This window comes from Diabrotica virgifera, chromosome 5 (assembly GCF_917563875.1).
Source record: "Diabrotica virgifera virgifera chromosome 5, PGI_DIABVI_V3a".
In the NCBI taxonomy this organism is placed as follows: Eukaryota; Metazoa; Arthropoda; class Insecta; order Coleoptera; family Chrysomelidae; genus Diabrotica; species Diabrotica virgifera.
In genome coordinates, this window is record NC_065447.1 from 39,200,911 (window position 1) to 39,489,268 (window position 288,358).

Below are 288,358 nucleotides of genomic sequence, written 5' to 3' on the forward strand. Positions count from 1 at the left end.
TCCAAATTCTTTACGAGGAAACATATTCTTTGATCAGACAAAATATTTTTATAACTTGAAAAACTCCTTTCAACATCGATAATTGGTGCGTATTTAAAATAACTTGTTAATTTCCGTTAGAAAATCGTAAAACTTTGGCTAAAGGTGTAAATTCTCTTAACAATAGAGGATTTAAAAAATCACCAGAATTATAGGTAGGTACCTACCCTAATAGCACAAGGACGTCCAATGGACGTCCTTCACGGACTTTAGGGACGTCCATTGGACGTCCGTTTTCGTCCGAGGAACGTCCTTTATACGTCCTATTTTGGTCCAAATGTCGCGCTACCGAACGTCCATTGGACGTCCATCTAATGTCCGAGGGGACATATATTGGATCTTAATCGGACGTAAATTGGACCTTAATCGGACGTCCTAGGGGACGTAAATTGGACCCTAATCGGACGTAAATTGGACCTTAATCGGACGTAAATTGAACCTTAATCGGACGTAAATTGGACCTTAATCGGACGTAAATTGAACCTTAATCGGACGTAAATTGGACTTTAATCGGACGTAAATTGGACCTTAATCGGACGTAAATGGGACCTTAATTGGACGTAAATTGGACCTTAATCGGAGTAAATTGGATCTTAATCGGACGTCTTAGGGGACGTGAATTGGACCTTAACAGGACGTCCAATTTTGGTCCAAATTCCACGTTGCCAAACGCCCAATGGAGGTCCACCTAACGTCCGAAGGGACGTTCGGTGGACGTCAATTGGGCCTTCATAGGACGTCCCAGTTTGGTCCAATGTATTGCTGCCGATCATCCATCTAACGTCCTGGGAGGACGTTCGGTGGACGTCTAGAGACGATATTTATACCTGTGGAGAATGTATTGTGGGAAATAAAAAATATATTTTTTAAGGAACTTATATTACATCTTATATTAATTTACAATTATTGGATATTAGATTATTTACATTAAATTATAATTACATTTCTCCAAGAAATTAACGCACCACCTTAAAAATGGGCCATTTTTGATGTCTCGAATTTCCTAAAGCCATTGTCCCATCTAAGTGATTTTTTTAATAATATTATAGCCTAGGCTATATGGGCTACCTCCATAAGCTTGTCATGCACGGGGAGCTATACTGTAATAATATTATATCACATCGCTGAGGGAACTCTACATTACATATACTTTTCGAATCAAAACTTTTATTCTCTTAATATTATTACTTAAAAAATATATACTACATTCGTCTCGCTAAACTCGAAAAATAACTTATAAACCATAAAAATCTCCAAAAATATAAATGACATAAATGAGAATTGGCACAATTATTATTATGGTTTTAAGTTGATTTTTCGGATTTAACTACAATATTATGCAAAAAATTATGTTATATCGCAGATTTAAAATGGGTTTATCTCGAAAACAGTTATATTAAGTTTAGCGAGATGATTGTAGTACACTTTTTTTAAGTAAAAATATTAAGAGAATAAAAGTAGACTGTTACGCAGTCTGATTTTTGCATAAGAGTTTAATGAAATGGTAACAAATCAATTGGAAGTTCTGTCCGACAAAATACATGGAACGTTTTCGGTAGTCTGATGTTCCAAGTTTTTAACCTGTTCCACAATTAAAACTTCCCCGGTTCCAGTATTCCCGTACATCAAAGTTTGTCCGACTAGACACCGTGAAGCTATTAACAAATTTTCAGCTTGCTGTTAATCAACTTTTTTTATTACGCGGGATCCAGGTCTATAAATGAATACAATAAATAAGTAGGTAGGTACATATTATACACTTATTTATACGAGTACAATTAATAGTAGAGCTGGTTTTTGGGATGTTACAAGCAGCATTTGCATTTCCACAGAGATACTTATGACAGAAATAATAAAATACCGAGACGGACTATTATTATAATAATTTACAATAGGACCCGACGGCCGACGCTATAGGGACAGGTAAAATTTATGACTGAACAATGCACCGAGCATCGATACAAGCAATATGTACCGGTCGAAGGTTATTTTTTATTGTGCCAAATGGACGTATATAGTACCTACCTTTAAAAATCGAATACACAAATTAAAAGATATTTAACAACCATAAAGATTTGTCAAACTCTATCACCGACTTCATGAAAACAAGTATTACTACATTCTTTGATGGTTTTTGCTGTAAATTTTAAAGGATTGACATGAAATTTGGCATACGCATAGCTAACATGCCAAAGAAAAAAAGTGATATTGTGCCAATGTGTGCTATTGCCCTGGGGTGAGTTTCACTCTTTCTCTGGGGTGAAAAACGTTCAAAATAAGTCCGGACTTCGATAAACTGATTAATATTAAGCAACCTTTATTCCATACTTACAAAGTATGTGTACTTACAAATTAGTATGTGAATTTGGGGGGTGAGTTTCACCCCGAGGAGGGGTGATATACAAAATATAGATAGACACACAAAAGATATACAAAAATGTTTCAAAACATCGAAAAAATGTGGTAAAATGCAAATATACATATCATATTATGATAAAATTGCGATTTTGGCGATTTGCCTTTTTGGATAGAATGATGATGATGTTGATTAGGATAAAACTGCGAAGAATTTTTTATCGAAATATAGTAAAAAATATGAAAAATATACCAAAAAGCTTGAAAAAATATGTAAGTATGTAAGGAAAAACATAAATAATTAAATAAACTTTTGACAACACAACACAAAAGTTTGAAACACTCACTATTTGGATTGGTTGTCCTGGCTTGTGATTTTCTTCTTTGCAGATGACGCTCACGGATCGATGTCAATGTCCAACGGACGTCCGAGCACGGACGTCCAATGGACGTCCAAAGGACGTTCATATTTATTCAACACGTAAGTACGTCCAACGTCGGACGTCCGAAGGACGTTCATTTATAGTCCATCCGCATTAGGACTAAAACTGGACCTATTTTGGGCACACGTACGCTCAACTTCAAAAAGATGCTCTCAATATTCATCTGTAGTAAGGATACATTGATAAAAATTATATTTTTGCTTATTAGAATTAACCACCAAACTTCTATCATCTTGGTAACGGGAATAATAAAACATTATAAAGTCCACTTTACATCAACAATAATTGAACAAGAAATTGACGACAAGTTATTCAAGGTCAAATTTGGCCTATACAAAACACAATTCTACTTCCAATTTTGCCGTGAATAAACAGAAAATAAAGAAATTTGACAAAATAAAACATATCCAATTGTTCTATTTCATCAAATTCCTTCATTTTCTTTTACAAATCATACATTTTGTACTCGTCAAATTTGGCCTTGAATAACTTAGTCAATTTCTTGTTCAATTTATTGTTGATGTAGAGTGGACATAACGAATAATTTACCGATCAGATTTTCACACTTTACATAAAAACAAAAACATGTATTAGATATTAAACTACATATACAGTTTTGAATTAAATATGATTTATAATCTTTTCCATTTAAACTATTTTATTAACATAATTAAGTTAATATTTTATTAAATAATTTTGCTGTTTAATCCCCTTATTGGTAGAATATGTCCAATATGGACGATTGGAAAAGGTCCGTATTTCGTCCGAGTACGGACGTCCAAAGGACGTTCATATTTATTCCACCCCAAGGACGTCCAACACCGGACGTCCGAAGGACATACATATTTAGTCCACCCGAAGGACGTCCAACGCCGGACGTCCAAAGGACGTACATATTTAGTCCACCTGAAGGACGTCCAACGCCGGACGTCCAAAGGACGTACATATTTAGTACACCCGAAGTACGTCCAGCGTCGGACGTCCAAAGGACGTCCGTTTATGGTCCATGGACGTTAGAACCAAAAATTGACCTATTTTGGACGTCCAAAGGACGTCGTGTGCTATTAGGGTATTAAATATAACAAAAGTATATAAAATTCGGATTTCCGGGTAAAACATCCTTCGTCATTTTAACATCCTACAATCATTTCATAACGGCGGCGTATTATCCTATAAGTACTTTGTGTAGAGATCGTTTATTTTCTATGAAAAAATGAAAGGCGGTTAATGAGCTGTCTCTCTTGGTTCTCGAATTAATACAGACCACAGCCTGTGCGTGGAAATATTTTGTCGAATTAAAAAATTTAAATTTTGTTTTGGACTAATGAAATAAAACATTTTAGTAGTTCCAAAATGACACAAAATCTAGGCATCGGATAAAAAAGTTTATTTGAAGAAAGTGTATTTTTTTGTTCTTCTTAATGGCGGTACAGGCTCGTTTTTTTAATATTGTATTTAATTACAGAATAATTTTCAAATATTACCTAATATATTTTTCAAATTGGGCTCTGTACCGCCATTCTTTATTATATTACGGATACGTGTGCCAAATATCTTGAAAAAATATTCAAAATTACAGCTGCAATCTTGGAACGCGTTTTGGCTACCTGTTGATCGCTACTGTATCACCTTAAACAATTTTTTAAACAAATTCACAAAAATAATTTTTTCATTACGAACGATTTTTTAGATAAGTTGGGTTATTCTGAGCAAAAAAGGTATCTTGAGATTTTTCTCTAAAATTGATTTTTGTCGAGTTATATGGCCATTTTCGCATTTTTCAGGTTTTAAATCGCGTATAACTCGACAACAATCAATTTTAGAGAAAATTGACAAGAGACCTTTTTTGTTCAGAATGTCCAAAATTATCTAAAAAAAAATTGTTCAAAGTGAAAAAATTATTTTTGTGGATTTGTTTAAAAAATTGTTTAAACAATTTTTCGACCACGGCACCTTGTGAATATGTTATAAGGACCTCTTTTTGAGTAAGTTTGTGCAAAAAAATCGAATCGGAATAATTTCACTAACAGGGGCGACGATAAATCCGGGACTATAGCGCTAATTATTAATAATTAAAAATAACAGCTTTGTAATAAAATAATGACAAAAATCTCTTAAGGACCTTGAAGCAAGGGTTTGAAACTTGATCTGCTCACCTTTTAATTTCATAATAATAACTTTTAATCGAATTATTAAGACTTAAAAATGGCCATTTTCGCATTTTTCAAATTTTTAATCGCATATAACTCGACAACAATCAATTTTAAACAAAAATGGCAAGACACCTTTTTTGCCCAGAATGACACAAGTTATCTAAAAAAAATTGTTCGAAATGAAAAAATTGTTTTTGTGAATTTGTTTCAAAAAAATTTTTTAAACAATTTTTCGACCAATGCACCGCCCGGCACCCTTTGGATATGTTATAAGGACCTCTTTTTGAGTAAGTTTGTGCAAAAAAATCGAATCGGAATAATTTCGCTAGCGGGGGCGACGATACTGCCCGGTCTACTTTTGATGCTGATGGTGATAGAATAGATACTTTTTATATAACAAAAATAAAACTTTTTTTAAACTCTTTAAAAAATTTGTGGCGGGTTTTCCCCGAAAAGTGCGTTATTTTTTGGACATTTTACGTTGAACTAGTCGATTTGGAATTTGACGAATAAGAACCAACTTTTGATTAGCTCCAACTCTGTTTTTATTGTGTGTCCAGACTTCATACATACATCATTTTTTTTACTGTTTTATAAGCTTTATATTTGCTAGGAATAGTTTTTCGATCAAATACTTACTTTTTGATTTATTTGCGAAAAACCATCTAAAAACAAAAGTTACAAGGAATTTAATTAGTTTATCCACTTACGGACTTATTTGGACCTATATTTTTTCACACTCGAGAAGGGGGTGGTACTCATCCCCAGAAAAAAAGCACACACTGGCACTCTGATGTTCACTTCGCGAAATATCGCAGGGTTCGTATTTAAAATTTTTAATTTACTCCTCACCCCTTTCCGTGGGGGTTCGTTTTTGGTATCATTCGATAGACTTTTGAAAAATATTGAACACGCATTTTTTAGTTTTTCGATCTGACGTTCATTTCGCGAAATATTCGCTTTTTTGTGAAACTTTGTGACTCGCCCATCATTTCTTCAGATTTGGGAACACTTAATAATCGGAGGGGGCCAAGTCAGGAGAGTAAGCCGCATGAGAAAGTAATTAGAACCCCAACTCGAATTTTTGCTACTGTCACAACGCTCTTGTGAGTCGATGTATTGTCTTAGGTCTTGAGAACACTTTTTTCTTCTTCTTATGGAGTCGTTTTTCATTCATCACATACCGGAACTCACCACATAAATTTTGAAGACCCTGACATCAAAACTGTATTAAATTATATGTGATCTAAGTAAGTTAATGAAAAGTCAGAATAGATAGAGTAGAACACTTATAAAAAAAATTGTAACAAGCAATTGGACATCGTAAGTTCTAATTTTTCACAAAAAGTGACCGGAAGTTGAACCGGCAGTCGATATTTGAACCCTTCGTGTAACTTTTTGTCAGCTGATATGACGGATGAATTTTGTTCACCTACAGATATGGACGAACAGACAGGCATGAAACCGGAAGTATGTATTTGTTCTGGTCTTTCTTAGTCGTGTTGACCAATAGTTTGTACTATTTCGACGAATTTAAAACAGTACTTTCGGTTGCAACTCTGGAACAGGCAGTCCGAGGTCAAACTTCTCACATGTAATATCATATTTTGGTTATAGGCTTTCATTTGACACCTTATTTGTCATTCTTTCTGTCCTACTAATAGACGAGTTGTGTTTATTGACGGACAGACATGGATAATTCTAGGTTTTCACATTTAATGATAAAAACAATAATTATACAATTCAGTTAACCTGACTATATCATTGTGATAATGACTTCTTATCTAAAAGTGACAACGGCAATAATTGCCGTTGTAATAATTATTATTCCATTCACTCACGATAAAATATCGCAAAACCTCCAGATTTTAAAGAACCGCTTGGATTGACATAAAATTTGGCACACACGTAGCTAAAATGCCAAAGAAAAAAGTGAGATTATGCCGATATGTTCTCTTGTCCTGGATGTGACTTTCACCCCTTCTTGGAGGTGAAAAAACATACGTGCAAAATAAGTCCGGAAGTGGATAAACTGACTAATTCTAATTCTAAGCAAATTTTGTTCTATAAAAGTTTTAGGTCAATACTTTTCGAGGTATGTGCGAGTGAATATGTTTATTTTTCATAGAAAAACACGTTTTGGACGGATTTTCGCAAATAACTCAAAAAGTAAGTATGTACATATTTTATCGAAGAAAATATTCCTAGCAATAATATAGCTTATGAAAAAGAGGTGTCAGTATAAGGTCTGTAGACCCAGTAGAAGCAGGGTTGCAGCTAATGAAAAATAGGTTCTTATTCGTCAAATACCAAATCGAATATTTCAACGTAAAATAACCAAAAAAATAAAGCACTTTTCGGGAAACACTCATCATAACTCTTTTAAAGTGTTTAAAAAAAATTTTTTTTGGTGTTTTTAAAACAGTTTCTAGCGTGAAAAGTAAGCAAGTTACGCTGAAAATAAAATCGTTCCCTTTTTTTTGGCAAAAGAAAGTCATGAAAATTAATTGTTACCGCTTCACACGTTACTTTAGATAAATGTATTGTTTATACAGGGTGTCTCCGAAAATAGTGCGTTCCTTTAAGGTGTGGATATAATACACAATTTAGAACAAAAAGGTGTTGTAACATTTTTTCCTAAAGTTAACCGTTTCAACAAAAATTACGTTGTTCTCCATAAGAGTAAATTTTTATTTTCATAAATTTATATGACCTGGCAACATGGCGTAGAAGAACCTGTGACTGTGAAATTTAATCTAATGGGACCCCTTGTTTATTTACTAATTGAGTATCAATTTGCATATCAAAATGTATTTTCGTTTTTTGGTCAAACGGCTGAATTTAGAATAAAATGTTATAAGACTTTTTTGCTCTACATTGTGCTTTCTATCTATACCTTTAAGGAACGCACTATTTTCGGGGAAACCCTGTATATGATCTGTAAGTTGCATTGGTTCAAAATGCTTATTTTTGAAAGGGGTTTTGTTGAAAGGCCTCGAACGAATCACTAGTCACGAGTATGTATATGCAAATTTTGAACAGCCATATCTTAACCAATTTTTGTCTTCCAGAAAATCAAAAAATTCCAAATATTTAAAAAAGCAACACCTACATTTTTTACTCTTTAAGATATTTGGTATCACTAATAATTTTTAAGTTATTTTGACAAAAGTCTTTTTTTCAAAATTAAAGATTTAAAAAAATTTACTTTAAAACCAAATTTTTCCACAAATAAGCACTTTGCACTGATGAAACTTACAAACACAAACAATACATAAAGTTACTTGTGAAGTGGTAACGATTAATTCCATTTGGGCTGTTAATTAGAGGGAGTTTTTAGAATATTTTTAACCAAAAAAAAAAGGAACAACTGTATTTTGAGCGTAACCTGCTTACTCTTGCTGCTGGAAACTTAAAAAAAAAAATAAAAATAAACGTTTTCTTAAACACTTTAAGAAAGTTGTAATAAGTTTTCCCAGAAAAGTGTTTCATTTTTTTTATTTCACGTTAAAATATTCGATTTGGAATTTGAGATATAAGAGCTTATTTTTCACTATAGTGTGTTTTTAAACAAGAGGAGTCATTCAAATTTCCCGCGCCGTACACCTTGTTTGTAATTGGTACAACCTCAGGCAATTTTACTCATATCAAATTTTGACACTATTGGCATTTCATAGGTTAGTTTATTTATTTTATCAGCAATTTTTGTATTTTCTGCGTTCTTCCTTTTATTTTTAGATTTTTAGTCAAGATTACCGTCAAAGGCCGATATGATCAACCAAAAAAGAAGATTTATCTGATGATATTTCTAGTGACTTTCTTGGGTGTGAATCTGCCATTTAGTTTACCTACTCCTCTTGGTTTTAAAACAAAGCTTAGCAATAACTCTGCTTCTACTGGGTCTACAGACCTGACACATATACCATTTTTTCACTTTTTTATAAGCTATATTTACTATTTGCTAATTTTTTTTCAATAAAGTATCTACTTTTTGAGTTATTTGCGAAAAACCGTATAAAAACGTTTTTTTTTTTGTTGAAAAATGAACATATTCACTCGCAAATATCTCTAAAAGTATTGACTTAGTGAAAAACGCTATAAAATAGAAGTTGCTTAGAATTAGTCAGTTTATCCAATTCCGGACTTATTTGAACGTATTTGTTTTCATACCCTATAACCGACGAAACTCACCTCCAGATCAAAAGCACATATCGGCACAATATCACTTTTTTTCTTTAACATATTAGCTATAGGTACGTGTCCCAAATTTTATGTCAAACCAAGCGTTTCTTCAAAATTCTGACCAAAAACCCTAAGTAAATTAAACGAAAATATAAAATGAATTTTTCAAACAAATATTTTAAGTCGGTATGAGAAATTTTAATTTAACAGATGAAATCAAATAAACACAATTCAACTCGTAAAATATTTAGACCCTTGCTTGGTAATCCAGCTGAACAGGTAAAGAACCTACCTTTTATGTAGTTTATAATCTGAGAGGATGGAATATTTTACCAAAATATTCCATCCTCTAAGTTTACAATAGACCTTTTCTACCTGTCCTCAAAAGATCGGTATTTTTAACTCGTGGCAACGTCGAAAAGCGGCAAAATGATGGGAAATACACATTTTTATGTGGTGGAAGTCAAAATGGTTATGAAGTGTAAAAATTTTTGTATATAATTTAAATTTTTAAAATTAAAATTTTAGAAAACTGAGAACGATACAGGGCGTTAAAAAATGCGCTCAACAAACATACACGAATTAAAATTCGAAAATGATAGTATTTCTTGGTGATGCCAAATGACTGCAACATGAAAAGATGACATAATGATAGCGGGATGTATATATATATATATAAATCGATTTTAAAACGTCTTGCGACGTTGTCCGATGCCTAATTTCCATGACACTCTATCATCCCATTGGCCCTCTCTAAGATCTCTTGCGCTCATCGCCTTCGTTACTCCCTCTCTCCAAGATTTCTTGGGTCTTCCTCTCTTTCTGCGGTTTGGTGGTACCCATTGCATAATTATTTTAGGGAGTCTTGAGTTATCCATCCTCTGGACGTGTCCGTACCATATCAGCTGTTTTCTTTCTATGTCTGTTGTTAGAGAGCCGTCAACCCCCATTCGCTGTCTTATCTCATCATTACGTATTCTCTCTCTGCGTGACACTCCTACTGATCTTCTAAAAGCGTCCATTTCTACTGCCTCCAGTTTTCTTCTGTTGTTTTCGGTTATCCGCCAAGTTTCTGCTCCGTACAATAGACTGCTTTTAATAAGAGATTCGTAGACATTGTGTTTTCTTCTTTTTCCTATTTCATGATTCCACAGTACGCTGTTTAGACAACCTATTGTTTTTCTGGATTGTGTTATTCTTCTCTTTATTTCTTCATCATCTTTCCCCGTTACGTCAAAAACGATTCCTAGATATGTGTAATGGTCGCAGGGCATGATGATTTCATTATTTTCTAATGTGATGTTCGATAGTTCGGTACCTATTGGCAGGTATTTTGTTTTTTCTGTATTAATTTCTAGTCCCCACTTTCTATATTCTTCTTGTAATTTCATTGCCATGTACTCTAAATCATCTTTATCGTTTGCTATAACAACCTGGTCATCAGCAAACTGCAATGTATATAAGCAAATCTCTCCAAGGTCTACGCCCATGCCTCTGCATTTTCGTTTCCACTCTTTTAATGCTTTTGCAACATATATTTTAAATAAGGTCGGTGATACACAGCACCCCTGACGTAGACCTTTATTAACCAGGAAGCTTTGCGATAATCTGTTTCCAGTTTTTATTTGTGATGTTGACCCTTCATACAAATTTCTTAAGGCTTTTATTAAGGTGACACTAATATTCGTCTGTCGTAACACGTTCCAGAGTTTGTTTACAGGAACTGTATCGTACGCCTTCTGCAAGTCAATAAACATGAGGTGGGTTTCTTGATTTGTGCTTAATTTTTTTTCTATTAGTTGTTTGAGGCAGAAGATATTATCAGTACAGCTTCTTCCTGTTCGAAAACCGGATTGTTCTTCTTCCTCTTGGTCTTTGTACTCCTTCTCAATGCGGTCTCTAATTATTCGTCCATACAAACGGCTGAATGTACTAGTCACTGATAGAGAGGTTTATAATTATGGAATAAATTGATTTTTTCGAGAATAAGCCACTTTGGAGAAAAAGCCTGAGACAAGTCGACTTGTCTCATTGTCTCATTAACATCATTGTTTATACAGGGTGACCATAAAATTTTTTTGAATTAAATTAATTGATGCAAAAAGAAGAATGTACCTAATTTATTTAACTCAAAATACATTTTACTGCTGTCACAAAATATAATATTATGTTTATTATTATGTATATTATGTTAAATAAAATATAATGTTTATTTCATAAATGGACATCGCTTTTTGCTTAAATTAAAAGCCAAACAGTCACCCACCTGCCTTTTGGCAGTTTAAACATTTAATTTAAGCGAAAAACAATGTTTATTTGACAAATAAACATTTTTTTTTCTTTTCTGACAGCAGTAAAATGTATGTTGAGTTAAAAAAATTACATAAATTATTTTTTTTGCGTTAATTAATTTAATTTAAAATTATTTTTTTTTGGCCAGCCACCCTGTATAAATAATGATGTTAATGTTTATATTACTGAATAGAAAGTTGAATAGCCTTTCAAATGAGCGACTACACGATCCCTATTCCCATTTTAAAAAAGTATTGGTTACATCATCACGCCCAAATGGATGACGTCACTATTATATCATATGTTATGTCAGAAATCATAATTTAAAAATAAAAATCGACCTGTTTCGGGATTTTTCTCCACAGTGGCAGATTCCCGAAAAAATGAGTTTATTCCATAATTTTGAACCTTTCTGTATTTTTATTTCCAATAATTATGTTTGTAAACTCTGTCGCTCATATTCAAAGTAATTTTGGATATTTTGCACTAATTTAGATTTAATTTCCGACGAACGGGAACACTGACGTGAAAATCAGACTAACTTATATCTGTTTATAGTGCCAGTTCGGAATTGTCGCCAGTGCTTAATTTCCGCGAATATTGTTGTTTTGTTGGGGTTGATGATGTTCAACGATCGAATTGCTTTTATTGTCGCAGGATTGATCTCAGCCAGAATATGAAAACAGTAAACGTCGCATATTCTCTGAATGAAAACTTTTATAGCCAGAGTAAACATGAATATAGTCTAAATTTTCATACTTATTAAAGTGGTAATTAGCAATAGCAATTTGTAGGAAGGTTCGAATAAAATTTAAGTGTTTTATTATTCCCTGTATAAAATCCTAAGAAGCAAAATCATCGACAGTGGCGACCTTATCATCATATCCATGTTATACTGGAGCAAAACAGCAAAACTCAAGGTTGATAAATAGTTAACCGAAGAAATTGAGATTCGTCGAGGTGTGCGTCAAAGTTGTGTGCTTTCTCCACTACTATTCAATATATATATAGCGAAACAATATGTCAGGAAGCGCTCCTAGAACAAAACATTGGTATGAACATTAACGGAGAATTAATTAACAATATATGATACGCTGATGACACGCTAATAGTAACAGATAACCTAGAAAATTTACAGTATTTGCAGAAAAACATAAACACTCATACCAACAAGTATGGTCTAAAACTGAACATGAAATGGACTAAACTTATGATTGTAACAAATTAGCTATACACTAATGTGAATTTAATCATAAATAATAAGCAAATAGAAAGTTACGTCCTACAAATATTTAGGGGTTTGATTAATTGATAATTATGACCAGACAATAAAAATTAAGAGGCGAACATATAAATATGAAATTGAGAAAGAGAGGTTAAGGTGCTATGTTCTCTCCGTTCTGATATACGGCATGGAAACATGGACTCTTGGACTTGGAAGAAAATAAAAATCAAACACCTTTAGGCATTCGAGTTTGGTGATACAGGAGAATGTGGAAAATACCATGGACAGAGAGAGTAATAACTAAAGATGTTTTTCTAAAGATGGGGAAGGAATGCGAAGTCATAAAAACCACACAACCGAGAAAACTGGAATATCTAGGCCACATAATGAGAGGGGAAACGTACTCCCTGCTAATAATTCAGTCAATTTGTACTCCACGACCCCCTAGTGGGAAAGTTTTGGGGTAGTTCTGATTTCTTTCATTTATATATGTATTTTGGGCTGATGAATACGAATATGAGGTTTGCGGACAAAATTTCCTGACAGAACATTGAGTAAATCGTCAGAAAAGTGAAAAATTTCTGATTTTTCCCGCTTTTTGCTTAAATCTGGAAAACTTTTAATTTTTAGTAAATGGTCCGTTAACAGAAATTAAAGTAGGTACTTAAAATTCTCTACAAATATCAATATTTACATTTTTTCAGACGCACCTTTCGGTCTAAATTGCAAGTTGAAAATTGCCAATTTTTAACGGTCTCTGCAAAACTCACTATTTACATTTCAAAACTTTATTTTTTATTAAAATGCTGCCATTTGATAAATTTCTTCTAGTTTTCTGCACAAATAATTAAAAAAAAAGTCGAAATTGTACAAATTCGGTATTACAAAAAGTAGGACTTTAACAAAATAAAACTTAAAATATCGTGATTATTAATATTACAATTTAAAAAATTAAAATACGAAATGTTCTATAATATTAAATTTATATGAACCGTTGTCTTTCAAAAGGTCCTGGCTGTGGTTCTCCGGTGGAGATCGGTCCCGATATATTCTGCTTGTTCTGGAAAATAAAAGAGATGGTGTCAGTTCTAAAGGAGAGATGACGATTGCAAAATAGATTGTTAGATTAAACATACCTTTCGCATTGTGGTAAGGTTCTTCGATGGCATCATGTCCTGGCTCAGGGTCTGACTGCTCCATCGTCAGCGTCAGAGGTCATTCTCCTGAAAAATAAAAGAGGTAGTGAGATACTGACTTGTGATCCTATATCAAGAAGAGATGAATGGTTACGAAATAACTTGTGGAGGTTCTACATACCTCTGCCTCTTACTTCAGTCTCTTTTACGTCTACATCGAGGCTATCTTACGGGGGCTCAACGTTGTCACAGAGGCCTTCGCATGATGTGCAAATTGGGGAACAATGTAGACCCACCTTCCTGCATCCACAATTGCGTTGGCCGCTTTTTTACATTTACAAGAAATATACCGTAGTAGTGAGTTTGGTGCAGGGTCCAAAGTGGTTGGCACTGACACGAGACTACTAGTAGTTTTTTTTCAACCCCACTCACTTGAACCTTTTAGGTGCTCGTCAAGTGTGGCTTGATATAAAGATAACCATTGCTGCACCTGATAGTAAACTCTAAGTGAATGTTCTCGTGCAGCAGATTCGGTAAGGGGTGATGAGGCAATGTTGGTCTTATTTTTGTATGATGAAGATACGTATTGTCTGTATCTGAACTCGTTCAGACTGGTCTCTTTTTTTCTTCCATATAGAGCGATAAGAAACATGTTTCCTGCTGTGGCAACCTCATCCTGATGTGCATTGGGGTTTTTAAAATCATGGTTGGTTGCAAGTCTGTGTTCTTCTGCAGGACTTTAGGAAATTTCAGTTTCCCCTGATTAAGCAATGCAGAAGTAGCATCAATGCAGAAGTAGTAAGTAGGAATAAGATATGGTCCATTATGATTTTTTCAACAGCCAAATAAGGGTTGTAGAAGCTTTACGAAACCTTTCCTTTTCCTGGTTTTAGAGAAAATAATTTTGTTGCATTAGGACTACACCACTGTCACATGTTAATTAGACGGTGCCATCTCAAGAGCTGTTGTGATAATTATAATATCAGCATCCTCCACAGGATGGAAGATGTAAATTTATCAAATGACAGCACTCTAATAAAAAATAAAGTTTTGAAATGTAAAAAGTAGGTTTTGCAGAGACCGTTAAAAATTGGCAATTTTCAACTTGCACTTTAAACCGAGAGGTTCGCCTGAAAAATTAAAGAATGTGTGTGTACTTTGTACGCACGTAAGAAGTTATGCTTCTATTATATGATTTCTTAAAAATAAATATACTTTAAACAGTTTGTTTTAATTTTTTTTAAACACCAAATTAATTTTGTGCTTGCCGCTTTCAAAAAAAAAAAAAATAAAAAAAGTATAGGATTGCACTGGATTCGAACTCAAGACCTCTCGATCTCTGGCCGAATGCTATACCAAATGCGCTACGAGGACTGTGTCTATATCGGTTCGGACGTACCTAATGACAATTCACGGTAACAAACAAACAAGGTGAATAAATATGCAATAAAATGTTTTAATAATACTCATCTTACTCCTGAGGAAGACAAATCCAAAGACACAAAAATTATAATAAATATATTTACTAAAAACACTAATATATTCTTTTCACACCTTTTCTTGCACTGATATATTTATACATAACTAGAAAGATTTAGCAACCAAACGCCATACTTTGTGTGTGCGGATGCGCGCAGTATTATGAAATTTTACTCTCAATCGCGTCTAAAGAAGTATAACTTCAAAAATTGTGACATTTGTAGAGAATTTTAAGTACTTTAATTTGTGTTAACAGCCCATGTACTAAAAGTTAATAGTTTCCGAGATTTAAGCAAAAAAGCGGGAAAAAGCAGAACTTTTTCGCTTTTTTTCTCGATTTCCTCAATGTTCCGTAACGAAATTTTGTCCGCAAACCTCATATTCGGATTCAGCAGCCCAAAATATGTATTATATAATGAAAGAAATCAGAACTACACCAAAACTTTCCTAGTCAAAACACAATTTGATTGAATTATAAGGCTCATAATTTAAGGAAAAATCTCGAGACAGAGAAATGTGTGACGTAGGAAAATTTCCTGGTTGCGAAATTTAGAGGAGTGGTACGGGTGCAGTTCAATACAATTGTTCAGAGCTGCAGCCAACAAAGTTAAGATTGCTGTGATGGTAGCCCACCTCCGATAGGAGACGGTACTGCAAGAAGAAGATTATTTCCTTATTAAAAACAAAGGAAATTAAAACAAACAATCCATTTATAAATGAAAGTTAGATAATTATAACAATTTGTTATTTCTATATGTAGATTGTAAATAGAGTTGGCTAATTTTGCAACGATAATAATTATTTTGTCAATTTGTGATCAATAATTCTATCTTGAAGGGAATTTAATTGCGAAACTTCTTTGTTTCCACATAATTTTTCTACAATCATAGCTGCCGGGATATAGGATATAGCAACGAAAAAGGGAAAAAAATGAGCTTTTCTAATTTTTTCACAAATTTAATAAAAAAATTAGCCCATCTTTTGAAGTATCTGCAAAGTAAAATTATAATTCCTAATAATAAGAAGTTATTCTACAAAGATATAGAGTCATATACGCTTTACCCAACTGAAATTTTTTTAGAACAAACACCTCCTTTTCTATTACGAAGCTCATAAGTTTTAACAGAAATATCGTCCTATAATAACAAACATTTGTTCTCTACAAGTCTTTTCTTTCAATATATTTGTCCCGTAAAACCAACAAATGTATTGTGTAAATCATCCATCATTCGAAATCCAAGCCAGCAATCGAAATATCTAGAAAGAAATACTATAAGAACGTGCTTGTGTTCTTTTTGGGCTTAGAGGACACTAAAAAACATAAGAGCCATTATCACAGTTGAGAAATAACAAGCTAAAGGATTTCAAGGGTTTCGAGTGGTTTTCACAGTCAATGTATCGTGCAACTGGCAACTGATGTTACCTACTAAGAGTTCAATTAAGGGCGACGGCTGCGGCAAAGCCTTACACCGGGGTATATCAAAGAGATATTTTATCCTGAATGAGACCTTACAGATAAAGCCGATTTGAATTTATTTTTTGGTTTTGTTTTTATTTAATAAGGATCGAAATACGCTATGAAGACTTTAAAATTTTATACGATTTAAAGAGCCATGAATGATTTCATGAAAATTGTCTAACCTTAAAATAGACCAGGTAAGTTACGATTTTTCTAAGACACTCTTTGGTACAGGTATCTAACAACTTCTTTAGATATATTTGATAATATTATATTCTTCGCTCCGGTTCGAAGTAAGTCGCCTTGGCAATTATTTGTGAATTAAAACAAAATTGTATTTATTGATATTAAAATTCGGTGACGTTAGTATATATCTACAAGAAGTTGGAAGCAATCGTTCAATACAAGATTACATTCGTCGCAAGCGATTCATTAATTCTGAATCATGTTCGTATATCTACATACACATATCAACAAATCCCCAAAAGGAAGTTGGAAGCAATCGTTCAATAAACGATTACAAACGTCGCGAGCGATTCATCAATTCGGAATAGCTCCGAGGCTGGCTTCGACTCGGACCAATTGGTTTCCACTAGCTCAATACCCTAGCTTAACTCATTCAATGCCAATGACGTTAATTAACATCATAATTTGCCATTGTCTAGCGCCGGTGACGTTTTCGTACGTCATAAGTAAACTTACGCTCGGCACCTCAGTAAACGATTGGCGCGGGAAAACTCCAGGTTCCGGCGTGGCATCCAATGTTTTAAACCAGCGACTCGTAAGACTCGGTTTTTTCTCTAACTCAAGTTATTGGAATCCGGTTGGCCAACGGCTGGTGACCAATGAGTTTCTGCCATATCGATTATTAAGCTAGAGCTAACTTTTTGTGTTGGTCCGGAAAGCCGCCCTAGAAACAATACACACCAAGTACCCAGCGCATGAGTGGCTCCACATCTACTGCGATGGCTCCTCGATGCCGGACTCGGGAAGAATAGGAGCAGGATATGTCTCAACGTTCTCCAAAGGCTCCATAGCTCTGGGTGCCCCTCTCACCAACTACGACAGCAAAATTGCCGCTATACACGAAGCTGCTAAAAATCTTGAGAATTTCCAACACCCCAAAAAGTTTCCTTCTTCATCGACTGCCAAGCCGCAATCCTCGCCCTGTCGACAAATCGATATAATGACTGTGCCAAAACAATATCTTGCCGCGTCCAGCTATCGAACTTGCTGGAAAAAAAGTGGCTGATTACTTTACAATGGATCCCTAGTCATGTCGGTGTTGAAGGAATGAAGCGGCGGATGAACTTGCAAAAGAAGGCACTACTCTTCCACAGCCCCCTAGTTTCCAGTCGTACACATCAGCAAAGTCCACCATTAGAAGAGGAATCAAAGAGAAGATAAAAGAGCAGCAAATACAAGCCGGTGCTGCCGAGACCCATTAGTGTAGCCGTGTTCAGAACAACTATCGTATCAGCGTCCGCGAAATGACAACTGTCCAACTATGTAATCAGTCACAGATGGATGCTGCTCACCTCCCAGTGTGCCCAGCCCTGATAACAGACCCACCCGAGAAGGATGAAGATCGCCTACGAGAAACGGCTCGTCTATTCTGGTCAGCGCGCCACCAAATGGCTAACATGCCAAGGGTGGACGTTGGCTAGTAAGTAAGTGTGTTGATCCGCTTTCTATTAAATATAATTTTGACGGACCATCTCCTAGCATATATCGGTAGTGATGGAAACTCCGGTGGGACGGAGTGTGTATCGATGCGCGTTCGGTGTCCGCTGGTAATCCGAATCAGTAGCTAGAGGCTCAATAATTTTCAACAAGAATACCTCTTTTTCAGCATTATGAAATCATGCCCGAAAGATACATAGAAAGTCAGTCCCCAATGCCACACTTATTAATGATACATTACTCGAAGCAATTTTTGAGTAAAAAAAAATAGTAAAAGTACTTAAAGGTTTCAACTGTGCTTCAAATGAGCAAAACCATTTTCTGCTAAAATATGAGTTTTAACTTCACATACACTTCTTTAATATTAAAACGATAATTCGGATATTTTAGGCGTACCTATACGTTTTTAACAATATCATTTATTTTTAATGCAAACTTTCATTAAAAAAAACACAAACTGAATAGAATTTTATTTTGCTTTTTCTTATTTCATCGTGAAATGATACCGAATCAAAATATCAAATCAATTATTTATAACAGTTTTTTTCTTTTTCAGGTTGTGATGTTTTACTCTTCGTAATATAGAGTAATGCCCCACTTGGGCAAATCGGTACCTGAAAAATTTGGGATGGCCCTAGATGAACAACAAAAGCTGCTAAATGCTGGTAAGATATTTTTGTTAAAATATTAATAGTTGCTTAAATGATTCTTTTTAATATTTCTTTTCCGTCACGGTTTTTCTATACTGTTGTATAATTTCTTTTGGGAAAAATTTAGTAAATAAATTTATATCAGAGACCACGAAATTATAGATTTTCATCACCCTGTATATGACCAAAAATTGTAATAGGATAATTTAGTTGGTAATCAGTGTTTTCGCGGAAAAGTGAAATCGTTAAGAAGGTGGTTTTCTTAATGGGATTTTGAACGGACTAAAACAATGGTGCTGTCAGATTAGACAATACAGATTTATTTCGCTTTGCAATGGACAATAAGACATTTTATAAAAAAATTCGAAGATGGTTAAGCGGTAAACATATTTATTGAGTTTAGAATGTAAGGCTTTTTGTTTAGCAACGAAAGTAATTTGATGTCTTCCAGAATTTAACAAATTGGAAAGTTGTATACAAATTAAATCGATTCTTAAGAAATGATAATATGGGTGTATTGGGTAGAAAGGATGTTTTGTGATTGGTGAAAAATAATGGATGGAAGGGATGAGAATGTTGAGTCTGATTTTACGAGAGAAAAAATAGGCACTGGGTAATGAATATCTGGCGACAGCAGTCCAGGCTTTGAAAAGTGAGAAGTCAGTGTAAAGTGGTGAAATTGGCCTTTGCGAGCAGAATCAAGTTGAAACGAAATCGTTGACCGGTTTGAGAAGTTAATTTTCCCGTGTCCGAGGAAGATTCCTGTTTTTGTCTGGAACGAGTAGCCGATTGGTATCTATTTGCACAAGATATCGAGCAGAGAGGAAACTGAGTCGAGAATTCGAGCGAGTCCTGTTTGTTTGTGTGTGAAGCAGTTTGGATGAGAGGAACCTTTCGCAGCATCCAAGAGTACGTGTGGGAGAATCGAGGACGACGCAATCCGAGAAAAGAAGTAGAGAAGAAACAAAAAGGTTAGTCAAATCATTTGTGAAACGGAGAGAGTTTGTTTATATCCACACCTTCTTCTTATGGTGCCTATCCGTTACGGATGTTGGACGCTAACATGGCTATTCTGACTTTGTTGACTGCTGCCCTGAAAAGTCCGGTAGTGGTTAAGTTAAACCATTTTCGCAGGTTATGCAGCCAGGATATTCTTCTTCGTCCTGGACCTCTTTCCCCATGCATTTTACCTTGAAGTATGGTCCGAAGTAGGTCATATCGTTGTATTCCAGTTTGCGACGTTGTATGGTTACGACTAGTTCGCGCTCTTTACCCATTCTATATAAAACTTCTTCGTTGGTAACTCTGTCTATCCAGGAAATCTTCAAAATGCGTCTATAGCACCACATCTCAAATGCTTCGAGTCTCTTCAGTGATGCTTCAGTTAAGGTCCATGACTCCACGCCATATAAAAGAACGGAGAATACGTAGCACTTTAGTAAACGAATTTTTATTTCCAATTTTATATCGTGGCTGTTAAAGATTTTTTTCATTTTGACGAAGGCTGATCTTGCCTTCTCGATCCTTATCTTCATTTCCGTCGATTGGTCCCACTGTTCATTTAAGTTTGCACCCAAATAACAAAAGTTGGTGATTTGTGTTATAGGTTGTTGGTTAACTAGTAATTGACCAGGTGGTATCCTATTTTTGCTTATAACCATGTATTTGGTTTTTTTGATGTTAAAATCAAGCCCAAACCTGCTACTTACTTCTGCCACCCTAGAGACAAGTATCTGCAGACCTTCAAGACTGTCTGCAAAAATGACAGTATCATACCATATTTGCGTAATTTTTGTATTGAACAGTTCTATAACATAATTAGTCATTCCAAATTTTAAATAAGAAATAAGTAATCAATTCAAAAAAAAGAGAAAGGTAAATTTTATTAAATTTTGTAAGAATAAATAACTAATAATTTAAATAATTTTTTTTTGTTAAAACAGAGGAGATATCAGAATTAAAGCTTAATTTAGTAGATGAGAAATAGTTGCAACAAATTTAGATTTTAGAATATTGGATAAATAAATAATATTTTTAACATTTTTATGACATTGAGTGCGTTTAATTTCCCTGTTTTATTCCTGGATGGAGTAAGCATCTAGAGATACCAGAAGCCAAAAGAGAGAAATACAGAGCATAACAATACATATGTCATAAATCATACGAAACTGTCCTTCGTTTATAGTTATTTCATCGAATAAGTGGCCTATCAGGAACCAACTGAAGCCAACAGGCTAGAGTTGTTGAATGAATGAATCATTTTTGAATAACCAGTCGCTTTATATCCGAAACTTCTATAGGTTAATAGCTGTGGTAATATGGATGATAGACAACATAAGTGAGTGAATTCCAGATAAAGAACGAATTAATACAAAATTCAGAAGAAGCGGGAGTTGGCCTGGAAATAGATATAGTTATATTATTCCAATAGCGTAACAGGCATTGTTTTTTTAGTATGTTACTTTTAATTTGATTAGTACTAGATCGTCCGCTATAACTTTTCCCATGTGTCACGATTCATTTTCAAACAAATTAAGTCAAAACATAAAGTGAAATGCACGCCGATGTATGTAGTGTACAGTGATGAGCGCGCTAATAACCGGCGCCAAAGATGGAAAACATATTAAATTGTGAGATAAAAAGAAATAAAAATAGTAGAGTTGTTAAATTTAGCGATAGTACCATATAAATTGACATTATATTGATTGTTTCGCACCTTTAGACGTATCGGATGAGTATGTAAACTAAAACTGTCACTGTGACAGTGGCATTTCTCAAACTCGTCCGAAACGTCTAAAGGTGGGAAGCCATCAATATAATGTCCGTCTATAAGTTACTATCACTAAATTTAACATCTCCACTAGACTCTTCCCTTTTTATCACACAACTTAATATGTTTTCCATTTTTTGCGTTATTTTGCCGATTATTAGTGCTCTCATCAATGTACAAGTATACAGTATACAAAATGTATATTGTTGTGATCTGATTTCTATTACTTTTATTTTAATTGAGTATTTATTGAATTAATTATTGAATTGACGCAAATCATATACAAACAATTAATAAAAAAATCTCTGGGTGCCTTTTGTCATAAAAATTAACTAAAATTATCTTAGGTTATACTTATCCTTTCTCGTGGCTTCAGTATCTCTTAGTTGATCCTTATCGGGATAAAATAGGAAAAGGAAATAAATAGAAAAATCATAAATAAGCACATACAAATACCTTTTCGTACTTCCGGGCCTAAAGTGACAACTTCACTCCCTTGTGACAGGTACTAAAGTGTCACATTTAATCCCTCCGGGATTAAATATTGACGAAACTCCCGGAACGATTAAATCACAAACAAACGAATTTAAGGGATATTTTATTGAAAAATATAATTAATTAGAATGGTAATTAACGTTAATATTCAAATTAATATTGTGACAGTTCGTCATATTGACCAGTCTTTCCTGGGTTAATGCAGCAGGTAACTGACGAGTAACAGATAGGTCCTTTTCATATTGAACTGGTGTTTGTTTCGAAGATCCTGCGGAAACAGGAAGCGAGAATGAGGACTGTGGCATAACTATAGTGGACGAATCGGCGACTTGACCAAATATTTTATCTGAAATTTTTTGTTTATTTTTAATAGACGATTCAATATATCCCTCGGCCACGTTGGAGGATTTCCATCCTCCATGTCTCTTCAGCACGTCTATTGTTGCTCCCGAATCAGCTAACAAAGACGAAGATGTGCGTCTAAAACAATGTCCCGTATAAGACGTCGCATTTTCTAATTTCAAGAAAGCTGCTATTTGCCGTGGAATTGTACCAAACATGTTTTTTCCTACTACTCGCGTAGTACATTCTTTGTTGATGTATTGAACAAAAAATTTTGAATGAGTTGTCCCTGTCTTTCGCAATGCCACATATTTCCGAAATATCGCCACAAAACTGATGGCACTGTTTTCTGAATTTTTGATCACAAAATTTCGGTCAATTTTATTTTTGGTGTTTCTAATCGCAATTAGGAAGGAATCGCCCAAATCTCTCACATCGTCGATTTCTAAATCAACCAACTCTTTTCCACGACAAGCTCCCGCAACGCCCAAAATAAGTGCAACCTACAAAAAAATTGATTTCTTAAAATTTCTGAATATAAACAAATTTCCAAATTTACCTTAAGCATTAAATATTTATCATCCGGAGCCTCCCGTAAGAACTGATCTACCTGCTCAGACGTGAGAATTCTTGACTTCTTTGGCTTAAATCCCTCATTTCTTCTCTTCAAAAAAGCTAATAATTTTGGAAATTTACTTATATCAATATCTTCTCTAATGTTAATAACCGATTTCAGCATTGAGTAATGTGCCCAGAGAGTTGAGGCACAAACCGCTTTTGATTTATCATCGAAGTAGACTAACAGCGCATTTTCAGTAGGTTGTCTCACATTTTTTAAGCGGCACCACTTTTTAAAAGCATCGTACTGCTGCTCGTATAGTTTTCTAGATTTCGGTGGTAACAATTCTTCACCTACTTCGGCTGCTCTTTTATCAATATCAGATACACCTTCTTCACTCATGATACCAATAATTATCAATAACAATGTTTCTTTACAATGACACTAGTAATGACAATGTTTCTAAATTATAACTGTCACAACGCAATGTTACTATGGTAACTTATTTTAAAGACAGTTTATTAAATGAGTTGAAGAGAGAAAAAACTGATTGAAATTATTGAAATAATTAATAAAATCATACCGGAAGTACGAAAAGTATCGTATATACCTTGCGACTGAAGTACATTTAATCCTTCAGGTAAATTATGGCCCTCCCTGCGGTCGGGCCATAAACTTTACCTTCAGGATTAAATGTACTACTTCAGTCCCGCGGTATATAATGTACTATTATTATCAAAAGCAATGCTCTGAAAATCTATCAATTAAATCCTGTGGGCATAATAGTCCAAATGAAACTTTTACCATATAATTAATCTAATTTAAACAAATATTTATCGCTTTGTTCCTGATACCACTTATAAAATAAGCTAAACAAACAAATTTAGGTATTTGCAAAACTACTTATATTTCCTATTAAATTATTGAAATGTTGGAACCTTAATTCATATGCTTTTACGCAAATATCTTAACTTATGATTATAAAGAACATCTATCACATAAGTTATTGACTGACCTTTTTGATTCACACACAATGATGTCTCCTCTTGACCCAAACAGCTCTTCCTTGTTGATTATGTTAGGCTACCAATCAAAGCCCTCTCCGTTCTCAGCATCAATCCAGCAGCATACCAGCGCTATTTCTCCAAAACACAAGCCAGGCCTTTTGACCAGTACTCGTTTAATAACCTCCAAAACTCTCTCCTCTCTTTCTCTCAATAATAATCTCCTGATACCCAAGTATTTTTTTACTTGGTATCACAAATAATTTTAATAACTATAGTTCTTGTAACTTACTCTCTTGGACTTTACAGAATCAAAGAGGTTTTTCTTCTCAATTTGATTTGTCTCTCGTTCCACTTTTCAGCTACTCTCACTATCAAACAACCACTAGTACTTGCTTCTGAACTATACGCGAAAACTTTCGACTGCCTTTCTCGGATGCCAACCACACAATAATTTTTCTTTTCCAAACTGTCTCAACATTCAAACTTCCCTTTCCCCATTCTAAATTGCCAAGCCAATCAGAAACATTTCTCTTTCCACCTTCCTCTTTTTCATTCGAAAAACCAGGCATTCTTTCAAACAATACTTCTAATCATCCTAATCACTTTCCGGAAATTATACAAATACTCTTGTGCTTAAAACAAACAGACTTAAAATTCCAAATCTCTCTACCTTTATTTGTCTAAAAACTAATAATTACAACTACCTGTAGATTTTACCTTCCCGTAACAAACAATCTTTTTAAATTATAATCCGAAATAAATTGTCATTTCACTTCACTGAATTTACAAATGTCTTTAAGTCTTCAGGGAAAAACTCATTAAGGAGAAACCCACTTGTCCTAGATTTTAACAATATTTCTGATAATTTCAAATATCTTAAAATTATTCCACTGTAATATATTTAAATATATTAGTAAACAATCAAGCATGCCGAATGTTTAAGTAGTCTTGTAAACAAAACTTACACATGTAGGTATTAGTGCAAGATTGCATTTCTGTATATTATTATTGAAATAATAATCTTGTCATACATATACGAAAGTATTACAAACATAGGTAATCAATAAGTATTCATACACAGAAATATTTAGGGCAGTCTAACAGTCTAATATTGGGGTTACTGTAGAGAGTGCCACCTCGACTAAGGACGTTCATTCCATCGTCAACTGGGTACTATTAACGAGTATTAAATGTACCTATAATAATAAAGTATTAATGGGAAATATAGTGTCTTCCAGTTAATCACCCCATCGTTAGGGTAGCAAAAACGCGTTACCACCATATGGCGACCTGAGAGACGAACTGGACTTCTGAACCAGCAACAGCAACAAGAAAGATGGCAACAAAAAACTGGAAGAAAAGACAGAAAATTTGGGGTAAAGTACAAATCCTCTTATAAAATAGCATTATTAGCTGCAATATGGAGCTGGAGAGGCCAACCATACGAGAAATGGTAGACGTCGGCAGGAACAGCTTTGGAGGCATGGGACCACGCCCAGCGTCAAGGAAAATGGACCATAGTGGACAATAATTGTGTGTGAATTCGTGAGTAACTTTTAATAAGCTATTTTTTTATATTGCATACAGTCTCACAGATTAATCTCACAGATAAAAATATTTTTTTTGATTAAGTAAATAAAACGTAAAAATATAGGTAATCTTTTTGAGAAGTATTAACTTTTTAATTGAATACAATAATTATCAAACTAGGTGAAGTTTTCATAATTTTTATTAATTTTTAAGTATATAATATAAAGAATCTAATATATTCAATAAGTTAGTTGATATCTATTTTTGACTATAGTATCGATATTAAGTTTTATTTTTAAGGAAAGATACGAATTTTTGCAATTCTTAATAGATTATATTTTTAACTATGATTATCAATTTTTTGCTATTTAAACACTTTTATTTTGCGTAAGGTAAGGTATATTTACCTATTCTCAAATGTTGATATTGACCGTGAACAGAAACAAAAGAATGTGCTGAGACGTCATAATATACGATTTAAATGGACTATTTATAGTACTATATGTACACTAAGAAATTATGTAATAGGAAGATTTTATGGAATTACGATGAATTAGAATATTTTTGAGAATATAATGGAAGAAATATTATTATTATTTGAATTATATAATATAAGAAAAGAAATACTTTGAGACGTTGGAACAAAATACAGGACTTACGAGACGGAAATGTCTAAATAATTAATATGGAAATTTTTGTTGAAAATAATGCACTCAACATTTTTAAAGAACTTTTATGATAAATATGATAATTACAAAGAAATTAATCCTAAAAAGGGAAAATAAAAAATGAATATGGAAGAGAAGTTTGATTTTTTTTATATACAAGGACTATCCCATATATAGGGACTAACGATGAAGAATTTTTTTATACGAAAAGAGGATACAGGCTAAGGAAATATGTCCTGGAAACTAATCTGATACAAGAATAAAGACAAAACATGTCATAATGAAAATGAAGTGACAATGAAGAATAAGTTATCTGAAAAATAGAATATTTAAAGAGAATATTTTATATTGCTACAAACAGTATATATTGAGTATAATATAAATATACTTTTAAATTTCTATAATATAATATAATATAACTTTAAATTTTTATAATATAAATATATTTTGATTGAAAACATAAGACAAGTCATGTAAGACTGTATCTCAATTAGAGAAATAGAGACTATTTTTTATGACGTAAAAGTGACTATTCGTGCGAAGAAACTGAACTTATATTTAATTAGTGTCAAAAAAAAAGATAAACTATTTTTAGCTATTGTAAGTTTTTCTCGTTCGTAATTTTTATGTAAATATTTTGTGGGTACCCGGGCCCAGAAACAGATTTAGAATTAGGATTTAAATTTTTCGTTATGGTCAGGAGATTTTAATCGATTTTTTTTAACAGAATATAGTCTATTTTTATTAACACTTTTTTCGGATTTTTTTCTCATAAGTGAATGCTTGAAGTTTTTTGATACCGATAAAGATCGTTTGATACGATTAAGATCGTTGATTTTAACTTTTTTTTAATATCGGTCGAATTCTAATATAAATATGATTTTTAAATGTTTTATGATGATTAATTAATGAGATAACTGATTTTTTTAATATATTAAAAGCATAATTAATATGAGACAATCTTGACAAAACAAAAAAAAACACACTCTTGTCAAGAAAACTGGTACAAAATGAAGATCAGAAGAATTTAGCATACCCAATTTTTGTTTTGAAGTAATCCTATTCTCAACTAAGGGTGAGCAGTAGGTTCAAATAGGAATTTAGGGATGCGAGACGTAGAAGAAGATTTTTAAGCGCACCACTATCCATTTTGTCTTTTTGGAACAAACCTTCTCACGACTAAGGACGTGCAAAAGAACCGGAAGCAAATTCAAGGGTTTAAAGCTGCGGAAAAACTACCCACCGAGTAGGTAAGGGTAAGAGAAGAAGAATTTATAAAGTAAATGATATATAAATGAAGAATTATGAAAAATGATGAATATATATGAAAAAAGATATATATGAAATATAAAGTAAATGAAAAATGAAATAATGAAGAAATATGAAGAAGAAGAAGATTTATGTTTAATAGTACACTACGAAGAAAGTACTAAGTATAAAGAAAATGAAGAAATATGTAATTATTGTGAAGTACCAGACAAGAAGAATAAAAAAAGAGAGAATTTCTAATAGAAGCAAAATATTTGTCTTGTAAATGTCTAGTAACAGAGTAATTTAAATTTTAAGAGTTTAAGTTGTAAATTTCTTTTTAAACCTTTGAGTTAAAGTAAAATATAAAATATAATTTCTCAGTGTACTTTCGCGAGATATAAGGAAGTAATAAATAAGAATAGACGATGTTTGATGACTATTTTTTTAATTGTGTAATAAGTTGTATATTTGTATATTTTGTATAAATTTTTATTTTTCTGTAAATTCAGTTGATGAAGATGACACGAAAAAAATTCCTCTCTTTCAAAAGGGAGAGAGAAAAGGCACAGTAAATTGCAGAGTAATTTTTTCTTTAGGAACGGTGGTGTCCTAGATTTTAACAATATTTCAGATAATTTCAAATATCTTAAAATTATTCCACTGTAATATATTTAAATATATTAGTAAACAATCAAGCATGCCGAATGTTTAAGTAGTCTTGTAAACAAAACTTACACATGTAGGTATTAGTGCAAGATTGCATTTCTGTATATTATTATTGAAATAATAATCTTGACATACATATACGAAAGTATTACAAACATAGGTAATCAATAAGTATTAATACACAGAAATATTTAGGGCAGTCTAACAGTCTAATATTGGGGTTACTGTAGAGAGTGCCACCTCGACTAAGGACGTTCATTCCATCGTCAACTGGGTACTATTAACGAGTATTAAATGTACCTATAATAATAAAGTATTAATGGGAAATATAGTGTCTTCCAGTTAATCACCCCATCGTTAGGGTAGCAAAAACGCGTTACCACCATACACTGCGTAAAAGCTACCTTCTACTAAATAGTTACAAATCAATATACAGTCAATCAATATACATATATTACAAAAAAATTAAAAATTTTACTCTATCTTTGATTGATAAAGTGATACATAATAATAATATACACATCGACGTTCGTTTCACTTTGTGTTTTGACTGCATTTGTTTGAAAATGAATCGTGACGCATGGGAAAAGTTATAGCGGACGAACAATTTTAAATTTCTATTTTTATAATAAATAATAATAAATAATCATTTCGTTGTGAGCCAAAACAAGAGCCGTATTATTTTAGTTAGCCAAAAGCACTCTAACTAGTTTCAACCCTTCTTAGGGTTTCTTCAGATTGTGCATATTCTTTCGTTTGTCCTATTTTTATTTTATTCTAATTTGCTCAGTAGAGCACTTATTTTTGTTTAATTTTTTTGTTATCAGTAGTAATTGCACAAGAGCTCTGAAATTATTGAATTTTTCCCGAGTGACACTTTGACAGCTTTAATTTCACGAGCCGAAGGCGAGTGAAATTATGTCAAACTGTAACGAGAGCAAAAATTCTATATTAATTTCAGAGTTCGAGCGCAATTTGTTGCGATTATTTCATGAATAAAACTGTTCAAAACCAAAATTTTATTGCAATTTATGTATGTAAGTACAAATTAGTACCATTAATCACACAGTTTTTATAAATATTTGACGATTGAAAGTCATCACTTTTATAATATTTAAAACATTAATTGTCATTAATGTCACTGAATGTATTTTTTCGTAGCAACGAAGGGCATCTGACGTAATATACTTAACGACGGGAGATTATCAAAAATTATCGATTTAATTCAGATTTATGTAGCTTTCTATTGGTCAGAATCTCCTATGAATGAAATAATCTACTAAATTTTTCTATTAATATTTTTAATGTTAATTAAGACTTAGACTAAAATGGCCAATTTCAATTTAATTTATTATATTAGTTCAAAGTGTACATTTTAAACCAAAAATCAGTTTTCGCGGTTGATTGAGAGTGTTTCGAAAATCTTAGGAAACCCTAAATATTTAGAGAGTTAGAAAACCATTAATCTTATTTAATGGTTACGTAATAAGCAGTGAAAACATGCGAGTTAAGGAAATTATGGTTAAATGATAATTTTTTTGCTTTTGGTTTCTTCTCCCACCGGATAGGGAGTTTTTATGCCACTTAGGGTATTGTTTGTTTGTTTGCAAGACGGTCGTTTTTATAAGCTTATATTAAATGTTGAGGATAAGACTAAAAGTGCACGTATATTTTTTTGGATACCAAATAATATTTTATGAACTAAAAATTTAATTACTAAGTTTCTATAGATTATGTAAAGGAATTTTTGAATTGTTCTGTCGTAGCGACGGATTTTATAATTAAAAATATTTTCTCATGTAACATAATTGTCTCACTGTCTTATCACCACATTCTGTTTGACTGAGTGCGTTGTATGACAAAGAGAGGGAATGTTCGATTTGTAAAATATCACCACGGACTTGGTGTTCATTTTTTTTGAATCCTGAAAAAACTAATAAATATTTTTGAAAAATTTAAACGCATAATGAAAGATTACGTTATTGCCGAGGGCAAAACGTCCCTTATAGGCCTAGATCCCGCGTACCAAAAAATAGTTGATTAATAGCAAGCTGAAAATTTGTTAATAGCTTAACGGTGTTAGTCGGATAAACTTTGATGTACGCGACCACTGGAATAGGGGAAGTTTTAATTGTGTAACAGTTTAAAAATTTGGAACGTCAAATTACGAAGACGTCCCATGTATTTTGTCGGACAGAACATCCAATTGATTTGGTACCCTTTCATTAAACTCTCATGCAAAAATCAGACTACTATTACTAACCGACATGATTCCTGTCATTTGATATGTTCTTCGTGTTAAGAATTTAAGACAAGTAGAAGAATTTAAAATGATATTGCCAATATTTATGGGTTGCGTTCCTGGGACGACTTTACTAAAAGATAGTTCATTCTATCGTTTATTACCTTTTATGAATGAACTATCTTTTAGTAAAGTCGTCCCAGGAACGCAACTCATAAATATTATAATATACGTCTGAATTGCCAATATAAATGAGTCAGATTAAATAAATTATTAGAAGAATTTTTTTACTTAGCAACAGCATTTTTGTTTATTTTAGTAGCATTTTGTATTTTGACAGCGCTAACCCGATTTGGGCTTCGAAACGTTAATAAAATCATTTTTTGGTAAAATTGTGGCTTATTTCACATTAAAAATAGTATATTATAAAAATGCCACAAGGAAATTGCTTCAGAACAACATTAAAACTTCCCCTGTCTTCTTCTTGCAGTACCGTCTCCTCTCGGAGGTTGGCTACCATCACAGCAATCTTAACTTTGTTTGCTGCAGCTCTGAACAACTGTATTGAACTGCACCCATACCACTCCCTTAAATTTCGCAACCAGGAAATATTCCTACGTCCCACATTTCTCTTCCCCGAGATTTTTCCTTGGATTATGAGTCTAAGCAGAGAGTACTTTTCTCCTCTCATTATGTGGCCTAGATTTCCCCTGTGCCAGTACTCAAATACATTAAAATTTGTCCTGCTATACACTGTTAAGCTATTAACAAATTTTCAACTTGTATTAATCAACTTTTTTTTGGTTCGCGGGATCCAGATCTATTATTAGAACAAATAAAAAGTTTCTTTTGAATGAAATATTTGCAATTAAACATCACACTCAATTTTCTCTTTTCTTTTATCCCTGTAAGTTATTAAAATAAACATTATAGAAGCGTTCAGGGACTTTACGCCCTCGGTAACAACGTAGTTTTCTGCGTATAAATTTTTCAAAAATACTTTTATTTTGCGCCTATCCACGTAACTCTTATTTTCATGCATCTTTTTATTATTTAAGAAATTTACTTTTAAAGTATATTTCATCATCAGGTTTCGTTTAAATTTTATTCAAACGTTAAAAGCCCATAAAATCTCGAATCTCGATACATAACAACTCACGCAGAAAATACAGTCTCATTGTATAATTAATTTTTAACGAGTAACGGTCGTGTTTACAATGCAATTAATTCATATTTTCGGGATTTTTGGGGTTACTGCTTGTTTAAAACCAGTTTAGTCTAAGCTGTACGCTCGCCCCCGTTAGGTAAATCATTCCAATTCGATTTTTTGCACAAACTTACTCAAAAAGAGGTCTTTATAACAAATCCACAGGGTGCCAGGCGATACCGTGGTCACAAACAATATTTTTTTGCACGATTGATCATTTTTGACTGTTTACCGTGACAGATTTTACGTCAGTAGGTGACCTTTACTAGCAACTCGACGGTAAGTAATCCAACTCGACGGTAAGTACCCCAACTCGACGGTAAGTAATTCACTTACCGTCGAGTTAAAAAATCTCTTAATTTTAATTTATTTTTTGAAAGAATAAAAAAAACTAACGAATTATTTATTAATATTGAAACTTCTTAGGCCTATAGCCTAGCCAAACATTTTTTCTCTTCAAATACGCGTACAAAGTTGAAAACTTGGAAATATCAATGCCATTATAAAGAAAAACGGTGGATTTAATCATTGAATATTCTGCCCAGAGGCTTCCAGGAGCTTTCAACTGCATATATCTTTGAACGAAATATGCCAATAGAGTCTTTTCTTCGATTCTTAAATTCTTGCCTTCGCACCATTTTTTAAAACTTTGGTAGGTATTTTGAAAACGGATTTTGGATTTTTCGGGAATAATTGCGGAACACCCTTCTTCCCAAGCCCGTTCAATTTCTTCAAATTCACTTTCGCTCATATTTTAATTTATAATAATCAAAATTGTTCTTAAAATTATTGACAACTAAATAAAAACTCAATTCTCCATTGTTGTTATGCATCCTAGTTACTACCTAACAACCAAAGTATCTATCTTGATAAAATGAATGAAACTAGTCAATATGACGAAAATGTTTAATTTTATAATTTATAATGTTATCAATCGAGCAAAAAACGTTATAACCATGTCGAACGTTAAGGGTAACCGATCTCAGACAATAATTGGAGTCGTCGCTCCGCTCCTACTCCAAACAATTGTCTTCGATCGGTATAAAACCCTAGTAACCCTTACCGTTCTCCATACTTAATATACTATAACAAATTCAAAGAATAAATTTTTTTAATTCACACAATTTTTTTTAGATTTTTTTGGGTCATTTTGTGCAAAAAATATCTTTTGTAATTTTTCTCTAAAATTGATTAATGTCGAGTTATACGCGATTTAAATTAAAAAAAAAAAAACGCAAAAATGGCCATTCATTATTATGAAAATCAGAAAGAGACCACAGCTTAAAGTTTAAAGCCCCTGACCATTGACGGCAGCCTTAATACGCGTTTATCGCTTATTGTAAATAATTAAAAATAACAGCTTAGTAATACAATAATGACAAAAATTTCTTCCGGATCTTAAAGGGGGGCTTTAAACCTTGATTTATTATGATCGAAAAATGGGCATTTTCACGTTTTTCAAATTTTAAATCGCGTATAACTCGACAACAATCCATTTTAGAGAAAAATTACTTTCTTTCTCTTTCTTATTTCTCCTTTCTTATACCTTTTCAGGTGCCGGATTTGGGTTTAGTGTTTGATTTTTCATTATTGTTATTACTACTACTATTTATACGACCTATACTACCAATATTTCCACCACCCATCCTATTTCTGTTATTATGTTTAACATTTTAATTTCTAAACCTAATCTTATCACTAATCAAGTCTGTACTTTTATTTTCATTGTCCAGTGTATTCGTAATTTTCTTGTTTTATGATCCTTGTCTGGCCTCTACTTCGCCTCTTCTCTGTCGCTCTGCTAGTTTTTTGGACTCGCTACCTCCACTACTTTTTCCTCATTGTAGTTCCATCTCCATTCCTTACCATCCACTGTAATTTTGTTGTACCCAATTTTTGGGTCTAGGACGTTTCATCGCCGCCAGTTCATCGCCGCCGTTTCGATGCCGCCAGTTCATCGCCGGCCGATTCATCGCCGGCCGGTTCATCGCCAGTCAGTTAATCGCTAACTGATATATTTCCGAATTTTCCACCAATTTTCGACAGTTACATTTATTATTTATTTTTAGTATTAATTAGGAATTCTAGGAAATGCGAGATATGACCATTCCCGTTGCCATACTTAATCTTTTAATAGACTTTTAAACTTTTATAATATAAAATATAATTTACCATTACAAATTTAATACTGTTTAGTATCAAATTTAGGGGAAGTAGAAATAGAACAGTAAATTAATATAATAATATTTTTTATCTATTTATTTGTCATAAGTTTTGAACTGAATTTAACGTCGTGTCGTGCCACCTCCCACAATACAAGATCAACTGACTAACTGGCGATGAAACGGCCGGCGATGAAATGGACTGGCGATGAACCGGCGGCATCGAAACGGCGGCGATGAACCGGCGGCGATGAAACGTCCCATTCCGCCAATTTTTAGTGTTTTTCCTTTATCTCTCATCTCCCTTGCTTTGTCTCTTAGCGATTTCATTTTTTCTCTCTCTTTTTTTGTAAGGTCCTCTGTTATCCATATTTTCTTGTGTTCAACATTTTTTAGTTTTTTCCTATTTCGTAGAATGGCTGTTTTTTCTTCTCTGTTTCCTAGTTCTATTAAGCATGTTCTAATTCCAATTTACATACTCTTTTAATATTAATATTTACTCCTAAATGCTTTCCAATCATATTTGTTGCTCTTTCTTTTGGTTCTGCTGAATCATCTGTATATATTTCTAACCCACTAATAATTAAATTATTTTTGCTTTTATCTTTATCCATTATTTCAATTGTTCGTTGGACTTCTTTTATATCTTCTGTTATCTTTTTATTTTCTTTTTTAATCAATTCATTTTCTTCTATCAAATCTTGTCTCTCCTTAGTCCATTCATTTTTCATTTTTTGGATTTACAGTTTTATATTATTTATTTCTTCATTATTTTGTTTTATCTCTTCTTTTAGTTGTTTTATATCACTTCTGTTCTCCTTATTTTCTTCCTTCATTTCTGTTTTTAAGTTATTAGTTTTAATATCCTGCTTCAGTTCTGCTAATATTTTCTTTATTTCATTCATTTCTTGTTTTTCTTTGTCGTCTTTTTTGAGTGGTATTCTTATTGTTGACTTACTTTTCTTAAATGTCAAAATTTCTTACTCTTTGTCAAACGAATTATAATGCTGCGGTTTGCCCTTTTATTGTTTATTCGAGTGGGATTATATAGTATTTTTACTACAAAAACGTTATTACGTAGGTCAAAATTTTTGACGTAAGAGAACTGTCAAAACATTAGAATGTGACTTTTCATTATTGCCGTGTTTATAATAAACACAGCAATAATGAAAAGTCACATTCTAATGTTTTGACAGTTCTCTTACGTCAAAAATTTTGACCTACGTAATAACGTTTTTGTAGTAAAAATACTATACCCGTAACCTTATTTTATTTAAAGTTGGCGCCAGGCAGTGCCTTCCACCTCGACGGTTCAGAGAAAACACTACCTACCAACTTTAATTTAATTTATCTTACACCTGATTAAATTTTTAAAAGTCGTCTCTGACTTTTATGTTTAATTTTGCTGAATAGCTGGTCTTAATCTATTCTCGACAAGTTTTTTGTTGGTGGTTTATTTTAATTAGTTTTTGATTATATGCTGAAATATTAGTCCAAGTAATGAAGCTTAAAATAGGACAAAACCTCGCAATTTTTACAGAATGGATCGATTTGCTTGAAAATTTGAGAATAAGTAGTGGATAGTCCAAGGATAAAAATCTATATGAGGCCGAAAGGCGCTTTTACCACGGGGGTGGTGGCCACCCCATCTCGGGGGTGGAAATTTTTTATTTTATTTTGACAGCAAAAGTTGGTAAACACATCCAATGTAAGCAAAAAACGTTCTATACTTTTTTTGATAAAAGTAATAGTTTTCGATTTATTCGCTATCGAATGTGTTGGTTTAAATCGAAAAAATCATTGTTTTTAATCAGTTTTCTGCTAATAACTCAAAAAGTTTTCGTTCTATCAAAACAAGTTTGCTTAACAAAAATGTACCTTCTGAAATAATAAACAAAACCGTTTTTATAATTTGCTTTAAGACCAATAGTAATCGAGCTATACTTTATTATATGTTAGCTCTTCTTCGTAAAATGCTAAATATTGTAGTTTCAAAGTCAAAAGACGGGAAAACTATGCATTTTTCGAGGATAACTTGTTAAAGCTAATTTAAAGTATTTAAAAATATATATCTCCAGAAATGAAAAAAATAGTCCCTAGCTCAAAAATTAAGTGACTTATAGTAAAAAGAATGTCAGTCCCTATTTTTTTCAGCGAAAAAGTGATCGTAAACTTCCCCCTACTCTCCACCCTAATTAGAACTGGTCATTAATCTTATTTGGTCTTCTTAATTATGTATTGTTAATAGGTTCTAGATGTTTGACCGGCTTAGAATGATTAGTTTAAAAAAAAATGAGTTAAAAGCGAATAACGAATTTTTGTAGTTTGGTAAAAAATGCCCATTTCTTCAGAATAGAAAGATTAGCATCAGAGATACGAAAAAATATTTAACCCTTAAGTACTAACACACCGTCTCTCAGACGGCATCGTTTGTTGAAAGTGGGATATTTCCCTTCCTAGAAAAATTTGAAGGTCATCCGTTTATGACTTTTCAAGTTGGGTTGTTATTTACTAGTATTGAATTCGGCAATTTGATGCAGGTTGTTATTCGAAAAATATTTAGACTCAAAGTGTGATTTCCGTCTAATAGACGGGGTGTTAGTGTTTGTGCCCAGTTCGTCATTAAACATAATGTGCCCCAGTTCGTCAAAAAGTTCAAATAAGGGGATAAAGACTATGAGGAAACTCTTTTGAAATGACTTGATGAGGTAGAAGACGACGTAAGCGAAGTGGGATCAATTTGTGATGAAAATGTTGCCACTGACTACCATTGCTGCACTGTACAAATTTTAGTGCCTGTCAGTTTTTTTTTGTTTTAATATTTTTTTAAAAAAATTTTATTTTCATGTTTATTACTCTTTGTTTAACTCGATTATAAATTTTTATCAAGATTCTTTAATTTGTTTCATTTTTATCACACTTTTTTTCAGGAATAAAAAGTTACACAAACAATCCTGCCATTCTTGTTATAATGTTTTGTATTTTAATAAATACAGAAAAACTAGATCAATTACTGTGTTTTTTAGATAAGTAATACTTTCAGTAAGTCATCGAAATATTTTTTTGGATTATAATATTTAACAAAAGAAAAATAACCAGTAAAATGTGAAACCCGTCTGTCAGGCGGTTAGTTAGTGTTTGCGCCATTGATTTAAGATGTTAGTACTTAAGGGTTAAATATAAACTTGTAGCTTATTTAATTTCCAAGAACTTGGTTTGCAAAAATTTTTTCTACGGCAAAAATTGAGTGAGCTATTGGAAATTAAAACTTGTAATAACATGCAAAAACCACCTTTACCAACCCTTTCAAAGTCACCTCTTTTTGCGAATGAGGATTTTAAAATGATATAATATTAATAGCCCTGGAGGTCCTGTAAAAACCTACAAAACACTTTTTTAACAAACTTTTTAGGATAAAAAATAAAAAAGTTACGGTTAAAAAATCAATATATTTTTTTGAAAAAAAAAAAGGAGATATCCAATTGAAAGCATAATAATGCAAGTTAGCGGTGTTCTTAGTCATCAGACTTATTCATTCCTCTTTATTTATGTATTATTAATAGATTCCAAAAGTTTGACTGGCTTAGAATGATTAGTTTTGAAAAAAATGTAGCTAAAAGCGAATAACGAATTTTTGTAGTTTGGTAAAAAATGCCGTTTGCTTCAGAATAGAAAGAGTAGCGTCAAAGATACGAAAAAATATTTAAATATAAAATTGTAGCTTATTAAATTCCCAAGAAATTGGATTGCAAAACTTTTTTCTACGGCAAAAATTGAGTGAATAGTAAATGAGTATAATACCGAAAAACATTGATTTTTTCGATATAAAACTAACACTTTCGATAGCGAATAAATCGAACACTATTAATTTTATCAAAAAATGTATATAGCATTTTTTGCTTAAAATGAATGTTTTTATCAACTTTTTCAGTAAAAATTATAATAAAAAATTTCCATCCCCGAGATGGGGAGGCAACCACCCCCATGGTAAAAGCGCCTTTCGGCATTATATAGATTTTGATCCTTGGACTATCCACTACTTATTCTCAAATTTTCAAGCAAATCGATCCATTCTGTAAAAATTGCGAGGTGAAAAGCTCCGGTTCCTGGACTATATTAGGTACTGGATTTTTTATTTTATAAATATTAATCTAGGCATGCATTAACTTACAATTTTTTTGAAGGCTTTTGCGTTGTATCTTACACTGCACTTTTCTTTAACTAGCTATCTTATTTTTAATATTTTATTATTCGTGTATACCACTTAATTTTTTATTTTTATGAGAGCTAAATTGTTCACGTTGTTCACTTTCGATTTCCAGGACCGGACCCGAGAAAAATTACAAGAGACCTTGTTGATTCAGAAGGACCCAGATATTCTTAAAATAATTTGTACAAAGTGTACAAATGTGTTAAAATAATTTGTACAAAGTGAGAAATTTGATTTTTTGAATCTGTTTAAAAAAAATTGTTAAAACAATTTTTCGACAGCGGTACCTCCTGGCACCCTGTGGATTTATTATAAGGACCTCTTTTTAAGTAAGTTTGTGGAAAAAACGAATCGGAAAATTTACTTAATGTAGGCGAGCATACAGTCTGGCTATAACTAACAACAGCAAAACTTTTTTCTAGATCCTTTGGGTCATTCTGAGCAAAAAAGGTCTCTTGTAATTTTTCTCTAAAGTTGACTGTTGTCGAATTATACGCGATTTAAAATGTGAAAACGCAAAAATGGCCATTTTCAAGGCTTAATATCTCTTCTTCTTCTTTAACCTTCCGTGACTAACATTGGGTCTGTGAGACCCACACTTACAGTTTTTACGATTATATCCAAATCGTTCGTTATGAATCTTCGCCGCCATCAGTAGCTGCCTGATTTAGGTGCCTGTTTTTAGTGTTGAAATTTGAGTCTTTAGTCTCAACTAATTATGCCATTATCGGCAAATCTTGTCTCAGAGACCCATGTTGGACTCATGATCTACTCGATGAAGAAAATACTTAGATTAACGAAAGACCGTGCAAACAAGTGCTGATAATTTAGTAACCTAATTGCCAGGAGTATAAAGTGAACCTAGGTACAAGAAAAAAGCAATGGAAATAATAGGCTATTGATTATGAACTATAGAAAGGAACTACAACGTTAAAGGGGTTTTATTATTTAATATGGTCAATGAATCTCTATATATGAACAAACCGCGGAGTGCTACCATTTAAAGGGGTGCGCTTTTGAGAAATGGGTGAATTAGTCCCTGGGCACAGTTTACATTAGGGTGAGTTCTATGTACATTTGGTACAAACACGTCTACATAAAAATTGTTCCTGGTTAAATTTCCTATCTAAATATAACTTTTTAAAGTCAAAGATACTTTTTTTTACAAAAATATATTCAAAAGAAAAAGCACAAAGAAACCCAAAAGAAAGAAATTTTGTTTTTTGTCCCATAACTTTTATCCACGGGGATATAGGTATAGACATTGCTTCACAGAAAAAAAACTTACATATTTTGTCTTTAAAATGATGTTTGGTAAAGGTCATTAGGATTTAAATTTTTCGAAATATGATTTTTCAAATTTCGCCACTCACAGCAATTTTGGGCAATTTTCCTTGTTATTTCGCAAATATTGATCTGTAACTTTTTTCTACGCAACTTCAGGCATATTCAATGGTACATGTAAGAGGAATAGAAATCAATTACCTTTTAAATGTTCTACTGTATAATGTTGTACGACTTCTTTTAAAGAGGTTATCTTTTTCAAGACTTTATACTTTTAACGAGTTTTTATCTTTTTTACGATTATTTTTTAAATTTCCCATTATAACTTTTTTTCTTCTATATTTAGGTATATATTATACAATAAAAAAGAAAGCTTATTCTGTTTACTTTAAAATTGTGTATTATAAAAAATTCTGGGATTATTTTTAAATAAGGTATGCTTTTTCAAAATGTAATAACTACTTGTAACGATTTTTGATTTTAGGATTATTTTTTAAATTCCTTATTATAACTTTTTTATGTGATTGTGTGTTATGATTGAATCTTATTTTTTATAGGTAATACTTTGGATCCACTTGACTCGACCGGAAAATTTCAAAATATGAATTAATTCCAATATTTACTGTCAAAGCTCCTGCACCAAAAGATTTGCTTGAAAAAATATCATGTAAATGTACCAAGGGATGTACAAAAAAATGCAGTTGTAGGAAGATAGGAATTAGTTGTTCAATATTCTGCAAAGGGTGAATGTGCATGGGTACTAATTTTGTGGGAACTCTAAGATAACTGAGGTGTCAGAGGAAGATATTGAAGCTAATGCAAACGAAGAGATGGACTTTGATTTTGAAAATTTTTTAAATGTCAGCGTTTAAATAATTTTAACTAAAGTGATGTTTTCTAAGACTAATGTTTATGTAATTTTTGTAAAAGAAATTATTTTAAATAATGCAGGTAAAAAAAATATCAAACAATTACTCGGTTTCCATTACATATTTAAATGTAGATGACACACCATTTTAAAGAACAGAAAGTAAGCCCTCTTTATTCAGCAATATATAATAGATTCATGTACTTACAAGAAAAAAAAGTTATAATGAGAAATTTGAAAAATAATCGTAAAAAATGTAAAAAATTATGTTTTTTATGTTAGGTATTATATAACATAATATATAATATAATATTATATTATATATACTATATATAATATAATATTATATAATAATATTATTTTATTTTTATATTATATTATAAAAAATCGTTAAAATTATAAAACCTTGAAAAAACATAATCTCTTTAAAAAAAGTCGTACAACGTTTTACAGTATACCATTTTAAAGGTAATTGATATCTATTCCTATTACGTGTACCATTGCATATATGTACCTAAAGTTACGTAGAAAAAAGTTACAGAACAATATTTACGAAATAACAAGGAAAATTGCCCAAAATTGCTGCGAGTGGCGAACTTTCAAAAATCATATTTCGAAAACTGTACACCCTAATTACTTCCACTAAACAACATTTTAAAGAAGAAATATGTAGTTTTTTTTTCTGTGAAGCAATGTCTATACCTATATCCTCGTGGACAAAAGTTATGGGACAACAAACAAAATTTCTTTCTTTTGGGTTTCTTTGTGCTTTTTCTTTTGAATATATTTTTGTAAAAAAGTATCATTGACTTTAAAAAGTGATATTTAGATAGGAAATTTAACCAGAAACAATTTTTATGTAGACGTGTTTGTACCAAAAGTGCATAGAACTCACCCTAATGTAACATGTGCCCAGGGACTAATTCATCCATTTCTCAAAAACACACCCCTTTAAATGGTAGCACTCCGCGGTTTTTTCATATATAGAGATTCATTGACCATATGAAATAATAAAACCCCATTAACGTTGTAGTTCCTTTTAGCTGTCTTATTTTGAATATAATCAATAGCCTATAAGGTTGTTTTTGACAAATCAGATGTTATGTGATTGTTTTATTTTTTTTGGTACTTTGCTAATGTTAAAGAGGTTTCATAATTTAAAACAAGGTATCATTTGTGTTTAATTTTACTCCTTCAAGGAGTAAACACAATCCTACGCTTAAAAGTGTGTCAATGGAAACATTTTTTATGTCGGTCTCTGAGACCCGATGTTAGCTTTAATGTTCAGAAAACCTATGTTAGTTGCGGAAGGTTAAGTGCGTCTGATAATCGGAGGTTGGATATCATCATCACTAGCTTTACTCTATCTTCTATAAAACTGCATTTAAACCATTCCCTTAAATTTTTCAACCATGACACTCTTCTTCTTCCTATACTCCTTCCGCCTCTTATCTTTCCCTGTATTACCAGTCGTAGGATTTCATTTCGCTCTCCCCTCATTACGTGTACCAGATATTGTAACTTTCTTATTTTTATTGTGTTTATTATTCCACATTATTTAGCTTTTCGCATTGGGTTAAAAATTATTATCAATAAAGTCAGAAAGTGACCAAATCAAAGTTTAAAGCCCCCTCTCCTCAAGATCCTGAAGAAATTTTTGTCATTATTTTAGTACAAAGCTGTTACCTTTAATAGGGCTTTTCATTCACAGTCATTTGTTTCGAGCTTCTGTCATGTGTCGCATAATATTAATAACTCTACGTCATACATTATTGGTATACATACATGATAACATGATACAAATCAAAGAGGTATGACGTAGATATATTAATATTATGTGACACATGACAGAAGCTCGAAACAAATGACAATCGATGAAAAGCCCTATTATTAACAATGATCACTAAGCGCGTGTTGAGACGACCGTTCAATAGAGTGCGAGAGAGGTGCATGGCCGCGGCCGCCCAATGGTGTATCTCTCTCGCACTCTATTGAAAGGCCACCGTAAAACAAGCTCAGCGCTAATTTTTAATAATTAAAAATATTAGCTTTGTATTAAAACAATGACAAAAATTTCTTCAGGACCGTATAGGGGAGTCTTTAAACTTTAAGTTAGTGATTTTTTGACTTTCATAATAATAATTTTTAACCCAGTTATTAAACCTTGAAAATTGACATTTTTACGTTCTTCAAATTTTAAATCGCGTATAACTCGATAACAATTAAGTTTAGAGAAAAATCACAAGACCCTTTTTTTACCCAGAATGACCCAAAGAATTAAAAAAAAGTTTGTCCGAAGTAAAAAAAATTATTCTTTGAACTTGTTAAAAAATAATGTTTATGACCGCCGTATCGCCTGGCACCATGTTGATTTGTTATAAGGACCTCTTTTTGATTAACTTTGTGCAAAAAAAACCAATCGGAATCATTTACCTATCGGAAGCGGGCACACAGCCTGGTCTACTTAGAATTGCTTTGAATTAAAATCGTTTCTTAGGAAAGGGGCAGAAAACAATAAATGGGAAATTGTTTCCCGGAAATAAATTGAAATTCGATTAAATATAATGAAATTTGGTAATCGAAATATCTCTGAGTTTGGTAAAGTAAATTAAAGAAAAGTTTTTAAAAAATACATAAAGCTACCGAAAAATTTTTTAACAAGAATTAACTGTCTCAAATTAAAAATAAATAACACAATTATTGATTGATAATTTGCTGCTATCTGGAAAACATAATCTTCGATGAAAATATGATAGTATAACTCGTTGAAGTCGTTTTGATTATTAACATAATATACAATAAAGATATTTGTCAGTAATGTAATAAAACTCGTCAACAGGGTCATTCAAAAATTAACATCATTTTTCTGTTTGTGGTATAAAATTTTTAAAAGTGCTGAATTATCATAGTCCAGGACGGTCTGTTGTGAGATGGACGTTGAGTGGTGACTCTAATTTTTTTACAGAAATTGCTTGGAATTAACCCTTATAATAATAGTTAAGTTATCCTCCCACTCAAAAGGGTCCGGAACATTGTTTAAATAATCAAAATGTCAAGAAATGAAGAAAAAATTCAATATTTTTTCTTGGTTTTTTGATTATAACTTTAAAAGTATTCACTTCCGAGAAAAGTTGCACTAAAGTAAAAGTTGCGTAATTAAATTATCTGCAATACAAGATTAGTTAAAATTTTTTTAAATTGTTACCTTTGTTGCAAAATAGCAATAATTGCAAAAAAGACAAAAAAAAAACAAGTATTCGTATTTTACCTTTTTCAACCATTTCTGCTAAACTTAGGACTTTCATATTTCACCCAGAAATACTTTATGATATGATAAAACAATATTGTAAATTTAGTTAAGCTCGGTTTAATAAATTTTGCAAAATAAGTTTTGCAATCCAGCTTTCGCAAAAAAAATTCAATTTTTCAAAATGTTGCAGGACTGAAAATAAAGCAGATAGCAAGTTAATTCTTTTACAAATATAAGAATACTGTACCTTTTATTTGCAATTTGCAAAATTAAAATCGGTTCACGGCGTCAGGATTTTTTTTAAATAACCATTAATTTTTGGTGCTATGCGCAGGACAGCGGTGGTCGATTCACACAAGTTGATTCCCACCAAAATTTCTTCCAATCTTTATCTAATATATTATTTTCTTACTCTATATTTTGTTGTATTTTAATATTTTAATTCCACAAAAATCAAAATAATTTTATTATTGTTTGTGAAATATTGTTTAAACAATTGCGTATATGTTTAAAAATAATAAACTTTTATTCTCTAAGTTAAAATATATGAACAAAGAAAGTTTTTGCTAAAAAAAAGTGTTATTTCAAAGGATAGAGTATGTGTTTTTATTTTGCAGTAAACAAATTTATTTATTTATATCGAAATGTAATAAAAATTAAAATTTATCAATCATTATCAAAGGTCATTGGAATGCCAATCAGAGCAAACTATCCGCTGTCCTGCGCGTAGCACCAATAATTATTATTTATTTTAAAAAATTCCTGACGGTTGATTTCCACCAAAATTTCTTCCAATCTTTATCTAATATATTATTTTCTTACTCTATATTTTGTTGTAATATATTGTATGTTCATATTTTAATCCACAAAAATCAAACTAATTTGATTATTATTTGTGAAAAATTGTTTAAAAAATTGTATATGTTTAAAAAAATACACTTTTATTTTCTAAGTTTAAATATATGGACAAAGAAAGTTTTTGCTAAAAAAAGTGTTATACCCTATTCCACGAACATACGCCTGTTTTGGATTACTTCGACAACAAATATTTTACTGTGCAAAATAAGAAGAACGAAAGTAAATTGCAAATTACATTGTTGTTTATTAGAATAATTCTTAGCGCCATTTACTTTCGTACTTCTTATGTTGCACAGTAAAATATTCGTTGTCGAAATAATCCAAAACAGGCGTATGTTCGTGGAATGGCCCATATTTCAAAGGACAGAGTATGTGTTTTTAATTTACAATAAACAAATTTATTTATTTATTTCGAAATATACTAAAAATTAAAATTTATTAATCATTATCAAAGTTGATTGGAATGCCCAATCAGAGCGAACTTATCCGCTGTCTTGCGCGTAGGACCAAAAATTAATGTTTATTTAAAAAATTCCTGACGCCGTGGTAGTTACCTGATTTTAATTTTGCAAATTGAAAATGAAAGGTACAGTATTCTTTTATATGTAAAAAAAATTCAACTTGCTGTCTGCTTTATTTTCAGTGCTAGTCCTGTCGCCAGGGGGGGTACAACGGCCTCGTTAATTCAGATGGACTTACTCAAGTTTTTTTTATGTATTTTGACCCGTAGAACACGAATTTTTTGGGTAACAGTTGATCCGGATGTCGATAAGATTGTTATAGACCAAGAACTTGAGGAATCAAATAACAGCGATTTTTGGCAAAACAAAACAATATTTTGTATTTTTTGGGCCATTTTAAGTAAAAAATATTTCTACAAGTTTTTTCGTAGGATGCACAGTTTTTGAGATAAACGCGGTTGAACTTTAAAAAAATCGAAAAATTGCAATTTTTGAACCCGAATAACTTTTGATTAAAAAATAAAATAGCAAGTCTGCTTACCGCATTTGAAAGTTTAAGTCAAATTATATCGGTTTTGATTATTTGCATTGGTAAAAATTTGTTTTTTTATTGTTTAACAAAGCTATAAACACGTAGGGTTTCCCGTGCTTTTACATGCGTTTTAACGCATGTAACGTAGAAATAGACTTGATTGCACTAGTACCTATTCTACCTACTCGTTCGATTTTAAATGAGAAATCATAGAAACATCACTCACGCACTAGTTGTTTGTAGCTTTGTTTAACAATAACACAATAAATTTTTAGCAATGCAAATAATCAAAACCGACATAATTTGACTTGAACTTTCAAAGGCGCTAAGCAGAATTGCTATTTTATTTTTTAATCAAAAGTTATTCGGGTTTAAAAATTGCAGTTTTTCGATTTTTTGAAAGTTCAACCGCGTTTATCTCGAAAACTGTGCATCCTACTAAAAAACTTGTAGAAATATTTTTTGCTTAAAATGACCCAAAAAATACAAAATATTGTTTTGTTTTGCCAAAAATCGCTGTTATTTGATTCCTCAAGTTCTTGGTCTATAACAATCTTATCGACATCCGGATCAACTGTTACCCAAAAAATTCGTGTTCTACGGGTCAAAATACATAAAAAAAACTTGGGTAAGTCCATCTGAATTAACGAGGCCGTTGTACCCCCCCTGGCGACAGGACTATGCTGCAACATTTTGAAAAAATGAATTTTTTTGCAAAAGCTGGATTGCAAAATTTATTTTACAAAATCTATTCAACCGATCCTAATTAAATTTACAGTATTGTTTTACCATATCATAATGTTTTTTTGGGTTAAATATGAAGGTCCTAAGTCTAGCATAAAGGGTTGAAAAACGTATAATGTGAATACTTATTTTTTTATGTGTTTTTGGAAATTATTGCTATTTTGCAACAAGGGTGAATATTTTTAAAATTTTCAGTTAATCCTATGTTGTAGGAAATTTAATTAAGCAACTTTTATGTTGGTGCAACTTTTCTTGAAAATAAATACTTTTAAAGTTGTAATCAAAAAACCAAGAAAAAAATCGAATTTTTCCTTCATTTTTTGACATTATAATTATTTAAACAATGTTCTGGACCTTTTTGAGTGGGAGGATAACTCAAATATTATTATATGAGTTATTTTCAAGCAATTTCTGCTTTCTCTGTCCAAGCTTAAAATCAACAATTGTTTCTGCATGCCGGGACAACCTGTCACACTGCCAGGGAGTCTCTTCGAATAGGTACTGAGCGATCATTTTGGGATTTGCCACTCAACCAGATGCGTACATATAGGGAATGCTGAAGGAGTCAGACAGATTCACCGTCTGCCAGTTCGGAATTGCGGACCAGAATTAAAGATTTGTTCGTACCAGGGGCAGTGGCGGATCTATAAATTTGCCTTGGGAGGGGAAATTTGCCTTAGGGGGAAACTTCCATTGAAAAACCAAACAAAAGACATACAAAAGATAAATTAGTTTACATAAAAGACATAAATAAATATTTATAGGCATTAAGGTCCCTTAATTTTTCCAACTAACGTGTTTATGGGGCTGGATTTGTCTTTATGTGGTTTCGGTTTCATGTCAGCTAGTATATTTTTATGTTTGCATAATCTTTTTTCTTTAATTTTGGACCTTGTTAATGGGGAGGAATTTCCTGATTTTTCCTCCCCATAGATCCGCCACTGGCCAAAGGGTATCTTTAACACCTGTTTTATCGGGAACGTGCGTCGTCGTGAATAATGTTTGCAAGGCTATATCATGTATATTAGATGTATAAATAATCCTAAACATTAAAATATTCATTTCAGTACTGTTTATTTTGCCGCATATTGTATAATGTATTTGATTTTTAAAAACATAATTAAATTAAACTTACTTGACAACCTTTCTTTATTCTCTGTCGGTTTAGACGGTCCAGTTGGCTGAGGCGTAGTCAGTTAATCGAAAAGTTTAGTGGATTTGCGATCGACGACGCGACGGTTCGAGCCTCAGCCAGGTCATGAAATTAATAAAAGGCCAACGTCGGTAGTATAAAATACAATAGAATCTACGGCTTGGTCTGGAATAAGCTGGTGTCTGATCGGCCTATGGAGGAGCGGTACGGCAAGGGATAAGGGCTAGCGGCTTGGTAATACTCCTCCATAGATCCCTACCGAAGGGCGTTGACGCCTAATAACGGTGTATACATACACACAACTTTTCTTTAATTAAGATGCTATACAATGTTCGAAAATATGTTGATAACAGAGTTTATTACTGTGTCGGAGATATAGCCAATAAAGAAATGAAACATATTACTTTAAGAGTTAGTGAATCCTCCGACTAACGGTTTTCCTGTAAGGCTAGAAATTTGTAGAGTGATAATTCATAGCACACCAAGGCTAAAAACCATGACCTGGCAGGCATTAGCCCTGCACTAGTATCTACCAGGTGAATCGAAAAGTGCATAGTTTAGGGGATAAAATAAACTTTCTCCTGTAAAGTTTAAATTTAAATATGTGTTTGAGTAAGTCATTTAGAAGAAATTTGCCCATTCTCTTCAAATTTGCCCATTCTCGAAATAATGAATTTATGTAAACGCAAACGTCCTCACTCTTATTACAGTGTCGCGCTCGCTTGATTAGCAATTAAAAAACAAAGGGGTTTTCGATATTTCGTATACAAATCGATTTCATCAATCGATGTTTAAAGAATATCTACCAACATTGGCAGCATTGAAATTTTCAATTAAATGTCCGATGCAGGGTTAAAAATTGCTGATTTCGAATTTTTAAATTTTTAATCGCTTATATGTCAAAAAGTATTAACCTAAGAGAAAAGTCACTAAAGACCTTTTCTGTTTGGAATGATTCAAAAAACCATAAAAACTTTGTTGGATGCAAAAAAATAATTTTAGGAAAAAACCATAATTTTTCCCCTTACCTGGCAAGGTCATATGCTGTTCAGAATCGCCTGTCATTGTACACATTTCTTCTAGATGACTTACTCAAACACATACTTAAATTTAAACTTTACAGGAGAAAGTTTATTTTACCCCCTAAATTTGCACTTTTTGATTCACCTGGTAGATACACGTGCACCGCTGAGGCCTGCCAGGTCATGGTTTTTAGCCTTGGTGTGCTATGAATTAGCACTATACAAATTTCTAGCCTTACAGGAAGACCGTTACTCGGAGGGCTCACTAGCTCTTAGACTATATTGTATTTTACTTGCAAGTAGCATAATTTTAGATTTAGATTTTAACAAATAATATAAATAATAGTTTTGCTGACGTAATGATGTCGATGTAAAGATTAACCAAGCCTTGCAAGGGCACATTCAATAAATTGATTACTGAGATAATCAATCCTTCGGTGAATCGGTCAAGGAAGTGAATATTTTATCAAAGATGTTTTTTAAAATACCCTTGGAGCGGGAAATAATGAACGGTCTTTCAAACGTAGTAGTCTTTTGTTACTTTTTATTGAAGTCGAGTCTGAAAGGTGGTGCTGAGTAGCAGTTCGTGTTTCTATTGTTGATACCATCTAAACCGGCGCGATGGGGATGGCGACAGGGATGGTAAAATCGATATTGACTGATTTTCTGAGTAAGCTCATGCAATTTTAATGAAAAGTTTGACTAATTTGGCTCTTCTTGGCAATTTAATATAATAAACTGACTTACGTGGGTTTATTCATCACTACATATTTTCTTCTTATATTATACAGGAGATAATGTACTTAGCCTTTCGCGTAGGCCATAATTACAATAACTTCGTGTACAATTTTGAAAGGACAAAGATCATGCCCGGATAACTACAGAGGAATAACTCTCTTAAGGTGAAACAGTAGCGATCAACAGGTAGCGAAAACGCGTTCCAAGATTACGGCTGTAATTTTGAATATTTTTTCGAGATATTTGGCACACGTATTCGTAATATAATAAAGAATGGCGGTACAAAGCCCAATTTGAAAAATATATTAATATGTGGAAATTACTCTGTAATTAAATATAATATTAAAAAAACGAGCCTGTACCGCCATTAAGAAGAACAAAAAAAAATACACTTTCTTCAAATAAACTTTTTTATCCGATGCCTAGATTTTGTGTCATTTTGGAACTACTAAAATTTTTTATTTCATTAGTAGTTCCAAAATGACACAAAATCTAGGCATCGGATAAAAAAGTTTATTTGAAGAAAGTGTATTTTTTTGTTCTTCTTAATGGCGGTACAGGCTCGTTTTTTAATATTGTATTTAATTACAGAGTAATTTCCACATATTAATATATTTTTCAAATTGGGCTCTGTACCGCCATTCTTTATTATATTACGAATACGTGTGCCAAATATCTCGAACAGCCGCAATCTTGGAACGCGTTTTTGCTACCTGTTGATCGCTACTGTTTCCTCTTAAATACGACAATGAAGTTATTTACAGGCATACTCAAGGATAAATTGGAATCACAGACAGTGGCGGCTCGTCAGGGTCGGCAGGGTCGGCAGTGCCGACCCACACATTTATTGACACATTATAGATTTTTTAAATATTTAATTTAATCGGAGTTGATGACATTTATTTCTGTGAAATAAAAAATATATCTGTGAGATAATACAGACTAAATTTTATTCATTGTTTTTAAAAGAATTCGATCCCGATACGTTAGTTAAGTGATCCCTGTGCGCTGTGCGTAAGAGACTTTTCAAATTAATGATCCTATAGCCATGCACCCGCACCCGATTGGATTGCGATTGTGTGAATTCTTATTATAAAGCCCGGCTCGGCATGCCGTCCCCAGATCGAAGATTTGTTTATAATAAGAAGCTATGGAATATTAGCCGATAAGCAACCAATTATACATTCCCCGTATTTATTTGAATGGCAAGTACAGCAGCGGGTACTTCTGCCGAGCGGTGATCTGCAAACGGCAGAAAGGGAGAAAGGCACTACGTAGCCACGTATTGCCTTGCTAGCGCGCCCGGGATAAAATAATGAAATAGGTAAGTAGTTTTACGTCGTTTAATTATTATTGATATTGTAATTCTTTTAAGTTGTTAGGAATTACCATTTAGGGGACAGGATGTATCGAAGCATTCGTTAAATCAAGGTAATTATAGAGAACAAATAAAATTGTGTAACAAATACGATCTGGAATTTTCTAATTTATTTTCTTACTCGAAGAATATAGCGGCGTACCTAAAACAGCACAGAATGAAACAATTAATTAGTAGTTACATTTTGATCCTTTTCGGTAGAAGTAGACGAAACTACTGATCACTTGAGAAAGGCACTCTGCCGAAACAGCTGTAGTCACTTAGTTATAATAAATTCTGTGGAAGTATAGAAAACAAACGTTTTCAGTGTTTTATTATTAGATAAAAAGTAAAAGTGAACGATGAATTAACTGACCCAATTGAAGCCGGCAATGGAATAAGACAGGGGGATTCCTTGAGTCTTTTATTGTTCAACCTAATCATGGACGAAATAATAAAAAAATTTATAACTAAAAAAGGATACCAAAAGGGAGAAAAAAACTTAAAATAATCTGCTATGCGGACGATGCAACACTAATCTCTCGAAGTGAAAATGATTTACAGCGTATGCTGCACCAATTCAACATAATCGCCAGAAAATTTAACATGTTAATTTCCTCACAAAAGGCAAAATGCATGGTTATAACAGCAGATCCAATAAGATGGAAATTGGAGCTGGAAGGTCAGATAATAGAACAAGTGATGGAGTTTAAATACCTAGGCATCACACTATCTAGCTACGTAAGGCTTGAAACAGAAGTGGAAGATCAAGTGAATAGAGCAAATAGAGCCGCAGGTTGTCTGAATGACACAATATGGAGAAATAAAAATATCGGAAAAGAAATGAAAGGCAGAATTTACAAAACACTCATCAGACCAATAATGACATACGCGGCAGAAGCACGACCCGACACAGAGGGGACAAAAAGATTGCTCGAAACAGCGGCAATGAAAATACTTCGAAAAATCGATGGTAAGACTCTATGGAACAGAGCTAGAAGTACAAATATACGACGGAGATGCAAGGTGTATAACATTAATAACTGGGTAAGAAACAGAAGAATAGAATGGAATGACCACATAAGATTTATAATAGGTTTCAAACAAAAACTCACAAGATGGAAAGAATACGTAAAAGAACTTTTTGACGACGAAAGAGAATTAATAACAGTGAAACGAGAAGAAATGAAGGGTTTACGGATATAAACAAGAACTGGAATATGCTTTAAAAAACACCATGGTAAGACACCAGGGCCTGATGAAATACCGGTTGAAGTATTAAAACTTATTGATGAAGAAATGATGAACATGATACTCGAGTTATTTAACATATGTTACTGGAATAACACCACAAGACTGATTAAGGTCCACATTCATTTTAATACCTAAAAAATCAAATATAAAAGAGTGCTCGGATTACAGAACTATTGCCTTGATGAGTCATATGGTTAAAGTTTTTCTAAAAATCATTCATAATAGAATTTTCCGCAAATTTGAAGAAGTATAAGTGAAACACAAATGGGCTTCAGGAACGACCTTGGTACGAGGGAAGTGCTCTTTGGTGTGGGCGTACTATTTCAGCGGTGTTTGGATATCAATCAGGATGTATACGCCTGCTTTATAGACTTTGAGAAGGCCTTCGATAGAGTCCGACACGACCGACTGAGACAACTTCTAATCGAAAAGAACATGATGACAAAGATATTAGAAAAATAACTAATTTGTATTGAAATCAAACAGCACAAGTCAAGATCGATGATGAAATGACTGAGGAGATCAAAATATGTAAAGGAGTAAGACAGGGGTGTATTCTGTCTCCTCTTTTGTTTAATTTTTATACCGAAGTTATATTTAAAGAAGCTCTGTCGGAGGTTAGTTGTGGTGTAATGATCAACGGAAATACAATCAATAATGTGAGATACGCTGAGGACGCAGTGACATTAGCAGACAATCTTGCAGATCTGCAACGACTGATGGAACGCATTAACCACTACTGCAACAGCTACGGACTTACATTAAACCCCAGGAAAACTAAATGGATGGTAATAACAAAAGATCCACACGCCAGGAATGATTTGGTTGTCAATAACACCGTTATAGAAAGGGTATCCTCCTATAAATACCTTGGAGCTTGCCTGTATCATAGAGGCGATCAAACAAAAGAAATAAAAGCAAGAATAGAAATAGCTAGATCAGCATTTAACAAGATGAAAATATTTCTCTGTAGTCGTGACATAAATCTTGATCTGAGAGTGCGTATGCTGCGATGTTATATCTTCTCCACTTTATTATATGGAGTTGAGTCATGGACCATGAAGATGGGCAGCATTAAAAATATTGAAGCTTTTGAGATGTGGTGTTACCGTAGAATGCTACGTGTATCTTGGGTGGACCACGTGACGAATGCCGAAATTTTACGTCGGATCGGAAAAGGATGTGAAGTTGTACTTACTGTTAAAAGAAGAAAGCTTGATTACTTTGGCCATGTTATGAGAGGTGACAAATACTCGCTGCTGAGACTGATCATCCAGGGTAAAATCAGGGGTAAGAGAAGTATCGGTAGGCGCTGAATATCTTGGTTAAGAAATCTGAGGGAATGGTTCGGCTGCAGTTCAATCGACCTGTTTAGGGCGGCCGCCAGTAAAATAAGAATAGCTGTGATGATTTCCAACCTCCGATAGGAGACGGACTTTAAGAAGAAGAAGACCACATAAGCCGAATGACAACAAATAGGATTCCCTATTTGTCAGGACAGCGAGAGACGGTTCCCCAATAGGAAGACGATCAGTGGGAAGACCACGAAAACGATGGAACGACAACTTACTAGAGGCACATTAAAAAACATACAGGGTCATGTCTATACAAAAAGAAGAAGAAGAATGTTTTTTGTTGTGATCCATGTTTCAGAAGCATACGTCACCATTGGACTTACGTCATTATTGGATTACGGTCTTGCAGGTCCTTAGTTTTGCTCTTTGAGATGTATTTTTACTTCTTAACAACTCATTGAGAGCTTATTTATATAGCGCGATTGTCCATAATTTTTTTTCTATCTTTCTTGTTCAAAATTAGGTTCTCTTATTTCATATCAGTTATACGAAAAATATAATTTATATTTTCTATATAGTCCTTCTATCAAAACTCTCACACTCAAAAGCCAAACCCAATTTCAGGATAAACTACTCGTAATTTGGCCTTAGCCAAACTGGTTTGTTCTGAACGCGATAGGATAAAACTAGTTTGAAAATCCAAGGAATCCAAGATCCGGCAGGGGAGGACAATCAGATTTAGACGACAGGGCCTCTCAGGTCGTCATCAAGGTAAATCCCTGTCAAACAAAGAAGAATAACTCTATAGCATTGAAAATTGGAACATGGAACGTAAGAAGTTTATACCAATCAGGCAAACTCGATAACGCTGTGTCGGAAATGTGCAGAATGAAGATTAACATACTGGGCCTTAGCGATATACAATGGCCTGGATCAGGAAAATGTAACACCAGAAATGGAACACTGTATTATTCCGGAAACAACGACCCCAATCACAAACAGGGAGTTGGAATTATAGTTGATAACAATTCTCGGAAAGCCGTTTGTAACTTTGTTCCTTACTCTGATCGAGTATTAATGCTGTCTCTCAACTCTCATTTAAATCGTAAAATAAATATAATCCAAGTATATGCACCCACTGCAGACAAGGATGAAGACACCATAGAGGCCTTCTACGAACAAATTGGCAATGTATTAAAGCTAACTAAAAGACATGACATAAATATTATAATGGGCGATTTGAACGCTAAAGTCGGTCAAGGAGAAGTGGAGAATTGTGTGGGGCGATATGGACTCGGGGAAAGAAATGAACGTGGCGATAGGCTTGTTGATTTCTGTATCAATGAGGAACTCATAATTTCAAATACATTGTTCAAACTTCCTAAACGTAGACTATATATATGGAAGTCACCAGCTGACGATAACAACAAAATAGTCAGAAATCCAATAGATTATATTATCGTCAACAGAAGATATAGAAATTCTATAATATCACCTAAAACTTATCCAGGAGCGGACATATCCTCCGATCACAACCCGGTTGTTTTGTCTATGAGAGTGAAACTAAAGAAGGTAAAGAGCCCTAGCTCCAATAAAATCATGGATACAAGGCGGCTCAAACAAGACAAGACCTATGCGGAAACGAAATTTAAAATAAACGAGAACTTAAGGAAAGTCAAAGAAGATAGTGCGGAAACTCTGACTGTTGACCAAAAATGGGGAAAAATTCAACATGCCTTAGTATCAGTTGGAAAAGAAACACTCAAACCACTTGGAGAAAAAACAAAATCTTGGATGACAGTAGAAATTCTTGAACTTATGGAAGAACGAAGAAAACATAAAACAAAAGACCCGAATAAATACAAAGAAATTCAGAGAAACATCAGAAATAAAATTCGAGAGGCAAAAGAGAAGTGGCTCTCCGACAGATGCAAAGAAATAGAAGACCTGGATAAAAAGTATGACAGCTTTAATTTACACAAAAAAATCAAAGAAATGACAGGTTCTAGAAAAAGCACAAGAACGAATACCCTTAAAAATGATAAAGGGGATATTATTACTGACGTGAAGGAGAGATTGTGTCAATGGACCAATTACATCCAACAACTCTTTAATGATGAAAGAGGAGAACTGTCATTAGAAATCACAGAGGATACCGGACCACCAATATTAAGAGACGAAGTCATCTATGCCATTAAAAACACGAAAGAGGGTAAAGCTACTGGACCAGATGATGTGCCCATCGAATTATTAAGACTTATTGATGACGATTGTATTGATGTAATGGTTGAACTCTTTAATCTAATATATCAGACTGCCACAATCCCCAAACAATGGCTGCAATCGACCTTTGTAGCAATTCCCAAAAAGTCAAGTGCAATAACCTGCTCAGATCACAGAACAATGTCTTTAATGAGTCACACACTTAAAACATTTTTGAAAATAATACACAGTAGAATTGTTAAAACTCTCGAATACGAAATCAGTGACACACAATTTGGCTTTAGAAATGGTATGAGCACACGAGATGCTTTGTTCGACTTGAATGTGCTGGCCCAGAGATGCATGGACATGAATCAGGATATGCACTTATGTTTTGTAGACTTTCAAAAGGCATTTGATAAAGTTCAACATAAAAAGCTTGTAGATATATTAAAAAGCAAAAATATTGACAGTCGTGACATGAAAATTATATCTAATATATATTGGAATTAAACTGCCAAGATAAGAGTTGACAACCAGGACACCCAAGATATCAAAATATAGAGAGGAGTCCGTCAGGGTTGCGTGCTGTCTCCACTACTTTTCAATGTCTACAGTGAAGCGGTATTTCAAGAAGCGCTCTCAAATTCAATAGAAGGTATATCTATCAATGGAGAAGTTTTGAACAACTTACGTTTTGCAGACGATGCAGTAATAATAACAGATAATAACAATGATTTACAGAACGTAATGCAACGCCTTAATGAACGCTGTCATGAGTACGGACTGAAGATGAATTTAAAGAAAACTAAATGCATGATCATAACTAAATCAGCACACGTAAACATCCAATTAACTATTGAAGATACTGTGATTGAGAGTGTGGATAACTACAAATACTTAGGAACATGGATAACATCAAATGTAGACCAAACCAAAGAAATTAAGACACGTATTGAAATAGCACGTGCATCATTCATTAAACTTAAAACGTTTCTTTGTTGTCGGGATATAAGGTTAGAACTACGCCTAAGGATGCTTCGATGTTACGTGTTCTCTACTCTTCTTTATGGCTTGGAAGCGTGGACGTTGAAACAAGTCCATTTGAATAAGTTGGCCGCCTTTGAATTTTGGTGTTACAGAAGAATCCTACGAATATCATGGATTCAAAGAATGTCGAACGTGGAAGTAACTAGAAGGATAGGAAATCAACCGGAAATAATACTAACTATCAAAAGACGAAAACTTGAGTACTTGGGACATGTGATAAGAGGGCAAAAATACTCATTATTACAACTTATTATGCAAGGCAAAATCCGAGGAAAGCGAAATGTGGGAAGACGAAGAACATCCTGGCTTAAGAACTTACGGGAATGGTTCGAATGCAGTAGTGCAGAGATATTTAGAGCGGCAGTCAACAGGGTCCGCATTGCCATGATGATTTCCAACCTTCGATAGAAGATGGAACTTAAAGAAGAAGAAGAAGTTTGAAAATAATGAAATATTAGTTCCCAATAAAATTGTAGCCCCCAAAAAAATATTTCAGTGATTTTTTGTAACACTGTATTACAGTTAATTGTTTGGGCCCTAATAATTTATACTTTTAGCTAGAGACCAACATGCAACAATCACGTTCATTAAACACCTAAAAGTAAAATCAACTTCAATAAAATATTTATTAGACCAAGAAATTACCGCCAAATTGTGTACTTACAGTTTATTGTTTTATAGTGCTTTTACCACTCTGCGTGACTATGGCATGGCCCAATTTATTTGGAGGTGTAATTTGAATATAACGTTATTAATAGCAGTAGCTGACAGGATGAAAAAGGATTCCGGCAAACCCATCATTTTGGAAATAGTTACGTATTCATAGAATATGGATAATCAGCAGGTTCAGCACAAAGAACTTTTACTGTTTGAATAGGGTATTATGCTAACATCAAAAAGATAACGGATTTATTCGTTAACAAAAGAATTATACGGTGTTTCAGTAAACATGCCATATGCACCTAATTTTACAACATACATTTCAGATTCATTTCATTAAATTAATGTAGGTACACTGAAACTTGTGCAATAGTACAATTGATTAAAGGATTTTGAGTAATTTATAAAATGTACATCATCATCATCATGCAACCTCTTCTGTACAGTGCTGAACATAGGTCTCTCCCATTTTTCGCCACTCTCCACAGTTCTGTGCGGCTTGATGCCATTTCTTGGATATCCGTTTAATGTCGTCCATCCAGCGTGTTAGTGGTCGTCCTCTGCTCGTTTGTCTCCTTTTGGGCGCCAGTCAATTAGTTTTATGATCCATATTGACTCTTTCAATCTCGCTATGTGACCTGCCCAATTCCATTTCAGCCTGGCTATACGTTCGACGACATCAGTGACACCTGTTCTTTTCCTCACGTCTTGGTTCCTTATTTTGTCCTTTTTGTGACGCTGATGATCGATCTTTCCATGCGCCTTTATGCCACTCGCACTTTTAGTGCTGTTGTTTTTGTGAGCGTGAGAGAAAATGTACACACACACTGCATAAAACTAGATATCTGTAGAATCGATTATTAGCAATTCAATTTAAGGGGGTGCTCGGTAATAACGGAATTATTTCTTTTTTGGTGTATATTCTATTGATTTTATTACTTGTAATAAGTATGATTGCGTCAGTGCCGGATTAACCATTAGGCAAAGTAGGCAGTTACCTAATGGCCTCGACCCCGAAGGGGGCCTCGCGAGGCACAAAACGAAAAAATAATAATTAGAATTAAAAAAAAAACTGTAAATCATATTATATTGAAAAATTCAAATATGGGGCAATACCATAGAAGTGATGGTGGACATTATACATTACAATGTATACTGTGCAGAAGCAATAGAAATAATGGGAAAATACGTTTTGAACACAATTGTTAAAGAAATACTACTCCTTAAGTGTCGATTCAACACCAGATCTGTCTCCTATTGACAAGTTGACTATTATATTAAGAAATGTTAGTTCATCTGATGATAAAGTGTATGAGCGTTTGATCACATTCATACCCATAAGTAGCCATAGTATGGCTGCCATACTGGAGAAAATCTTTCTTCTGCTATTTTAACCTTTTTGAAACGACTGTAGCATTGATGTAAACGACATGAGAGGACAATCATACGACAATGCAGCAAACCTGTCAGGCAAATAAATGGTCTCCCGGCTCATTTGTCTAAGATTAGTAAACTTACAATTTTCATTCCTTGTGCCTCACACTCGCTTAATTTAGTTGGAGCAAGTGCTCCCGACAGTTGCGTTGGATCAATATCGTATTTTGGGTTTTTTCAGTTAACAAATGTCAAAAAAGAAACATTCATAATGCATGAGTTTTGAACAATTTTACAATGCATCAAGCGCTGTCAGTAAATCATTACAGAGAGAAGAGATTGAAATTCAATCTTCAGTTCGGCTTCTAAATTTAGTTTTGGAGTTCTTAAAATCCCAAAGAGACAATTTTGTTTATTACGAGAAGAAGGCCTGCGATCTACAATACTTTGAATATTCCGAATAAAGTAAACGAAAACGAGCAAGAAAACTACATTTTGATGATGCTAATGCCAATGAAGTTTTTCTAGACGGTGGTAATAAGTTAAAGGTTGAAACATCTACCAATTTTGGATAAGCTAATTGCTGAGCTGAGTCGTCAGCGTCGGTTGACAGAGTATGAGCCAGTGAACACAGAATTTGGTGTTTTGTGTGTTTCTCCAAAACTGAGTAATACTCAAATTAAGGAGTGTGCTTCAAAACTTCAACTACACAACTACAAACTGAAAACTATCCTGATGATATTGAACCTCATGATGATCCTGATGATATCCTGATGATATTGAAATTGAAGATGAACTAGTGCAGTTCAAATAACGGTCAATTTTATAAATGAAATTTATTAAAAACTGTCACCGTCCGACAATAGCATAAAATAGACTGGAATTTATCTCAATTTTGGCCATTGAAAATGATGGACTCGAAAATTTGGAATTTGAAGATATTTTAAGTATGTAGTTTTGTTTCTATGAAACTCATAAAAGTTGCTTTATAATTTTGTAAGGCTTCGAAAACTCAAACAAAAATTTAGACTTTACATAATTATGTAATATGAAAAATATATTAAATATTTTATTTAGCCATAGCCTAAACCCTAACATTTGATGACATTATTATCTTTTATATTTTCTAATTACAATGAAATGTATTATTATGTACTCAAATTTAAACAAAGCTCTCTTAACTTTTTTAGATTGTATTTTATTTATTAAAATCTAAATTCAGTTGTAGTTGATTTAAAATATCTTAGAAATATATGAAACAAAAATTTAAGTTGAGGTCTACAAAATGTCAACTACTAATCTTTCTAATCGTTCGAAGATAGAGGGGTTATCCGAGGGATTGGAGAGAGAAAGAGGAGGTTTCTTAAGGGCCCTTATATCTTAAGTTGCCTATGGGTCTCAAGTCTCAAGATTCTTAATCCGGGACTGGATAACGTAGTATAAACCTTGGATAGGTACAAATGAGGCCAAGAAGGTGAGTAAAAGGTGACGTAAAAGTTAACCCAACGGGATATTATGTCTTTTATTCAATCAAAAACTCAGTATGGTAATAAAAGAGACACATTTTGAATCAGACAGTACTAAAGCAAAAATACTCATATCAAAATATTATATTTTTAAACCATCATAATATTACGCTACAGCCCAAGTCGGGCCCTGGCTTCCCCCAGCATCTGCCTCGAAAGATCTCTGGCCCTGGTTGCTTTGCTCCAGTTATCCACCATCAATATCTAGAGCATTGGTTCCTCTTGTCTCTCCACCTCTTCCTTGGCCTTCCTACAGGCCGACGTCCCACCATGATTACGCTAAGCGTTCTACTAGGTGTTCTGTCATTATGCATTCTTATAAGATGACCTGGCCAGCGCAAACTTTGTATTTTTGCATAATTGTATAATATAGGGTTCTTTGTAATATTGGTATAACTCGTGATTCAATCTTATAATCTTCGTATTAATAATGTTTATTGTCTTTTCTGCCACGATCCATGTTTCTACGTGATATGTTGCTATTGGTCGTATGATGGTTTTGTATATTTTAAACTTTACTTTCCTAAGGATATCATAAGGACAGAGAAAAGTATGCTTTTGAGTTTGTACCCTAAAAGTAAGAACATTTTTGACTTTGTACCCTAATCCGAATCTTTGGCTCATATAGTAGGTCAATTTTGAAGTTACATCGAGTATATTTATTTTGAAGTACCAATAAATCTCTTACTTCACGACTTTGAATTCCGGGTTCGAAGTCCAGGTACTACCTAGTCGGTTGCAATCCGCATGCTTACTGTTACCGATTGAAAATCGTTCCTTGCCACTTTTATACAACTAGTCCATGTGGTGAGACCGCTCCCGTCTGAAAAAATTTCTGATTCGGTTTCTTTGTGGATTCCTATTCAAAAATGCCCCCTTTAAACAAATCTGAAGGGTGCCGGGCGGAATTTTTGGGCAGAAATTGTTTAAACAATTTTTTTATACAAATACAAAACATTACGTTTTTTTGCTCTGGAACATATATTTTTAGTTTTTTGGGTCATTTTAAACAAGAAAAGTATCTTGTAATTTTTCTTACAAATTGATAGTTTTCGAGTTATAGGCGATTTAAAATCTGAAAAATGCGAAAGTACGCATTTTCGAGGCCTAAAAACTCATATTTAAATTAGTATTTTTGAGATTGTTAGATACTTAAATTGAAGATTAAACATTCAGCTTCAAGATTCTGAAGAGTGGCTGGGCCTAACCTTAATTTATACCGTTTTCTTTTAATTGTTATATATGCGTGTTTATCCAATTTTTTTGCCGGTGCGGCGAGCTCTATTTAAAAAATCTCCTATTTTCCTCCGAAATATGTTTTTTCTAGATTCTTTGGTATATTCTAAATAAAATAAGTTTCTTGACAATTTTCTCAAAAGTTTACAGTTTTAAAGTTATAAGCGATTTAAAATCCAAGAATGAGTCTTTTTGGCATTTTTCAGATTTTAGATTTTAAATCGCTTATAATAACTTTAACGCTTATAACTTTAACCTTTGAGAAAAATGTCAAGAAACTTATTTTATTTAGAATATTCCAAAGAAGCTAGAAAAAATATTTTTCGGAGGAAAATAGGAGATTTTTGAAATAGAGCTCGCCGAACAAGCAAAAAAATTGGATAAACAGGCATATTAACAATTAAAAAACAACGGTATAAATTAAGGTTAGACGCAATCACTCTTCAAAACCTTGAAGCTGAATGTCTAAACTTCAATTTAAGAATCTGGTAACCTCAAAAATACTAATTTAAATATGAGTTTTTAGGCCTCGAAAATGCGTATTTTTGCATTTTTCTGATTTTGAATCGCCTATAACTCGAAAACTATCAATTTTTGAGAAAATTTAAAAGATACCTTTCTTGTTTAGAATTACCCACAAAACTTAGCAATATATGTTTCGGAGCAAAAGAAAGTGATCTTTTGTATTTGTTTAAAAAAATTTTTTAAACAATTTCTGCCCAAAAATTCCGCCCGGCACCCTTCAGATTTGTTTAAAGGGGACATTTTTGAATAGGAATCCACAAAGAAATCGAATCAGAAATTTTTCCAGACGGGAGCGGTCTCACCACATGGACTAATCTGAGAGTTTAAAAGATGTACCGGTTGCCAATACTACCATTCAGTTCCAGTCACGACCAAGGTCTTGGAGGAACCATCTCTTAAGGAGGGGACAATGTTACGTTAGCTACCTCTCAATGACCCAATAGAGAATTATATTACTGGGACCCCAAATTAACATTTGCTATAAATAAATTAAAATAAGTGTAAAAAAAACTACATAAAATAAATGTTAAAATGCATTAATAAATTAAAAGGCTATTCAAATCACTACAGTATATTTAACAAAATAAATGCCTATTGCCGTTGTGAGCAGATTTCTCTTCTTAGTGGGGTTAAATAAAAAAAATGTACGTATCGTATATGCCCAGATTAAAATTTGGACATATATTGTTCGTCCGCTATAACTTTTCCCATGCGTCACGATTTATTTTCAAACAAATTAAGTCAAAACATAAAATGAAACGGACTTTGATGTGTATATACATTTTATATACTGTATACTATATACTACACACATCGGCGTACGTTTCACTTTATGTTTTGACTTAATTTGTTTGAAAATGAATCGTGACTCATCGGAAAAGTTATAGCGGACGAACAATATACAGTACGTAAATCGTACAGATGGACATAGGAAATATACATTGAGAGAATTGTGGCAACTGCGCTAACCTGTGTTAGTGTTTTTTTTTTGAATGAATAGAATAAGTGAGTGTTGAAGCAAGGCTGTCCATTAATAGATCAAAAACAAAGTTTATGATTATTGAGTTAATAATTTTACTTTACTTTTTAAAATAGCCATTAATTAAATGGCTCTTTAAAGGCATTAATAATTGGCACTATTATTTAAAAACCAATTTCGAAACTAAAATATTTTCCATTACCTTGGGCTCAAAATATTTAGCTACTACAATGGCATATTTTGACGTTTATTTATGTCAGCTAATGCATGCCCCTTAATGCTAACAACCAAATTGTCAATGAGAGAGCTTAGTTGCCACAATGGTCTCAAGATAAAACAATGTATGTATTTATGTATCTAAATATATACAATGTATGTTCCCTATGTCCAGCTGAACGATTTACATACTGTATGTTATCTCCTATATTTTTTCCACAAACATTCTACGCGTTCGTTGAAGAAAAAAAGGCGATTTAAACCATATATTTAGACTGTGGTAAAAACATAAGAGGATGTGATGAATTGAATAAGAACATGTATGTAATTTATAAAAAAAAACCCAGTTATAATTTATTGTGATCTATTGAGCTACGAAAGCATTTAAGGAAGGCTTATGTTCAGAACTGGGCAAATGTATAAATTGACTGACTAACGGCCGGTTTCACAAAGTAAAGTTAACTTGTGGTTAAGAGATAACCAGAGGTTCTAATCTAACCTAATATAAGTAGATGTAGCTTAGTTTTCCAAATGCCGCCCACGCCAGTCTATCTCGTCTTTTGATCTCTGCTGTTTGGTTTTCCTTGCTAAGTTTTATAATTTGACCCAGATACATATAATCGTGAACTTGTTCTATTTCATCTTGTCCGATCCTTATTGCGATGTCCTTATCTGTATTTGTTATGATTTTGGTCTTGCTGTAATTCATATTAAGGCCTATCTTTCCGGCTTCTACGTCCAGTTCTTTCATCATTTCAGACAATTCTTCTTTTTTATCGGTTATCAATACGATGTCATCGGCGTACCTTAGGTGGTTCAAGCGTTGTCCACACATTTTTATACCTTTTTCTTCCCATTCTAATCTTTTAAAGATATCTTTCAGAGCCTTATTGAAAAATTTCAGTGATATTGTGTCACCCTGTCTTACGCCTCTATTTCTTTGAATTTATTGTGTTCCTTCTTAGGCTTTAATTGTTGTTGTGACTTCTTTATATATATATATATTGGCTATTAGGTCTTATATCTGTGGTCAATTCTGCTGTTAATCAAAGAACTTTTCACTGCCCTTTGTTCGACAGTGTCAAAAGCCTTTTCGAAATCTATGAACGCTATATATAAAGGGATGTGGTATTCATTTGCTCGTTCTATAAGGATTTTCATACTTAATAAATGGTCACTTGTGCTAAATCCCTTTCTAAAACCAGCTTGTTCTTTCGACTGGTATCGATCGAATTTTGTCGTCAATCCATTGGTAAAAATTTTTGTTAGGAGTTTATACATCACATTGAGGAGTGTTATAGGACGGTAGTTTTTTATATCTGCTTTGTTCCCTTTCTTGTGTAGGATAATGGTTACGGATTCCTTCCAGTTGTTTGGGATTCTTTTTTTTAATATGTTGTTAAAAACGGAATGGAGAGTATTAATTACCACTTTTCCACCACATTTCAGCATCTCTGCAGCTTTTCCGTCTTTTAGAGGCGATTTGTTGTTTTTCATTTCTTTCAATGCCTTCTTTATTTCTGATTGCACTACTAGGCTATTGATTATATTCAAAATAAGATAGCTAAAAGGAACTACAACGTTAACGGGGTTTTATTATTTCATATGGTCAATGGACATCTATATATGAAAAAACCGCGGAGTGCTACCATTTAAAGGGGTGCGCTTTTGAGAAATGGGTGAATTAGTCCCTGGGCACAGGTTACATTAGGGTGAGTTCTATGTACTTTTGGTACAAACATATCTACATAAAAGCTATTCCTGGTTATATTTCCTATCTAAATATCACTTTTTAAAGTCAATGATACCTTTTTTTACAAAAATATATTCAAAAGAAAAAGCACAAAGAAACCTAAAAGAAAGAAATTTTGTTTTTTGTCCCATAACTTTTGTTCACGAGGATATAGGTATAGACATTGCTTTACGGAAAAAAACCTACATATTTTTCTTTAAAATGTTGTTTAGTAGAGGTAATTAGGATTTACAGTTTTCGAAATATGATTTTTCAAAATTCGCCACTCACAGCAATTTTGGGCAATTTTCCTTGTTATTTCGCAAATATTGTTCTGTAACTTTTTTCTACGTAACTTTAGGTATATGCAATGGTACACGTAATAGGAATAGAAATCAATTACCTTTAAAATGGTCTACTGTATAACGTTGTACGACTTTTTTAAAGAGATTATGGTTTTTCAAGATTTTATACTTTTAACGATTTTTTATAATATAATTTAAAAATAAAATAATATTATTATATAATATATTATATAATATTATATTATATATGGTACATATAATATAATATTATAATATATATTAAATATTATATAATACCTAATATAAAAAAATATTATTTTATACATTTTTTACGATTATTTTTGAAATTTCCCATTATAACTTTTTTTCTTGTACATGAATATACTATATATTGCTCAATAATGAGGGCTTACTTTCTGTTCTTTAAAATGGTGTATCATCTCTATTTAAATATGTAATGGACACCGAGTGATTCTTTGATATTTTTTTACCTGTATTATTTAAAATTATTTCTTTTAAAAAATTACATAAACATTAGTCTTAGAAAACATCACTTTAGTTAAAATTATTTAAACGTTGACATTTAAAAAATTTTTAAGGTCAAAGTCCATCTCTTCGTTAGCATTAGCTTCAATATCGTCCTCTGGCATCCCAGTTATCTTAGAGTTCCCACTAATTAGTACCCATGCACATGCACATGCACCCTTTGCAGAATATTGAACAACCAATTCCTATCTTCCTACAACCGCAGTTTTTTGTAAAGCCTTTGGTACATTTACATGCTATTTTTTCAAGCAAAGCTTGTGGTGCAGGAGCTTTGACAGTAAATATTGGAATTAATCCATATTTAGAAGTTTGCCCGGCAGAGTCAAGTGGATCCAAAGTATTACCTATAAAAAATAAGATTCAATCATAACACACAATCACATATAAAAGTTATAATGAGGAATTTAAAAAATAATCCTGAAATCAAAAATCGTTGCAAGTACTTATTACATTTTGAAAAAGCATATCTTATTCAAAAATACTCCTAGAATTTTTTATAATACACCATTTTAAAGTAAACAGAGTAAGCTTTCTTCTTTATTATATAATATATACCTAAATGTAGAACAAAAATTTTTAATGGGAAATTTAAAAAATAATCGTAAAAAATATAATAACTCGTTAAAAGTATAAATCTTGAAAGAGATAACCTCTTTAAAATAAGTCGTACAACATTATACATCAGCAAATTTTAAAGGTAATTGATTTCTATTCCTCTTACATGTACCATTTACTATGCCTAAAGTTACGCAGAAAAAAGTTACAGGACAATATTTGCGAAATAACAAGGAAAATTGCCCAAAATTTCTGTGAGTGGCAAACTTTGAAAAATCATATTTCGAAAACTGTAAAACCTAATGACATCTGCCGAACATCATTTTAAAGACAAAACATTTAATTTTTTTTTTCTGTAAAGCAATGTCTATACCTATATCCCCATGGACAAAAGTTATGGGACAAAAACAAAATTTATTTCTTTTGTGTCTTTTTGTGCTTTTTCTTTTGAACATATTTTTGTAAAAAAAGCATCTTTGACTTTAAAAAGTTATATTTAGATAGGAAATTTAACCAGGAACAATTTTTATGTAGACGTGTTTGTACCAAAAGTGCATAGAACTCACCCTAATGTAACCTGTGCCCAGGGACTAATTCACCCATTTCTCAAAAACGCACCAATGTAAATGGTAGCACTCCGCGGTTTTTTCATATGTAGAGATTCATTGACCATATGAAATAATAAAACCCTGTTAACGTTGTAGTTCCTTTCTATAGTATATAATCAATAGCCTATACACTGATTGTACTGCACTAAGGAAGTGATAAATAGATCAACTAACTCTTTAGCTATCAATGTGCAACTATGTGTGCACCTAGTAAACATATCAGTCCACGGTTATATAGAGTGTAAAAAGTGGCGGATACAGAATTTGGATTTTATCGCTGTTTTAGTAGAAATGGTGTATTTTATACACCAGCGCCGGTAGTTAAAGGTTAAGACTCAATAAATTTTATATATTCTAAAAAGTAGACGCTGTAATTGACACTTATTTGAAGAAACAAATATTGACATAAGAAAAACTACTTATTGGATCCGTATCTACTAGTAAACTCAACCCGATCAATAAGCAGAAATTTACGCTCACCACAGGTTTTATCAGAATTGACTTACAAGAAAACGTATGTGCGGTACTAATCAAATTTGTGGTGCTTATGAAACTTTTCAAACGTCAATACGAACTAAGAGTAATGAAGTTTTCTTATGGCAGACATTTGGCTGAATACGTAGAAAAGTTGCTTTGTTAAAGACTTTAGTCATCACGGCTTTAGTCAATTAGTTTCTAATTTGATATTGAATTCTTAGTAATACGAGAATTTTTGATAAAGCCGCGGGCTTACTTTCTAATCGAAAAGTATTTTTAACCAAAAATCTCTTACTTTTAAATATGAACACACCGGCAAAGTTATAGTCCATTAACTCACTGTGAAATATTGCATAACCTCCAGATTTTAAAGAACCGCTTGGATTCACATGAAATATGACACACTTACACGTAGCTAACATGTCAAAGGAAAAAAAGTGATATTGTGCCGATGTGTACTTTTGGCATAGGGTCAAGTTTCACCTCTTCTCGAGGGTGAAAAAATATACCTATAAGTTTCAAAATGAATAAATTGTCTGATTTTAAGCAACTTTTGTTCTATAGTGTTTTTTTCGCTAAGTTAATACTATTCTGAGATATTTGCGATGTTCATTTATCAACAAAAAGAAACCACGTCTTTGGACGGTTTTTCGCCAGTAAGCATTTATCAGAAATATAATTTATGAAAACCTGAAAAAAATGGTGTATGTATGAGGTCTCTAGAGCCAGTAGAAGCAGAGTTGTAGCTAATGAAAAATAGAATATTGCAATGTGAAATAACCAAAAAATAAAGCAGTTTTTGGCGAAAAAAAAATTTTTATTTTTGTTTTTCAAAATAGGTTTTAGCATCAAAAGTTACGCTCACAATAAAGTTGGTCATTTTTTTTGGTAAAAAATTCTTGAAAATCACCCCCTCATTAGTATCCCAAATGAAATTAATCGTTACCACTTACACACGTTGCTTTACTCACCTATGTATTGTTTATATGATCTGTAAGTTTCATCGGTTCAAGGTGCTTATTTTTGAAAGGGCTGGAAGGAGTCAGCAACCACGAGTGTATTCAATTTTTGAACAGCAATATCTTAACCAATTTTCATCTTACAGAAAAACAAGAAATACAAAATATTCATAAAAGCAAAACTTACATTTTTTACTCTTTCAGGTATTTAGAATCACTGATATATTTAAGTTATTGTGAAAAAAGTATATTTTCACAATTAAAAATTAAAAAAAAATACTTTCGAACCAAATTTTTTCAAAAATAATATTATATTGTGCCGATGTGTGCTTTTGCCCTGGGGATGAGTTTCACCTCTTCTCGGGGGTGAAAAAATATACTTCCAAAATAAGTCAGGAAATGGAGAAACTGACTAATTTTAAGCAACTTTTGTTGTATAAAGTTTTTTCACCAAGTCAATACTTTTCGATTTATATGCGAGTGAATATGTTCATTTTTCAACAAAATAACCACGTTTTTAGACGGTTTTTCGCAAATAACTCAAAAATTAAGTATTCTATCGAAAAAAACATTATTAGAAAAAATATAACCTGTAAAAATGTGAAATTGTCAATTTCAAAATTAAATATTTTAACGTGAAATAACCAAAAAATGAAGCACTTTTTGGAGACAACTCATTACATCTCTTTTAAAGTGTTTAAAAAATCTTTATTTCAGTTGTTATTAAAAAAAAGTTTCTAGCATCAAATGTAAGCATACTACGCCCAAAATAAAGTTGGTCCCTTTTTTTTGGTAAAAATATCGGGAAAATCACCCCCAAATTAGCATCTCGAATGTACTTAATCGTTACCATTTCACAAGTTGCTTTACTCGTGTATGTATTGTTTATATGATCTGTAAGTTTCATCGGTTGAAAATCCTTATTTTTGGAAGGGCTGTAGTTGAAAGGGCTTGAACGAGTCACTAATCACAAGTGTGCAAATTTATAAACACCAAATCTTAAGCAATTTTTGTCTTGCAGAAAAACACAAAAATACAAGATATGCAGAAAAGCAAAGCCAACAATTGAGATATTTGGTATCTCTACTAATTTTTAAGTTATTAAAAAAACAATATTTTCCAAAAGCACTGAAAACCGTCTGTGGGATATAATACCTATCAGTCACCACTTGGTGACTGCTGACATTTTATCACTATCATCATCATATTTTGCTATTTAAATTTCATCAGAATACTTTAGACTAGGAGCCGGTATAGATGAAATTTGCTTATCATATTAGGCACGATAAGAGCCTATGACTTAAATAGTAGAACCTAAAAGAAAACGTTTGAACACTGTGCCGTCACTTTTTAGTGGCACATGCATCGACAGTTGTGCATCAAACTTTCCACTCATGGACGGGATAAATAAATTAAAAGTTAGCGTCCTTCATTCCCAGATTTAATTTTTATTTCATTTTTGATTGTGATAAAAAAATAAGACTGAGAGTAATTTTAACCCACCACCCCCTTCCCCGTTCCCCACCATTAAAAACTTTATTTTTCGTTTTTTTTTAGATGAGATGCAATCAATTTAAAAATTTCAAAAAATTCATAGGCACAGTTGAGGGTCTTACAAAACATGTCTATTTTTTATAGATCCGTAGGTTGAGTGTACATAATCTCAAAAACATTGTTTATTTTTTTTTTGGAAAAAAGCGTATATCTTCTTTTTGGAGATGGCTGGAGGTCTAATTTTTTTTCTATTTTGTATATTTTATCAAACACTATGTTTATAATTTTTTTCATATTTTCCGTAAAGTTTGTCACCCTCAAAAATCCAAAAAACTGTTTTTTATGGGGTTTAAAAGGGTTTCTCCCATTTTTAAATTTTCTAAAGGACACAGTTACTTCAGTTTACATATAACTTATAAAAAACATGATTTGATCTATTTTGAAGTCTATAGACTAGGGAAAATCCCCAAAACCCCCCAAAAACAGTTTTATTTTGGATTTTCTAAAGTGGCGAACCTTACGGAAAAATCTGAAAAAAATTAAAAACATACTGTTTGATAAAATACAAAAAATAGAAAAAAAAAAGAATGTGTGTGTACTTTGTACGCACGTAAGAAGTTATACCTCTATTATATGATTATATGATTATTAACGAAATTAATATACTTTTTATTTATATTTTATTTAAATATTAAATTAATTTATACTTACTACTTCTCAAACATTTTTATTAAAACAGTGCCAAAAATTAAAATAATAAAAAAATAAAACACACACAAACACATTAAAAATGCCACAAATGATTTCTGAACATTAATTGTCGGAAAAATTTTTAACTAAATACGTATTTTCTGAAAATAAAATTATATAATAAATATACTTACAATCATAAAATGTATAAAAAAAAATAAAAAAATAAAAGTTTCTATTGGGATTCGAACCAACTTACCACGCGGCTGGTATTTGCGTTTTCACTCGCATTAAAACTTCGCCACAGAGACAGCTTGTCATTACGTGCGAAGATCGTCTAACTAAACAGACTAACCTTTTGACATTTTTAACTTATGTAAATCAAATTATTTTGATTTTGAATTGAAATGATTTAGAATTGAAAAAATACAACAAAACATAGAGTAAGAAGAATCAAATTATGTAAATAAAAGTATTACATACTACTTATGTATTTTGGTAGGTTCAAGGTAGGTATCGGAGCCCGTATAACGACTAATAAATTTCGCAATCACTTTCGTCGTGCAAAGTGGCTATGCTCAAATATCATAACAAAATTTGATCAACTATTTATAAAACACTTACCAGTGAAAGATTCTTTAGCTTTGAATAAGCGAGATCTGCGGCACTCATACTAGGCACAGTTTGATGAGCTTTCACATTGGCATGCAACAATCATCTCTTCTATGTAAATAAGTCCAAAAATATAATATGAAAACTATTTAAAAAGGCAGTATAACCATTAACTAACTTTTTGTTTGTTGTTTCTCTTCCTACAAATTTTAAAACGCAACAAGCATACATTATAACCAAACACAGTCCCACAGCTGTGCCACAGCTGCCATATTGGATAATTTTTGTCATGTCATTTGAACATCCAATCAGAACAAAGTTATAATGCGCATGCGCCCGGTCGCTAGGTTTTCCCATATAAAATTTCACCGTCATTACGCCCGTAAAGAAGTATAACTTCAAAAAGAGACTTCCTCAAAACTATCTCAAAAAATATAATACACTTTTTTCCAAAAAAAAATTTTTTTTTGTAAAACGTTTTGTAAAAGTCTAGACTATGCCTATAAATTTTTTGAAACTTTAAAATTGTTTGCATCCCACCTAAAAAAAACCAAAAAACTAAGTTTTTGATGGTGGGGGAAGAGGAAGGGTGTGGTGGGTTAAAATTACGCTGAGTCTTACTTTTTAATCATATAGAACTTAAAAAAATAAAAAAAATTGAATTCTGGGAGTGCGGGAGGGTACCTTTTAATTTATTTACCCCGTCCGTAAGTGGAAAGTTTAATGCACCACTGTCGACGTATGTGCCACTAAAAAGTTACTGCATAGTGTTCGTACGTTTTCTTTTAAGTTGTACTATTTAAGTTATGGGGTCTTATAGTGACTAAAATGATTAGAAAATTTCACCTATACGAGCTCTTAATCCAGTCATTTGATAGTGGTCCTAGCTCGACTGAGCAGCGCAGGTAACCTCCCTGCTATGTGCTGTCGACATCGACCGCGACTTAACTAGTAGCATCCACTGGGACCTCTACCTCCACCGCGACCCACTTGTTCTGTTCGTACCCTGAGGAAAAGACTTACCTCAAGATTTCAATCTCAGGCTGACGACAGGTGATATATTATATCAATAAAAGCAACCAGCCTCCAGAGGTACCATCCACAAATCACTTAACTCTCTTTACATAGATGTTTCACGAGTAAAGATTTCTTCTATATCGCTGAGTCTGAGTGTCAGTATAATTTGTCAATTTTGTCATCATTGTCAGTAATGTTTATCTGATTGTGATTGTTGGCAATTATAAAAAATTCTGATTTAGATATAATGGATTCAAATCAACGAACTGTCAATACTGATGGAATGTCCCTGTCCCATTCAAACAGTGAAGCGAGATTGCGGCCAACTTACAAGAGAGAGGTCCTAGAGAGACAGAGAATTTTTCAGGTAAAATTTGCTACAACTGCAACCAGAGTTGCCAGATGTGATTTTATAAATCCCCCACTTAGAAACTGAAATTCCCTCTAATTGAAGCTCAAATTCCTCCAAATTTAAATTTTTGCCGCATCTTAATAAATTAGTAGTCAAATGTAGAGAACAGTAAACCAAAATTATACTACTTATCAACAGTTGGCCCTGGAAATAATTCATAGGTTCTATCGCCTACGATTATATGAGAGTATAATATACAGTTCTATGTATATTCTCAAATTTAATTTACCGTGGCCCCTCAAATTCCTCCATAATTTTCCCCCGAAAAAATCCCCCAACCATTTCTGCTTAGGAAAATTCCCCTAGATGCTTTCAAATTACCCAAAATTGTGGGCAAATACCCCAATCTTGCAACCCTGACGTCCCTGACCAGCACTAGCACTATCAAATATTTGTTTGTTTACGAAAGATGGCGATTATCTTCCCTCCTTCACCTGACGACTATCTTCTATTTCATCTTGGCCGCATTAAATTCGCTTCATGGCGATTACATCAGTATTGACAGTTCGTTGATTCAAATACAGTTTTTGAAAAAAAAACGAATGTGATTTGAAGATCAGTTTGTATTATATCATGAAGTCATAGATTATGTCCAAATTCAATTCCTAGCTTACATTTGCATGGTGAGTTCAACAAGTATTTGTTATTAGAGAACAAGTAACACTACTCTAATTGATTTTAGGTGATTCTTTTTCTAATGTACATTATAGAAGTATTTGAAGGTTGTATAGGGAAGCAAATGAATGTAACACCAAGTAAGTAAACCCTACTGAAAATATATAATTAATAAAAATATTTTACCTGAAATAAGTCATGGTATAAACTATTATATTAATTTTCTGTTTTAGTTGAAAGTCCTTCAACAAGTAGAGATGAAATCATTTGAGATACCATTTTGTAGTAAGTATTTGGAAGATAACTATTAATAATTTCATTTGTAAAGATACGATTTGTTAAAAAATATATATACAAAGTGGTTTTGCTGGTATTAAATAAATAAATAAATAAAATACGTTGTAACGTCTTATTTTTTCCCAATTGTTATTTGGTATATTTGAAATTAAAAATAATTTGCATATTTTAAATGCAAATTATTATTTTTTTCAACTATACATTATATTTAAATATTTTAACCTAACATTTTTTTCAAACCAAAATTACGTTTTGAAATTCCCGCTTGGATTAGTTCCGATACAGACCGCTTGGAGCGCTGTTTTCATATTTAACCAAAGTGTTATCGTGAAACATCTAGAGGAGGTAGGTGATCTGTGGTACCATCATGTAATACTACTAGAATTTGCTCGAGAACATCACAATTGGAATGATAACTAGTGGCGTCAAATTCTCTTCACAGATAAGAGCCGTTTCTGTGGAAATACTTACATAGTATGAAGCTTCGCGCTAGCCTGCGGTACCGCCTACTGTACCACTTTTTTACTATAATTTATGTACTAAAATAAAGGTATGTGTTTTCTTAGCCTCAATTTTGAATGTATACTAAATACCAAAAAGCTCCCTCACTATAAAATATTGTAGGACTGTCCCTAATAATAAATTTATATGGGGTTGAAAATATAATAGGGTAAAAGGGATTTGCGAGGTATAAAATCAAAAGGAGAACCAACGCTGAATAAGTCGGTTTCATGTTTACGCTGTTTAAACAATATACATTTCGGCCCTGGTTTACACCCCATTCCTTGTCAGCTCCTTTTTCATTAAGACCGTCCATTAATTTTTAAATGGGCAATAGAGGGATAAGAGTTGATTGTTTTATATAACGCGGTTTTGTGTTGAACGGGTCAGTTAAAATGTATATGTGTGTATAATTCAACGACTATAGATAAACTTGTCTATAGGTCTGCGAAGTGGAAATAAAAAACCGATTCGTGAATATAAAAAACTCGCTTTATTCTCTTTTAAACCCTCTAACAGGCCAAATCGTAAAAATTATCTGTTGAAGTTGATATTTTTTTTTTCAAGTAAATATAGGCAAAAATTACTTATTATTAAATTTTCTGCTAAAAATCTTGTCTAGAATAAGTGCTAGGTGAGAAATAGTGAAGACCGTCTACAGACGGTCTTGTCGGGTTATGACTAAAAAATAAATTTGGTAGATGTTTATTATAAAACAAGATTTATTAAGAAAAATGAGTATATAACATGTTATTTTTGATAGTGGTAATCCCAAAAACAATTTTTACCGACTGTGCCGCATAAATGGAGGTCACATTTGAAACAAACAAGCTGCGTATCAGATTTTTTACACGGCTTACACCTCTTCTTGCCTTTTCGATTAACCCAAACTGGAAAATGGTTTTCACCATCAAAACGTACATCAGCAACTTGATGAACCGCTCTTTTTCCAACACCAGATGAACTAGTTTTACTAGAAGAGCCAGGTTCACCATTTCGAGCTGATGATGGTCGAAATACATTTCGTTTTTCCTTGATAGAAACAAGGCCGGATGCTATCTCTTCACGGAATTTTGGAAGATATAGAGGCCTCTCCTCTTCGCAACGGTCACTGGAATTATTTGCCTTTTCGGCACGTATACGTTTATACAGTGATGAACGCGCTAATAACCGGCAAAATAGCGCAAAAGGTGGAAAACATATTAAATTGTGAGATAAAAAGAAATATAAAACTATTAGAGGTGTTAAAATTAGCGATAGTAACATATACATTGATATTATATTGATTGCTTCTCGCCTTTAGACGTATTAGATGATTATGTTAACTGAAACTGTCACTGTGACAGTGGCATTTCTCAAACTCGTCCGATAGGTCTAAGGGTGGTGAATAATCAATATAATGTCAATTTTTAAGTTACTATCGTTAATTTAACACCTCTACTAGGTTCATCCCTTTTTATCTTACAACTTAATATGTTTTCCATATTTTGCGTTATTTTGACAGGTTATTAGTGCGCTCATCACTGTATACGCTGTAAGCTAGTACGCAGAGGGGATATTTACAAATTCGCGAGCGCCAGTAGTGGCAAGTCTGTAAACGTTTACCGGAAATTTGACATAAATGTCAAAGTGATTAATTTAAAATTAAAATTAAAAACATTAATAATAAAAAATATTAGTTGGTCAAAGCTGTGGTATATATTTTTACCTTAAATATACTTACGTTTTAACCCTCCGTTACTCGCACACGGTGCGTGAGACCGTCCATGTAAATAACTTCCTATAACTCTGATTTTAGTGGAGATTTTGAATTGCTGCTGCATACACCTCTTCAGTCGTCAGTCAAATGTGGGTGAAGTCCACGTGCAGTGTAAAAAAGAGTATTTTACTTTTATTAGGCAACACGCTGTGGTACACCGAGTGTGAGTACTTGTGCACAAATTTTTGTATTTGGATCAGACATCGATAGTTTTAATTAGTAATGTAATTTATGATCTTTTTCTTATCTTCAATGTTTATATATTTGAAGTTTGTTTTGAATCCTAATAGTAAAATTAATAATATTGAAAATATTAAAAATATTACTAAAAGATTTTTAAATTGAAAACTTATTGGTACACTTTCCTGGTGACAACCTGCAAGGCTTCTACAATTTGCAAGCACATGGATGCTGCAGTGAAGACAAAGGGAAGAAATTCTACACTATGCAATTCACATCCCCCGTCTGCAGCTTGGTAAACTTCCAACGGAAAATGCACCTGGTTATTCTACGGAGTAATACGACTATAAAATAAAAATGCATACCATTTTTATTCAGTTGCAATGCGAAGGCAAAACAATCTTACTTTTCAATTAGAATACGGAGCGCAGTCCAGTCCCCTGAATCGGGATTTTCGGCTCTTATTCGAGCCTCATCGGAGAGAACGTAGGCACTGTTCTCCATACCCCAATTGACCAGCACCGAGAGCTTTTCCCACCCATTGCAACTGAAGTGAAGGTACTAGGTGACTAGCGTCATCTGGCAGTTGAAAGGTGAAGTTTGTGTTCAATCCTAATAGTAAAATTAATAATATTGAAAATATTAAAAATATTACAAAAATATTTTTAAATTGAAAACTTATTGGTACACTTTCCTGGTGACAACCTCCAAGGCTTCTACAATTTGCAAGCACATGTCTTCACTGCAGCATCCATGTGCTTGCAAATTGTAGAAGCCTTGGAGGTTGTCACCAGGTGCTGGTCAATTGGGGTATCGAGAACAGTGCCTACGTTCTCTCCGATGAGGCTCCAATAAGAGCCGAAAATCGCGATTCAGAGGACTGGACTGCGCTCCGTATTCTAATTGAAAAGTAAGATTGCTTTGCCTTCGCATTGCAACTGAATAAAAATGGTATACATTTTTATTTTTTTAGTTTATATATTTGTTTATTTATATTTAGATATGGATTACGAGAAGGAGAAGCTGAGATTATTAAAATTATTTGAGGAAGTATCGACTGACGAGGAAACGTATAAAGATGATGATGAACAAAGTTACTTTTATATATAAAGTTACATATATTCATTAGATAAAATAATTGTACACAATTTTGCAAAAAAAAAATTTTAATATTGCTGACCCATGTTGTTGGACCCGGTCTTTAGCACCGTGCGCGAGTATGCGATCACAAAAAATTGTCGCCAGTAACGGAAGGTTAAATACTGAATTTAAGTTTTTTTAATGTTCCGTAATATGTAATTATAATTTAATCTAAAAATCTTAGCGCCATCTAGACGATAATTGTGAAAGTATCCGAAGTAAGAAATTCATATTTTATCAATAGAACGTCAAAATGATTAGCAAAGTCTTAAAAAAATCGATTACAATTTAATTACTTTTTTGCGTTGTAAATGTTAAGCGATAACAATTAGATAATAAATTTAAACATTACCGGTGAAAGTTGAATTAGTAATCCGCTAGGAGGGCCACCAGCGAAGCTCAGAGCGTATACGCTTAGGAATAGGTCGATGTTAGAGGAATTCATTAAAAAAAAAATACTGATCGCTGCTGAAAAAAAGGACATTTTAGTCGTACGGAAAATACCAGGCAACTCGATTTTTGGATTTTACTATGCGGCTATACTACGTTTGGTCTCAAGATAAGCTCAGACGCCAGTTTCAGACACGTGATAGGTAGTGCAGTCATTGAGCGTAAAATAGGTTTTTACCTCCGAAATTTTTTACTATGTACCGATTTACATGAGATTTTGGAATTAGGCTTATCTGACCCTTAACTTAAAAAGTGATATTGACCCAAACTCCGTTTTTTATTTTTAAGGGGTGAAAACAACCCCTTAATGGAAAAACTGACATTGAGCCATTTTATCGCCAGAAAACGTGTTTAATAATAAAGAGTGACATTGTAAAGTATTTTCTAACACAATAACTTCATGTTAAACTCATTTTCATTACCTTGAAAACCGTACAACCCTTGCAAACAACCCCTAAATCGAAAAAATTTACAAAAAATTAATTTAGTATGACATAAAAATATTTAAATATAGAGTAAATGATATTTTACATCCTCTATCTTAATTATCATATTGTAAACCACTTTTGAACCCTTAAAAAACAACCCCTAAATAGAAAAAATTTACAAAAAATTAATTTGGTTTGACAGGAAGCCTTAAATATAGAGTAGATAATATTTTACGTTCTCTATCTTAATTATTTAATTGTTAACCCTAATTATTTAATTAGTGTTAACCTTAATTATTTAATTGTTATGTTAATTGTTGTTAATTAATTATTTAATTATTAAATTGTTATTAAATTTTATAAAAAATTTCTTTTGATAAACTAAAAAGGATTTAAACATCGTTCCACGTTCTCGAAAAAGCTTTGCTGGAAAATCATATGCTCAAGTTCTTTAACCCTTAAAACTACCCCTAAATTAAAACATTGAATATGTATGAGTTAGTTTTTGGGCCATAACTACTTCAATTTTGAAGCTATCACAACTTATAAACAACCATTTTGAATGCAATTAAAAGAGCTACAACTTTTTTCAGTATAATATGTAGTGAAAAACCTTTTATTTTGAAACGGTGATGGGTCAAGGGGCTCGAGAGAGACTGTGGTTGCGCTACCGCGCACTCTTTAATCAATCATGTCTTCGTCAATTTTTGTGTGATAGGAAAAACAAACAAACCAAAATGTTTGTCAGAAAAATACCTATTTTCTTTATAATTACACTTTTTTACGTATCTTTAATTATTTTTGAGATATTACGAAATTAAAGTGGTTTTTTTTAAAATTCGAAACTTTTTTTTTCTTAGAATCGTGATTTTTTCAAAAAATTTGTGTTCTCAAGAAACAAAACTGCTAGAATCCATCAAACTCTTTATATTAAAGTTGATTCTAGACGAAATACGATTAATATTAATTTTGGTGGAAATGGCACTTATGAAATCCATTGATTTTAAAAAAAACCATTGAATGTTCCTTTTTTTTTTTCATTACAGCTCAATCATTTTACGTACAAAAGACTTTTAACAGTGCTCATTTTAAAACTTATTTTAAGTACTATAAAATCCTTGCTCATTAGTGTGCATACAATTTATTTGCTCTCCGCTAGATGGCATTGAATACATCGATTAAATTTCATACAAAATAAAAAACGGTTTTGATCTTCAATATCTCGCTTAATATTGCACCTAGAACACCATTTAAAATACTTGTTTGTTCATTTTTTTACCTACTACAATTTTCTTCAGTATATTATTAACGTTAAAATGCATATTTTTGGAGATATTTGCAAAAAACTGTTGAAAATCGTGAGAAAATTCCGAATTTTCAATTGCCAATTACTTGAAAAGTATTGGGTTTTTGAAAAAACTTTATACAACATTTTTTGCTTAAAATTAGGTCTTCTATCGATATCTGAATTTATTTTGAAGAAAAAATTTTTTACCAACGAAAAGGGGTGGCAACCACCCCCAGAGTGAAAACGGAGTTCGGGTCAATATCACTTTTGAAGTTAAGGGTAGGATAAGCCTACTTCCAAAATTTCATGTAAATCGGTTCATAGTTCACAGGAAAAAATTTCTGAGCTAAAAGGCTTTAATGACTGCACTAAGGTGCAACTTTTAACTAGCTAATGCCAGTTTTAGTCGTCTGAACCTGACGTCTGAGCTAATCTTAGGAACGAAATAGTATAGTTTAAATTCCTTTTAAGATGAATTCACTGATGATAGTCTGATAAGACCGAAAGCTTTCTGAATTCTCAATCTGTTTTTAATTCTTTGAATAATTTAAATTTTATAATGAAAATACACCATTTCAAATCAGAAGTTCTTACTTCGTTGTAAGTTTTTGTATAATAGAGTCGAACCCGCTTATTGGAATAGCCTTCGTGCTTAGCACAAGTATTCCTATAACAGGGATATTTAATAACCGATCATATTATGTGCTTAGTAAAAACGTTTTGGGATCTCAAATTTCTATTCCTTATACCGGGATATTCCTTTAACCGGTATTCTAATAAGCGGGTTCCACATCTATAAATAATATAATATATTATTTTATTAAAATATTATTTTATTATTTCTTTTTTATTTGTTTCTTTCTGTTGATACTGTTTCTTTCTTAACTACTCCCTTTCTTATTGAAAATTGCAGGTTTTTTTTATTTTCCTCATTTACATCGGGTGATTCTAGTGCAGCCGATATGTGAAACAATTGTGCATTTAATGATAAATGTAATAATTCGGACCACATATACTACAAATATGAAGGTTCAAATCTAGATATGAGGCCATCTCAGAATTTGCCTTTTACAAAAATAGCGGGTATTCAAAATGGCGACTATACATATGAGACTAATAGCACGATAACTTTTGAACGAAAAATCCAATTTCAACCAAATTTGGTAAATAGGTTCTTTTTTTGATGTGTAAGATCGAGGTCTTGAACCGGAAGAATCGGTTTACCAGAAGTTGTGTTTTTCCTGGTTTTTATGTAAAAATATGTTGTTTTTGTTTCAATTCTTTCACCCTGTATGAATTAATTTTTCAAAAAGGTAACACAGCCATTGAAAAGAGCGTAAAAATATTTTTTAGAAAATATTTTGAACTTTTTATTGATGGTAATTACCATTTAATAAATGCATAACGTATCTTCACATGTACCTATGTGCGGCAGATTCGTGCAAATATTATAAGGATTATTGTGCATTTAAGCATATAATTTGGACCACATATGCTACACATATAAAGGTATAAATTTAGATATTAGGCCATCTCAGTTTTTTTCCTTTTACAAAAATGGCGGGCATTCAAAATGGCGACTATACATATGTGACTAATAGCACGATAACTTTTGAACGAGACGTGAGATTTCAACCAAATTTGGTATATAGGTCTTAAACCGGAAGAATCGATTTACCAGAAGTTGTGTTTTTACTGTCTTTTTTTATGTAAAAATATGTTGATTTTTTTCAATTCTTTCACCCTGTTTATATAAATTTTGCAAAAAGGTAATACTGCCACTGAAAAGGGTAAAAAAGTATTTTTTAGGAAATATTTTGAACTTTTTAGTTATGGTAATTATCATTTAATAAATGCATATCGTATGTTCACATGTACCTATGGACAGCAGATTCATTTTGAATGGCCGCCATTTTTGTAAAAGACAAAATCTGAGATGGCATCATATCTTAATTTAAATCTTTGTATGTATAGTATGTGTGGTCCAAATTATATTCTTCAACTATTAAATGTCTCTTTTGGATTTATGTCGATTTAATTTCACAGCGACGAAGTTCTTCACGTTTTCATGCGGCTAAACATTTGGAAAATGCAATTAAAACCTGCTGGCATATTATTAATGAGTTGTCAAATAAATATCATTATTTTAATAATATAAATGTTAATGACAACAAACGGTCTGTCTATTATGCCCTAGCTAATTAATAATTTTTTCATAAAGTACCTTTAGGAAGAGTTGTCAATAATGTAAAACCAATTAGTAATATTTCAGTTATTATGGACAACCCAAAAACAAAAAGCGTTTTATATTCGTATACTATGTTTTATTGGTAATTTAGAATAATATGAATTAATAATTAATAATGAAAATGAAATAAAAATTATGATCTTGTAAATTTGACGACCTTGTGCCTTAAAAAGCGCGATTGTATAGGCTTGGAGTACAAAGACTCGTTTCATATGGGCTCTCTATGATTGTATAGGGTGCTAAGGATCCGCGAAAAAGTCAGGCTACCACAAATGACAAGCAGCAATAAATGAATATTATTTCATAACAATTGAAATTTCTTAATTTAAAATAGGACCAGAAGATGATGAAACAGAAAAAGGGTTGAAAACGATACTAGGTACGGAACATCATAGGCCTCTGCGAAATAAGATGAAGATGAAAAGACCAAATTATTCTTAAATTAGGACACCTATTTCAGAATAAATGTCAACGTCAAAATAGAAAATTTGGTGAAATGTTTAGTAATTTTCTTGGTAATGAATCAAGTTTTTAAAGATTTAGTTTAAATTTAAATAAAAGTTTTTATTATATTGAACTTTTTGTTATATCTTATTAATAATAATCCTCTTTAATTTATAAATATTTGTTTGCAGGAGGACGATCTCAGCTGTCAGTCACGATAGTTGAAGTGGCGGGAACACCAGCTCCAAGTCCACTTTCAGACCGTAGCAACGAACAGCTTTTGCAAACACCTTTGGATTCAGGTAAATTAATAACTGTCCTGCAATATTGGAGTCTCACGATATTTGCAGCATTAGAAAAATGCAAATGATGAATAATTTAGTTTGTTGTAAATCTTAAGGATGTAACAAAATTCTTAAATTCGACTATCAATATTATTATGTGATTGTAAATATCATAATTTGATGTTAGTATTCCGAGTAAATATAAAATCAACTCCTTAACAGGTTGATTAAGTACACCTAAATTTAGTCTAGAAGTTTTTCATCGCTTTACCATATAGTCCAGAAAGCCACTGCGCATCCGCTAGGAAAAATATTCTAATTCGGATTTTTTGCACAATCTTACTCAAAAAGGACTCCTTTTAACAAATTTGCATGTTGCCAGGAACAAAAGGTGGTCAAAAATTTTTTAAACGTTTTTTTTTGTTTTTTTCCTAAAACTATTTTAATTGCATGGAAAAAAGTTTTTTTAGGTTTTTTGGATCATTCCAGACAGAAAAGGTCTTTAGTGACTTTTGTCTAAAAATGATAGTTTTTGACATATAAGCGACTAAAAATTGAAAAATTGCGAAATCGGCCATTTTTAACCCTCAAAAACTATGTGAAAAACTGAAAATATGAATGTTGCCAATATAAGTAGATATTCTTTAAACATCGATTGATGAAATCCCGAAGAGTTTTTTGCAATACAATATTCAAAACTTCTTTGTTTTTTAATTGCTAATCAAGCGTGCGCGACACTATTTTCCACCGACAGTATGGTGCAAATGAATGGAATAAATTAGTTATTTCGTAAACCGGCGACTTTAAGGCAAAATCCCGATTTTTATTTTTAAGTTATGATATTGTGGCATATATGGTATACTAGTGACGTCATCCATGTGGACGTGATGACGTAATCGATGATTTTTTTAAATGAGAATAGGGGTCGTGTGCTAGCTCATTTGAAAGGTTCTTCAATTCTCTATTCAGTAATATAAACATTTACATAATTATTTATACAGGGGGTCCAAAAAATTTTCATTAACTCAAATTATTTGACAAAAAAAGAAGTAGAAGGACACCCTGTATAAATAATTATGTAAATGTTTACATTACTGAATAGAGAATTGAAGAACCTTTCAAATGAGCTACCACACGACCCCTATTCTCATTTAAAAAAATCATCGATTACGTCATCACGCCCAGACGGATGACGTCACTAGTATACCATATCTGCCGCAATATCATAACTTAAAAATAAAAATCGACCTGTTTCGGGATTTTTCCTTAAAGTCGCCGGTTTACGAAATAACGAATTTATTCCTTTCATTTGCACCATACTGTCGGTGGAAAATAGTGTCGCTCACGCTTGATTAGCAATTAAAAAACAAAGGCGTTTTGAATATTGTATTGCAAAAAACTCTTCGGGATTTCATCAATCGATGTTTAAATAATATCTAGCTATATTGGCAACATTCATATTTTCAGTTTTTCACATAGTTTTTGAGGGTTAAAAATGGCCGATTTCGCAATTTTTCAATTTTTAGTCTCTTATATGTCGAAAACTATCAATTTTAGAGAAAAGGCACTAAAGACCTTTTCTGTTTGGAATGATCCAAAAAACCTAAAAAAACTTCTTTAAAAGCAAAAAAAATAGTTTTAGGAAAAAAACAAAAAAAAAAAACGTTTAAAAAATTTTTGACCACCTTTTGGTCCTGGCAACATGTAAATTTGTTAAAAGGAGTCCTTTTTGAGTAAGATTGTGCAAAAAATCCGAATTAGAATATTTTTCCTAGCGGATGCGCAGTGGCTTTCTGGACTAATAGTAAATCTTTACATTAATTATAAGAAACAAAACCAGCAGTTTAGTTATTAGTTGTGATTCAGTTATACAGTTTTGTAAATTCAAAGGTCTTTAACAAAAACTTGTTTTTTGGCTTATCCTCGATAAGTTAAATACTTTGTAATTGACAGAGTCATACTGACCCAAATACAATATAATTAAACGAAATATGAAAATTAAAATAAAAAGTATTTAACAATTTTATCCGATGGCTGGTACTTCTGACTACAGGGGTCCTCTAATGTTACCCGATCAACAAACACCATCTTATTCTACAATTACACAACAGAAAGCAGCTACATTCCCTTCGAAACTACAAGCCATTATTATCCCAGCAGTAGACACACTAAAATTAGAAGACTACGTTACAGGAAAAGGATCACTAGTACAACCCAAAAATGTACTTTTTTCATCACGAATTTCTAACGGCAGAATCTGCATATACCTTTCCAGCAAAGAAGTTGTTGACACTTTTTTAACAGACCACGGAGGTATAAAAATAGGAGATAATGTTATCAAAACAAGAAGACAAGAAGTCACTCCTGCTAATAGGTTACTGCTGTCTAGTGTCTGTCCATCTATTCCTCATCACATCCTCGAAAAATATCTTACCGAGAAGGGCTTTCATCTTCTTTCACCGATGTCTTTCTTAAGAGCGGGAATTCAAGATCCTTAATATAGTCACGTATTAAGCTTTCGTAGGCAGGTGTACTATACACCTATCGACAATCTTGTTATTCCTGAATCAATTCTCATTGACTTCGATAATAAATCTTGCCGAATCTTTCTTTCTGATGGACTCACTTGCTATCTTCGTCATCAATCTGGTCATATCGCCTCAACATGTACCTATACGGCCATCCAGTCAAACCCGTCTATACCTACATCCCAAACTGACCAAGACTCTATTTCTTCCTGTATTGCAACAGCTGAAGACAAAAATCACTCTGTCCAGAATCAAACAGAAAACACAGGTGAAACAATGGATTCCCAAGAACTCCCTATAGAAATTACTATACCGAAACGTTCTCATTCTGAAATATCGTCTCCAGTTAATACACCACCGGTAGAAAACACAGAAATAGATTTTACAAAACCTAAAGCAAGATCAACAAAAAGCCAAGAGTCACTAAATCTGATACAAAAACTGGAGAAACAGTTTCTACTGAATCACTTATCCAACCTGCAAAGAAATTTATTGATGAAGCTTCAACCGTGTTTGAATTAAACTATACAGGGATAGTCAGCTTTCTGGATGATGCACACGGTTCCCCCAATCCATTAAGTATCGCACAAGAATACACGAAAAACATAACAGGACTATTAACAATGCTAACAGAAATCTACCCCAAACTCGAAGACAGACGCATTAAATCTAGAATTACACGAACAAGGAAGAAAATACGTCGTCAACTAAATCTAGATCAAACTGAAAATGATAACTCCGAAGATACAGATGTTTCCCAAGAAAACCTCAATTAAAGAAATCAATAAATGGTCACTTCGTTATAGACTGTCCATTATATCATCTGCAAAGACAAGCTACTGGACTACCATGTTATATAAAGTGTGCGTTAAATAGTGCAGATTGTGACAAAATCATTAGGTTTTTAAAGGAAACTAAATTATATAACCAAATTGAGTGCTACGTTTCAGAACAATCATAAATTAAAATCAACTTTGTAAAAACTCCGTAAAAAAGACTGTAAAAAAGCTTTGTAAAATAGTTTATATTTTATATCAAATTAATATGTATCATTGTACCACCGCTAATAACCTTTTATGGTTGATACGGGTTATTTCTAATAAAAAAAGTCCTTAACATGTCGGGATAGCATGATGAATTATTCAATATGTCATTAACTTCTTCTACATTTTCTGATTTTTAGAAAGTGAGTTTTTTAAAACTATTTTTAAATCTGGTAAAAATAATAATGTTAAAAATTACAGGGTGGTTTGTTTGCAGTCTGAACTAGCAAAGCTGCTTGATTTTTTGATAACCAATAGCTGGTTCAATCAACGATAAAGTTTAAATACAAAATAAGATTTGTACAAGTAGATTTCGTCTAACAGAAACCATGTTGTTGACAGACAATTAAATTTTTACAGTCGTAGGTTAACAGCTGCTGTTAATTTCGAAGCACGGAACCACGGTTGATTTAGTCACGTGACAAGAACCTATACAAGGACCGTAAGCGAGGAAAATACAGCACATTTCTACAATCTAAGACATTCCTAAAACAGAACCGTTTTGCGAACGAACCAACTATCTTATCGTAACTAGCATAGCGTAACCAGGGGGTTTAGAAATATTTAAATGTCTTTCAGTTTAATATATATATAAATGAATTGTGAAGGTTGCATAAAAAACCGTAACACCACTAAAACAAAAACTTCGCATATATTGAATAGATGGTCTATATGGCACTGTATGTTGTGTAAACTCCTTTCTCCTACTGTTGGGTTACGACACAAGGCGGCTTCACCTAATTATTGTCCTCCTTGATACGGACATTGTCTCCTGTTCAGTGGGTTCTAAGTAATGTTGTTTTTCTTGAAGTATTCAATCAATGTGTTTTTCATGGTTTTTAAGATGAATGTACTCAGACTCATGGGCCTGTATGATTTTACACAAGAGGTAATCTGTTTTCCTTGATTTGTGAATGTATCCCAGAGAAAACCTAGGTCTAAATATTGCGTTAAGTGAACTGTGGAAGCTTACTGTTCAGGATTCGTCTAGCTAAGTCACTCAGGTGTGAGTTCACCTTATTTAAGGTAAACAATGAGTCTTGGAAGGAACAATTTTATATGATTGATTAATCCTATTCATTTAAAATTTAATAATAAACTGAAATGATATTTTATTATATCAAGCAAATGCTGTCTATAGTAGTTTTACAAGAGATTTAGGTGATACTTATGACACTATTGGATTGTTTGCTAGAATTGGAAGAGGATAATAGACGTCGTTGGCTACAGATGAAGTAGGTAGATCTAGGCGTTTGCCATGTAAGTGTCTTCAATTAGTCGTTGTGTTATTGAAGGCAGCTGCAGTTTCGATTTGTAGAATTATTCCACGTGTCTACATCGTCGGCGATGCCTTGTAGAAGGCTTCAGGAAGTCCCTCACGAAAGGGGGGACAAAAATATATATGTCAAAAAACCCAAGAAGTTTTAACGAAATAAAATTGTTTTTATTTACATTATAAAAATATTACCTTCCATTTAATCCGAGACTGACACCACAGAACGGAAATCAAGAGTTGTCAACCGATAAATCTATTATGTCTTTTGGAGTTAGGCCCACATTAGAGAAATTTTACATATATTGTGTTTACCTTTGAATGCGGGTAAAAGATAAGAAGAGAATATAATTGAAAAAATCAAGCAGGGTATTTAGTTGATAAAAGAATTGAGCGCTTAAAACTATTTTTAGAGGGAAAATAGTAAATCAAAACACAAAATTAAGAAATGAATAAAATCAACCGAGATTGGAATAAAATAATGACAACGTTACAGTACTTAATTTTCCGTTAACGTTACAATACATACTATAAAAGGTTTATAGTATTTCCTTGACGAATAGAATAAAAATATTAAATAAAATAAATACTCACCTCTAAAAGAAATTCGTCTTCGATGACGAAATAAAAAAGACTAAGGAAAATCTGTTCATGACACAGCGAGTCGACGGCAAAAGCAATTTTCCAGGTTAAATCGCAACAGCTTAATGCAAAATCGATACAAGGAATAATTCATTTGAACCAAGCAAAAGCACCAAGGGAAACATTATTTTCATTGTATTTGTCAGAAAATACCTTTATTTTTCTACAAACGTTCAAACGGGTCATTTAAATTTAAAGAGTAGAAAGTTAGTGTTAACGATTTCATATAAACACATTGATAATTTAAGATAAATATTCTTTTTTATTTAGAGAAGAATGTCACACCCAGCATATGGTATTATCTACTACATAAGATATTATGTTTGTTATACATTGTGAAATATGTATATGTTACCGACCAAACCCGATTTCAGGATAAACTAGTTTGTCCTGAAATCGGGTTTGGCGGTAACATATTTAAGATAGTCTCCCAGATTCTGGACTGGTCACACATAACCGGATAAATTGTTGGGTAGGCGATAATGAATGAGACCGTTGTTGTGCGTAGTGTTAATCCTGTATTGCGGGATCCAATTCATCGACTTGTGTTGCAAATTCGGTGTTGATGTCTGTATTGCTTTTACTGTCGTTGGAGTTTTTCAAAAAATCCATGCAGAATCCACATTTCCGTATGTCATCGATGCCTAGTATCGCTTGTGAGGAGAGATTTGGCATGTAATAAAACTTAATTTGACGCCATTCATCATTGATTAGGCATATGCTATGATAGCTTTGTCTTATTTCTTGGGTGCTACCGTCTGCAAGCCTAATATCTGTCCTTTCCTGTTCTTCGGAAGATATATATTAATATCTCCTTGATGGTTAAAGATGAATTACACAATTCGCCTCGGGAAGGGTCACTGTTTGTGTAAAGTATGAATATATGTTAGTCTTGAGAGTCCTAGGCGTGGCCTGGTTCCCTAGAAACAGTCGAACCATTGTGCAGCACTACTCTGTGGCGCCACAAAGTAGCTTCCGATAATCAGCCGTAAATTCTTATGTAAATTAAACGTGTCATTCTAGCCAAGCGACAGTGGCCTACCACTGTCGCTGATCCTCGCTGCTAGTGGCGCTCATTACAAAATCATTGGCGCTACAAAATCATTGGCGCTTCAAAATCGCTTTTTTAAGCCACTTTGTGGCTCCACTCAGTAGCTGCAGAATGGCTCGTCTATTTCTGCGGTACACTGTTTGTCGGCGACGACGGTTGTCAGTTTATGGGCACCAAGGTGGTATGTAGTTTCGTTTTTGATAGATCGAAGTTTAAAATGTTGAGAATGATACTGACACCAAAACTACTGTGTCACAAGCGTGTAGTTAAAGTTATTTAATACACTCAAAAAATGTGTTAAGTTTGGCTCGATGGCTAAATGGCTAGACTGCTAAAGAGGTGATAATATAGGTGGACGTTTTTGAGATAAAAATATTTTATTTAGATTGAGTTAATTACGAAATGGATTGCGAAGACTCTCCAAAGAAATAAAATTAAACAATGAAATAAAGATAAGAAAATTACAATATCTAGGGCATGTCATGAAGGACAAAATACCAGCTTCTCTAAGTTGAGGGAAAGTTTATAGGAAAATTAAGCGGTAGAGAGATACCAATGTATTGGCTTTGTCATATCAGAAAATGGTTTAAGTGTTTTTCAAATCAACATTTTAGAGCAGGTATAAGCAGAATTCAGATAGTCATGCTAATTAGTAACACTGGTAAACACACAGTTTGCTGCCAGAAATTTTTTTACTTTTTCTAGGTAATTTGGGTCTGCTGAATCCAAAAATTCCACCAGATTTGCTCCACCAGATCGCTTTCAGAAAATACGACAACAGATTACATTTCTAACATATAGGGTAATTTAACGCAGCACTACCTACATATATGTAGTGATGCTACCCATGAAATAAACAAAACACGAATAAAAAGTAATATATTTATTGTACAACAATATACTTACAAAAATCATGACATATCTGCCAAAAAAACTTAACTTTCCATCTAATTTTACCAGCGTCGCAGCAAAAAATGCCGTTATTTGGCATCACCTAAAAACTTCCTTTTATATGATTTTCTTGTAAAGGCTTTAAAAGGACGGTCCCTTTAAAGACTCCAGCAGTAATTTGCCATCATCTGATTGCCCCATCTCCCCTGATACCTCTCTTCCATCGTTTTGATATCTTGGTGAAGGCATTCCCCTTGTTCCTCACTAAAGTCACCAAGATTTTCTGAGAAACGTTCTAAATGGCTGTAGAGGTATTTTAATTCTCATATGACAACCGTGTTTGTTAAAGTTGTTGAGCATTTCTTCCACTCTAATGCCCAATTGGTATACTTCTATATTTGTTGCCATTATGTAGAAGGACACACTTTCAACTTCGTTTGGAATTGTCTATAAAAAGATGCCAGTGATCTGGTGTATACTCAGATACACCCATTTCTTCTAACAGTCCTTTAATATTGTTATAAAAAACCATATCATCTTGCTGAGAAAAAAAGGCAAAAAAAACTTTTTCTCTATCACGGTAGTATGTATATTTTGGTGTCTGGGTGAAGAACATTCCTTTGTTTTAGTCTGGAGGCAAGCAACTCAGAAGAATCCTTTGGAAGGTTCAAAGCTCTGATAAGATCGCTTAGCTCTTACTGAATAAAGCGCTCAAGACCTGTTGAATCCCCTTCAAAATCACTGTCGTCTTCCCAAATCTATTAGTCTGTAGTTCGTCAGATAACATTTCGACATTATCCTCTGGTAACGTAAGTACACTGCTAAATATTGGAATGGGTATCTGCTCAAGCTGATGTGGAATTGGTCTTATTGCTGAATCCAGGTTAGGATGGTCTTTGCTGAATCGTTAAAATGATTTTTTGGTTCTCTCCATACCATTGGAATACCAAACTTTAAACATTTTCGTTGTCCTTTCGTCCACTGTCTCAAGTTTTTAAGACAAGTTTTGCACACTACATGTGGAGCCCAGGATTTATCTTGATCTCCTAAATGAACACCAAAATAGGCTTGATATGTCCTTTTGTCCATTTGCCCATTTGTCTTAGATTTTGTTAAGTTTGTTTATAAACATATTGCAATTATAGTGGTGGAATATACAAAAATGTAAGAATATTTTAGTATTTGATGAGTATGATATATCTCGAAAATTAAAGCTGATACAAAGAAAAGGTTTATATTTTTGGAATCAGCACAGATGAATTAACTAAAATTAGTTTATTTTTTTTCTGCAGCAAAACAAATTTTTTTTTTTTTGTTGGGCTGTGTAATATTTCAAAGAAGACGGTATCCTAAGAAGGAGAAGTTTTTATATAAAATACGGCTTATAGAAAAAATGTTATTACAAAATCGATAAAACATGTAAGTTGTTATGTTAAAGGGATCGACTTTAATGTAATTCATAAACATTTTAAAAATTTTTATTGGTTATTAAAAATATAATATAAATATTAATTTTTTCTACGAGCGTGCAAAAATGTCTACTTTCGCGCACGCGTTTTAGTTTAGAAAGTTTACTTTTTCGCACGCGTTTTACTTTTCTGCACGCGTTTAAATATGTTAATATGGTCTGAAAATAATTATAATACCTGCAATAAACTAATATTTAGATATTATTTACTATTTTATTTCAAATGTATCTTATTGTGTTCCTGTTTTAATGAAATTAACGCGATTATTTCATTCATAGGAGATTCTGACCAATAGAAAGCTACAGCAATCTAAATTAATTTGATAATTTTTGATAATTACCCGTCGTCAAGTGTATTACGTCAGATGCACTTTGTTGCTACGAAAAAATACATTCAGTGACATTAATGACGATTAATGTTTTAAAAATAATAAAAGTGATAATTTTGTACTTACATAAATAAATTACAATAAAATTTTGGTTTTGAACTAAAATTAATATAGAATTTTAGAGCTCTTATGCAATTACTACTGACAATTCGACAATATTTCACAATTATGAAATTAGTTAATCAATTATGTTAATAATTGTTATGTTAATTGATTAACTAATCTCATAATTATAATCAATTATGTTTTCAGCAACCCAATCAATGTTGACATTGACAGTTGGTGACAGTAATTAAATATTGATACTGATCATTGTTGATTAGCGTTCGAACAACCGGCCCTAAGTTTTTCAACCTAATAAAAATATTTGTAAAATAAAATATTTTTAAAAGATTTTTAATTGAAAAACTTATTGATTTTAAAAAATGTAACTTTATTTTAAAACTTTATTTTAAACTTTATTGTAAAAATGGTATACATTTTTATTTTATAATTCATTAATTTATTAATTTATTAAAAAATGACATTTTTTTATGAATTTAAAAAAAATTTGACCCTGTCAGATATTTTCTTGTTTGATCTGTGCACTATGTCTGCTTGAGTTTTCAATAATGAGGTGCGTTCTTACAAAAAATAAGTAATATGATGTCAGAAAAAGCTGCCCATATTGTAGGTTTAAATGGAGATGGATGATCGCAGCAATATTTAGCTGATGTTATCGGAATCCACCTATCAGGCGTTTCAAGAGCTTTAAGAAGGTAAAGAGAAATTGGAGGATACACAAAAAGACCAGTTCCAGGACTTCCCATATTCACGAACCCCGCAGATGGACGTTATTTACATCTGCAGACTTTGCGTACACATCATGTTACAGCTAGACAACTACAAAATGATCTTTGAATAGCCCGTAATATTCAAATAAGTACCAATTTGGCTAGAAATAGATTGAGGGAATTTGAAATCAGAGCCAGAATGCCTGCTACTGCTTCACTGTTAACGAGGGTACATCGTATGGCACGTTTAAATTTTGCACCAGGACATGTCGATATTGATATTGAGGACTAAGCTAATATTCTTTTTATCGATGAGTAAAGATTTGTACATTGTGGATCCGACCGACGGTGCAAAGCGTCTGTCGGATCCACAAAGTGCAAATGAATTGAAGTTGAATCATCAGTAAAAAGAATATTAGTCCAATCCTCAATACCCCTATCGACATGTCCTGGTGCAAAACTTAAACGTGCTATTTGGTGTGCACTCATTAACAGTGGAGCAGCAGCAGGCATTCTCGATCTGATTTCAAATTCCCTTAAACCTCGCAGGACCAACCTTTTAGTAGAAACAGCGAGGACCAAGGAGGGTCAATAAATGTCCACGCATAAATTAATCAAAAACGTGCTTCTTTATTTAAACTAATTTAAAAATAACACTTTTACATAATATTCCTAGACGTTAATGGAATAGTTGAAAGATACGAATTTATAATTTACCAGGAGTCTTCGGCTTCAGTGGAATTGGCATCATCATAGGATACAGAAACATTTTTGACTTCTTGCTGTGCTTACCGCATACATACTTGCATTTTGAATAAACTATGGTTGTTTTTGCCAACTTATTGCCATTTTTTCTTTTAGATTTTGCTAATCTGACACAGCAATGATATCGTCCCTTTCCATTTTGGGATGATGTTGAAGGTATTCAAGGGGATTATTTATATTCCACTGTCAAGTTTTTATAAAAGTATGAGGAAATGAATTAAATTATAGAAATGCTAATTATGCCATCTAATAGGGCAGTAGTACGCCGGCAAATATGCTTCTTTTCATGAGCATTTTTCAGTGCGTCACAAATGATAGAAAAAAAGGTATGTTCGTGATTATTTCATTCATAGGAGATTCTGACCAATAGAAAGCTACAGACATGCAAATTAAGGTGATAATTTTTGATAATCTCCCGTCGTTAAGCATATTACGTCAGATGCCCTTCGTTGCTACGAAAAAATACATTCAGTGACATTAATGACAAATGTTTTAAAAATTATAAAAGTGATGACTTTCAACCATCAAATACATATTTATAACAACTGTGTGTTTAATTTCACTAATTGGTACTTACATATATATAAATTACAATAAAATTTTGGTTTTGAACAGTTTTATTCATGAAATAATCGCAACAAATTGCACTCGAGCTCTAAAATTAATATAGAATTTTTGCCCTCGTGACACTTTGACATAATTTCACTCGCCTTCGGCTCGTGAAATTAAAACTGCCAAAGTGACACTCGGGAAAAATTCAATAATTTTAGAGCTCTTGTGCAATTACTACTGATAATATGGTACATTCCATGTCAAATCACTCAGGCAAAAAATTTTGGATCTCCGATTTGACTGAAAATTTATTTAAACAAATTTGCATTTTCTGTCGTAAAGTATCAATGAAACACATAATATTTTAATAGAAAGGACTCAAAAATGTCATTATATGGCATTATAACAAGTTATTTTGAATCAAAACAAGTTTTTGATAAAATTTTATAGTGTAAAAAACGTTAAAATACCGTTTTTTACATTTTCCTCCATTTAGTCCTGTCGCCAGTAGGGGTACAACGGCCTCCTTAATTCAGATGGACTTACCCAAGTTTTCTTTATGTATTTTCACCCGTAGAACACGAATTTTTTGGGTAACAGTCGATCCGGATGTCGATAAGATTGTTATAAACAAAGAACTTGAGGAATCACATAACAGCGATTTTTCGCAAAACAAAACATGTTTTTGTATTCTTTGGGTCATTCTAAGCAAAAAATTATTTTACAAGTTTTTTGGTAGGATGCACAGTTTTCGGCATAAACGGGGTTGAACTTTCAAAAAATCGAAAAATTGCAATTTTTGAACCCGAATAACTTTTGATTGAAAAATAAAATAGCAATTCTGCTTACCGCATTTGAAAGTTCAAGTAAAATTCTATCGGTTTTGATTATTTTCATTACTAGAAATTAATTTTTTTATTGTTAAACAAAGCTATCAACACATAGTGATTGAATGATGTTTTCAATGCATTTCTAATTTGAAATCGAACGAGTAGGCGCGCATACACAATTTCTACATACATTACGTCCATTAAAACGCATGCATTGAGCCCGGGAAACACTATGTGTTTATACCTTTATTTAACAAATAAAAACTTATTTTTTAGCAATGCAAATAATCAAAACCGATAGAATTTGACTTGAACTTTCAAATTCAGTAATCAGAATTGCTATTTTATTTTTTAATCAAAAGGTTATATGAAGGAAATATTCCGGTTCAAAAATTACACTTTTTCGATTTTTTGAAAGTTTAACCGCGTTTATCTCGAAAACTACGCGTCCTACGAAAAAACTTGTAAGACTTGCTGAGAATCACCCAAAAAATACAAAAAAATATTTTGTTTTGCGAAAAATCGCTGTTATGTAATTCCTCAAGTTCTTTGTTTATAGCAATCTTATCGACATCCGGATCAACTGTTACCCAAAAAATTCGTGTTCTACGGGTCAAAATACATAAAAAAAACTTGGGTAAGTCCATCTGAATTAAGGAGGCCGTTGTACCCCCCCTGGCGACAGGACTAATTCCCAAAATACGTCATCATCGATTTGGCTGAAAATTTACACACAGCTAGCCAAAAGATAAGACTTTAAGTGGTTAAAAGGATTTGAATTATATTACAATACCAAAAAAGTTACATGCAGTAATATCAGACTCAAAAGTATATATTAGTCCAGTTGGGATAGCATTTGACCTTGAATGCCGACCTGCCCAAAATTTTATTTTTCTGATCTTTAGGGAGTCAATAGTAGCCTAAATTTAAAATCACGAATGAATTCCTCCGTTACGTTAGCCGCCATCTTGATTTTAAAGGAGAACCTGTTTTGCTCAATATCTCCGCCATTTTTAACTTTTCAACAAAAATAGTGGGAACTGAAATTGTTCCAAATAAATCGTGTTTACAATTATTACAATTTCTTTTTAACAATTTTTGTCGTGAGGTCGATATTTTCGAGTTAATTGTACTTACTATACTATACTAATTGACTATAATATTGCATGTAACTTTTTTGGTATTGTAATAAAATTCAAATTCTTCTCAGCACTTAAAGTCCTATATTTTGTCTATCTGTGGGCAAATTTTCAGTCAAATCGATTATGATTTATTTTGAGAATGGAGAAAAATGTAAAAAACGGTATTTTAACATTTTCTACAATATAAAATTTTATCAAAAGCTTGTTTTGAATCAAAGTAACTTGTTATAATGCCATATAATGAAATTTTTGAGTCCCTTCTATTAAAATATTATGTTTTCCATTGACACTTTACGATAGAAAATGCAAATTTGTATAAATAAACACCAAATCACTGTAAAATCGCATAAAATAAGATTTTGAGAAAAAAAGAAGAAGAAGAAGATTTTTTGACCTTAAATATCTTATTTTTACGTCTTGCAGAAGCTATATACCAATTTTCAGACAAATCGGAGGTCCAAAATTTTTTTTGTTCCAAAATTGAGTTTGAAATGGACCCATATACATTTTAGTGACATGACCTTTTAGTTAAATTTGACAGCTGTCACATTTTATTTGCAATTTGGAATAAAAGCAAATCAATATTGTGTTTATTGCATTTATAAAATGGTATTTTCTTTGATTTGTATAGTCTTATAAATTGTACAGATTATATTCGTAGATATATTATATAATTAGTAAATATTTTTTTTTTTTCGATTATAGCGTCATCTATTGACAACTAGAATAAATGTTATAAGTGTCACCGATGAAATGTAATCATTGACGTGCGTTTTTTTCTGTCACATACAATTTAATGCGTTAGAATGAAATCGAAAAACTATGACGCACTGAAAGATGCTCATGAGAAAAAGCATACTAATTATTTGAGATTTTTAGGAATAAAGGTATTTAGAAAAACGGATGTAATGAAATGTTGTGGATACTTTTTAACCCTCCTTGGTCCTTCTAGGGTTAATCTGTTTCTAACCGAATCGGCACTTTACGAACCGAACATTACGGGCCACAGGCTATGGAAAGATCATTTCGCAGTTGTCTCTGTAATTATGATGTGTACGCAAATTCTGCAAATGTAAATAGTGTTCATTTGCAGGGTTCGTGCACCTGGGAAGTTCTGGAACTGGTCTTCTTGTGTATCCTCTATTTTCTATATACCTTCTTAACACACTTGAAACGCTGGATTGGTGGATTCCCATAACTTCAGTAAGATATTGCTACAATCGGCCATCTCCAATTAAACCTACAATTTGGGCTGCTGGTTCTGTCGTTATATTGCTCATTTTATTGTAAGAACGCATCTCTTCATTGAAAACTCAAGCAGACATAGTGCACAGATTAGAGTTGCACAAGTTTGACTTCAATGTTTGAATTTGACTTGAGTTTGACTTAATTTCAAGTCAAACTCAAGTCAATCCTTCTGACAAATATTTCAAGTCAAGTCAAACTGGTCAATCGTACAGGTTTGAAAATTCAAACTGTTTGTCAAGCTAGTTTGAAAGAGTTTGAAAAATAATTTATTTAGTACATATACTTTTTTGTCGAGATAGACATGTTAGTTGCCAATTAAGATAAGAAAATTAATAATACAATGAGTGACACATAAAAGTCAAAATTTTCAATGTGTTTTAACTTAAAACTTTTAAATGTAGCTATTTATTTTTTTCGAATCCTGAGAAAACTAATAAGTATTTTTGAAAAAATTAAGCGCAGAATGAAAGATTGCGTTATTACCGACGGCCGAAAGTCTCTTAGAATAAATAAAAAGTTTCTTTTGAATGAAATATTTGCAATTAATAATAACACTAAATTTTCCTTTATATGTTCACCCCCGTAACTTATTAAAATAAACATTATAGAAGTTTTCAGGGATGTTCGTCCTTCAGGAATAATGTAATCTTTCATGATGCGTTTAAATTTTTTTTAAAATTCTTATTAGTTTTCTCGGGATTTGAAAAAAGTTAATACATTTAAAACACATTGAACATTTTGATAAGCGATATGTTACGCCTATGCCCTTAAGGGTTACAATAAAATAAGACTATTTGGTTTTTCAATGGACAGCTCAAAATAAAATGATTTGGAATTTTTATGACTTTCTTTTATTAAGAAAGCATTTATTTATCTTAGGGCCAGTTCGAAAAAACATGTGGTACCAAGCTGCTAGTATTGCTGTATATTCGTTGGTATTTCTTTAAAATTCAAAACTAACCATAGGGTTATTAGAACTGGATCCCGCGTACCAAAAAAAGTTGATTAATAGCAAGCTGAAAATTTGTTAATAGCTTAACTAACGGTGTCTAGTCGGACAAACTTTGATGTACGGGAACACTGGAACAGGGGAAGTTTTAATTGTGGAGCAGTTTTAAAGTATGGAACGTCAGATTACGAAAACGTCCCATGTATTTTGTCGGTCAGAACATCCAATTGATTTGTTACCCTTTCATTAAACTCTCATGCAAAAGTCAGACTGCTATTACTAACCAACATGATTTCTGTCATTTGACATGTTCTTCGTGTTCCACTCATTAAAATGCCCAGTTAGTGATAAACACTAGTTTGATTTTTGTATGAGAGTTTAATGAAATGGTAACAAATTAATTGGAAGTTCTGTCCGACAAAATACATGGAACGTTTACGTAGTCTGACGTTTCAAATTTTTAACCTTTTCCACAATTAAAACTTCTTTTGTTCCAGTGTTCCCATACATCAAAGTTTGTCTGACTAGACACCGTTAAGCTATTAACAAATTATCAACTTTTTTTTGGTACGCGGCATCCAGGTGTATAAAGTTTTATATCTACAATTTAAATTTTTTTCGGATACAGGCTACAAATGTTGGGTTTAAATTAAAAAAAAAAATTAATGTATAAAATATCCATTAAGCTTTCTTAATAATTATCCTAACTGGCGCGTTTATTATTGGGTTTTATTTGTCTGTCTGCGGTTTAAATATCGTATCATCCAATACATTCCTATGTTTATTGAAATTTGTCAAAAACATTTTTTTGGCCTTGTTGGGAGAGGGGGAATTTTTCCTACCCCTCTCCCATCCCCCGTTGATCCGCCACTGAACAAATAAAGGCGTAGGCGGTCTCATTTAAAATTGAAAATAAACACGTTGCGTAATATTCAAACTTTTCAAACTGTTTGAAGATGTTTGAATTCAAGTCAAACCTAAAGATATCGAAATCAAGTCAAGTCAAACTTTTTTATATAAAAAGTTTGATTTTCAAGTCAAGTCAAGTTTGTTGAGTAAAATCAGACTAGTTTGACTTGATGCATCTCTAGCACAGATCAAATTCTCGAACACAAATATATAAAATAAATATTTTATTTGGACAACGTTTTGTTTACTGTTTTTTGTTCTGCAAAAACATGCTTCAACTTGAAATGTTATGAGTTTTCAGACGCCTAAAGAAGACTATAGACGAGTATTATAACATTCGGCTAAAAATTAAAAATTATTTTTAACTTTTTTTTATTTTTGAAAAATTTTTCGATACTTTTTGTGAGTAAGCTATATCTATGTTTTTATAAATTATGGATGGACTCCCTGACTTTGCTTCGTTTTAGTTTAAAGAATCTTTCTAGAAAATGAATTATATTGTAAGCCTATGTATTTGATTTTCTAAGTTTTTAAATATTTGTTTAACGTCGTTTTCTTTATAGAACACATTAATATTATGCTTGTTTCTGTTAGCACTGAGTGCTTGTGATAAATCATATCTGTTGTTGGATAAAACTGTCATGAGAATAAATTGCTAATTTCCTTTCTTTCTGTTCTAAATTTGTACCGAAATAACCGAATTTAAATATTCACCAAATCGTGCCGCTTCTGTCTTATAATGATCTTATTCAAATGGTAACTTGTGTCGCTAATAACGAAATTAGAAATTTAAATGAGAAGCTCTAATCTGTTCTCGGTTATTATCGTTAGGCTGTGAATTAGGCATTAGGAACATAAAGGTGCGCCTAAGGGTATTTGCGGGAAAGCCATATTGAGTATTACATGGTGAACGAGTGGTAGCTGCCAATCAATACGTGAAATAAAGCCAGAAACAGGGAGCAAAAGGGAAACATTCCTTTACATATTTTAACATTTTAAAATATATACCAAGCACTATAATGCTGCTTATTTAATTCATAGGAGATTGTGATCAATAGAAAGCTACAGAAATAAAAATTACAGCGATTATTTCATTCATAGGAAATTCTGACCAATAGAAAGCTACAGAAATATGAATTAAATCGATAATTTTTGATAATCTCCCGTCGTTAAGTATATTACGTCAGATGCCCTTCGTTGCTACGAAAAAATACATTCAGTGACATTAATGACAATTATTAATGTTTTAAAAATTATAAAAGTGATGACTTTCAATCGTCAAATATTTATAAAAACTGTGTGTTTAATGGTACTTACATAAATAAATTACAATACAATTTTGGTTTTGAACAGTTTTATTCATGAAATAATCGTAACAAATTGCACTCGACCTCTGAAATTAATATAGAATTTTTGCTCTCGTGACACTCTGACATAATTTCACTCGCCTTCGGCTCGTGAAATTAAAACTGTCAAAGTGTCACTCGGGAAAAATTCGATAATTTCAGAGCTCTTGTGCAATTACTACTGATTATTTTTTAATGATTTTAACTTCCAATCGTACAGTAAGATTTTTGATCACCTGTTTAATTCTGTCCAATCAGATTAAAATTATACTGGGAATAATCTACTGTAGAAAATTGCCAATAGAATTTTTAAAGTTATACTTTAGGCGCGATTGAGAGTAAAATTTTATAATACTGCGCGCATGCGCACACAGACAGTATGGCGTTTAGTTGCTGAACCTTTCAAGTTATGTATAAATATATCAGTGCAAGAAAAGGTGTGAAAAGAATATATTAGTGTTTTAGTAAATATATTTATTATAATTTTTGTATCTTTGGATTTGTCTTCCTCAGGAGTAAGATGAGTATTATTAAAACATTTTATTATATATTTATTATACTTCACCTTCCAGTGTGTTTGTTACCGTGAATTTTCATTAGGTACGTCCGAACCGATACAGACACGGTCCTCGTAGCGTATTTGGTATAGCATTCGGCCAGAGATCGAGAGGTCTTGAGTTCGAGTCCGGAGCAGTCCTATACTTTTTTTATTTTTTGGAAAGCGGTAAGCACAAAATTAATTTGGTGTTTAAAAAAATTAAAACAAACTCTTTAAAGTATATTTATTTTTAAGAAATCATATAATAGAAATAAAACTTCTTACGTGCGTACAAAGTACACACACACATTCTTTTTTTAAAGTAGATTGTTTTTGTTTAATTGCAACCAGTTTCCTAGTTTTGATAACTGTCACATTTAAGGAAATATCCATAATATACTTTTAGCAAATACTATTGACTGTAATACATACAACTCGTGACAATTCCCATTACATTTGAGAAAGCAAATAATATAGAGCCATCTAGTGGTGTGTGGTGATAACCACAGAAATCTAACCTTACATTTATAAAATTGCTTTATTATTGTTTTTGTATAAGTGTTTGAACTATTTTTATTTTAATTTAATTTAGCAAAATTAGCTAGTTATTCAAAAATTTTAAAATTAAATTTGAATGTTAACGTCAAATTTTACATTTTCAAAACGTAGTGTTACTTCAAGCCGACAGTGGCGCTAGCGCGCTAGTGGCAACGTGCTTCCAGATTTCTGTGGGAGTTGGATGTATTACAGTCAATAGTATTTGCTTTTAGTTCTGCATCTAATGTCAAATGGTCACGAGGAGAACACAAATAGGCACATTTAAGCCCTTGATTTACTTCGGTAAGATTATTTCACGAATAAAACTGTATTTATTAATAAACTAACTAATATTTTATTAATATCTTCATCTAAATATTTGCTAAACTGTGCTTTTCACTTTGACAAGTTGAAAAATGTGTGTCACATTAATTGGGAACAATGTCACTGACTGTTTTTATACTAAGTCTTGAATTTTATATGTAAGTATTAAAAAATAATCTTACGAATATCACACGACAGTAAGAATAAATAAGAAAATAATGCTTCGTTTTTTCTCAAATTTGTTGTCATTGGACAATAGCCACTCGAGCCCTGCGGGCTCTCGTGTCTATTGCCAGACAATAGTCCGTTCTTTAACGGTAAAATATTGCAAAACCTCTAAATTTTAAAGAACCGCTTGGATTGACATGAAATTTGGCATACATATAGCTAATAAGTCAAAGAAAAAATGTGATATTGTGCCGATATGTGCTTTTGCCCTGGGGGTGGTTGTCACCCCCTTTTGGGGGTGAAAAAATATTCGTCCAAAGAAAGTCAGGAAATGGATAAACTGGCCAATTTTAAGTAACTTTTGATCTATAGTGTTTTTTCACTAAGTCAATACTTTTTGAGTTATTTGGCAGTGAATATGTTCATTTTTTCAACAAAATAACCACGCTTTTAGACGGTTTTTCGCAAATAACTCAAATAGTAAGAATTTTGTCGAAAAAACATTTTTAGCAAAAATATAGCCTGTAAAAAATTTTAAAAAATGGTGTATACATTATGTCTCTACATCTAGTAGAAGCAGAGTTATAGCTAATGAAAAATAGGTTAATATTCGTCAAATTCCAAATGGAATACTTTAACGTGAAATAACCAAAAATGAAGCACATTTCGGGGAAAACTCATTACAACTTATTTAAAGTGTTTAAAATTAGCTTAATTTTTGTCTTATAAAAAAAAATTTCTAGAATCAAAATTAAACAAGTTACGCCCAATTTTGGTAAAAAAATCGAGAAAATCGCCCCCTAATTAGTATCTTAAATGAACTTAATCGTTACGACTTCACAAGTTTCTTGACTCGTGTATATATTGTTTATATGATCTGTAAGTTTCATCGTTTCAAAGTCCTTATTATTGAAAGGGCTGTAGTTAAAAGGGGTTGAACGAGTTACTGATCACGAATGTATGCAAATTTAGAAACACCAAATCTTAATCATTTTTTGTCTAACAGAAAAACAAAAAAATACATGATATTCAGAAAAGCAAATTTGACTTTTTTGTTTTCCGAGATTTTTGGTATCTCTAACAATTTTTAAATTATTTTGAAAAAAAGCATATTTTTCAAAATTAAAATTTTTAAAAATTTTATTTTGAAACCAAATTTTTTCAAAAATAAGCACTTTGAATCGATGAAACTTACAGATCATATAAACACAACATAAGTAAAATAATTTGTGGAGCGGTAACGATTAATTTCATTTAAGTTGCTAGTTAGGGGGTGGTCTTCCCGATTTTTTTTGCAAAAACAAAAGGGACCAACATTATTTTCAGTGTAACTTGCTTAAATTTAATGCTAGAAACTTTTTGTAAAAACAGAAATAAAGCTTTTTTATACACTTTAAAAAAGTTATAATGGGTTTTGCCCAAAAAGTGCTTCATTTTTTGGATATTTCACGTCGAAATATTCTTTTTGAAATTTGGTGAATATGAATCTATTTTTCATTGGCTATAACTCTGGTTCTACGAGTTCCAGAGACCTAATGCGTACATCATTTTTTTTACTTTTGTTATAGGCTATATTTTTGCTAAGAACATTTTTTTCGACAAAATATTTACTTTTTGAGTTATTTGCAAAAAACCGTATAAAAATGTGGTTATTTTGTTGAAAAATGAACATATTCACTCGCAAATAACTCGAAAAGTGTTGACTTTGCGAAAAAGCTTTATAGAACAAAAGTTATTTAAAATTAGTCAGTTTACCCATTTCCGGACTTATTTTGGACATATATTTTTTCACCCCAAGAGGGGGTGAAAGTCACCCGCAGGGCAAAGGCACACATCGGCACAATATCACTTTTTTTCTTTGACATGTAAGCTGTACGTATGCCAAATTTCATGTAAATCCAAGCGGTTCTTTAAAATTTAGAGCAAAAACCGTGAAAGAATGGACTACAACAAATTTTCGAAAAACTGTCGCATTATTGTCAATTTATTCTCACTCTCTTGTGATATTATACCCGATAATTTTTTAATGATTTTAACTTCCAATCGTATAGTAAGATTTTTGATCACGTGTTTAATTCTGTCCAATCAGATTATTATTTCATCCGTAATTTTCTACTGTATAAAATTACAGTGAAAATTCCACACCTGTAATTTTGAACCAATCAAAATACGTTATTTTGACAGATCACCATGGCAACGGAGGTATTTTATAGGAAATTTTTTGCTCGTGGGGTACCCAACAGCGAATTATAGTGGAAATTTTTTGACGTTTACAATAACAGAACATTTTTGACAGACTGGTTTTTATTTGTTTACATAATTTAGTTTTGATTCATTTTCTATCACTTGTAGTTACTCAAAACTTATGTAAAATTGAAGAATATACTATTTTCTATCTTGAAATGGTATTCCCATGCAACTACAATGAGTAGAAATTACGAATTTGAAAGCCTAAATAATTGCTGACAAAGCTATGGCGCGCTATTAATCTGTTCATGCAGCTTTGGATTTTCAAATGCAAATTTGGTGTGGAATTTTCTTACCGAATACCACGCGAAGTCAAATTAATATCCGGAATTTTTTTCTGATCATGAATATTTTTAGAAAATTTCCCTCGTCTGCGACTCGGGAAATTTTCAAAATATTCATGATCTCAAAAAAATTTCCGGAAATAATTTGACCTCTAGTGGTATTACTAGTGAGAATTTTTTTAAGTAGATTGTTTCTGTTTAATTGCAACCAGTTTCCTAGTTTTGACAACTGTCACATTTAAGAAAATATCCATAATATACTTTTAGTTCTGCATCTAATTTAAAATTGTCACGAGGAGAACACAAATAGGCACATTTAAGCCCTTGATTTACTTCGGTAAGATTATTTCATGAATAAAACTGTATTTATTAATAAACTAACTAGTATTTTATTAATATCTTCATCTAAATATTTGCTAAACTGTGCTTTTAACTTTGACAAGTTGAAAAATGTTTGTCACATTAATTGGGAACAATGTCACTGACTGTTTTTATACAAAGACTTGAATTTTATATGTAAGTATTAAAAAATAATCTTACGAATATCACACGACAGTAAGAATAAATAAGAAACTAATGCTTCGTCTTTTCTCAAATTTGTTGTCATTGGGCAATAGCCACTCGAGCCCTGCGGGCTCTCGTGTTTATTGCCAGACAACAAATTTTCGAAAAACTGTCGTATTATTGTCAATTTATTCTCACTCCCTTGTGATATTATACCCGATAATTTTTGATAATATCTCGTCGTCAAGCATTATATCAGATGCCCTGCGTTACTACGCAAAAATGAACATTCAGTGACACTAATGACAATTAATGTTTTACAGCTTGTCACAGAGAACACCAAGAATTGTCTAGGTGAAGATAACAATAAAATATTATTTAAAATGATTTAAAAGACAGTTTTATTCTTGAAATAATCTCAGCGAATTACACTCGATCTCTAAAATTATTATCGACTTGTTGCTCTCGTGACACTTTGACATAATTTAACTCCTCTTCGGGTCGTGAAATTAAAACTGTCAAAGTGTCACTCGGGAAACAAATCGATAATTTTAGAGCTCTCGTGCAATGACTACTGAAAATAAAGGCAATAATTTTCAGAATTTTATTTTATAATAGGTGAATAAATTAAAACTCCATACTAATGTGATATTCAAAGATCGGTGTGCTCAAAGCACTTGATTAGATAATTAACTAATTAATTAAATTTAATTTTAATGATGCACTTATGATTTAATCACACTATTTAATGCTCTAATCTCAGGGTTTTATATTCTCGTGCTTCAATATCTCCTTTGCTTTACATGTGATAAATAAGGTCAAAGATTAACGGAATAAAACACATATATGGTACAAAAGCATCTATTGAAATAAATTCACCCTCAAAATATCCTCTAAAAATAATATCTCCTATTCTGATTATTGAAATAACCCTACCACTATCTAAAGTACTTATTGAAATTTGCGTTATGAATAATTCTACAAAAAAAATAAAACTGTCTCTCGGATGATGAGTTGTCCAAATTCTTGTCTCTGGTCGCCTACAATTTACTCTTAGCAGCCCCCTATGTAGTCAGCAATCTCGCAACAAATTATTGCAAGCCTATTGTCATTAATGACCCCCTACAGATGCACGTATCTTTCAAAAAAACAATGCTAGCCTTTTCTCCTCTCGATAAACTGAATCTATTTCTCGTTCCGGCATGCAACGGTGACTCTTGGAATATAAGTAGAACAATATAACTTACAATGCTTTACGTGATGAGCTTCCGTCAGGACACTTATTTCAACAAACTCACAACTATTCACTTATCTGCCTTACTACTTCAGGAGACTCTTAGAGATCACCACTAGTCGACTTAACGATCATTTAACAACTGACTCTTCTTCCACCCTCTAACATTTCGCTAAACTCCCATTCTTCATACCTAGCCCCTCCTTTTTCCTTCTTCACCAATCCGAGTTCCTCAATTTTATCCCCATCTACCTTTCAGATAACAAACACCAATTTTCCCTACCATTAGAAATTTCCTAAAACTAATTACATGCCAATCGGTTTTTTTTTTCCTTTCTTAATATCTAAACAAAGATTACATTCATTTAAATTTCTAAATACATTTGTTCCCTCGCCGCAAAAGTCCATTTGGGAAACCCGGTCTCATTGTCCAAACACATAACCACTTTCTTATCATACTAACTGTACAAAGAAAATACTTAATCCCTATTTAAATTTTGTTTACCTACGGCCATCCAAAGATAATTGACTTTCATTTCTTCGAAATGAATTTTGGTATATTTTTATTATATGTTTTAACTTTTCTAAAATATTAAGATCGAAACCATATTAATTCAAATTTTACATATCTTAACAATACATTTTGACGAAACTGAAGCTAAGTGTCCATTTGAGACAAAATATTTGAGACAAGTCATCATTCGAAACGTATCTCCTATTTCTAACCTCCTCTTTAGCGAAATATCTTAGTGCATTGTTTGGCTTTGTCAAATCTGGACTACTTAGAGGCCAAGGAATTGGAGAACATCGCCCAATCCGTCAGTCCGGAAATATTTCAGTCAGGCTTTTGCTAACAACGAGGGCAAAATAGAGGTGAGGCGCCACCTTGTTGACAATAAACAGTCTCAGCAGTGCCCTGCTGTCAGCTGTCAATTATGGTAGTAACCACTTGTTGACTATCTGCAGATAAGTGTGTTAAATTATGGCGCATTCTAAAAAATATGGCTCGAGCAGATAAGTTGAAGTAATTCTAGCCCAGGGGTGGGCCAAAGGCGGCCCGCGGGCCGGATGCGCCCCTTTTGCTTACTTTATCCGGCCCGTTAAAAAATCCCGCAAGCATTTTTTTAAGAGCATAGGCGCAATGCTTTTTAAATGCATTAATTTTTTTCGAATCCTGAGAAAATTATACTGCCAAGCGCCGAAAGTCCCTGAAAACTTCTACAATGCTTAATTTAGTAAGTCGTAGGGGTGAACAAAAAAGAAAAAAAAAATAGTGTGATTTTTCATTTCAATTATCTCATTCCAAAAAAACTTTTTGTTTATTCTAAGGGAATTTTGGCCCTCGGTAATAATGTAATCTTGCATTCTGCGTTTAAATTTTTAAAAAATATTAATTAGTTTTCTCACGATTCGAAAAAAAGATATGCATTTAAAAAGCATTGGTCCGAAATTTTGCGCCTACGCTCTTAATCTCTTTTATGCGATTTTGTTGAAATCAACAGTATTAGTGTTTGTAGTGTTCATATAAATAATGAATCTCTATCTTCTGCTTTTCTTAAAAGCGTCTGTATGTTTAACCCGGTCCAGGGGCTAGATTCCGTGCACTGTAGATATCTACAGTCGCTTTCTATCGATGTCAATTGTCGTGAAAATATTTGAATTTTTAGCTTTAATTGAATTATTTTCTAGTTTTGCTAGGTTATACTCTAATTGATGCTGAAGTGACACTTAGTAAAACAAGAAAATATTTGAATTAAAACTAAAAATTCAAATATTTTCACGACAATTGCCATCGACAGAAAGCGACTGTAGATATCTACAGTGCAGGGAATCTAGGCCCAGGCGCGAATATTTTTCAGCCAGGGTATTTGTCGTCTACCAGGACCCTTTTCCTTCCATTTTACCCTTCATAATCAGCTGCTGCAACAACTTTCAACAACGTACTTATCACTTACTACTATGTGCCCTTTCTCCTTGCTGTCCTTCTCCCTTTAATGATGGTCAAAGTTCTATGTTCCCTTTCCATTCTGTGCAACACCATTTAGACCATTTCGTTGGTAATATTATCGGTCCATGGTATTTTCAAAATTCTCCTAAAAAGCCACATCTCAGAAGCCTCCAGCTTTCTCACTAAGTCAGCATTAACAATCCAATAAAGACATAACATTTTTATTATCATCCCGGTTTTTTATATCAGTTTCCAGCTTCGTCCGTCGTTGTATTCGCCAGGGTGAACGTTACTTTCTGACATTGTCTTCTGACTGCCATCCAGCCAGGATTGTTTCGGCTTTCCTCTTTTCCTTCTTTCCTTGACGTTCATTTTAAAATTTATTTTGGCATCCTGTCGTCATCCATTTTTTCTACACGACCATACTAGATCAGTTGACACCTTTGAATTTTGACTATGATGGTTGACTTTACTTAATATTTTACCATCCGATATCAGATTTGCATATTGAATATTTGGTTGCTCAAAAATTTCCTCATCTTCAAAATGGCTGCTCTTGAATTTCTCAATTTCATTTTTTATCTGGATCCCTGTTAAGGCTTAATATAATGGACCATATTAAAAATTTCGTAATTTAACTGAGAACAAATTGTTCGCATGTACACACAAGTAAGATAATTATTATTTCTATTATTTATTATTAACAGTCAAATGTATTTTTCCAAATGCTCTAAAATGATACTTATAGTATTTATGTCAAAAAACTTTCTTGGACGGAGAAAAACCTCCACCAAAAACATTAGCGTGTGCGCAGCGTACATACTGGGTATAGGTATCCAGCCCGGGAGGCATCTAAACATTCCGTATATTATGTATTTGGACCATAGGAGTTTTCTATTGGTTCGTTGCAGCACGCGGTAATATTTTAACCAAGAGACGGCGAGGTTCCAGATGCATATACGGAATGTCAGTCGGTCCCAAATTCATATACGGAATGTTAAATATCGTACACCGAAAAAGATAAGTTTTTTTAGAGTCTTTTAAAAGGAGATTGATTTTAAAATACTTGTTACTGTATTATTAAATAAAAATAAAACAATTATAGTATTTCGAATGTTATTTGATGCGAAATTCATATGCGGAATGTTAATTATTCGTAGACCAAAAAATGGGACTTTTTATTAATCAGTTAAAGGAGACTGATTTTAGAATACCTATTTTATTAATGTATTATTAAAGGAAAATAAAACAATGATTAGGTACCTATTTGGTGCGAAATTCATAAATGGGAGGGTATAGATTTGAGAGACATATTTCTTTATTTGACTAAGGTTTCGCTTTCTCAGAATTTTTAATGACTTGCACGTGTTTCATTCACAGTTATTTGTTTCGAGTTTCTGTCATGTGTCACATAATATTAATATGTACGACATACGTTATTGGTATATACAATAATACAAAACAAAAACGTATGACGTAGATATATTAATATTATGTGACACATGACAGAAGCTCGAAACAAATGACAATCGATGAAAAGCCCTATATATCAATTATGATGTCACTACCTGTATCATAATGAACTTTATTATGATACAGATTTCCATTAAGATACAGATTTTTAACTAATAGGGCTTTTCATCGATTGTCATTTGTTTCGAGCTTCTGTCATATGTTTTATAATCTTTGTAATATAATAAATATACACGGATTATACGACATATGACAGAAGCTCGAAACAACTGACTGTGAATGAAAAGCCCTATAGAATCGCGATATGACATTCGCGATAAAGGTGGCACACGCGCAGTAACCAATGGCGAGTCAAATACATACGCTTTGACAGTTCTCAATATGTAAACAAACTGTCAGACTGACAAACTACTTAATTTGTTTGAGTTACAAAATTAATAAATTTGAATATATTTTTTTTTGTGAATGATCATAGAACAAAAGTCGTGTATACAACTTGCATTTAATTATCATTATGACGCTCGTACTCTATACGAAACTCGTTTCGTATCCTTTATACTCGCTTCATAATGACCATCATTAAATGCTCGTTGCATAATATACTATTAAAAACCAGTCTCATTTTAACTGGGTTTAATAAAAATCGTCTTTTTGTTCTACGAATATTTAGCATACCGTATATGAATTTCGCACCAAATAACATTCGAAGTACTATAATTATTTTATTTTTATTTAATAATACAGTAACAAGTATTTTAAAATCAATCTCCTTTTAAAAGACTCTAAAAAAACTTATCTTTTTCGGTGTACGATATTTAACATTCCGTATATGAATTTGGGACCGACTGACATTCCGTATATGCATCTGAAACCTCACCGTCTATTGGTTAAAATATTACCGCGTGCTGCAACGAACCAATAGAAAACTCCTATGGTCCAAATACATATACGGAATGTTTAGATGCGCCCGGGAGACATTTTAAAAATTTCAATTTGGCCCGCGCTTAAAAGTATTTGTCTACCCCTGTTCTAGCCCATATTATAACACAAGGCGGGTTTTTTTCACTTCATCAAAGAATAAATGAGGGTTGTCCTTTGCAAAGAAAAAAACATTTCGATTTAGAAGGTTATTAGTAAATTAGTATATTTAGAAGGTAAACATTAGGTTTGTTCCAACACAACGAAAAACCGTCATGTAGCGATCACCGTCCTGCGCAATAAACAAAATAACCCATGGAACGTATTATTTCGTTCCCATGAATCCCATGGAACGTTAATTATATAGTAACATGGTCGTTACATGACGGTTCTTCGCTGTGTTGGAACAAACCTATCAGTGAACAGAACATTTTGTTTGTCACATGCTCTCGGAAAGCTTTGAAGCTCTAATTGACAAATTTCTATTGAATGCTCACTCCGCTATCATATTTCAGTTGGAACTATTAGACTAAGGGCCGGTTGTTCGAACGCTAATCAACAATGATCATTATCAAATAATTAACTACTGTCAATGTCAACTTTGTTTGGGTTGTTAAAAAGTCTGTGGAGTCTATAATCAATTAATATAACAATAATTATTAACATAATTAATAATAAATCGCATAATTGTAATTAATTATGTTTTCAGCAACCCAAACAAAGTTGACATTGACAGTTTTGGTGACAGTAATTAAATATTTGATAATGATCATTGTTGATTAGCGTTCGAACAACCGGCCCTTAGAGCCGCTATAGGTGAAATTTCTTAAACATTTTAGGCACGACGGGACCCTATAACTTAAATAGTAGAACCTAAAAGAAAAATTGGGACCGACTGTTTGAGTTTGAGCACTGTGCCGTCACTTTTCAGTGGCACATGCGTCTACAGTGGCGCATCAAACTTTCCACTTATGGACGGGATACATAAATTAAAAAATACCGTCCCTCATTACCAGAATTTAATTTTTCTCATTTTTTTAAGTTCTATGTGATTAAGACATAAGATTCATCGTAATTTTAACCCACCACCCCCTTCTCCCTGCCCCCACCATCAAAAACTTTATTTTTCGATTTTATTTTTTTTTGGTGGGATGCAATCAATTTTAAAATTTTAAAAAATTCACAAGCATAGTTAATAAGGCTTTTATAAAACACGTCATTTTTTATAGACCTGTAGGTTGAGTGTACATAACCTCAAAAAATTTTTAAATTTTTTTTTTGGAGAAAAGTATATAACTTTTTTTTGGGGACAGCTGTAGATATAATTTTTTCTTAGTCTTGTGTATTTTATTAAACACTATATTTCTAATTTTTTTCAGATTTTTCCGTAACGCTGGTCACCTTCAAACATCCAAAAAACTGTTTTTTAAGGGGAGTTTGGGGGGTTTGACCGTGTTTTTCTGATTTTTAAATATTCTGAAGGACTCAGTTACTTCAAGTTACATATCACCTATAAAAACAAAATTGATTTGATATATTATGAAGTCTATAAAATAGGGAAAATCCCCCAAAACCCCCCAAAAAACAGTTTTTCGGATTTTTTAAGGTGGGGAGCCTTACGGAAAAATCTGAAAAAAATTTAAAATATAGTGTTTGATAAAACACACAAGATTAAGAAAAAATTAGACCTGCCGGTATTCCTCAAAAAAAGTTATACGCTTTTTTGAAAAAAAAAATTTCTTTTAATTTTTTGAGGTGATGTACACTCTACCTATGGGTCTATAAAAAATAGGCATGTTTTATAAAAGCCTCAGCTATGCGTGTGAATTTTTTGAAATTTTAAAATTGATTGCATCCCACCAAAAAAATAAAAACGAAAAATGAAGTTTTTGATGGTGGGGGCAGGGGAAAGGGGGTGCGCCGCTTTTAATTTATCGGTATTCACCTTTAGTATTTAAAATCAAATATCGATCTTGTATTGTTTTTATATTTTTTATAAGTAAAATTTATCATCAAAAGCAATTATTGTTAGGTACCGGTATCAACGAGAGTCTTGGGAAAACGTTACTACACTGGTCGAATAGAGACTTTAAAACTAAAACTATATTATTCGATTTTGTTAAGGGAGACTTTATTCACTTTTTTTTATTTTATCACTTTCGCCCTCAGAGAACACCCTAAATTTTTGAAATTATACTTCTTTGGGCGCAATTGGAAAAATGTTGAGAGTGAATTTTTATAAAAGCGACAGTCTGAAGTACACACATACAGACAGTATGAAATTAGTTGCTAAATCTGTCAAAGTTCCTGTGTATCAATGCCAAGAAAGTACGAAATAAATATATAGGTATTTTTAGTAAATATATTTATTATGATTCTTGTGTCTTTGGATTTGTATCCGTTGGGAATACGATAATTAATATTAAAATTTAATGAAAATAAAATTAAAAAATTGTGTAGAAAATCTGACGTTTTTATATTTTCTACGATTCGTCACGGGAAGTTACTTCCGAGATTATGGAATTTAAACACTCCAATTTTTATATATTCTAGAAATGGTTTGTTTAATTCGTAAACACATTCATGTCTTTCCAGCAAGACCCAATCATCTTTACTCCACCAGAAATTTAATCTTTGATATTTATTTACCGATCCCATCCACTGAGTAAAGAAATGTATATTATATTCCGGAAAATAACTTTATAACCATCTCCCGTTACAACTCAAATCTGAAACATCTTTCCCAAAGTTCCGTAAAATGACAAAAGCCTATCTATCTAAAAGACCATATTATTCAATAGAAGAATTTCTTAACGAATAACTAAGAAAATTGGGTTTCATACGCAGTAGCTTAAACTTGTCATAGTCCTGTCGCCAGGGGGGGTACAACGGCCTTCTTAATTCAGATGGACTTACCCAAGTTTTTTTATGTATTTTGACCCGTAGAACACGAATTTTTTGGGTAACAGTTGGTCCGGATGTCGATAAGATTGTTATAACCAAACAAGTTGAGGAATTACATAACAGCGATTTCTCGCAAAACAAAACATTTTTTTGTATTTTTTGGGTCATTCTAACCAAAAAATGTTCCTACAAGTTTTTTCGTAGGATGCATAGTTTTCGAGATAAACGCGGTTGAACTTTCAAAAAATCGAAAAATTGCAATTTTTGAACCCGAATAACGTTTGAATAAAAAATAAAATACCAATTCTGCTTACCGCCTTTAATAGTTTAAGTCAAATTATATCTGTTTTGAATATTTGCATTGCTAAAAATTTATTTTTTGATTGTTAAAAAAAGCTATAAACACATAGTGTTTCCCGTGCCTAATACATGCGTTTTAATGCATGCTACTTAGAAATAGCCCCGCTTGCACTTTTACCTCCTCTACGTACTCGTTCGATTTTAAATGAGAAATCATTGAAACATCACTCAAGCACTAGGTGTTTATAGCTTTGTTTTAACAATAAAATAATACATTTTTAGCAATACAAATAATTAAAACCGATATAATTTGACTTGAACTTTCAAATGCGGTAAGCAGAATTGCTATTTTATTTTTTAATCAAAAGTTTTTCGGGTTGAAAAATTCCCATTTTTCGATTTTTTGAAAGTTCAACCGCGTTTCTCTCGAAAACTATGCATCTTACGAAAAAATTTGTAGGAACATTTTTTGGTTAGAATGGCCCAAAAAATACAAAAAAATGTTTTGTTTTGCGACAAATCGCTGTTATGTGATTCCTCAACTTCTTGGTTTATAACAATCTTATCGACATCCGGATCAACTGTTACCCAAAAAATTCGTGTTCTACAGGTCAAAATATATAAAAAAAACTTGGGTAAGTCCATCTGAATACAGGAGGCCGTTGTACCCCCCCTGGCGACAGGACTATCAGTTCCTAATGTTGTATTTTATTTGTTGTAAGTATGTTCAATTTGCAATTTATATAAAGTTTGCAATAAATTGTTTTTGTCTTTGCTTTTATAGACTGTATGTTGATGATTTATCTAATTTTAATAAATTGTAGTTGTTATTTGTTACTGATATTATTTTTCTCTTGACTGTATGTAAGCCTTGTCCATAAAATTGTAAAAAAATTCAGTGACAATAAAGCATATTTCTATTCTATTCTATTCTAAAAGTAATTTCGCGGATGCTACAGTTCATAAAAATGACATATTAATGTTATTTTTATTTTTAGTATTATTTTAAGTATTAAAATTAGTTTAGCTAAGGGTCTCTAAGGTCTGTAGCGCTGTTATATATAATAAAATTAGTTTAGTATTTAAATAAAATATAAATAAACTGATTAAAATAATAAATAAAACAATAAATTTTAAATTTTAAAATTCTGATTTTAGGAAAATATATTTTTGTTAGAAATAAATGTTGAAAGTAATAAAGGAAATGCAATTATTGCAGTTGTACTGTACGACATCTCATGGGAATTGATTTGATTTGAACCATTTATTATTTAGCAGTGAAATCATTGCTGCACATCGTTTTTGTTATTTACCACATTTGACAAAAACTAAAAATAAATACGGTGCAAAAAAACAAATAATAAATATTATTTTTAAGTGCTGGTTGATAGTAAAGAATTTAAGTTTAATTTTTTGCGTTTTTAAAAATCTCCAAATTCGTTTATTCCATTAAAGAGTTGTTATTTTGTATAAATGTCCTGTTGATTTTATCTAACCATATTATCTTAGCAGATATAGTTCAGTTATATAATTGCTTTTCTTGTTGTCTTAATGCTTTGTTTAATATTTTTTGATCCTTGTTCGTTAACATAAATCCTATTTTTTTTCAGTATTTTGCATTTGCTAATTTTCTATTATTTAGCTTTTACATATTTTTTAGCCTTTCTATACAACGTAGCTAGTCGTGAGGCCATTTTACTAAGATTTTCCTTTCAGTTTCAATAATATCTTTTTAACAAAATACCAATCGCTCCTTTCTATTTCATTCTGCTGTTTTAACTCAACTGCATCTACTTCCATCTACATTATATCCATTAACGTCTTAAAACTATTAATTTTTACAATAATTCACCATCCAATTTTATAAGGACTGTTTTAGGAACAACTTTATCTTTTAAATATTCAGAATATTCTTTTCTGTTCCAATTTTCTGTTTTTCTAAAGAAAAATTTAAAATTTTTTTTTGAAACATGTTTTAATGAAATAAATACCACACTCATAAACCAATTTGGAAATGAAAGATACATGGCACCGAAGCCCAGAACAGAAAATAGCATTTTTGGCGAAGAAAAAATAAAATATTAAATAAGGAACTGAAGCAAAAGAGTATAACCACCACATTTTAAAGAACCGAAAACTGTAGTCTAGAAAAATAGTTTAAAATACAAACAACCACCAAAGTGCGGCTAAGCCTAAGACACAACAAGAAGAATAAGCCAATTAAAAACAAAATTTCTAAAATGAATTTCATACCTGAGTAATTCCTTTATGAAATATACCTTTTATAAAGGATTTTTAAATAAATAATATTCAATTTTTCTACAGAATTTGGTATATTTTAATTAACCTATTTTTTAATAGGGAATTGTTTCATTTCCATTCGATAAAAAGTGTATAAATATATACAACATATTGTGAGCATTTTGTATAAACAGCTTTGCAGTTCTCTAATAAACCTCTAGTTGATTGTTTTGCTATTTTTTTAATTTTGTTGTTAATAGAATTTGTTCCAATTTACTGCAATTAATTGTAGTATTGATTTAATTGATTTAGATGCATATTCTCTTGATTTTTATTCCGATTTTGATAAATAAACAATTAGTGCAGTCACTGAAGGTTTTCACCTCCGATTTCGTCGAACATTCATCAATTTTCATGAAAATTAGTGAATAGTTAGATGATACCTCAAGGAACAAAGGTTATATGATGCCAACTTGCGCTTTTACTCTGGGGGTGGATGCCACCCCATTTCGGGGTGAAAATTATTTTATTAAAATTAGTACCATAACTCGATAGAGGTATAAATTCTAAGCAAAACTTGTTATATAAAGTTATTAACATAAATCAATAGTTTTTGAGTTAATAAAAATCAAAGATTAAATTTTTTCGCAAAAAATGCATGTTTTAAAGCAATTTTTCACGTATAACTCAATAACTATAAGCTTTTACAAAAAAGTTATTATTACCAAAATTAAAGATAAAAAATTGAATACACTGCTTACTAAAAGAACTAAACTAATGGTAATTCAAAGTGAGTTATGGGTAATTGAATGTATATTTTTTTCGACGAGTACTCAAATCTAAGTATTCAAACTTAAATAATGGGAAAACGATGCATTTTATAAAATATACCTGCTAAACATTTGCCAAAGCACTACAGAATACCTATCAAATGAGGACCAGAAAAAGTTAATAGCTTCAAAATTAAGCAAGTTATGATGAAAATAAGAGAACCCTTTCGAATTTTTTAGGAAAAAGTCAAAAATAAAACGTATGCCATTTCCACAAAAATTATAATTTATTGTAATCCTTACAATAATTTCTTTATATTAGCATAAGTAATCATTTCAACAAATTTGACCGGTTTAGAATGCATATTTTTGAAAAAAAAAAACGTATGACTTAAAGAAATCAGAATTTTTAAGATAATCGTAATTTTTATTTTCGTTTAATAATATCTCCAAAACTACTCAAAATACGTGAAAAATTATATATAACCAAATTTTAGTTTTTTCTGTAACAAATATTTTGTCTTCTTTACTATTTTTTACAATAGGGTAAAAATTAACTGAGATAAAAACGTTTAAAGCTCAAATTTTGCTGCGAGAACCATGTAACCGGGTCCATTTTACCTTTTATTTTTAAAAAAGTAAGGGGTTTAAAAGATTAAATTCAACATGGTTTACTATCCCCTGGAATTAACTTTCGAATGTTGTTTAGGTGAATTTGATATCGTAAAAATTAACGGAGGTATTTAAAAAACAAAATAACATTTTTGGAAAAATTTTTAAAAGATAAATTTTGAACAAATCTTGGAGCATAAATTTTAATGCTGTCGACTCGTTCGGGAGCTCATTTGGTATTATATTTCTAATAGTCCAGAAAGCCACTGCGCATCCGCTAGGAAAAATATTCTAATTCGGATTTTTTGCACAATCTTACTCAAAAAGGACTCCTTTTAACAAATTTACATGTTGCCAGGACCAAAAGGTGGTCAAAAAATTTTTTAAACGTTTTTTTTTGTTTTTTTCCTAAAATTATTTTTTTTGCATGGAAAAAAGTTTTTTTATGTTTTTTGGATCATTCCAAACAGAAAAGGTCTTTAGTGACTTTTCTCTAAAAACGATAGTTTTTGACATATAAACGATTAAAAATTGAAAAATTGCGAAATCGGCCATTTTTAACCCTCAAAAACTATGTGAAACACTGAAAATTTGAATGTTGCCAAGGTAGGTAGACACTCTATAAGCATCGATTGATGAAATCTCGAAGAGTTTTTTGCAATACAGTATTCAAAACTCCTTTGTTTTTTAATTGCTAATTAAGCGTGCGCGACACTATTTTCCACCGACAGTATGGTGCAAAATGAAAGGAATAAATTCGTTATTTCATAAACTGGCGACTTTAAGGAAAAATCCTGAAACAGGTCGATTTTTATTTTTAAATTATGATATTGTGGCGTATATGGTATACTAGTGACGTAATCCATCTGGGCGTGATGACGTAATCGATGATTTTTTTAAATAAGAATAGGGGTCGTGTGCTAGCTCATTTGAAAGGGTCTTCAATTTTATATTCAGTAATATAAACATTTACATAATTATTTGTACAGGGTGTCCAATAATTTAATTTTTTTGTCAATTTGCCAAATGATTTAATTTAATAAACATTTTTTGGACACCCTGTATAAATAATTATATAAATGTTTATATTACTGAATAGAGAATTGAAGAACCTTTCAAATGAGCTAGCAGACGACCCCTATTCTCATTTAAAAAAATCATCGATTACGTTATCACGTCCAGATGGATGACGTCACTAGTATACCATATATGCCACAATATCATAACTTAAAAATAAAAATCGACCTGGTTCTAGATTTTTTGCTTAAATTCTCCGTTTTACGAAAAAAACGAATTTATTCCTACATTTGCACCATACTGTATACACATGCAACGGTGGAAAATAGTGTCGCGCACGCTTAATTACCAATTAAAAAACAAAGGAGTTTTGAATATTGTATTGCAAAAAACTCTTCGGGATTTCATCAATAGATGTTTAAAGAATATCTACCTACCTTGGCAACATTCAAATTTTCAGTTTTTCACATAGTTTTTGAGGGTTAAAAATGGCCGATTTCGCAATTTTTCAATTTTTAATCGCTTATATGTCAAAAACTATCATTTTTAGAGAAAAGTCACTAAATACCTTTTCTGTTTGGAATGATCCAAAAAACCTAAAAAAAAATTTCCATGAAAAAAAAATAATTTTAGGAAAAAAAAACAAAAAAAAAACGTTTAAAAAATTTTTGACCACCTTTTGGTCCTGGCAACATGCAAATTTGTTAAAAGGAGTCCTTTTTGAGTAAGATTGTGCAAAAAATCCGAATTAGAATATTTTTCCTAGCGGATGCGCAGTGGCTTTCTGGACTATAAGTACTTTGAGAAATCATTATATATAATAAAACTAAGTTGATAAAATGTGTGTGCCGATAAAACTTAAAAAGGATTCCCGATACGATAAAGGGACTTATATAGTGTAATAGCCCTTTATCCCCGCTCGAACAAGTAAGTTCCCGTTTTAACTTAAAGGGCGTATTTTTAAAGATATAAGGGCTTTTCCTAGCAAGCTTGGCTAGCACTAGACCTGGCTCCTCCACCAAATTTTTAAATATTCCCAATTTTTCCCCTTCGCCAAACTTTTAAATATTCCGGTATTAACATCATTATCATCATTATATATAATAAATATATATATTTTGGAGTTGAAGCGAGATAAGTTTAGTTATTCAAATTATTAATTATTAATTCTGAAAATATTTAAAAATTTAAGTTTTCAAATTTCGCGCCTTTACTACTTATGCTATAGCTGCAGAACTTATTGTTACGGCGGACGATAATGTCGAGTACATTCTAGAATGTGTAAAAGAAAATACTCTCGAACTTTTCCGAATATGCTAGAGCCTAGCTCTCTGAATATATAAGGGCCCGGTATCACCCGCCAGAGTTAGTTCGATTTGAAAAGCGATTGCGAAAGGAACTGAAAGAAGTTATCTGTGAGCATTTATTTTGAAGTATCACGTGTCAGTATTTTTAATAGTGTGTTTAATTAATTATCGATTTTGAAGCCGAGAAGAAAAAAGTCGTCTGTGAGCCTTTATTGTGAAATATCAAATGTAAGTATTTTTAACCGACTTCAGAAAAAGGAAGTTCTCAGTTTGATTATTAATTATTTATATTAATTATTTTTGAAAAAATAATTATTTTTGAAAAGATAATTAATAGTGTCTTTAATTAATTCTAATGGTTGTTTTTCTTTTTCTTTTAATTGTTTGTCTATAAAATGTTTATTTAATTTATATTTTACAGAATACAATGCCTAGACGTAAAAAAGGAGGAGATCTTGCCAGTTCTGCAGCGAAACGGCGGAAACAAAAAGAACATAGAAGAAATGAAACGGAAGAAGAGCGCGAAGCACGTTTACAAAATCAACGAACTAGGATGAGAACTCTGAGAAGCACAAAAAATGAAGAAAGAAAAGAGAACGAAAGTATAGAAGAATCGAGAATTTTAAAAGATAATTTAACAAAGGAAGCATTCCACTACGAACCGACGAAAAAATATTACAATCATAAACATGTTGTGATCGGAAAAATGGATAACATTTGCCAATTTTGCCACGCGAAAAAATTCAGTAAAGAAACAGCAGGTCTCTGTTGCATGAATGGAAAAATTCGACTACCACCACTGGAAGCACCTCCACAGGAATTTCTACATTATATGACCGGGGAAACACAAGAATCAAAACACTTTCTTCAAAATATAAGATTAACCTCAAAGAACCCTGCTTCTCTCACGGTCAGCTATATGTAGCTTGCTCAAGGGTAGGAAATCCGAAAAATCTATATATATATATATATATATATATATATATATATATATATATATATATATATATATATATATATATATATACTCCAGACAATAAAATGAAAAACGTTGTTTATAAGCAAATAGTATGAGCGAATGTTTTCAATAAATTTTTTTACTATTACGTCATAGTTTATTTTTTTATTGCAACTACCGCCTAATCTCATATCAACTCCCGGGCGAAGCCGGGTATTATAGCTAGTGCTTAATAAGTTTATGTCATAAAATGCACTGTTTTCCCGTTATTTAAGCTTAAATATTTAAGACTTGGGTACTCGCCGAAAAAAAATATACATTCAATTACCTATAACTCACCTTTAAATAATATTAAAAGGTTCTTTTAGAAAGGAGTTTATTTTATTTTTTTATTAGATTCAATTTTCGTAATTATAACTTTTTTGTAAAAACTTATAGTTTTTGAGTTATTTGTGAAAAATCAGTTAAAAGGATGCATTTTTCTAGCGAAAAATTAAAATGTTTGATCTTTAATAACCTAAAAAGTTTTAATTTATTTAAATATCTTTATATAATAAATTTTGCTTAGAATTTGTCCCTCTATCGATTTATGGGGTTATTCTTATTAAAATAATTTTCACCCTCGAGAAGGGGTGGCGTCCACCCCCAGGGTATAAGCGCAAGTTGGCACCATGTCACCTTTGTTCTTTGAGGTATCCTCTAACCACTCACCAATTTTCATGCAAATCGATGAAGGTTCAATGAAATCGGAGGTAGTAGCTCATATCCACCTTCAGTAACTGCACTAAATTAAGCACAAGGTTTGCGACTGGCGCATATCGTGATTATTGATAGAAGGCACATCCTGAAATAATTCCATAAAAAAAGTAGGATCATATGAAATATGTCTATTATATTCTTGTCGATAGACCCCGCCTGCACTATTCATATTTCCATTTTGGTGAATTCTTTTTTGAATCAACTTTTTCGCGAAAACTTCTTAAATTCCAAACTCAACTTCTGACATCGCCTTCCGACTTGTAAATTGAAACGTTAAAAGTAGCAAGTACTTTTTGTTCTTACTGAAATTTTATTTTTCCAGCACCCAGCTCGACCTGCTGTCAAGGCATCAACCCCACGGCTCTCCTCTTGGAGAGTCCCCCAAAATGGGGCGAAGCAGCCAGATACGCCGTCAGGCAACATCGAAAAATAGCTGGCCGAGCGACGTTCCAGGGACAAGTGTACAACTTTCTGGAAAGGCCAGATAACTGGAAATGTTTTGTTTACCACATCATCGTGTGAGTACATGTAGATCGTAAAATATGTAGTTTCTGAAATACGTAACAGAAAATGGGATTTTTGCGCTAAAGAATTTTCCTTTGATTTATACTAAAACAGTGGTGATAAAATCTCTATTGTATGGTGTCTGTACATTACACGCTAACAGAAAACGAAAATGTAGATATATTCTTTGTATTTATTGATCGATCAGTTTAAAATAGTTTTAGATTTTAGCTATAATAAAATGAATAATAAAACGACTAGGACTGGATTCCACGTACCAAAAAAAAGTTTATTAATAGAAAGCTGAAAATTTGTTAATAGCTTAACGGTGTCTAATCGGACAAACTTTGATGTACGGGAACATTTTAACAGGGAATGTTTAATTGTGGAACAGGTTACAGATTTCGAACGTCAGACTACGAAATCATCCCATGTATTTTGTCGAACAGAACTTCCAATTGATTTGTTACCCTTTCAATAAACTCTCATACAAAAATTAGACTGCTATAGTCGGTTCGCTAAACTCAGACACAACTGGCTAGTGATTTTAGTAAATAATTTTGCCAGCAAAAAAAAATTACTAAATAGTTCATAATTCCTAAATATTTAGTAATTTTGCAAATTTTGGCAAAATTGGAAATAAACAAAAATATTACCTACTAAATAGTCCAGAAAGCCACTGCGCATCCGCTAGGGAAAATATTCTAATTCGTATTTTTTGCACAATCTTACTCAAAAAGGACTCCTTTTAACAAATTTGCATCTTGCCAGGACCAAAAGGTGGTCAATAATTTTTTAAACGTTTTTTTTTTTGTTTTTTTCCTAAAAATATTTTTTTTGCATGGAAAAAAGTTTTTTTAGGTTTTTTGGATCATTCCAAACAGAAAAGGTCTTTAGTGACTTTTCTCTAAAAATGATAGTTTTTGACATATAAGCGAATAAAAATTGAAAAATTGCGAAATCGGCCATTTTTAGTCCTCAAAAACTATGTGAAAAACTGAAAATTTGAATGTTGCCAAGGTAAGTAGATATTCTTTAAACATCGATTGATGAAATCCCTAAGAGTTTTTTGCAATACAATATTCAAAACTTCTTTGTTTTTTAATTGCTAATCAAGCGTGCGCGATACTATTTTCCACCGACAGTATGGTGCAAATGAAAGGAATAAATTCGTTATTTCGTAAACCGGCGACTTTAAGGAAAAATCCCGAAACAAGTCGATTTTTATTTTTAAGTTATGATATTGTGGCATATATGATATACTAGTGACGTCATCCATCTGGACGTGATGACGTAACCGATGATTTTTTTAAATGAGAATAGGGGTCGTGTGCTAGCTCATTTGAAAGGTTCTTCAATTCTCTATTCAGTAATATAAACATTTATATAATTATTTATACAGGGTGTCCAAAAAATTTTTATTAAATTAAATTATTTGACAAAAAAAGAAGTAGAAGGACACCCTGTATAAATAATTATGTAAATGTGTACATTACTGAATAGAGAATTGAAGAACCTTTCAAATGAGCTATCACACGATCCCTATTCTCATTTAAAAAAATCATCGATTACGTCATCACGCCCAGACGGATGACGTCACTAGTATACTATATATGCTACAATATCATACCTTAAAAATAAAAATCGACCTGTTTCGGGATTTTTCCTTAAAGTCGCCGGTTTACGAAATAACGAATTTATTCCTTTCATTTGCACCATACTGTCGGTGGAAAATAGTGTCGAGCACGCTTGATTAGCAATTAAAAAAATTAGGAGTTTTGAATATTGTATTGCAAAAAACTCTTCGGGATTTCATCATTCGATGTTTAAAGCATATCTACCTACCTTGGCAACATTCAAATTTTCAGTTTTTCACATAGTTTTTGAGGGTTAAAAATGGCCGATTTCGCAATTTTGCAATTTTTAATCGCTTATATGTCAAAAACTATCATTTTTAGAGAAAAGTCACTAAAGACCTTTTCTGTTTGGAATGATCCAAAAAACCTAAAAAAACTTTTTTCCATGCAAAAAAAATAATTTTAGGAAAAAAACAAAAAAAAAACGTTTAAAAAATTTTTGACCACCTTTTGGTCCTGGCAACATGCAAATTTGTTAAAAGGAGTCCTTTTTGAGTAAGATTATGCAAAAAATCTGAATTAGAATATTTTTCCTAGCGGATGCGCAGTGGCTTTCTGGACTAAAAATCACTAGCCAGTTGTGTCTGAGTTTAACGAACCGACTGTATATACCACCAATAATTCCTGTCATTTGACATATTTTCTACGTGTCAGATTTATTAAAATGCCCAACATATTCGTGGGACAAACATTTTTTCATATATGATATAAAGTTTGCTAGTGAATAAACTTAAAAGAACCTGCTAATTTTCACATTCATAAACTTGTCAGCATGACACGTTCCACAATTAAAATCACGTTCCCCAATTAAAACTTTCCCTGTTTCAGTGTTCCGGTACATCAAAGTTTGTCCGACTAGACACCGTTAAACTATCAAAAAAATCAGCTTGCTATTAATAAACTTTTTTTTTGGTATGCGGGATCTACGCCTATAAAAGAAAAATAGCGTTATTTCTATATTTTTAATTCTATAATTTAATTCTTTTTTCTTTTATTTTATACGATTAAGGGCAGGTTGTTCGAACGCTAATCAACAATGATCACTATCAAATATTTAATTACTGTCACCAACTACTGTCAATGTCAACTTTTATTGGGCTGCTGAAAACATAATTGATTATAATTATGAGATTAGTTAATCAATTAACATAACAATTATTAACATAATTGATTAAGTAATTTCATAACTGTAATCAATTATGTTTTCAGCAACCCAAACAAAGTTGACATTGACAGTTGGTGACAGTAATTAAATATTTGATAATGATCATTGTTGATTAGCGTTCGAACAACCGGCCCTTACTGTTTTAATTTTTTGATTATAGGTTTAACTTTATAACTGCGCATTTATGTTTCGTGGACATTAAGAAGACATTTGACAGATTAAAATTAAAGGAACTTCCTCACTTATTATACGCAAGATAGATATCTTGCGTAAGTAACTGACCCGCTAATATAACTAACCAACTGACCCAATAATAATAACTGACCCAATTGAATCTCGTAAGGGGGTAAGAGAGGGTCATTCCTTGAATCCTTTATTGGTCAACCTAATCGTGGATGAAATTATAAAACAAGTAAGAAATAAAAAAGGATACCAAATGGGAAAAAACAACTTAAAATTATTTGATATATAGACAATGCAATATTAAACTCCCAAATTGAAAATTATTTACAACATAATATACTTCACCAATTAAACATAGCTGTCAGAAAATTTAACATGTTAATTTCCCCAATAATCAAAATTCAAAAAAGCTTAATGAAGTCAAATGCATGGTTATAATTGCAGATCTACTAAAATGTAAATTAAAGCTGTAGGGTCAGATAATAGAACAGGTGATGGAGTTTAAATATCTAGTGATCACACTATCTAGCTACTAGCTACGGACAGTAGTGAATAGAGCAAACAGAGCCGCAGGTTGCCTGAATCGAATAATATGGAGAAAAAAAATATCGAGAAAATAATGAAACGTACGTAGATTTAAAAAAAAAAAAGAGTCATCATATCAATAATGCATTATGCGGCAGAAACACGACTTGACACCGAGGTACCAAAAGAAATAATAGGAACAGATGAAAATCCTTTGAAAAATTTATGGTAAGGCACTATGTGATAGAGCTAGAAGTACAGATACACGACGGAGATACATGGTAGGGAATATCAAAGGCTGAAAATGACAACAAATAAATTAGTAAAGACGGTTCCCAAATAGGAAGATGATCAGTTGGAAGACCACGAAAACGATGGAAAGACAACTTACTGTAGACTCATTGAAGAACCGACAGAGTTATGTTTACACAAAAAGAAAGAGGAGGAAGAGGATAGGTTTAACTGTTTATTTGAAATTTTCTAATAGTCTAAGTACTCCGAAAATTTCGTGTAATTAGGAGGTGCATATCTTCGAGCACATACTACCTCCATCACCCAGGGCCGTAACTACAATGTTGGGAGCCCCGGGGCAAATGTGATCTGGGGCCCCCTACCGGGAGGTCTGGGGAATTTATAGCTTCATCTGTATCTGACATTGCGGACGGATTATCAACGAATGCGTTCGTACGCTACACAAAGCCGTAAGTACGATGTTGGGGGCCCCGGGACAAACGTGATCTGGATGCCCCCTACCGGGGGTCTGTGGGTCTTCCGTTGGGGGCCCCCTATCGGGGGCTTTACCCCAGCGGAAGGGGCCTCGGAAAAAATGTTTGATATTTAACCCCTTGAAAACGCATTTTAATGCATTTAATGACTGAAGTTTCTAAAGACATACCCATAGAAACTGATGTTACAAATTTTTTAGAAAATGTTCTTACATCTGTTGGCAAATCTGAAACAAAAATGTTATATGGACTGGGCGATTAAATACTCCCCTGGGGAATTCCTTCCTGGACTTGTTGTATCCTGGACATTTTTATATCTTTACGAATGGTATCGGGGTCCTCAGCTTAGCCCGGGCCCCTCTTCCAATGACATTTTAGGTTTTATTACGCCAAAATAACTAATTTCCTAAGTAATAATTTAAATTTTTATTGTAGTAAAGAAAGGAAGACGTTCTCACAAACAATTTATTCCCCGTTATTTATTTCAATTATTCCCCGTTAGAGGGCATTCTAACCATACTGCGGTATAAATAGTTTTATTTTATACCGAGAAACTACGGACGTGTTGGTGTAAATTTGTCTTTTGCAGAGCCTTCTTGACAACGGGTAGACCTAGAAATAGTACTATAGGGGGATGGCATGAGATAAATTTAAATAAAAAACGAAACCGTAGATTTTCTATTTTTAATTTATTTTACAACTGACGACCGGTTTCGCTGTCTACAATTTGCACAGAATCCTCAGGTCCGGGTTAAAGTAAAATTAAATACTACAAACAATAAAAAAAATTTTAATTTTTTTATTTACTTTTTTTATTGTTTGTAGCATTGAATTTTACTTTAACAGGGACCTGAGGATTTTGTGCAAATTGTAGACAGCGAATCCGGTCGTCAGTTTTAAAATAAATTGTTTGTGAGAACGTCTTTCTTTTTTTGCTACAATAGTATGGACTCACACATGCAACCCATTCATTATTTAAATTTTTATGTTAACCTTTAACTACACGCGCTGGCGTACTTTGTACGCCAGATATAAGAATTCTACTGGAAATATATTTACAAATTTAATTTTTGACCTTGCTTATTTTTATAACTTATTACTGGAATGTGCTTTACAATTTGGTTTTAGTCTCGTTATAATCGGCGTTCTGGAAAGATCGTAATTTACATTTTATTATTTGTTGTTTCCGGTGGTGGACAATATACTCCAAGATTATATTACTATAAGTCGTAATAAGTACATATTTTAATTGTTTTTTAGTCATTATGGCAAAAAATATATTTTTCTTTGTAAAAAATAATTTTTCTCCTGTAAAAAATCACATTTAAAAAATTTTTTTATTAGTAATTTTATTTATCATGGAATCCAGTTATTCCATGATTCCAGTTATAAATCCCAATTGGCTTACTGAAAAGGAACTCCAAGTATTCACTGATGCCGAATAAGGTTTATAACAAACAACTAAGTGTATTTTTTCAAAAAAAATTAAACAAATCCGCTGTTTTTAAGTGTATTTTCTTGTGGCGTACAAAGTACGCCACGCGTGTAGATAACTTGATGCGCGGGTAGTTAAAGGTTAAGGTCTCGGGAGGGACCCAGCTTAGCTCAAGCCTCAGGGGCCCCTGCTCTGTTCTAATTTTAGTCGAAAAGACTAATTTCCCCAGTGAAAAATTAAAACTTTATATTGAGGTCTTGGGTGCTCTGTAGGTCTTTTTAAAATTGTGTCGTTTGAAAATATTTCGTTTTTCGTTGAAATCGGCTTTTAAAATACCTACATATTTTTATTTTCCTCGATAAAATCTATGCACGGTCAAACAAACGAGGCCCCTGCAAGGCCCCCTTTGTCCGGGGGTCCCGGGGCACTTCCCCGGTTGCCCCAATGGTAGTTACGGCCCTGCCATCACCTCGCTCTGATTTATGGTTCTAAAACCATCTACTTTTCTATACAATTGTCGAACTGCTGGACACAATTTGTGAGAGAGATGACATTTAGTTTTATTCGCTCTCTGTGGCTATACACCTCTGGCGTTTAGCGTATAATAACTGATTGATAGGCTGCTTTGAGTTAGGATATGCTTAAATGTGCATACGGCACAAGTTATAAAGTAAATCAAAGTAATTTTCCAGGTCATAACAAAACTATCAAGACAGGGAAACCCCGAGTCCTCTGTTGTTCAATCTGATCATGGGTAAAATAATTAAAAAATTAAGAACTAAAAAAGGATACCAAAACAACTTAAAATAATCTGCTATGCAATACTAATCTCTCAAAGTTAAGATAATTTACAACGTATGCTGCGCCAATTCAACCTAATCGCTAGAAAATTGAACATGTTAATTTCCCCACAAAAGATCAAATGCATGGTTATAACAGCTAATCTAATAAGATGTAAATTAGAGCTGGAAGGTCAGATAATAGAACAAGTTATGGAGTTTAAATATCTAGGCATTACACTATCTAGCTACGAAAAGATGTAATCAGAAGTTGAAGATCAAGTGAATACAGCAAACAGAGCCGCAGATTGCCTGAATGAAATAATATGGAGAAATAAATATATCGGAAAAGAAGTGAAAGGCAGAATTTACAAAACAGTCATCAGACCAATAATGACATACACAGCAGAAAGACGGCCTAATACAGAAAGAACCACCCTACAGAGATAAAAACCCTTCGAAAAATCGATGGTAAGACATTATGGGACAGATATACTGGGTTGGAATAAAGTATGGAACACAGCAAATATCTTTGAAACGAAAAGAACAATATTTATGAAACTTTGCATGCAAGTACAGTGACGCAAAAGGCATCTGTTGCCATATTTTTTGTTACTTTTCCACTTCTGGTTTTACCGGAAACACCCCTAACTTATTTAATTTAAATGGGACACCCTATATATTTTTGCGGATTTTAAAAGAACTTGTTATTTTTAATTCATACATACCAAATTTGGTAGCGAAAATTTCTTAAAAAGTGTCTGTAGATAATTTTTTGTATTAATACGGTATAGTTATTTACATGCACTGCATGACTTATTTGAATTTAATATAGTAGGTAAAACTGTTACTGAACTAATTGACAGAAATAAGCTGTATTAAAAGTGGTTCATTTAAGTGGAAAAGATCGTATTGAAATATTAATTATAATAGGTTATGGTGAATTTTCATTTTTTGGAAGTAAATTTTCCAAATCCATGGATTGGACGTAGAGGATTCATAGAGTGGCCCGTTCGTTCTCCGGACCTCAAGCCGTTAGATTTTTTTCTTTGGGTTATCTAAAATTACGTGTTTACGTTAGGCGACCACCATGCTTGCAGAATTTGAGACAAAGAATAATAATTGATGAATGTGAACTAATACGTGGAGAAATCTTGCAGAAAGTGACTCACGAATTTATTTATAGGCTTGCACGTTGTCAGGAGGTGAACAGCAAACATTTTCAACATTTGAAATTTTTTTTTTATTTTTAATATCATTGGTCTAACGTAAATAAATTAACCTATTTCTTACAAACTTGGTATGTATGAATTAAATATAACAAGTTCTTTTAAAATCTGCCAAAAATATACAGAGTGTCCCATTTAAAGTAAATAAGTTAAGGGTATTTCCGGCGAAACCGGAAGTGGAGTAGTAACAAAAAATATGGCATCAGATGCCTTTTGCGCGTATCCGGAATTTTGTTCGAATGAAATTTGTTCGAAGAAATTTATTCGACGGAAATTTGTTCGAATATATATTGTTCGAACAGAAAGTTGTTCGAAAGAAAGTAGTTCGAAAGGAAATTGGTTCGAAAATAAATTATTCGAGGAATTCGTATCTAGCGAATGGTCTACGTGATTAATACTTAATGACTTAGGTAATCTCTAATATCCGGGGTTACCCAAAAAGGCCACATACCAAAATACCTCTCTCACTCTAATACCCGCAAGTTGGGTTAGGACCGCAGGGTTAGGTCTCCTCCTCTCAGGTAAAATTTGGCCCTTTTGGGATGTCCCCCTAATATCCCTATTGCAATTAGACAGGTAGGAATTTTATTTTATAAATAAATTATTCTAGGGAATGGTCTACGTGATTAATACTTAATGACTTAGGTAATCTCTAATATCCGGGGTTACCCAAAAAGGCCACATACCAAAATACCTCTCTCACTCTAATACCCGCAAGTTGGGTTAGGACCGCAGGGTTAGGTCTCCTCCTCTCAGGTAAAATTTGGCCCTTTAGGGATGTCCCCCTAATATCCCTATTGCAATTAGACAGGTAGGAATTTTATTTTATAAATAAATTATTCGAGGAATTCTAAAATAGATTCGAGGTATTCTTAAAAACGGTATCCGGAATTTTATTCGAATTAAATTTGTTCGAACAAATTTATATTCTAACAAATTTCTTTTCGAACAAATAACATTCGAACAAATTTCCGTCGAATAAATTTCTTCGAACAAATTACATTCGAACAATTTTCCGAGATTCGCCTTTTGCGTCACTGTACTTGCATGCAAAGTTTCATAAATATTGTTCTTTTCGTTTCAAAGATATTTGCTTGGTTCCATACTTTATCCCAACTCTGTATTAGACAACATTAGTAGCTGGGTAAAAAGAGAAGAGTAGAATGAAACAATCACATAAGCCTAATGAAAACAATTAAAGTAGTAAGGACGGCGAGAGACGGTTCCCCAATAAGAAGACGATCAGTGGGAAGACCAATGGAATGACAACTTACTGGAAGCACATTGAAATCAAACAGAGTCATGTCGACACAAAAAGAAGAAGAAGAAGATAACAACACTACAGAAATATAAACCAATTTAAAATAGGACCCACCGGAAAACCAATACTGAGAACAATCAATCGTATTCGGTACCGTAATATATGTAACTTGTTAACTTGAATTCTATAGCAAACTTAAAAGATAGAATCTGGATAGACTAGAAAGATAGAAGAAAATCAGGCAGTATAAATAGAGCAGAGTTCCATAATATAATGGAACAAATTGCTAGTTTTAAGTGGAAATGAAGGTGAGAACTAGGTGGTGGAACCAACTAGACCAACTTCGCAACAAAAAATGAAGAAACAAAAGTTTTTACAAGAAGTAAAATATAAAAGAATCTAAATAAAAACCAACCTCACATAAAATAGACTCTTGCAAGAATGGATATGAATAAATTGGGTAATGATACTACAAGAGTAATAGAACCAGTTTATGGCCATAAATCCTGATCCTGAAATCGGATAGGTTATACTTTTTCATACTGTATAACCCCCTAAAAATGTTTATTTATTTTGGACTGATACGCCACTGAAAAGGGCGCTGGATGCATCTAAAACATCATAAATAACCTAAAAAAAGGATACAAAATATGAGTAATGGTTTTGCAAGTAAGTAATTTTTAAATGATTTATTATTAAGTATATATTGATTTATATGTTGATAGGTATTATTTTCCGACATATTCCAACAATTCATCATCTTTCCAAAATTTACAACCTGAAGGACTTCAGGGCTTCAATGCCGATGCCCTGGGCGGTACATATTCTACATCATCAATATGTAAATCTTACTGATACATAAAACATGAGCCGTGAATCAGAGGTAAGTTTTCTGTTATTGATTTTTAATACTTTTAACTTATATTGATCTGAGCCGATTTAACATTTTTTTTGTTTAAAGATAATAGTAAAAGCTAAAGTTTAATATCTTGAACCTTAAATGAAATAACCTTGAAAAAACAATAAGTTGTTTATATTTCTCAATCGCAATTTAGTCCATGGGTGAGACCGCTCCCGTCTGAAAAAAATTCTGATTCGGTTTTTTTGTGGATTCCTATTCAAAAATGTCCCCTTTAATAGTTATTTATGATATAAGTGTTAGAAGTACAACTTTAAGGCACGCATGTGAAGGTTTGTAGAATGAGCGAAGCGAGTTCTGCAATTCACATGAGTGCCTTAAAATTGTACTTTTAACACGTATATAATACAATATTTTTTATACAAACCTACAAACGTTATAAATTTATAAAATACAATATTTTTGTTAATTGCTGAAACCATGACACCTATGACCCGTAAAAGGTAGAACTGGTTGTCTACACTCGAGGGGAATGTCTAAAAATTCTTAGCGAAAATATTATTTCGTTACATAAACTTGTTTTTTCTACAAACGTTTTAAAAATTCAATAATACAGTTTAAATTAAATTTTAAAAAACCTTTTTCAAATTGCGCAAGTTGTACTATTAATATTAATGTTAATGAATGAAATACCTATAAATATTTTGAGGTTGGCTTTTAAAATTTGACATTTTACTTTTAACTGCAGTGCCTTAAAAATCTTAAAGCACACGGTGCTATAATAGTTATTTATCAAACAGTTCGTGAAGTATGCTTTTTGCGAACGCACGCGATATTTAGAGCACGAGCGACAGCGGAGCGAGTGCTATACATCGCGTAAGTTCGCAAAAATTACTTCACGCACAGTTTCATAAAATATTTTATCTACTCTACCATAAACAAATAAAAAAACTGTAACTCTTCGTCACTAAAATTCATTTCTATTCTACAATTTTTAGAACTCTGACATTTAAAAATTCTAACTTCTTTCAAACCACAAAACTGTCAAAACTTTTGTCGTAACTTATTGCTCATTATGTCATCACCATGACAACACGAAAGTTAAGGATATTTGATTATATGAAAGTGTATTAAAAACAGTGCGAAAAAGTAAGTCCCATTTAAAATACATTGTTACTTCACGCACACTTTAAACACTTCACACACTGCTATCTATAATGACAGTTTTCACAAACTAAAAACTTACACATAATATGACATAAAGTAGATAATAGTTATTTATGAAACCTTTCGTGAAGTATGCTTTTTGCGAACGCACGCGATGTTTAGCGCGTAAGTTCGCAAAAAGTACTTCACGCACAGTTTCATACAATGTTTTATCTATGATGAACAAATAAAAAAACAGTTATTCTTCGTCACTGGAATTTATTTCTATTCTACAACTTTTAAAACTTTGACATTTAAATATTCTAACTTCTTTCAAACCACAAAACTGTCAAAACTTTTGTCGTAATTTATCGCTCATTATATCATCACCATAACAACGCGAAAGTTAAGGATATTTGATTATATGAAAGTGTGTCAAAAACAGTGCGAAAAAGTAAGTCCCATTTAAAATACATTGTTACTTCACGCACACTTTAAGCACTACACGCACTGCTATCTATAATGACAGTTTTCACAAACTAAAAACTTATATATAATAATATGACATAGAGTAGATAAAGTAACATTTTTAAGCCTTCTATTGAGTGCTAAAAATTGCATTTTTAACACGTTTGTAGAAAAACAAATTTTAAGGGTTCCTGGCGGAATTTTTGGGCAGAAATTGTTGAAACAGTTTTTTTAAACTAATACAAATGATCACATTTTTGCCCTGGAACATATTTTTTAAGGTATTTTGCATCATTATAAACAAGAAAGGTATCTTGTATTTTTTCTCAAAAATTGATAGTTTTCGAGTTATAGGCGATTTAAAATCTCAAAAATTTAAAATCTAAATGGCGGTCTCTATTTCGTCACTTATGATAGGGTGGGAATATTGTATCTAGATCAATTCCAACTTCAAGGTTTGTTTACGTCTCTTGTGTGAGCTTTTTCTATGGTCGCTCTTGATGTCGCAACAATATAATATACCACTGAGTTAGGGTTTATAGCTGCTTTTCGCTGTTGAGCTTTTACCATCTGCAAATTTGCTCATTCGGGTCCAATATTTTCGACTTGATTTTTGAAATTTAAGGTTGTCTATTATCACAGTCCGTTTTCTCTTGTGCTGAGGACAGACTATGAATATAATAATCTGCAATCTCTTTATCAGAGAAAATCCTTATCTTTCAAAAAAATTTGGTATAATATATCATTGGTGTCTATTTTGATACTACCTCGGGATGTACACTAAGCACCAAAATTAACGCACCACCTTAAAAATGGGACATTTTTAATATCTTGTATTTCCTAAACCTATTGTCCGATTTTAGAGATTGTTTTAGTATGTTATAGCTTTATTCTTCAAGAATATCGATGTAATAATATTGTTGCTAAACAGATTTTGTCAGAAAACAGAAACCAGTGAAAGTGTCATTGTATACCGGGTGTAACAATGATGTTTTTTTATTATCCAACATAAGCTAATTAATCAAAAAGCACAAGGTTAAGAAAGCATAAGGCTACAGTTAAGTTTTAATTTTAATATTGTATATACGCCAGAATATTCCACAGGGTGTTCCAAAGTTTGAGGAAAAAACACACTATTATTGTTACACCCGGTATACAATGACACTTACCTATTTGGCAACAATATTATTATATCGATATTCTTGAAGAATAAAGCTATAACATATTAAAACAATCACTAAAATCGGACAACAAGTTTAGGAAATACAAGACATCAAATATGTCCCATTTTTAAGGTGGTGCGTTAATTTTGGTGCTTAGTATATTATTAGGCGCCAGGCTCTGTGTAATTTCTTGTGTGTTTTATTTATATTTTATGCCGAGAGAGAAACGTGAATGTGTGACTTTTTTTATTAATTTATTTGACAACTTCTTAAAAACAATATACTAATCGTAAAACTAAACTATATATGGTTTCCCACAACAACGTATCATATCTAGTGTATATATTAGATTCTAGTGTCCCAACATTCTCCGGACCCAGGAATCAGGCGGCAGTGAATCTATGTGGAGTCTTCAATGTTCTTCCATACCTTGACTTTTTACCCTTTTCTGACTTATCTTGTTCTGTTGATTCTTCTTTGTCTTTTCTTAAATTTTCTTGAATATCATTGATAGGTAGTTCAACTCTATATAGTCGTAGACATGGACGAACCAATACACCATTTTTTGTCTTTACTTTTGCGACCCTTTGGATGCCATCTTGCCCAGAATATACTTCAATGATTTTGCCCATGGGCCAGTTTATTCTTTTGACGTTGTCGGAACCAACCATTACTACATCACCAACCTTCACTAGATAATTTACTAGTTCCGCAAGGTATTCTTTCCTAAATCTGTCGCGTAACATTTGCCTTAAATTTTGAATATGACGAAACCTACCTTTAAAAAATTCTGAATCCACGATGTCTAAATCAACAACCTCATCGGAATTACCCTGTAATGGCTTTAAAAAACTTGATGGGGTTAAAACCTCAAACTCATCGACTTCAGAAACATAGGTAAGTGGTCTTTGATTTATCACCGACTCTATGTCGCATAACACTGTGTACAGCTCTACATAATGCAACGATGCTTTCCCCAGTTGTCGGCGCAAAAGTTCTTTTACTACTCTTACTAACCTCTCCCACCACCCGCCCCACCAAGAAGCGGAGGGTGGATTAAAAATCCATTTTATTCGTCTTGTACCTGAAAATTGCTCTATTTCTACCCAATTTAACTTTCCAAAAATATTGTCACTCCCATGAAAATTTGTCCCATTGTCCGAATATATGATTTTAGGCCTCCCCCTTCTACTAATAAAGCGACGAAGAGCGTATAAAAATGCTTCAGTAGAGAGAGATTTCACCAGTTTCCAAATGAAGCGCTCTCTATAATGCACACGTAAATAAAACTATCCACGTTTTTTCACCTCCCTTTAAATATAAGGGCCCTGCTAAATCTATACCTACAATCTTAAAAACCCCAGCATCGTTTATTCTATTAGCAGGTAAAGGAGCAAAAGGTGTTTCAATTTGTTTACCGTTTAACTTTTTACATGTGACGCATGAGTAAATTACAGAGCTTATAGTTTTCCTGGCTTTTATTAACCAAAAATTTTCTCTGATTATTCCTAAAAGTATTTTCGGACCAGCATGACAACTTTTTTCATGTTCTTCAACTAAAAGTTTTCTTACTATTGTATTTTTGCTTGGAAAAATTATTGGGTACTTAAATTCTTGTGAAAAATCGCCATATGCAAGTCTGGTTTTTAACCTTAAAATTCCATTTTTGTCTTCAAATATTGCGAACTTCCTCAATCCCTTTATATTTTCTGTTAAATTTTGAGTTTGTGCAAATTTTATTATGCATGTTTCAGCTCTTTCTAGTTCTTGAGCATTTAAGTAATCAAATTTGTTGCTTGTCTTAGCTTCTACACATGTTCTTCTTCTTTTGTTCCTAACATTGTGGTAAAATCTAAGAATCCATCCTACTAATCTCCGTACTTTTGAAAACTTTCCAAAATAATTTAACTTTTGACAAAATTCTTCCGAATTTTCTGCTAGATTAGTATTAACTAATTTCATACATTCTTTCATTGCTTCTTCTTCTATAGCGCTTACTTCTCCTTTTGGCCACATGTTTTCTGGTTCTTTGAGCCATTGAGGGCCCTTCCACCATTGTTTTTCCAAAAGTTGTTTCCCGCTACATCCTCGTGATAAAACGTCTGCAATATTCATATCACCTGGCACGTGGCGCCACTGATCTACTGCAGAATATTTTTTAATCTCTTTTACCCGGTTTCCTACAAAAGTATTCCAAAGACCCTTTGTTTTAATCCAGGTTAAGACAACCATCGAATCACTCCAGTAGTACGTTTTAAGCTCTGTAAAGTCTGTTACTTCTTTAACAGTTTCTAATAACCTAACACCTATCACAGCAGCCATTAATTCTAACCTAGGGAGAGTAATCGTTTTAACTGGACTTAAACGTGATTTTGCTAACAAAAGTTTAATTGAAATAGAATTTTGAAATTCTAGCCTAATAAAAACGCAAGCGGCATAAGAGTATTTACTAGCGTCAACGAAAACGTGAAGAGTTTTATTTATTATTAGGTTCTCTTCTTCTGGATATGCTAAATATCTATGTATGTTACAAAAATTGAGACACTTAACACTTTTTAACCAAATTTCGAAACGTTTTTTGATATCGTCAGGTAATTTTTGATCCCACGTCAATTTCAAGCTCCAAGTCTCTTGCAATAAGATTTTCGGTATTAACGTAAATGGAGCAGTGAAACCAATAGGATCGAAAACTCTCTGCGTTGCAGATAAAATGCCTCTTTTTGTTCTAGGAATCTCGTCAACACTGTCTAAATTTTTTATATCACACGCTAAAGTGTCAGTTTGGTAATTCCACTGTATACCCAAAATAGAGATAACCTTATTTTCTAATTTTTCATTGACGCTAGAAACATACGTATCGTTATTTTCATTAAAAGTCCACCCTCGAATATCAAATTTTGCATTCTTTAGAATTTCTGTTGACTCATCAATAAATTTTTTAAGTTCTGTTTCATTCCTAACGCTAAAAACACAATTGTCAGTAGTATAGCAGACGGGGTTCTAACTCACTTTGGTAACCTGTCCATCAGGGTCTCCGAAGCTGATGGACAGAAGAGCCTCCTTTGACCTTGGGGGTGTACAAGAATTACAAGAAGTGATCGTCAATGACCAGAGGGTTGTAAGAAGTGGTCGCTTATCTCTACATCTCTTCTTCTTTCCCGAAGAATTGTCACCTTGTCACCTGTCTCACCTGTATTTTCTTTGTCTTAAATGTTATGAAGAAGTAAAAGAAGCGGTCGGCAATGACCAGAGGGCTGTGTATTTGACCACCTTGTATATCGAGTGCAAAACTCATCGCTTATCGCTTCATCTCCTCTTCTTTTAGTTAAATTTGTACAGGGTGATCGAAATTTGAGACTTTAAAATTGTTTTTGTAGGTGTTGGTGAGTAAAAAAAAGAACTTGTGTGACTTGCTTAGTCGTATCCAACCCAGCCTAGCCTAGCCTAGCCAGATAGAAATGTTTTAAATTTGGAACTTAAAGAAAAAGCAACGTACCAAATCTAAAAGTTTATTATACAAGATCGATCAATTTACATTTTTTTTTTTTTTTTTGAGGAACTGAAAGAAAAAACAACGTACCAAATCTAAAAGTTTATTATACAAGATAGTTTAATTCATAATAGTGATACACAGCTATGTCGTTCCATAAGGTTGTTTTAATATCCATCCAATACGACCACGTCACCTGATCAATGTACCGGGCCCAAATTAAGTCGTCTCTGTGTAGTGGATGGTCATCTGGTATTTGGGCATTGTAATTTTTTCTATAATTAAAATCTTCATCGGACAAAATCTCTTCTTTAATTTTAAGTACACCCACACCAGAAGCTGGTAATGGTCGATGGATTAAGGGCTGAAATAATAAAAAAAATTAATCACTAATAGATGAATATTTCGTACTAGTGTACCTTTTTATGAATCAGGCATAGTTTCATAACAATACATATTAGTGTCCTTGTGAATTTCTAAGGATCTGTCACAAAAACAAAAAAATCTCTTACAATCAAAACATGGTATTGTTCCATATGTTTTTGTATCCCAGAAGATTGTAGGTAGAGTTTGAGGTATTATGGTTTTTTCAGTCTTAAATTTTAATTTTACAAATCGTTTTTGGTCTATGAAAACTGCCTCCCATTTATTTAATTGAGACTAAAATAAAAAGGAGCTTTATTTAAAAACATATTTTATTCAATGTATAAATACCGTACCAGCTGAGCTTCGTGTTGAGTGGCTGTAGATTAATTAAAAAACGATTTACAAAATTTTATAAAATAATAATAATAAATTATTTATCATTGAAACCCCATGGAAGAGTGTCAGGGGATAAATAATTTATTATTCTCTTATCATCGTATGGACTGAGTGCTACCTTTATTTGAGACATTGTATAAACATCATGCTTTTTCGAAATGATTGAATTTTGGTAAATTTCCACTATTACTTTATTAAATAAACTTGCATAATAATCATCATATGACAGTTCTTTTAATGCAGATTTTTTGATTCCTTTAGCCTTTTTTATTTCCGCTTGCTGATTTAAAATTTTCATAGTGTACATTTTCGAACGTAATCCTATGAAGTGTGTCATCAATTCCCCTTGGTTCTCATCTTTCATGAGACCTAATACTTTTTTATTCCGTAATGGAATACTATATACATTATCCTCTTTGTAGTCTGATGTGTCAAATTTGTCAATATCTTCTTTAATATGTTTATATAAATCATCAACAAAAAACTGATATATTAAACTATCTGTATCGGTATATAACAATTTTGCTTGATCTTTAAATTTTTTTATGACATAATTATAATGAAAGTCATATAAAATGGTTTTGGAAATATCCAAAATACACATCCCTATATATATTGGTTTATTAAAATTGACTTTTTGTTTTGTCATTTCAATTATTACAGTCTGTTCATCGAAAATAGTACAACTATGAAAATTAGGTTGTGAGATATAGAAATTTGCTCCATATCTTCCATTATATTTGTTAACAATTTTTATTTCTCTATGTTTTCTTACATTTTCAATACTTTTTCCGTATGGGGCATTGATAAAAAGTTTAAATAAGTTTTTTTCAAATTCATTTTTGCTTTTCTTTCGCAAGTCAATGTTTAGATCAATATATTTTTTTAACCAAGGGGATTGTTTAAATTTCAAACATCGATGAATTTTTATTATTTTCAAACCTAAGCTAACAATCTGTTTCAAATATATATAATGAATAACATATTTTTTTTTATCGTACAATGTGGTTAATAATTTAGGAATTGTTGAATTAGAAGATGGTGGGATTATGTGTTCAGGACAAAGAGGCAAATCTTTATGTAAATTAAAAAGTTCTTTTGGATATTCGATGTCTATCTCAAGTATGTATCCATATTCTCCATCATTGGGACAATCTAATATGTTTTCCTTATAAATATCAGTCAAATTAATCCATTCAAAGCCTGCATATGGCAACGCGTAACTCATCGCTGTACCATAAAGATTATTAAAATCCCAATATATTAGATAAGAGACTTCTTTATCAGGATTGTATTTATCTTTCATATATTTATTATTAGCTTCTCCATATCTATTACTACATTGTGAAACTCCTCCTCGTTTTGCTTTTTCAAAAAACAAAACCATCTCACTCTCTCTTAATAATTCCAATTCGATATTGGTTACTTTTAACATAGCATCAAAGGCTAATCCTGGTAAAGTATAATAATGAAGACTATCCAATCCATAAGTTTTTAAACACATAGATCGAAAATTCTCAAAAATATCAGTCAAAAGTAGTACGTCTGTTTTTAAATACAATTCTGCATATTCCTGCAGGTTTTTTATCTGAAATCTAGTCCAAACGTTGCAGGCATGTTGATAGTCCTCTTTAGTAATTCCCTCGTTATTGACTTTACTATAAAAATCGTCAATAGATGGAAGACAAGTGACCTGTAACTTCTCCCAACTGTCTAAATACTCATAAGGGAAAATACCCTTTCTTTTAACCAAATTAAACTTCGAATCATCATTAAAATATCTGCGTGTAATATTTTTTTGGTTATCATCTAGATATGAGGAAAGTTGATCTAATGAACAAGACATAAATCTAAAGGAATCAATAAATCTAAAACTAATATTAGTGCCATGGATAAATTTGGTAAATGATATATACCTCTCTTTGTTTATCGGTAATAGTGATAGATGTCCTTTTATATCAGAGTTAAGACTTTTAATTAAAAAATGGGCGTCGTAGCCAGAGAGATTATGAAATGTGACAGGAATTGTGTACGAAGTCCTATAATTACTGGAATTAAAATCTTTCTGTTCTTTATCAGTTAATGTTATAACTTTTTGAAATTTTTGAAATAAATTTTCTCTATATATTTTCCAAGCAATCTCTTCCAGTTCTTTTACAAACCATGTTTGACAATCACGACCCGTATATATTTTAAAATAGGATAAAGAATCATCATAAGAACATTTAAAATAATAAGCTATACTGAAAGCTTCATGCTTTTCAGTGAAACAAGTTTTCAAATTAATATTATTATTACATTTGGTAAGAATACTTTCAAGATCTGCATATATAACGAACGGAACACGTTCTTTGTGATTAAAATTTTTAAATTTCATTATATAATTTTTTTCGGTAGGTAAAACCATTTTAACAGAATTTAGCTTAAAACAATCGTCTAAATGATTTTGTAAATATGTCTCACTACTAAAATGATTAAAACATCGCTCACAAAACCATTTTTTATTTCGAATGTTCCCAATGTTTTTACCACATAATCTTGAAAAATGTTTAATATAAGCAAAATGAAATACCCTCTGTTTTATGTCCTCCTCCTCATCATTATCATCACTTACACTATTCTCCATGGCATTTAATACAAGTAGATTTATACGAGGAGAAAAATTTGTCTGGCTAAATATCAAAGGTAGAATTTCGTTTCTTGTTCCTAATGTAAAGACATTTATAGCAAGTTTATTTAATTTTTCAAATTTTGGAATATCTTTAAGATCAATGGGAAAACTGATGTTATTAAAGTTTAATATTTTACTAAAGTGAGGATAGGATGATGTTCGGTCAACATTTTTTGTGGCAGGATGTAAGGCAGCAACAACGGACCAAAGAAAACAATAAGGATCAGAATTCCTAACATTAATTACACTTCTAGTATTTTTTATAGACTTAGGTAGCTCAACGTATGTTGAAATACCACCAAGTAATGGATCATATTTGTTTATATTAACTTTTAAGTTTAAAATGTGAGATAGTGCCCATCCACTGTCTTTTTCTTGAAAATCTTCAAACTTTCTTAAAACTCGATCTATACAATTGATTTTATACCAATCCTTTATGTTTGTATTTTGATCAATTATTTCATTTTTCGTGGAAAAATGTTTAACAGACGTTTCCCCATCTTGAGGTTTGATGAAAAGTCCATAAAAAATTACATTAACTTTTAACATACATGAAACTAAATTTTTCTTAATTTGAACTGAAAAACTTTTAAAAGCCTTTTCCATAAATAGTTTGGGGTCTTTATATTTTAAATTTATAATAACGCCTGTCTTAACTCTGCTATTAAAACAAGATTCCAAATCCTGCCACAATAACCCTCTATTACTATTTTTTCTAACATGTAATCTGTTTTTAAAATTTTCTACATAGGTTTTAAGGATGGACATGTTCGCCTCTACACAATGAAAATTTCTAATACAGGTAGCCCTATTTTTTATACATTTTTTTAAAAGTAAAATTTGTTTTTTCAAATATTTTATATATTTTTGTAAATCAGTTTTAGTTTTAATTAATCTACTTACTGTTTCAATCTTCTTCACCATTTCAGTGGAAATTTCATCGATCACTTTAGCACTCATGTTGACCAAAACGTTATACAGACCAAACCGTTATACCAATAAAATCCTGTATTTATGCATTTCAGAAAAAAAAAATACAGTGACGCATTTCTACAACACGCTATTCAACGTGATTATATTATCGAAAACACATTGAAGGTTAACGCTGACGTTAATACATTTTTAAGTCAAATAGTTCACGAAAATACATTATATGCAGATAAGCACATTTTATTCAAAATAAGCAAAGTTTGTAATAATAAACGTTTTAATGATAAACATGTTTTCTGCATTTCAATAAAGATCAAATAGGTCAATGATATCACTGACGTTAATTTATTTTTTTATTCTTACTACTTAAACTCGTGTAATTTTAAATGAATCCATCAGTTAGTCAGTAAACGAATAACTAAACACTAGCAAAATGACCGGAGTACCTTGTCAATTAGTGATTATTTCCGAGGATCCAGATAACTTACCAATAAAGGACGCCTTTGTTATTGTAAAGCAGTTATTTATGTAAGTATTTTACTTATTTAATTTTTTATTTGTTCTACATGATTTTATTTCGTCTGACTGTTTAATTTTTTTTTTATTATGAATATTTTATTGGAGCATTATAAGTTATTCCAGATCATTACATTTGTAAATTTTATGTTCTGATTTGATTTCTGATTTTCTTTGAAAGACTGTTGGTTGATTCTGTTTTTTTTTTTATTTCAGATATGGTGTAGAGGATGTGTCACTTAAGGGAGATAAAATATTTGTCAAACTATCGTACTCACCTAATAATAAGACATTAAAAAAGAAGTTTGGATACCTTCCAATAAGGTATATGAGAATTAAAATAGACAACGAGGAGGAGTTCCATGTACTGGAAGATATCTGCAAAAGATACCGCTTCAACCTTCTGGACGATGAGGTGGAGGAATTTGAAAGGTACCAAGAAAAAAAACAGCTGGTGGGTATAAAGCGACCATTTCTTTCTCCTCCTCCTCCTCGTCCTCCTTCTCATTTTGGTCACTCTTCTCTTCTACCAATGACTTCATCTTCTACACCAACGAATTCAACTGCTCCACCAACGAATTGGGCAACAACATCAGCAGAATCACCAGCAAAAAAACAAAAACGAAAAATGACGAGGACGACGACATCACAAAACCCAGAGGAGGTACTAGATCTTGACGAACTTAATATAGATCATTTCCTGAGTCAGAAATAGAAAAATTGGGAAAAAGTATGTAGATTTATTAAATAAAATGCGTTTTTAATTATTATCTCTTTTATTTCTCATTTACACCTTTTACTTGATTAAAAAATAGTGATCAATCTTTTTGCGATATCGACCATCATTTATGTCGCTATCTTTGAAAATGGATAAGAATCCGTAATTTTCATTCCAACATATTGAACATATTTTTTTTAAATCTTCAAAAGTCATATCTGTTCCAACGTGATCGTTGTAAATGTGTTTTAGATTTAAATCGTCTTGTTTAAATACAATTAAAATATTTGCATTGTCTCTTATAAGATGCTTAGGTATTTTTGCATAACTCTGACTCAAATAAAATGGATCCACCTGAGAATGTCGAGACATGCTAAAATATTCCCGAATAACATCTTGGTTGTCACACGCAACATCATCAAAGATAAAAATGGAATTGGGCTTCGCTTCAGATGGGTGCATTATATCAGTACTTCCACTGTAAGTATAATATCCTATTCCTTTAATTGGTTCTAATAAAGTTTCTAAATATTTGTACTTTGGTTGCATTAATGATTTTGAGTAAATATACACATTTTCAAATTTTACTCCATTAGCATGTTCCAATAAACTTATCATCACATTGGTCTTACCACAATTTGAAGGACCAACTATAAGACATCTAATAGTTGAAGGAAACAAAACTCCATGCTTTTTAAATTTATTCTCAATTGGCTCCAATAAATTATTCTCCACATCAAGCGTAGTCTTTTGTTTTACAAGCTTCATGTCTGGTATCAATTTGAAAATAAATGTGTTGTGCATCTATTAATAAAAGACCATTTTTAATTTTTATTATTTATTATCAACATTTTCTACAATATTTATACCAATAATGAATATTAAATACATTGTTTAGAGCACATTGCAAATTTTCATTGGTATGTTGAAAACACGTATGAGCTTTAAAAATATGTTTCATAGTTTCATCTGAAAGTATATTAGGTTCATCTTCTACACAATCAATGCGGTTTTCCATGAATTGTTCCAAATATTTCTTTGTTTCATGATTTCTCACCAATATTGTTTCATCCAGTATGTTGTCGTGTAAAAATTTTGAGATGTCTTCATATTTTAGATGAGTATCACAATGCCACGATTGCCAACTTAAACCATGGTTTTGAACAAATTGTTGTTCGATACATTTCATATACGATTTATTTACCATAGCTTCTGTTACTGGTAACACAACCATTCTGTGTATCATCTTTTCTGTAGTAGGATCTAAAATAGCAATTTCCCTGCAAAGAAAGACATCTTCCGCAGGAAAAGAGAAACCTTGGATATCTACAATGAACATGTTTTCACTCTCGATATTCTTTAACAACCAACAAAATCTTGCAAGTGGAATGTCTTTTAAATATTTTTCTATCCCCACTTCTTATATTACATCACTTTTATTTATCCAAGAGTTGTGAGAATCGTCAAAACCTAGCCACTTGACAAAAACTTTGTTTCCTTTTTTCTTCAATATTTTTTCTACTAAATAACTATCTTTGTGTTTAACTTTCTGCAATTGCTCTTTATAAAATCCTCCTAGAATTTCTTCACCTCTATAATCTTTTAACAAGTATGTAATAGGGTTCCCAAGTTTTATTTTATAAACAATGAAAATTTCATTAGACCAATTTGGATTGTATTTCTTGTCAAAAACTCCTCGATATTTTGAAATGCGTACATGATCACCGATATGAAATTTTTGACTTTCCAAATCAACCATTTTAATGTGATTGTATACAGTATTCAACAATAATTTTTCATGTTTCTTTTTAACATCAACCGGTTTCATGCCTATTGTTGTGTGAACTTTGTTATTGTATTCATTAACAACTTGATGTAAATTATTAATCCATTTGTAGTTACCATTGAAACTAAACTGTTTCCAAATCTTTGATTTAATCGTGCGAATAACTCGCTCAGCAATCGCAGCCTTTTTCTCACTGTATACATTGTAATGATTAATGTTATATTTTTTCAACAATGTTTTCATATATGGATTAAAAAATTCCGTTCCCATATCTGTTTGAAGATTATTTGGTGTTTGTTCTTTAAACACATGCTCCATACATTTAGCTACTTCGACACCTGATTTATTTTTCAGAGGTAAAGCCCATAAAAATTTTGAGAAACAATTTATTACAACCAAGATATATTTGAAATCTCTGTTTGTATTTGAATACTTTTGCATATCAATCAAGTCAGCTTGGAATAAATCATTAAGAGATTTTATAATAATTCTTCGTCTTTTAAAGTTAATTCTTGCAGGTTTGTGTAACTCATTAACAATATCTCTTTTAACAGACATGATATTTATTCTATAATGTTTGCCTCTTTTAGTTCTTCAATAATTGAATTTATTTCATTTGTATGTCCTGTATGCCCAGCTAACTGTGATGATAGTAATAACCTCAATCTAGCTACAAGTTCGTTTGGATCATCCCAGTGGACGTAATCTATTTTATTGTTGTTTACTTCCATAAGTAGTCCTTTACCTTCTGTTATTGGTGCAATTATTTTTTTATATTTTTTTAATTTACTACCATCTATCTGTTTACTTGATAAATAATGTCTTCTGTGAGCATTCGTAGCTACAACTATTTTTGCATAGTTATTTACATCTTGATCTGTAAAATTAGCTGGGTGTTTCTTAAACAAAAGCTCATATAATCCAGACGTACCTTTATATCTTTTGTTTTTTAAAAGAACATCAGCACCATCTATGTTGATTTCGGAATTCCCAATCAGCAGCTTTTCAGATGTTTCATCAAATCTAACTCCATATTTATGATCAAATTCTTTATTTAAAAAATCAGCCTGCATCTCTGTAATATATTTCCTAGGTAATGGATCATACTGATCCAAAAAAAGTGTACGTTCCTGGTTAGCTTCAAATCGAGTTTCAGAGTTTTTATCATTTTTAATCTGTTCTTTTATATCATCCACTTCAATGTTTTCTAATATAGAGTTTTTAATATCACTTGTTTCATAAATTTCATCATCATCCACTTCAATGTTGTCTCCTTCTGCTTCATCAATTTCATCATCCACTTCAATGTTGTCTTCTTTGATTTCATCATCCACTTCAATGTTGTCTTCTTTGATTTCATCATCCACTTCAATGTTGTCTTCTTTGATGTCATCATCATTTTTAATGTACCTTAAAGGTTCATATTTGGTTGTTTCATTTTCAGAACCTGAATTCTTATTCAACTTGGTCTCAATATTTTTTAAGTGTTTTGTAATTGGATTAAATAAATCTTCTTGGATTATTTGTCCTTGCTTTAGTTGTCTCAATTTACTTTGAATGTTTTTTCGTTTAGTTATAAGTTGTCTCTTTATATCCTTATTCATTGTAGGGCTCGCAACCTCTGAACAGCTTTGAATCAGGTCTCGAACAGGTCTCGATCAGGTCTCGAACAGGTCTCGATCAGGTCTCGATCAGGTCTCGAACAGGTCTCGATCAGGTCTCGATCAGGTCTTGAACAGCTTTGATCAGGTTTTGATCAGGTCTTGATCAGGTCTTGAACAGGTTTGATCAGGTTTTGATCAGGTCTTGAACAGGTTTGAACAGGTTTGAACAGGTTTCAAACTGGTCTAAATATATTTGTTCGATATCAGAACAGTTATGAAATTATTTATTGTGTACATGGTGTTAAATAAGTATTACACAAAAAAAAAAAAAAAAGTAAATATTTTTATTGAGAAACAATTATTTATACAAATGAATACATTTTTAATGCCCTATAACGGATCCTTGAGATTCCATAAGAATGATGATGATGATTAGGAACGTAGGTAAAGTTTAGTTTATGTTGGGGTTTAACCGTTCCATTTTTATAAAGATATTCTATAGCACTTATATCATCGTTGCTCAGTTCTTGAGGACGGCGTTCTAGATATAATTTATTCATTATCGAATTGTAGTTTCGGTTATCGGTTAGCCCTAAATAGTGACCAATTTGGTGCGTTAAAACCAATTGCAAATTAAAACCTGGTGTCTCAAAGTCGTTTAGTTTTAAGTTCCATAAAACATTTTTTAATATATGTATTTCCCCACATGGAATTTGATTATTCAACGTAGGAACTATTGTATGGGCTATTTCATTTCTAACATTTTGAATGTCAAAAAATAACTTACATTCCTCGGCTGGTAAACATAAACCTGTTATTCTATGGGTATGCGTATCAAATAAAATTGATAGCTTTGGTGCTTCTTCTGCTGTACAATTAACTTGCTTAAACTTAATTCCACTTGCATTGCTCCATGTATTGATAGCTTTATGGACTACTCTAGTAATTGAAGAGTCTGCATTTAAAGTACACCATGTTATTCGTTGCCTATTAATAATAAATGGTTCTCTAAAAACGTTAAACGCAAAACACACATTTAACAATGCGACGAACCAAAATATTTTGTGTAGTAACATCTTTGATGGATTTTATTCATTTAACTGTTTATGAGATTGTTACCGGCTTTTATATCATAAAATTGTAGTGTCAGCAAAAAAAAAACAATATTTTTTTTTTTAAACTTTTTATTTAAAAAATTACATATTTATTTCACAATAGATAAAATACAGTTAAAACATTTGAACTACATTAGTTAGCGGATTATAATTAACAATACGGTCATGTATAATTATACAATAAGCTGCTGTATTAACTGGTATATTCTTATTGGTTTCAATTTCTATTCTCATATCAACACTTCCCGACTTAACTGATTCATTTTGTCTGCTGCAGTCAATAACAAATATGGGGGCAAAAGAACCAAATTGCTCCAAACTAAGACATGGATCTCCAACTTTATAATAGTACGACTGTTGAAATTGTGCATACATTTCATATGCAATGGCATACTGTTTCTTATCAAAGTTCAAGTTCAAATTGTCATACGGGTACATTTCAGAATTTAGAAATAGTTTTAAGTTTGTAATATTACAATGATCGAAATGGCTCGCATCTTCTTTTATGGCATTCTTTTTGGCAGTCTGTAAAGCAAACAAAACAAATCGTGGTCTTTCTAGTAGACTAGTAGTTTTTACGTTCCAGTTAAATTTCATTGTTTGTGGTAGTAGCGGAATTTCATGATATTCCCAACTTCTGTATGCAAGTTCTAAATTAGATCCATTTTCAATAAATTTGTATAAACGTAACTTTTCCGAATCTGACACTTGAATATGCGGCATTTTCCATATAAATTTAAATATTTCAATTTTTGGTTTTGCATTTTCCATTGTAGACGTCACTGCATTTAAATCTGTTGAACTTCTTATCAATACAAGTTCCTGGCGGATGTTAACCAGGATTCGAGTATAATCTTCTGAAAAACCAAGTAACAGTTTGAGTGGAATACACGCACTAAAATTTCCTTTTGCGTCAGTTGTTATTGATGATGGTTTTTCATAGTTCCAGCCTATACTTTTGTATCGGTTAGATTCACTTTGCGTAAACGAAACATAGTTTTTTATTGTCGTTGTTATACCTAAATTTCTCACTCTATCTATTACACAGCCTCCAATTTCATATCGTATCTCATCAAATAAATACATCAAACCATTATTAACAAAACGCAAAGTAGTGCTTTCTTTCCCATCATCCGTTAGACGCCCTTCAATATACAGATAACTCTCAGAAGGTAAGGTGTATATATCTTGAGTCTGAATAGGTATCCTTATTTCATCACAATGGTTAAAAGTTGCGTTGGCATAGGGTAAATGACTATGCATTTCTCGACTCACAACTGAGTTATCAACCAATACATGACCTCCAATATTCAAAATGTTAAAACTCATATTCGCTCTTTTTACAAGTACACCTCAAGAAAATCCTAAGTATTCTAGTATTTATAAAAAATCTAATTCTGCACCAAGTATTTCTTATGCTTTTCTTTTTTCCTGACGTTGTTGTTGTTGTTTTTTATTCTAAATCCCAGTGAGGTTAAAAATACTTTGTTTTCAGTTGTCAACTGTTTGAGCGTCTGCTTATCACTAATATTATTGTCAAAACTTTTAGTATTATATACACTGTTCACACCTGGATTAGAGTTATAAATTACAACCATTATTATATTTTTTTTAAATGTAGTCTTAACGTAATAACTTCTCGTGTGAAATTAACAAGATTACCATCCTGGTCAACTATTTTAATGAAAATTTCATCAATATATCTATTTGTGACAGGTAGATAAATTACTTTTTTTGGAATTTCAACAATTTTGTATCCCGGTAAGACATTTGGATAAAACATGTGAATGATATGACCTTGATTTTCATTGACGTATGAATTAGTGATTAGATTACATTCCACACAAATAGAATTAACCTTTGTGATATGCACAGGATTCTCGGCTACGTGAGTCTTTGAAGGTGAAAGCCGTTTTGATGTAAATCCCAATAAGGAGGCAATTGTATGTGGTTTTTCAAAATGAATTACTTTGTTGCTTTTTATTTCACATTTGAGTGTATTGTTATTAATTCTCATTTCCAGACTTGTAGGTTGTTCACTATGATGATGTTTTTTAGCCACACTTTTTACTACGTTTCCTTGCAGTGGTTTCTGTATTATATTTTTATCAATTTCTGTATCATCTTTACCTGGTGTTTGATCTAATTTTAATTCTAATTCAGTTATTTTTTCAGTTAAATATTTTGAAAGATCATCAACTTCATAAGCACCATGTGGAATCGTTATATCGTGACCATTTATATAAAACTTGTTGTTTGTTTGGTCTATATTTGGAATTGTATTGTATGTCATAAAATCAATTAAACCCAGTACATACTGTTCATTTTCGTTTAAAATAATTGGTGGATAAATTTTTGTTGATAACACCGATTCTCTTCCAGATAACACAAAAGTGAACGACATGTTCAAACGGAGATCATACAGTAAATAAAAATTATTCTTTTAAAACAGGTATTTATTTAAAAAATCTAAACACAATTGTCCACAATTTACAGTGTTATAAGATTGATAAATTTTATGATTATATACAATGTGACAATAGCCATTTGAATTAAAGTATGATATAGCTTCCATAGGCGGTCTCAAGTTTCCAAAACTATCAAAATACACAACTTTAGATTTGTTCTTCTTGTACGCTGTCCAATGAGTTCCAGGACCGTCTTTATTATCTAAATTAATAATTCCACTCTCATGTTGCCAAATTTTTTTCGGAAACGCGTTTCTCATAAATACACCTCTGAAATATGGAATTTTCATTAATTTTGCGTATTTTTGTAACTCTACATTTGTCAAAGCATGTTTTGGAATATTTATTTGATCCGCCTTCTTCATAAAAAAATACCCATTCCACTTTTATATGGTTTCAAGTATAAACCTTTTCCAATTGCTAATGCTTCCATTTTACGATTATGACGTTGTTTTTCAAGTAAATCTTCTTTAGCTGCTTTTGCATCGTTTATAGTCTTCACGATGGCGGAGGTGCCACCGGCAATAGTGCCCAAAGCGCTTAATCCTGCAAATATGGGTATTAAAGGTAATATACCTCCAGTTTTCGGAACCTGAATTACTCGACCACGTGGTTTTTTTATGTTCTTGTAAGATTTCACAATTCGCAATGCTTGTTGAATAGCTTCCCTTAACGTTCTTGGTTTGCTTTCCAATAGTTTCTTTCTAATGTCTCGAATTACTTTAACTAAACTGAAATACTTTTGTTTTGGAATTTTAGAACCTTTTTTCTTAGAGACCTTCCTTTTAGAGGTCTTTCTTGTCTTTTTCTTACTAGCATTCATGTTAACAGTTTCTAATGAACTAACTGTATTGTGCATTTGATCTGATTTTATATTTAAATTTCATGTTACTGTCCTACGGGTATATAATAAGCGTATTCAGCGACATTTTGTCAGTCAGTAATTAATATGTGTCTCGAGGTGTACACGCTTAACCCGGAAGATTTCTATTCAAGACTTTCAACTTTTAACAATTGGAAGGGGAAGAAATCAGAAGTAGAGTTAGCTGCTTGTGGATTTTACTTTCTTCAAGTAGAAGATATAGTTAAGTGTTTCAAATGTGGTGTAGAAATATACAAATGGGAATCAAATGACAATATAATCGGAGATCACAAAAAATTCAGTCCTGATTGTACTTTTGTAAAAAGAGTGTATCCTATTTTTCTTAAAATCAACAACAATAAAGAAAATTTTGAGTGAGGCCTGTACCTGTAAAACATAAAATTATGCCTGTACCTGTGAAGTATAAATGTCCAAAGTGTGGAGGAGAGACTGATATACCTAATTTAAATTGTATAAATTGTGAGTACATAAAATTATTGAAATCGAAATCTGGTGCTAAGAATATACCAAGTAGTATGTTTGGGGAAATGTGAGGTTATTTGTTTAAAGAATAGAAAAAATATATATATAAACACTTATCTTAGACTATTTATTTACTAATTTGTAAGTCGTTGATGAAGATGTTAAACGCTGCCATTAATAAACTACCTTTTGAGCTGCACATCCCTGGTGGATATAGGTTTTGTGGACCAGGAACCAAATTGCATAAACGATTAGCAAGAGGAGATAGGGGAATAAATGGGTTAGATGAAGCGTGTCGTGAACATGATATTGCATACTCTCAAAATAAAGAGTTATCAAAACGACATGAAGCTGATAAGATTCTAGCTGAAAAAGCTCTTGAACAGTTTCGATCAAAAAATACAGCATTTTCTGAAAAGTTGGCAGCACTTGGTGTAGCTGGAGCAATGAAAGCAAAAGTGAAATTAGGTATGGGTCTTAGTTCTGTTAATTATAAAGCTGTAACAAAAAGTTGTACTAAAGAATTAAATAAATCTAAAGATATGTTAGAAAAACTAGCTGCAAGTATAAACCACTGTACCTTATTACTACAGGGATTAACTATTTCAAAATCAAGAAAACGCACACAAAATGTCAAGCATAGAAATAAGCAGAAAATACAACAAAAGCTATTAAATCACAAAAGAGCAAAACAACAAATTTTAGATGATATGAATGTAGACATTTCAAATGAGTTCGCTAATGACTCTATAAACAGAGGAGACACAAGAGAAAAACGAAAAATAAATGATGAAAATATCGTTATTGATGCTAAAAAACAAAAAACTGATGTAAACGAAATATTGAACAATACCCCTAAACGAAAACGTGATGATAATGATACTACGTATAACCAACCAAATAAAAAAATAAAATACAATGTATAGTTTGATACCAACTCATTTATTAGTAGCATCATGTCTTTGAGTGAGTATAGACATAAAGTTGCACAGTTTCAAGAGAAAGTCATTGAGTTACAAAAAGATATTAAAGTATATCAGGATTTAAGAAAAATTATTAAACAATTAGAGAACCTACATATTAGTGATAGAACATATCCACTAGGACATATTCAACCATGGACGATAACAAAACCACCAGCGGAAACATAGTTCACCTTTTTGACCTGTAAAAATGTAAATTTTATAAACAATGAAAACTTATTTACATCAAAGTTCACCTTTTTGACCTGGAAAAATGCATACTTATTTACATCAGTTGTTCACCTTTTTGACCCGTAAAAATGCAGTTATCATTTATATTGACGTCAATCAGTAAAACAAGATGATTTTGAAAATTATAATTAGCTACATTTTGCAGAATAAAAATCTATTTACGTACGACTTAACCTTTTTGATATAAAAATGCAGTTACACTATATAAATTGAATCCGATGTGTGAATTGCATTATATCTACCACAACTGAACATAATGGGTCTTGAAAACGTTGTAGTACAGTTCCACCATCAGCAGCAGGTTAATGCCGCTGACCGATTAAACGAGGAGGAACGGAGCAGGTATGCAGGTGTCGTTCCTACAGTTCAACCACCACAGGGGCGTCGCCGGATAATAGAGTTGCACAACGACAGAGACTTTCCAATTGGGACAAGAGAGCGGCAGTTACCTTTTCCGTTGGTGGAGCTGCATAGGGTTAATTTTAGTTAAGTATATTGTATAGTTTGTATTGTTTCTAATTAATAAATATTTATAGTTATTTTTTGTTTTTCTTTTCTACCATTAACTTCCCTCAAACTTTTAGATTTGGTACGTTGCTTTTTCTTTAAGTTCCAAATTTAAAACATTTCTATCTGGCTAGGCTAGGCTAGGCTGGGTTGGATACGACTAAGCAAGTCACACAAGTTCTTTTTTTTACTCACCAACACCTACAAAAACAATTTTAAAGTCTCAAATTTCGATCACCCTGTACAAATTTAACTAAAAGAAGAGGAGATGAAGCGATAAGCGATGAGTTTTGCACTCGATATACAAGGTGGTCAAATACACAGCCCTCTGGTCATTGCCGACCGCTTCTTTTACTTCTTCATAACATTTAAGACAAAGAAAATACAGGTGAGACAGGTGACAAGGTGACAATTCTTCGGGAAAGAAGAAGAGATGTAGAGATAAGCGACCACTTCTTACAACCCTCTGGTCATTGACGATCACTTCTTGTAATTCTTGTACACCCCCAAGGTCAAAGGAGGCTCTTCTGTCCATCAGCTTCGGAGACCCTGATGGACAGGTTACCAAAGTGAGTTAGAACCCCGTCTGCTATACTACTATTGTCTACGTAAAATGCGTTAAGAAGTTGATTAGCTGTTTCTGTGTATGTTTTTTCCTTTTCTAAATGCAAATTAACTGTTGCTGCTAAAAGAAACGGACTTGGCTTTAGCCCAAAAACTACTCTACAATGTCTAAATATTTTTATTTCTCTTTTTTCATAGTTTTTCCACCACAAAAATCGTAAAAAATCCCTATCTTTCTCTGAAATGCTTATCTGCAAAAATGCCTTCGCTATGTCTGACGTTACCCCAATTTTATGTAACCTGAACTTTAAAATTAAAGGTATTATTAGCTCAATTAGATTTGGACCCTTTTCCAGTAAATCATTAAGAGAATTACCGTTACCATCTTTAGCTGATGCATCAAACACTGGTCGGATCTTCGTAGTTAAACTGGACTCTTTGACAACTGCGTGATGTGCCAAGTAGTGCGTATTCTTTTCCAACGGCTCTTCTTCTACTTCTTCAATGATTCCTGTATTTTCCCAATCTTGAAATATATTGTCATACTCTGTAAGCTTGTTCAGAGAAATTAACCGTTTTGTGGTAGAAAAAAGTCGCTTTTCAGCTAAATTAAAATTAGAGGTTATAGCCGGATAACCTTCTGCCCATGGTAAACAAATTTCATATCTATTTTCACTATTTACCACAGTGCTTTCTTTAAATTTTTCTAATGTGCGAATGTCTAACTCTTCTCGACATTTCGTCTCTGCTGGATCTTTTATACCCAGAACATCTAAACTCCATAAAGTACTCAATGAGTCAGTAAAATAAGTTGAAACAAACGTGTTTATTTTATTATTACTTTTTTGTGTCCCCATAACGGTCCAACCAAACTTGGTTTCCAAAGCTACTAAAGAATCATTTATGTTTACCAAGTTTCCCGTTATGATGTGACCAAACATGTCTGCCCCTATTAATAAATTAACCTCTAATTCTTTAGAAGCAGAATCATTTATATAAATATTTTTATCTTTTAATAAATCTAGGACCTTTTGGTCAATTAGTTTTGGAACGTAATTGCAAATTTTAGATTGTTCTAGTAAAGATAACCCGATGCTGAATGAATTTTCTAAATTTTCTATACCTGCCTTAAACAAACGATGAATCTTTGGAGCTCCCTGCAACCCACCAAAAACACCTTGAACTATATTTTCTTGTCCAATTTTAGTTAACCCTAAATCTTCCGCGCATTTTGTAGTTATATAGGAACGTTGCGAACCCGAATCTAGCAGTGCCCTTACTGTCATTGACCTTTTATTATCAGAAATAACCCTAACATTGATCGTTTGCAGTAAAGTTTCAGAAGCGACAGTTGTTAATGTATTTTCTAAAGATTCTGATTTTTGCAAATCTCTATTTTTGTTTTCTTTTTCATGCAAATCAGGACACATTAATGTAAAATGCTTGCGAGCGCATTTTATACATTTGACAGTTGTTTTGCATGTCCGAAAATTGTGAAACTGCTTTAAACATGAAAAACAACTCCGTTTTTTACTTATAACGGATTTTTTCTGCTCTAGTCATTTTCTGAGCTTTAATGCAGTCCTGACTGGCATGTGTATTGCTTTCGCAAAAAATACAAGAAAACTTTTGCTTACCCTTGGTTTTTAAACTCTCTGTATGTAAGGTTTCTACAGTATACTTATCGTCAATACTTTTTGGAACTGTGAAACTAGACTGAGCAAGTTTTACACGCTCTTCGGCATCCACTTCTGTTTTCAGGAACTCTAGTAGACCCTGCAACTCATTATTAAATTTTAAATTATTAGAAGCCCTATTTCTTTCCCAAATTTTAAGCAACTCATAAGGTAGCGCGGATTCAACAAGTGGCAAAAGCATCGCTGCATACTTATCGCTAGTAACACCTAGTGTTCCCAAAGCCCTAAGCTGAGTCTCCAACCTATCATACAAAGTAGATAAAGCCATACCTGGGTCCTCCTTTGAGGTTTGTTGATTTAGAATTAAATTTAATAACTCCCTAACGTATACCTCATTAAAATTTCGTCCCTTGCGAATCTATTTTTCAGTTGGTCAATGGCTATTTTATAATTTTCAGCGGAAGGTGGGAAGCTTTCGACAAGGCTTCTGGCTGGCGTGCCATCTTCTGTTGATTGGATCAGGTATTGGAACTTGTCTTCATTTGGAAGGTCTGCGTCTTCATCGATTTTTCTAAACTGGCCCCAAAAATTTATCCAATTTTTGACATTTCCATCATATTTTTTTATTTCAAGTTTTGGCAGATGTAAATTTTTGACAGGTTTTTCATTTTTTGTACCTTTATTTTCTTGATCTTTCAAAGTTTTTAAATTTTTAATCAAATATTCACATTCTATTCTAAATTTTCCTACCTCGTCACGAAAGTTTTCTTCATCATTTAATTCCTTGCTAATAGTTTCCGTGCTGGTTTCTTCTGCAAATAGAATGTCTTTTATGCTGTTGTCTAGAAGAAATACTCGCTCTGCTTTATCATCAATTTGTTGCAGGAGTCTTTGTATTGTCTTCTCGTCACTGGGATTCACCTCTTCAATTTCTTTAAAAACTTTTTTCAGGGATCCTTTTATTGTTTCCCTCTCTAGCTTTAGGTTCTGCATGTTTTTCAATTAACCAGGGATGCCAATAATGTAATTTCTTGTGTGTTTTATTTATATTTTATGCCGAGAGAGAAAGGTGAATGTGTGACTTTTTTATTAATTTATTTGACAACTTCTTAAAAACAATATACTAATCGTAAAACTAAACTATATATGGTTTCCCACAACAACGTATCATATCTAGTGTATATATTAGATTCTAGTGTCCCAACACTCTGCTTAGCTGTACTTATCACAATCCCAACCAAAATTAGCTTATCTTGCACTAACAGGAGGTATCTGATCCAGATATTTATCATGGTGAGAAGCGAATTTTTCCTAGTTGGATCTACCTATGTGTAAAGTTCCGTCTAGGTGTTGGAATTGACTTGATACGACAATATGATTTCTCAATACTCAGTTCTACAATGAGTGGGGGATGCTGGGTGAGATATGTACAAATCGTTACAGTTGTTTTGTTTCCAGTTTTGTTATTTTTTCCCTATTTACTTATTTTTTAAGCCGTAGGCGCAAAATTTCGCGCCAATGTGTCAACCATTCTCGTTGGAACTTTACCGCGCTGAGCAGATGGGACGTGAATTATAAATTGTAAAATTCCCTCATCTTCTTTAGTCTCAGCATCCGTTATGGCTTGCAAATTTTAGAAGCCTCGGAGGTGTAACTAGAGAAGGTTCCCATTGTTTTCATTCTGGTGGGATGTAGAGTAATATTTTTAGTATTGTTTTATGTGCTGTTAGATTGAAAACTTAGTCTTTTGCTAGCAGTTGCCGCTAGGGCATCTCTGCCATTTCGTCCATTGCAATCCGTAACTGCACGCCGGAGTTTGTCCTGGTTGGGTCAGAGAGAGCAGCATATGTGCCTCCTGATAAGAGACTAATAAGTTTCGAATCCGGTAGAGCTGCTTGCTGCACTCTCTGATTGAACTAGAATATGATGCGGCTGTAGTTTTGTGTTACAACGAAATTGAAAATGGTTATTAATTTTTTATTTATAAATCAAAATCACATGTTTACTCTGATCGGAATACGAAGGGAACCATGCTCGTTGGAACTTTATCGCGCTGAGCAGATGGGACGTGAATTATAAATTGTAAAATTCCCGCATCTTCTTTAGTCTCAGCATCTGTTATGGTTTTCCAATTTTAGAAGCCCCGGAGCTGTAACCAGAGAAGGTTTCCATTGTTTTCAGTTTGGTCGGATATAGAGTAATATTTTTATTATTGCTTTATGTCCTATTAGATTGCAAACTAGTCTTTTGTTTTAATTGCATTCATTTTTTGCGATGCCTAATTGCGAAAAAACTAATAAGTGGTTTTTAAAAACTTGAACGGAGAATGAAAGATTGCATTGTTTCCGAGGGGAAAAAGTTCCTTAGAGGAACCAAAAAGTTTCATTTGAATGAGATATTTGAAATTAAAAATTACACTCAATTTTCTTTTTTACTCCTGTAGCTTATTAAAATAAATATAATAGAAGATTTTAGGGACTTTCGGCCCTCGGTAATAATGCAATCTTCCATTCTGAATTTAAATTTTTCAAAAACAGTTATTAGTTCCCTCATGATTCGAAAAAAAGAATGTATTTAAAACACATTCGCGCGAAATTTTGCGTCTAGGCCAGGGGTCGGCAATCTTTTGAGTCGAAAGAGCCAAAAATTACAATTTACAAAATTTCAAAGTTTTTAAAGAGCCACATTTTTTTGTCAACGATAAATAGTACTCACATAAATAAAGTTCTTTGATAAAAAAAATTAATCTATTTATTCATAATATGCAGATTGTAACGAAAATACAGGTCATAAATTAAATCACATATTTTGAGACCAAAAATAGTTCGAATGAACCTAATTTACCTTAGTACAAATATGCATATAAAAAAAGTTACAGCCCTTTGAAGTTACAAAAAGAAAATCGATTTTTTCGAATATATCGAAAACTATTAGAGATTTTTTATTGAAAATGAACATGTGGCATTCTTATGGCAGGAACATCTTAAAAAATAATTATAGTGAAATTTGTGCACCCCATAAAAATTTTATGGGGGTTTTGTTCCCTTAAACCCCCCTAACTTTTGTGTATGTTCCAATTAAATTATTATTGTGGTACCATTAGTTAAACTAAATATTTCTAAAACTTTTTTGCCTCTTAGTATTTTTTCGATAAGGCAGTTTTTATCGAGTTGCGGCTGCTTTTTTAATATGTTTACATAAAAATTTTATGGGGGTTTTGTTCCTTTAAACCCCCCAAATGTTTGTGTATGTTCCAATTAAGCTGTTACTGCGGTACCATTAGTTAAACACAGTGTTTTTAAAACTTTTTTGCCTCGTTGTATTTTTTCGAGTAGGCACTTTTTATCGAGATATTACTTCTTTTTTAATATGGTTCAAAATATACCTAAAAATGTAAATCATAATAAATTTTCATATTATTACCAAGTCTCCATAATCGTACTTAGCCATATACAAATATGTGGTGGATTTGAAAAATATTCAAAATATCTCGATAAAAACTGACTTTTCGAAAAAGTACTAAGAGGCAAAAAAATTTTTGAAATATTGTGTTTAACTAATGGTACTATAATAATAATTAAATTGGAACGTACACAAAAATTTGGGGGGTTTAAAGAACAAAACCCCCATAAAATTTTTATGGGGTGTCCAAATTTCACTATAATTTTTTCTTCAGATACTACTACCATAAGAATACCACATGTATATTTTCAATAAAAGATCTCTAATAGTTTTCGATATATTGGAAAAAATCGATTTTCATTTTGTAACTTCAAAGGGCTGTAACTTTTTTTGTGTGTACATTTGTACTAAGGTAAGTTAGGTTTAATCGAACTATTTTTGGTCCCAGAATATGTGACTACATTTATGACCTGTATTTTTGTTACACTCTGTATATATAGTGTATTTCACATATCTATATATTTTATTACATTTCATTTATTCAAGTAAAAAATTAAAACAAAAGTATTCACTTACTACACTGACTTGTACTTCAATGACAAACAATTGAGCAAATAATCTCAATGGAAGCTTTGGCTTTGCATGGTTTTAAAAAGTTTGGATAAATCTCGCTCGTAACTTGTTGTTTTAAGTTCCAAACACGACTCTAAATTTTTTCATTTGTTAGTTGGCTTTTTAGTTTACTTTTAATTATATTCATGCAAGAGAACGCTTTCTCGCAAGAATATGTCGATCCAAAGATAGTTAGCACTCCAAATGCCAAACTTCTTTACCTCACTGCACTGTAGCACTAGCAATCTGGAAGACTATTTATGCGTCGAATATAAGTTCCTCAATTCGCGGCATTTCTTTCAAAGCTGTCCACTTTTATTGCGTTACGTACATACATTTCTGGACCTCCAACTCTTCCAACTTGCTTTTCAATTCTGTAAATTTTCCACTCCACAAAGCTTTACTTTTTAAATCGATCAACTGCATTTCTAAAGATCCAGTATCAGTTATTCCAAATGGCTCAACTTGGATTTCGTTACAATTTGTATTGAGAGGATTTACTATGAATGCTAGAGTGGTTCTGTTGGTTTTGAATTGTTCAAATCTGCCAGCAATTTTGTAACTGTGCTGAAGTAATTCGTGTCAACAGTTGCACTGGTGTTATCGCGATATTTTGGTATTTATTTATTTTGGTAAAGTAAATAATATTTGCGTGTGGAACTAAAGAGCCGCAGTTTCACATCCAAAGAGCCGCATGCGGCTCGCGAGTCGCAGGTTGCCGACCCCTGGTCTAGGCCATTAAGAACAAAATAGTTTTTCCTTAAAACGAGTTCCGGAGTGAAAGTCGAAATATCAAACAACGGTTAGTTAAAAATATAATTTTCTTACAATCAAACAACAAAATTGGGCAAACTTAAGCATTAAGTCTAGAACTAATAAATTTGTACACAACGGGGTAATTGAGCCTGTAATCTGTCGTGTTCGTTCACGTTTTATACCCTTTAAATTCCAAAGGAGCGCAAAATTTCCAAAAGTTTTAACGCCCTCAAATGGAAAGGTGGGATCAAATGTCAGTCTACCCACTGTAAAATTCGTGTGACATAACACAATTGAAGAGCTTCGTTTTTAGCTAATTGGTAGTATAATATAAGCTTTGACTCAAACATCAGTTGCCTTGAAAGTAATAATGTCACAACTAGGAAATGTGTTAGCAAGGATTTTTTGTGTATTTCCTGCAATTGAGTATAAATTTGGGCTGCCGTCGAAACCTGGGGTTTTGCAGGAGAAATCCCAAATGTATTTAAAGACGGTCTCTATTTCTTCACTTGTGAAAGGGTGGGAATGTTGGATCTAGATCAATTCCAACTTCAAGGTTTGTTTACGTTTCTTGTGTGAGTTTTTCCTATGGTCGCTCTTGATGTCGCAACAATATAATATACCACTGAGTTAGGGTTTATAGCTGCTTTCCGCTGTTGAGCTTTTACCATCTGCAAATTCGCTCATTCGGGCCCAATCTTTTCGACTTGCTTTTTGAAATTTCAGATTGTCTATTGTCACAGGCCGTTTTTCTCTTGTGCTGGCGTGAGTCTGGGATTGTCTCTTGTGCTATGAATATATTGATCTGCAATCTCTCTATCAGAACCTAAAAAAATATGGTATAATATATCATCGGTGTCTATTTTGATACTACCTCGGGATGTAATATTAGGCGCAAGGCTCTTCATAGCCGTACTTATCACAGTCCCGACAAAATTAGCATATCTTGCACTAACAAGAGGTATCTAATCCAGGTATTTATCATGGTTACAAGCGAATTTTTTCTAGTTGGATCTGCCTTATGTGTAAAGTTCCATCTAGGTCTTGGAATTGACTTGATACGACAATTTGACTTTTCAACACCCAGCTCTACAATGACTGGGCGATGCTGGGTGAGATATGTACAAACCATTACAGTTGTTTTGTTTCCACTTTTGTTATTTTCTCCCTATTTTATTTTTTAAGCCGTAGGCGCGAAATTTCGCGCCAATGTGTTATGCATTCATTTTTTGCGAATTATGAGAAAACTAATAAGTATTTTTAAAAAACTTAAACGGAGAATGAAAGATTGCATTGTTTCCGAGGGCCGAAAATTTCTTAGAGAAACAAAAAGTTTCATTTGAATGAGATATTTGAAATTAAAAATCACACTCAATTTTCCTTTTTTACTCCTGTAACTTATCAAAATAAACATTATAGAAGTTTTCAGGGACTTTCGGCCCTCGTTAATAATGTAATCTTCCATTCTGAATTTAAATTTTTCAAAAATAGTTATTAGTTCTCTCAAGATTCGAAAAAAAGGATGTATTTAAAACACATTCACGCGAAATTTTGCGTCTATGCCATTAAGAACAAAATAATTTTCTTAAAAACGGTTTCCGGAGTGAAAGTAGAAACATCGAAGAACAGTTAGTTAAAAATGTAATTTTCTTAAAATCAAACAACAAAATTTAGCAAACTTAAGCATTAAGCCTAGAACTAATAAATTTGTCAACAACGGGGTAATTGAGGCTGTAATCTGTCGTGTTCGTCCTCGTTTTATACCCTTTAAACTCCAAAGAAGTGTAAAATTTCCAAAAGTTTTAGCGCCCTCAAATTGAAAGGTGGGATCAAATGTCAGCCTACCCACTGTAAAATTCGTGTGACAGAACACGATTGAAGGGCTCCGTTTTTAGCTAATTGGTAGTATATATAAGCTTTGACTCAAACATCATTTCCCTTGAAAGTAATAATGTCACAACTAACTTTTTAAATTAATTAATCGCCACATTTCCCCAGAGAAAAGTTGAATGTACGACGTAACTTGGCTATCGATCACCCCATATATTTAGTTTAGTCCCTTTATCTCTTTTTTGAGCTAGATTTATGGCTACGAAGAGAAGCCGTAGTCAAAAAATGTAGCAGGGTGAAAAACACGTTTTGTTTTTTTAAATGAAAATAAGGTTAAACTGTTATTTAATATTTATATCATGCTCTCAAAAAAATAATTGAAAAGTAGAATACCTACTAAATTTTTTTAAAGTTTTAGCCCCTTCTACAAACCATTTATTATTTCACACTTTCAATATAAACGGCATTATAGAAACAGAATAGAAAAATAAGAAATAGTAGGGGAGCAAAGTATGCTAAATGTGCAATCACTCAAGCGTTATGGGGAACTATTGGGTTGTGAAGAGTAGGTCCTAAAACCAAAAAAAGATAAGTAAAGTTTTCCGTTCTAGTGGGCGCTTGCTATTTTTTAATTTAATTTTCCATTCTCAACAGTCGTTTTTCCGATTATGACACCATCAATCCATAATTCGAAAAAATGTTTCGAACAAAAGTTACTTATTTTTACGTAAGGAATCCAAATCTACAATAAAAAATGGGGGCTCCTATTTAAGATTTTAAAGTAACCCCCCACCCTACCTCCGTGTGGGGGGGGGGGTCGTGTTTGGTGCCATTCGATAGATTTTTCAAAAATATTGAATAAGTGTATTTTACAGTTTTTCGATCTGATGTTTATTTTGCGAAATATCGCAGGATTCGTATTTAAAATATTAAATTTACCCCCACCCCTCTCCGTGGGAAGTCGTGTCTGGTATCATTCGATAGATTTTTAAAAAATATTGAGCACATATTTTTTAGTTTTTCGATCTGTCATTCATTTCGCGCAATATTCTCTTTTTTCTTGTGAAACTTTGGAACTCACCCATTTCCTTACGCCCGGATCAAATCGTCAGATTTTTGAAATATATACTTTTTTGCATGTACTTAACTTACCTTACCTTAATCTGACAATTTCGAGTTTTTTAAGGATCAATATTTTTTCGGACCCCCCTTAACGAACATCCCTGTGTTAAGAGCCAATATATGGTAGAGGTACATCTGCAGGGTACCAGGTTTCTCCCCATATGCTAATCTGACGCGCTCGAGTAACTGCAAAAATCATAGCTTGGGCTCCTCTACCAAAATAATGTATAAATGAAGCAACAATACAGGGATAAAAAGAAATCACAAAAATAGGAATGGTAACAAAAAAGACAGAAACAAAACAAAAATGGATGAGAACAAACCAACAGAAATATGAGGAAGATTACACGAAATTAAGAAAAGAATCTAAGAAAAAATAAGGAAAATTAAACGAACCTAATTAGATAATAATTAACTAACGTGTGTTAAGAACTGAATAACATTCACTTTACATTACCAGACATTCCAAAAAACAATGAATTTTGCGTTGTACATCAGAAATTATTATTGGATCATGTTAAACAAAAAATTAAAAAAATATTATGAGTTTCTCGAGGTTACACTGTCGAGTTTTTTTAGTTTTAACGATTTTTTGGGTATTACTCAGAAGTCAAAACAACGAATTTTTTTCAATAAAGGGGTGAAAATCAACATATTTATTATTCTTAAACAAAAAATAAGCATAAAACAAAAAAATATATCGACAGTGTTACCTCACGAAATGTCTAAAAAATACATATTTACAAAATTGCAGGTGCATCGGTCAAGTAGATTTTGAGTTACCATATCTACCGCCTTTGAAAAAGCAGTTTTGAGAAAAACGCGTTTAAAGTTTTGTCATCTTTTATTTTCAATTTCTTTTTAGTCGGTCAAATCGTAAAGTGATGCAAACCGGAATATATTTTTGAATCGCAGAATAATTTACAAATGAGAATGGGAACAGCTGTTAAACGTTTTCTCACTACGCTCAAGCGCGTTGGCGTGAACCTGCTTCAAAGCGAGTCGAAGGTTCAACACTATATCATCACGTGATGATGGTTCACGTATATGATATTAAAATTTAGTTCCATAATATTATTAAGGATTATTTAGTAATTTTTATTTTATTATATATTTTGATTAGTAAACAGATCGGTGCAGTCACCTATATTCTACAGTTGCTTATTGTTTACACTGCTTGCCCGGTACTTTGTTTTCATTCGTAGGGGTAACCGTCTTCACGAGCAAGGAGGTTTACCGGGTGCTAAATACATTGAGGAGATTGTAGCAATACACCCCTACGTTGACTCTAATGGAGACGAATTTATGTTTAAGCAGGACAATTCAAGGCCGCATACCTCAAGAATAGTGCAAGATTACATTACCGAAGTCGGGCTTTGAATCATATAATGGCCAGCGTGCAGCCCAGACCTCAATCCTATAGAACATTTAAGGGATGATCTAAACAAAGAATTCGAGCTAGACTTTATACTCCAAACTCGATCTCAGAGCTTATTGTCGCAGTAGAACAAAAGTGGCTTAACATCCTATCAGAAACAATAGCGAAATTGACTAGATTTATGCGTAATTCTAAGAGAATAAGTTATTAACGCAAGAAGGGGTCATTCCTATTACTAAATTATTTAATTGTTAATTTCTACGTCCAAAATATCCTTTTTGTATTAGCAATGGCGGTTTTTGACAAAACACCGGTTTTCGGTTATACCAGTTTTTTTGCTTACGGTTTAACCTGGCGGTTATAACCGGCCAAAAAAACCCGCTTTCCAAAAACCGGTTTTCGGTTTTTTTAGTCCAATAGGTTACAATGTTACCTTTACAACGCACTTTAGTTTGCGATACTCCGGTTTTCGGTTTTTTTAATCCAATAGGTTACAATGTTACATTTACAACGCACTTTAGTTTGCGATACTCCACCCGACTCGATACTCGATATCAATATAATCAAAATTGTACTATCGAAAGAACATCAATATCAACATAAATAAAACACAATTTAAAAAAAAAAAACCATTTTATCCTATTAATTATTATATTCATTTATTATTTTATTATTATTATATATTTATTGATTATTAAATATAATGTAGCGTAAGATTTATATATACATATTGCAATAATATACAATTTAATCCAACCATTTCAACTTATAAAAAATTTCCCAGACCATTTCAAATGGGATTAAAAAAAATAATATCAACATAAATATTTTACTTAAAAATAAATTGGATAATGCAATTTATCTTTTATTTTTACTACCATCAAAAAAAATGTATCATGTATTTCATGATACATTTGTATATTTGTATAATAGGTACATTTTAACTAATTTAATACTTCCTGTATGGGTGTATCGTTTTAAAAACGTAGGGAAATCCTTGGAGATTCGTATTCGTAATGGGTAATTCGATATTCATAGTCAGAACATTATTTTTGGTAATCAGAAAATGTCATTCACCCACTTTCAATGTCAAGAGTCAAGTGTGGAAAATAGATGATGTTTGCGTCTACTTCAACCAGATCACTTCTTATGTAAATATTATGATTACAAATACCTTTTCAACGAAATATTATAATAAAACTTAATTGTATCTGGCTGATGTGAGTTTGCACTTTCAGTTTGCTTCTGTATTTATAAAATAAAATTTGAATTATGGTTTTGTTTGGAATAATTACTTGAGAATAATAATTATTCGGAATAAATGTTTATAAATGTAGCATATTTATTAACTAATCTTTTAAACAGTATATCCCCTTCTTGATCCGAGTAATAGTTTCTAAAAAATATAGTTCAAGTCAAACGTTTAAAGTGGACCGATTTATATGCACTTAGATTATATTAGTTTCAATAAATTAGTGATTAATAAATCAATACTACACTGCTAAACGTAAATATGCCGTTTGTCGCCCTCTAATCGTGGTAATGCGCCCTCTCTTGAAATAACCTTATTAAAGATAACGGCTTGCCAAACTAGAAGGCTGTAAAGATATTTGGTGTAGGTATATCGACACGAGAAGCTTATATAAAAATAGGTCAGAGCAAAATAGGAAACTTTGGCTGTATGTCAAAAGCCAATTTATCTATCTACAAAAGTTCTTTATGATATTTCTCTGAGGAAATGGAAATTTCCTGAGCGGGTAGAGGGTAACAAAACGTCGTAGAGTATACAATAACAATTTATAATATGAACTCGAAAAAGATATAGGGGAAAGCATTTGATAAAGATCCCTAGAAGGCTCAAATAAATATAGAGATTTGAAAAAATGGCAATAAAAAATAAGTTTTACATGGGTAAAATTTCATTCTATAGAAATTTCCCTTACTCTATAGGGTGAGCCAAAAGCGACATTATAATAATTTGAAATAAAAATGTATACCATTTTTATTCAGTTGCAATGCAAAAACAAAACTGTATTATTTTTCACTTAGAACAAAGAGCGCAAACCAGAACTCTAAATCGACGATTTTCGGCTCTAGTTGAAGTCATCATCAGAGAGGCGTAGGTTTGCTGCTCTTTGCCCTAAGTGACGAAACTCCGAGAGCTTATCCCTGCATTGCAACTGACGTTTATGGAGTAGGTGTCTAGCGACATCTGGCAACTGAAAGTCAAAGTTTGCACACCTACTCCATAGACGTCAGTTGCAATGCGGGGATAAGCTCTCGGAGTTTCGTCACTTGGGGCAAAGAGCAGCAAACCTACGCCTCTCTTATGATGACTTTAACTAGAGTCGAAAATCGTCGATTTAGAGTGCTGGTTTGCTCTCTCTCTGTTCCAAGTGAAAAATAAGGCAGTTTTGCCTTCGCATTGCAACTGAATAAAAATAGTATACATTTTAATTTCAGTTTATATTAGTTTTATTCCTTTGCGTAACTAGGTCTATTTTCCTTTGGAATTTACCAACTGAACAGACGGAGTCCTGAATTGTAAGTTTTTGAATTCCCTTTTGTCTTCTTCGCTTCAGCATCCATCTGGCTTGCAATTTTTAGAAGCCATGGAGGTGTTACCAGGAAAATCATCCAATAAGTTTTCAATTAAATACCTTTTAGGAATATTTTTAATATTTTTCAATATTTTTAATGTTTCTATTAGGTTGAAAACTTTGACATTATAATAATTTGTTGAGAAAATAAAAAAATATTATCTACTCAAAAATTATGTGTCTAATGCTATTAGCCGAGGAAATGAAGCTGAAAAAATGGCAAAACCTCGCAATTTTTTCGTCCAGGATCGATTTGTACAAAAATTTGTAATTAGGCTCATTACACCCTCTAGTTCATTTTCTATATTGAGCCGTTGTACGCTTTTGGTTTTGTAAGGGTGAAAACTACCCCTAGTTGTGAAAATTATAAAATAACATTTTAAACTTTAATATTGTCAACATTTGGTTCTTATTAGTTACATAATGAATGTTTTATGCTTTAAGATATACTATCATAATATTTGAACCCTTAAAACCACCCTTGTTGGAGCAATATAAAAAATTTACTTATTCTAAAAGAATAATTTCGGCTTGTATCGATTTACATAAAAATTTGGGATTAGGATCATCTCACCTTGTACTTCATATTCTATATCATGCTTAAGGGCGTTGATTATTTTTAGGGGTGTAAACAACCCCTTATTGTCAAAAATTATAAAAAAACATTGTATAATTTAAAAAATACCAAGTTTCTTGTAAAAGGTATATATTAAAATACCCTAAATAAGGGTCACAATACAAAACGTTTTCGGATTAAGGAATCCATCATCAGTGTTTAAAAGCCAAAATTTGCATGCCTGAGCCACCAAAATGTATCGGGTAAAAACCCTTTAAATGTAAATAATAAGGATGTTTTACATATTTATATAAAATTCATTGGATGGTATAGATAAACCTGGATGTTACCCAGGGCAACACAGGACTCTGAGTCCTGTGTTGCCCTGGGTAACATCCAGGTTTATCTATACCATCCAATGAATTTTATATAAATATGTAAAACATCCTTATTATTTACATTTAAAGGGTTTTTACCCGATACATTTTGGTGGCTCAGGCATGCAAATTTTGGTTTTTAAACACTGATGATGGATTCCTTAATCCGAAAACGTTTTGTATTGTGACCCTTATTTAGGGTATTTTAATATATATACCTTTTACAAGAAACTTGGTATTTTTGTGATTTATGGTATACAGCCAGCTACAGGAAGTTTATTTTCCTCCTGGATATTGTATAATTTAGTATGGGTAAAATTTGTTTTTGATTGGTTAAATAATAATTGTTTTATACTTTAGGATATAATATCATAATACTTCAACCCTTAAAAATCACCCTTAATAACATTACAGTTTTTATAAGAAAATATTTTAATAGGTCTATACAGAAAAGAAAGTGGAATTAAAGAATTACAAAAACATTTATTTACACAAAAATAAGAATTTACAAATATGTACCGGGTGTCCCAATAAGAATGGCTCTCGGCCATATCTCAGGAACCGTTTATAGTAGAGCTTTGAAATAAAAAATTTTATAACAAAAGTGGCCTCAGGAAAAGCCTGGAAATTATTTTCATAATTGTGGGTCCACCGCTAGAGGGCGTAATTGAATATCAAAAATAAAAAAATCTGAATTTTACAAAATTTTCCTAATGAAGGGGCACTGGAAATCCGATTATTGTATTCTTCATCAAATTCTGCGCATATTTAATTTAACAAGTTTAACTCTACCTTTGCAAATAAGAGGTGGGGGTGAGTGGGAACCTTGTTATGAAAAAATGGCTGTAAGTCCGGTTCTGCTAAATCAAATTTTGAAAACTGGGTCTTGCTGAAGACAGATCTTTTTCTTCAATGTAAGCGTGATAATTTTGAACCATCCTAATAAGTAATAAGCCAGCTGGGAGGCGTTATTTAATTTTTTTCAGAAATCTAGTTTTCTTTGGAAAATATTAAATACAAGTATGCATTTTTAATCATACTTTATAAAATTAGATTAAATTATCAATAGAATAGCGAAAACCGCATGTCGATACCTTTTCTCTATCTCAAGATATCTCGAGAAACGTGTAAATTTTATACATAACTGTTACTATCACCGGTAAACTAAGTTAATGAAAAGTAGTGTGCTGTGGAAAAGAACAAAATAACATTTTCCACATGTCAACGTATAAAAATATAATTAATTAAAATAACAATATAAAGAGAAACAATACTATTAAAATTAAATATAACACAGAACAAAAAGAACTACTTAGTAACGACCTAAATATTCAAATTGTTGCCCATCATACACTACTCTAGAATACATTATCCAGAGAATACTAAACGCCATTCAAAGCATATCGAGAGCAGAAATTGAGACTGCTGTTCAATCTACTCTTGAAAGAGTAAATGTTTTTAACGAAAATGATGGGCAAAAATTTGAACGTTTATGTCATCACTAAATAGTTGTTTTTATTTATTTGTAATAGGGCTTTTCAACGCTTCTCATTTGTTTCGAGCCTCTGTCATATGCCGTATAATCCGTGTATAATATTAATATACGAGATATGAACGAGGCTCGAAACAAATGAGAAGCGTTGAAAAGACCTAATATACGTTGACAGCTGGAAAATATTTCTTTGTTGTTTCCATAGCACACTACTTTTAATGAATTATTTCGTTTACCGGTGACAGTAACAGTTATGTTTTTAAATTTACACGTTTTGTGAGATATCTCGAGATAGAAAAACGGTATTAACATGCAGTTTTCGCTATTCTGTTGCTAATTTTGTCTAATTTTGTAATATGGTATTAAAAATGCATGTTTGTATTTAATATTTTCCAAGGAACACTAGATTTCTGAAAAAAATTAAATAACGCCTTCTAGCTGGCATATTACTCAATAAGTTGGTTCGAAATCATAACTTTTACATTTATGAAAAAGATATATCTTCAACAAGATCAAGTTTGCAAAATTTGATTAAGCAGAACCGGACTCACAGCCAGTTTTTCATAACAAGGTTCCCACTCACCCCCACCTCTTATTTCCAAAGGTAGACCTAAACTTGTTAAATCAAATATTCGTAGAATTTTATGAAGAATACGACGATTGGATTTGCAGTGACCCTTCATTAGGAAAATTTTGTAAAATTTAGATTTTTTAATTTTTGATATTCAATTACGCCCTCTAGCGGTGGTCCCACAATTATGAAAATAATTTCCAGGCTTTTCCTGAGGCAACTTTTGTTATAAAATTTTTTATTTCAAAGCTCTACTAGAAACGGTTCCTGAGATATAGCCGAGAGCCATTCTTATTGGGACACCCGGTACAAATACAAATACAAATAGTTTTTTAGTCATCTTTAAGTATACGAACCGGTTCTGTGGTGTTATACATATATTGAAAATTATCCATAAGCGGACTCTCCAAATTTTTCGAAAAAAAAAATTCGTTTTATAAACAGCTCCGTCATTTTTGGCGGTAAAAAGATTTTTCAAAAATGACTTTGTAGGATTTTTGAAGAGTTATAAGACTGTTTCAACTAAATTCCGTAAGATTCCTCAGTTTTTAATTAGGGCAGGTTTAAAGGGCTCGAATAAGGGGGTGTTTGCTCGTAAATAGAGGATTTAAACAGCTATATCTCGCTAACTGTTCGATGTAATTAAAATCTATGTACAAGCAAATTTTAGTTATTAAAGATGCTACAATTTGGCAATCTATCATTTTTTTCGTATCTCCAGTATTTTCGGAGATATTTTGAAGAAATAGGTGAAAAATGGGAAATTTCAAAAAATTGATTTTCCTTTAAACTCCAGTTTTTCTAAAATTAAGCCTTTAAAATAGATCATACTTCTTGGGTGTATTGATAATACAAATATAAAAGTAATTACAGAAAGCTGAAGACCAATTTTTAATCAGGAGGGTAGTTAGGGGGGTTGTTTTCACTGATTTGTTCATAGAGAAAAGCAAGTAGCGACCTTTTTTTGATCATAAGTCGCTTACTTTTCAGACTAGAAACTTTTTGTTATTTTTTTTAAAGGCCTAACTGTATACTTAAAAAAAGATTATTTAAGTTTTCCTCAAAAACTGCAAAGTTTTTCCGTTATTTTACTTTGAATATTTCAAATTATGCATTTGACGAAAAGAGCTAACATTTAACATGCCGTATCTCGGTTTGTATTGGTCTTAGCGATACTACAGAAAAATAATTTGGTTTATCTTACTAAAAGATACAATTTTGATATCTACAGTTTTATTGATTAAATGCATATTTTTCGAGGTATTCTCAAAAAACCCTCTAAAAAGTCGATTTTTTCATCGAAAAACTGTTACTTTCAAGCGCGATTGAACTCGAAAAATATTAGTTTTACGAAGAAAATATAAAAACCCCCAAGGTTTTAGCGTACAGCGGCGTGATATAGAAAATGATCCTTGGACTATTCCCTACCTTCTGTCAAAATTTCAAGTAAATCCATGCTGGACGGAAAAATTGCGAGCCAAAATGCTTCATTTCCTCGACTATATCACTTTTTTGTGAATTGCATTTGGTAAAAAAAGGCATACTTGTTTGAATTCCAAAATAATAATTACTATAAGACGTTTAGCTGTACTTCCATTTTATCTTCAACAGTGTAGTATTCCTTAGTTAAAATAAATTCAAAAAAACGTTATAATAGCTAGTAAAATATCAGTCACTATGGCAGTTCTTCTTCTTAAGGTGCCGTGCATTTCTGCAAAAGTCTTCGTTCAATATCTTGTCATGTGAGATGTTAAATAGGCAGGATTAAATTATTTTCTTTTTAGCAGCATAGAAAAATTTAATTTTTTAGAAAAATAATTAATAATAAAATTGTAGCTAATGAAAAAACAAAGAAATTCGCATGTGAAAGACCTATGTACACCCAATAAAGACTGATAGTCCTGTCGCCAGGGGGGGTACAACGGCCTCCTTAATTCAGATGGACTTACCCAAGATTTTTTTATATATTTTGACCCGTAGAATACGAATTTTTTGGGTAACAGTTGATCCGGATGTCGATAAGATTGTTATAGACAAAGAACTTGAGGAATTACATAACAGCAATTTCTCGCAAAACAAAACATCTTTTTGTATTTTTTGGGTCATTTTAAGCAAAAAATATTCCTACAAGTTTTTTCGCAGAATGCATAGTTTTCGAGATAACCGCGGTTGAACTTTCAAAAAATCGAAAAATTGCAATTTTTGAACCCGAGTAACTTATGATTAAAAAATAAAGTAGCAATTCTGCTTACCGCATTTGAAAGTTTAAGTCAAATTATATCGGTTTTGATTACTTGCATTGCTAAAAATTAATTTTTTTATTGTTATACAAATCTAAAAACACATAGTGTTTCCCGTACCTAATACATGCGTTTTAACGCATGCTACGTAGAAATTGCCTTGCTTGCACTTGTAGCTACTCTACCTACTCGTTCGATTTTAAATGAGAAATCATTGAAAACATCACTCACATACTAGGTGTTTATAACTTTGTTTAACAATAAAATAATAAATTTTTAGCAATGCAAATAATTAAAACTGATATAATTTGACTAAACTTTCAAATGCGGTAAGCAGAATTGCTACTTTATTTTTTAATCAAAAGTTATTCTGGTTCAAAAATTACAATTTTTCCATTTTTTGAAAGTTCAACCGCGGTTATCTCGAAAACTATGCATTCTATGAAAAAACTTGTAGGAATATTTTTTGCTTGAAATGACCCAAAGAATACAAAAAGATATTTTGTTTTGCGGGAAATCGCTGTTATGTAATTCCTCAAGTTCTTTGTCTATAACAATCTTATCGACATCCGGATCAACTATTACCCAAAAAATTCGTATTCTGCGGGTCAAAATATATAAAAAACACTTGGGTAAGGCCATCTGAATTAAGGAGGCCGTTGTACCCCCCCTGGCGACAGGACTATGAGTTATTGCTTTTTAAAGGATGGTTATTTTCGAATAACATCGAAATGGAGAACTTTTAATCTCAAATAACTCGAAGGTGGTGCAATTTTTTGGGAAAAGTTAAGAGACATCTTTTAAAGATCATTAAAAAACCTTCAAATAAGCTCTGACAAAAATTTTTTGAATAAGAACTGACTGACTTATGAGGAACATAAAGTCGCTCCCTGCTTTTTTCTTCTTGAAATGTAAAAATTAAACTCTCGCCTCTTCCTTACAATCCTAATAGAAATGAATAGCTTCACACTTAAAAATAACTTTATTTAGGTATAATTAACAGGATCCATGTGATTTGACCCGTTTGGAATGCTTAGTAAAAAAAAGATAGTTGATTTATTCGAAAATGACATTTTTAAAATTAAAAAAAAGTGCATTTTTTTAAATAAATCCAAAAGTATTCATATGAAAAAAAGTTTCAAATATTAATTTTATAAATTATTTTACTGAAAATTTTAATTATTTTGTTTTTGTATTATGAATACTTTTAGGGTTATTTAAGAAAAATATATGTTTTTTTAATTATAATAATGTCATTTTCTATTTAATCAACTATTTTTTATAAACTAAGCATTCCAAACAGGTCGGATCACATGTATCGTATCAACTAAACCTAAATAAAGGTAACTTTAAGTGAGAAGCTATTCACTTCTATTAGGATTGTAACGACGAGGGCTTAATTTTTACATTTCAAAAAGAAAAAAGCAGAGAGCGAGTTTATTTTCGTCATAAGTGAGTCAGTTCTTATGCAAAAACCTTTTCTCAGAGCTTATTCGAAAGATTTTTTAATGAGCTTTAAAAGATATCTCTCAAGTTTTTCCAAAAAATTGTACCACATTCAGGTTATTTGGGATTGAAGGTTCTCCATTTCGAGGTTCTTCGAAAATAACCATCCTTTAAAGAGCACTACCTCAGTCGTTATTGGGTTTACCTATGTCCTTCTAAAACGAATCTCTTTGATTTTTTATTAGCCACAATTTTGTTCTTAATGTTTTTTTAATAGAAAATTAAATTTTCTTAAGTTATTCATGAAAAACAGTTATAAAACGTTTTTTCAATGAAAAATGCATAGTTTTAATCGCAAATAACTTGGAAAGTGTAAATTTTGCAAAAAATTTTATAGAACAAAATTTACTCAGAATTTGCCACTCTATCTATTTCCATAGTTATTTTGATTAACAAAATTTTCATCACCTAGATGGGGTTGTTTTCATCCCTAGGGCAAAAGCGCAGTTCGGTATAGGGTAGATTTTGAAGAAGAGTGTCAACACAGCTTAAACAAAAATTTTCATTAAAATCGGTGTTGATTTTTAAATTTCCATGGTTTTACAGTTTTTTACCGCTGATGTTAGTCCGTTCTTTAACGGTAAAATATTGCAAAACCTCTAAATTTTAAAGAACCGCTTGGATTGACATGAAATTTGGCACACACATAGCTAACAAAGAAAAAAGGTGATATTGTGCCGATATGTGCTTTTGCCCTGGGGGTGATTTTTACCCCCTCTTGGGGGTGAAAAAATATTGGGCCAAAGAATGTCAGGAAATGGATAAACTGGCTAATTTTAAGTAACTTTTGTCCTATAGAGTTTTTCAATAAGTCAATACTTTTCGAGTTATTTGGCAGTGAATATGTTCATTTTTTCAACAAAATAACCACGCTTTTAGACGGTTTTTCGCAAATAACTCAAATAGTAAATATTTTGTCGAAAAACATTCTTAGCAAAAATATAGCCTGTAAAATTAAAAAAAAAAATGGTGTATACATCACGTCTCTACACCTAGTAGAAGCAGAGTTATAGCTAATGAAAAATACGTTCATATTCGATAAATTCCACATGGAATATTTTAACGTGAAATAACCAAAAATGAAGCATATTTCGGGGAAAACTCATTACAACTTATTTAAAGTGTTTAAAAAAACCTTCATTTTTGTTTTATAAAAAAAATTCTAGCATCAAAATTAAACAAGTTACGCTCAAAATAAAGTTAGTCCCTTTTGGTTTTGGTAAAAAAATCGAGAAAGTCACCCCCTAATGAGTATCTTAAATGAACTTAATCGTTACGACTTCACAAGTTTCTTGCCTCGTGTAAAAATTGTTTATATGATCTGTAAGTTTCATCGGTTCAAAGTCTTTATTATTGAAAGGGCTGTAGTTAAAAGGGGTTGAACGAGTCACTGATCACGAATGTATGCAAATTTAACACCAAATCTTAATCAATTTTTGTCTAACAGAAAAACAAAAAAATACATGATATTCAGAAAAGCAAATCTGACTTTTTTTGTTTATCGAGATTTTTGGTATCTCTAACAATTTTTAGGTTATTTTGAAAAAAATTATATTTTTTAAAATTTAAATTTTTAAAAATTTTATTTTGAAACCAAAATTTTACAAAAATAAGCACTTTGAATCGATGAAACTTACAGATCATATTATAAACACAACATAAGTAAAATAATTTGTGGAGCGGTAACGATTAATTTCATTTAAGTTGCTAATTAGGGGTTGGTCTTCCCGATTTTTTTTTGCAAAAACAAAAGGGACCAACTTTATTTTGAGCGTAACTGGCTTAAATATAATGCTAGAAACTTTTTGTAAAAACAGAAATAATGTTTTTTTATACACTTTAAAAAAGTTATAATGGGTTTTCCCCGAAAAGTGCTTAATTTTTTGGATATTTCACGTCGAAATATTCTATTTGAAATTTGGTGAATATGAATATATTTTTCATTGGCTATAACTCTGGTTCTACGAGATCCAGAGACCTAATGCGTACACCATTTTTTTACTTTTTTATAAGCTATATTTTTTCTAAGAACGTTTTTTTCGACAAAATACTTACTTTTTGAGTTATTTGCGAAAAGCCGTCTAAAAATGTAGTTATTTTGTTGAAAAATGAAGATATTCACTCGCAAATAACTCGAAAAGTGTTGACTTGGCGAAAAAGCTCAATAGAACAAAAGTTACTTAAAATTAGTCAGTTTACCTATTTCCGGACTTATTTTGGACATATATTTTTTCACCCCCAAAAGGGGGTGAAAGTCACCCCCAGGGCAAAAGCACACATCGGCACAATATCACTTTTTTTCTTTGACATGTAAGCTATACGCATGCCAAATTTCATGTCAATCCAAGCGGTTCTTTAAAATTTAGAGCAAAAACCGTGAAAAAATGGACTATGTGGTCTATATGGGATTTGAATAATAGAAGTCAAGAAATTATAAATTCCAGATATACAAAACTCCAAGATATTAGAATAAACCAACTATAACACAGAAAGATCAGGGTGCACTAAGCAAATTAGTGAATTGTTTAACTGATGTGGCATTTCTTCCTGTTTGACAAAACAAACCGCAAATCAGAATATAATTTTTTGCAATCGAAACAATATAATTATTTCATGATTAAAAATTTATTTCTTAAATTTTTTTACAAATCCATTTTTTTACAATCTGATAATTTTTTCGTTTTCCCAATTTATTTTTTAAATTATATAGTCTAAGTGCCCAAACACGTTTTCAATCAAAAACTGACTATGTAAACACAGCAGGCAATGGATCAATAAAGCTATTTCGGGTATTTGCTTGTAATAATAATTATAAGCATTTGCTCGAATGGTCGTTTAGGCTTTTTAGTCCTGGCTCCATCGTACCAAATAAAAGATTACTAATAGCAAGCTGAAAATTTGTTAATAGCTTAGCGATGTCGAGTAGGACAAACTTTGATGCATGGGAATGCTGGAACAGGGAAATCTTTAATTGTGGAACGTGATAGACGTGTCATCCTGACAAGTTTATGATTGTGAAAAGTAGCAGACTGTTCAATAGTGACTATTTAATAGCTTACCTACTTACTCCGTGGCGTTACAACCCTTCGTGGGTTTTAGCCGACTCGACAACATGCTTCCACTGTTTTCTGTCTTGACCAACCTCCATCCAATTCTCCACGCCCATCGCGCTGAGGTCTCCTGCTATATTATCTCATCACCGGAGTTGAGGGCGTCCGCGTGGTCTCCTTCCAGTTGGGACTTCCTCCCACACCAGCCTTACTGTTCTTTGGTCAGAACGTCTTCTGAGGTGTCCCGCCCATTGGAGTCTTCTGGACTTTATTTTGTTGTTCCAAGATACTTGAATTCTCTAACGCGCTCAAAGTTAAAGTCATGGATGGTGATGTTCTGATCAATTCTGTCTCTGCTTTGTTTATTGCGGCTCATATTCCGTATTTCGTATTTCGTCTTGTTTTCGTTGATTTGGAGCCCCATCTTTTCTGCTTCCTTCTCGAACCTCACGAGAGTCTCCTTCATCCTTAATCGTGTGTTACCTATTAGATCGATATCGTCTGCAAATGCCAGTAGTAAGTTTGGTCTTTCTTGATGAAATACTGTATTGGGTTTTTCGATTCTTGCAGTTCTGATTATGTGCTCCAGAGCTAAATTGAATAGTTGTGGTGAAAGTGCATCTCCCTGTTTTAGTCCATTGTTTGTTTCAAATGTCTCCAAGTATGGTTTTCCAACTCTCACCTTACATCGTAACTGTTCCATACACATCCGTATCAACCTGACTAGTTTATTTGGAAAGCCAAGTTCCTGCATCGCTGTCCACAGTCTAGCCCTGCATACTCTATCAAATGCTTGTTTAAAATCTATGAACATCTGATGAAGCTCACCATCAAATTCCCAGCATTTTACCATTATCATTTTTATTGCGAATATCTGGTCAATAGTAGAGCGGCCCGGTCTAAATCCGCATTGATAATCTCCAACGATTTCTTTTGTGTATTTTTTGGTTCTTTCTAGTAGTATGTTTGGATGTTTTTATAGGTGGGGTTTAGGAGTGTTATTCCCCGGTAGTTAATACATTGCGTTTTGTTTCCTTTTTTTTTGTATTGGTACAATAACTCCTTCTTTCCATTCATCTGGCATTGCTTCTTCTCGCCAAATGTCTTGAATTAGCTTGTATATAGAACTGTACAACGCTTCTATTCCATGTTTTAAGCACTCTGCGGGTATACCATCGCTACCTGGTGTCTTATTATTTTTAAGTTTTTTAATTGCCTGTATTACTTCTTCGTATGTCGGGTATTGGTCTTCTATTTCCGCTGTATGTACTTCTGTGTTTGATGTATTTCTGCTAGATTAGTCGTTTAATCGTTGATAGACGTATTCCTTCCAGGTTTTTAGGATTTTCTTGTCGTCAGTGATAAGCTGCCCGCTGTCGTTTTGAAGGAAGTTTCATGTTCTTGCTTGGTCCCGGTCTTGATATCTGAAACTCCTTTGAAGAACTGTCTCGCTTGTTTATTTCTTCTTTTTTCTTCTATATCTCTGATTATTTGTTCCTGATACTCCCTCATCTTCCTTTTCATTAGTTTTCTTGTCTCTGTTCTTCTTTGTTTATACATTTCATTGTTGTTGTGGGAGGGGTTTGTAGCATGTTCCTTCTAGCCAGATTTCTTCCTGTTATGGAGTTCAGGCAATCATTATCGAACCATTTTTATGCTGTTCTCTTTTTGCGTCCTAGTATTTCATCTGATACGCTTGGCAGAGCAAATTTTATATTTTCCAGGCTGAGTCTATGTTGTTATAGTTCTCTGTCTGTGTTAGAGCTACATATTTATATAGCCTTTTGAAATTTCTGTTCTGTCTCATTATCACGTAGAATTTCGGTATTCCATAACTGTGCCGGTATATTCTTGTGTGTTTTTTTGGGACGCTATTCTTGTCCTTATCTTCGTTTTCACCAGAAAATGATCCGTGTCTCCATCAGCTCCTCTTAGGCTTCTTACGTCTACTATTCAATAGCCAACGTCATATAATATTGTTCTGAAGCTATTTATTTGTGGCATTTTTTAATTAACTATTCTAATTGTGAAATAAGCTATAATTTAACTTAAAAAAATAATTTTATTAACGCTTTGACTTTCACTTCGGACGTCGTTGTCAAAATACAAAATAGTAATAAAATAAACAGAAATGCTGTTTCTTAGTAAAAAATCTTTCTAATAATAATTTAATCGGACTCACTTATATCGGCAATTCAGACATACATTATACGTTTTAAAGTAGAATACTTTAAAATGATATTGCCAATATAATATGAGTTGCGTTCCTGGGACGACTTTATTGAAAGATAGTTCATTCGACTACATGAAGTCAACTTTATCTCAAGAATATCTGTCACAAACAAATCGTTGCATGTGGTTTGTCTTTAAAAATACTGCCACATGAAACAGTGACAGTAAAATTGTCGTGTTAGTGATTCCATAGTAAATCACGAGCACAAACCAGCAAAAAACCTCGTGATACTATCTCGACATTGTAAGTATTTGGTCCTACATTTAGTTTACTTTGAAAACCCCAAATTCTGACTTTATATGTATGGTATTTTAAATTATAAATAATATTAATAATACATAGATATATAAATAACAATACAATATATAATATGTACTATCCTGGATATGTTATTTACTTACTAATCGTGGTATTTTCTTTCTATTGACTTCCTCTTTTAGTATAGGTAACCACAACCATTCCTACCGAGGAATTTGTGACACAATTGGTGTCATTTATTATTAATTATATTATTATGCTAAATGAAACCAATTGTGTCGCAAATTCCTCAGTAGAATGCAGTAGGATGTGGTTACCCATACTGAAAGAGAAAGTCAATAGAAAGAAACTACCACGATTAGCAAGTCAATAACATATCGAGGATAGTCCATATTTTATACTTTAGAATTATACATTGAGGACGTTTGAGTTGGAATAAATTCATTATCTCGAGAATGGGTGAATTTAGAAAAAAATGCTGAGGCAGGTCGACTTTTATTTTTAAATTATGACTTTTTGAGATATATATCATACTAGTGACGTCATCCATATGGGCGTGGTGACATAATCGATGATTTTTTTAAATGAGAGTAGGGGTCGTGTGACAGCTCATTTGAAAGGTTATTAAATTCTCTATTCAGTAATATAAACAGTAACTTAATTATTCATACTGGGTGGCAAAAAATTTTTTTTATTAAATTAATTGACACAAAAAGAAGAATGTACTATTCGTTGCAAGATATTTCGGATTTAATCAGATTTATCATTTAGTAAAGTACCTTTAAACTTTGGATATAATTTCAAATTGAACCTAATGTAACGAAAGACTAAGGGTGACTATTCGTTACAGCATTAAACGAGTACAGTTATTTTGTGCTTGATATCGGCCCAGTCTCTTAATCTGGGGAATTCCATCCGAATTATCTTGCAACGGATAGTAAGCAATTTATTTATTTCAAAATACATTTCACTGCTGTCAGAAAACAGATAAAAACGTTTATTTCACAAATAAACGTTGCTTTTCGCTTAAATTCAATGTTCAAACTGCTAAGAGACAAGTGGGTTGCAGCTTTATCATTGAATTTAAGCGAAAACAATATTTTTTGTCAAATAAACATTTCTTTCTATTTTCTGACAGCACTAAAATGTATTTTGAATTAAATAAATTACATACATTCTTCTTTTTGTCTCAATTAATTTAATTCAAAATTAATTTTTTTTGACACCCTATATAAATAATTATGTTAACGTGTATATTACTGAATAGAGGATTAAATAATCTTTTAAATAAGCTATCACATGACGACCATTCTCATTTAAAAAGATCATCGATTACGCCATCACACTCAGATGGATGACGTAACTAGTATGATATATATGCCAAAAAGTCAGAATTTAAAAATAAAAATCGACCTGTCTCAGGCTTTCCCTCCAAATTCGCTCATTCTCGAGATAATGAATTTATTCCAACTCTAACGTCCTCACTGTTTATCTATGTATTATTAATATTATTTATAAATTAAAATACCATACATATAAAGTCAGAATTTGGTGTTAGCTTTGAGAGTAAACTAAATGTAAGCCCAAAACCTTACAATGTCGGCATAGTACCACGAGGTTTCTTCCTGGTTGGTCCTCGTGATTTACTATGGAATTACTAACACGAGAATTTTACTGTCACCGTTGCATGTTATTTAAAGCTTTAAGTATTTACTGCTACTTATTTACTGCTTAAAGGTTTACTGCCTTTTAAAGACAGATCACTGGCTATGATTTTTTTGTGACGGATATTTTTGAGGTAAAGTTGATTTCATGTAACCGAATGAACTGTCTTTCAATAAAGTCGTCCCAGGAACGCAACTCATAAATATTGGCAATATCATTTTAAAGTCTTCTACTTTAATATGTATTATATATGTCTGAATTGCCGATATAAATGAGTCAGATTAAATTAAATTATTATTAGAAGAATTTTTTACTAATCAACAAAATTTTTGTTTATTTTATTAATATTTTGTGTTTTGACAACGACGTCCGAAGAGGAAGTCAAAACGTTAATAAAATTATTTTTTAAATTTATATTGTGGCTTATTTCCCAATTAGAATAGTTAATTACAACGTTATATTATAAAATACGAAAACATGTGGGGAACTTTAACCAGTCCGACACGTAGAACATGTCAAATGACAGGAATTATGACGGATGATAAATAGCAGTCTGATTTTTGACTGAGAGTTTAAAGGTTAAACTCTCATGCAAAAATCAGACTTCTATTTAGACGGGGCAGTATCGTCGCCCCCGCTAGCGCAATTATTCCGATTCGATTTTTTTGCACAAACTTACTCAAAAAGAGGTCCTTATAACATATCCACAGGGTGCCGGGCGGTGCCGTGGTCGAAAAATTTTTTAAACAATTTTTTTTAAAACAAATTCACAATTATAATTTTTTATTTTCAAAAATTTTTTTTAGATAATTTGGGTCATTCTGAGCAAAAAAGTCTCTTGTCATTTTTCTCTAAAATTGACTGTTGTCGAGTTATACGCGATTAAAAATTTGAAAAATGCGAAAATGGCCATTTTCAAGGCTTCATAACTCGATCAAAAATGATTATTATGAAATTCAAAAAGTGAAAAAATCAAGATTCAAATACCTTCTTCAGCGTTCTGAAGCGATTTTTGTCATTCATTTATTACAAAGCTGTTATTTTTAGTTATTAACAATTTGCGCTATAGTCCAACTGTATCGCCGCCCCCGTTAACGGAACTATTTCGATTAGATTTTTTTGCACAAACTTACTCAAAAAGAGGTCTTTATAACATATCCAGAGGGTGCCGGGCGGTGCCGTGGTCGAAAAATTTTTTAAACAATTTTTTTAAACAAATTCACAAAAATATTTTTTTTATTTCCAACATTTTTTTTTAGATAATTTGGGTCATTCTGAGCAAAAAAGGTCTCTTGTCATTTTTCTCTAAAATTGACTGTTGTCGAGTTATACGCGATTAAAAATTTGAAAAATGCGAAAATGGCCATTTTTGCATTTTTCAAATTTTTAATCGCGTATAACTCGACAACAGTCAAGTTTAGAGAAAAATGACCAAATACCTTTTTTACTCACAATGATCCAAATTATCTAAAAAAAATTGTGGGAAGTGAAAAAATTATTTTTGTGAATTTGTTTAAAAAAAATTGTTTAAAAATTTTTTCGACCACGGCACCGCCCGGCACCCTGTGGATATGTTATAAAGACCTCTTTTTGAGTAAGTTTTTGCAAAAAAATCGAATCGAAATAGTTCCGCTAACGGGGGCGACGATACAGTTGGACTATACCGCTAATTGTTAATAACTAAAAATAACAGCTTTGTAATAAAATAGTGACAAAAATCTCTTCAGGACTTTGAAGAAGGTATTTGAATCTTGATTTTGTCACGTTTTGAATTTCATAATAATCATTTTTAATAGAGTTATGAAGCCTTGAATATGGCCATTTTCGCATTTTTCAAATTTTGATTCGCGTATAACTCGTCAAAAGTCAATTTTAGAGAATAATGACCGGAGACCTTTTTTGCTCAGAATGACCCACATAATCTAAAAAAAAAATTGTTGGAAATAAAAAAATTATCTTTGTGAATTTGTTTAAAAAAAAATATTTAAAAAATTTTTCGACCACGGCACCGCCCGGCACCCTGTGGATATGTTATAAGGACCTCTTTTTGAGTAAGTTTGTGCAAAAAAATCGAATCGGAATAATTGCGCTAGCGGGGGCGACGATACTGCCCGGTCTAATTTATCACCAACATAATTCCTGTCATTTGAGATGTTCTACGTATCGGCCTGGATAAAATGCTAACATTTTTGTCTGGCAAATATTTTTTCGTATATTATATAACGTTGGCTTTTGAACAAACTTAAAAAGAGCCTGCTATTTTTCACAAACATAATCTTGTCAGAATGACACATTTATCACGTTCCAAAATTAAAAAGATTCCCCTGTTAAAGTGTTGCCATACACCAAAATTTGTCCGTCTCGACACTGGTAAACTCTGAACATATGTTTAGCTTGCTATTGATAATCTTTGATTTGGTACGCGGGATCCAGGACTATTTTCATTCCGAGTTTGTAAGTATACACTTGCAATTCGCTTGAAACGTTAATCAAGGTATTACTATAAATTAGAAGTATACATTATTAATGGTTCGGGATAAGTTGGTGTGATTATTATGGAAAGGAATTGCTGTATCCTATAATATATGGATAGTTTAATTCTGTCCCGTAATTACCATTAACTAATAGATGTTACAGTAGTCAATTATAATCGTAAATAGATAAAGATTAACAAAATACATTCTTTTGTCCATTAGGTATATTAGACCAGGGCGCATCTGTAAACATATTAGTACAATTGGACGTTGAGAGGCGACTCAAATTTTTTTACAGAAATTGCTTGCAAATAACTCAAATAATAATATTTGAGTTATCCTTCCCCTCAAAAATGTCCGGAACATTGTTTAAATAATCAAAATGACAAAAAATTAAGGGAAAATTCAATTTTTTTCTGCGTTTTTTGATTATAACTTTAAAAGTATTCATTTCCGAGAAAACTTTTACTAACATAAAAGTAGCGTAATTAAATTTCCAACAATATAGAATTATTTAAAAATTTAACAAATTGTCACCCTTGTTGCAAAATAGCAATAATTGTGAAAAAACCATACAAAAACAAATATTCGCATTTTACGTTTTTCAACCATTTATGCTACCCTTAGGACCTTCATATTTCACTCAGAAAATCTTCATGATACATTAAAATAATACTGCAAATTTCATTAAGATGGGTTTAATAGATTTTGCAAAATAAATTTTGCAATCCAGCTTTCGCAAAAAAAATTCATTTTTTAAAAATGTTACAGGACTGAGACTAAAGCAGATAGCAAGTTCAAATTGTCTTTGCTTATAGAAGTGTACTGATCCTTTCATCTACAATTTGCAAAACTAAAATCAATTAACTACCACGGCGTCAGGAATTTTTTTAAAATAACATTAATTATTGTTGCTACGCACAGGACAGCGGATAGTTTGCTCTGATTGGACATTCCAATGATCTTTGATAATGATTGATACGTTTTAATTTTTATTACATTTCGATATAAATAAATAAATTTGTTTATGGCAAAATAAAAACACTTACTCTGTCCTTTGAAATAATAATTTTTTTTAGCAAAAATTTTCTTTGTTCATATATTTTAACTTAGAGAATAAAAGTTTATTATTTTTAAACATATGCAATTTTTTAAACAATATTTCACAAACAATAATAAAACTACTTGATTTTTGTGGAATTAAAATATTAAAATACAACAAAATATAGAGTAAGAAAATAATATATTAGATAAAGATTGGAAGAAATTTTGGAGGAAATTAACTTGTGAGTCGAACATCGCTGTCCTGCGCGTAGCACCAAAAATTAATGTTAATTTAAAAAAATTTCCTGACGCCGTGGTAATTAATAAATTTTAATTTTGAAAATTGCAAATGAAAGGTACAGTACACTTCTATAAGCAAAAAAATTCAACTTGCTGTCTGCTTTATTTTCAGTCCGGCAACATTAAAAAAATGAATTTTTTTGCGAAAGCTGGATTTCAAAATTTATTTTGCAAAATCTATTAAACCGATCTTAATTAAATTTACAGTGTTGTTTTACTATATCATAAAGTTTTTCTGAGTAAAATATGAAGGTCCTAAATCTAGTACAGGGTGATTGATTAGTGTGAGGAAGCTCAGTAGATCTGTTATAGTAAAAATTACAAAAAAAAGTTATTGACAAAAATTGTAGGCAGCTTTAAACTCCACATTTTAAAATTAGTTACAATTTTACAGGGTGTTCCATAAAATGGTGGCAGACCAAACTTAGGTTTTTTTAAATGGAACACCCTGTATTTTATTTTAAATTTGAAATCTGCTTTACTTCCACATCACAACAATGTAAAGTTTTATTATGTTATACCGGGTATTTAAAAAGTTATAGCCAATATTACCTGAAAATCGTATCAAGTTTAACTCCCTGTATAATTAAAAAGGAGTATAGGAACATTGATCTATTGCAACCATAGTTTTTTAATAATTGCTAAAAACTGTAAAACATATTCGTTTTCAAAATATTCGTTAAATCAAATACAGGGTAAGTCAAAATGCAAGTACATTATTTGCTTGGTAATTTTAAATAGAACACCCTGTATTTTATATCACTATCGAAAAGTACCAATATCGTACTTCAAATTTAATGAAGTACTCCCTATACCTAAAGTTATCAGTTTTCTAGATATTTTTATTTTTCCATCAAAGTATTAATTTGGTAGATATTTTAACGTTTACCAATAATAATTATTATTGTGAGTTGGCCATGACTGATTTGTCAGAAACTGACAGTTTGACATTATTGCTTATTAATTCAGTAACGAAATAACGACACAGAAAAGAAAACAATTTATTTCAAATAAAATTTATAAAAAATAACCGACAGAAAATTAAAAAAAAAATAACAACACAAAAAAATAAAAAACAAGAGTAACTTTAACTTATCTTACTTAAGCAAGGTGTTCAAAATGACCTCCCAAAACATGTATGCATACTTGAAAGCGGTCATTGAAAGAGTTGCTCACATTACTGAGCATTTGTAAAGAAATATTTTGAAATGGAATTCGGATTCTATTTTTCATATCATCCCTTGTTGTTGGAGGTATTTTATATACTTCGTGCTTAACGTAACCCCAAAAAAATAAGTTCATTTTATTGAACTCTGGTGACCTTGGGGGCCACCTTACCGGTCCATCCCTTCCGATCCATCTTTCACCAAACTGATCATTAAGTTCACCACGTACTAATTCGTTGTGGTGCGCAGGAGCACCGTCATGTAGAAACCACATTTGTTCACGTATATTAAGTGGAACCTCTTCTAATAATATCCGTAACTGATTTACGATAAAATCTAAATAAATCTCATCATTTGTTATCTTCAAAAAAAAATATGGTCCTACTACATGGTAACCGACGATACCTCCCCACACATTTAGAGACCAACTTGTTTGACTATGTATGTGTTACTATGTGGTATGGATTACTTGTTGAATAGTAGTGAAAGTTATGCCTATTAACAGAACCGTTTCGATGGAATGTAGCTTCATCACCAAATAGGACATAATCAAAAAAATCTTTCTGCTCATTAATTTTTTCTAAGGCCCATTCACAAAATACTATTCGTTTCTGAAAATCATCATTATTTGATTCTTGGTGCTTTTGAATATGATAAGAGTGCATCTTGTTTTTAGATGGAATGTTTTGAACAGAGTAGTAACTAAGTTCTTGTTCATTGGAAATACTCCTTATACTTGTGTGTGGGTTTTCTGTAACTGCCATCAACACTCTCATTTCGTTTTCCTCTGTCACACTAGTTTTTGTTCGTTCATGTTTTTCATAAATCACTGAACCAGTGTGGTTAAATCGATCTTTCAATTTTTCAAATGTATCTTGTCTAGGTTGCCGCCTATCTGGAAACCGTTCTTGATAAATTCTAGCTGATAGTAATGAATTTTTATTGCATTCCCCCAAAATCCAGATCATATCTAACATTTCATCAGTAGTAAAATTTATTATTGCTAATTTAAATTGAATTAATTACTGAATTACTAAATAATAATTGTTGCTAATTTACGGTGTACCCCAATACTGAATTAATAAACAATAATCTCAAACTGTCAGTTTCTGACAAATCAATCATGGCTAACTCACAATAATTATTGGTAAACATTAAAATATCTACCAAACTAATACTTTGATGTAAAAATAAAAATATCTAGAAAACTGATAACTTTAGGTATAGGGAGTACTTCATAAAATTTGAAGTACGATAGTAGTACTTTTTGATAGAGATATAAAATACAGGGTGTTCCATTTAAAATTACCAATAAAATAATGTACTTGCATTTTGACTTACCCTGTATTTGATTTAACCAATAGTATGAAAGCGAATATGTTTTATAATTTTTAACAATTATTAAAAGACTATGGTTGCAATAGATCAATGTTTCTATGCTCTTTTTTAATTATACAGGGAGTTAAACTTGATACGATTTTCAGGTAATATTGGTTATAACTTTTTAAATACCCGGTATAACATAATAAAACTTTACACTGTTGTGATGTGGAAGTGAAGCAGATTTCAAATTTAAAATAAAATACAGGGTGTTCCATTTAAAAAAACCTAAGTTTGGTCTGCCACCATCTTATGGAACACCCTGTAAGATTGTAGCTAATTTTAAAATGTGGAGTTTAAAGCTGCCTACAATTTTTGTCAATAACTTTTTTTTGTAATTTTTTCTATAACAGATATACTGAGCTTCTTCACACTAATCAATCACCCTGTATAAATGGTTGAAAAACGTAAAATGCGAATACTTGTTTTTGTATGTTTGTTTTTCGCAATTATTGCTATTTTTCAACAAGGGTGACTATTTTTCAAATTTTTAACCAATTCTATATTGTAGGTAGTTCAATTACGCAACATCTAAGTTAGTACAACTTTTCTCAGAAATGAATAGTTTTAAAGTTATAATCAAAAAACCAATAAAAAAATCGAATTTTTCCTTTATATTTTGACATTTTGATTATTTAAACAATGTTCCGGACCATTTTGAGTGGGAGGATAACTCAAATATCATTATTTGAGTTATTTTCAAGCAATTTCTGCAAAAAAATTTAGTCACTTCTCAACGTCCATCTCAAAACAGATGCGCCCTGGACTATATAGAGGATTTCTGAAAAACATAGGCAAAAAAAAATTGCCATCCGTTATTAAGATAAAAGGCGCAAAAGAAAAATAAAATGTACAATTTTTTTTACAATTTTGCCGTAACTACTGGCAATATTGAATTGAAATGTTATAGGAGTTTGTTTTGGAAGCTGATACATTCCATGAATTTGTTTTTATATCTGACGCTCATAAAGAAAGCTAGAAATTTTTTTAAGGGTAGAATTATTATTAATCAAAATTTCAAGTTAACTTAAAAATCATACAATTTTACACCAACACGGTACTCTTGGTAAAACACAAAAACACTGACATTACAAAAACACAAAATTACGTCTTTTTCCAGCATTGATATTTCCTATCGCCATCTACGCTTCTAGTCCATTGAAATGTTACATTTAGGGTTGCATTTCTTAGAGGAGTCAATTTTATTTTTTTTTTAAATGTATAGTGGTGGTCAGTAGCAGATTCAGGTTTTTGGGGTCGCTGCCCTTGTCCCCCGGCCGCCATCTTGGAAAAAGGCGTGCAAAGGGCTTTCGCGTTGTATCTCCTAAACTGGTAACCACACCGAAAATTTAATCACACATTAAATGTAGCAAAGTAAATTTTATACAATTTCGTATCTATGTATTACTTTTTATCGTCAAGTGACCCACAAAAAAGTTATAGATAAAAATATGAGAAAATTTTGTAAGAAGTTTCCTTTTGGAGGTTATAACTATTTTTCCGTTCATTTACAAAAAACGCTGGACGGAAGGGCCGCCCGAGAACTTTATCGTACCGATCTATTATCGTTATGGTTTTAGATACTGTTCTATATTCTATAAAAATAACAAAGTTACTCGTTATTTTGATATTTTAGAAACACCTACTGTACTTAAAAGTATTTTATGGTTCTACGCATCATTAATTCCTGCATTTGAGAAAATGTTCGATGCCATATTTCGAGGACACACTATAGATGTGTAGATTATTGCATAAATCAATAGAATATTATAGTCATACTTTCATTTCAAATTAGTTCATTTTTCTGAGAAATTAATAGTTTACAATATTTGCATTTCATTCTATTTCGATTACGCCAGTCAATGCGCGAGATTAAGAACAAGATATTATCTCCAAATTCTATCCTACTGCATGGATTTTAATGAAATTTTGGGAGTAGCCCAATCTGCTAATTCAAAGTCTATCCTATATACTATGGCGCTTCTATCATGGGGGAAGTTCCCACCACTTCTCAGGGGTGAAATATTTTTATTTTCGAATTACATGGAGAAAAAGGAAGATTTTTAAGAAAATTTAAAAATTCATTCTATAATTTGATCACATTTTTTACAAAAACCATTCATTTTAAACCCGTTCAACTTTTTGAAAGTAGAAATAACACTATATATATTAAAACGTATTGTAGAAGGAAAACAATGCATTTAAGTTATGGTGGATGGGGAGTTAAATGTATATACTTTTCATTTTTCCTTAAAGTACATTAGTCATATATTTTTTTGCACCATATCTCGCTTAGTTTGTAAGTAAACGACATTTAACGGTGCTCGTTTTAAAGGCCTTTTCAAACACTACAAAAGGTGTTGGTAGCATTATACACCTAAAAACTACCGTTCCTCTGTTATTTCAAGTTGAATACACCAATTTGAGCATGCACCAAAAAACAAACTATTTTCACCTACCATATCTCTTTTTGTATTATAAATAGAACATTTACGAAGGAACGAATTTCTTTATTATTTATAATCTAAAAAATGTTTTATATAGTGTTTTTAGTTCGATGCATAGTTTTTAAGGTATTCACAAAAAATCCGTCCGAAAAGGTGTCATTTTTCAATGAAAATGGCCAATTTCCAACTACGCATAACTCAAAAAGTATTGAGTTCTCAAAAAAAAGTATAGACCAGTTTTTGCTTAGAAATAGGTTCTTTAGCCACTTCCGTGCTTATTTTGACCAACAAATTTTCCACCCCCTTGAAGAAGTGGGAACCGCCCCAAGATAAAAGCGCCATAGTATATAGGGTAGATTTTGTTTCTTGGGCTATTCCCTACTTACTGTGAAAATATCAAGTACATCAATGTAGTAGGATGGAATTCGAAGCCAAATACCCTCATTGACTGCCCTACAATAATGCTCTGCTATGAACGCGTGAGAGAGGACACACATAAGATTATAGCAAAATTTCTATTTACCGTAACTTTTCGAGATTTTGAGCTACAGCAATGAATTTTATGTCATTGGAAAGGTAATTTTGCATTCTTTCAAAATATGTTAAAATATACAGGGAGTATCTAAAAAAATTAAGATTTTTTATTCATTTCCGGTTCAACCGGAAGCCATATTTTTGGTAGAATTTATTGTGATAATAGATAATAAAGTACCATATATGTCTGCAAAATTTCAAATTTTAGTTTCTATTAAGAAGGAAGTTACGGGCACTCGAATATTTTTTTATAAAAAATTCATAACTCCCCTCCTATGGGGAGTTAAGATATATGACTAATGTCATTCAATTTACTGATAGGATATCAAAAATATATCAAAAAATAAAAAAATTCCTTGGAGCCCTTTTTGAGAAAATCTAGTTCAAATTTATGTCAAAATTTGACCCCTTAAATATAGGCAACCCGTAACTTTTTCTGAAAAACGATAACATCCTTCTTATAGCCCCATCTTTAGGCTATATAAAGACTTTTTCAAATTAAACTTATCTTGAACAAGTTTTTAGATAGATAGGGAAATATGTCGGGTGGGCGGTCGGCCATGTTAGCCGCCATTTTGAATTTGGAAATGTCAAATTCCGTATTTTTATTTACCTATCGATGAGCTTACTTTGAGTTGAATTTCATTCATTTCGGTCAAAATTTGCTAAAATGGGCCCTAAATAACCCCCCTATTTCGGCCCCCCTTTGAGAGGTTTTTTTGAAAAGCTTAGTTTCTCGACAAAATTCTCTTAAACTTACTCATACCGAATTTCATCAAAATCGGTCCAGTAGTTTTTGCTGGGCGGTGGCGACATACGTACGTACGTACGTACGTACGTACGTACATACTTCCGACATGTTTTTTTTATTTGCTTTTTAGACTCAGGGGGACTCAAAACGTCGAAAAAAAGTGAAATCTGAAAAAAATTTTTTTGCACGATCCTATAACTTTATCTATTATACTATACTACGTATATAGTACGATAAAGTAAAAATAACATCATAGCGATTTTATAAAGGATTTTTCAACGAAGAATTTTCACTCTAAAGTTGTTTAATTCTATATATTTATCTAGGTTTTACAGCGCTCCAAGCTTGACGAGGTTCTCTAATTCCCATAGGAAAACAATAAACAGAAAACCTTGGACTTACCTATCTATATATTTATTTATTATGATTTTAATATTTCTATGCTATTATTAACTCTTGTAAGGCGGTGCTTAGATTCTTACGTAAACAACGGTGCGGGGTGCGTTCGCACCCCGTCTGTATATCCATTTATTTATATGTGAACGTCGTGAAATTGATTTGAAAGATAAATTAGGACTTGTTTTTTATACTTTGGAACATAATTTTACAAACAATGTAGGTACTCATTTCTTCTTAAAAAAAAAATTATTATCATTGCAAGATAAACACATGAAATTTTTCACAGAGTGAGCAACACAAAGTGTTTACACACAATACAGTTATGCCGGGACTTTCGGTCTTTTTTCTCTGACATAAGTAACACCGACCTTGTCCCGTATCTCTGTTAACTCCAGGTGGAACATCAGAAACGTCTAATTATTCAGGATATGAAATTTTCATCATTTGCACCTTACAGTCATTTTTCCAAAAAAGCACGTAAACGCAGAGTTTTAAATGCTGTAATGGGTGAAATGCGTTTAGAATTGAATTTAATGCGAATAAAAAAATGGACAAAAATCAAAAATCTTATTAAAAAAGATAGGTGGAAAAAACGAGGTCTGGTGTGCAGCTGCACCCCGCACCGCCTTACGAGGGTTAAGCTATTTTTGACCCTTTTCCCGGCCACCAATGAGGTAGAGTCTGGAGGCGCGTTTTTTGTGTGGTATCCCCAATAGGCCGAATCCACGGACAATTTATAGACAAAATAATATTATTTATTATTATGTTGAAAAATATCTATCATAATTTTTATTTTTTAATTCTTTTTTATGGTCCAGGCTGCGAGTCAAGATGTGAATCAGTATCCGACGTGAATTTCTGTGGTATAATGGGAGTTAGAGTTGGCGTCATTGTCGGTAATTCATCTACCAATTCATTTTCTTTAATAGTTAATGTTGATATGTCCACGGTGTTGCTGCAACTTTCACCACCACAATAGAGGCACACTGCTGAACATTTGAGGTCTGCTTTTCGGCAACCACATGCACTTCCAGTTTTCATTGCTTCTGCTAAAGATGAATTTCATAAGCTCGGGGGTACTGGAGGCTTGGAAGTGTGGATTGGTATCCAAAATTTTTCATGCTTTTTCCAGCCCCAATTTTCTGGATCACAATGTTTACCGATCCATGACTGAATCTGGTGATACACTCGGAGTCTGTGGAAACGGGCTGCATCTTTTGATGGAGGAAGTGAGAAGAGATTAAATACATTTTTTACCACTGTTTTAGCAAATCGTTTGTATCTCAGGGTTTCCAGAGAATCGTCTTTATTTCCGCCATATAAAGAGACGAAAAAGTTCGCCGACAACAGTGAGTAAAGATGGCTCGACTTTCCCACTGACACATAATTTTCCCTAGAGGTTTCTTACAAATAAAACAATCACCACTCATGATGTTCTCTTACAAAAAACACAAAATGCTTATCTAGTCACAAAAATATAAATTTTACCCACCAGATTCTCAATAGTATTCCCTATAAAACTCTAAATACTTTTCACCATTTTTAATACGACTGCATGTGGCCAAATAGGTAGCACAACTGTAAGAATAAGTTAAGTAGAGGGGGACCGACTGCTGTGCCACCTAGGATAAATTATAATAATAAAAGTGATAGCAGGCAGATATTCAGTCCGGTATGGAAGAAAAATAACGTAACTGCAAATTTTTTCAATTCCTGTTTATTTCGCAATTAACTTCAAAAATACTACGTAAAGATGATACAAAAAGAGCGAACCGTAAAGATGTGCCGAGCCACTATAGGATAGTTGCGTCGTTACTGAAATTCGCGCTATGGTAGACCTTGTTTCAGATGCATAATGACGCAAATGTAGATAGGGTTGAAAATGGGCGATTAAATTAAGATAATGAAATTTGAACCAATATCGATGAAAATAAAAGCCATCGTTTTCAAAAAACAAACGCCATACCGATGCTCCTGGACGATTACTCTTCAGTTATTCCACATTTTAAATATTTAAAAAGAATTTTGCATTTTGCGGTTGTGTCATTCTTCTTCTGGACCGGCGAATTTGTTCTCAAACAACTTCTTGGGCCTTTTCTATGTATGCTTAGGGTTCTAAGATTTATAGTGGGGAGAAAGGTCAAAAATAGATTAATAATAGCATAGGAATGTTAAAATCATAATAAATTGTATGAATAAAAAAAATATTAAGATAGAAAAGTAAGCCTAACGTTTTGTTTTTATTGTGTCCCTATGAGCATTCGAGAATCTGGTCAAGTTTGGAGCGCTGTAAAACCTAGATAAATAAATAGAATTATACACCTTTATAGTGTAAATTGTTCGCCGAAAAACTCTCTACAAAATTGCTAAAACATTATTTTATTTTAGAATAAACTGAAAAAAACTTATAACGTCCAAAAGGAAACTTGTTAAAAATTGTTTACTTAATTTTGTTTATACCGTTTTTGTTGGTCACTTGACGATAAAAAGTAATAGTAACGAAATTGTAGAAAATTTAATTTGCTACATTTTATGTTTAATTAGATTATCCGTAGGGTTACTAGTTTACGAGATATAGCGAGAAACCCCTTTGCACCCCTTTTCCAAGATGGCGGCCGGGGGACAAGGGTGGCGACCCCAAAAACTTGAACTTAAGCTTCTACTAATCTTCCCTACACATTAAAAAAATAAAATTGACTCCTCTAACAAACGCAAGGTATGGTCTAATAAATGTAACATTTAAATGGACTATTCGGAGACTTGAACGATCAAAAAAGATTATTCGGAGCGTATACCTAATAATGGCATGTGAAATGTGGGTCTACCGTAGAATGTTGCGCATACCATGGACCGAACTTAACATAAAAACTAAACTCACCAGAACTATCAACCAAAATATAATGGGATGTTTTGCATCTATTACTAGAAGAAGGGAAGGCACGAAACCAATGATATTTGAAGGCAACATAGCGGGCAAAAGATCCAAAAGAAGATCTGCAATACAATTGTCGGACCAGATAAAGAACATGACTCGTTACTGATATTCCGAAGCAAACAACACGCACAAGAGAAAGATAATTGGACATAAATAGTCAAACAAATTACATGATGCCACTACATCCTTACAAAAGGAGAAAAGCTAGAGGAGGGGGAGGACGTGTGTTGAAATCCTGGACAGAACTAGGGTGATAGACTAACACGGCTTTTCTCCTTAAGGTCCATCCATGAATATTATAACTGTAAAAATCTCTATTTCAAAAATTTCTTTCAATACAAAACAAAATCTATTCATGAAGTAATACTCTTTACGTCAATTTGATGTTTCCTCAACCCCAGTTCAAAAATTCTATTATACAATACACACCCTGGAGTAAAAGGTTCGGACCTACACAATGAAAGAATTAACGTGATTAAGATTGTAAATTTTTAAATAAAACAAATTTAACAAAATAATGTATAGCCTATAGCGATATATTTTAGTATTTCCAGAAAAAGACAAGCAAGAATATACAGGGAGTAAATAACAAAAATGTACTGGTAGTAAAAGATATGGAAAATCTAAAATTGAATATTTATGTTCTCACGGAAACAAAAAAAAAATGGTAAAAAGGTGCAAGCAGAGTAGTTTCCATTCTTATAAAGAAAAATATTATATAACTTTTTAATATATATAACTGACGGGAAACAATTGATGAACATTTTATTAAAATGAACTCGATAGGATGCAGAAGAAGTTAAGAGTTCAAGAAAAATTATCAACACCGGCAATTCCAGGAAAACAACGAATGCGTCAGTACAATAATTTAATATCAGAAGAAAGAGAAGAATATAAGATAAGATTGCACCAGAAGAACACATCGACATACCAGAAGAAGGAGTAGAGGTGACCAAAAGCATCCTAAGGAACGCCGTAATGTGATTAAAAAATAAAAGAGCATCTCTTATCCTGAAGTATAGACGACGAACTCTTTATATGTAGCACCGAAAAACTAGTTCGACTGATTACAAAAATTGTTAATATATATATGTGTATAAATGTATACCAGCAAGCGAACTCTATAAATTGAAAAAAATTGGGATTCCGTTTAAAGAAAATGGTGATGACGTCGTCATACGAAGGTGGTTTACTCTGTATTGTTATGATCTGCTTCTTATTAATTTTATATTAATTATTATTTATTTGATTATTTATTTAATTGTCGCAAATCATATATAAAAATGAAATAAAAAATCTCAGGGTGCCTTTTTTATAATATTAAAAAATGTCTAAATTATCTTACGTTATACTTATCTTCTCTCGTGGTTTCAGTATCTCTTAGTTGATCCTAATCGGGATAAAATAGGAAAAAGAAATAAAGCAAAAATATAAAATAAACATACAGAATTGTCTTTTATTTATCAAAATCAATATTCTAAAAATCTATCACATCTAAAACCTGTGGACACAGATGTCCGAATGCAATTTTTACCACTTAAATTTATTCTAGTTAAAAAAAAAACAATTTATCGGTTTGTTCCCGATGACTTTGGTAAAACAAACTAAACAAAACAAATTTATGTATTTGCAAAATTACCTATACTTCCTATTTACTTTTTGAAATATTGGAATTTTAATTCATATGATTTTTACTCAAACTTTTAGTTTCCGAACATAAAAATATCTTTCACATAAATTGACTGACCTTTTTCTTCACTCACTCTGATGTCTTCTCGTGACCCAAAACAGCTCTCCCTCGTTGACTACGTTAAAAGGCTACTCATCAAAGCACTCTCCGTTCTCCAGCTTCAAACTATCAGCATACCAGCACCAATTCTCCAACGAGCCAAAGCCTCTTTTGACCAGTACTCGATTCACACAGACTCCAAAAATTCTATGCCCTCCTTCTCACAATAATACAGAATCAAAGAGGTATTTCGTCTCAATTTGATCTGTCTCTCGTTCCACTTTTCAGCACTATTCTCCACTATCAAACAACCACTGGTACTTGCTAACTACTTATCCACGAAAACGTCGAACTGCTCCTCAGCGATGCCAATAACATACTGCCTTCTTTTTCAAATTCACTCAACATTCAAACCACTTTTCCCCTTCCAAATTGCCAACAATCACAAACATTTCTCTTTTCCATTCGACAAACAAACAGTCATTTTCAAAATTATTCCGACCCTCCTAATTACTTTCGGGGAACCCTACAACATTTACTCGGGTTGAAACAAAGATATTAAAATTCCAAACTTTCTTTTAAACCATTTTTCTAGAAAATGATAATTACCTCTACCTGTAGATTCTATAGTTCCCGTAATAAACAATCTTTTTCCATTTTAAAACTAAATACATCGTCCTTTTCACTTTAATTATTCACAAAAGTCTTTAATGGTTCATCGGAAAGCTCATTAAAATAGAAATCCACTTACATCCAAACTAAATTCTAATAAATATTTACAGATCAATATACAGGGTGTATCAAATTTATGTGCCCGCGTTATTTTAAAAAAATTTAATTTAATTTTCATTTTGCCTTTGATTGATAAATTGAAAACACAATAACATCCCCTTGTTTTGAGATAAAATTAGTATTAATAAGTGCAAAAAAAATTATTTTCTCTCGACAACAACACTTTTCTATTGTGTCAAAATCTTCTAACCTAATCCTCTTATCCTACCTTAAATTTTATGCATTTGTCTCTATTCGTGGTATTTGTACACATCATGGATATTGTAAACTCCTCGTATCTTTTCTGAATCCACATGCCTCAGAACATAACTGTTTATTCCATTTTCATTGTGCACGATGTATGGACCCTCGAAAATAGGCATTAGTTTTGCGCAAACGTCCCCAGTGAGATTTGATACTCGTAATGCCCTTACAAGCACCTTTTCTCCCTCCTGAAAAGTCACTGGACGTCGTCTCCTATTATGATTCTGTCTTTGGAGGTATTTTTCATTACTGCGCTGCAGCCTCCTCTGCACAGTTTCCAAAACTCTTTGGTATTCCCTCTGCTCAGTTTCTTTCCATGGCCGTAATGGCATAACACCCTTCATGATATATTCTGGAGTCTCTTTTGTCACCGTACTTGGAATGGTGTTTAAGTAGTTTTCTATTTCTGCCACTTTCCAGTCCCATCGTCTATGTTGTCCATTTGCAGCAATGCGAAGGAATTTCGTAGTCTCCTGTATAAAACCTTAACTTATTTACACAAAAAAGTACGCTAGCTAACTCTAATTCAGTCACACTGTATTTTCTTTCGTGTGTTTTTGTCACCCGGGAAATAAAACAAATTGGCACTTCTTGATTGTTTTGTATCTGCGACAAAACTCCCGCGAATTTTTGGATGGACGCATCAGTTCGTAATATGAAAGGTAAATTGTACATGGGATGATATATTTTAGTTCCTTTCGAGAATTCTTCTTTTAATATTTGGAAAGCTCTCTCTTGTTCTTCTTTCCAATTCCATTTAACACCTTTCTTCAGTAATTTTATCAATGGAATCTCCTTCTGGCTCAAATCAGGAATTAGTTTTTTGAAATAGTTGATGGTACCAAGAAAACCTCTCAATGTTTTTAAATTTGTTGGCCTTGGGTATTCATCTATGAGTTTTATCCGGTCCTCGGCTAAACTAACTGTTTTTGTTTCCAATTTAAAACCCAAATATGTCACTTCTTTTTAAAAAAATTGACATTTTTCAATATTCAATTTTAATCCGGCCTTGTCCAGCTCTTCTAATATAATTTTTATGTGTTTTAAATGACTCGATGTATCTGGTGAAAAAATTAGTAAGTCATCGATGTAGTGTACTATCAAATCTTCATACCTGTTTAATATTGTATGGAGAGCTCTTACCAGTGCTGCACAAGCACTTTGTAATCCAAAAGGCACTACTTTAAATCGGTACACAATACCATCGATAGAAAAAGCGATGTAGTTTCTACATTTTTCTGCTAAAGGTATCAACCAAAAACTATGTTTTAAGTCAATTTTAGAAAAAATATGTGATCCTGTAATTCTCCCAAAAATAGCCTCAATGTTGAGGGGTGATTCATATTGAGATACCGTGTGTTGATTTATATTCCGGGCATCCAAACATAGCCTCAATTCTCCACTGCTTTTTTTAACAATCACGATTGGGTTGATATACGGAGAGTCACTTCTCTCTATGATTTGATTTTCTAACATTTTATTGATTTCTCCTTTCACCTCCTGTCGGTACTTATATGGGATGGGGTAAGTTTTCGATCGAAAATTTCCTAAGTCTTTCACCTCAAATGAATGTTCATACTTTTTGGCTACTCTGTTTTCTTCCTTTATTAAATTTTCATACTCCCTCAATATTTCACGCAGTTCCTTCTTCCTTTTCTTCTCCACATATCAATTTTATTTCTTTCTCCTCCGATTCTTTACCCATGTTTATTGTGTATTCTGCCTCCTCCATTTTGCATACTTCTTCTTCAAATACCACAGTTTCCATGGTATCTTTTTCGCCCTATTTTTCTAATCTGATCTCTTCTTCTTCTGGGCTCATCTCTTTTTTCGAGGAATCCCGAGCTTCATTGTTTTTTGTTTTCTTTGCTTTTGCTTCTGGTTGTTATCGACATGTAGTTAAAATTTATCCCCGCCTGATACGAAATTCGAAAATACCTTGTATGCTGTCGAGACGAAATTTTTTCTCTCCCCAAATATAATCAATTTATCCCACAAATTTTTAAATATTTCAAAATTCAAATCAATCAAAAATAAAATAAATATGTAAAATTGTACCTAGATAAAAAAATTAAGTCAAACAAATATTTCACAATTTTTAAATATATCAACTTTTTCCGACGGGCAAATAAATTTTCCTTCACCTGTTTTTCCGTTTCCTATTCCCTTCAAATTCATAACCAGAGATACTTTAAAGCCCCACGTTGGGCGCCATGTTGTTATGATCTGCTTCGTATTAATTTTATATTAATTATTATTTATTTGATTAATTCTTTAATTGTCGCAAATCATACATAAAAAATGAAATAAAAAATCTCAGGGTGCCTTTTTATAATATTAAAAAAATGTCTAAATTATCTTACGTTATACTTATCTTCTCTCGTGGTTTCAGTATCTCTTAGTTGATCCTAATCGGGATAAAATAGGAAAAAGAAATAAAGCAAAAATATAAAATAAACATACAGAATTGTCTTTTATTTATCAAAATCAATACTCTAAAAATCTATCAAATCTAAAACCTGTGGACACAGATGTCCGAATGAAATTTTTACCACTTAAATTTATTCTAGTTAAAAAAAAAAACAATTTATCGGTTTGTTCCCGATGACTTTGGTAAAACAAACTAAACAAAACAAATTTATGTATTTGCAAAATTACCTATACTTCCTATTTACTTTTTGAAATATTGGAATTTTAATTCATATGCTTTTTACTCAAACTTTTAGTTTCCGAACATAAAAATATCTTTCACATAAATTGACTGACCTTTTTCTTCACTCACTCTGATGTCTTCTCGTGACCCAAAACAGCTCTCCCTCGTTGACTACGTTAAAAGGCTACTCATCAAAGCCCTCTCCATTCTCCAGCTTCAAACTATCAGCATACCAGCACCAATTCTCCAACGAGCCAAAGCCTCTTTTGACCAGTACTCGATTCACACAGACTCCAAAAATTCTATGCCCTTTCTCACAATAATACAGAATCGAAGAGGTATTTCGTCTCAATTTGATCTGTCTCTCGTTCCACTTTTCAGCACTATTCTCCACTATCAAACAACCACTGGTATTTGCTAACTACCTATCCACGAAAACGTCGAACTGCTCCTCAGCGATGCCAATAACATACTGCCTTCTTTTTCAAATTCACTCAACATTCAAACCACTTTTCCCCTTCCAAATTGCCAAGAATCAGAAACATTTCTCTTTTCCATTCGACAAACAAACAGTCATTTCCAAAATTATTCCGACCCTCCTAATTACTTGATATTAAAATTCCAAACTTTCTTTTGAACCATTTTTCTAGAAAATGATAATTACCTCTACCTGTAGATTTTATAGTTCCCGTAATAAACAATCTTTTTCCATTTTAAAACTAAATTCATCGTCCTTTTCACTTTAATTATTCACAAAAGTCTTTAATTGTTCATCGGAAAGCTCATTAAAATAGAAATCCACTTACATCCAAACTAAATTCTAATAAATATTTACAGATCAATATACAGGGTGTATCAAATTTATGTGCCCGCGTTATTTTAAAAAAATTTAATTTAATTTTCATTTTGCCTTTGATTGATAAATTGAAAACACAATAGTATATTACATTATAATTTGAAAAAATAATAAATTAAAATCAAAAATCGACCTATTACGGTAATTTCTAATAATGTTGTTTATTTAGCTAATAATGAGTTCATGCGTTATTTTATGGACCCACTCATTTTTGCCACCCTGAACCAATCAGCTCAGCAAGCGCAATCTATATATTGAAAAAAATGGGGGTTACGTTTAAAAAAATGGTGATGACGTTATCATACGAAGGTGGTTCACCCTGTATACTAGATTATAATTTGAAAAAATTGAAAATTTTAATCAAAAATCGACCTGTTTCGGTAGTTTCTAATAATGTTGTTTATTTAGCTAATAATGAATGTATGCGTTACTTTATGGACCCACACATTTTTGCCACCCTGTACCAATTTGAAGCAACGTGTTACATTTTTGGAAACTGCCCAGCAAGCGAAATCTGTAAATTGAAAAATAAATGGGGGTTTCGTTTAAAAAAGGTGATGACGTCATCATACGAAGGTGGTTCACCCTGTATATTAGATTAAAACTTAAAAAAATAGAAAATTAAAATCAAAAATCGACCTGTTTCGGTAATTTCTAGTAATGTGGTTTATTTAGCTAATAAGGAATAATTTATGCGTTACTTTATGGACGCACATAATTATATATTATAAGAATTTGAGTAGCATCACGTTCAGTAAGATCGATAAAATACAATTATACAGTGAGCACGTAAAGGTTGGAATAAATTCATTTTCTCGAGAATGGACGATTTTGGAAAAAAATCCCAAAACAGGTCAATTTTTATTTTTAAATTTCGACTTTTTGGCATATGTATCATACTAGTGACATCACCCATCTGGGCGTGATCACGTCATCTTAAAATTTTTTAAATGAGAATAGGGGTCGTGTGATAGCTCATTTGAAAGGTAATTTAATTCTCTATTCAGTAATATAAACATTAACATATTTATTTATACAGAGTGTCCGAAACAAATTTTTTTGAATTAAATTTATTGACATAAAAAGAAGAATGTGTGTAATTTACTTAACTCACAATACATTTTACTGCTATCAGAAAACAGGAAAAAATGTTTAGTTGACAAATAAATATTGTTTTTTGCTTAAATTCTATATCAAAGCCGCCACCCACCTTCCTCTGGACAGTTTGAACATTTAGTTTAACCGAAAAGCAATGAATATTTTTCAAATAAACATTTTTTTCTGTTTTCTGAGAGCAGTAAAATGTATTTTGGATTAAATAAATTACATGCATTCTTCTTTTTATGTCAATAATTTAAATAAAAAAAATGTTTTCTTGGACACGCTGTACAAATAATTATGTAAATGTTTATATTACTGAATAGAGAATTAAATTACCTTTCAAATGAGCTATCACACCACCCCTATTCCCATTTAAAAAAATCATCGATGACGTCATCACGCCCAGATGGGTGACGTCACTAGTATTATATGTATGCCAAAATGTCGTAATTTAAAAATAAAAATTGACCTGTTTCGGGATTTTTTCCAAAAATTGTTCATTCTCGAGAAAATGAATTTAATCCAACCTTTACGTGCTCACTGTATAACATAGAATTATGTGTAATGTTTCTATAGAAGATGTTTTAAAATAAAAATTATAATAAAAATCTTGGAATTTTATCAAAAGTCTAAATAAGCTTTGTCTATTTACAAGATACCCCCTACCGAGAGGGTTTCTGTACCTGTTGGCTTGATGACTGCTCGATATCGACAACAAGGACAGCCTGTGACCACTGAGCGAGATCAATTTTAGCAGATCTCTGAGATTTTTTAAAAGTTTAAACAAAATAGGTGCTTTGTGTTACACTTTATGTTAAAAACAAAAACAGATTCGGAAAGTGGGAAAAATTCTCTAATGACGTATTTGCATTTAAATTTTTTATATATATTTTTTTTTTGAAATTTTTTTTTTAATTAAAAAAAAAGAAAAATTTTCAAATTGATTATTCTAGAAAACGGTGTATCCTACCGACTTAAAACAAGAGTACCTTTTAGTTGTAGAATACCTCACAAATTATTAATCCAGAGTCAGAAATGCTTAAAAATAAAAAATAAAAAAGTTATGCGATAAAATAACTGTTGCCCTACCCAAAACGGATGCCTATGACCGGTACTAGAAATTCGCAATACATGAAATCGATTTATCTCTGGAAGATAAATAAGTGTACCAATTTTAGTTTTTCTCAAGAGAAGCGTTCTGGAGTTATTTAAGAAAATCTGATTACAAGACACCATCTTCAAAGAGCTCTAGCTCCCTTAGGAAACATTTTCGGACTTGGTGAATTGGGTTAAATTATCTTAGAATTATCTGGGGAATCTCCTGTCTTCGTTTCTTGGTAGAGTTTCTGGACAACCTGTATATTATACGTACAATATTGGCCTGAGACTGACGCCTGCCTCCATTAATCTCATAAATATAAATGACGACAAACTGTTTAAACTTTTATATTGTTTCGGATAAGATAATTTACCATTTCGACATAAACCAAGTCCCCGATTTTAATTCCATATATTCGTGCTAATATATAAGTTCAATAGAACCTATAGGGGGTCAGTTGGAACAGTTTTTATGGAGCCCGTAGCACTTAAGCTTAGAAGGTATTGAATATCAGTAGGCAGTCGAACTGCCTTAGACAGCTGTGTGTTGTTCCATCAAGCCACTAAACCATAAGTTATCATGTATCATATTACCCTTGCGTATAACCATAGGTTGACTTTTCATGGGGAAAACATGATAAGCGCCAATTTATTAATCTTGGGGTTTTATATAAATATAACACCTCTGTCCAACACCAACTGGTCCCTACAAAATGTATAAACTCTGCTGGAAAATAAGCTGTTACATACCACAATATTGGCTATTAAAAATATGCATACAGAGGAAGAACTTGATATTCACCACCCGTCCAGGGAAATAACTTGACAAGTCCATTTGATTGAGTCAACGTTAGCATCATCAATGGCGTTACAACTCTTCGTGACCCTTTGCCGAGTTTACTATTGCCTTCCATGTTTGTTCGTCCTGTGCCACTAATTCCCATTTTCTCTAGATCTTCTTTGACTCCATCTTTCCAGCTTTTTCTAGGCCGCCCTACAGACATTCTTCCATCTGGCATTCCTCAGAACACATTGTTTATAAGGTGATTGTCATTACTGCGTATCATAGGCGATGCCCATCTCAGTCTATTGGCCTTTATATATCTGACTAGATTTTCTGTTCCGAAGAGAGACTCTAATTCGTTATTATATCTGCGCCTCCATTCGTTTGTCACACTGTCTCTGCAAGGGCCATATTTATATCATTCGAAGGATTTTACGTTCCCACACCAGCATTTTATTTACTTCTATTTTTGTTAGCGTCCATGTTTCGCTTCTATACGCGACTGCTAGTCGTATTATGGTCTTATATATCTGGATTATTGCACCTCATGAAAGAAGTTTTGACCTCATTAGATGCTGCATTGAAAAGAATGATAGGTTTCCTGTCATTATTCGCGTTTCAACTTCTCCTGTTATCTATATACTGTTATCATTAGTAAACCTAGAAACCATCTTTCTTCTTCTTTAGCTCATTTCTATCCAACTTTGGACAATAGGCCTTCCCCAAATCTTCCCCATATCTGTCTGTCCTTGGCTGCGCTTTTACAGTGAGTTCCTGCAGCTTTTAAAATATCGTCTTTCCATCGCATCTGAGGTCTTCCTCTGCCTCTTCTTCCTGTCCACGGTCTTCTGTTTTGTATTTCAGCATTCCATCTTTTGTCTTCCTGTCTCGCATTGTGGCCCGCAAATCTCCACTTTAACCCTGCTATATGTTCGGTTACATTTTTTAATTTTGTTTTCTCTCTTCTCCATTTGTTTGATTCCTTTCTTTCAGTTTTATTCCCAGCATGGATCTTTCCATTTTTATCTGAGCTATTTCTATTTTGTTTATGTTGGCCTTTGTTAATGTCCATGTTTCTGAGCCATACGTCATACGTCAGAACAGGAAGGCACTGGTCAAAAACCATATTTATTACATATTAGTATAGCAGGTTTCATATTACTAGGTTTTGAAACGTATTTTTGCTCTCCTGTAAAATGAGCAAAATGGCGCTTATCTTTTCCCCTGGACCCTTCATATATACTTTCCTCTTCAGTTACCATTTAAGTGGTTAACTATTTCGTACCTATGTCTATTCTCATTGCATCGGTCATATAAAAGTCGTCCTAAATACACATTGTGTCTATTTTTTACTTTTGATCCTTCCCCTCATTGAAACATGTTCTTTATTTTTTTATGATTTCATTCAGAAAGTTCTAATTTATAATACATATATTTTTCATACTTCCAAATTAATATTCTTTTTTTAATTCTCTTTATTTGTTCAATGTATAAATTCCGAAAATGTCCAGAGGATAATTTATAAAGTTCGGTTTATGAAACTTTGTGACTTTTTGCTTTAATGTTTGTATGAATAATCTTGAATGGGTTGCATGTGAGAGTTCATTTTAAATGAAGTAAAAGTCAGACTTACTAAAGATTGAGAGTAAGTCTGACTTTTACTTCATCGTTTGTATGAATGTTTACATTGTTGTTTGTACAAATCCCTTATATTATATTATTTGTATCTTTTTTTATACACTGGTGCAAGCTTATTTAGTTAGTTAGTTTATTAGTAGACAAAATGATTTACTTTCATGCTGTTAATGTGAAAAGATTTGATGTGAAAACTTTATATTCAAGTGTAAAGGAAATTTAAAAGTTGTATAATGAAATACACAGGTTAACTGTGATCTAAAAGATTCTAGGCTTTTCATCTTTTCATCCTTTATGGAGGTTGTTTCGCTTACACAAATTTAAAATTATTAAGAGCGTAGGCAGAAAATTTCGGGCCGATACTTTTTAAATAGGTACTTTTTTTTTCAAATCCTGAGAACACTAATAAGTATTTTTGAAAAATTTACACGCAGAATGAAACATTACATTATTACTGAGAGGCGAAAGTCCCTGTAAATGTTTATTGTAATAAGTTACATTGGTGAAAAAGAAGTGAATATTACTGTGATTTTTAATTTAAAATATCTCATTCAAAAGAAACTTTTTTTTTTATTCTAAAGGACTTTTAGCCCTTGACTGTTGCCATTAAGTCATTGTAATGTAAACAACTCAATTTGCATCCCACGTGTTGGGAAGTTCAATACCTTACCTAAGGGCAATATCCTTGCTGATATTATCCATCCTAAGGCATTTTATTTAAGTCAGCACCTTTAATGCATCTGTATAATATTTAAAGGGTTTTTACCCTAATATTTCTTTGGTGGCTCAGCTGGCATCCAATCTGTCTAACACTGATGATGATTTTTTATAAAATCGAAAACGTTTTGTTGTGATGTAGCCCTTAAAGGGATTTTTAATAAAAATTTTATACCTTTTACAAAGGATTTTTCCAATTTTTATATAAAAAATACATCTAAGAACCAAAATAATTAAATAGTATGTTAGATAAAATCTAACACGGTACCGATGGCGGGAAATTTAGAAGTTATACCGATCGCTAACAGTTGATAATTTAAAATCCTCCAGTTCGCCGGTGGCGTTCTCTAACCGGGAATATCCCCAAAACGACTAGGAATGCATTAACTGCAACTTCGGCATAGTTCCAACGCCGCCTGGCGTCATTTCTCCCCAACTAACCGCGAAAAAGTTACCTAAGTAACCGACCGTCGATCACCTGGCGTAAAAATCAGGTAGATCGATGACGCCGGCGCCTACCGTCGCGGCGCTCGATGGCTGCGCCGTTCCGAGCGACAATATCGCCTTCGAAGACCAACAGTTGGTTACGTGGTGTCAGATTGGGAAAGCGGGCAAGTCGAGGCACGCGCGAAAATACTCACATTTGAAAAACCGACGCGCCGCGTCCTGTGACGTCATACGGATGACGTTTGTGGTTCTAATGAGTTTTTTAAATGTTTCTAATTTATACAAGTTTTATAAAAGTAAAACGAAAGTGTAAGATGGTTCACAGGGGTACGGTCAAAGTTAAAAAATAATATTAAATTTCCAAAAATGAATATAGAAATTTGAAAAATTTTAAATTTATACACAATTTAAAGGAATTGATGCAAAATGTAAAGTTTTACTATACATTAACAATTGGTGAGTATTTTGCATCGTTTAATTAACATGAATTTAAACAAATGTTTCCGTAATGTTTAGACAAAAATTAAACAATGTTAGATTTTGTTTATTTATCATTTTTTTCTGTATTTATCATGTTTTTGTTAAAAAACGCTTAATTGTTTGATATAAGGTGCACAAAAATATATTTAAAAATTTAGTATAATTCCATTTTTGCTTTAGTTTATAATAATTTTAATTAAGATTTAATTTATTTTGATTTTATATGAACGATAAACAAAAAAAAATGTAATAAAATTTATCTCAGTTTTCAGTAAAATATATTAGCGTCTCTAAAGTGTGTTTAAAGGTCACTTATTGATAAAAATTAATTATTAAACTCGTAATGTAAATCTGTGGTCTACTTCTTTGAAAGAATAAGCATAAAGGTCATGATTTTCTTGTATTTATCTGGTTCCTAAAACCCTCTTAACAGAAACCTGGTGGTTTTCTACATTTTTCTTTAAATAATGTACCAAAACTTTATTTTTTAAATTTATAGTAAATACATAATGATAGAGTAATATCAAACGAATGGTTAACTTCATTAATAGTTCAAAAGATTTTTTTGTGCTTTATCGTAGATTTATGTGTAATTATTTTCCGTTATTGTTTGATTAAATCTATTTTTCTCGGTAAATAATATTTTTTGGTACGTATCGACTATTTATTCTGTTGGTCATCATTTTTGTTTGCGTGTAAAACAAATATTATTGTGGTGGGAAAACAAAAGAAAATGTTTCGTAGTAGAAAGAGTAAACACCATTTTACTCTTTATGTAATTATCTGTAAATATCCATATTTCGACTATTGTTATATTTATATTTATAATGTAACAATGTCTAGTCACGTTTCATTTGATGATTTAAGCGCTTTTAGGTAATTGCAATTTATATAAGCAAATTGTAGTTTATTTAAACTTCTTCTTCTTTCTCATAATCATTAGTGCCCTTCAGGGCGTCGGGTGTCGAGTTCCACCTCTTATCCATTTCTTCCATGCGCTTCTATTGGTGCCCAGGTTCTTCAATATCTATCATACTTATATGTGGCCTTTCCCCTATATCCTGGATCTGGTTCATCCATGTCTTTCTCGGTCTTTCCTTTTTTCTTTTTTCTCATTTTGGCTTTATGAACCTTTGTTAGTCTTTTTTGCTCCATTAGTTGTATGTGGCCAAACCAGCTCAGTTGTTTGTTTTCAATCTTCCTCATTATCGGTTCTTGTTCCAGCTCTCTCCTTATATCTTCATTTCTAAATCTGTCAAACTTCGTAACTCCAGCTATTCTTCTCATGTATTTCATCTCGGTCGCGTTTATCATTGACTCATATGGGTATTTCTTTTGCAGAATCCATGTTTCCGCCCCATATGTCATTATCGGATTTACTATGCTGTTTTACATTGTACACTCTTAGTTCAGTTTCGTTGTCTATTTCTGACTTTCCAAAAATTGTGTTATTTAGAGACTACCTAATACACGTCAGTAGCCTTTTTCAGTTTATTACTTATTGCCATGTCCGTTTTCCCATCATTTGTTATTATACAGGGTGTAACAAAAATACAGTTCATAAATTAAATCACATATTCTAGGACCAAAAATAGTTCGATTGAACCTAACTTACCTTAGTACAAATATGTACAATCAAAAAATTACAGCTCTTTGAAGTTATAAAATGAAAATCGATTTTTTCCAATATATCGAAAACTATTAGATATTTTTTATTGAGAATGGACACGCTGTATTCTTATGGTAGGGACATCTCAAAAAAGCAATAATAGTGAAATTTGTACACGCCATAAAAATTTTATGGGGGTTTGGTTCCCTTAAAGCCCCCCAAACTTTTGTGTACGTTCCAATTAAATTATTATTGCAGTACCATTAGTTAAACACAGTGTTTTTAAAACTTTTTTGCTTCTTAGTATTTTTTTGATAAGCCAGTTTTTTATCAACATGCGACTTCTTTTTTAATATGTTTACATAAAAATTTTATGGGGGTTTTGTTTCCTTAAACGCCCCAAATGTTTGTGTACGTTCCAATTAAATTGTTTTTGTAGTACCATTAGTTAGACACAATGTTTTTAAAACTTTTTTGCCTCTTAGTATTTTTTCGATAAACTATTTTTTATCAAGATATTAATATGTTTCAAACTATACCTAAAAAATGTAAATTCACAATAGGTCTCTGTTAGTAATCTTACTGACCATGTAAAAATTTGAGTTGGATTTTACAAATGTTCAAAATATCTCGATAAAAACTGACTTATCGAAAACCTATAAAGAGATAAAAAAGATTTAAAAATATTTTGTTTAACTAATGGTACCACAACAATAATTTAATTGGAACGTACACAAAAGTTTGGGGGGGGGGGGGTTTAAGGGAACTGTTATTACTTTTTTAAGATCGTCCTGCCACAAGAATACCACATGTCCATTTTCAATAAAAAATCTGTAACAGTTTTCAATATATTGGAAAAAATCGATTTTCATTTTGTAATTTCAAGGGGCTATCCAAGTAATTTCAAGGGGCTAGGTTAGGTTCAATCGAACTATTTTTGTTCTCAAAATACGTGATTTAGTTTATGCCCTGTATTTCTGTTACACCCTGTATATCCCAAATATTCAAACGTAGATACGTTTTCTATTACTTGTTCCCTTACTATAATGTTAGTATTCCTTTCTTTTTCTCATCTTTATTTATTATCATAAGTTTTCTTTTATTGATATTCATTTCCATTTTTTAATTTTGTATCTCTTTTTTCCAAATACCTATTAGTTTCTGCATTTTCTCTACTGTGTGATTAAAACTATATCGTCATCGTATAGAAGAGAGTTGATCTTTATTGCATTTGTTTTTATATCCTACTATACATTTCTTTAAACAGAATTTGTAAAATTATGGAGAAATTTCTTCCCTAAGTTTTGCGTTAAAATCTGTCATTTAATTAAAATTGTAACTGCATTTATTAAAACTAATCATTATTTTAATTTTAAACTATGTTATGTTAACTATGTTAACTAAATATGTTATCTACTGTTTAAAAAGGGTGATAAAACGGTACCCAAAAACTATAGAGGAATAAACCTGCTTAGTACCGCTCTGAAATTGACAACAAAAGGCATAACCACCAAAATCACCAACGAAATAGATCTAGCAGATAAACAGCAAGGCTTTAGATCCGGACGATCTTGTAACGATGCAGTTTTTGTCGTCAGGTAACCCATGGAAAAATCACTAGAATACAACTTGTCGGCTTACTGTTGCTTGATAGATCTATAAAAGGCATTCGACGGTGTAGAGCTGAATGACTTAATTCACAGAATTATTAACAAACTAATACTTTCCGATACCAGTGGAACGAGGCATACGCCAGGCAGACTCATTGAGCCCGCCGCCATTTAACCTCATCATGGATGCAATTGTAGCCAAAGCATAAAGCATAAGACAAAGATATTTCATAAAAGAATATGTAGCCAAACAAAAAGCATAAGACAAAGGTGTTTCATAAAAGAATATGTAGCCAAAGCAAAAAGCATATAACAAAGATATTTCATAAAGAATATGTAGCCAAAGCAAAGAAAATGAACTGTAAAGACAAAAAATGTAGAAAAACAAAGACAGAAATGAAAAACGGAGAAGCACCAGGGTATGACAGAATAACCAGTGAAATTACAAAAAAAAATGGGACAAAATGCAACAGAGCTATTATTAAAAACATTTAATGCAGTTTTGAGAGAAGAACAGATACCGATTGATTGGCAGAAGGCACAGATAGTACCGATTTATAAAAAGGACGATAGAACAGATTGGAACAATTACAGAGGAATAACACTGTTAAGCACTGCCATGAAAATATACGAAAAAATACTAAACAAAAAAAAAATAATCGGAAAAATTGACAGCACACTAGAGGAATCACAAAGCGGTTTCAAAAAAGGCAGAAGCACCCAGGATCATATATTTACAATCAAGCAAATAATAGAAAAATATCAGCAACAGGAGAAAAAAAATGTATATGGCTTACATAGATCTTGAAAAGGCTTTTGACACGGTAGCAAGGCAAAAATTATGGAAAATATTAGACAAGAGAGGTATAAGTAACAACATGATAAGGGTAATTAAGAACATTTACAACAATAATGTGAATTATATCATGAGCCAAAACAGAAAATCAAAACCATTTATCATGAACGAGGGACTGAGACAAGGAGGAGGATTAAGTCCAACATGGTTTATAATTTACATGGATGAGATAATTAAAGAATGTAAAGTAAAAGTGAAAAAAATGGATGTGAAATACCCGCGAATACCCACGTAAAGAACGACAATTAAAATAATTCATATGGAAATAGACAATTATTATTAGTCATAAGCTATTCGTTCGTTACAATCCGTAACTGCACGCCGGGGTTTGTCCTGGTTGGGTTAGAGAGAGCAGCATATGCGTCTCCTGATGAGAGACTAATAAGTTTCGAAACCGGTAGAGGTGTTTGATGCACTCTCTGATTGAACTAGAATATAATGTGGCTGTAGTTTCGTGTTGCAACGAAATTGAAAATGGTTATTCATTTTGAATTATTATATGAATTTATAGACGATTGGTTTGTACTTGTATATCTATATCCTAATTACCACAAATTAAGATGTTAATATTAGTATACAGCAAGTTCGAAAAACACTTGAAAAGTTGAAGAAGAGAAAAGCTGCAGGTAATGACGACTATCAAACGAACTACTGAAATATTGTAGAGCGGCAGTGACAGAATAGTTAACAAAATCATAAACATGGCGAAACCAACATATTAACACTGAGATGAATTCAAGAATTTATAAAGCTAGTGTAATACCAGTAATGACATGTATTCATCAAAAACAAGACCCGATAGAGCTAGAATCCAAAGACTACTGTAAACGGCAGAGATGAGAGTACTGATAAGAATTACAGGAAATACGCTGAGATATTTAAAGAGGAGTGAAGACATTATAAGACTATGTAACGTACAATATAAACTCCTGGACAAAATTAACGCACCACTTTAATTAATCTAAATATTTCCAATATGAACACAGAATAAAACTAAGTTACATTGAAATAATTATAAACACCTACAAATATGTCCAACATGACTTTATCATTACCTTAATTTGCCTTATTGTTTCTTCAAAAAATTGTTTTTGCCGGAAATGCGTAAATAAGCTAGCATGACTCAAAATTGTAAAAAGAAAAAATCAGTAAAGTAGCACAATAAAATGCATCTGGGTCAACACTAATAGCGTGTAGGCCCTCCTCTACTTCTTACGACTGCATTTATGCGTCGAGGCATGCTTGATATCAAATGTTCAACAAAAGCTTGCGGAATATTCTCCCATTCTTCAATAACGGAATCAATGATTGGTTGTGATTGGCAATAGGGGGTCTACGACTTCGAAAATTTTTTGTTTTGAGATAGTCCCTTAGATGCTCTATAGGATTCATGTCCGGACTTTTAGGTGGCCACTCTAATAATGGAATATCAATATCATTTAGCCACATTTGTCGAGCCACATGGGGACGAGCGTTGTCTTGCATGAATAAAAAATTAGGTCCAAGAAACGGAGCAAAAGGCATAACATGTTCGACAATAATGTTGATAAAGTAATAATGGGCATTCATAAACCTCGTACGTATGGGGACCAACTCCGTATGAGCTTCAAAACAAATTCCCCCCAAAACATTTTAGAACCACCACCAAAAGGTACTTTAGGAGGGATATTGCAGCTGGCAAGCCTTTCTCCTCACCTTTGCCAGACACGCTCACGACCATCTGGAGCTTTTAGGCTTACTCTATACTGCGTTCCACGGTCACCTTTCAGTACAGACTCTTATGAAGAACAGTGTTGCCAAGAGATATTAATATTTATATTAAATAAATTTTAAAGTCCTTTTATACCTCACTTGGTCTATTAAATTTGTCAGTATGTATGAGAAATCTTGTAAGCTCTCAAAGCAAAGGGAGTTTAGCTCGGTGGTAGCGCGTTCGACCGTAGATCAAGAGGTCGCCGCACAGTGGTGAATTTCGCCGAAAACCTGGCCAAAATGTAAAAATCTAAGTTTATAGGTATACCCTGAGAAATTTTATATGAACCTTGCTCTGTAGGTTTTTGAGAATCATAAACGGCCGTTAAGGGTAGAACAATACAAGCACATCATGCATGGGCGCCCATCTAAAAATTTTTTAGGGGAGGGGCCAGACGTGAAGATGTTGCACATTACATTTTGTATACTTTGGATGACAACATAATATAGTTTAAAGCAACAGAAAAGCTATGGGGCCGTGGCCATGCCCATGGACATGTGATTGAACATTGTAAAGTTGTGATTGAACGACAGCGGACCAAATAAAAATTAAGTGTGTTATACAATAATATAGGGGCATTGTTTGGTTTTCATTTAGTTAGAGCTATAGACGTGTATTATTTTGTTAGTTTATAGTGGATGCTATGTCTGGAGGTAAGTGGAGTATTTTAGTATACTTTTTAGACTTTTTTCTTCGTAAACTAGACTTTATTTACAACATGTTTGCAAATTGGCAAGACTTTTCAATCGTTTTAAGTTTTCCAAGTTTTAAAAAGGGAAAAATAAAAAAGTCTACTTTGCTCAGCAAAGATAATTTGTTTAATAAATAGTTCAATATATATATATATATATATATATATATTGCATTTGCGTCCCTCGTGGCTTCTGTATAGTTTTGACTCTTCGTGACTTCCGATCAATATACAGCGTGTATATTAACAAGAATAATTTCATACAGTTAGCGCTCGCTTTGGCATCCGTTATACTGGCAACAACGTACTTATAATATCAAGTAAAATATTTAACCTTGGTCGTGTTTAAGTGCAAATTTAGTTGTAGAACCCAGACAAATTCTATTTATAACTTTTGCCAATTAGGTGGTTTTGCTCGGATATACGATAAGGATTTGCTGTAAATTGTTTGTTTTCGTTTTTTTATACTCTTAAATCAGGTTAGAAAAACTTATTTCTTGGGTGTAGTTATGAATGATGTATTTTCTAAACTTTTAGATTTTCTATTTTATTTCGATGGAAGAAGATTATGGATTTCGGAAGATTTCGATGGAATAAGTTATATTGTAATATACTTAACAATACCACTATATACCCTTGACAAATTTTTATTTTTTAAAGTTAATAATTGTTTGATGAGCCTTTCGATAAGTTAGGTTAGGTATATTATTAAATTTTTCTCTCTCTCTCTCTCTCTCTCTCTCTCTCTCTCTCTCTCTCTCTCTCTTCCTGTAATCCCTTCCCAGCGCATCCTTATCTGTTTTATTCTTTCGAAATTTGCTATACAAGTATTTTCCATTGCTCTCTGTTTCTCGCTCTCTGTTTGACTTCTCTCCATCTCAGGCCAATTCTTTCATGATCTCTTATTACAGTTCTTCTCCAGCTATTATCAGGTCTTCCTCTTCTTCTTCTTTCGTCTGGTTGGTATTCGAGTGCTTGTTTGGTTATATTATTTCGATCCTTCCTCAGAGTCCGTGTAATTCATTTCCATTTCCTATTTTTAATCGTGACTGTTATTTTCTCTTGTTTTGTTCTTCTCCGTAGATCTATGTTTTTTATTTTATCTGGCCAGTATGTTTTTAGGATTTTCCTCAACGATTTATTTATAAAGGTTTTTAATTTTTTGCTAGTTGTTTCTTCCTGTCTCTTCCTGTAAATATTTTGATTTTGGTTAATTCTGATATATCGCGTGTGTTCAAGATTTTCCTTAATGCATTATGAATATATAATGAGTGCATATTGTGCCTTTACTATCCTTTTTTCTACATCTGATCTACTAGCGCCTTTTTTTCCATGGTTGATCCCAGATAATATGTAAAGTTATCTACCTCCTGTATTTGTCTTCCTTGTATTTTAATTTTAGTTTCTTGGTTGCTGTTTTTTAAGTTTTGTTTTTTTTTTGGTTTTATCTTCAGGCCCATTACCCTGGAGTATTTTGCAAGCTTCTTTTGCTTATGGCTGCTATGTTCGGTTAGGGGAAAAATGTCATCTGGGAACTACAAATCCTCCAACTAGTCATGCAATTTCAATCTAATACCTGTTTATACTATCGAATGTTCTCTGTTTATACTATCGAATGCCTTTTCAAAGTCAAAGTCAAAGTAAACATTATGTTTATATTTTTTTGCCATTCACTAGCTTGTTCCAAGATAATTATAGAGTACAGGAGATAGAGCGGTACAGGTACAAGATACAGAGGTGCTGATAGAGTACAAATGTGGTCGATAGTGGAGCGTTTTGCGCGAAAGCCTTCTTGGTTGCTTCTTAGTCTTAGTTTCTTGTCTATTTCTGGCTTCAGTCTATTCAATATGATATTTGACATTATTTTGAATGTGGCACTTAGCAGTGTTATTGCTCGCCAATTCTCGCATTTATTTAAATCGCCCTTTTTTGGTGTCTTAATGGTTACACCCTCGTTCCATTTCTGTGGGAGCTCCTGGTCGGCCCATATCTTGAGTTTGTGTAACATTTCTACTAATTTGTTTGCGCCCGCCTTTATTAAATTTATCGGTAGGTTGTCGCTTTAGCGGCTTTGCCATTTTTTTAGTTGATTCAGTGTGTTTTGTATTTCTTCTTTCGTAATTTCAATTGTTCTAATGTTTATTTCCTGTATTACGTTATCTTCGTCTATATCTGGTGTTTGGAGTATATTTCCTCGCAGTGTTGTTTTCATCTTTGTATTATTTTATGTTCTGATTTAATTATATTTCCTTGTTTATCTTTGATTTGTTTATTACTGTTTAGTGTTTTCCTTGTCAAATTTCGGATGATATTGTACTGTATCTTCAGGTCGTTTTCTTGCGCAGCTTTTTCTGACATTTTTACCATATCATATACATAGTATCTTTTGTCTTTCCTGGCTTGCTTTTTAACCGCTATATTTTTTCTTTGTATTTCCTTTCTACTGCTTTTTCCTTCTTCGGTTGCTTCTTTTTGTAACATTTTTTTTTAAGTTTCTTTCTTTCTTCTCTTAGTTGCAATAGTCCAGAAAAATAAGGTTTTTGTCGGGACACTTGACCAGCCAGGTTGCAAATGGGTTTTTTGGAGTTATATCTATTACATTATAAATACAACAATGCCCGTCACAGTTCGGACGAGAATTTTAGTAATTAACAAATAAGGGTCAAATATGACAGTTTTTCGTTTAAATCGCTACAGGTAAAAATAAGGTAATTAAATATCTTATTTAGATTATTCACCTTTTAGTAGATAAGCAAAGGTTTAAATTTTTTTAAATTTTGATCCGATTATTTGTTACTTCGGAAATTGCAAAATAAAACTAAATTTCGAAAATAAAAAAATTGTTATAACTTATAAAAAAATTGTTATAAAAATGAAATTAAGACTTTGATATTGCATGAAATGTTGAGTCAAACAGTCCATAATGCACAATAAATTTGAAGACGATTTGTCAATTAGTTTAAATTTTATTCGATTTGTTTATCACAAAGAGCTTTTTTTGCAATGTTATTGTTCAGAAAATTATAATAATACAGCAATTCTGTGGAAACCACAGGAAAGAAGAATACTTATATTTTTAACTTATTTAAAAAATCAATAAGAAGTCATTTTTAGCATTCTGAAAACATTTTACGAAAGTAGAATCATTTTTGGCTTCTAAACAATTTTAATAACCATATTAACATATTGACTAAATCTGCGTTGGGATTTGAAAAGCTGATATTTTTACACGAATTTTCAAAAAAAAACTTTTCGCCTAGGTTAATTACGAGCAAAGTTAGCCACTTTTATTACTTATTTAATTCACAGTTACTTCTATGTACATAAAATTCTCCTGTAACAGTGTTAGTTATCATATTCCTCCGAAACGGCTTGACCGATTTTTATGAAATTTTACACGTATATTCTGTAGGACTGAAAATAGGTGGTAATCTATTATTTACACCCATACATTATAAGGGGGGTTGCCCTCTGGCACTTTTTTATTGTTTTGGAGAAAATTGTCTACCTTCATTTTATATTATGTACCATTAAAAATATATACAACCCTTAATTTTCACCTTTCTACCACCAACCCCTATTTTTTAATAGTTATCTATTTATTTACATCTATAAAATTCTCCTGTCGTAATGTTAGTTGCCATAATCCTCCGATACCGCTTGAACGATTTTTATGAAATTATATATGTATACATATACTTGTATATGTATATGTTACAGTTCAAGTTGATTATCCAGTTGGAGTTGACTCCAACTAGTTGGAGTCGACTCTAACGGCTGGTTTCAGTAAAAGTTGATTATAAATATAAAATGAAGATTTATATTCAACATTTACTAGTAAAAGTAGACTCCAACTAGGAAAAGTATACTCTTCCCAATGCCATTTAGTAAAAGTTGATTCTGATTTTCACAAACAGCCGATTCTAGAAATTAAGTGTTACTGAATATGTTCAAATTAGTCTAGGCTGTATCGTCGCCCCCGATAGGTAAATTACTGCGATTCGAATTTTTTGCACAAACTTACTCAAAAAGAGGTCCTTATAACAAATCTACTGGGTACCAGGCAGTACCTTGATCGGTAAATTGTTTAAACAATTTTTTTAGATAAATTCACAAAAATAATTTTTTCACTTCGAACAATTTTTTTTTTAGATCATTTGGGTTAGTCTGAGCAAAAAAAGGTATTTTGTGATTTTTCTCTAAAATTGATTGTTGTCGAGTTATACGCGATTTAAAATTTGAAAAATGCGAAAATAGCCATTTTCAAGGCTTAATAACTCGGTTAAAATCCATTATTATGAAAGTCAGAAAGTGACCAAATCAGAGTTTATAGCCTCCTCTACAAGATCCAGCAGAAATTTTTGTCACTACAGTAGTCTCTCTTATAACGCAGAAAATTTTTGTCACTACAGTAGTCTCTCTTTATAGCGATTCCCTATATAACGATAATTCCTCTATAACGATCAAAATACTAAACATTGTTTGGTTCGTCATAAGGACAATGTATTAATTCTTTCTCTATACCGATATCGTTCTCTCTTTATAACGATAACTTTTCAATATTCGATGACCTCACTTTTCAAGAAACAACTGATAACCATTTGCGTTTGGCAATAACTAAGATAACTAAACCGTGAGAATTTTACCAATTAAAGATAACAGTTAATTGAAACACAGGGAATAACTGAAAAAGCTCTTGCGTAGGTGTAACTTGATAAAAAGTGATTAGTGAGTGATTCATTTTTTGGCTCTAATTTAGCAAAAATTTGGTGGTTCAAATTTCAATCCGATATGCGGAAAGTTGAGTACACGCTTTTATCGTTCGGGCGGTGTGCCTTAACTGTTTTCACACAGATGTTGTCCTCTATTGACTATTGACGACTTCTAAGTTTCAATTTCGGTTGTATCTCGGCCTGTGAACAGTCAAGATGTTTTCGAAAAAGCGTAGAGTACTCTCGGTTAAAGAAAAGTTATCGATATCTCGGGCAATAGAGAAAATTAACACAAGTTATTTAGTATAGTACGATTACTATTACAATAACGATTTTTTTCTCTTTCTCTCTATATAACGATCTCTCCTTATAACGATGAAAATTCCCGGTCCCTTGCATATCGTTATAGAGAGAGAGAGGACTGTATTTTATTACTAAGCTTTATCTTTAATTATTAACAATGAGCGCTAAGTGCGTATTAGGCGGCCGTCAATGGTGAGAGATAAAGAGATGCACCATTCCGCCCGTCCAATGGGGAATCTCACTCGCACTCACATTGACGGCCGCCTCAATACCCGCTTAGCGCTCATTGTTGATAATTAAAAATAATATCTTATTAATGAAATAATGACAAAAATTTCTTCAGGATCTTATAGAGGTAGCTTTAATTTTTGATTTTTTTAGTTTCTGACTTTCATAATATATAATATCGTATGGCATTTTTGCCTTTCGGAGAGTTCCGGCGCCAATTACATCTTTAACCCTGTTTCAAGTAACTAGTGTCGATGTACATTAGCCCAGGGGGACCGACGGCTTAACGTGCTCTCCGAGGCACGGTGAGACGGCTCGTGTCATTATTGGAAATAAAATGGTTTGTCTTTGGCAGGACGGCAAATAATGATATGTACCACCAGTGGTACATGTACCACAGATTGAGAACCGCTGCTTTACATAATATGAGATAGAGTAGATAAAAATTATTTTTGTGAATTTGGTTAACAAAAATTGGTTAAACAATTTTTCGACTGCCGTACCGCGTGACACCCTGTGTATTTGTTATAAGGATTGTTATACGGATGTATTTTTTTGAGTAAGTTTGTGCAAAATATCGAATCAAAATAATTTACCTAACGGGGGCGACGTTACAGGCTATAAATACTAATAAGTAGTTGAAACGGTCAAAACAAAGAAACGCACACTCATCAAAAATGCACTTTTAATCAACATTTACTGAATCGATCCAGGAAGAGTCAACTCCAACTAGTAAAAGTTGATTTAAATTTTTAAAATCAACTTTTACTGCTCGTTTCAGTTGGAGTTGACTCCAACTAGTTGGAGTCAACTCTAACTGAGAATCAACTTGAACTGTAACATATACATAACATTTTGTATTGTTAGGTGGGTATATGTGTACATAACATACTCTACAAAACTACAGGTATATATAAATTAAAAAAATAATGATCAAAGTCCATCAACAAACTCCGGAGATATTAAGCGCAACATATCTTTGAAAAGTTAATTTCATTTTTTGAGTGCACGGATTTTAATAATTCCGCTCCACAGACCACGAGTCGATTTCGTTAGGACGTCATTTTTAAAGATATATTAACAACTCTGTTCAAGTTTACTCAAACTTTTACACATAAACTATATACATACCTTGAACTTTAAAATAGCGCTAGTTAGGTTTCTTAATTGTTATAAAGAAACTAGCTGTGAATTAAATAAAAAAAGTGCCTAACTTTGACCGTAATTAATCAAGGTAAAAGTTTTTTTAACATTTATGTAAAAGTACACATCGAAAACAATGTGATAACTACAGGGGTAATTTGTGTTACTAAAAGATAAATTTTTCATATCTACAGTATTTTTTGATAAAATGCATATTTTTCGAGGTATTCTCAAAAAACCCTCTAAAAAAGTCGATTTTTTCGTCGAAAAACTGTTACTTTCAAGCGCGAATAACTCGAAAAATATTAGTTTTACGAAGAAAATGTAAAAAACATTTCTTTCTTAGAATTACTTTTTACATCGATTTACATGGTTAAAATGCAATAAAAATTTCCCGTCCCCGAGATGGGGTAGCAACCACCCCAAGCTTTTAGCGTACAGCGGCATGATATAGAAAATGATCCTTGGCCTATTCCCTACGCCCTACCTTCTGTGAAAATTTCAAGTAAATCCATGCTGGACGAAAAAATTGCGAGTCAAAATGCTTCATTTCCTCGACTATAGAAGGAGGAGAAACAATCAGTAAATGTAACGAATATAAATACCTGGGTATGAATATGAAAATCACGAATGATGGAACACTAGACGGAGCCGTTAAAGAACGAAACACTCAGGGCAGGAAAGCAATTAGGCTCCTAAACTCAGTACTCTGGGACAAGCAGGTAAACAACCAAAACAACAAAAAGATCTATAACGCCGTAGTGAAAAGCATTATAACATACAGCTGCGAAGTATGGCATATGAAGGAAAAATCAAAACGAATGTTAGAGGTCACCGAAATGGATTTCTGGAGAAGGGCTGCAGGAAGATCAAGAAGAGAACATGTCACCAATGAACGGATACGAGAAATAATGAAGGTCACACATACAATAAATGACGAAACCAACGAAATAAAACTACGATGGTTTGGTCACGTATAAAGAATGCATGAAGATAGAATCCCAAAACAAGGGCAAAAATGGAAACTGCAAGATAGAAGAAGATGAGGTAGACCGAGGAAAAGTTGGCAGGCAGGAATAAACAAAGCCATGGATGAAAGAGGTCTGCAAGTAGATCAATGTACGGACAGAGAGGAATGGCGAACGGGTATCGGAAGACGAAGAACGTTATAAACCGATAATATAATAATAATGTAAAAGTACCAGCTTTTTAAATCCTAAAATCTAGGGATGGCGCTTGTTGAACAAAAAACCGGTTTTTGGTTATACCGGTTTTTTTAACTTACGGTTTAACCTGGCGGTTATAACCGGTCAAAAAATCGGTTGTTCCAAAAACAGGTTTTCGGTTTTTTTTAATCAAAAGCAAATACTCAATAAGTTATAATGTTACATTTATATTGCACTTTAGTTTGCTCAATTTTCCTCCCGAAAAATTCCCCAACCAATTCAACCTATAAAAATTTTCCCAGGCGCTTTCAAGTTACCCTAAAAATGGGCCAGAGTACCCCAATCTCTGATTCGTCGCTCGTTGTAGACGGCGTCGGCGTATATTGCGTTGTCAATAATTGGGATATTCCCAAAAGTGATGATCCTATCGATCTATCAAAATGTCCCTTGGATCTATCAAGTTTTAAAAAATGTCCAAATGACTTATAGGTATTTTACAAAATAAATTCGATAAACCAATTCAGTATTTACTTCTCTATTGCCATCAAAAAATTTCAGTAGGTAATATTTTTTAATACGTTTGTATAATACCTACCATTTATTTCGTAAGAATTATTTATTGTTTAAAAATTACATAATTGAGATTCCTAATCGTATTTCGGTATTCACATTATACAAGAGTCTCAAGTCTCTACTCAAGTATAAACAATTTTTTAGCTGATGATGGTTGGAATATCGATTTCAAGCAGATCACCTACTTTTATGTAAATATTATCATCACATGCACCATTTCACCAGTCTTTGAAACATTTATTAATCTAAATAACTATTCTCAAAATTGTTTCATAAAAGCTGATGTGACACTTTCGTCCAGTTCTCTATTAGTAAATAAAAGTTGAATTATGGTTGTTTGGGTTAATTACTTCGCATTTATTATTTATAATATTATATGATTAAGATCGAAAATATATAGAAATTTCTTCATTTTTCTCTAAATTAATTTTTTTCCACAGGCAACTTATTCGGTTTTTCAATGGTTATTACTTTAAAAAGAAAAAAACCGGTTATAACCGGGACAAAAAAACAACCGGTAAAACCGGTTGTTTCGAATTAAAAAAACTGGGTTTAGGTTATAACCGGTAGGTTTTTTCCATCCCTTAGTCGATTAATTTAGTTTGCAGTCAATACTAACAAAGTTATTCAAATTGTTTATAAGCCAAAAATGACTCTACTTTACTAAAATATTTTCGGAATGATAAAAATGAGTTTTTATTATTTTTTTAAAAACTTTGAAAACATAAGTATTCTTCTTTCATGTAGTTTCCACAAAATTGCTGTATCATTATTATTTTATGAAGAAAAGCATGCTTTATCATTGCAAAGAAAAGGATTTTTTATTAAACAAATTGAATAAAATGTAAACTAATTGACGAATCACCTTGAAATTTTTTGTTATATCTGGACTGAACATGGACTGTTTGACCCAATTTTTCATGTAATATCAGTCTTAAGTTTATTTTTGCAAAAGTTTATTTTTGCAACTTCCGAACCTTCCTTTTAAACCTTTGTTCATCTACTAAAAATGAATACTCTATCTGATATAAGATATTTAATTACTTATTTTTACCTGTAGCGACTTAAACGAAAAGACTGTAATTTTCAGGGCCGTGCCGTTCTATGATGCGGTGAGGCAGCCGCATCAGGCGGCATCACAAGGGGGCGGCATAATCAGTAAAATCTAATATCTTCTTCTTATTCAAGTGCCGTCTCCTAATCGGAGGTTGGATATCATCATCACTATCTTTAATCTATCCACCTCTGCTCTAAAGAGTTCTATAGAACTGCATCTAAACCAGTCCCTTAAATTCTTTAACCGTGACATTCTCCTTCTTCCAATGGACACGCGCCAACTCGTAACTCTTAATGACAAACTTTTTCAAATCAAAATGTACACCGGTCAATTCGTAAATTTTTTACTACCTGACCCTCCCAACTTGCAACTTATACAGGTGAATTCGAAACCATTGTTTAATTCTAATTCTATTTACACATAAACATTACATCTACTGGTAATGCAGCAGAGTTATGCTCCACGTAACGTAGAGCCACACCCAGAGCTTTAGTGGCATCTGCGTGTGACACTCAATATGACAGGGAAACTTCTTCCTCGCTTTCTTCATCTTCATTAGTCATTAGGGTTGCCTTGAGGTTGAACCAAGTCTACAATGTATTCATCCGTAAATTCTTCGCTCCCTTTGTCGTCAGCTTCAATCCATTCTGTAATTACACTTTCTTCTTAGTTTTCTGATCCATCTTGTATAGGGGAACGGGGAAAAATGGAGCTTATTCAAATTAGAAATCAAGCCATGGAGTTAACGACTAAGCACAAATGATGACACTGGCCCTGCATCAGTGACATCAATCTGAGATGGGTGGAAGAGGGAGAGAGACAGGCACAGCGACTCAAAATCAACGACAAAGTAAACTTTCAATTATTAGTTAGGCTAACTTTCGGATAATCCGACCTTTTCGGAATCCGAACAGGCTGTCCCCCCAATTAGTTAGGATTTGCGGGGTTTTACTGTATATAGGTACCTACTATAATATCTGCGTTCCAATCGGCTGGTAGTCTGTTTTGTTCATATTTTTTGTTGTATTAGCTGATTTATTTCCTTATGTAATTCTCTTCCTCTGTATTTTTTTCCACTGTTATTTCATTTTCTTCTGCTGCTTTTCCGTTTTCTATGTTTTTAATATTTGTTTTTGTACGTTTTCTTCTGTGAAAATTTCTACTTCGTTGTTATCTTGTTCTTCTTCGTCTGTTTCCTTCGTACCGAATAGCATTTTTTCGTAATATTCTTCTCATATTCTGCTGATCTGTTTGTCTTCAAACAGGGTTCCTCTTTTTTTTTGTTTTTTAGTACTCTTGTTTTAATGCTGGACGTATTTTTTATCTGACTTTTTTGTAAAATTGTTATATTTGATGGTTTTCTGTCTTTTTTAATGTCCTCCAGCGAAACCCGTCATTTTTCTTCTTTTTATTTGTTGAGTTTGCTGTGTTTCTCGCTATTTTTTATTCTTCCCTGTTTTCTTTTGACGGATTGGTTGTTTATCCACGTCATTCTAGCATAGTTTTTTAGTTTTCTGCGTTTCGCAGTCTTGATCGTACGTAAATTACACATTTAAAATTGAAAAGGATTTATAGGTTCCAAATTAGCTAAAACACGGTGTTTCAATCCCTGTTTGTGTATTATCGCTCCAAACCCTTCTTGGCAGTAGCGCACCCGGGGGGGGGGGTTTGGGAGTTAAACTCCCTTTCCCCCAGGGCATATGAAAAATATATAAATAATAGCAGGAAAATGTAACTTGTCTTTCACAAAATATAGAAAAAAATTTCGACGCCCAAGCCAACCCCCTTCCCCCCAGAGAAAATTATAGGTGCGCTACTGCTGCTTGGATGTGTCCCGTTTTTTTCAAATTTATTATATGGTCACCCTACAGTAGAAACGCTTCTTAATTCACGAGAGTATTCTACACACTTGTTCTTAATCCAGGATACAGTTTTTTGTGTCAAATTAGAATTTCATAATGGTAGATAAGTTTATTTTAATTTTCTAATCTATTTCAACAGTAGGGCCCCCGCATACTGCAGACTTTTTACCTGCCGATAGTTTAGTCGGGTTGGGCAAAATTAAAGATTTTTTTTTTTAAAATATGTAAGAATGTAGTTCGTTTGGTATGGCATGAGTGCTTTAATTTTTTTAAGTATGTATTCTATTTGTTTTTAATTTTGTAGACTAGCAGACTTAACTACTTTATGTAATGTGAAATTTAAGACTTACTACTATATTTTAAATATTTTTCAAAATATTATTTTCTATATCCTTACATAAAAAAATACATTGAGTGTATGAAATAAGTAAGCAATGTTTTAAACATTTTTATTATTTTCCAGACACCTTTGCACCTATTAGTTAAACAAATTATATTATTAAAAATTTTGTACTTACTTTACTTAAGCCGTCCTCTTGTACCCTACGCTGTCGAGGTAAAAGTTTTGTAATAAAAAATTAAGAATTCAATTTTAACACTTCTATAATATGTTACAATTGAGCAATTAGACCAGCAGATTCGGCAACTGGTTATGATAAATTCATCAATTTTAATGAATATACTTTTTAATTTTTTATTTTTGCAGTGAAAAAAAATACATTGTTAATTATACAAAAAAATATCATTAATATATCACAACAATATTTTTTTCAACATACTACAATAATCAATTATAAAAATATCCGAAGTCTAAATTCCAACATTTGAGGTGACAACAGCGCAGTGGAAGCCATGAGGACATAAACTCAAATATACGGAGACCACTACAACCGCAAACTGAATAAATATATATTTGGATGCCATCAAAACCGTTAAAGTGATTTTAGATATACAGCAAGCGAACATGGCGCGCCTGACGGCAATTGCTCCAAGTAATGTGTATATTATTATACAGATAACGTGACTGAGGACGTCCGGCCAATATTTTGTGTAAGCATTGTAGGAAGTGGTACCTTTCATTTGCGATACATTTTAGGGAAAGTCCTCGTGGCAACCGTATATCGGAGTTCACGAAGACCTGGAAGCCACGAGAGACTACGGTTTAACATGGGGGGACGTCATAAGATGCTAAAAATAAATATATATATATATATATATATATATATATATATATATATATATTGTTATATTTCTATGTGATATGAAAATTAAAATTTGATAATTATAAACAGAATTCAATTTAATATAAAATATTTTCAATTTTCTCAACCACGGGCATATAAATTTAGAACAACCTGTATACAACAAATTGTTATATTTAATTTTAAGAAGTGATTAAATAAGACTCACCTGAAATCGTTAATAGGTCATTATCGTTGTTCGCGGAAGGATCGATCATTAGCCGATGCTAAATAAGACTAAGTGGAAATAGAGAATAGGTCATTAAAATTTGTATATAGTAGAAAGTAATTTTAGAATGGGAATTAACTATTTTCTTTGAAATCCATTAAGCATATTTAGAAAGTTTAAAAATTGGTTTTGAGGAATACTGCGAATGAGAGTTGGTGGTGGAATTTTGATTTGTGAATCTGGAAGGGATATTTAGAAAGTAGGGGAATGAATGACAAATAGAGAGCAGAATGTTTTGAGCTGTCGAGAAGTGAAGTCGAGTAGTAGACGGTAGTGTACGGAGAGTGAGAAAGCCGGTGTAGTTCCGTGAGTGTGGAGTATCTATCGTAGAACGAGAGGTAGGCCAGGTTGAGAGTAAAAGAACCTCCTTGAGCCAAGAGTTCCCGGTAGCTGATTGCAGTTTCGAAAAAGGTAGAACACAGCATCACGACAGAAGCAGGAAACGAGAGCTATACGAGCTAGTTTCAGAGGAGAACATTATTGGAAGCCAGGACGAGGATTTGATTGCAGCCAAGGATAGCAGGAAACGGGTCTTGTGTGAAGACATTCTCAGTGCACCAGAAAAAGGTCAGTCTCATTTGTTTGGACATGAATGTATGGGTTTTTCGTAGTAAATACCACATAAATTGAAAAAACATAATCAATAATATCAGAAAAGCTTCATCAAACTTAAATAGAATTGTTGCTGATAAATCATAATAGTTAAATGTTAATAAAAACTTTCAATTGGAAATCAAAAGGAAATAAGATTCCCATGTATAAATGTTATGTTTAAGAATAATAAGATATAGCAAATATTAAGCAGTGATTGCCATTTAAATAAAATAAACAATATTTTGATTACAATTGTAACCCATATGTGTTATTATTTTATTTTTTTCTTTCCTATCCCGATTAGGAACCATTAAGAAATACTTAGAAGCCACGTATGTAAGCAATTAATTTTATAAAAAGCCCTGAGATTGAAAACATATTGATATGTGATCTGGTAAATTAATTAGATTATTATTAATGCATTGATTAAATTAAATGACATATAAAAATATTATCTCATATCAATAATCAAGATCATATCAACTGGCGCCCAACGTGGGGCATTGTAAAGTATTTCTAGTGGCAAATTTGAAGGATAGAAAGAGTAAAGCCGGTATTTGAAAATTTATATGCCTGTGGTAAAAAGTGAGATACTTACATTTGATAACATAAAATTTTAGATCTCTTTAGGTACAAATTTTACATAACTGATTTAATATTTTATTTTTACGATATTACATTTGATATATTTATTGACAATTTATAATATTTGGGTGAGAAAAAGTCGTCTTGGTAACATACTAGTAAAATTTCATATTTGGCGGGGACAGTACTTCTTGAAAACAAATGTCTGTGACAAGAAGCCAAAGCAAGGACAACAAAAAACAAAAAGAACATTCAGACCAAGAAGATATTTTAGACACGACAATCATGGCATCAGAACAGCAAGAATTATCAGGAATAGATAAACTATTACAACTGATGCAACTCCAGTCACAAAAACTGGATGACAATCAAAGAGAAACAAAACTAGCAATGGATGAAGCAAAAAGGACAATGGATAAAAATCAGGAGGAAACAAAACTAGCAATGGATGAAGCGAAAAGGACAATGGAGAAAAATCAGGAAGAAACATCAAAGAAAATGGATAAAGTGGAGAAAAAAATGGATGACAATCAACAGGAAACAAAACAAGCAATAGAAGAGAACAATAAGAAAATAGAGGAACGCATAGAAAAGTATGAAAAGGAAATAAAAGGATGTTTGACAACAATGAAAAACGAGATAGAACAGCAAGAAATGAAAATTAAGGATCACATGAAAGAACAAGAAATGAAAATTCAAAATAAAATAAAGGAGATAACGAATTGCCAGAAAAAAGAAATGGAAAGTTTGGAAAACAAGTTGCAAAACGCTATTCAAGCAGACATAGAAGAAGTGGAAAGAAAGATTGCGGAAATCAATACTCAACAAAATGTCGGAGAAAGAAGAGAAATGGTTATACATAGCACAGATGACGTGAAGATAAGGTTTGGCGGGGACGTAAGAAGATTACACCCAGTGCCGTTCATAAATAGCCTGAAAAAGAAAATACAGCACATCGGAAATTTCGAAACAGCAAAAGAAACTATCAGAAACCATCTCAAATATGAAGCAAGCCTATGGTTCGATTGCAAAGAAGAAGAATTTGACAGTTGGCAACAATTTGAACAAAAATTTTTGAATTATTTCTGGGGAAAAGTCCAACAATTGGAAATTAACAAGGAATTGCAAAATGGGAAATACAATGATAGGATGGGTATATCAGAAAGGACATATGCATTACAAATTTACTATAACGCAAAACATCTACAATATAATTACTCATCGGAACAATTAGTCGAACTGATTGCAAGACATTTCGAAGAAACGCTGGAAGACCATATCACATTGCAAAACTACAAAGACATAGATAGTTTATGCCAATTCCTACAAATAAGAGAATCACGTTTAAGAGAAAGAAAATCAAGAAGGTCGCGAGAAGATTACAGGCTCCGAGAAACACAGGATTACAGAGATAGAAATCAAAATAGGAGGGACTATACAAGACGAGAATTTAATCCCAGAAGGGAAAACGAAAATAGAGACAACGGAAGAGGAAATTATGAACAAAGAAATAGGCAATGGAATGAGGACAGAAATCGAGAATACCAGAATAGAAACACCACACTCGCAAATCAAGAAAACAGAAATAATGGTAGACAAAATGAACAGGGATATCGAGAAAACCGAAACAGATCCGACAGGCAAGAGAAAATAGAAGAGAAGTAAATAATACCCAGACAGATGAATATGACGGAGAGAGACATTATGACGAAAATATAAACTACGATGAGCAACCGGCGTTTTTTCACGACGGCGCTCACTAAAAACCAAAAATCAAACAGGAATCTTTTGTAACCCCAAGGAGTTTATTAAATTGGCAAGAAACAACGAAAAGAAAAATGGAGTTAATTTAAAATTTGTGGATGGATTTATCAACGAGAAACCAATTAAAATTATGATAGACACTGGATCTGAAATAACATTGGTCAACAGAAAACTAATAGAAGAAGTTAACTTAACAGATTTAATTTACAAAATACCTAGGGTAAATTTAGTGGGCGCAAACAAACGGACATTGGCAACTATAAATGAAGGCATACGAGTAATGGTACGACTGGGTAAGAATATGTATGCACTACAATGTGTAATAATGCCAAACATGTCACATGACATGATAGTAGGAGTTGACGAATTGGCAGAAAAACATGTAGTGATAGATTTTAAAAATAATACGATGAATCTAACAGAAGAAAAAGAAGAAGAACAGGACAAGGAACAGGAGAAACAAAATACGGACGAATCAGGTAAAGAACAAACAGTGGAAATGAATTTGGCAACGAAGCAAGGACAAAGAATAAAAGGGAGAAAAAGTCAGAAAAGGATAAAAGAAAATGAAACCTGTGGCTCCTCAAAAGAAGAGTTGAGCCCAGAAGAAGAAAATTTGAGAGTATCAGAAACAAAGGAAACCTGGGATTCCTCAAAAGAAGAGACGAGCTCAGGAGAAGAAGAAATAAAGCTAAAAAATGAAAGTGAAAAGAATATGATTGAAACAGTGGTATTTGAAGAGGAGGCATATGAAAACGAGGATGCAGAATACACGGTAAAAGTATGTGAAAAATCTGAGGAAAAAGACAGAAGATTGATATGGGAAAAAGGGAAAAACAACATAATAGCCGACACTCTAACACAGGATGAGGACACTGAAAAGAAGGAAACAATTACTCTACAGGTGGGACTAATTAGAGTAATACAAGAAGAAGGGGTATAAGACGTAGATTAAAGTAAGGAAATATACAGGGAGTTGGTTTTGCCTCGAGAAAATTTATTTAAAAATGCAGATAAATTTTATCGAATACAAGGCGGGGATTTGTTATATTTCTATGTGATATGAAAATTAAAATTTGATAATTATAAACAGAATTCAATTTAATATAAAATATTTTCAATTTTCTCAACCACGGGCATATAAATTTAGAACAACCTGTATACAACAAATTGTTATATTTAATTTTAAGAAGTGATTAAATAAGACTCACGTGAAATCGTTAATAGGTCATTATCGTTGTTCGCGGAAGGATCGATCATTAGCCGATGCTAAATAAGACTAAGTGAAAATAGAGAATAGGTCATTAAAATTTGTATATAGTAGAAAGTAATTTTAGAATGGGAATTAACTATTTTCTTTGAAATCCATTAAGCATATTTAGAAAGTTTAAAAATTGGTTTTGAGGAATACTGCGAATGAGAGTTGGTGGTGGAATTTTGATTTGTGAATCTGGAAGCGATATTTAGAAAGTAGGGGAATGAATGACAAATAGAGAGCAGAATGTTTTGAGCTGTCGAGAAGTGAAGTCGAGTAGTAGACGGTAGTGTACGGAGAGTGAGAAAGCCGGTGTAGTTCCGTGAGTGTGGAGTATCTATCGTAGAACGAGAGGTAGGCCAGGTTGAGAGTAAAAGAACCTCCTTGAGCCAAGAGTTCCCGGTAGCTGATTGCAGTTTCGAAAAAGGTAGAACACAGCATCACGACAGAAGCAGGAAACGAGAGCTATACGAGCTAGTTTCAGAGGAGAACATTACTGGAAGCCAGGACGAGGTTTTGATTGCAGCCAAGGATAGCAGGAAACGGGTCTTGTGTGAAGACATTCTCAGTGCACCAGAAAAAGGTCAGTCTCATTTGTTTGGACATGAATGTATGGGTTTTTCGTAGTAAATACCACATTTAAAATTGAAAAAACATAATCAATAATATCAGAAAAGCTTCATCAAACTTAAATAGAATTGTTGCTGATAAATCATAATAGTTAAATGTTAATAAAAACTTTCAATTGGAAATCAAAAGGAAATAAGATTCCCATGTATAAATGTTATGTTTAAGAATAATAAGATATAGCAAATATTAAGCAGTGATTGCCATTTAAATAAAATAAACAATATTTTGATTACAATTGTAACCCATATGTGTTATTATTTTATTTTTTTCTTTCCTATCCCGATTAGGAACCATTAAGAAATACTTAGAAGCCACGTATGTAAGTAATTAATTTTATAAAAAGCCCTGAGATTGAAAACATATTGATATGTGATCTGGTAAATTAATTAGATTATTATTAATGCATTGATTAAATTAAATGACATATAAAAATATTATCTCATATCAATAATCAAGATCATATCAATATATATATATATAAATATTCCTCAAAAAATCATCTGCAGCCAAATGCATCCTTAGCGGAATTTTTCATTTTAAAGAAATATAACATGCTGGAGAATTTGTACATGAAAAGACTTTAATGTTATATGGTCAGTTAATAAAGTAAGAACAAAATATGAAGCATCTGATCCAGTAAATTTACAGTTTTTTTACACTTTTTCTTAATCTTTAAGTCCTTTTACTCTTATGTATAATCCTGTTTTTGCTTCCTTACTTTTATATTTTTTAATAATTTTCTTAGTGTGAGCCAAAAATTTTAATTTTTTAAAAATGAAATGCATAAACGAAACTTTGTGTTAAGAAGACACACATTGGTAGGTAATAATTATAATTATTCGGATCCATTTACAACACAATTAAGACGTATTAAGAGTTGACCTACCTGTTTTTGGCTTCTTAATATAAAGTATCGTTTATGCATTTTATTTTAAAAGGCAAAATTTTTGGACTCGCACGACCAAAATTATTAAAAAATATAAAAATAAGAAAGCAAAAAGATAGACCTATACATAAACGTAAAATGATTTAAATATTAAAAAAAAGAAGAAGAAAGCAAAAAAAAAAAAATAACAAAAACTGCAGTTCTTGTGTAAAAAAAAACTGTAAATTTTCTGGATCAACTGCTTCATATTTTGTTCTTGCTTTATTAAGTGACCATAACATTACAGTCTCTTAAAGTAGAAATTCTCCAGCATGTTACAGTTTTTTAAAATGAAGAATTCAGCTAAGTTTGCAACTTGTTGCAGATAATTTCTTGAGGAATATTTATATACATATTGAATTATTTAGTAAGCAAAAAATCTTTGCTGACCAAAGCTGACTTTTTTACTTTTCCTATTTTAAAACTTAGTAAACAGAAAACGATTGAAGATTCTTGCCATCATTTTGTAAATATGTTGTAAATAAAGTTTGTGTTAGGAAAAAGAATCTAAAAAGTATATTGAAATACTCCACTTACTTCAAGAAATAGCATCCACTATAAAATAACAAAATAATACACGTCTATAGTTTTAAACGAAACCTAACAATGCCTCAATTGTATAACACACTTTAATTTTATTCGGTCCGCTTTCTTTCAATCCCAACTTTACACTAATAATATCTGATATGCTTGTATTGTTCTACCGTCAACGGCCGTTTATGATCCTCCGAAACCTACAGAGCAAGATTCATATAAAATTTCTCGGAATATATAAACTTAAATTTTTGCATTTTGGCCAGGTTTTCGGCAAAATTCACCACTGTGCGCCGGTTCAAATCCGTGTGTTATCTAACTTTTTTTATTTTTAGTATTGTTTTAATAAAAATTTTGGAAAGTAGTATGTAAAAATTTGTTTATACCTGTTGAAAGTATATTTATTTCGCCGAAATGATATAATAGAAGTATAACTTCTTCCAAGTATACAAAGTACACGTGTTAAAAAGTTTATTTTTAAGGCAGTCATGTGAATTGCAGGGTTTGCTTCGCTCATTCTGCAAACTTTCACATGCGTGCCTTAAAATTGTACTTTTAACACTTATATCATAAATATAATATTAATCACAGGCTAATTATAATTAATATTCAAATGATATATCTGTAATATAGTATAAATATCTTACGTAGTACCTATCTATGAATTATTTAAAAATAATAAAATCCACAGATTTTCAAATCAAGATGTTTTGGACTTCTGGAATATTCTATTTAGACGGACTTTAAGTTCGTCTCCTTAAAACCGGCAACACTGAGCTGCAAGGTTCCATAAGTGTTATATTGGGATATGCTGCTCACACTGCAAAGTGACTGTGGAACGCAGAATAGTCTCATCGGAGAAAAGTACTCGCTTCCAATTATCGATGGTCCAATTTTAATGCATTCTTGCAAAATTCAATCTCTGAACCCTGTGTTCTCTGGGAAGCAAGGGTTTTTTGGCCTGTTTCCTGTTGCTCAATTCTGCTTCATGTAAACGTCTTCTAACTGTTCGAGACGATAATATCACGACATTTCGAACATCTGATAGTTCAGTTTTTAGCAAATTGCTGGTGACTCTCTTATCTCTGAGAGCACGTTGTCTCAAAAAACGATCATCAATTTGATTAGTGCAACGTTTTCGCCCTTGCCCTGGTCTTCGATGGTACGACCCTGTTTCATTATGTCGCCTCACCTTGCGACTGATGCTGGAATGATGTCTTCCTAACAAACCTGCAACGTATCGCATTGAATATTGAATATCCTTCATCTAGGAGAGTCGATGCTCGCACTGCCTCCTCCATTCACAAATCTCTTTGGCGGTTTATTCTTTTAATTGATTTTTATGCAAATGAACTTCCAAACATGCATGTGATGAAAAATATCACAATAAAAAGCTTGTTTCTTACAAGCACTTTGCTTTAATCGGCACTTTTTATGAAAAGTTTAACTCACTTTTAGTCTTAAACGAAGTTTAATACAAATTATTGTTAAAACAAGACTATTATTAGCTTACATAACAACTGTCACTGTCAAACAAGGTCCATAGGCAACTTTTCGTACAGTAACTTATCAATAAAGATTATTGCGAAAAATATGAGTGGTACGTTAATTGTGTCCAGGAGTTTATAAACGAATGGACATTAAACAAGACAGAATAATGGAATAATAAAATAAGCAGAATGAAGAAGACCCGTGCGGTCAAAATAGCAATAGATAAATCACCAATCGGTAGAAGAAGTATCGCCTACTACGCAAAATATCGCGTGAAAACCTTCCATAAAGATATCAATTCTCCAATTAACAAGCAGAATTTCTTGCAAAGGGGAAGAAGAAGACTATAAGTATTAAAAATTACGTATCTCAATGCTTAAATTCCGTTAAACGTTTTACATATTAAACCGAACTTTTCAGTTAGTTTTATTTACCTTTTATATTTAATTACGGCTGTAAAGCAGAAAAGAATTAGAGTAAACAATTTCGTAAATGCTAAAGGTCACATCGTAATAATCCGCAAATGCTGTGTCGCTCGGGATATTACAGAACCTATTTACGATTATGGTTTTGCCATTTAAAACTTTTCGATTATATTTTATATCTCCACATTTTCAGAGGAGTTAAGCCAGAAAGGTTTGGCTTGTAATAAAATTTGCGGTATAGATCCTTTCAATTTCAAAAATGGTATTTTTATTTTACTATTATAAATATGAAATGGCGTAAAATGAGAAAATCCAAATACCTCTGTGAGGTGTTTTAAGAGTTTATTGAATTTTTTTTGGAGTGGTAGGAACACTGAGACGAAAAACTTTCAATGACAATAACTTTTTTATTAAATGCTACTTTAAACTTATATTGTACAATGATATTTGGTATACAGGGTGTTTCATTAATAATTGTCCATATAGTAACTGGAGTAACCTTAGCACCAAATACGAATATTTAACCTAAAACACCTAAATAAAATGTGGTTCCTTACTGAGTTACAGGGTGTTTTATCTAAAAATTTAATAGTACATTATATACCGCGGGACTGAAGTAGTACATTTAATCCTGAAGGTAAAGTTTATGGCCCGACCGCAGGGAGGGCCATAATTTACCTGAAGGATTAAATGTACTTCAGTCGCAAGGTATATACGATACTTTTCGTACTTCCGGTATGATTTTATTAATTATTTCAATAATTTCAATCAGTTTTTTCTCTCTTCAACTCATTTAATAAACTGTCTTTAAAATAAGTTACCATAGTAACATTGCGTTGTGACAGTTATAATTTAGAAACATTGTCATTACTAGTGTCATTGTAAAGAAACATTGTTATTGATAATTATTGGTATCATGAGTGAAGAAGGTGTATCTGATATTGATAAAAGAGCAGCCGAAGTAGGTGAAGAATTGTTACCACCGAAATCTAGAAAACTATACGAGCAGCAGTACGATGCTTTTAAAAAGTGGTGCCGCTTAAAAAATGTGAGACAACCTACTGAAAATGCGCTGTTAGTCTACTTCGATGATAAATCAAAAGCGGTTTGTGCCTCAACTCTCTGGGCACATTACTCAATGCTGAAATCGGTTATTAACATTAGAGAAGATATTGATATAAGTATAACTGTCACAATATTAATTTGAATATTAACGTTAATTACCATTCTAATTAATTATATTTTTCAATAAAATATCCCTTAAATTCGTTTGTTTGTGATTTAATCGTTCCGGGAGTTTCGTCAATATTTAATCCCGGAGGGATTAAATGTGACACTTTAGTACCTGTCACAAGGGAGTGAAGTTGTCACTTTAGGCCCGGAAGTACGAAAAAATTATTTTTGCTCAGCATTTTAAAACTATTCGACGTATTATTTTCATACTTAGCAGAAAGTGCGACTACTAGACACCCTACTAAATTACGATAAACAAACGTTTCTAGCTACTACCAGAGGCGTACGATAGGGGTGGTGAATGGTTGACCCTTCCCAAATTCTACGCCACTAGAGGAATTAATATTTTAGTGCCATTTTCAGATTCTCCAATACTTTCTACGTAAATAATATACTCTTCATTGGTAACGATAAAGTCATTAGTTTTCGAGATATTTGAAGTTAAATATGAATCGGCACAGTTATTTTGATTAATTTATGATATGATTCATATGATTAAAATTTAAAAATTATTTGTACCCAGTATTTTAAAACTATTTGGCGTATCCTTATAATACTTGGCAGAAAGTGTAGATACTGTACACCCTACTAAATTAAGATAAATAAACTTTTCTAGCTACTACCAGAGGCGTACGAAAGGGGGTAGTGGCTGGTTTACCCTTCCCAAATTCTACGCCACTGATGAAATTGCTATTTTAGTGTACATTTTTGATTTTGCAATACTTTTTATCTAAATAATATACTCTTCATTCGTAACGATAAAATTATTGTTTTCGAGATATTTGAAATTAAAAATGAAGCGACACAATACATTAATCAAAATAACGGTGTCGTTTCATTTTTAACTTCAAAGATCTCGAAAACTAATGACTTTATCGTTACGAATGAAGAGTATATTATTTTCATAGAAAGTATTGGAGAATCTAAAAATTGAAATAAAATAGCAATTTCGCCAGTGGCGTAGAATTTGAAAAGGGTCAACCATTCACTTTGCTCCGTCGTACGCCTCTGGTAATAGCCAGAAACGTTTGTTTAACATAATTTAGTAGTGTGTATAGTACCTATACTTCCTGCCAAGTATGAAAAGGATGCGTCGAATAGTTTTAAAATAATGAGCAAAAATATTTTTTAAATTTTTAGATAAAACACCCTGTAACTCAGTAAGGAACCACATTTTATTTAGGTGTTTTAGGTTAAATCTTCGTATTTTGTGCTAAGGTTTCTCCAGTTACTATATGGACAATTATTAATGAAACACCCTGTATAAATAAGAACTGAAAAATTATGTCGTTTTCTGATAAAAATAAAAGTTAACACCTCAAAAATATTAAAATTTAAAATTACTAAATGTCTCACTGTTCCTTTGAATGTGGGAACACTGAGACGTAACAATTAACATTATTTGACGTGAAGACTATCAAAATTTAATTGAAATTTTAAAAGCGAACTTTGGCGCTTAGTTATCTCTTGCATTAAAGGGGGCGGCAAAATCCTTTTAATGTCTCTTTTTAATTCATGTGAGACATCTGGGACAACGGGAAAGAAGAACCTGTTTTCACATTTACCGCTTTTTCTTAAAAAGGATATTTTAAAATCATTTTCTTTTATATGAGGCAAGACTTTGCCTACATAATATGTCTTTTGCTTAGAGTTGAATTCAACGAGCACATAATTCTCATCATTTGGACAGCGATCAAGATCTTCGAAAATAATTGGTTCTGGATCTTCACCAATAAAATCCTCTCCTCCGCTGGAATCTTGTAATTCCATCTCATTTTCGTCTTGCTCGTCAGAATCACTATCTAATACGCGCCTTGCTACTTTTTTCAGTTTTGGTGTTTTTTCTTTAGATTTAATCAGCTCCATTTCTTCCGGGGTATCCGTAGCTATTATCGTCCTTCTTTTGCATCTTTTGTTGCCCTCCTCAAATTTTCTTCTCGGAACTTTAGGATAACCCTTAAAAACTGTTGGGCTAACAAAGGTTTTAGTAGTGGTAGCAGTATTACTTGGACCTGGATTTTCTACATCTGGAGATTCATTTACATTTTCAGCAGCAGCTTAAACTGCAACAGGCGGCCTATCTGTCACAAAACTTGATAAAAAATCTTCTTCAGTGAAGACATGCCGATCGAATGGAAATATTCCGGTTTTTCGAAAAGTGCTTGTGATGTTAACTAGCGTCATTGCTCGTGGATATGCTGTGCCCACACAGGCTGTTACGTTATAAATTGTAAATGTCTGATCAGGATGGTTAATCATCCATGCATCTACTGCAGCATTGTTGAAAGTCTGAAATGGCATAAATAAACCTACGTCCAACGGCTGTAGTCTGTTGGTACAATGTGGCGGTATAGTTAGGATTGTAACGCCATTTTTTTTACATAAATAGATTGCCTCAATCGATAAATGACTTTGATGATTATCCATTAACAATAAAGGAGGGTTTTCTCTGGTACTACCAGTGTGCTTAATAAAATGCCTAACAACTTGCATAAAGCACTCTGTATTCATCCAACCTGTTTTTGAAACTAGTCCTAAAGTTCCAGGGGGTGACCCATTTATCAAAAAATCTTTAAAGTGTACTCTTGGGAATACCAGAGCAGGAGGAATAGCTACTCCAGATGCTCCAACAATACAGCATGTTGTAACGAGCGTTCCACGTTCACCACTTTTGGCTTTACTAACCTGTCGTATACCTCTTTCTACAAACACTTATTGGGACTTTTGAACGGTAACGGTTCCTGTCTCATCTAAATTAAAGATGCCACTACCATCTCCAAACACAGGGAAACGCTGTAAAACGGTTTCAGGTTTACTGAAAAACATTTCAACATTAAATCTATTGAATCCGGTTGCCCTTGCAAGACTGCAACCTTTTGGGGTCCGGAGGGATAAATTATTGGACTGACGTTTCTGAAATCCTTTCATCCAGGCAAGTGAAGCGATTTTTGAAGTATGCCAGTTTGCTGGAATAGGCTGCGGCTTTATATGATAGTTTTCGGGTATCTTCTCTTGATAGGCCAGAAAACATTTTACAACATTTAATTATATATTCGCACAAGTCGTTCTCCTGTTCGATAGTAAAAATTGGTTTTACTTTGTAATTAGAACATAAACGGACGTTCTCATCTTGTTGATATTTTTTAACATATCTGTGGACTGTTTGGAAAGATAGTCCTTTTATTCGTGCTGCTTGCCGTATAGAGGTGCCACCTTGTACTAATTCAACAGCCTGTCTCATCAGATCTTCAGAGAATCTTCCTATTTTCCGATCTGTTTTATTTTTTCTTGGCATTTTCTTTCTGTAAGAGAAATTATTTTGCAAATGACCTGGCTTATACAACTATAACGGAACAGTTAGACAGTAAAGGAACAGTGAGACGCGTCTCACTGTTGTCTCACTGTTCCTTAAAAATTCGTTAATAAAAATCGGTTAAAAAAACTAATAAAATATATACAAAAATCGTTAATTGTTTTAATTTAATTGTTTCGTAAAATGGCTTACTTTTTAGTTAAAATAACCTACCTTGTCTAAAAAACTTCAATTTTCGTGAAAATTCCACACCTGTAATTTTGAACCAATCAAAATACGTTATTTTGACAGATCACCATGGCAACGGAGGTATTTTATCGGAAATTTTTTGCTCGTGGGGTACCCAACAGCGAATTATAGTGGAAATTTTTTGACGTTTACAATAACAGAACATTTTTGACAGACTGGTTTTTATTTGTTTACATAATTTAGTTTTGATTCATTTTAGTTACAAAGCTAAGATGTTTTCTATATTCTTCGGACACCTCCTCTCTTCTTAATGGCGAAAATGCAGGACTTTGAATGTTTTCAATTAAGTTTCTATGTCTAATAAAATATATATAATATTTAGACACTAATTTATTTACCTTTTTCCCATTCAGTACTTTCAATTTTGCGTAGTTAATCGCAAATATTCGTGGACAATTTGGAACAGATTTTCTTTCTTCAAGTTGAAGCCACAATCCTCTATTAATTCAAATAAATAAGCCATGGTACGATGATTGATCTTTACATCAAATAATTTCACGCATATTTTGCATATTGTATGATTTTCAAATCGATTCATTTTTTAAACAAAGAATTTTATTGGTTTTACTGACTGTGCAATATTATTTATTGTAACAAAACGCGAGTTTTTTTTTGATGTTTTGAAGTGTCAAAATATAATGATCACAGCCTCCTATGATTGATGCTTGCTGACGCTGGTTATGAATTCCATACCATTAAAATGCGCATAACGCACGTTAAGAAAAACGCCAAAAAATAATTTTCTATCACTTGTAGTTACTCAAAACTTATGTAAAATTGAAGAATATACTATTTTCTATCTCGAAATGGTATTCCCATGCAACTACAATGAGTAGAAATTACGAATTTGAAAGCCTAAGGGTCGATTTCTCATACCTGCGTTAATCTATGGTTCAGTTGAACCAGGTTCACCCGTGATCTGTGGTTTTGTTTGAAATGCATTTCTCATTGCGCGTTCATGTCAGCGCTCGTTCTACAGCTTTCGAGAAATGCCAATAGATGGGAAAAAGGTAAAAAACTGTCGCCATTTTGAACTACCATTTTTATGCTGTTTTTGAATAAAGTTAAGTTTAAGTATTTATAGTCAAATAGTCATTTTAATAATTATAAATAAATGTTATAAAAACAAAAATAATGTTATCGTTTATCGTTAGGCTTAATATAATAAAATAGGATATATTTATATTATGACAGCGTTTCGTGTTAATACAACCCATGCGTAGTCCATCAAATCATCTGAACTGAGTTCTGAAATCTTTGAACGGCCGAATTCCACCGTTCAAGTTTAAACTGCCATCGGTTGAACGTGCGAATTGAGAAAGACGATTTTGACTTTAAACTGACGTTTACTAGAAGTTCAGGTTAAACTGGAGTTGAACTCGATATGAGAAATTGGCCCTAAATAATTGCTGACAAAGCTATGGCGCGCTATTAATCTGTTCATGCAGCTTCCCGAAAAACCTCTAAAATTATAATTTTCTACCACTTGTCCTAAGCTCAAGTAACTATAAAATAAAATAATATTATATTTTTTGTCCCTAAATGGCACTTTTGAGCTACTACAATTAGTGGTAATCAATAGTTTAATAGGCTAAGAGTCCATTGGTGTGAAAACAAACTGAATATTATTATGTAATCTGTTCCTGTAGGTATGTAACCGTAAAACTAATATTTTTTTTTATTTTCTACCACTTGTAGTAGCCCGAAGTAAATAAAAAACATTTTATGTTTCACTTGTGACTTGATGAAGAAAATAATTTGCATTGTTGAAATAAATTTTAAAAATATTTGATTTCCCACCACAATTTGGTGTGGAATTTTCTTACCGAATACCACGCGAAGTCAAATTAATATCCGGAAATTTTTTTTTGATCATGAATATTTTTAGAAAATTTCCGTCGTCTGCGACTCGGGAAATTTTCAAAATATTTATGATCTCAAAAAAATTTCCGGAAATAATTTGACCTCTAGTGGTATTACTAGTGAAAACACCGGCCACGTGGATACGGTATATTTACTACGATGCACTCACTTCGAATGACCAGCGATAACCAAAACATTTCTTGTTGAATCTCAACCGTTTCTGGTTTGCTTCACTTCAAGGTGGTAATAGGCATATTCGTTTAGTTCTAACGGATAATACCGAACGTAGTAAGCTCTACCGACTTTGTCTCAGTGTTCCGACCGTCTCACTGTACCTACCTCTCCCCTACTCAAAGTATTGAAAAAAATTTACCTGTTTACTTTTATTTGTCAATCTAGAAATTTTAGAGATAAAGAAACTACTAAAAACGATATACCTATCTTCGGTACCACTCAGGATTTATAATATAAAGCTCAATTTACCCTGAAATTGGAATAAGTTTCCTGTTAAAAAAAAAGCAGGCTTACTCAACACACACCAAGAAAGATATATCAGACAAAATAGCTAATTGCAAAATAATGAGGAAGAATTCCAGATGAAAGTGAAACTGAAGAACAAGGACTATAAATATAGTTTATATAAAGTACTATATTTATAGTCACCTGAGAAGGTGCCATAGTTATGGCACCTAAAAATATACGTTTATATAAAGTAACACCTTTTTGGCTACCGAAAGGAAAATTCTGAGGAAATGTTCATATTATCGGTCATCATTAAACCACCAACTTCCTAGTCTCTCCACTATAGAGGACAGAATCCGTTCTCTCAGCAAACGATACGTTTTATTCACGACAGATAGATCCAAAACAGAGCTAAAGATTCCTTAAAAACTCCTTGCCATCACCTATCCATTCCTCCCATCAAAGATCCTTCTACACTCGTCTGGCAACTGATGAGTATTGCGACGCCCTAGAAGAAACTCAACTTAGATATCGCAGATATTAATATGCTGCAAGCCATAAACGCTGATCAACAAACGTGTTCAACGTATAGCTGGTAATATCCAAGGTACCTTTCTACTAATGGTTTGTGTTGGCTCCTAGGTCCAAAACAAAAAACTCTTAACCTTGTTGCTCATTTTTCTCTCTCCACTGGAAGTTCTGCCAATCACCCCACATGCAACTGACATTTCTTTTCTCCATTCCAAGCTCCTAGAGAAAAAAAAGAGCAGCTCCACATTGAAGAGCCGAAAGCCTAAGCGAGGTTCCTAAACCTTCAGATTCGATTCTGATATGTCTATAGTATTAATTAACTTCTGAAAATTTTTATGTTGACAGCAATAGCGTTATTTCTCTGTAATTATGTGAATCGGTTTTTAGTCGGTTTCTATGTTGTATTATATAAATCTGTGATTATCACCGATATTTTTTTAAATTTCACTTTAAAACCTCTTTTACAATGGGGTGGTCTCACCATAGATCTTGGAAAGTGTGCACTCGACAAACGCGTAAAAAAATAATGTTTTAAAACTGCAACTCGAGCCTTTTATAAACAGTATTGAGACACATTACAAAATTTTTAAACAAATGCTAAAATTCTTTTATAGACATAATTGTATTAATATTATATCTAAAATATATTCCCATGTATAACATTATTTTGGGTAATTTATATTATTTTTCTCAGTAATTGAACCCAATTTGGAAAAGATATTTTTGTGGTATCAACCAAATACCAAAAAAAAAACTGTATGCGCATGGAAGTCCATCGCATTCAAAGTGGCAAAGTTTCGGGGAGCCAGTGGGGCCTAACGGCTCTTTCGCCACTGCTTTCTTTGGTGATGTTTCGCGATGTGCGAACAAGAACATTTGTACCGAACTTCGAGAAAACTCAGTTTAGTTCCCATCAATCAATCGACGTCTAGTCCTAGTGGCATTGTCTGATACATTTGGAAATATTGCTTCCAAAACACTCCTACATATCTACAAAAACATGATCAAGTGTCATTTATCATTATTAACTATCGAACTCAAAACGTGTCTCTATGTGTCACTAAACAATCGCCAAAATATCACTATTTTGACTACCAAAATAAAAATCCATCCTCCGTTCTCTCAGTAACATATAAAATTTACGCAGGATAGACAGCTCCAAAAACAGAACTAAAGAGTTCCTTACCATCGCCTAGTTCACGTTCTCTTCAAGCGTCCAAAGGAAAAAGTTCTATTCCTCCCAACAAAGCTTCTACACTTGGCTGGCAACCAACTTCCAGATGAGTATTATGAGGTTCCAGAAGAAAGTCATTAGATAATAAACATTCAATAATACGCTTCAAGGAAAAAGCGCCAATTCAGTAGCTATTTCCAATTTATTTCTGGTAATATCCAAGCTGCTTTCTTCTCATGGTGTGTGTTAGCTTCTCCGTCCAAACAAAAAAAAACTCTTAACCTCCTTGCTTATCTCCTGGATCAACTTTTTCACTCCGCTGGCAGTTCTGCTACTCTCCTCACTTGCAATTGATATTTCTCTTCCCCACTCCAAGCTCCCACAACAAAAAATGGAAGCAGCCCCAACTTGAAGCCAAAAGCTTAACCGAGGTTTCTTAACGTTCACATTCGATTCGGGTATACCTAACGTGTTAAATAACTTCTGAAAATTTTGATGTAGACTGCAATAGTGTGTTATTTTTCTATAATTATATGAGTAGATTTCTAGTCGGTATCTAAATTATATTATATAAAGTAAATATCATAAAATAAATATAACAGTTTTTTTTTAATTTCACTTTAAAATCCTTTTTACTATAAGGTGGTCTCACCATGGTTCTAAGAAAGCGTGCACCCGACAAACGCGTAATAATTTATGTTTTAAAACTGTAACTAGAGCCTTTTATATATTAGTCTATACGCCAAATAGAGGTCACCGTGTGCTTTTCAATTCGGATGGACAAACTCAACGGCTCCTTATGGAGTTTTTGCTGCTGATTACGAATTTCGAGGATAAAATTCGATACGAGTGGTAAAAAATTGTTATAAACAATTTAATTGTTTAAAAGGCTCTGGCTCATAAACTAAAATAGATAAGAAAGAATATTTCAAATAAAATTTGTTCGTTAATAAAATTCGAAAAAAAAAAACGTTTACTAAACTTAAATCCAACAATTTATTAGAACTCAAGATATTGTAAAATTAGTACACAATGCAAATTGCAAACTGCAAAATAAGTATTTTCTAAACTTTATCGATCGTAACTTGGCTTCTACGCATGCAAATGAGCCTTAGAATGTCTCATTTTAAAGTTTAATGAATATGCTTTGAAACATAGTTTGTTAAATTACTTTACCTTCATTTGTTTTAAAGTTATATCCGTTTAAAGTTAAAATTTTCTTTAAAAAAATTGTACATTAATTTGTTTATAAGGGTTTCAAGCAAATTTGAGCTACAAATATTTATACTTTAATTAACAATAATGATAGAAGAACTCAAAAGGAACATTTTGAGCTTAAGAAAATGTTGGTTTGTTTATTTTTGGCCAAGATATCGATATTTTAATAGGGCGCTATGAGGCGCGAGATTGGCTCACCGAGTAAAGGTTCACGCGCTAACTTCTCAATGCAAATAATAATTTCTATGTATATAATATACGTTATCTTCATTTTTCATTTTTGAAGATCCTAATAAAATTTTATCATGTAATTCTTATAATTAAATCATCATACTGTACCTCGTATCACCTTTCATTCTATTTACTTTGTCTTCTATTTTTTGTACTAAATGAGAAAAAAATCATTAAAACTTTTTGGGGCTTGTGTGTGCACCACATAAAATGCTCGTTTTATATGTAATTGTATTGAGTTCGATGTTGGTGGCATATCTTCACCAAGAGAAACGCCTTGATGGTCCTATAGACAAAAGCGTAATTCATCAAAAATTCTCACATTTTCTGATTTATTCAGAACCTTTATCACAAATTCTTCCGCTAGTTTAAGGTTTTTCTGAATACATAACTCCAAGCAATCCATAAATGAATTTTGTGCTATTAAAATATCGATATCTTGGCCAAAAAAAAACCCACAAAATAAAGCCTATGAACATTTTCCCAAGCTCAAAATATTATTAATGTTAATTAAAGTATAAATGTTTACTGCACAAATTTATTAAAAACCCTTATAAACAAATTAATGTACAATTTTTTAAGAAAATTATAACTTCAAACGAGTATAACCTTAAAACAAATGAAGATAATTTGACAGAAATTCGACAAAATTTGTTTGGAACCCTATTAATTAAGCTCTAAAATGAGACCTTGAAAAGCTCATTATAAGCCGAGTTACGATCGATAAAGCATCGAAAAATACTTACTTGACTGAGCCGATCTTGCGCCTCATAGCGCGCCATTAAAATATCGATATCTTGGCTAAAAATAAACTTACGAATATTTTCGTAGGCTCAAATTGTTTGTTTTGAGTTCTTCTATAACTATTGTAAATTAAATTATAAATGTTTATAGCTCAAATTTGCTTGAAACCCTTATAAACAAATTGATGTACAACTTTTTTAAGAAAATTATAATTTCAAACGGGTATAACTTTAAAACAAATAAAGATAAAGTAATTTATCAAACTCTGTTTGGAAAACAATTGATTAGTCTTTAAAATGAGATTTTCTAAGGATCATTTACTTACTCAGAAGCCGAGTTACGATCGATAAAGCTTCGAAAAATACGTATTTTGCAATTTGCAGTTTGCATTGTCCACTAATTATACAATATCTTCAGTTCTATTTGTTGGATTTAAGTTTAGTAAACGTTTTTTTCTTCACTTTATATTAAGGAACAAATTTTATTTGAAACATTTTTGTATCTCTTTTAGTTTATGAGCCAGAGCCTTATAAACAACTAAATTGTTTATAATTGTTTATAACAATCTTCTGACCACTCGGATCAAAATCCACCCTCGAAATTTGTAATCAGCAGCCAAAAATCCATAAGAAACCGTTGAGTTTGTCCATCATAATTGAAAAGGACACGGTGACCCCTCTGGCGCCTAGACTATATAGTGAGCTACATTACAAAATATTTAAACAAACACTAAAATATTTTAATACCAACTGTATAAATATAAAATAATATATTATGTAAAATTGTAAAATATTATTCCATGTAACATTTTTGGTAATTTAAATTATTTTTCTCAGTAAATGAACCCAATTTGGAAAAGACATTTTTGTGGTATCAACCACATACCAAAAAAACTGTATACGCATCGAAGTCCATCGCATTCAAAGTGGCTAAAATTCGGGGAGCCAGTGGGGCCTAACGGCCCTTTCGCCAATGCTTTCTTTGGTGATGTTTCGCGATATGAATCGAAGTGAACAAGAAAATTTGTACCGAACTTCGAGAAAACTCAGTTTAGTTCCCATCAATCAATCGACGTCTAGTCAAGAAAGAAGAGTTTCTAGAGTTAGAGATGACGAGTTGGCTTATCAGAATGAAGGAGCTTACAGACGGTAAGTTATTTGTATAATATAATAAAATGGTAATTTTATTTAATGGTAGTTTAAAGTGGAAGGATAAATCTTGGGGGAAATATTACTGTGCTCGAATTTAGAGGTGGAGTTTACACAAATAAGAATACTTGTTCGATTTTTTAATCTTCGTCGGGCGGCATAGGTACAATTGTAACTTTTAAATTTTTAAATTTTGATAACTTTTTTTGCTAAAGAGATAGAGACTTGAATTTTGTGACATCTCTACATTTATGGAGTAGATTATGTGAGCCAAATATAACAAAGAAATCTTCGTTGAGTTCCCAGCAGGGGGCTTAAATTCTTCCTACCCCCATAAACGACGGCATAGGTATATTTGTACCTTGTATTTTTTTTAAATAAATGTTATAAGAAATCAATATATTTTGTATTTAAATGACAGTTTATTTGAACCAAAATTCAAAAATAAATGTTAGTGTGGATTTTCGCAACATACAAGGCCTTTTTGGACAAAAAACGTTCGTCACACACAGGTAGAAAACATACTACACAACTTTTTCTCGTTTTAGGCTGTTTTTTCCGTTCGTTTCGACAAACATGGTAACTTCGTGTTACTGAACTAGATCCACGACTGCTGTGAGATACTTGAGGAAGAGTATCTACAGCAAGATAAAGATCTTTTGAAAGATCCTTCAAAACCTTCTTGCGTTGGTCCTTTTTTTATAATAAATTTTGGTCTCGATATAATGTAGAATACTAAGCCAGTGACGTCAATCATATTATAAAAAAAGGTCAAGTACCAACTTAATGTTAGACGCTTGGGCGTACATTCACCCAGAATTTTATCCATAGTATCAACCTCCCTTTAGTTTTATTCTAATACTTAATCATTTCAGGCTACTTGTCCTGTCATATGCATGGACGAAAGTAACACCACTGCTTTGTTTGTCTTTATCAAATAAGAGTAGCATCATGATGGTATGCTAGATTTGTGGAAAAACAGCTCTTTCCTTGCTTGCTTTCATATTGGTGAGCAGAAATCTCTTAATTTTTTCTAAATGAGTCCACTAACGTCATGTGACACACACGAATTCTAGACTTGAGCGAGTTCAAAACTGGTAAAAAGTTATCTGTGGTAACCTTTCGCCCAGAACCTTTATAAGACGTGACCAGATCCAAAACTGTTCGTTTGCCAACGTTAACTTGTTGGGAAACATATTTTGCTTTTCAAATATAAAGATGAATTTGTATGGGATAAGGTGTATACCAAAATACCATGTTTAGTGTGTTTGGAAGATATATATTGTGTATATTTTGTAGTTATGGCCTCTAAACGGAAACAACTGTTTATCTATGGTTATGCATTGGGATGGTTTCTAGTCTTGTTGCACATTTTTATTCAGCATTGTCTAGATATTTCGTATGAGTGCAGCATTATCGGCATTTTTGCATTATTGGCGGGTATTTTCGTTGTCAAATTTTATAAGTATTAGCATAGTCTTGACATGATCACGAAACATAGCTGCATGAGTCGCAGAGACTCTATATTCCCCATCTCACACAAGTTTTCTTCGTTGATTCTATTTATACCTCTTTTGTCGGCATTTTGGTAAAGTAGATGTAGAATCATTACTACTAATGATAATTTTCAGGTATACACATATTGACAAACACCAAACAACTAAATGTGGATGAAATCTATGTTTCCAGTTGAAATACAATACAATGCTACTCTTCCTAGAATTTGTTTACGACCACTATTTCCAAAAGTTTATTGTTGCAGCAATTTCAATAGTTTACGATAGAAAACAGGGATTACTTAAAAGCGGCTTCCAATCTTTGTTTGTGAATCTATACAAGAACAAATTACCGAATGTTATTATTTATTTATTGCAATATTAAACAATTTTTTACCAGTTATGCTAGCAATAAATAATATTATCTTAAAACTAACAAATATTTCCCTTTTGATTAAGGAATTTTTAAGAGAATATGTAGGTAATAGGCACAATTGTACCTATGCTGGTGTAAAATTATGCCGCTCGACAAAGCCGAGTTTTACATTCATGAAGTCAAGAAACTGCTATAATACAATTGGGTGTTGGGCCAGTTATAATAATTTTATATTCATTTTATCTATTTCATTCATTTAAACTTAATCGGCCCACTTCTAAGGTGTCGAGAGTTGCGTCTAGCTCTTAATGAACTCTTCATTCTTTGCTATTAGTTGCCATTTGTGTTCCTTCTTGCCGAATTTTACCCTTAATTTTTTGAATCTGCGAGATGTCATTATTTCATCTCTTAATGGACCGTCCTATTCTGTTTTTCCCTATTAGTTTTGTTTCCCACACTCTTTTCACTTGTCTGTTATTCCCATCCATGTTAGGTATCCGAACCATGCCAACTATTTCTTTTTAATTGAGTCGAGTATCGGTTTGATTTTGAATCTTCCTCTTATTTCATCATTTCTAACTTCTTTTAATCAAAATTGTCACTTAAATGTGTTATGTTTAAGGTTTTGATTTTTAACTTGGAAAATATAAAAAATCATTTATGGCCATGTATTTGAATCAAAATTTACTACCTTCAATCCCGAAAAAAATAGGTGAGACATTTCAGTAATGACAGCTACCATCTGTATGTTTTAGACCATGATAATATATATCGTAACGCGACAATTCATAACCCCAAAAATGGCAACGGAAATTTCGTAACAGCAACAGTTCGTAACGGCGACACTTCGCAAGCACGACAGTTCGTAACTAATTATAAGTATTCATAACGGTATAATTCGTAAGTCAAAATTGAATTATTTTGTTTATTACGTGGAAACCAACTTTTATTACAGTTGCAGTTAAAAATACGTTTATCAATTTAACGAGCCACCACCAGGATATAGTGTTTTAAGAGCAAAGAGTAGCGATCAACAGGTAGCAACAAACGCGTTCCAAGATTGCGGCTCTAATTTTGAATACTTTGTCGAGATATTTGGCACACATATTCGTAACATAATAAAGAGTGGCGATACAGAGCCCAATTTCAGAATAATATGTTAGTATGTAGAAATTACTCTATAACTAAATAAAATATTGAAAAACGAGCCTGCACTGCCATTAAGAAAGACAAATAAATACACTTTCTTCAAATAAACGTTTTTATCCCGTCCCTAGATTTTGTGTCACATTGGAACTACTAAAGCTCGATTTTTTTATAACAAGAAACCGAACGTCATTGACTTGGCAACATTTCGCGCCTCTGTGTATAAAAATTATTGTTTTTGATGGTATAAACGTCACTGTCAGTGTCGAATTACCGACGCACTGTTGCTCACTTTTGAAAGTTTGCAGAACTTGGAGCGCAATCTTGGAGCGCGTTTGTTACTACCTGTTGATCGCTACTGTGTGCTCTTAATTATTCAGTGAAGAAATATATTTATGTGAATCTACTCTACTGTGAAAACTGTAATTATAAATAACAGTGCGTGAAGGGTTTAAAGTGTGGGATTTACTTTTTCGCACACTTTCAATGGGTTTTTTAGCAGACTTTCATATAATCAAATATCCCTAACTTTCGCGTTGTCATGGTAATGACAATATGAGCAATGACTTACAACAAAATTTTTGACAGTTTTGTGGTTTGAAAGTAGTTAGGATTTTTAAATGTCAAAGTTCTAAAAATTGTAGGATAGAAACGAATTCCAGTGACGAAGAGTTGCAGTTTTTTTATTTGTTTATCGTAGATAAAATATTGTATGAAACTGTGCGTGAAGTACTTTTTGCGAACTTAAGCAATGTATAGCGTGATCTAAAAATCGCGTGCGTTCGCAAAAAGCATACTTCACGAACTGTTTCATAAATAACTATTTGAAAATTGTGTCTTAAAATATCTGTAACAATAGTTTTACAACTTTTGATTGAGGATCAAAAATTAAACAAGAGCATAATCTTTAGTTGTTGTATTTATTACAAAAATATGTGCAACAATTATATGTGAAATATATTTAAACAGAAGTTGACTCAAAAAAGTTATACTATGTTTAGTGCAGGAAAATATTGCAAAATACATTTTTCTGCAGCCGTCCTGAAAATAAAACTTTCGGTATGATTTATTAAATCGAAAGTACCATTTTACACAACTCGTACCGAAAGTAACTACTTTCAGACTAATTTTTTCACTTTCGGGACGCTTTTTTTAACTTTCGAGACGATTTTGGGTAGCTAGGTAACGGTTTTGACAGTAAAATCAACTTTGTATTTTATTATGACAACGGCTGTCATTTAAGATTCGTGTGTGTTTTCGCTCAGTTTTTCGTTTTTCAATTCCAAGAAATCAGCAGTGAAAGTGAAGCCGAAATGATTCCAGATGAGATTGGGGAAACTAAATATCAATGCAAATAATTGTTATAATTGTGTTATTAATAGTCATAAGTAGATTTTTCTAATGTTAAATTCACGAGAGTAACTCTAAGGTGTTTAGTAAAAGTTCATAAGTAAAGTTTATCCATATATGTTTTTAACATACAAAACGGCAGCAGAAAAAATATTGTACGTAACACGATCCACAAGTCATTTTACGAGACTCGCAGGATTCCAGGACTCACCTACGGCTCGCCCTGGAAAGTTCCTACTCGTTCGTAAAATATAATACATTTTTCACGGTTTTTGCTGTACATTTTAAAGAACCCTTTGGATTGACATGAAATTTGGCACACGGATAGCTATCATATCAAAGAAAAAAAGTGATATTGTGCCGATGTGTGCTATTGCCATCGGGGTGAATTTCACCCCGTATAGGGGTGAAATTCACCAAGTCAATACTTTTCGAGTTATTGGCGAGTGAATATGTTCATTATTCAACAGAATAACCACGGTTTTAGATAGTTTTTCGCAAATACCTCAAAAAGTAAGTATTTTCTAGAACACACCATTCTTAGCAAAAATATAGCCTGTAAAAAACTGAAAAAAAATTGGTGAATATGTTAGGGCTCTATACCTAGCAGAAGCAGAGTTATAGCTAATGAAAAATGGTTCATATTCGTCAAATTCCTAATTGAATATTTTATTGTGAAATATCCAAAAATGAAACATTTTTTGGGGAAAACTCATTACAACCTTTTTAAAGTGTTAAAAAATCTTTATTTTTATTTTATAAAAAAATTACTAGCATCAAAATTAAATAAGTTACACCCAAAATAAAGTTGGTCCCTTTTGTTTTGGCAAAAAAAATCGGGAAGATTACCCTCTAATTAGCAACTTAAATGAAATTAATCGTTACCGCTTCACAAGTTACTTTACTTATGTTCTGTAAGTTTCATTTATTCAAAGTGCATATTTTTGAAAAAATTTGGTTTTAAAATATGTTTTAAAAAAATTTTAATTTTTAAAAACATGCTTTGTTTCATAATAACTTAAAAATTGTCAGAGATACCAAAAATATTAAGGAACAAAAAAGTCGGCTATGCTTTTCTGAATATTTTGTATTTTTTTGTTTTTCTGTAAGACAAAAACTGGTTAAGATTTGGTGTTTCTAAATTTGCATACACTCTTGATTAGTGACTCGTTCAAATCCTTTTAACTGGAGCCCTTTCAAAATAAAAACTTTGAACCGATGACACCTACAGATCATATAACAATATACATATATACGAGTAAAAAAACTTGTGAAGTGGTAACGATTCAGTTCATTAGATATGCTAATTAGGGGGTGATTTTCCCGATTTTTTTATCAAAACAAAAGGCGTCAACTTTATTTTGAGCGTAAATTGTTTACTTTTGATGCTAGACATTTTTTTTTAAAGCAGAAATAAAGATTTTTACAAACACTTTAAAAAAGTTGAAATGAGTTTTTCCCAAAAAGTGCTTCATTTTTTGATTACTTCTCATTGAAATATTTGATTTAGAATTTGACGAATATGAACCTATTTTTCATCAGCTATAACTCTGCTTCTGCTAGGTATAGAGCCCTAACATATACACCATTTTTTTAAAATTTTTACAGGATATATTTTTGGTAACAATGTTTTTTTCTAAAAAATACTTACTTTTTGAGTTATTTGCGATACACCGTCTAAAAACGTGGTTATTTTGTTGAAAAATGAACATATTATTCACTCGCAAATAACTCGAAAAGTATTGACTTGGCAAAAAAACTCTATAAAACAAAAGTTGCTTAAAATTAGTCATTTTATCCATTTCCGGACTCATTTTGAACATGTATTTTTTCACCCCCAAGAGGGGGTGAAAGTCACCCCCAGAGTAAAAGCACACATCGGCACAATATCACTTTTTTTCTCTGACATGTTGCTTGCTTGCTTGCTTGGTCTACTTCTTGATTTTTTGAAGTAAATTGGCTATGGTGATAACTGTGGCTAACTATTTACTTTTTGTACAAGGTACAATAACAAGCACAATCTATTAGTAATAAGCATGAATTAGAAATAAGTTGTAGCTAGTTGAGCATTATAATTTTATTCTGTTTATGCTAAGAAACTTCATAATTGCTCTGATTGATTCTACATCTACGTTATGTAAAATTGAATATATTGTTATCGGAGTTGGAAGTCCTTTATTGTCGAAAAAATTCAAAAAATATGTGATTAAGATTTTCTATGGACCCACATTCGCAATAGGGATTGTCTGTCAGGTTCATCCTATGCAAGTTTTCTTTTGTTAGACAGTGCCCTGAAGGTAATCTAATAATTGTAATGATGTGTCTTCGCTCTGACACGTTAGCCATGTGTATGCCAGATTTCATGTCAATCGAAGTGGTTTTTTAAAATTTAGAGGTTTTGCAATATTTTACCGTTAAAGAAGGTGCTAATATCGCTTTCGGAACTTGGTACGTAAATCGCTATTATTGTATACGTTGAGTAATTCTAAATTTGCTAAAAAAACTAAATATTGGTGTTACGAAACAGACCGTTACGAATAGTTTTATAGTTACGAACTGTCGATGTTACAAAAAGGTTACCGTAACGAAACACTCAGTTGCTTAGAGTGGGTTAATAAACCAATCAGGCGTCTTTTTAACATGACGTCTATGAGGTCACTCCAAGGGTAGCGTCGAGATATAGAGAGACATTTTTCAGGTGTCTTCTTACTAATATTTTTACATCTTTTTAATGCACTTACCGTTAAAAGATTTTTAAAATTAGAATATTAGAGAGATAATATTACTAACAAAAAGTTTAAATCCAAACTTGAGGAGATTGGAATAAAATAACGAAAAGATTGTACGAGAGTTGGAGCCGAGCGTTACACAAAAGAGCCCCGAAAGCTCAGGATAACGGCTTAAAGTTCCTTTCTAGACTTTCAAATATAAATTGCATTAGCTAATGCAATTTATATAGGAAGGTAGTTTTTAATATTATTTAATTTTTATTAAAAATAAACTAAAAATAAAAAAAAGAATGTGTGTGTACTTTGTACGCACGTACGAAGTTATACTTCTATTATATGATTTAAACGAAATTAATATACTTTTTATTTATATTTTGTTTAAATATTAAACTAATTTATACTTACTACTTCTCAAACATTTTTATTAGAACAGTGCCAAAAATTAAAATAATTAAAGAATAAAACACACACAAACACATTAAACAAGCCACAAATGATGTCTGAACATTAATTGTCGAAAATTTTTTTAACTAAATACGTATTTTCTGAAAATACAATTATATAATAAATATACTTACAATCATAAAATATATTAAAAAAAAACAAAAAAGAAAGTTTCTATTGGGACTCGAACCATCGCTGATAAGCGCGGTTGGTATTGGAATTCATTCGCCTTCAACGCTTAGCCATGGACACTGTGTGTCATTATTTACGAAGATCGACTAACTAAACTGATTATACTTGTGATATATTGATATTTTGAAAATTGATCAAATTATTTTAATTTTGAATTGAAATGATTTAGAATTGAAAAAATACAACAAAACATAGAGTAAGAAAACAATATATTAGGTTAATATTGATAGAAATTTTGATGGTAATCAAATTATATAAATAAAAGTATTACATACTATGTATTTTGGCAGATCAAATAGGTAGGTTAATACCCATGATACATTAACAATTATTACGTACCTGTTGCTTTTAAAAACTATTTAAAAGTCACTACAATATTATAAACTTTTTTGTTTCTGTCCTCACAACAATAAAACTAATATATTATACATTTGTTTACCTTTACCTTTACCTCCAAACCACAGCTGTCCTACAGCTGCCATATCGGATAATTTTTGACATGTCATTTGAACATCCAATCAGAACAAAGTTATAATGCGCATGCGCCGGGCTGATAGGTTTTAGCATATAAAAATTCACCCTCTATCGCCGGTAAAGAAGTATAACTTCAAAAGTTTTTTTTATTTAGCTTAAATGCCTCGACAACGAAGGCCATTGGCATGGTATGGTTGATTAGATATAATTTGTAGTATGTGTGTTAAGTAAGTGTCTCTTTACTTAGTAAAGTCCACATACTTGTCTTTACAAAGAGACGCTAATTGCATCCGAACATCTGCGGTGACTCCGGTGAGTAGGTGCCGATCCCACAAGGAGTGAAATTATTTTTTCTTCAAACGTCAAATAATGATGGCATTACTTATCTAACTTGATCCTGTCAAAGTTTGATGTCTCCGCCGGCAGCAGTTTTTTTTCCCATTTCTTTACGGCGCGGCGGAGGGAAAAATGTTGTCATGGCAACAATATGAAACATGTCACAAAGCAACAATAAAAATGTCATTAACAACAATTAAACATCATTTTTATTTATAGTAATATTAAAAGTACAATTAGTTAATGAGGCATTTTCAAAATTGAAACCGTGCAAAAATGTTCCCGACTCTTGATACGCATTGGTAATTTTTGATGATACTGATGGTCGAGCACAACTTTCAGCAATCATTCCTGATGTTGGCGAATCATGAGGGTTTAAATTTTTTTGAGCATTATCGTTCTTATTTCTTATTGAATCCTCTATATATCCTTCGGCAACCGTGCTTGATTTCCAGCCCCCATGTCGTTTGAGGCATTCCAGATTTCCGCCTCCATCAATTAAAGTGTTGCTGAAGTTCGTCGTAATAATAATTGCAAACAACTGTCAAACAACTGTAACCAGGGAGACGCAAATCCCACCGACGACTTAATTATTTTAATTTCTAACATCTAGACGACTTTGATAGTTGTCACAGTCAATTTCGAGTAAAAATAGCGTATGAATTGTACTATTTATGGTTGAAAATTGCTACGTTTGAAAAAAAAAATAGTATACTTTATTCGGCAAAGAAGCGACTTTTCATGACTTGCCCTCTATTAGGGCAATATCGGGCGCGTCAAGAAAAGTCATGCTTCTCCGCCTCATAAAGTAATATACTATTGTTTATTAATTTTGAATAAAGAAAAATTTCCCGCACAACTGAGATTCGAACTCACAGCCCTTGGATCCAAAGGTAGCCTCCCTTAATACCGAGCCACAGAGAGAGGAAAGTAAAATTAGTATTAAAAACAGAAGGTATTATATTTTTAGAAAAACCATTATTAAGGGGGTAGCCGCAAAATTTTGGTTCAATGCTATTTAGAATCATGAAAAAACGAATAAGTATTTTTGAAAAATTTAAACTCAGAATGAAAGATTAAATTATTATCGAGGGCCGAAAGTTCCTGAAAACTTCTATAATGTTTATTTCAATAAGTTAAAATAGTGAAAAAAAGAGAACATTTAGTGTGATTTTTTTCACACTTAATTTCATGTATTCAAATTTTCAAAAACTTTTATTCTACCAATTTCTCAGAAATGGGACAGAACCAACTGGGAGAATTATGGAGTGGAGCGATATATGTCTATATTAAGTGACAGTTAACTATAACATGAAAAGTTCGTGGGCTGACACATAGATAGCACTACTGGTATTAAATTCATGTGATTCTTATTCAGCCCTATCCTTCAAAAGATGAGTGTATAAATTTGACAGCTGTTGAACTATTAGTTTATGAGATATAGCATTTTAATGGCTGGTTGCACCAACAGATCTTAAGCTCCAGATTAGCTAAGCCCTACTTATAGATAGGGCCTCCTTGAGTATCACTTACGTTGCACCATAATTTTAGATTCTTACCTTATTATCAATTACATCTATTATTATATTATGGTATTCTTATTGTAATATATTATAATTATAATATATTAATTCTTATGATATTCTCGACTTAAGCTTAAGATCTGTTGGTGCAACCGGGCATTAGTGAAGCAACTCGTGTTAGTTTAAAAAAATGGATAAAAAGGAATTTCGTGTGTCTTAATAAAGCATTGCTTTTTGGAGGAAAGTGCTACTTTTCCTCCCGAGAATGAAGTTTACTGCCCGACGCGTAGCGGAGGGCAGTAATCATTCAAGGGAGGAAGGGACAGTTTACTCCCATGTTATACATATATGGTTTTTCCACCTTCCTCAAATTAATAATAAGTCATTTTTCATTTTTACTTAATTTATTTATGTAACTAACCAACAAGAATTATGAAAACTAAAACTAACAAGTAGGTACAATATAACTGTCAACTGTCAAATATAAGTAAAATTATTAATGTAAACATTGTTCAATCAAAATAACAATTTACTGTTTTTACCATTTTGCAAAATACAGGGTGTTTTATAAATAAACGTTAAAATGTATAGATACTTACGTAATAGAAAATAGATATTGTACAGGGCGTCAATAAGTTATATTTCATGGATGAAATAACATGACGCCACTTTTACTTTTCCTCCCTAGGGAGGAAAAGTACAACTTTGCTTTACCTACCTTTCCGGACCTACAATCAGGTTCGGAAAAGTATAGTTTCGGTAGAGGTAGGTGGAAAAAATACTATAGAAGCCAAAGCATGGCTTGATAAACATTATATTCGGACTACGCACCAGGAAAATCAACCGTTGAGACATGGTTTGCTAAGTTTAAATGAGGCGAAATGAGCAACGAGGACGATGCACGTAGTGGACACACCAAAGAGGCTGTTACCGAGGAAAATATCAAAAAAGTCCACAAAATAATTTCGGATGACTGTAAAGCGAAGTTGTTCGAGATAGCTGAGACTCTAAAGATATTAAAGGAATGTGTTGGATATATCGTGCATGAATATTTGCGTATCCGAAAGCTCTGTGCAAATTGGGTGCCGCGAGAGCTCACAATCGATCAAAAACAACAACGAATTGATGATTCCGAGAAGTGTTTGAAGCTCTTCAATCGTAATAAAACCGAATTTTTGCATCGATGTAGTACAGTGGATGAAACGTGGCTCCATAAGTCCACACTGGAGTCCAATCGACAGTCTGATGAGTGGACTGCACGTGATGAACCGACTCCAAAGCGTAGAAAGACGTAACGGTCGGCTAGCAAGGTTATAGGTAAAGAAGTTAAAGAGCCCTAACTCCAATAAAATCATGGATACAAGGCGGCTCAAACAAGACAACACATATGCGGAAACGAAAGTTAAAATAAACGAGAACTTAAGAAAAGTCAAAGAAGATAGTGCGGAAACTCTGAATGTTGACCAAAAATGGGGAAAAATTCAACATGCCTTAGTGTCAGTTGGACAAGAGACCCTCAAGCCACTTGGAGAAACAACAAAAACTTGGATGACAGTAGAAATTCTTGAACTTATGGAAGAACGAAGAAAACATAAAACAAAAGACCCGAATAAATACAAAGAAATTCAGAGAAACATCAGAAAGAAAATTCGAGAGGCAAAAGAGAGGTGACTCTTCGACAGATGCAGAGAAATAGAAGACCTGGATAGCAAGTATGACAGCTTTAATTTACACAAAAATCAAAGAAATGACAGGTTCTAGAAAAAGCACAAGAACTAATACCCTAAAAAATAATAAAGGGGATATTATTACTGACGTGAAGGAGAGATTGTGTCAATGGACCAATTACATCCAACAACTATTTATAGATGAAAGAGAAGAACTGTCATTAGAAATCACAGAGGATACCGGACCACCAATATTAAGAGAAGAAGTCATCTATGCTATTAAAAATACGAAAGAGGTTAAAGCTACTGGACCAGATGATGTGCCCATCGAATTATTAGAACTTATTGATGAAGATGGTATTGATGTAATGGTTGAACTCTTTAATATAATATATCAGACTGCCACAATCCCCAGACAATGGCTGCAATCGACCTTTCTAGCAATTCCCAAAAAGCCAAGTGCAACAACCTGCTCGGATCACAGAACAATATCTTTAATGAGACACACACTTAAAACATTTTTGAAAATAATACACAGCAGAATTGTTAAAACTCTCGAATATGAAATCAATGACACACAATTTGGCTTTAGATATGGTATGAGCACATGAGATACTTTGTTCGGCTTGAATGTGCTGGCCCAGAGATGCATGCACATGAATCAGGATATGTACTTATGTTTTGTAGACTTTGAAAAGGCATTTGATAAAGTTCAACATAAAAAGCTTGTAGATATATTAAAAAGCAAAAATATTGACAGTCGTGATATGAAAATTATATCCAATATATATTGGAATCAAACTGCCAAGGTAACAGTTGACAACCAGGACACCCAAGATATCAAAATTCAAAGAGGAGTCCGTCAGGGTTGCGTGCTGTCTCCACTACTTTTCAATGTCTACAGTGAAGCGGTATTTCAAGAAGCGCTCTCAGATTCAATAGAAGGTATATCTATCAATGGAGAAGTTTTGAACAACTTACGTTTTGCAGACGATAGAGTAATAATAACGGATAACAACAATGATTTACAGAACGTAATGCAACGCTTTAATGAACGCTGTCATGAGTACGGACTGAAGATGAATTTAAAGAAAACTAAATGCATGATCACAGCTAAATCAGCACACGCAAATATCCAATTAACTATTGAAGATACTGTAATTGAGAGTATAGATAACTACAAATACTTAGAAACATGGATAACATCAAATGTAGACCAAACCAAAGAAATTAAGACACGTATTGAAATAGCACCTGCATCATTCATTAAACTTAAAAAGTTTCTCTGTTGTCTGGATATAAGGTTAGAACTACGCCTAAGGATGATTCGATGTTACGTGTTCTTTACTCTTCTTTATGGCTTGGAAGCGTGGACATTGAAAAAAGTCTATTTGAATAAGTTGGCCACGTTTGAATTTTGGTGTTGCAGAAGAATCCTACGAATATCCTGCATTCAAGGAATGCCGAACGTGGAAGTAACTAGAAGGATAGGAAATCAACCGGAAATAATACTAACTATTAAAAGTCGAAAACTTGAGTACTTGGGATACACGACGAGAGGGGAAAAATACTTATTATTACAACTTATTATGCAAGGCAAAATTCGAGGAAAGCGAAATGTGGGAAGACGATAAACATCCTGGCTTAAGAACTTACGGGGATGGTTCCAATGCAGTAGTGCAGAGCTATTTAGAACGGCAGTCAACAGGGTCTGCATTGCCATGATGATTTCCAACCTTCGACAGAAGATAGAACTTAAAGAAGAAGCAAGGTTATGGCATCAGTATTTTGGGATGCGCATGGTATAATATTCATCGACTCTCTTGAAAAGGGAAAAACCATTAATAGCGAGTATCACCTTTAGTTATTGGAGCATTTGAATGACGAAATCGCGAAAAAACATCCCTATTTAAAGAAAAAGAAAGTGCTATTTCATCAAGACAAAGCACCGTGTCACAAATCAATGAAAACGACGGCCAACTTTCATGAGTTGGGGTTCCAGTTGCTTCCGCAGCTACCGTATTCACAAGATATGGCTTTCAGCGACTACCACCTGTTCCCTGACCTCAAGAGAATGCTCGCTGAAAAAAAAATTAGCACCAATGAAGAGGTAATCGCCGAAACTTAGGCTTATTTTGAGGCTAATGACAAATTGTATTATAAACAAGTAATTGGACTTCGTAAGTCCTAGGTTTTCACCCAAAGTAATCGAAAGTAGAACTGGAAGACGTTATTTGAATTCTTAGTGTAACTTTGCGAGGATTGATACGAATTTACTAATTTTGAGTCATTTTTGCTAAAATTAAAATTAAAAATTAAGTACATAGTTAAAACTTCGCAACTGTAGTACCATCCTTGGATTATAAGCTTTCATTTGACACCTCATTTGTCATTCTACCAGGTATAATGACGGAGGAGTTATATTTGCGGTCGGACGGACACAGGAACAGACAGCTTATGTCAAATTTATCACTTTTAGTACCATCCTTAGATTATAAGCTTTCATTTGACACCTCATTTATCATTTTACCTGGTATAATGACGGGGGAGTTATATTTGCGGTCGGACGGACCGACGGACAGACAGTCTCGGTCAAATATCTCACCTTTAGTACCATCCTTGGATTATAAGCTTTCATTTGACAGCTCATTTGTCATTCTACCCGGTTTAATGGCGGAGGAGTTATATTGGCGGTCGTACGGACCGACAGAAAGATTGCCTAGGTCAAATGTCTCACCTTCAGTACCTCCTTGGATACTAAGCTTTTATTTGACACCCCATTTATCATTCTAGCTGGAATAATGATAGAGGAGTTATATTCGCGGTCGGACGGACCGACGGACAGACCGCCTAGGTCAAATATCTCACCTTTAGCACCATCCTTGGATTATCAGCTTTCATTTGACACCTCATTTGTCATTCTACCTGGTATAATGACGGAGGAGTTATATTCGCGGTCGTACGGACCGACGGAAAGACAGCCTAGGTCAAATATCTCACCTTTAGTACCATCCTTGGATTATAAGCTTTTATTTGACACCTCATTTATCATTCAAGCTGGTATAATGATGGAGGGGTTATATCCGCGGTCGGAGGGACCGACGCACAGACCGCCTAAGTCAAATATCTCACCTTTAGTACCATCCTTGGATTATAAGCTTTCATTTGACACCTCATTTGTCATTCTACCTGGTATAATGACGGAGGAGTTATATTCGCGGTCGTACGGACCGACGGAAAGACAGCCTAGGTCAAATATCTCACCTTTAGTACCATCCTTGGATTATAAGCTTTCATTTGACACCTCATTTGTCATTCTACCTGGTATAATGATGGAGGAGTTATATTTGCGGTCGGACTGACCGACGGACAGACCGCCAAGGTCAAATATCTCACCTTTAGTACCATCCTTGGATTATCAGCTTTCATTTGACATTAAATTTGTCATTCTAGCTGGTATATTGACGGAGGAGTTGTGATTACAGACAGACGGACGGACAGACGGACGTGGATAATACAAAGTTTTCAATTTTTTTCAAAATTAGGTGAAAACAAAATGGTATTGAAACGTTGTACGACCGCTATAACCGTTGTATCGTCCTCGACTGTAACTATATTGAATAATAAAATCAAATTTCATCAAAACAAAAATTTCGTTCTATGTTAGCCTACGAACTTTTCAGCCCACCGATTATATTTACCAAGGTAATAATGAATTAGGAGCTGAAATTAAGAAAAACCGAAGAAAAAGAAGAGACAAAATAACAAAATTAAAATTGAATTATAGATTAGAAAAAATATAAAAATTTTTGGATCTAATGGTAAAAGAAAACGACAAAGAAAATTAACGTAGAAACAACTAAAACAAAAACTATTTAGAGCAACACCAAACATTCTATACAAATGGTAAACCCTCACAATAGTGCTACCTAATATCAGCCCCATATTTCCTCCTCAAATTTCCTACATACGTTTTTACGTAAAGAAACTTTCTAATTAATTTCTCCTGTTTACTGTTTCCTTTATCTCGGTATTTACTCAGAACAATCGTGCATATCAAACAGAAATTAAGTTTAGAATTTATCGAAGTTTAGCCGTGCTGTTGCAACTTCGCAGCGTTATTCATAACTCAGACATTACATTAGAGACAATAAATTAATTAAGGGTATTATGTAGTATATAGGGATTTATTGAATGTTGGAATATCCTATAAACTTTTGCTACGTTGGCACCTAGGTATTTGCTTAGATGTATATATTATTACTTTTAATAAGGTTGGAGAAAGAAAAAGGTTGGAACAGTGATAGCTCGACAATTGGCGAAAAACTAAAAAGAAAAATGAGAGAGAACATCGAAAATAAGGAAAGAGGAGAGCATACGAGGAGTAGAAAAATTTAAACAAATTCACCACAGAAAAATTATGAATCAAAACTAGATACCATAATTAAACTGATGCACATATCGTCAAACGATGTCACAGATATAACGAATGATCAAAAGATCAATAAAGTAGCAATAGAACAGCTCATTGAAGATAATTAAAATGAAATAAAAAGAGGATGATGATTGAAGATAACTAAAAATTAAAGAATGAGAACAAACACCTACATCATGAAAATAAAGTAATCCAAGAGGAATTGAAAGAATATGGAATTTGTGGAAAAACGAAGGAGAAAGAACAACGTTGTGATGAATGATACAGCAGTAGACGCCTACGAACAGTAGACGCCTACTAGGAAGGAGTAATAAAACAAACGATGGTGAATGTATCCAAAAGATATATGTCACAAAGATATATACAACAAAAACCTGTCTGATTTAACTAGAAGACCAGACGAAAAATCAAAGTCATGAAGAACAAGTTCAACTTATAAGATCACAAGGAAGAAAAATGTATATACCTATCAATAATGACATCATAGAGAAAGAGAAATACAAAAAACTGTCAGGATGATTGCACGAGAAGAGAGAGATAAAGGTAATGGCGTAAATATTGGTATAAACACACTGTGGGTGCATAACGAAGAATGGAAATGGAATATTAAATTATCCAAGGAAAGTACTATACTAAATTCACAATCCAGATGCAGTAGAAATAAACAAACCAAGACACTTCATTGTTACGAGGAGCAGTCCCAAATTATTTTCAATATATATACATTGTATGTATCTCAAGTCATGATTTACAAAGTTTATACATTGTAAATCATGAATCGAGGGTGAATTTAGTATAGGTGTGACTAGAGTGAACAGGATACGGAATGAGAAAACAAGAGAATGTCTTAAAGTCTAACCACTAGAGAAGAAAATCGAAGAAGCCCAGGTGAGATGGTACGGTGAGATGATCAGGTAGATCTAATTGGATTCTATCTTTCATTTTTGGACAAAAGCTTCTCCCAACTTCTTACATTCATCTCTATTCTGAGCCACATACGTCCAGTTTGCCCAGGCTATTTTATTAACAATATTCCCGTCTCATATGTGGCCTTGTATTGTGGCGTTCCAATGTTGGTCGTTTTGTCTAGCAGCGAAGCCTAAGAAGCTCCATTTAAGCTTGGCAAGACTTTTATTTTTTATCTTACCCAGTCATACCTTTTTCTATCTGATAGGCTTATACCTGATATTGTCCGTTCTGTCGTAGTTAGTTTGTTCATATTTTTGCCTTGTTTAGGATTCAGATTTGACATCCATATTGATCCATAATAATGACAGGCAAGATGTACTGGTTGGAAAGTTTGCTCCTGAAATATTGAGGTATTTTGCGGTTCTTAAGTATCCAACTGAATTTTCCTAATCTTTTCTGAGTCTGTTTGGTTCTTCTAGTGATGTCTGTACTTGGGTTCTCTGTGTCTCTTGGTTGGAGGAACTTGGGGATAGTTTCTTCCACCTATTATTGCGTCTGATTTTTTCTTTGGGTTATGTTGGTTTTTCTATAAATCCAATGTGATTCTCTCGGGTATAGGAACAAAATTCGTAATGTTTTTTTATTTGTTTATTTAACATTATTTCGACGCCATACCTATGTTGACCTAATAGTAAACTTTAAGAATACGCAATTAACTTTAGGTAATTGTATTATTAATTTTAAGCATTTATTTGTTAACAAGATTCTAAGCAAATATATTGACACATTTCGCATTTATGTTCGTATCTTTGCTCTGTTGATATTTATAAAAATTATAAGAAGTTTAGATATACGCCAGTCAATGGAAGCAAGAATATTACCTCCGAATTCTATCCTACTGCATGGATTTTAATGAAATTTTGGGCCTAGCCTCTACTTATCTCCTAATTCAAAGTGTACACTATGCCAATGTGTGCTTTTATCCTGGGGGTGGTTCCAACCCCTTCCTAGGGGCGGAAAATTTGTTGGTTAAAATTACCACGGAGTTCGCTAGAGAACCTAATTCTGCGCAAAAACTGTTCTATAATTTTTTTTTGAAAACTCAATACTTTTTGCGATATTCGTGGTTGAGAATTGGCGATTTTCATTGAAACATAATACCTTTTCGAAAGGCTTTTTGCGAATACTTTTAAAACTATGCATCTAACTAAAAAATCTATGTTAAACATTTTTGTAGGTTATAAAAAAACAAAGGGACACTTGCCTTCATAAGTCTCCTAGTTATAACACAAAAATAGTTCTGGTAGGTTAAAATAGTTTGTTTTTTAGTACATTCTCAAATTGGTATATTCAACTTGAAATAACAGAGAAACGGTCGATTTTAGGTTTATAATGCTACCAATACCTTTTGTAGTGCTTGAAACGGCCTTTAAATTGAGCTATATTAAAGGTCTATTACATTAAAACTAAGCGAGACATGCTGCAAAAACATTGATAACCAATGAATTTTAAGAAAAAATGGGAAGTAATTTTAACCTCCATCCACCAAAATGTAAATACATCGTTTTCCTTCCACAATACCTTTTATAATAGTGTTATTTCTATGTTTAAAAAGTTAGACGGGATTAAATGAATGGTTTTTGAAAAAAAAAAAACGATTAAATTATAGAGCGCATTTTTAAATTTTCTTAAAAATCTTCCTTTTTCCCCATGTAACTTGAGTACAGTGATGAAAAATAAAAAGGAAATTTCTATCTGAAAAAGCCCTACATTTTCGTTTGGCATCTTTTTTTCGCATCTCTTATCTTTTTCGAGTTACATGGAGGAAAAGGAAGATTTTTAAGGAAATTTAAAAATGCGCTCTATAACTTGATCTAATTTTTTTCAAAAACCATTCATTTTAATCCAGTCCAAGTTTTTGAACATAGAAATAACACTACAATAAAAAGTATTGTAGAAGGAAAACGATATATTTAAATTCTCATGAATGAGGGGTTAAATAGACTTCTCATTTATTCTTAAAGTACATTAGTCATCAATTTTTTGCAGAATATCTCGCTTAGTTTGAATGTAATCGACATTTAGCATTGCTTACTTTAAAGGTCTTTTCAAGCACTACAAAAGTTGTTAGTATCATTATACACCTTAAATCGACAGTTTCTCTGTTATTTCAAGTTGAATAACCGATTTGAGCATGCAGAAAAAAAAAAACAAACTCTTCTTGCCTACCATGTCCCTCTTTGTATTTTAACTAGAAGGTTTATGAAAGAACGAATCTCTGTTTTTTTATAACCTACAGAAATATTTTATATAGTTTTTTTTTGTTAAATGCATAGTTTTTAAGGTATTCGCAAAAATCCGTCCGAAAAGGTGTCACTTTCAATGAAAATGGCCAATTTTCAACCACGAATAACTCAAAAAGTATTGAGTTTTCAAAAAATAATTATAGAACACTTTTTGCTTAAAATTAGGTTCTCTAGGCTTTTCCGTGGCTTTATTAACCAACATATTTTTCACCCCCGAGAAGGGGTGGGAAACACCCCCAAGATAAAAGCGCACATCGGCATAGGGTAGACTTTGTTTCTTGAGCTATTCCCTACTTACTGTGAAAATATCAAGTAAATCGATTTAGTAAGATGGAATTAGGAGCCAAATACCCTCATTGACTGCCCTAATATAACAAAATCAAAATGTTTATGGTAAATATACAGCAAACCATGTACAATATAAAATAAAGTTACCGTGAAGTATGTACCTTCTGCTTTTGATAATATTTTAATTTAATTACTAACTTCGGGTTTCAAACAAAGATAAAAGAGCACAAAATTATCCTTAATTTCCCCCAAGGTTAATCCTGACTGTTTTAAAAGTAACAAGAATTCTAGGTAGTAAAAAATCCGGTTAATGGATTTCTGTTGTAGTTGCATTTACTCATCTCTTAGCCCTAAATTTAGCTTCGGGAATATTCTTGGATAATAGGACTAGACAAGTAGGACTAAGCCCTTCACGTAACAATGCTGATGATTGATGATTCTGTATAATATTATCTTCTATTTAAAATTAAATTTTTTGCTCACAATTCCAAGGCCAAAGAATAATTCGACAATACTTATTTTTGTGTCAAACATGCACATATTGTGTATTATAATAAAAACTATGTTTCTAAAGATATGACTACAAAGAGTTTTTATACAATGAGAACTTTAAATTTTATACTTTAAATTATCTCAGTTGTAGTTTTTTTAAGAACAAGAAGCGCAAATTTGAGCCTAGCACGAGTTCGGCTTGCGCCCCTTGGACTTGGCGCCCGGGTGCTTTGCACCCCTTGCACCCCCGGGTTAAGACGGCCCTGCCTGCAACATTTATTTTTATGCCTGCAACTTCATATTTTAATGCTTTTTTGAATATTTCCTCTGAGTACGCAATAAACAGGAATGGCGACAAGACACAGCCCTTATTTTATTACTTTTGAAATTATTTATTCTTATGACAGCTTCTTGGTCATAATACAAATTATTTATTATTCTTATATCCCATGTGTTGATGTTCATTTTTTTTAGTAGTTTTATTAACGGACTATATTTCACCGTATCGAATGCCTTGTTATAATCTAGGAACCACATAGATGTCCTGGTTTATATCTAAACATCTTCGTGTTAGCACATTTACTGCATATAGTTCTTCTCTGGTTCATTGAGCATTTCTAAATCCGAACTGAGTTTGTCCAATGTCTTGTTCTAACTTATTCGAATAAATAAGTCGACAATTACATGTACACTAAGCACCAAAATTAACGCACCACCTTAAAAATGGGACATTTTTTATGTCTTGTATTTGATAAACCTGTTGTCCGATTGTAGTGATTTTTTAAATATATTATAGCTTTATTCTTCAAGAATATCGATGTAATAACATTGTTGCTAAACAGATAAGTGTCATTGTATACCGGGTGTAAAAATGATAGTGTGTTTCTTCCTCAAATTTTGAAACACCCTGTAGAATATTCTGGCTTATATAAAATATTGAAATTAAAACTTAACTGTAGCCTTATGCTTTCTTAACATTATGCTTTTTGATTCATTGGCTTATGTTGGACAATAAAAAAATTAGTTACTTTAACAACTAGCAACGTTCTTTATCAATACAGGGTGCTTCTAAATAAGTGCGACAAACTTTAAGGAGTAATTGTGCATAAAAAAATAATGACCATTTGCTTTACAAACATATTATGTCCGCAAATGCTTCGTTTCCGAGATACGGGATATTGAATGTTTTCTTAGAAACTGACGATTTACTTATTGCCCTAAAACCGGTTGCGATATGCAAATGAAATTTAGTAGGTTTTAAGAGATAGTTATTGTGCATTTTTTGGCATACAATTAAGAATTTTATATTCACCATTGGCGTGCATACGGGTAATATGACCTGTATGCACGCCAATGGTGAATATAAATTTCTTAATTGTATGCCAAAAACACGCAATAACTACCTCTTAAAACTTACCAAATTTCATTTGCATATCTCATCTGGTTTTAGAGGAATAAATAAATCTTCAGTTTGTAAGAAAAATTTAACATCCCGTATCTCGGAAACGAAGCATTTGCGGACATATGTTTATAAAACAAATGGTCATTATGTTTTCATGCAGAATTACCTCTTAAAGTTTGTCACACTTATTTAGAAACACCCTGTATTGATGAAAAACGTTGCTAGTTGTTAAAGTACCTAACTTTTTTATTATCCAACATAAGCGAATGTATCAAAAAGAATAATGTTAAGAAAGCATAAGGCTACAGTTGATCTCACAATAAAACACTGAAAAACGTTTGTTTTTCTATACTTACTATACGTTACTTTTTCTATACAAAGACCCCACAGAAAAATACCGAAAACAAATTAAACTAGCCATTGAAAATTCAAAATCAATACTAAATCCAACAGAACAGAAATACCTTAATATTATGAACCCACAACCCCCTAAATTATACCCTTTTTTTAAACTACACAAACTTGACCACCCAATAAGACCTGTAGTTTCTTTTTATACAGCTCCGTCATATAAACTTCCAAAAAAACTGTCAGATATTATTACAGAATACACTAAATTTTCACCTAAATTCACCGTAAAAAATACACTAGAACTAGTTAATAAAATACAACATTTTCAATTGCCCAACAACTCCAGACTAATTTCATTTGACGTAAAAAAATTTTTCCTAGTGTTCCTCCTACAGAAACTTTTGTTTTAGTTAAAAACCTTTTAGAATATAATAGTACAAATCCGATCATTGCATCTGAAATTTTACACCTTCTTGAAATTTGCACAAATCAAGACTATTTTGAATTCAATAATCAAATTTACACAAACAACAGTGCAGGACTTATTATGGGTTCTCCTCTAAGCCCATTACTATCAGATATATTTATGAACCAACTTGAAACAACAATTTCTAAACACCCCTTATTTAAACAGTTCTTATATTGGTGGAGATACGTGGATGACATACTAGTCTGCTTTACAGGAACTAACAGACAACTTGACCAATTTCTATCATACATTAATTCACTTCATAGTTATATTGAGTTCACAATAGAAACAGAACAGAATAATTCCATAAACTTTCTAGATGTAACGATTACCAGACTACACAACAAACATGAGTTCTCCGTATATCATAAACCTACCCATACTGACAAAATTATACACAATTCATCATCCCATCCTACACAACACAAATTAGCAGCCTACCATAGCATGATACATAGACTGACAGAAATTCCTATGACAAAAAATAACTTCGAGACAGAACTAAATATCATTAGACAAATAGCAGTAAACAATGGCTATAACGAACAAACAGTTAACAACATTTTAAACCAAAAACTCCATAAGAAAGCCTTGAAATTAGTGTATCCACCACCACAGAAAGAACCCAGTACCTTCTGCTCTCTCACATATACTGGCAAAATAACAACAAAAATAGCCAGATATATAAAAAAGAAAGGAATAACACCAACTTTCAGAACTAACAACAACTTAAGTAAACATATTAAAAACAATAAAAGCCGAAAGAGAAAGCAACTACAGAGTGGTGTGTACAAACTAACTTGTGGTGACTGTCCGAAAACTTACATTGGTCAAACTGGCAGAACTTTTGACAAACGGATAGCAGAACACAAAAGGGCTTTCAACAATAGAAAAACAGACACTTCTACATACGCACTTCACCTTCTAGATCATAATCATTCTTTCAATGAAGAGTTTCAAATTCTACATATTCAAAATAAAGGCCTTAAGCTATCACTTTTAGAATCAATGGAAATTAATAAATTGAAAAATACAGATATAATTCTGAATGACCAACTCGAGACAAACAGCTCCCCACTCCTCAACCTCTTCAGTTAAAGACTTAAAAAGGCAAACACATTGTAAAATATATCACTTGAGAAAGGCACTTTGCCGAAACAGCTGTAGTAATATCATAGTTGTAATAAATTTTGTGGAAGTATAGAAAAACAAACGTTTCTCAGTGTTTTATTGTGGGATAAAATGAACTTCCATCAAGTAACGGTCGAATCCATCAATTATTTATGGCTACAGTTGAGTTTGTTTTAATTTCAATATTTTATATATGCCAGAATATTCCACAGGGTGTTCCAAACTTTAATGAAAAAACACACTATCATTGTTAATCGGGTGTAACAATGATAGTGTGTTTTTTGACACTTTGAGGAAGAAACACACTATCATTGTTACACCCGGTATACAATGACACTTACCTCTTTAGCAATAGAATTATTACATTGATATTCTTGAAAAATTAGGCTATAACATATTAAAAAAATCAGTAAAATCGGACAACACGTTTAGAAAATAGAAGACATCAAAAATGTCCCATTTTTAAGGTGGTGCGTTAATGTTGGTACTTAGTGTATATTACAGTCGCTTATAAGTTTCAACAGTTCTGTCGGTATTTCCAATCCGATAAAACTTACCTAATAAAAAAATTGTTGATTTCTAAGTTCATTCACAAGTCAGTAAGCCCTGATATTGTTATTGTACTATTTCTTATGATATATAATTTATTTCTTGCATTTATCTGCTGTCTAGTAATTACTTCATCAATATTCAAAAACGGAATTAACTGTATAGCATCTGTTATAAATATCTAGTACACAATTATCTCTTTTTATTTGTTTGTCTTACAAAATACTATTCAACTTTTTATTTTAGAATTAATGAATATTTTTTATGAGGTCTATGTACGTAATGTATTTTCAGAACATCTGTGACTTTCTCTTATTCCACTATAACTCGTTTAAAATTAGTATATTATTCAACGGGCATGTAATGATGGCTATTACCCACGATGATGAAGTTTGCTTGACACGAGCCGTAGGCGAGTGTTTAATTCACCAGAGTGAGTAATAGCCATTACATGCAAGTAGAATACTATACTTTTTCTACTACCTTTTTTATTTTAATTAGTAAAACAACATAATTATCAACTACTCGAGAATAAAATTATAATTTTAATATAAGTTTTAAATTAAAATAAACACACCAAATACGGTAATGCCACTGTCATTGAAAATGGTAAACGTCAAAATTCATAATAGTAAACAAAGTATAAAAGTAAAAAATATACTAACGCATTGTTACAGTTAAAAATCCTTTAAAAATTGTTCGCAGTTAAATATTGATATATGTACATTGTACATTACAATAATTATTGTGTTAAATAAACGAGTTTTTCTACGACCGTTTAATAACATGCTCATTATTCGCTATTTTTTCATAGATAATAGCACCCATTACTGTACCCGTGAGCAATAATTCATTACTCACGGGCTGAAGTTACTCACGGGTCATTACTCATGGGCTGAAGTTAGATTCAAGTGGCGCATGCCACTTTTAATATTAATCGTATATAAACTGCAAAGAAAATTACTTAAACTTGTTTATTTAATACAATAATTATTGTAATTTATACCAATAATTAACTTCGAACAATTTTTAAAGGAATTTTAACTGTAACAATGTCAGTATATTTTGTACGTTTATATCTTGTTTACTAAAAATTTTGACGTTTTTCATTTAATTTAGTGACAGTGGCATTAGCACATTTTATTTATGTTAATTGGAATTTACAACTAATATTATGTTTGTTTTTCAACTTATATTGTGTTAAATATGTTATAACATATTATGTATAGTTATATATTATTATATTATATATAGTTAAATGTAAACATATACATTATAACTATATATTATGAAATACGTCCACCGACAACAGCCATTTCCTATTTATTAGATTCACTGACAGTAGGTACAAATTTAAGCTTATAATTTTTCGGAAACGAATAGAACTTATATTGACTATTTCTAGTTGTATTTTTACAATAAATATGAATTTAGCTTAGAGTATGGAAAATTTCTAGGGTGAAATTTTCCATACTCTAAGGAATTTAGTAATAGTAGGCAACCAATTATTCAGCCACGTACTAGGGGTAAATAGCATTTAGGTATTTCTGTAAATTATTATTATAATTTAAATCTCGAGTAGTTAATAATTAAATTTTTTACTAATTAAAATAAAAAAAAAAGTCGTAGAAAAAGTACCTATAGTATTCTACTCGCATGTAATTGCTATTCCTTATAGGAAAAAGGGTAAGTCCGTGATAATACACATTTATGACAATTATTCTAACATGACATTTTAGTTAAATCTGACAGTTGTCACGTTTTATTTTCAATTTGGAATAAAAACAAATCAAAAGTGTTTCTTGCATTTATAAAATGGTATTTTATTTGATTTGTATAGTCTTATAAATTATACAGATTATATTTGTAATATTATTATCTAATTAAAAAAAATTATTTCTTTATTATGGCGCCATCTATCGACAACTAGAATAACTAGAATAAATGTTACAAAAATGTCACCGACGAAATGTAATCACCGACGTGCCTTTTTTTCTGTCACATACAATTTAATGCGTTAGAAAGGAATCAAAAAACTGTGACGCACTGAAAGATGATCATGAGAAATACTGTAATGGGTGTTATCTATAGGGCTTTTCATCGATTGTCATTTGTTTCGAGCTTCTGTCATGTGTCACATAATGTTAATATATCTACACCATGCGTCTTTGGTTTATACATTGTTATGTACCAATAACGTATGACGTAGATATATTAATATTATGTGACACATGACAGAAGCTCGAAACAAATGACTGTGAACGAAAAGCCCTATTCAAAAATAGCGAATAATGAGCATATTATTAAACGGTCGTAGAAAAAGATATTACCATAATACCAAGAGTTTCATTTCGTATATATTGATCTGAAAAGGCATACGACAGTGTACCTTTGGTAAAGTTATGGGAGGCAATGGAGAATACAAATGTAAACATAGAAATTTTAAAAATAATTAAAAAATTTTATAACAACACGACCACGAGAATTAAACAAGGAAGCAAACTCACCGAAGAATTTCTGACAAATAAAGGAATTAAACAAGGATGCTGCCTCTCTCCAACACTTTTTAAAATATATTTGGAACAAGCTCTTAAAAATTGGAAACGGAAATGCAAGAACATGGGACTCCCACTAAATGACCATACACTATATACTCTTTGTTTCGCAGACGACCAAATACTAATAGCACAAGACTACGATGATATTTGTTACATGACAAGAAAGTTAATAGAGGAATACAGGAAATGGGTACTAGAGATCAACATAGGAAAAACCAAATATATGAATATCGGTGGAACGCAGCAGGACTTAATACTAGAAGGAGGAGAAACAATCAGTAAATGTAACGAATATACATACCTGGGTATGAAAATCAAGAACGATGGAACACTGGACGGAGCCATTAAAGAACTGAATACTCAGGCCAGGAAAGCAATTACGCTCTTAAATCAGTACTCTGGGTCAAGCAGATAAACAACCAAAACAAGCAAAAGATCTATAACGCCGTAGTGAAAAGTATTATAACATACAGCTGCGAAGTATGGCCTGTGAAGGAAAAATCAAAACGAATGTTAGAGGTCACCCAAAACGAATGTTAGAGGTCACCGAAATGGATTTCTGGAGAAGAGCTACAGGAAGATCGAGAACCGAACATGTCACCAATGAACGGATACGAGAAATAATGAAGGTCACACATACGATAAATGACGAAATCAACGAAATACAACTACATGGTTTGGTCACGTACAAAAATGCACGAAGACAGAATCCCAAAAGAAGTACAAAACGGGAGACCGCAAGGTAGAATAAGAAGAGGTAGACCGAGGAAACGTTGGCTGGCAGGCAGGAATAAACAAAGCCATGGATGAAAGAGGGCTGCAAGTAGATCAACGTGCGAACAGCGAGGAATGGCGAACGGGTATCGGAAGACGGAAAACGTTGTAAACCGATAATATATAGAAAAAGATATTTTAAGTATTTGGTTATGCTATGACACGCACGAATCCATAAACATAATATTACAATTCTGTAGAGCACAGCATTTAAGCTGACTTTGGCGCTATGCATGCTTTTATGTAAGAAAATACATAAAGTAAGCATAAGAAATAGCAATATGATGAAATGGAAAGGAATAAACAATAGTCAAATAGTCGAGCATTTTACAATGCCAAACGGAAAGAGGAACTGCTCCAAACATGGCAAAAACACTTAAAAAATTACTAGACATACATCAAGAGGAAGATAGTAGCAGTAGCAAAAGCCAAAGCAGAAGCGTATTCAAACCTATACGATCAACTTGATACCAGGGAAGGCGAAACGAAGATATATAAAATAGCCAAACAGAGAGCAAAGAAAGCAAAAGATTTTAATCAGATTAGATGTATCCGAGATGAAAATAATGAAATACTAGTTCACGAAAGGGATGTCAAAAAGAGATGGAGAAAGTACTTTGACAGCTTATTAAATGAAGAATTTGACAGACAACCTGTAGAGTCAACGGAGACAGTAGCAGAAATGGTCACCAAAATAACCAACGAGGAAGTGGCTCAAGCGCTTCAAAAAAGAAAGAAAGGAAAAGCGGTAGGACCAGATGATATTCCTGGGGAAGTATGGAGAGCATTGGGAGAGACAGGAACTAGGTGGCTAGCAGGTCTATTTAATAGAATTATGGAAGTTGGACAAATGCCAGACGAATGGAGAAGCAGTATACTGGTACCTATTTACAAAAAGAAGTGAGATATACAACAATGTACAAACTACAGGGCTATAAAACTGCTTAGCCACACCATGAAAATATGGGAAAGAGTAATTGATAGACGGATACGTGAAGAGACCGAAATATCCGAGAATCAATTTGGCTTTATGCAGGGTAGATCAACAACAGATGCAATTTTCATTATAAGGCAGTTGATGGAAAAATACAGGAGTAAAGAAACAAACGCTCATATGGTATTCATTGATCTTGAGAAAGCATATGATAGAGTTCCTCGAGAGATTCTGTGGTGGGCACTCAATAAGAAAGGAGTCCCTGGTGAATATGTAAAAATTGTGAGAGATATGTATGAGGGAGTAACGACTAGTGTTAGGACAGGTGTGGGAGAGACTGATAAATTTCATGTGAAAGTAGGATTGCACCAAGGCTCTGTGCTTAGTCCGTATTTATTCTCATTAGTTTTGGACCAGATAACAGCGAAACTACAGGGTAACATTCCAAGGTGCTTAATGTATGCTGATGATGTCGTGTTAGTAGGAAATAGTGAAAGAGACTTGGAACAAAAACTGGAACAGTGGAGACAAGCTCTGGAGGAAAAAGGTTTAAAACTCAGTAGGACAAAAACAGGGTATTTGGAATGTTCATTTAAAGATGGAGCTACTACAAATAAAATGGTATCTTTGGATGGTGAAATTATTGTGAAAAGCAATAGTTTTAAGTACCTAGGATCGGTATTACAGAGTAATGGAGAAATAGATGGAGATGCATGCAGTAGAATTAGGGCTGGATGGATGAAGTGTAAAGAAGCGAGTGGTGTGTTGTGTGACAGAAAAATTCCAATGAACCTGAAGGGAAAATTATATAAAACAGCCATAAGACCGGCTATGATGTACGGAACTGAATGTTGGGCAGTGAAAAAGAAAGAGGAACAACGAATGCATGTGGCGGAAATGAGAATGCTTAGATGGATGAGTGGAGTGACAAAGAAGGATAAAATTAGAAATGAGTATATTAGGGGAAGTCTAGGTGTGGCACCAATTGATGCCAAAATGAGAGAGCATAGGTTAAGATGGTTTGGTCATGTTCAACGTCGAGATGTTAGTCACCCAATACGAAGAATCGATGAAGTTCAGATTCCTGGAAGAAGTAGGAGAGGAAGACCAAAGAAGACCTAGGGGGATACGATAAGGCAGGACATGTTGGTAAAGGGAATTAACATTGATATGGCCCAAGATAGAATTGTGTGGAGAAATGCAATTAAGGAAGCCGACCCCGCATAGGGATAAGGCAAAGAGAATGATGATGACATCAAGAGAAAGAACATGGAGAAGATAATATATATTTTGGGGTAGACTTATCGGTAGAGGACTTAAGCACAAACGAAAAAAACATGGCAGGAATATTTCAAAAATTTAATAAACATTTATTAAGAGGAAGAACATGGGGAAGGTATGTATCTTGGGGTACACCTACAGGCAGAGGACTCAAACGTAGATGAAACATTACAACCAATTAACAAATTGAACTCAAGAGCTCCAGGCTCCGACAACATACCGGCTGAAATCTTTAAATACGGAGGAGAAACTTTACATAGACAAATATACAAGTCACAAACTAATATGACTTGTATGTAATGAAGGCTAGCCGAAAAGATGAAAAACGAACCTACAGGATCGCCTGAAGAAATGTATAACACTCTTAAAACCTATCTACACGAAGCGGCAAATGAGGCTGTAGGAGAAAAATCATTAGTAGAAACACGGAAAAACTACTGGTGAAACGAAGATCTAAAGGATCTTATAAAACAAAAGAAAGAACTTTATAATAAATGGCTAGCCTCACAAGACCTAGAAGACCGACAAATGTACAAAAGGTACTGCTATATGGTCAAAAATCAAGTAGCAAAAACAAAAAACGAATTCTGGGACAGAAAATTCCATGAGATCGACAGATTATTAGGGAGCTCAAAATCTAGAGAAGCCTGGAAAACTGTAAGAACCCTCAAAACTAACAGAAACGAAAAAGTAACGATAGACCCAATTGGACAAGAAACGTGGAAAACTATTATGCAGACCTACTAACTGAGGAAAGAGAGAAATTTAAGAATGTTAATTACGACTTCCAAATGACCCATAATAACTGTGATCCATTTACACTAAAGGAAATAAAACAAGCATTATCGAAAATAAAAAACAATAAAGCTCCTGGGCCCGGAGGTATACCTGTTGAACTCTTTAAATTTTCCCCGAATGTAGTATTGGAAAACCTAACGAAAATATTTAATAAATGCCTGAATGGAGAAAAGATACCATCCGAATGGAAAACTGCAAGCATAAGCTCCATACACAAGAAACGGAATAAACGTGACTGCACAAACTACAGAGGACTCAGTGTTATAGCTTCCGTAGGTAGACTGTACGGCAGAATACTACGAGATAGAATAGAAAGTCAATATGAGGACTGGGAGGAGCAGAGTGGTTTTAGAGCAGGAAGATCATGTATTGATAATCTGTTCTGTATAAAACAATTAATTGAAAAATCACTAGCATATGGGAGTCAGCTACATCTAGTATTTATAGATTTGAGGAAAGGCTATGACAGTATACCGGTAAATAGAATTTGGGAATCTCTAATAGAGAACAATGTACACCCACAGAACATTAATGCGGTGAAAAGTTTTTACCAAGGAAAGAGTAGTTATATAAAAACGAGAGATGGACACTCAGAATACTTTCAGGTTAACAAGGGTCTAAGACAGGGATGCTGCCTGTCCCCTACCCTCTTCAAAATTTATATAAACACGGCTCTGAAGAAATGGTTTAGAAAATGTAAGAAAATGGGAGTACAAATAGAAGAGGGTAATCTGACTACTTTGTTATTTGCTGACGATCAGGTGGTTCTAGCGGAGGATACAGAGGACGCTGCTTATATGGTTCGAAAACTGATAGAGGAGTATGAAGATTGGGGTCTGGAAATAAATACAAACAAAACAGAATATATGACAATAGGCTGCACAGGCGAAGACCTAGACTTAGAAGGAAAAATAATAAAAAACACTAAAGAATATAGATACCTGGGAGTTACATTGACGGAAGATGGAAACGACGAAACAGACATACAACAAAAATTAGGTAGAGGAAGAGCCATCACAAGTCAGATAAACTCATTACTATGGAGTAAAGATATACGAGAAAGTACAAAAAAGCAACTATATAAAACATTTATTGAAAGTACAGTTACATATGGCTCAGAAATCTGGACAATAAATAAGAAAATGCAGAACCGAATAAACGCAGTAGAGAACAATTTTTGGCGAAGATGCTGTAGATTAACATTACACGATCATGTAAGGACCGATAGAATAAAAGAAATGATGAAGGTGGAAACAACATTAACGGATACGGTAGAGAGAAAACAACTATCCTGGTACGGACACATGAGAAGAATGAATGATGAGAGATTACCAATTAAATAAAACCTGGAGGTGGATCCCAAAAAGAAGAAGGAAAAAAGGAAGACCAAAAAAGTCTTGAGAAAAAGGGATCAATATAGCCATGAACAGAAGAAATATAGAAATAGATTCATGGCAAAATAGAAAACAATGGCGTTCGAATTGCGATAAACGGCCTATGATGCTGTAAAACAGTCGCTATATATATGGAATGAAGAGAAAATACAAACAAAATGGCGCGAAAGTATAATAATCGCTGTGCATAAAAAGGGAAACAAGACCAAGTGCTCTAATTATTGAGCCATTTACCAAATTAATACGATGAGAAAAATCTTATCAAACATCCTATTTAGTAGTAGGTTAACGTACATTTTCTTGACAGTTTCATAGGGGAATTTCTACCAAGCCAGATTAAGAAAAAAATAGATCGACCGTAGATCAGATTTTTTCTCTAAGGCAGCTGCTTGAAAAAGGACGAGAATTTAATAGGGATACCCGTAATCTCTTTATACCTAGCTTTGACAAGCGTACGACAGCATTAAAAGGGATCAGGTGGGGAATGCAATGGCTGAATTTTCTGTTAAAAAAAACTTATCCAGCTTGTTAAGATAAGTGTAAATGGCTGTACATCCAGAGTATGGATAGGTAACATACTCTCAGAATAGTTTTAAATAAATAGTAGCCTAGAACATGGAAACGCTATATCACCTTACTAAAGAAGTATTAATTCCTTTTTCCATTCCATAATGAAATGCTGGAGAAAGTAGTAAGAACATCACAAATTAGCACAGAACTACTTACAGGGATGAGAATGACATTGTGTGAAAAAGTCACCAATGTGGAGGGTACTTTCAATAAATTGGGGATAGAGGCTATAAACCTGGTTTAAAGATAAATAAGGAGAAAACTGAATATATGGGCATCAACAGACAAAAGAGACGAGACAGAATACGGCAAAATGTCACAATAGACCTATATGACTTATCTCGGAGCATCACGCACTACAGATAACGACATCACTAAAGAGGTTAAAGGGAAAACTCAAGAAGCACACAGATGAGCCTAGCACGAACATCAAAAATGAGAATATACAGGGTGGGGCATTAGTGTGACAAAGTCCAAATCATTTTAGTGTACTTTCAAAAGTTTCTCTTCTTGGTTTTGGTCTATCAGGGAATTGCTGATGAAAAATTCTTATTGCTAGTAACACATTTTTGTTACACTCTCCTAGCACAAAAATTATTTTGATCAGTTACTCATCAGTTACTCATAGCAACTGGAACTATAAAAATAGTATAATGTCTAATGTTTTAGCAAATTTATTGTCATAGCCAACTAGGTAGAATCTTGTACGTTTTTATTCATATTTTACGCACCAACAATTTTAACTACGTAGGTATTTGGATATCTCATCCAATATTAATAAATTAAGGATCAGCCTAGAATAATAACTACTTTTTTTTGAAAAATTATTTTTGATTGAATATTTGCACAGCCACCTAATAAAATTTCACGTAATTTTTTTTGCAATTAATGTTTGGCTTAAAGAATCACGAATAACTCAAAAATTAAAGCACTTAGGTATAGGGAATGCTTAGGAAATAAGAAAGTACCATGAAATATAATTTCATTAGAGTACTAAAATACAGGGTGTTCCATTTAAGAAAACTCATAAAATACTCATTCCGAGTTTTGACCAACCCTGTATATTAATATTAAACTTTTCGCTCTATTATTAATGTTTAACAATAGTAGACTATATTAAAAATCGTTTGACCATAAATAGAAACTTTAATGTGAAATCACTCAAATTCTACAGGGTGTGAATATTGCTACGAAATTAACAATTAAACGTAATTATATTTTAAACTACCTCGTATAATATTACAAAACCCTATATTTTGAGAGAGAAAACATCGAGGAGAACCCAAAAATGTAAAAATATACAGGGTGTTCCATTTAAAAAAACATAAGTTTGTGTCACCCTGTTAATATGGGTGACCCTGTATATCTGAAAATATTTTTAAATTATGGTCCTATCCATGCCCCAACTTTTATGTAAATAACTTTTTTTTGTATCTCTTACGACAAGCGAGTAATTGGACTTTGTCACACTAATGCCCCACCCTGTATAAAACAGTGATGAGACCGGTCCTCATTGTATGGGTATGAGACGTGGACTCCAAAGCAAATGAAAGAAAACTTAGATGTTTTGAGAGAAAATTAGTCCATGAGTTTAAATCTCAACTTCTAAGATAGATCCCAACTTAGACCACGTTCATATACAATACTGTCTAATAAACGCCTTGCCAATTTAATATAGGAGGAAGCGCTCATAGGAAGAAGGCCCTTAGAACGGCCACTAATGAGATTAGCTAATACATTATCAGATTTGAGAACATTGGGGCCGCCCATTAACCCAACTATTATGCACCACCGTTTGAGATGGAAGCAAGTTGTTCAGTCAGCCAAGACCCATCCCGGGTTGTAGTGCTACCAGAAGAAGAAGTACCACATATTATATCTAGTGGACAATAGTAATATATTTTTTCCTTTTTTATGTTTTTCTTAAAAAGTAGGTGCTCTATAATTGTTAAATTAAGCATTCTCGTCCGATGACGATTTTTTATGAAGTCTATGTACGTAATGTCTTTCCCGAACACCGGTGACTTTTACTTTTTTCACTGTACTCGTTCAAAAGGGTATTTTAAATATTTCGTTATGCTATGGCACGCGCGAATCCAAAAATATATTACAATTCTGTAGAGCACAGCTTTTGTCTGTGGCCTTTTGAGCTGACTTTGGCGCTATGCAAGCTTTTGTGTATGTTTGCATTTTATTATTTTTATTTAAACGGCTATTGTGGTTTTCTGGTCGTGTTTTTTAGTTAATTTATGAACTGGAACAATCTGTTTTTTACATAAAGGGCTAAATGCTTTGTGTATTCCAACTTTGTGTGTGTTATCGGAGATTTATTCTTGCACAGGTAACTTCATTGTTGTATAAAAGATACAAATTGAAAGCAATAAATAATAAATTTCAAAATACAAAACAGAATATATTTTTACATTTGACAAAAAAAGAATACAATATTACACTAAATAAAAATATAATTAAAAATATTTAAAATAGAAGGGAATTAAATTTGATTAGGAGTATTGTAGAGGTAGCACCTTTTATAGGAATGACCATATCGAGTGTGATAGACGGGAGATGGTTCGTGATAACTGGTCCTTATACTACTTCTTCTTCTTCTTCTTCTTCTTCTTCTTCTTCTTCTTCTTCTTCTTCTTCTTCTTCTTCTTCTTCTTCTTCTTCTTCTTCTTCTTCTTCTTAGAATAGGCTTCTTGGCCTGTTCCTTACCGATTTTGAGCTTGTATTCGTAGCTATGATGTTGACTGCCAGCTATCTCGCCATCTTTTAAAGGGCCTTCCTATTGTCCTCTTGCCTGTTGGCTTCGAATCCCTGGCTATACGGGCTATTCTCTCGCTGTCCATTCTCGTCACATGCTGATTCCACTCTCGTCGTCTCTGTCTTCCTCACCGTACTATATCTTGTATGTTACAGAGATCTCTTATTATAATATGAGAGACAGAATATCGAACTACAGAATAAGAGATCTCCTTATACTACCACTGAGGTATATGCACATCATTGCGGCTCATCCCTAAGTTAAAGTTGTCCTTTCAGCCTAACATTTTTAACAAAGTCTATTACGATCTTTCTATTATGGGTATTTCCTGTCATTTTATATGGAGTTGAAGCTTATATGGTTACGAACGCAACTTAAAAAAGATTTGCTAGCTTTGAGCTATGGTGTTATCGATGAATGTGGAAAATTCATGGGCACAACCCGCAAGAAACACGGAAATATCAAGAAAGATGAAAAAATGAATACTAAACACTACTAAGGCAAGAAAAAATTAGTTATTTTGGTCACAAACTGGTTAAAAATTTTACAGGAGTGGAGTGGAAAAACAACAACAGAACTCTTCAGAACCGCTAGAGTAAAATGGGCAATGATTATTGCTAATGTCCTTTTAAAGGATGTGGCACATGAAGAAGATTTATGATCTTAGCTCATACTTCTACGAAGTGGCGGGGATCTAATTAACAATGCTCAAATGTATTGAGCCTTATCACATCCAACTCTGAACAGTTGTACATAACGTGTTCCACCGTGTCGTTATCAGCCTGTCACATCCTGCAAATCGCACTTTCTGTTAGTCCGATTTTGTTCATGTGTCTACATGTATTTTATTGAAGACATGCCGACAACAATATCAAAATAATTTGGCTATGCCGTTGATTGACTAGCCTTTATTAATACAAACAAAATCCTTAGATGAAGCTAAAGAGAATCTGAAGGAAGACCTAGAATCAAAAATGAATAAGCTTCGGGACCATCTGCTCAGCGCGGGACGTTATTACGGGACGTGAATTATAAATTTTAAAATTCCCTCATCTTCTTTAGTCTCAGCATCCGTTATGGCTAGCAAATTTTAGAAGCCTCGGATATGCAACCAGAGAAAGTTCCCATTGTTTTCAATCTGGTGGAATGTAGAGTAATATTTTTAATGTTATTTTATGTGCTATTAGATTGAAAACTTAGTCTTTTGCTAGTAGTTGCCGCTAGGGCATCTCTACCATTCCGTTCGTTGCAATCCGTAACTGTACATGTGCCTCCTGATGAGAGACTGGTAGTTTTAGAAACCGGTAGAGGTGGTTGCTGCACTCTCTCTCGTGCTGCTGCACTTTCGTTCCAACACGAAATTGAAAAGGGTTATTCATTTTTGATTTACATGTTTACTCTAATTAGAGTACGAAGGGAACCATTCTATAAATTTACTAATGAATATGGTATACAACCAATGAGAGGAATCTTTTCCTTTATATTCTATAAATTGTAACATTCGCTCATCTTCTTTAGTCTCAGCATCTGTTATGGCTTTCAAATTTTAGCCTCGGAGGTGTAACCAGATAAGGTTTTCATTTTTTTCAATCTGGTGACATGTAGATTAACATTTTTAATATTATTTTATGTGCTACTAAATTGAAAACTTAGTCTTCTGAAGACCTAGAAGTTATGAGAAGTTACTTTCAAAAATGGAGACTTAGCCCCAACGTCTCTAAAAACGGAGTAACCTGCTTCCACCTAAACAACATTTTGGTGTCAAGATATAACATTTACTTTGTTACACGTAACTTTGGCCACAACGTTAAGCTATGGAGAATATTTCATTCAGAAGCTCTGCAGCTCAAAGTGGGGGTCATCAGCTTTAGATATCAGTGACACAAAGAACTTTGTAAAAATCTTGAAAAGAATATTCAAGCAAACCCCTACCGAATAGTTGTCAACAATTGTCAAGGGATAGAATTTTCTTCGAGGTCGAGAAGAGCAGCAGATAAAAATTGGCACGGAAGGAAGAAGTAAGCTTTACACCTCTCCGGCTAAAAACATCCATAACTGAATTAAGAAGAGAAGTAATGAGGAAAGCTTCACACTTTCAAATCAGGAAAATTGCCTAAAACTCATAGAATAACACGCGAGATAACAAAAATCACCAGGGTATTATGAACAACCTGCTAAGAAGGCGGGAGTTCCCAGGTGATCTGAAAATGGAAAATCGCATACTTATCACGAAACCGTGAAAGGAATTAGAGGAACCAGGGTCATACAGACGTATAGCCTGTTAAATACCTTATGCAAGGTGTTTGAGATACTTGCCAAGACAATATTAGAGAGGGACATAATGAAAAAAGATGGCATATTCGACCTCCAGTACAGGATAAAAAGTTAGATATCCATATGTAGGAGCAAGTAGATGGTGGCTTTCTTAGAGACTTAGTTCAACATTGTTTTGGAGCATCTACTAGATTGCTGTCTTTTGATTAATGATATCAAAATTCCTTTGGGTCTCAACCTGGACCGGGGCTTCACCGGTCTCTACAAGCACTTTCCTTAGCTGCTTATTTGTCAGATGAAGCTTTAGTCTTGTCATCTCATTAAATCTCAAAAATATCTTCTTTTCCCAAAACGCAAAGTACTTTTATTGACTTTAAGTCATTATGTATAAAAGCTTAATCATAATAATCATAAAAGGTTCAAAAAGCATTAAAATACCAATAATTACGGTCAAAATTACCTAAACACACCTCACTTACAAACCGATACCAAAATAACCAAACAAATAAATTAAAATCGCTATAAACTAAAACCTGTCTCTTTCAGATATAACCGAATGCACCCATTAATGAGATGTTATATACAAAATTATCACCAAATTTTAACTCGGGAGGCGTTAATTACAATTCATTTTCAATTTTCTGTGTAGTTTATTTCACGGCTGAGTTTTAATCGATTTTTAATGACGCGATAGAGTCGCTAAAAAATAATTGAGTTGAATAATTGTGCGGTGTTTCTGGCACTATTTAGAATTTAGACGCTTGAATCTTGTAAATATATAAAAATTGCAGAAGTAGAACAAGATATTATTTAAGGTTAAGTGTACTATTGCAACATTTTTAATTTCAAATATTCTAAATATATAAATACAGCTCACCTCACCTTAAAAACCCATGGGTTGGAATTGTTCTACTGTTTTCCTCCATTTGTTATCCCGATTGTTTCAAGGTCTTCCTTAAACTCTTCAAGGTCACTTTTCCGTGGTCGTCCTTTTGTCTTATTTTCTTTTCATCTCAGCAGCGAGTCCTTTACCCACGTTCCTTCAACGATTCTCGCAAGATGACCTAACCATTTAAGTTTCTTTGTTCTGACGATGTGGCTAATTTCTGGTTTCTGGTACAGCTCTCTGCTTTCTGTATTTGTTCGTTTCCTACAAACGTCTTTATCGTCTGTACTCCCCGAATATTTTCCTTAGAACACTCCGCTCTCAGATTTTCAGCATGTTTTCTTGATTTTTGTTCATAACTTATGTTTCTCTTCTGTAAGGGACTGTAAGCTGAATCACTGTTCGGTAGTCTCAATTTAGCCTCTCTGAAGATGTTTTTGCTCTTAGTAGTTTGTGTAGGATACCGACAATCTTCCTTCCTCTCGAAATTCGCATTACCAGTTATCACATATTATTCTGGCTCACAAACATGGATTTTCACAACGGAGAATATCGACAGGATATCCAAAACACAAAGAGCAACGAAAAGACGCTGCTGCGTATCCGTCTTAAAGACAGGAAAAGAAACTTATAGTTCAGACAAAAAACAAAGGTGAATGATGTATCAAGACAGGTTGCAAAACTTAAGTGGAACTTCGCCGGCCACACTCTGCGGCAAAAAGTTGAAAGATGGAATGAGCCAATTCTACACTGGCAACCATGGGAATAGAAAAGAAAAAGAGGAAGACCGAAGATGAGATGAACGGACGACCTTAAGAGGACGGTAGGAAAGGACTGGATGTATATCGCCCAGAATAGAGACCAATGGAGATTAACAGAAAGGCCTATCCCCAGGAATGGGCGTTTAAGGCTGATTATTTAGATTATATAGATAGATGTCGCATTGCAAAGAAAGATCTGTTTCTTCAATTATTTAATGCTCGTTTTAGCCCACCCCTCTCAACAAAGTTACATTATCTATTAGTCCGTTTTTTAACGGTAAAATGTTGCAAAACCTCTAAATTTTAAAGAACCGCTTGGATTGACATGAAATGTGGCATACACATAGCCAACAAGTCAAAAAAAAGTGATATTGTCCCGATATGTGCTTTTGCCCTGGGGGTGGTTTTCACCCCCTCTTGGGGTGAAAAAATATTCGTCCAAAGAAAGTCAGGAAATGGATAAATTGGCTAATTTTAAGTAACTTTTGTTCTATAGAGTTTTTTCACTAAGTCAATACTTTTTGAGTTATTTGGCAGTGAATATGTTCATTTTTTCAACAAAATAACCACGCTTTTAGACGGTTTTTCGCAAATAACTCAAATAGTAAGTATTTTGTCAAAAAAACATTCTTAGCAAAAATATAGCCTGTAAAAAATTTAAAAAAATGGTATATATATCACGTCTCTACACCTAGTAGAGTCAGAGTTATAGCTAATGAAATATAGGTTCATATTTGTCCAATTCGAAATGGAATACTTTAACGTGAAATAACCAAATATGAAGCACATTTCGGGAAAAACTCATTACAACTAATTTAAAGCGTTTAAAAAAGCTTCATTTTTGTTTTATAAAAAAAATTTCTAGCATCAAAATTAAACAAGTTACGCTCAAACTAAAGTTAGTCCCTTTTGGTTTTGGTAAAAAAAAATCGAGAAAATCACCCCCTAATTAGTATCTTAAAGGAACTTAATCGTTACGACTTCACAAGTTTCTTGACTCGTGTATATATTGTTTATATGATCTGTAAGTTTCATCGGCTCAAAGTCTTTAATATTTGAAAGGGCTGTAGTTAAAAGGAGTTGAACGGGTCACTGATCACGAATGTATGCAAATTTAGAAACACCAAAAAATGGTGGTCTTCCCGATTTTTTTTGCAAAAACAAAAGGGACCAACATTATTTTCAGTGTAACTTGCTTAAATTTAATGCTAGAAACTTTTTGTAAAAACAGAAATAAAGCTTTTTTATACACTTTAAAAAAGTTATAATGGGTTTTGCCCAAAAAGTGCTTAATTTTTTGGATATTTCACGTCGAAATATTCTTTTTGAAATTTGGTGAATATGAATCTATTTTTCATTGGCTATAACTCTGGTTCTACGAGTTCCAGAGACCTAATGCGTACATCATTTTTTTTACTTTTTTATAGGCTATATTTTTGCTAAGAACGTTTTTTTCGACAAAATACTTACTTTTTGAGTTATTTGCGAAAAACCGTCTAAAAATGTGGTTATTTTGTTGAAAAATGAACATATTCACTCGCATATAAATCGAAAAGTATTGACTTGGTGAAAAAACTTTATACAACAAAAGTTACTTAAAATTAGTCAGTTTGCCCATTTCCGGACTTATTTTGGACATATATTTTTTCAGCCCCAAGAGGGTGTGAAAGTCACCCCCAGGGCAAAAGCCCACATCGGCACAATATCACTTTTTTTCTTTGACATGTAAGCTATACGTATGCCAAATTTCATGTCAATCCAAGCGGTTCTTTAAAATTTAGAGCAAAAACCGTGAAAGAATGGACTATATATGAAATAAATTTTACCGAACTGTCGTAATTATAGTTCCTCCAGAAGTGAGTCTTCACTTTCAACCACAGGAAATTTGGAGCAACCTCAATTTAGCAATTCTATGGCCCAATTATTTTAAATGTTAATTATTGGAAGTATTTGTTTTTTGGTATTAACTCAATAAATAATATATTACGTCGTTATTTTTTAACACATTTTAGGGTTTGCGCGCATCTTTCATTTTCTAAATTATTGATGGCTTCATCAATATCCCTATTTGATTCTGTGTCGAATTCATTGTGTAAATATTGGGCCTTTCTTATTTCCGCTATCACTCTTTTGGGGTCTGTAAATATTTTTTCCGTCTTGTAGACACTCTTCGATTTGAAGTGTAAGATTTCAATCAACCGAGCCGTTGATAAATTGAGTGACAAACAAATCATCGCATCGTAGAGAATAACCAAATATTTTTATTTGTACAAATTTCAACCTCTTTGATGCTTTTGATCAATGTTTTTTAAACTCCCCGTTATTAAAATATCTTCGTTTGCTTTCTCAATAGTTTCTTATGCACATACAACAAACCAAATATATATTGAAGTTTTGATATTCCTTATTATTTTGAGCGAATTAAAAAAACGACATGAGAAATCAAAGAATAGATATTTTAAAGCAATTTAATCATTAATGTGTAAAAATTAAATAAAAGAAGAGTCTTGAAAATCTTGAAATAACAAATTGAAACTAGTTGTTTTAAAGTCAATGAAATAAAAAATTTCAATATACATCAAACGAGTACTGTTTAATTTATTTTTAAAAATGAATAACTATTTTCAATTTCGTTGCAACACGAAACTATAGCCGGATCATTATCCAATCAGAGAGTGCAGCGAGCACCCCCACCGGTTTCGAAACTTATTAGTCTCTCATCAGGAGGCACATATGCTGCTCTCTATGACACAACCAGGACAAACCCCGGCGTGCAGTCACGGATTGCAACGAACGAAATGGCAGGAATGCCCTAGCGACAACTGCTAGCAAAAGCCTAAGTTTTCAATCTAATAGCACACAAAACAACACAAAAAAATGTTACTCTATATCCTACCAGATTGAAAACAATAGGAACCTCCTCTGGTAACACCTCCGAGGCTTCTACAATTTGCAAGCCATAACGGATGCTGAGACTAAGGAAGGTGAGGGAATTCTACAATTTATAATTCACGTCTCATCTGCTCAGCGCCGTAAATTCCAACGAGAATGGTTCCCCTCGTACTCCAATCAGAGTAAACATGTTAATAAAAAATGAATTCAATTTTCAATTTCGTTGCAACACGAAACTTCAGCCGCATCATTATTCCAGTCCAATCAGAAAGGCACATATGCTGCTCTCTCTGACCCAACCAGGACAAACC

General features: G+C 32.5%; 7 protein-coding genes across 8 annotated transcripts; 3 read left to right on the plus strand and 4 right to left on the minus strand.

The window, feature by feature from the left end:
* The first annotated feature begins 19,001 nt into the window (after positions 1–19,001).
* LOC126885013 (potassium voltage-gated channel subfamily KQT member 1-like) lies at positions 19,002–121,747 on the plus strand. Its single transcript, XM_050651404.1, has 3 exons — positions 19,002–19,111; positions 81,738–81,848; positions 120,995–121,747. The coding sequence occupies exons 1-3, from the start codon at positions 19,036–19,038 to the stop codon at positions 121,192–121,194; spliced, it is 387 nt and encodes a 128-aa protein (XP_050507361.1). The 5' UTR covers positions 19,002–19,035; the 3' UTR covers positions 121,195–121,747.
* LOC126885011 (uncharacterized) lies at positions 118,757–119,937 on the plus strand. Its single transcript, XM_050651401.1, has 2 exons — positions 118,757–119,183; positions 119,377–119,937. Exon 2 carries the CDS (start codon positions 119,383–119,385, stop codon positions 119,878–119,880), a length of 498 nt encoding a protein of 165 aa, XP_050507358.1. The 5' UTR covers positions 118,757–119,183; positions 119,377–119,382; the 3' UTR covers positions 119,881–119,937.
* Positions 121,748–130,679: 8,932 nt separating the features above from the next.
* Positions 130,680–136,777, minus strand: LOC126885347 (uncharacterized). The gene is made up of 3 exons (XM_050651903.1): positions 136,761–136,777; positions 135,750–136,713; positions 130,680–130,745 (listed from the first exon to the last, which is right to left on the minus strand). Exons 1-3 carry the CDS (start codon positions 136,775–136,777, stop codon positions 130,680–130,682), a joined length of 1,047 nt encoding a protein of 348 aa, XP_050507860.1.
* A 553-nt stretch (positions 136,778–137,330) lies between these two features.
* LOC126885014 (uncharacterized) lies at positions 137,331–141,776 on the minus strand. Of its 2 annotated transcripts, none has more exons than XM_050651405.1 (2): positions 141,578–141,776; positions 137,331–137,605 (listed from the first exon to the last, which is right to left on the minus strand). In XM_050651405.1, the coding sequence occupies exons 1-2, from the start codon at positions 141,632–141,634 to the stop codon at positions 137,348–137,350; spliced, it is 315 nt and encodes a 104-aa protein (XP_050507362.1). In that variant the 5' UTR covers positions 141,635–141,776; the 3' UTR covers positions 137,331–137,347. The 2 variants fall into 2 exon arrangements, with proteins under 2 accessions (XP_050507362.1, XP_050507363.1); XM_050651406.1 differs by lacking the exon at positions 141,578–141,776 and adding an exon at positions 137,661–138,788.
* A 114-nt stretch (positions 141,777–141,890) lies between these two features.
* On the plus strand, positions 141,891–142,887 carry LOC126885010 (uncharacterized). The gene is made up of 2 exons (XM_050651400.1): positions 141,891–142,132; positions 142,337–142,887. Exons 1-2 carry the CDS (start codon positions 142,038–142,040, stop codon positions 142,833–142,835), a joined length of 594 nt encoding a protein of 197 aa, XP_050507357.1. The 5' UTR covers positions 141,891–142,037; the 3' UTR covers positions 142,836–142,887.
* A 4,570-nt stretch (positions 142,888–147,457) lies between these two features.
* LOC126885348 (uncharacterized) lies at positions 147,458–148,066 on the minus strand. Its single transcript, XM_050651904.1, has one exon. It carries the CDS (start codon positions 148,064–148,066, stop codon positions 147,458–147,460), a length of 609 nt encoding a protein of 202 aa, XP_050507861.1.
* A 5,323-nt stretch (positions 148,067–153,389) lies between these two features.
* On the minus strand, positions 153,390–154,871 carry LOC126885349 (uncharacterized). The gene has a single exon (XM_050651905.1). It carries the CDS (start codon positions 154,869–154,871, stop codon positions 153,390–153,392), a length of 1,482 nt encoding a protein of 493 aa, XP_050507862.1.
* Between the last annotated feature and the right edge of the window lie 133,487 nt (positions 154,872–288,358).

What these genes read in the sequence shown, in the direction of transcription:
- LOC126885013 (XM_050651404.1), top strand. Translation starts at nt 19,036, where the DNA reads ATGCCCCACTTGGGCAAATCGGTACCTGAAAAATTTGGGATGGCCCTA. An exon ending in ACAAAAGCTGCTAAATGCTG is followed by an intron (nt 19,112 to 81,737) that starts GTAAGATATTTT and finishes ATTTGTTTGCAG; the next exon opens with GAGGACGATCTCAGCTGTCA. An exon ending in GCAAACACCTTTGGATTCAG is followed by an intron (nt 81,849 to 120,994) that starts GTAAATTAATAA and finishes TTATTTTTCCAG; the next exon opens with CACCCAGCTCGACCTGCTGT.
- LOC126885011 (XM_050651401.1), top strand. Translation starts at nt 119,383, where the DNA reads ATGCCTAGACGTAAAAAAGGAGGAGATCTTGCCAGTTCTGCAGCGAAA.
- LOC126885014 (XM_050651405.1), bottom strand. Translation starts at nt 141,634, where the DNA reads ATGAGTGCTAAAGTGATCGATGAAATTTCCACTGAAATGGTGAAGAAG. An exon ending in TGGTGAAGAAGATTGAAACA is followed by an intron (nt 137,606 to 141,577) that starts GTAAGTAGATTA and finishes TTATTATTTCAG; the next exon opens with CCCTTAATCCATCGACCATT.
- LOC126885348 (XM_050651904.1), bottom strand. Translation starts at nt 148,066, where the DNA reads ATGCCGCATATTCAAGTGTCAGATTCGGAAAAGTTACGTTTATACAAA.
- LOC126885347 (XM_050651903.1), bottom strand. An exon ending in ACATGTGGCCAAAAGGAGAA is followed by an intron (nt 130,746 to 135,749) that starts GTAAGCGCTATA and finishes TCCTTTTTTTAG; the next exon opens with GTTATTTATGATGTTTTAGA.
- LOC126885349 (XM_050651905.1), bottom strand. Translation starts at nt 154,871, where the DNA reads ATGTGTCCTGATTTGCATGAAAAAGAAAACAAAAATAGAGATTTGCAA.
- LOC126885010 (XM_050651400.1), top strand. Translation starts at nt 142,038, where the DNA reads ATGACCGGAGTACCTTGTCAATTAGTGATTATTTCCGAGGATCCAGAT. An exon ending in ATTGTAAAGCAGTTATTTAT is followed by an intron (nt 142,133 to 142,336) that starts GTAAGTATTTTA and finishes TTTTTATTTCAG; the next exon opens with ATATGGTGTAGAGGATGTGT.